The following is a 288,358-nucleotide window of genomic DNA, read 5'->3' on the forward strand; positions in this document are numbered from 1 at the left end:
AATGGTTTCTCTCACCTCGTCGCTGACTACAGCTTTGGGTAGGTATGGCTCTCTTCACAGGGCGTTATCTCGACATGCACGCTGTCTCTCTCTCTCCACAGATGACTCGTCGCTGACTACAGCTTTGGATAGGTATGGCTCTCTGCACAGCTTTCACGACACACTCCTCTTCCCTGTCGATTAGGCAGTTTTAACAAGTTGTATTTCACTTAACAGGGTGCGGACTTACGGTGGCTGGCTATGCGGTGCGTCAACTGGACGGTGGTTTCCTAGGTGGCGCCGGGGGCCAAAACCCTCTCGGCGAGCTCGTTGGTCTATAGAGGGGCGAGAACCGTCACGCCGGCACACCGGGTCGAGCGCTGCCCTTTCCTCGAGACCCGTTGGTCGATCGAAAACTGGACCGGGGCGCCCTTTCGTCGAGACCTCGGGCCGGCGGATCTCCTTCGCCTCAGGCTCTATGTTGATCAAAAAGACACAGGTAAGGGAACAATATCATGGATAATACTCACGCACCGTCAGTAGCACAGTTCTTCACCGCCACTCCTAAGCTCAAGTCCCCCGAGCGTTTGGCTGGGAAAATACTTCGAGATACCACTCCGTGATTTGAAAACTGAAACACACTCTCAGCATAATCATGTACAGGTCTTACTCTAGGACCGTTCTTTCCTCTTCGTCGTCTCAAGAGCGAGTGACTGGAGGCGGGGGTACGTCAGACAAGACAACAGCAATCCCACTGCAATACACAGCATTACACGGCACCACTTCAAGTGAAAATTTCCACATCCAAAACTCACCCACCACTCAGTGCACACATTAGAAGCCCGTCTTCCTGTACTTTGCTCTGGACGAGAAGGTAGCGATGGTGACACGGCCTAGTGTTGGTTTTCGTCGCTGGAGTTGGTTTCCTCACACAGACCCTTCGGCTCACCCACCATACTAGCTCAGGGGTAGGGCCTTCCACTCTCTTTCAGAAACACTCAGAGAAACATACAGGTCAATCATATACACAGCACTCCCATAAGAGGGTTTCCATTACTCACAACTGCTGTAATTTCTCCGTTTTAGATTGCCTTCACACTGCAACAAATTTCAGGTGCACAGATAGGGCGTTTTCCAGCCACCATCAACACTTTTCCACAGACGTATACTCACAACGGTGCGTCTTGCCTTCGTTTCTTTCCTCCAAGAGCTGCTCATGAGGATCCTGAGTATGATACGTCACATGAGATAGACACATCTGCTCGTGAAAATACTGAGGATGATACATCACACGTGACTGACACATCTGCTCGTGAGGACACTGAGGATGATACATCACACGTGACCGACACATCTGCTCGTGAGGACACTACCGAGGATGATACATCACACGTGACCGACACATCTGCTCGTGAGGACACTACCGAGGATGATACATCAGACGTGGCAGACACACGTAACACTGAGGAAAATATGGTGAGCATTCAGCACCATTTATGTTCGCTGTTAGTACAAAAATAACACTGACTTTTATATGTTGTTGACATCCCATACAGGACACAATGGTTAATTCTGTTGGGGAGAGTGGTGTAGTTACACAATCAACCAGACAACATCAAATGGTATTGATTCATGCACAACATTAAGTTAATGTACATGATTAAAAAGCGTACAACAATTGATTGTATTGTCCTAATATACAATTTTTTTTATTTGAAAGTCAATAAAAGCTCTTATATTTAAGCTTTAGACCAGTGGTTCTCACAGTAGCTCCTGCCTAGTGATATGTAAAACAATCACTGAATTTAATGTAAATTCACACCCATGCCCATTCAGTCTTAACAATTCAATGGTAAACGACCCCATTGTTTTAAAAGTGCATGAAGGAAAACAGTGGAGTGGTGAAGGAGGAGATGGGTAAGGAGGAGGAATGCATTTACCTTTTTTTATAATTTTTATTGATGATTAACATAACTAACTAAATGTTTGTGCTTCTCCTGAAGTTACGTTTAGAATTTCATTCATTTAAAGTTTAAACTAGGGATGTCAGCATAAATGCATACAATTAATTTATTAATCATTAACGCGTTTAAATAAAATAATGCAATTAATTGCCCAAGCAAGCCGACTGGCATTTGGTGAAGTTCTGCGAGAACATTTGGAAAGAATACGGAAATCTTTGTTCTTGTAGAGCTGTGCTTGTATTGGTCTATGTCAAGGGTCACCAATCCTGCTCCGGGAGGACCATTGTCTTTGCATGGTTTGGCTCCGGCCCTAATCCAAAACTTCTGGAGCAGCTAATTAAGGGCGCACTCGCACTGTCCAGGCCGGGCCGCGCTCGGGCGCGTTTGACCCCCAAAGCCTGGTTCGTTTGACTAGTGTGAGTGCTCTGTTCCGCGCCCGAGCGCGGATTGGTTAATCGCGCCGCGACCGGGTTGCAGAGGTGGGCCGGAGCGCGGTTCACTTGGGCTCAGGCGCGGAAGGCTGTGGTGTGAGCGCAATCGCGCCTGGGCGCGCTTCAAAAGGTGAAGACGTCAGTTGCGCGACCACTCACCTTCATCTGCCTTCGTAAAAACCTTTTGATGCGTGACAGATCAACTAAGCAATATGATGGCATGTGAAAGGGCTGTCTGTAATCGCGCACCAAACGACTCCGATTAAAAAACACCGACCTTTCATTACGGTGGGTTCCAGTGTTCAGTGAGAGCTTTACTTCCTGCTTTTTCCAAAACAATCACATCTTAATGACGAAAGCGCGCCCGGACTCGATCGATACAAGTACAGTGTGAGTGCGTGCACATGGGGGAGTAGGGAGGGGTGACATTCGCGCTGGGGCTTGGTTTGGTTTGGATAATGTGAGTGCGCCCTAAGGTGCTTCAGGTGTGTTTATTTAGGGTTTGAGCTAAACTCTGCAGAGACACTGACCCTTCAGGAGCAGGATTGGTCTACGTAGAGGTGCATCAAAACAAACACACATAGACCACATAGCTGGGTATTTAAAGAAACAAATATTTCCCTGCCCCCGTTTTCAATAATAGCGTTATTCAAAAACTTGTCATTAACATTAACCTGCATAAATATGCCTTCGGGTGCTATAATAACTATGTCAAACGGAGTGTAGGGAGGGAAATAAAGTCATGCAAGTCAATCAAAATCCTCAGAATCGGCACCAACGAATAACATGAGCGACTTCCTGTTCCTTTTAACTGTAAACATAGGGCGCTCACATGACATTAAGCATTTTCTGGCACATAATGTGACGTTTCAGAATCTAAACCCCTGTTTTTTCCAGTTGACACAGCAACACATACAGTAACTATGGTTATCAGAAATCTCAACAGTGGCCGGAGGTTTTAGAAACGGGGCAATAGGCTCTCACCTCTTGGTGGATCTAGTTTGCATGTGTTTGTGCATATGTGTGAAACCCTTTGACTTATGAAACTATTTTCAAATTAAAGCATGTTCTTTGTAAAAGGAAAGAGTTGCTTTTTAAAAGGCATTTTTCCTAAAGGGGGTTGACTTATATTTGAGAGAATATGGTAATATTCACTTTACAATACTTAATATTTATATATTTAGTAGTGCTCAGTAATAAATTTCATTCAAGTAATCACTATCCAATGTCTGTCAAAATTGACTATTGATCGTTCATTTTAGGAAAGTCTTCAACAAAGACGTAACCTTATTATGGAACAGGATGCAGCATTCCAAAGATCTTTGGAAACTGACAGACAGAAGGTAATACAATAAGATATTATCTAATTTTAAATTTGATAAAAAAATGAAGTTAATCACTCTCTGTATGTCTCTGTGCATAGACTCAGAGAGAGAGAGAGGCCCACCGCATTGCTAAATGTATAGAGGAGGCAGAGAAGAGGCGTGTCGATGTAGGTGTCAAATCTTTTTTGTATTGCAAGCCTAATTAGTGGTGCATGCATCTACTAATCATTGTCTTTAGGATCATTTCATAGTTAAAGGCAGGAGTGTTTGATTATAGTTGGGCCAAAATTCTACAGGACAGTCAATTGTCAGGAGTACGATTGGGCACCCCTGGAGCCTTTGCAAATATGGTGGTGTAGTGACACAGGGTTTCTTGAAAAGACACTTATTCATTGTTAATCATTTACACAGATTGTGAATCAGAGGATGGCTGAGGCAGAAATGGCTTCTGAAACAGGTGGTACTTCCTTTCAGTTCCGTTATTCTGATGGAAGTTATCGTAGGAGGGATTTCCATCTTGACAGCCCTATGCAGGTATGTGGAATAGTCCAATGACATAATTTACCTATGAAGCATTAATGCATAAAATGTAACAGAAGCCCCTTTACACATGCACAGTTTACCTAAATTCTTGAAAAGAAAATCCAATCATATTTAGTTATTTTAACATAAAAGTGGAAATAACCTGAAAATTAAAGTGGTGTGAACTCCGCTATTATCTTTAACATAAAATGGTTTTCAAAACTATTTTTTAGAGTTATAGTTATCATTATAATTTGAACGGCCCTTTAGGAGGTTTGTTCTTGATTGCACATGATTGTGCAAATTGTGAATGAAACATTGTAAATATGATTTTTATTGATGATTACCATGTATCCAAAATATAAAAACACTTAAATCTTAATGTAAGCAAATCATAAATGTATACTTCAAATTGCGAATGTAATGCTCAGATTATGAATTAACTGAAATAAACCTTGATAATAAATTAACTGAAATAAACCTTGATAATAAATTAACTGAAATAAACCTTGATAATAAATTAACTGAAATAAACCTTGATGATGTATGCAGCCTGCATATGCAACCTCTGGAGGATGCAGCTTTCTGTTTGAACCTTTTACAGTGCATGCTTTATATTCTGTCTTTTACTGCGTTTTGTTTTTTTGGTTGGGTTTCCAATAATGTTCGTTCGGGAACTCACATTAAGTCTGAGAAGCATTGTGTGTCTGTTGATCAGTGTCAGAGGTCTCACCAGATTGAACCCTCACACAGAGTTTACATGATTTAATGTCTGCATGTTCTTGCTCAAAAAATGACAGTGGCTGTATCATTTCTATTGTAAATAAATGGACATATATTAAATATTCAAATGGATTTAAACATTGTTTGACTAAAAATTAGTGTTTCTCTCCCTCGAAAGTGAAAGTGAAGATGGCGTCCGTGAGACGAGTCCACTATCGCCCCCTGCAGGCATTTGTTATAATACATACATAATGCTTTTTATTTATAGGACACAAATGTAATGTGTTTGTTCATGTAATGTTGTTTAATGTAGCTTGCTTTTAATACTTTATTTGAACCAATTATTATTGCATCTTCGTTATTATGTAATTTAAAAGACTACTGCTCACTTGGGTCTATTTTTATTACCAAAAAATAACAAATTTCTTCATTATCAGTTCGCAAAAAAATTGTTAGGGACAGTCCTTGATTAGTTGAAACTTTTAAAAATGATGTGATTTCAGTTTCTTGTTCATTTATTTTATCGTGGAGGATTTCTTAAAGTGTAAAAATAACGTCTTGTCTCGTTCTCGTGAACCCAGTCTGGTGTCTCGTCTCGTGGATTAAGTGTCTCGTCACACCCCTACTAAGCAAACACTACTCAATAGAAGAAAGGCCCAAACAATCATTGCACTGCCTTTAAAATAATGAATGCTTACCTTCTCCCATATTATTATGAGAGTAGAACATTCTGTTTCCTGCGATTGGCTGATTTAGTTCTCACTATATACATTTAGATGCAACCAAGTAATCCGGCTGTAATCCCATTGATAGCTCAATTGTATTGAAAAGCCTCATGTTAACACCTTATTCAAGACAATTGAGGTTGATCAGATGCTTATTTTGATCTTATTGGGGGGGGGGGTGTTGTCCAAACTGTGATCTGATCATCAGGAAAAAATTAGGCATGTAAACGCGTGAATCTAGTATTTTCGCAGTCTGATGCAAGAAAAAAAAACGTTCTCTAACTCAGCTTTGTACATTTATCCAGAGATAAAATGTAAACCCGTTGATAGATGCTGTGCTGCTTTTTTCGAGTTCAGATTGGGGCTACTGTCTCGGCTGGTTTTTTTTTTTTTTTGCTAGAGATGAACGAAATTCCGTCTATTAGTTATTGTTATTTGGACCGTGAATAGTCATGGATTATTTTGGGCTAGTTATGAATATGCATTTCGATTGCGCAGACATTCAGATTACATAGGATGTACAGTACATGTAAATTTGCTTTTTAATCCAATTGCAATGTTTAGATTACAACGATTGATTTAATTAGGGTTTGGCATCAGGCCTTACACTAGTCTTTAATAACCCAGGCACCTTAGCTAGCACCTGATGGTACCTGATACTTCTGAAGCACTAATTTTTTATTATGTTTTTGTGTTAGTTGTTATGTTTCATAGGTTCCTTTGTCTTCACCAGCTGTGCAATATGCCTAACATATGTTCTTTGTTTACAGAGCCTAATTTCTTTTGCTGGGGCTGTTCCTTCTGCAACAGAGGACTTTAATTTAACTGCTCCAAGTCTTTTCTTACAACTTCACAGTCAGCAGACTGGAACCATAAGAGAAAATGGTTTGTTTGAGTCAACAACCATATTTATTCACTGGATAAATGGTGGTCAGGTTAGTTAATCTTAAGAAATAAAATTATGCAAATAATGTTTTATAATGCTTACATTTATGCAATACAATGGTAATACAAATGGTTTGGAAAGTGTGATATTACTTTACTCAAAAACAAAACCATCTGGGACTGCTCCGGCGCCTCCGTCTGGGACTGCGCCGGCGCCTCCGTCTGGGACTGCGCCGGCGCCTCCGTCTGGGACTGCTCCGCCGCCTCCGTCTGGGACTGCTCCGCCGCCTCCGTCTGGGACTGCTCCGCCGCCGGCGCCTCCGTCTGGGACTGCTCCGCCGCCTCCGCCTCCGTCTGGGACTGCGCCGCCGCCTCCGTCTGGGACTGCTCCGGCGCCGCCGCCTCCGTCTGGGACTGCTCCGGCGCCGCCGCCTCCGTCTGGGACTGCTCCGGCGCCGCCGCCTCCGTCTGGGACTGCTCCGCCGCCGGCGCCTCCGTCTGGGACTCCTCCGCCGCCGGCGCCTCCGTCTGGGACTCCTCCGCCCCCTACTCCTCCGTCTGGGACTCCCCCGCCGCCTACGTCTCCGTCTGGATCTCCTCCACAGTCTCCTCTGTGGTATGCTCCACCGTCTCCTCTGTGGTCTCCTCCGCGGTCTCTCTTAGGGTCTCCACGGTCTCCATCACCCATACCTCCATGGTCTCCTTCACGCTCTACACTTTCTCAACATTCTTCTCTGAGTCCTTTAGATTCAAACATAAAGGATGTATTACGCACTTTGCATTCAAATGTTCTTTTTCACGTGGCGCCACCAACAGCAAATCGAATTAACGTTGTGAGGACAGACATTGTTGAAAGTGCTTTCCGAGCATTTAAAAGAAAGCAATTCAATCCTAAAATGAGACTTGATGTTGTGTTCGTTGACACCTGTGGTCTAGGTGAAGGGGCTGTGGACAATGGTGGACCCACCAGGGAATTTTTGACCCTGGTACTGAGAGATCTATTGAATTCGCATTTCTTTGTTGGGCCGGCATCTGTGAAAAATCTAGGGCTAGACTCTATAGGTAAGCACGTTACAGAATTGCTCATAGATTACAATTTACAGAATATGTTTGACAAGTATTTGATTATATCGTTGCATGTTTTTGTGTCCTGTTCAGGTCAATTTACTTATATGCTTAACTACTCCCTGATCTGTTGCTTTAGTTACTGTCCAAATGAGGCTGTATGTTATCTTCAGAACTTACACAACATTATAAAAGATGTCTACAAATTGTATTTTATATTTACAGGACTCAGCAGAGGCACCTACCGAATTGTTGGTATGATATTATCTGTCTGCTTAGTTCATGGAGGACTCGGACCCCCTGTTTTTTCTAATAGACTACTCTGCCAACTGATTGGAGAACCCAGCCCCCCTGTTGACATCATGGAGGTGGACGATGCTGACCTTAGACAACAGTTACAAAAGGCCGGTGTCAAATTCATGAAGGCATTCTTTTTTCTGTGTTTCTATAGCATTGTGCTGCACTGTGAGAATTCTTATGATGGGATAGTACTCATTTTCATTATGATGACAAAATATGATTTGCAACAGTAAAGAAGTAACTAGTATGTTTCTGTACTGTAACTGGTTTTAAACAGCAGCTTAAGTGTGATGTAAAACAACGCCTGGAAACTACCCTAATCACAAACTGGGCTAAGAAAGTTTAAAACATCATCTACACACATTTTGTACTGAGAAATTTCTAATAAAGTAATTATTTGTTCATTACAGATTCAAGAAGCCAAAACTGTGGAGGAGACACGAGAAGCTGCAAATGTGGCAGCCAATAACCTTTCACTTCTTGGGTCCCTGACAGTCATCAGAACATTGAGTGACCGTGATGATATACTGTCGTCATCCCTAAATTATTATCTAGAGGGAAGACTTGATGCACCTTTGAGGCAGTAAGTGTTTTTATAGTGCCTAATGAACCAAAATGATGTCCATTTGAGATTAAATAAGGTTTGGTAACATCTAGTTTTGTTACTTAACACTCTGGGGTCGACGGCGGCGCGGGCGCCGCAAACTCTTTATTTTTCAATCACTCCACAAAGAGACTTAAAGTACTCTGCTGATTTTTGACATACAGATATGATTTATACATCATTTAAAACGTTACAGTGTCTAGTTTTTTTCTGTCCACTCCCAATAAAAACAGAATGTTGTGCTTTGTAATAGAGTTCAATAGATCTCTCAGTAGCAGGGTCAAAAATTCCCTGGTGGGTCCACCATTGTCCACAGCCCCTTCACCTAGACCACAGGTGTCAACGAACACAACATCTAGTCTCATTTTAGGATTGAATTGCTTTCTTTTAAATGCTCGGAAAGCACTTTCAACAATGTCTGTCCTCACAACATTAATTCGATTTGCTGATGGAGATCGCCACACCCCGGCGCCATTGAAGTGAACGAGCAGAAACATCCATATGCATGACTCGTGCCTTCTGCAGTCAATGGATACGCAATCCACAATCCATTCTCTCCATTCCTTGTTGTTCCATCCGATTGCACCAAACATGACATCTAAATCCTTATTTACTTGCGTATGTGTGTCAGTATCTCCAGAAGCGAGTGTTTTCTTTGTCTTCCGTCAAACAGTTGACGCGACGGGAACGCACATACACAAACACACGAGTAAGGAAACTCGACGCGCTTTTTGGTATTCTTATAAAATACGCGATTACAAACAGTACAATCCTTATTTAGTTGCGTCTAAGCGCATATCTCCGCACAGCATGTTTATTAAAGGAATAGTCTACTCATTTTCAATATTAAAACATGTTATTACCTTAACTAAGAATTGTTGATACATCCCTCTATCATCTGTGTGCGTGCACGTAAGCGCTGGAGCGCGCTGCGACGCTTCGATAGCATTTAGCTTAGCCCCATTCATTCAATGGTACCATTTAGAGATAAAGTTAGAAGTGACCAAACACATCAACGTTTTTCCTATTTAAGACGAGTAGTTATACGAGCAAGTTTGGTGGTACAAAATAAAACGTAGCGCTTTTCTAAGCGGATTTAAAAGAGGAACTATATTTTATGGCGTAATAGCACTTTTGGGAGTACTTCGACTCGCCTGAAAAGTCCGCTCCCCTTCTCACTCTTATAATGGGAGAGGGAGGGTGTTACTGCGCCGAGTCGAAGTACTCACAAAAGTGCTATTACGCCTTAAAATATAGTTCCTCTTTTAAATCCACTTAGAAAAGCGCTACGTTTTATTTTGTACCACCAAACTTGCTCGTATAACTACTCGTCTTAAATAGGGAAAACGTTGATGTGTTTGGTCACTTCTAACTTTATCTCTAAATGGTACCATTGAATGAATGGGGCTAAGCTAAATGCTATCGAAGCGTCGCAGCGCGCTCCAGCGCTTATGTGCACGCACACAGATGATAGAGGGATGTATCAACAGTTCTTAGTTAAGGTAATAACATATTTTAATATTGAAAATGAGTAGACTATTCCTTTAAACACAGGATCACTTGCGTGTGCACACATTCACTGCATTCATGATCAACACGTGAGGTAATGGCGGCGACTGTAAACAAACATTGATAGGTTTATCACGCGTGTCCCTTGTTGTGTTTCTAATGATTACAAAAACACAAATAAGAGTCCAGACACCGATAGGCAGTTGTTCTTTTGAGCTTTTTACGGTACAAAAGTAAACCTCTCGCTGGCCAACCAAACACTAACCCTGTGTTGAAGTGTGTTCACTTTACGATAGCCAAACAGTACCTTTACTATGATTAGGCTACTATGGTTTTTAAAAGGTAACTTATACTTGTGAAATTAATAGAAAATATTTCAATAGAAATATATATAATGTGTGTGTGTGTATTTACATTATATTAAAAAGTAAACCTTATCATTACTACAGAGAAAGTTACATTCCTGTTGAACATCCCCACAAGGCTCATTATGTGGCTCATTATGCAACCCTTTTGTCTCTCAGCTGTCAATCACTGATTATTCAGGAGCTTTCCCGCATCCACGCATACAGCCTTTCCCAAGCAAAATTGTCTTCGAAATTGTAAATCAAAATCTTGCTTTATGTGAATGAGTAGGCCATATGATTTTCACATCATTTTGAAGAAAAAACTCTAGACTACTAGATCCTGTTTTGAAAAGTCTTGGGAAAACATGTTTAGAATGAGTTTTGTGGAGTTATATCAGTGACTTAAAAATTTAGCTTTTTCAAAACCACGCATAAACATTTTTCTCTCAAAAATACAAACATATACATACATGTTGATTATATGATATTGTAGCCCAGTTTGTGATGAACACAGTGTTATGAGACTTTTGCCATTAGTATGTTTTTAAGCAACTGAAAAAAGCACAAATGTCAGTGCATGTCAAAACTTCCCCAGGGCCCTAAAAACCCCTTAGACCCCAGAGGGTTAAGTAAGTGATAATGTGCATCCAACTGGTTATCACAAAATAAATACTGACAGGGTAAACTGAACCCCAACATTACATTGAAGTGACTTGTATCACCCTGAAGGGATTTATTTGTGATATTAAGACTGCTTGCTGTGTATTATTCCACATAGTACACATTTAGTTGCTATACAAGTAAATATGTGGCACTCGTGTATATATAAAAGTTGCTAAATACAACCTCCGTCAAAAGTGAGAGTGATATTAACCAAATGTTCTCACCATGTGTTATCTAGACATTAAATACTTTCGCTTCAGATCCACTGTATTCTGTTTTCTGGCCATTTATAAATACTGTTTTTTGGACATATTACATTAAAAGTATGATTACTTTTATAAGCCTCAGTGTTTTACAGCTTCGGGGGTGGGGTTGGTTGGACAGACAGACAGACAGACAGACAGACAGACAGACAGACAGACAGACAGACAGACAGACAGACAGACAGACAGACAGAAAAGTAGTGAGTAAACACGATGCAGTCACACATTGAGTTTAATCCAACCAGCTGTTCCTTTAACTCTGCTGAAATCCTGATACATAAACTCGATTAATAATTGTCTGACAAAATAACCATACATTTACATTGAAGCCTTACTGCTGTTTTCTCATCATGTCTTTTTGTGTTATGAGCTTTTTATTTCAAATGTGAGTTTAATTGTATGTTGCGTACAGGGCTTGACAATAACTTTTTGCTCACCAGCCAAAGCGGCTAGTTGTTTTCCAAAGTTACTACCCACTCAGGATTTTCACTTGCAACAATTTTGTTGCTGGTAAAATACATTTTATATGATTAAACTTGACTATGGCATCCTAAAATGACTTTGAGTAATTGTACTCGATTTAGCTAGATTAGATGCAGATTGACTTTCAAATGCAGACTGACCACCCAAGTTAAGACTACATTATTTAGCTGTTAATATCAGTATAGATCATATCATATATTAAGGTGCATGAAAAACATGCTAGAAAGGCATAAATAGATTAACTTTAATATATTAACAGTGGAGCGCGGTGTAGAAGATTAACTAAAAAGATAAACACAAAAACTCTAGACAAACACTTGAAATATTTATTAACAACAGCAGTAAAATGTATATGCTTGATCATGGTTGCTGTTAAAAGTTATTTAAGACTTTAAATGGCAAATGTCGAGAGGGTATTATTTTTGCACAAAGTAGCCTACATTAAAATGTGCGCGAACCTCTCCACTTGTGGGTTTCCTTTGATTTCGGACAAAACTGGGACGTGTGCATTTAGGTGTGCGCTATGAATTTCTCTCCGCTCTTGCCCAGAGAGTGTGCACGCACTTTAAATCTCTTCAGTCACTTCCATGCAATTGTGTTCTCCTTCCCAAAGTGTGCGTGTATGCGCTCAGACTGCGTTCCGTGCATTCGCAAATCCATCAGCTTTTGCGCTCTCTCTGGTAAAACATTGGCGCTTGGTCCGCAAGGCGAGCCTCCGCTGCATCGCGTGCGCGTCTCAGTACGTTGCGCAGGGTGCAGGGAGTGCTCACGGGAGTTGTAGTTTCCCAGTGTCATTGCGCATTGTTTATAATTTCGCATATCTTTTAAGAAAACTACAATTAAAAAAACATATTTAATAAGCCAAAGTGGCAAGTGGGATTGGCTGTCTTAACCGCCACAACCAAAATCTACCTACATTTGGCGGGTGTTTTAATGTCAAGCCCTGGTCGCGTAGCGCACACAAATCGATGCAAATTCAGAAATATGACAGCATATACTGTTAATGTTACACAGAGTTATAGCATATAGCTACTGTACAGCATGATAGAGAGGGAGAGAATGCGCGCGTGTGTGTGTGTGGGAAAACACCTTCACCTTTTCAGTTATGAGGCGTGCGCTGCACGCAACATGACAGAGCGCGCATTCAGTGAATTAAGCCGAACAGTAAAATATAAATGTGCGCACTCAATTGGATAATTTTAAACGCGCAAACACAGACAAAAAGACATGCCATCGTAGAAATAAGATAAATAACACATTACTTGAGGGCTATTTAGTTTGTTTAATAAAATAACAAATTGTTATCTGGCGCTATAAAGAAAATCAAATAAAATATACTTGACCTTCAAGGGGGGCGGGTTGAGACGTTAGGAGGGCGGGGCGCCCCCCTTATATAATGGTAGGGGAAACACTGAGGCTGCGTCCGAAACTGCATACTGTATAGTAGGTACTGAATTAGATGAAGTACCTACTTACTTGGCGTTAAAACAGTAGGTACTGTATAGTATGAATCCTGGTAGTATGAATGAGATTCGGACGTACTACATCCGCCATGTTGCTACATCACGTGACATACGTCGTCATCACGTCGTGTCATTTCAGCGCGAAAACAGCCGCGTGCCTCTTCTTCTTCGTTGGATAACTCCTCGTCCGGGGCATCATGGGATAGTGAAGCGTCCATCGTATGCACGCTGCAAAATCTAACCGGAAGTAGTAGGTCATCCGGGTACTTTTCGCATACTGTTTTTCGAATACTATGTATTCGGACATACTACTCGCTTCGCCTACTGCTTTTCGCGTACTATATAGTATGTAGTAGGCGGTTTCGGACGCAGCATGAGCCTATTTTTTATTATTATTATTTTCCTAATGTCAGTAAGCAAATGGCTGTGTCATCTCGGAATAAAATCACATGTTGTGACTGCCCAATCAGAATCAAGCATTATAGAGTGCAGTATAATGTTAATATCAAACAACCATATGTTGTGTGTTTGTTGAAGTGATTATCTGCATAACCTTGTTAAGCAGGGAAATGTCCTGAATGTTGGTTTGTACACCCAGGTAGTAATGTATCAAGTCACTGATATCACTTTGTGGAATGTCTTTACTAGATTGAAGGAGGGCTTGGAAACTCTGGGAGTGCTACAGGCACTAAAAAATAACCCGTGCCTAAGAGATCTGTTTGTTGGAGGTCCCCCTGCACCGCTAACGGCAAAACAAATAACAGACCTCTTTAAGGTCTGTTATTCTGAAAAAGGAAGCACGCGCCGGGTGGAGGAGGAGCGTGCAGTTGGCCAGTGGCGAGACTGGCTCATAGACCTTGAGGGTATGCACTCTTACCAGAAGACACATGTAGTGTTTAACACTTAATGTAAAATATAGTGATTCACATAATTTGTTGTGGTCTACTACACCATTGTCTGCAAATATACTGTACAAAAAAAACAGTTTTTCCCCCCTCATTTCCTGGGCATTGTCTCACAGTAATGGTCAATTTTATTTTAAGGACAAAAACATGGGGTGGTTTCCTGGACAAGGATTACACTAGTCCTAGACTAAAAAAATGTAGAGGCTGTCCAAACTAAAAACATATCTTAAAATATATCAGTACGCTTTGTTTTGTGTTAAAATGCACACAAGTAATGTAAGGAAGGATACTATGTTTCCTAATTAAACTAAGGCCTAGTCCTGGCTAGAGATCGACCGATAATAATTTTTTTTAAACCGATACCGATAACAAATATTTGGATGCTTATGTGCCCGATGACCAATATGCTGAACCGATTTTTATTTACTGTTATACTTTTGATTTTGACATAATTACTACAGCACTACTGAACTGAACAGACCCTTATAAAAATAATAATAATAATCACTCCCTCTTTGCATACAAAGTAATAAATAGAGGGGTCTGACAGAGTGAAGAATAATATTAATTTAATGAATAATGTAGAAACTGTATTCCAAATACATGGACCATTCCAAACACCCCTATCATTTCGTCAGAAATGGACTGATCCAAAGTTCGCGCTAAGGTTGCCAGGTAAGGGAGCGGGAGAGAGAGAAAAGTTTAGCGGAGTTGGCTGCATATTCTACATATAGTAAAACAGGTGGATTACGTGCCTTTTTTGGGATGTAATATATTTGTCTTGACTAGCAACATGTAGCCTTCAGCAATCCAACCAATAGTTAGCAAAGAGGTTCGACAAATGAAATCACTGACTGGAATACTACATTCAGGAAAGTAACAAACAAAATGGCTTATATATCACTGAATTTCTTAACTGGTAATGTAATTTGATGTCAGAATAATTAATATTTTGTTGTTATAGCTTATGAAATGGCTGTTATCTATGCATTTACTCACACATTAACTGTATCAAACTGTGACCGCTTGCGGAGGTAATACTATTGAATACATCTATACTGATGCGATCTAATTCTGCCACTGACTGTAGTAAGTGACTGTAGCTTTCAGCCAGGAGAAGATGTCGTCAGGTGGAGTCCAACTTTCACAGGGTGTTTCGACCCTGAACCACAACACCCTCCAGTTGGCGGGTCTGCAGTGGTGGCCAGTCACTGCCCATCTCCTCCTGGCCCCCAGCTCAGCTCCTCCCTCCTACTCCAGAGCCAGCACGATGCTCTTTCTGCTGCCTCACCCAACCTACGGACAGCTGCCTTCCTCTCCCTTCCTGCTATGCCCAGAGCTGTGAGCGTCTTCCACACAGACTGTGCCGGGAAACCCCTACACCCGACCTCAACCGGGAATAGCCAGGTCTGCCACCCTTTGGCCCTGCACTGCTCAACAAGGTCCTGATACTTGGTGGCTTTCCGCTCATAGGCCTCGTCGCACCCGTCTTCCCATGGGACCGTCAGTTCAATCATGATTAACTTCCTTGCCTCTTCAGACCATAAGACCATGTCCGGCCTCAGCGGTGTTTGCACAACCTGGGGGAAGACTAGTCTCCTTCCCAGGTCCACCCTCATCTCCCAGGATTGTGCTGCTTGCAAGAGGCTCTTTTTAGTCTTCTTGGGTGCTGATGGTTTCTCCCCTTCCCTGATGAACTGAATGGATCTCGCCGGCCTTGTACTGGGCTGGCGCTTTTTCTGCCTCTCCCGCTCCAAGATCTCCGCCAGTGCACTAAGAACCTTGTCATGGCGCCACCTGTATCTTCCTTGGCTAAGAGCTGTCTTGCATCCTGCCAGTATGTGCGCCATTGTTCCCCTCCCTCTGCATAACCTACACAATGGGTCCTCCCTCATTCCCCATCTGTGGAGGTTTGTTGGTGATGGAAGAGTGTCGTACACTGAACGAAGCAGAAAAGAAATGCGAAAGGGCTCCAGATCTCAGGCCACGTGACCTTTCGCTTTGGCAGGTCCCACTTTGTCCAGACACCTTGCGCTCCAAGCTCAACGGCCCTAGACCTGCGTTTTTCTTCCTCCAGGTATCGGACCTCGGCTTGGATCATGTCCCTCCTCTGCCTTGGGTCTGCTTTCCCCCACTGCTGGAAGTGGGTGGATCCGAGACCTTGCCTCCCTATGCATGGGTTCCCGATGATGTCCTTCAGCTTCAATGCACTCTCAGCTTGCGCCACTGATGTGTCAGCTGCCCATTTCCGTCCCGATCTCGTAGTGACGCCTGCTCTTCTGACTTTTTCATCAGTGGAGTCTTGGTACATCATCACAACCCGACACTTTGCCACCTTGAACTCTTCAACCACTGATGATAGGGGTAATTGTACCTGTCCAGACCTGGTGTATAGTCCTACTGACGTGAAGCTCGGTGGGACTCCGAGCCACTTGCGAAGGTGTTTGTTCACTCGCCTCTCGACTCCTTCCACTGCTGTCATGGGTACTTCATAAATTGTCAGTAGCCACATGAGTCGTGGTAACAGACCGTGCTGAAAAAGCCATGCCTTGAACTTCCCTGGTAGTCCTGACCCCTCGATCTTCCTCAGCCATGCATCTGCCTGTATCTCAGTCCTGGAAACGTTGCATCTGTCGGTCAGGGATGCGTCATACCATTTCCCTAGGCACTTAATTGGGTTTTCCTCAATTGATGGTATCGTCTCCCCCTGTACTCGCAACTGGAACTTGCTGGTCACTTTCCCACTTCTGATCACCATGCTTCTTGATTTCCTTGGCTTAAACTTCATCCGGGCCCATGTTGCCACGTCGTCAAGAACCTTCAGAATCCATCTTGCTTGTACATGGGTTGAAGTTGTTATAGTGAGGTCATCCATAAAGCCTCTTATTGGAGGTTGGCGGGTGCCAGACTCCATTAGTGGCCCTCTGGATTCCTTTCCTGCAGCTGTTATGAGCAGGTTCATTCCCATGACAAACAGGATGGGGGAGATGGTGCAGCCTGTCACAATTCCCTTTTCAAGGTCCTGCCACTGGGTTGTGAAGTGGGCAGTTTTGAATCTTAGTTTGAATCCTCCGAAGTAGCTGGTAATCATACCCCTAGTGTGGTGGGGGATATGGTAATGTTCCATAGCTGCGTTAATGAGGCCATGTGGGATTGAACCGTATGCGTTAGCCAAGTCGAGCCAGACAACCGTTAGGTTTCCTTTGCTCTCCTTGGCCTCCCGGATCAGCTGGTTGAGGATACCTGTATGTTCCAAGCACCCGGAGAAACCTGGAATACCGCCCTTCTGGACTGAAGTGTCGACATATTTGTTCTTCACCATGTAAGTAGTCATCCTTTTTGCCAGGACCGAAAAGAATACCTTGCACTCGACACTTAGGAGAGAGATGGTTCGGAATTGGGTGATGTTGGAGGAGTCCATTTCCTTAGGTACAAAGCACCCCTCTGCTCTTTTCCAGGATGCTGGAATGATACCTTTTGTCCATATCCTTCGCAACAGTTTCCATAACCTGCGGAGGAGCATCGGACATCTCTTGTATACCTTATAAGGTATACCACTTGGTCCCGGGGCAGATGCTGAACGGGCTTTCTGTACAATGTCTTGGACTTCTCTCCATGTTGGTTCACTGGTATCAAGCTCTTCCTCAGGAGTTTCAGCAGTTCTGCTGATCTTGGGGTGTGCACCGCAGGCTTGGTTCCTGAGGTCGTCATTGTGGCTCTCCTTAAGGAACTCCTCTACAACTTCCTTAGGGCTGGTCAATCTTCCAGATCTGGCTTCCCCCAGCAGGGTTTTAGTAAACCTGTATGGATCCTTAATGAACTGAGCCCGCTTGGCCTCCTTCTCTTTCCTCAGTTTCAGAGACCTTTCTGCCCTTCTTAGTCTGCAAAGTTGCCCTCGAAGTCCACTGGTTAGATCTTTTATACCCTTCCTTTCTTCAGCACTTGATGTTCTGAACTGCTTGTTGAGGGTCTTGATCTCCTTCCTCAATTGCAAGATCTCTCTTGCCCTCCTGTTTGACTGAATTACCTGAGCTCCGGTGCTGCCTTTTCTCTCTTTTGTGCCAAAGCACTCTCTGGCCATGGTGAGGATGATTGTTGTCATGCTGTCGATTTTCTTCTCTGCTGTTCCTGCTAATGTGGCCTCTAGAATTCGGTCCAGGTCCCCACCTAGTTGGTTCCATGCAGTGTTGTTGTTTGCTTGGGGCCATCTCACTTTCTCTGTCATAGGTTGGGTGCCTGAGGTAGTGTTAGGAGAGTCCCTCCTGTGGCTTTGGGATGGAGCAGGTGCTAAGAGGTCTCCTGTACTGTGGGGTGCTTCCTGACTGGAGTCCTCCTGCGTCTCACTTAGTGTCTCCACTATGCGCTGCGTCTGCTTCTTCCCTCCTCCACATTGGGTCTTAGATTGGTGTATTTTTAGTCCCCTTGCACTCTTGCAAAGCTTTCCGCAGTGGCACTTTACTTCTAACACTTCCCCTGTAAGTGTGGTTTGGGTGAGCCGTCTCGTTGTCCGTGTGATATCCGTAGCCATAACCATTGTGTCCGTCCCGTTGAGTCTCTCATCCTCCCCCCCTCTCGGAAGACTCTGGGGGTATTGCTCATTGTTCCGTTTTGTAGCTTTGGTTGGTGCCCTCTTGCAAGTGCTGTGATTGAGGTTGCTGGCCTCGCACACCCACGCCAGTCTTTCCTGGAGGTCAACTGTCTTTCCAGTGTCACCAATCTTCCTTAATTGCCATCCAGCCTTTCCTGGAAGTCACTGGTATACCAGAGAAAATACTATTGAATACATCTATACTGATGCGATCTAATTCTGCCACTGACTGTAGTAAGTGACTGTAGCTTTCAGCCAGGAGAAGATGTCGTCAGGTGGAGTCCAACTTTCACAGGGTGTTTCGACCCTGAACCACAACACCCTCCAGTTGGCGGGTCTGCAGTGGTGGCCAGTCACTGCCCATCTCCTCCTGGCCCCCAGCTCAGCTCCTCCCTCCTACTCCAGAGCCAGCACGATGCTCTTTCTGCTGCCTCACCCAACCTACGGACAGCTGCCTTCCTCTCCCTTCCTGCTATGCCCAGAGCTGTGAGCGTCTTCCATAAATAATTAATTAATATCAACAGACATTTATTTAGATATTTTAGCAAAATAATGTTTATCTGGGAAATTTTAACATAACTTGGGGTAAATCTTGTTAAAAGTTAGCTACATGTGGTGGCTGTGCTTCAGGCCTTCAACCCCGGTAACTTAAGTGAACAGCAATATGAACGTGATTTTACTATGCTAATGATAAGCATAAATAAAAGAAAAACTAATTTAATTTAGAGTTTTTAATTCCACAAAGCATTAATTCATGGTTGTTTTATTCATGCAAAGCTACGTCGTTATTGCGAGCGGATTTTATGGATCAGCGTGACTCTGTGAGTTCGTCTCTATTCTTGGAGAAGCTGCATACATTGCTTTTAATATATCAACTTATTTAACATAACATACATTAATGCACAAATAAGCTGTGCTATAAATGCCTCATATGCAAAGTAAGTATACTCAAAGTACTTTTAATAAAGTCGCGTCACTCCGCCGTCATATTTGCTGTGCACGCTGCTGCTGCTGCTGTGAGCTCCTCTCTTCAGATGCGTCCAGCGCGCAATTGTCAATTCTCTCACTTATTGGTCAATTCGATATTACAAAACAGATATCCGATCATCGGAAAATGCTCAAATATCGGGGAAAATATAGAAAAACAGATATCGGTTGATCTCTAGTCCTGGCATAGACTAATCCCTGTCCAAGAAACCACAAAATGTATAGAATTATGTAAATACTTATTTTGTAACACTGATATAGACAGTGGCATCTTGTGGCAAATTATTTATTTTATATAGGTCCTCACCAGCTATTTTTAAAGCAGTTTTGTGGTCGCTCAACCAAGCCAAGAATATGCATCAAAACATGCAAGGATTAAAGAGAATGTTTTGTTTATCTACAAATATTTTTGGAAAGGCTATTTTCATACAAATGTTTATGGAAATATTAACACTTGATTTTATGACAAAACATAAAAACAATCTAGCTATTAAGCAGATAAAAGGTTTTCAACTTGACAAAGAAAATTATTAAGGACTTAACTTAGGTTCTGATTATGTGAAGTATTCAACAATTTTGCCATGAATCACTTTGTTAAAAAAAAAACAAATTTTATTTGCAGGTGGAGATGCTGTGCTGCCCTGGAATGAAAACATACAAATTACTTTGGAGGATGTCCTTATGTTTAGCACGGGCACCAATCGGATTCCTCCACATGGATTTGATGAGTTGCCAACATTAGGATTCCTTCATGCAGATAAGGAACAAAGACAATTTCCAGAGGCCAATACATGTGGATTAATTTTGAGGCTGCCAATTCATAGTTCTTATGAAAAATTTAATGAGTACATGATTTCTGGAGTTGTGCAGTCCCCACATTTTGGCATACCTTGATTCATTTCTGTCGAAGTTTCATGTACAAGCATGATTAATGTTTTGGTCATACAATAGGATCACTTTTTTTTCAAGAATTTGCACACATATGGTCCTGCTGAGGTTTTTTCATTCTCTCCATTATCTTCATTATCTCTTTTTCCATAAACATCAGTGTCGTATGGATAAGCCTGTATATTACAAATATTACAAATTACAAATTATTCACATCAAGGTCTATAAAAGTATCAAGAGTAAAAGTTAACAATATAGATTGTAATTATTTAATTTACGTGTTGAATATTAAACACCTAGTATTTAAACTATTAAATTTGCTCGTGTAACATACAGCTAAGTGTGTAAATTTGCAATGTTATTAAACATTTGCATTTTGCAATATAACGGATTATAAATTTGCAGTGGCAAATGTGTATTGTCCTAGATATAACAACAGCCACAGTTAATTGGGCACTTACTGTATGTTTGCTTTTGGCATTTTCTAGTAGAAAGGTTTTATAACACGTAGTTAAAATTGGTCTATTCTAAACCTAAAATAAAAGTCAATGGTAACTTATAAATACATAATAACATTTCAGTTTTCGGAATAAAATACAGAATATAACACGTGCAGCTTTTAAGACCAAGCTACAGTTGCGGAGTTTTGTACAATCACACACTTCTAAAAAGGTCTGACAGCATCTGCAACTACTTTTGAGGTAAGTGTCTATGGCGGCGACGTGCTTCTCCACGACGTTGGTCTCACGCGTCAGTGGAGGCGACGTGCTTCTCCACGACGTTGGTCTCACGCGTCAGTGAAGGCGACGAGCTTCTCCACGACGTTGGTCTCACGCGTCAGTGGAGGCGACGTGCTTCTCCACGACGTTGGTCTCACGCGTCAGTGGAGGCGACGTGCTTCTCCACGACGTTGGTCTCACGCGTCAGTGGAGGCGACGTACTTATCCACGACGTTGGTCTCACGCGTCAGTGGAGGCGACGTACTTATCCACGACGTTGGTCTCACGCGTCAGTGGAGGCGACGTATCCTTATCTCGCGTAAAAGTACACGACTGTCTCCTTTGCTTGGTTATCCGTGGCACTCTCCACTCGCCATACCCGAGGGGACCTTTCGAACGAGCCCGCCCTCGACCCTCCGACCCTTTTCGCGGCCGAGATACGGTGGTTCGGAAAAAAAAACCGCTCGTCCGGAGTTCGCGCGCCCGTAGCGTCCGCTGCGTTCGTCCGCCGGAGGCGCGGCCGGTCTCGTTCGAAAGGCCTCTCTCGGGGCTTTCCGGGGACGCCAGCCTCGGGTCCGTGCGACCCCGGGGGCCGGAGATACGGACTTCCACCGCTGCACCTTCAAACGGCCGTAGCTCGGGCGCCTTAAGACCGAGACCTTAGCCCTTTGGGTCCCTCATCCTCCAGGAGGGGCCCTTTCCAACGACCCCACCCCCGTCTCCGTACCCCCTTCCCCGGCCGAGATACGACCCCGGGAACATCGCCCCATCAACCCGACCACCGTGCACCCGAGGACGGCTTTGGACCCCGCGACGGACACCCTGGAGCTCGTACCCGGCGCACCGTTCGGTCCCTGCCATCCCACTCTTAAGCACTCCCCCACCAGACTAAGCCCCATCCTCCCGGCCCTTCTGGAGAACCAAACAGTTGGTCAACCCCAAAATTTCTCCAACCGTTGGTCAACCCGAAAGATTTTCCAGCAGTTGGTCAACCCCAATCGACTTAGGTTTTGGAGCGTTCGCGTTTCCAGCAGTTGGTCAACCTCAATCGACTTAGGATTTGTAGCGTTCGAGTTTCCAGCAGTTGGTCAACCTCAATCGACTTAGGTTTTGGAGTGTTCGCGTTTCCAGCAGTTGGTCAACCCCAACGACTTAGGCTCTTGAGCTTTTACTTCTACAGCAGTTGGTCAACCCCATCGACTTAGGTTCTGGGGCGTTCGCTTCTCCTGCCATAGACTTAGGTTCTAGAGCTATCGCCTCTCCGACAGTTGGTCAACCCCAATCGACTTAGGCTCTGGAGCTTTCACTTCTCCAGCAGTTGGTCAACCCCATCGACTTAGGTTCTGGAGCTTTCGCCTCTCCGACAGTTGGTCAACCCCGATCGACTTAGCTATATACCTGATGGCACCTGTTCGCCCTACCGTCCCCCGCAAAGGGGGAACCCGCCGGGTCCGCGGCCGGGAGGGTGCGCCTCGGTCGGCCTGGGGGACCGGAGATACTTCCGGTCGAAAATCCGAATTTCGTTACAGCGCCGCTCCGGCGCCTCGGGCCCAGGTCCTTCGACCTTCGGGTCGGTCGGTCCGCCGGAGGGGCCCTTTCGAACGAGCCCACCCGCGAGTATCTGGCCCTTTCCGCAGCGGAGATACGGGGTGCCGTCTCCGGATTTTCCCACGGCCGCTGCTCGGGCGCCTTAAGTCCCAGGACGTCGCCCTCGGGGTCGGTCGCTCTACCCGAGGGGACCTTTCGAACGAGCCCGCCCTCGACCCTCCGACCCTTTCCGCGGCCGAGATACGGCGGTTCGAAAAAAAAAAAAACGCTCGTCCGGAGTTTGCTCGCCCGTAGCGTCCGCTGCGTTCGTCCGCCGGAGGTTTGACCGGTCTCGTTCGAAAGGACTTTCCCGGGGCTTTCCGGCGACGCCGGCCCCGAGTCCGTGCGATCCCGTGGACCGGAGATACTTCCGGTCGAATATCCGAATTTCGTTACCGCGCCGCTCCGGCGCCTCGGGCCCGGGGCCTTCGACCTTCGGGTCGATTGGTCCGCCGGATGGGCCCTTTCGAACGAGCCCACCCACGAGTATCTGGCCCTTTCCGCGGCGGAGATACGGGGGGCCTTCTCCGGATTTTCCCACGGCCGCTGCTCGGGCGCCTTAAGTCAGAGGACGTCGCCCTCGGCGTCGCTCGCTCTACCCGAGGGGACCTTTCGAACGAGCACGCCCTCGACCCTCCGACCCTTTCCGCGGCCGAGATACGGCGGATCGAAAAAAAAAAACGCTGGTCCGGAGTTCGCGCGCCCGTAGCGTCCGCTGCGTTCGTCCGCCGGAGGCGCGGCTGGTCTCGTTTGAAAGGTCTTTCCCGGGGCTTTCCGGCGACGCCGGCTCCGAGTCCGTGCGACCCCGTGGATCGGAGATACTTCCGGTCGAATATCCGAAATTCGTTACCGCGCCGCTCCGGCGCCTCGGGTCCGGGGCCTTCGACCTTCGGGTCGGTCGGTCCGCCGGAGGGGCCCTTTCGAACGAGCCCACCCGCGAGTATCTGGCCCTTTCCGCAGCGGAGATACGGGGTGCCGACTCCGGATTTTCCCACGGCCGCTGCTCGGGCGCCTTAAGTCCGAGGACGTCGCCCTCGGGGTCGGTCGCTCTACCCGAGGGGACCTTTCGAACGAGCCCGCCCTCGACCCTCCGACCCTTTCCGCGGCCGAGATACGGCGGTTCGAAAAAAAAAACGCTCGTCCGGAGTTTGCTCGCCCGTAGCGTCCGCTGCGTTCGTCCGCCGGAGGCGCGGCCGGTCTCGTTCGAAAGGTCTCTCTCGGGGCTTTCCGTGGACGCCAGCCTCGGGTCCGTGCGACCCCGGGGGCCGGAGATACGGACTTCCACCGCTGCACCTTTAAACGGCCGTAGCTCGGGCGCCTTAAGACCGAGACCTTAGCCCTTTGGGTCCCTCATCCTCCAGGAGGGGCCCTTTCCAACGACCCCACCCACGTCTCCGTACCCCCTTCCCCGGCCGAGATACGACCCCGGGAACATCGCCCCGTCAACCCGACCACCGTGCACCCGAGGCCGGCTTTGGACCCCGCGACGGACACCCTGGAGCTCGTACCCGGCGCACCGTTTAGTCCCTGCCATCCCACTCTTAAGCACTCCCCCACCGGACTAAGCCCCATCCTCCCGGCCCTTCTGGAGAACCAAACAGTTGGTCAACCCCAAAATTTCTCCAACCGTTGGTCAACCCGAAAGATTTTCCAGCAGTTGGTCAACCCCAATCGACTTAGGCTCTGGAGCTTTCACTTCTCCAGCAGTTGGTCAACCCCATCGACTTAGGTTCTGGAGCTTTCGCCTCTCCGACAGTTGGTCAACCCCGATCGACTTAGCTATATACCTGATGGCACCTGTTCGCCCTACCGTCCCCCGCGAAGGGGGAACCGGCCGGGTCCGCGGCCGGGAGGGTGCGCCTCGGTCGGCCTGGGGGACCGGAGATACTTCCGGTCGAAAATCCGAATTTCGTTACAGCGCCGCTCCGGCGCCTCGGGCCCGGGTCCTTCGACCTTCGGGTCGGTCGGTCCGCCGGAGGGGCCCTTTCGAACGAGCCCACCCGCGAGTATCTGGCCCTTTCCGCAGCGGAGATACGGGGTGCCGTCTCCGGAATTTCCCACGGCCGCTGCTCGGGCGCCTTAAGTCCGAGGACGTCGCCCTCGGGGTCGGTCGCTCTACCCGAGGGGACCTTTCGAACGAGCCCGCCCTCGACCCTCCGACCCTTTCCGCGGCCGAGATACGGCGGTTCGAAAAAAAAAAACGCTCGTCCGGAGTTTGCTCGCCCGTAGCGTCCGCTGCGTTCGTCCGCCGGAGGCGTGACCGTTCTCGTTCGAAAGGTCTTTCCCGGGGCTTTCCGGCGACGCCGGCCCCGAGTCCGTGCGACCCCGTGGACTGGAGATACTTCCGGTCGAATATCCGAATTTTGTTACCGCGCCGCTCCGGCGCCTCGGGCCCGGGGCCTTCGACCTTCGGGTCGATTGGTCCGCCGGATGGGCCCTTTCGAACGAGCCCACCCGCGAGTATCTGGCCCTTTCCGCGGCGGAGATACGGGGGGCCGTCACCGGATTTTCCCACGGCCGCTGCTCGGGCGCCTTAAGTCCGAGGACGTCGCCCTCGGGGTCGGTCGCTCTACCCGAGGGGACCTTTCGAACGAGCCCGCCCTCGACCCTCCGACCCTTTCCGCGGCCGAGATACGGCGGATCGAAAAAAAAAAAAACGCTGGTCCGGAGTTCGCGCGCCCGTAGCGTCCGCTGCGTTCGTCCGCCGGAGGCGCGGCCGGTCTCGTTCGAAAGGTCTTTCCCGGGGCTTTCCGGCGACGCCGGCCCCGAGTCCGTGCGACCCCGTGGACCGGAGATACTTCCGGTCGAATATCCGAATTTCGTTACCGCGCCGCTCCGGCGCCTCGGGTCCGGGGCCTTCGACCTTCGGGTCGATTGGTCCGCCGGAGGGGCCCTTTCGAACGAGCCCACCCGCGAGTATCTGGCCCTTTCTGCAGCGGAGATACGGGGGGCCGTCTCCGGATTTTCCCACGGCCGCTGCTCGGGCGCCTTAAGTCCGAGGACGTCGCCCTCGGGGTCGGTCGCTCTACCCGAGGGGACCTTTCGAACGAGCCCGCCCTCGACCCTCCGACCCTTTCCGCGGCCGAGATACGGCGGTTCGAAAAAAAAAAAACGCTGGTCCGGAGTTTGCTCGCCCGTAGCGTCCGCTGCGTTCGTCCGCCGGAGGCGCGGCCGGTCTCGTTCGAAAGGTCTTTCCCGGGGCTTTCCGGCGACGCCGGCCCCGAGTCCGTGCGACCCCGTGGACCGGAGATACTTCCGGTCGAATATCCGAATTTCGTTCCCATGGCCGCTGCTCGGGCGCCTTAAGTCCGAGGACGTCGCCCTCGGGGTCGGTCGCTCTACCCGAGGGGACCTTTCGAACGAGCCCGCCCTCGACCCTCCGACCCTTTCCGCGGCCGAGATACGGCGGATCGAAAAAAAAAACGCTGGTCCGGAGTTCGCGCGCCCGTAGCGTCCGCTGCGTTCGTCCGCCGGAGGCGCGGCCGGTCTCGTTCGAAAGGTCTTTCCCGGGGCTTTTCGGCGACGCCGGCCCCGAGTCCGTGCGACCCCGGGGACCGGAGATACTTCCGGTCGAATTTCGGAAAACTTCGAACGGCCGTATCTCGGGCGCCTCGGGCCCGGGGCCTTCGAACTTCGGGTCGGTCGGTCCGCCGGAGGGGCCCTTTCGAACGAGCCCACCCGCGAGTATCTGGCCCCTTCCGCAGCGGAGATACGGTTGGCCGTCTCCGGATTTTCCCACTGCCGCTGCTCGGGCGCCTTAAGTCCGAGGACGTCGCCCTCGGGGTCGGTCGCTCTACCCGAGGAGACCTTTCGAACGAGCCCGCCCTCGACCCTCCGACCCTTTTCGCGGCCGAGATACGGCGGTTCGAAAAAAAAAAAAAACGCTCGTCCGTAGTTCGCGCGCCCGTAGCGTCCGCTGCGTTCGTCCGCCGGAGGCGCGGCCGGTCTCGTTCGAAAGGTCTCTCTCGGGGCTTTCCGGGGACACCAGCCTCGGGTCCGTGCGACCCCGGGGGCCGGAGATACGGACTTCCACCGCTGCACCTTTAAACGGCCGTAGCTCGGGCGCCTTAAGACCGAGACCTTAGCCCTTTGGGTCCCTCATCCTCCAGGAGGGGCCCTTTCCAACGACCCCACCCCCGTCTCCGTACCCCCTTCCCCGGCCGAGATACGACCCCGGGAACATCGCCCCGTCAACCCGACCACCGTGCACCCGAGGCCGGCTTTGGACCCCGCGACGGACACCCTGGAGCTCGTACCCGGCGCACCGTTCGGTCCCTGCCATCCCACTCTTAAGCACTCCCCCACCGGACTAAGCCCCATCCTCCCGGCCCTTCTGGAGAACCAAACAGTTGGTCAACCCCAAAATTTCTCCAACCGTTGGTCAACCCGAAAGATTTTCCAGCAGTTGGTCAACCTCAATCGACTTAGGTTTTGGAGCGTTCGAGTTTCCAGCAGTTGGTCAACCTCAATCGACTTAGGTTTTGGAGTGTTCGCGTTTCCAGCAGTTGGTCAACCTCAATCGACTTAGGTTTTGGAGCGTTCGCGTTTCCAGCAGTTGGTCAACCTCAATCGACTTAGGCTCTGGAGCTTTCGCCTCTCCAGCAGTTGGTCAACCCCAACGACTTAGGCTCTTGAGCTTTCACTTCTCCAGCAGTTGGTCAACCCCATCGACTTAGGTTCTGGGGCGTTCGCTTCTCCTGCCATAGACTTAGGTTCTATAGCTTTCGCCTCTCCGACAGTTGGTCAACCCCAATCGACTTAGGCTCTGGAGCTTTCACTTCTCCAGCAGTTGGTCAACCCCATCGACTTAGGTTCTGGAGCTTTCGCCTCTCCGACAGTTGGTCAACCCCGATCGACTTAGCTATATACCTGATGGCACCTGTTCGCCCTACCGTCCCCCGCGAAGGGGGAACCCGCCGGGTCCGCGGCCGGGAGGGTGCGCCTCGGTCGGCCTGGGGGACCGGAGATACTTCCGGTCGAAAATCCGAATTTCGTTACAGCGCCGCTCCGGCGCCTCGGGCCCGGGTCCTTCGACCTTCGGGTCGGTCGGTCCGCCGGAGGGGCCCTTTCGAACGAGCCCACCCGCGAGTATCTGGCCCTTTCCGCAGCGGAGATACGGGGTGCCGTCTCCGGATTTTCCCACGGCCGCTGCTCGGGCGCCTTAAGTCCCAGGACGTCGCCCTCGGGGTCGGTCGCTCTACCCGAGGGGACCTTTCGAACGAGCCCGCCCTCGACCCTCCGACCCTTTCCGCGGCCGAGATACGGCGGTTCAAAAAAAAAAAATGCTCGTCCGGAGTTTGCTCGCCCGTAGCGTCCGCTGCGTTCGTCCGCCGGAGGCGTGACCGGTCTCGTTCGAAAGGTCTTTCCCGGGGCTTTCCGGCGACGCCGGCCCCGAGTCCGTGCGACCCCGTGGACCGGAGATACTTCCGGTCGAATATCCGAATTTCGTTCCCGCGCCGCTCCGGCGCCTCGGGCCCGGGGCCTTCGACCTTCGGGTCGATTGGTCCGCCGGAGGGGCCCTTTCGAACGAGCCCACCCGCGAGTATCTGGCCCTTTCCCCGGCGGAGATACGGGGGGCCGTCTCCGGATTTTCCCACGGCCGCTGCTCGGGCGCCTTAAGTCCGAGGACGTCGCCCTCGGGGTCGGTCGCTCTACCCGAGGGGACCTTTCGAACGAGCCCGCCCTCGACCCTCCGACCCTTTCCGCGGCCGAGATACGGCGGATCGAAAAAAAAAAACGCTGGTCCGGAGTTCGCGCGCCCGTAGCGTCCGCTGCGTTCGTCCGCCGGAGGCGCGGCCGGTCTCGTTCGAAAGGTCTTTCCCGGGGCTTTCCGGCGACGCCGGCCCCGAGTCCGTGCGACCCCGTGGACCGGAGATACTTCCGGTCGAATATCCGAATTTCGTTACCGCGCCGCTCCGGCGCCTCGGGCCCGGGGCCTTCGACCTTCGGGTCGATTGGTCCGCCGGAGGGGCCCTTTCGAACGAGCCCACCCGCGAGTATCTGGCCCTTTCCGCGGCGGAGATACGGGGGGCCGTCTCCGGATTTTCCCACGGCCGCTGCTCGGGCGCCTTAAGTCCGAGGACGTCGCCCTCGGGGTCGGTCGCTCTACCCGAGGGGACCTTTCGAACGAGCCCGCCCTCGACCCTCCGACCCTTTCCGCGGCCGAGATACGGCGGATCGAAAAAAAAAACGCTGGTCCGGAGTTCGCGCGCCCGTAGCGTCCGCTGCGTTCGTCCGCCGGAGGCGCGGCCGGTCTCGTTCGAAAGGTCTTTCCCGGGGCTTTCCGGCGACGCCGGCCCCGAGTCCGTGCGACCCCGTGGACCGGAGATACTTCCGGTCGAATATCCGAATTTCGTTACCGCGCCGCTCCGGCGCCTCGGGTCCGGGGCCTTCGACCTTCGGGTCGATTGGATCCGCCGGAGGGGCCCTTTCGATGGAGCCCACCCGCGAGTATCTGGCCCTTTCCGCGGCGGAGATACGGGGGGCCGTCTCCGGATTTTCCCACGGCCGCTGCTCGGGCGCCTTAAGTCCGAGGACGTCGCCCTCGGGGTCGGTCCCTCTACCCGAGGGGACCTTTCGAACGAGCCCGCCCTCGACCCTCCGACCCTTTCCGCGGCCGAGATACGGCGGATCGAAAAAAAAAAACGCTGGTCCGGAGTTCGCGCGCCCGTAGCGTCCGCTGCGTTCGTCCGCCGGAGGCGCGGCCGGTCTCGTTCGAAAGGTCTTTCCCGGGGCTTTCCGGCGACGCCGGCCCCGAGTCCGTGCGACCCCGTGGACCGGAGATACTTCCGGTCGAATATGCGAAATTCGTTACCGCGCCGCTCCGGCGCCTCGGGCCCGGGGCCTTCGAACTTCGGGTCGGTCGGTCCGCCGGAGGGGCCCTTTCGAACGAGCCCACCCGCGAGTATCTGGCCCCTTCCGCGGCGGAGATACGGGGTGCCGACTCCGGATTTTCCCACGGCCGCTGCTCGGGCGCCGTAAGTCCGAGGACGTCGCCCTCGGGGTCGGTCGCTCTACCCGAGGGGACCTTTCGAACGAGCCCGCCCTCGACCCTCCGACCCTTTCCGCGGCCGAGATACGGCGGTTCGAAAAAAAAAAAAAACGCTCGTCCGGAGTTTGCTCGCCCGTAGCGTCCGCTGCGTTCGTCCGCCGGAGACGTGACTGGTCTCGTTCGAAAGGTCTTTCCCGGGGCTTTCCGGCGACGCCGGCCCCGAGTCCGTGCGACCCCGTGGACCGGAGATACTTCCGGTCGAATATCCGAATTTCGTTACCGCGCCGCTCCGGCGCCTCGGGCCCGGGGCCTTCGAACTTCGGGTCGATTGGTCCGCCGGAGGGGCCCTTTCGAACGAGCCCACCCGCGAGTATCTGGCCCTTTCCGCGGCGGAGATACGGGGGGCCGTCTCCGGATTTTCCCACGGCCGCTGCTCGGGCGCCTTAAGTCCGAGGACGTCGCCCTCGGGGTCGGTCGCTCTACCCGAGGGGACCTTTCGAACGAGCCCGCCCTCGACCCTCCGACCCTTTCCGCGGCCGAGATACGGCGGATCGAAAAAAAAAAACGCTGGTCCGGAGTTCGCGCGCCCGTAGCGTCCGCTGCGTTCGTCCGCTGGAGGCGCGGCCGGTCTCGTTCGAAAGGTCTTTCCCGGGGCTTTCCGGCGACGCCGGCCCCGAGTCCGTGCGACCCCGTGGACCGGAGATACTTCCGGTCGAATATCCGAATTTCGTTACCGCGCCGCTCCGGCGCCTCGGGTCCGGGGCCTTCGAACTTCGGGTCGATTGGTCCGCCGGAGGGGCCCTTTCGAACGAGCCCACCCGCGAGTATCTGGCCCTTTCCGCGGCGGAGATACGGGGGGCCGTCACCGGATTTTCCCACGGCCGCTGCTCGGGCGCCTTAAGTCCGAGGACGTCGCCCTCGGGGTCGGTCGCTCTACCCGAGGGGACCTTTCGAACGAGCCCGCCCTCGACCCTCCGACCCTTTCCGCGGCCGAGATACGGCGGATCGAAAAAAAAAAACGCTGGTCCGGAGTTCGCGCGCCCGTAGCGTCCGCTGCGTTCGTCCGCTGGAGGCGCGGCCGGTCTCGTTCGAAAGGTCTTTCCCGGGGCTTTTCGGCGACGCCGGCCCCGAGTCCGTGCGACCCCGGGGACCGGAGATACTTCCGGTCGAATTTCGGAAAACTTCGAACGGCCGTATCTCGGGCGCCTCGGGCCCGGGGCCTTCGAACTTCGGGTCGGTCGGTCCGCCGGAGGGGCCCTTTCGAACGAGCCCACCCGCGAGTATCTGGCCCCTTCCGCGGCGGAGATACGGGGGGCCGTCTCCGGATTTTCCCACTGCCGCTGCTCGGGCGCCTTAAGTCCGAGGACGTCGCCCTCGGGGTCGGTCGCTCTACCCGAGGGGACCTTTCGAACGAGCCCGCCCTCGACCCTCCGACCCTTTTCGCGGCCGAGATACGGCGGTTCGAAAAAAAAAAAAACGCTCGTCCGTAGTTCGCGCGCCCGTAGCGTCCGCTGCGTTCGTCCGCCGGAGGCGCGGCCGGTCTCGTTCAAAAGGTCTCTCTCGGGGCTTTTCGGGGACGCCAGCCTCGGGTCCGTGCGACCCCGGGGGCCGGAGATACGGACTTCCACCGCTGCACCTTTAAACGGCCGTAGCTCGGGCGCCTTAAGACCGAGACCTTAGCCCTTTGGGTCCCTCATCCTCCAGGAGGGGCCCTTTCCAACGACCCCACCCACGTCTCCGTACCCCCTTCCCCGGCCGAGATACGACCCCGGGAACATCGCCCCGTCAACCCGACCACCGTGCACCCGAGGCCGGCTTTGGACCCCGCGACGGACACCCTGGAGCTCGTACCCGGCGCACCGTTTGGTCCCTGCCATCCCACTCTTAAGCACTCCCCCACCGGACTAAGCCCCATCCTCCCGGCCCTTCTGGAGAACCAAACAGTTGGTCAACCCCAAAATTTCTCCAACCGTTGGTCAACCCGAAAGATTTTCCAGCAGTTGGTCAACCTCAATCGACTTAGGTTTTGGAGCGTTCGAGTTTCCAGCAGTTGGTCAACCTCAATCGACTTAGGTTTTGGAGTGTTCGCGTTTCCAGCAGTTGGTCAACCTCAATCGACTTAGGTTTTGGAGCGTTCGCGTTTCCAGCAGTTGGTCAACCTCAATCGACTTAGGCTCTGGAGCTTTCGCCTCTCCAGCAGTTGGTCAACCCCAACGACTTAGGCTCTTGAGCTTTTACTTCTACAGCAGTTGGTCAACCCCATCGACTTAGGTTCTGGGGCGTTCGCTTCTCCTGCCATAGACTTAGGTTCTAGAGCTATCGCCTCTCCGACAGTTGGTCAACCCCAATCGACTTAGGCTCTGGAGCTTTCACTTCTCCAGCAGTTGGTCAACCCCATCGACTTAGGTTCTGGAGCTTTCGCCTCTCCGACAGTTGGTCAACCCCGATCGACTTAGCTATATACCTGATGGCACCTGTTCGCCCTACCGTCCCCCGCGAAGGGGGAACCCGCCGGGTCCGCGGCCGGGAGGGTGCGCCTCGGTCGGCCTGGGGGACCGGAGATACTTCCGGTCGAAAATCCGAATTTCGTTACAGCGCCGCTCCGGCGCCTCGGGCCCGGGTCCTTCGACCTTCGGGTCGGTCGGTCCGCCGGAGGGGCCCTTTCGAACGAGCCCACCCGCGAGTATCTGGCCCTTTCCGCAGCGGAGATACGGGGTGCCGTCTCCGGATTTTCCCACGGCCGCTGCTCGGGCGCCTTAAGTCCCAGGACGTCGCCCTCGGGGTCGGTCGCTCTACCCGAGGGGACCTTTCGAACGAGCCCGCCCTCGACCCTCCGACCCTTTCCGCGGCCGAGATACGGCGGTTTGAAAAAAAAAAAACGCTCGTCCGGAGTTTGCTCGCCCGTAGCGTCCGCTGCGTTCGTCCGCCGGAGGCGTGACCGGTCTCGTTCGAAAGGTCTTTCCCGGGGCTTTCCGGCGACGCCGGCCCCGAGTCCGTGCGATCCCGTGGACCGGAGATACTTCCGGTCGAATATCCGAATTTCGTTACCGCGCCGCTCCGGCGCCTCGGGTCCGGGGCCTTCGACCTTCGAATCGATTGGTCCGCCGGAGGGGCCCTTTCGAACGAGCCCACCCGCGAGTATCTGGCCCTTTCCGCGGCGGAGAAACGGGGGGCCGTCTCCGGATTTTCCCACGGCCGCTGCTCGGGCGCCTTAAGTCCGAGGACGTCGCCCTCGGGGTCGGTCGCTCTACCCGAGGGGACCTTTCAAACGAGCCCGCCCTGGACCCTCCGACCCTTCCTGCGGCCGAGATACGGCGGATTGAAAAAAAAAACGCTGGTCCGGAGTTCGCGCGCCCGTAGTGTCCGCTGCGTTGTTCCGCCGGAGGCGCGGCCGGTCTCGTTCGAAAGGTATTTCCCGGGGCTTTCCGGCGACGCCGGCCCTGAGTCCGTGCGACCCCGTGTACCGGAGATACTTCCGGTCGATAATCCGAATTTCGTTACCGCGCCGCTCCGGCGCCTCGGGTCCGGGGCCTTCGACCTTCGGGTCGATTGGTCCGCTGGAGGGGCCCTTTCGAACGAGCCCACCCGCGAGTATCTGGCCCTTTCCGCGGCGGAGATACGGGGGGCCGTCTCTGGATTTTCCCACGGCCGCTGCTCGGGCGCCTTAAGTCCGAGGACGTCGCCCTCGGGGTCGGTCGCTCTACCCGAGGGGACCTTTCGAACGAGCCCGCCCTCGACCCTCCGACCCTTTCCGCGGCCGAGATACGGCGGATCGAAAAAAAAGAAACGCTGGTCCGGAGTTCGCGCGCCCGTAGCGTCCGCTGCGTTCGTCCGCCGGAGGCGCGGCCGGTCTCGTTCGAAAGGTCTTTCCCGGGGCTTTTCGGCGACGCCGGCCCCGAGTCCGTGCGACCCCGGGGACCGGAGATACTTCCGGTCGAATTTCGGAAAACTTCGAACGGCCGTATCTCGGGCGCCTCGGGCCCGGGGCCTTCGAACTTCGGGTCGGTCGGTCCGCCGGAGGGGCCCTTTCGAACGAGCCCACCCGCGAGTATCTGGCCCCTTCCGCGGCGGAGATACGAGGGGCCGTCTCCGGATTTTCCCACTGCCGCTGCTCGGGCGCCTTAAGTCCGAGGACGTCGCCCTCGGGGTCGGTCGCTCTACCCGAGGGGACCTTTCGAACGAGCCCGCCCTCGGCCCTCCGACCCTTTTCGCGGCCGAGATACGGCGGTTCGAAGAAAAAAAAAAACGCTCGTTCGGAGTTCGCGCGCCCGTAGCGTCCGCTGCGTTCGTCCGCCGGAGGCGCGGCCGGTCTCGTTCGAAAGGTCTCTCTCGGGGCTTTCAGGGGACGCCAGCCTCGGGTCCGTGCGACCCCGGGGGCCGGAGATACGGACTTCCACCGCTGCACCTTTAAACGGCCGTAGCTCGGGCGCCTTAAGACCGAGACCTTAGCCCTTTGGGTCCCTCATCCACCAGGAGGGGCCCTTTCCAACGACCCCACCCCCGTCTCCGTACCCCCTTCCCCGGCCGAGATACGACCCCGGGAACATCGCCCCGTCAACCCGACCACCGTGCACCCGAGGCCGGCTTTGGACCCCGCGACGGACACCCTGGAGCTCGTACCCGGCGCACCGTTCGGTCCCTGCCATCCCACTCTTAAGCACTCCCCCACCGGACTAAGCCCCATCCTCCCGGCCCTTCTGGAGAACCAAACAGTTGGTCAACCCCAAAATTTCTCCAACCGTTGGTCAACCCGAAAGATTTTCCAGCAGTTGGTCAACCCCAATCGACTTAGGTTTTGGAGCGTTCGCGTTTCCAGCAGTTGGTCAACCTCAATCGACTTAGGTTTTGGAGCGTTCGCGTTTCCAGCAGTTGGTCAACCTCAATTGACTTAGGTTTTGGAGCGTTCGAGTTTCCAGCAGTTGGTCAACCTCAATCGACTTAGGTTTTGGAGTGTTCGCGTTTCCAGCAGTTGGTCAACCTCAATCGACTTAGGCTCTGGAGCTTTCACTTCTCCAGCAGTTGGTCAACCCCATCGACTTAGGTTCTGGAGCTTTCGCCTCTCCGACAGTTGGTCAACCCCGATCGACTTAGCTATATACCTGATGGCACCTGTTCGCCCTACCGTCCCCCGCGAAGGGGGAACCCGCCGGGACCGCGGCCGGGAGGGTGCGCCTCGGTCGGCCCGGGGGACCGGAGATACTTCCGGTCGAAAATCCGAATTTCGTTACAGCGCCGCTCCGGCGCCTCGGGCCCGGGTCCTTCGACCTTCGGGTCGGTCGGTCCGCCGGAGGGGCCCTTTCGAACGAGCCCACCCGCGAGTATCTGGCCCTTTCAACCTCAATCGACTTAGGTTTTGGAGCGTTCGCGTTTTCAGCAGTTGGTCAACCTCAATCGACTTAGGTTTTGTAGCGTTCGAGTTTCCAGCAGTTGGTCAACCTCAATCGACTTAGGTTTTGGAGTGTTCGCGTTTCCAGCAGTTGGTCAACCTCAATCGACTTAGGCTCTGGAGCTTTCACTTCTCCAGCAGTTGGTCAACCCCATCGACTTAGGTTCTGGAGCTTTCGCCTCTCCGACAGTTGGTCAACCCCGATCGACTTAGCTATATGCCTGATGGCACCTGTTCGCCCTACCGTCCCCCGCGAAGGGGGAACCCGCCGGGTCCGCGGCCGGGAGGGTGCGCCTCGGTCGGCCCGGGGGACCGGAGATACTTCCGGTCGAAAATCCGAATTTCGTTACAGCGCCGCTCCGGCGCCTCGGGCCCGGGTCCTTCGACCTTCGGGTCGGTCGGTCCACCGGAGGGGCCCTTTCGAACGAGCCCACCCGCGAGTATCTGGCCCCTTTCCGCAGCGGAGATACGGGGTGCCGTCTCCGGATTTTCCCACGGCCGCTGCTCGGGCGCCTTAAGTCCCAGGACGTCGCCCTCGGGGTCGCTCGCTCTACCCGAGGGGACCTTTCGAACGAGCCCGCCCTCGACCCTCCGACCCTTTCCTCGGCCGAGATACGGCGGTTCGAAAAAAAAAAACGCTCGTCCGGAGTTTGCTCGCCCGTAGCGTCCGCTGCGTTCGTCTGCCGGAGGCGTGACCGGTCTCGTTCGAAAGGTCTTTCCCGGGGCTTTCCGGCGACGCCGGCCCCGAGTCCGTGCGACCCCGTGGACCGGAGATACTTCCGGTCGAATATCCGAATTTCCTTATCGCGCCGCCTCGGGCCCGGGGCCTTCGACCTTCGGGTCGATTGGTCCGCCGGAGGGGCCCTTTCGAACGAGCCCACCCGCGAGTATCTGGCCCTTTCCGCGGCGGAGATACGGGGGGCCGTCTCCGGATTTTCCCACGGCCGCTGCTCGGGCGCCTTAAGTCCGAGGACGTCGCCCTCGGGGTCGGTCGCTCTACCCGAGGGTATGGCGAGTGATTGCTGCCAATTCAAAGCCTAACCTGGAGAAGGATAAGGAGCAGCCTAACCTTCCGTCGCCGCCAGTCCGTGTGGAGTTTTGAATGGATTTGATAGGGACTGCAGACGGAAGACCGGCGGTGACGTCACGGCGAGTGCATGGAAGAATCGTTTACCGGCGGCGACGTCACGACGGCGTATGTTCGAAATTTACATAAAAATTACGTGTACTTAGTACGTCTGAACTATGTACGTCGCCGTACAACACGTCTGATACATACGTCGCCACTAAGCACGTCTGATACCCACGTCGCCACTAAGCACGTCTGATACCCACGTCGTCTCTAAGCACGTGTGATACATACGTCGTCTCTAAGCACGTGTGACACATACGTCATCTCCAAATAACTACTTGTGTTTGTAACGAGTTTTTAACAAGATCTGATTGAACTTCATTTCCAACAACAAGGGGACACTTAATAGAAATGTGAACAATAATCGTGGGGTGAGTCACCTACTGAATTTAATTTCTTTAACTTTTCTGTGCGGTTCAGAACTGGTTTGAAAGTTGGCAGATTTGCTAATATAGTAGTTAAAGCCACTATTAGCTTCTGGTAGCTTTTTGTGTGACCACAACTGTGTTGATCCTTTATTCTAGAGGAACATGAATGTATAAGTTTAACAGATATGTTGTCTTTATTATTAAAGTTAATTTTAATAATATTTTTTGTTTTTATTTATATAGCCTGATCAAAGTAATTTAACTGTGGCAGTTACATTGTTCTACTGACTACTGTAGTAAATGTAGTTTGTAATCATTCAATGTGTGTATGTACTAGTACTCTTTGACCCAGTTTACCATCACAAGAAGTTTGTTTCATTCTTACTCAACAGTGATTTATTGTTTTCTCTGTTTATTAATTCAGTGAAGTGGAGGTATGTAACAGACAGTTTACTAGTTCACCTGCCCATTTATTCTTGATAATTACACTGTGTTCCAAATTATTATGTAGATGCCATTTTTGTTTATTTTCCCAATACAGTCAGTAAGTTTACAAATTCTAATTTTCACTCAACGCTTATATGACAGTGTGGATGTTATTCTATTTAAATGAAATAAATATGTCAAAGTATACTTTAATACTTAGAAAAATATGCAAAATATGCTGTTACAAATTATTATGCACTTTAAACATACTGATAATGATATAATCGATTTAAATGATCCAAAAACATATATCTGTCAAATGTGCTGCATGGACACAAAACAAACATTGTCCAAAAAAAACACAATGTAAAATAAATAATGTATTTACACAAGTTACATAATAATATATGGACATATCTTTGACATGACTTTAACTCTCCCATTCATTAAACTTGTAAGTATACAAGTATAGGTTTTGTCTTTATTCCACTTGAAGACGCTAGTATTGCATCCCTAAGTTGATGTTTTTAATTGATTCATTGTTGATGAAAGTTTATGCTTTGTAACTTTTGTTCTGTCCACCTCACAGATCTTTCATATAATGATGCACCACAGGCTCTTAAATAGGACTCGGGTCAGCGGATGATGGTGGTAATACCTTGATTTCTTTCTTATTTTATGCCCATATTAATTAAAATAGTCAGTGATGGTTTTTGCAGCATGGGATGGTGTATTATCCTCCATGAAAGTAAATTTATTTCAAAAGACATTATGCCCTTTATATCATATTGTGAAAAAAAACATATACAAAAACCTTTATATATTCAAATCTGTCTGTACTGTGAATCACTCATAAATCTTATAATAGTTCAATAATTTCTGTTTAGGTCCACCAGATATAAATTGTTACAGGAATTAATTACTTAATACATTTTTAAGTGAACTTACTGACTGTATTGGAAAAATAAACAAAAATGGCATGTTCATAATAATTTGGAACACGGTGTAATGGTAAATTAACTGGGCTTTCTGTCCTCGAAGGGAGTTGTGAACCTAAGGCCAAGGATTGAGCCCAAACTTCAACACCCCAACCTTCAAAGAGCTTGAACATGAGGCTGTGGCTTAAGGGAAACTTCAACCCCCCCCCAGACTGGTGTTTTAAGTGTTAGAAAGGTAGATTGGTCTAATTTAAATACAAATAATAAGACTGATTAGCCCTAACTAATTGCTAGTTAGTCATATTCATTCTTAAGACAAAGTCAAAACAACTATGTTTATGCAACTGGCCACATGACTAAATGATTAGGCTCCTCCAGAACCTTTTGAACTTCATATAGACAAACAATTGAGAAAAGAGGGGAAAAATCTTAACATTCAGATGTTTGAGTATTTAAAGTTCATTTGAAGACATATGTCAACGACATTATTTATTTAAATGATACTAAGTTATTCAAGTATGTTCAGACAATATACATTAACAGCCACATTAACTTAAAATAACAGTAATAAAGTGTTTGTCATGCATGTTCGGGTGGCTACAGTATGTGTTCCTAATGGTTTACTGTTGTGAGTAAAGGTTTTGGCATGTTGAAACATATGGGACGGTTTCCCGGACAGGGATTAGATTAGTCCTAGACTAAAATAAATGTAAGAGCTGTCCAAACTGAAAACAACTTGCACTGACATATCTGTAAATCTGTCAGTGCCCTTTGTTTTGCCTCAAAATGCACACCAGTAATGTTTTTAGTGATGCATGTTTGTTAAAACTAGTTATATTTCCTAATTAATATATTCATCCATTTTTAAATAAGATAAAATTGTATATATAACAATAGATAAATGTGTAAATTTCACCTTATATAACTTTATACCTTCACGCCACATTATCTATTAATATTTATGTATTATCTACTTTACTTTTTTTGACTATTTATTCCCAGGCAATATAATATTTGTTACATTCTGTGCAAATATATACAATATATCTGCAGGGTGAATCGAATGTGTAAGTTAACATAAATTAAACAGCTTTACACTGAGTTTACAAGTTTAAGAACTTTTATGAATAGTGAGATTTAGATTATTTGTATAATTGTATATATTTATTTTGTTGTATACCCCAAGACCTGAGCAATTATGATTTATGAAATAAAATAATACATATTTCCCCATTTTATTTGTTTAATGTTATTGTTTTAGTAGGTAGACTGAGTAACCTAAGCATAAAATATTTTTGAGAACTAGAAGGCCACACTCACTAATCAAAAGTATTGCAGTTCCCATGTCTGCCGGTAGGTGACCCCCAAGCACAAACGTCAAATTAAACATGTTTAGACAATTGGTCAATGTTTTGGTCTTTTTCTTTGATGTTTTATATATATGTCATGTACACAAAGCTTACACACTGGTCTAATTTAAACCCATTAAAGTAAGACTGATGGCTAAGTTAACTGCTTGTTGGTCAGCCAAGTTCGACATCAATGCCTTATGTTTGTTGTTAACCTCCTGACAACTTATTTGAAAACAAATCAAAAGCTTGACTAGGATAGGGAATGTGTTGAAAGAGAGGACTAAGATTGCAGCATTCAGGTGTCACACGTTAAATTTAAATGTATTTGTGATGTAGACTACTTTTAACTGCCCTGTATGCCTTTGATGCTGCATTTGAATGATTATGATGTTTATTAAAAAACTGCGTTGTGTCATGGTTTCAGGTTTCATATTTGGTTGAATATGGTGATAACTATTGGTTATATAGACTGGTGTTTATGCCTAATGATGATGATGTGTTCATTGAATAAGGGTAAATTGAGTTCATTTGAAAGCTCTTATTAATAAACGTGTTCTTTTAAGGCTTCAACAATTAGCATACATTAGCATTTTAAGAAATATAACTGCTAATATGCTCAGTGAAGTCTAAAATTAACCTAAATCTTGCTAAATGTGCCACTTAAGTTATTTAGGGTAGCCTACTATCTGAACCACATTGACAGTTGCGGTGAAACTTCCGTGTCATAAGCGGTTAAATCATCGCAGCGGAAGTTAATACCAAGAGCATCTACACCTACGTAAACAGTCAGCGGTACTGGGAAACATGGCAGCAGATATTTCTAGGTCAGTCAGTCAGCCTTTCAAAATGCCGTTTATGAAATTATTACGTTTTTCAACGGTTTAAACTTTTTGTGATGTGGAGCGGAGTTTGTTTTGTTTTCAAGAGTCTTAATTTCCAGTTACCCCATATATGTCATTTGATTATTTCACGCAGACACAGAATGCTCATGTGCCCTTGCGAAAGTTAATGGTTGTACAACAGTTAAAACCAAAAAACATGGTTACTAAAGTATAACCATGTTAACCACAAAATAACCATGGTTTTAACAAACATGGTTTTAAAAAAACATAGTTAAACCATGGTTAGTGTAGTAAAACCATGATTTTGCTCCAGTAATAATAAAAAAACATGGTTACACATTAAACACAATAATACATTTTCGCTCCAGGAAACAGTCTAATTTGCAACCTACAGCTTAAACGTATGTACATATATTGAATATATATTATTATTTAAATACTAGATGTGTTTTGAAAGTGTGAGAAAATAGTGTTATTTGTGCAATTTATCCCCCAACCTTACTTTCACGTCTTTAATAGTTTTCGGCATATAGCCTATGTAGCTATGTACATAGCACATTTAAATGAACACATTTTAACCACATCAAATGTCATCTAATGTTCAAATGTTGCCATCTTTATTTTCAGCCAGTTGGACCATATTGCAGATGCCCTGGGTATATTGGCAGCTGAAATTTTAAGACCTGAAGCTGAGATTGATCGAGTTGTCATCAGCTTGGAGAACATATAGTGCCTTGACAATTTTAGCTGCTATTGCAGAATTACCTAATGAAGAGCATGTTTTTCATTTATTGCAAATGATAATTCAGATGGTGGACCAATGCAGATTCAGCACTGTGATGTCAAGGGAGCAGCTGCTATTTCTTCTAGAAAACAACTTTAGAGTTGGTGACATAGCACAAATTTTTTGTGTTAGCAAGAGAACTGTTCATAGGAGAATGTCGGAATATGGACTGTCTGTGCGACAGACTTATTCAGACATCACAGATGAAGACCTCCAGCATGTAATCTCTGACTTTATTGCTCATTACCCAAACGCAGGTATAAGGACTGTGACTGGACATCTTAATTCTCAAGGAATAAGGTAATTAAGAGATCACGTAATTTTCACATATTGTACGGGAGAGTGTGGTAGGTTGTCACACTTTTAAGTTAATACAGAAGTCCATCCATGCATGCAAGAAAACATGGGATTAAAAGTTAGTTGTGTTTTGATGGACTTCTTAGCATTTTTGGTGAAAAGGATAATGTGCAAGATTATATTGTTATATGTTGTTATGTTGTGCTATGTTTTTACTGGAAATTATCATCCATATTCTACCTAACATTCCTTCTGAAGAGTTCAGCAGTTCCGGGTGCGGCTTCATCTAAAAGAAGTTGATCCTGTTGGAAATTTTATTCGCGGGCTTCAACTTAACATTGTCCCAAGAGTGCCATACTCTGTTCCGGGTCCTCTCTCCCTGTGGCACATAGATGGTAACCATAAACTGATAAGGTTAGAATTTTATTTATTCTGTTTATTAACAAAAAGTTATTTATTTATTTTCTTTGTAGCTTTAGAGAATTACTCAGATAACAATGAAAATACTTGTTAAATCTTCAACATCATCTAATCACTTGTGTACATCAAAAGAAACCATATAATAGATTCTATTGGATTTAGTGATGGGAATTTTATTGGTTGTATTGGAAACTATAATGGTCTCTGTTGGTCTCCATTGGTATTTGTTGGGTTCTATTGGTGGGGCCATTAAATCCTAAAGGAATTCTGTAGTGCTTGTATTGTAATGGTAAAAGCTTAAGGTTCCTATTGGTATTTTAATGGAAACCATTAGAATTTCTGTAATGGTTTTATTGTTTTTTTAGCAGGGCAGTACATTTATGCAGTTTACTGTGTACAGTTGTTTCTGTTTCTAGCCTTATCTGACATTATGCTTAAAGGAGCATTTCACCCGTAGAAACATTCATCTTTATTGAAAGTGTGTCATATTTGTGGTCAAAATGTAACATACATTTCGAATTTGGTGCCTATGTGACAGAGAAAATGGGTGTTTGTAGTCTTACTTCCTCAACAAAGATATTGCACTTCCTTCTTTCAATGATGCAAAGTGATGATTTTAACATCATTGAAAGAAGGAAGTGCAACACTGAAATCTGTATTTCTCCTGTCTCAGTGTCAACTAAGGAAATGATGCACGACCATTCAAAAACATGACTGGGGTTCTAACTATACAAAGATTAATGCAAATGGGTGAAGTGTCCCTTTAAGAAATATTGACCAGAGAGTCTTATAGTGGTTCTCCACTAGTGTATGCTGTTGAAACCTTTCCAAATTGTTTTGAGAAATGCATTTACTAATTTGCAAATGATGGATGATTTTAGAAAATCACTAAGTGACTGACAAGATCAGAAGTTTTACAAAACTTTAATGTCAACACTTACTTATCTGCTTATTGCAGATAACTAAGTAAATCTTATTTACTAAGTAAGTAAAGCTTATTGCAGATAAATTTGTAAATCTTTATAGATGGAGAATTGTTATACATGGAGGCATAGATGGATTCAGTAGGCGTATAATGTATCTTCAAGCCAATACAAACAATAGGGCATCAACTGTGCTCCAGTGTTTCCTTGCTGCTGTCAGTTCACATGGTTTGCCTCACCGTGTACGTAGTGACAAGGGAGGAGAAAATGTTGAGGTGGCTAGATACATGCTTGAACATCCAGAAAGGGGCTCAGGTGAGTTGTCATGACCCAATTCATGTGTCCTTGATGTACTATGTACATATCCAAACCCATAATATACAATACGTTTTAACAAAATATATCAACTGTATAAGGTTTTATTAAAGGTCACATAGCATGAACAATTTACGTTTTTCATGTTTTAGTGAAATAATTGGGTTCCCAGTGCTTCTATCAACCTAAAAATGTGAAATTTCAACCCAGTAACTTACAGTATATATAAGGTAATTAAAATTTGACCCCACATGATGTTGTAAGGGGATCTTATTATAATAATACCACCCCTTAAAGGCGGGGTACACAATATCTGAAAATGGCTTTGAAAGAGGGAGTCGGGCTGACTACCAAAACAGCTAATCAGCAGTAAGGGGCGTGTCTACTTACCGACATCTTTGCCTGGATTGCATATGTGTGGGCCGGGTCTATCAGTAGAAAGTCTAGATTCTATTGGGGTAGGGGCGTGATGTTAAGGTGATTTCAAATATCAACATTGGCTTTCAGAAATCATGGACCCAGCCTTTACTCTGCACAGTACAACCATGCTACTGCCATTTAGTGCAGAAAAAGAGAGAAAGAAAAAGTAATTGACAGCACAATTGAGTTTTAATTTCAACAAACCACCATCACTGTGATCAGTGTTTGCATTTCATCAGCTCATTTGCATTTTCGACTACGTTTACACGTGGGGCTATTTGCATAAACTGACATTTCTACCGTCTTTGGTTTCAAAAATAACGTGCACGCATATCAGTTTTCAGAAAAGTGTTCATTGACACGTACTTGTGTATATTCAATTCAATTTTATTTATATAGCGCTTTTCACAATTGGTAATTGTTTCAAAGCAGCTTTACATTAATAGAAGCAGGGAAAAACACAGAAAAATTGACAGATAGCATAAAATAATACAGATAGCATAAACAGCAGAATTTGCTGTGGCTATGAATCAACATTTATCACATACGTGTGTGTGGTAAGAAGAAGAAGACAAGTAGTTTCCAAATAACATATAAACTTTACTTTCAAAAGCAGGATGAATTCACAACACAGCACGAACACACTTTGCTAACTAACACGACTGAGACCGGACAAGGAAGACTGAAACAAGCACAACTTAAATAGGGCTCTAAACTAGATAATTAATGATAAACAGGTGTTGACAATTAGACAGATGAACAGAGGATGATGACTAACTAACAGAGGATAACTAATCTAGGAAGGTGAAACTCAAAACATGCAATGGACACAGATAGGAACGTGACAGTTCGCCCCCCTCCGGCAAAGCGCGACCTCGCGCTGTGAGAGACAGATGATGACAGAATGGATGCTGGACTGGGACACAGGAGGAATGGGCAAAAAACTGAAACACAAATAAACAGGCAGATAAACATTAAAGTCCATGGTGGTAAGGGAGATGCAATGAGCCATGGAGGAATGGACGGAGGGAGGAGCCATGGAACGGGCAGTGAAGGACGACGGCAGGATGGCCTCCATGCTACGACCGACGGAAACCAGTTGGAGGAGAACAAGTGAGCAGATGGAGAGACGATGAGGACAAGCAACATCTCTGGCTTAGAAGACCCAGGCGAAGTCGAGGTGATGAGCGTTGAAGGTGGAGCCAGAGTGCCCAAGGACTGAGGGGGAGCTGGAGAGACCAAGGACAGAGGTGATCCCGGAGGGATGGAGGAACCCGCTGTAACCAGAGGGGTGGAGAGGCAGAGCGTAGCGGCCGACTCGCAAGTCCAAGGTGGAAGTAGAGTGACGAGTGACCAAAGGGGAGCCGGTAGGACGAGGGAACCCGGCGACGCCACAAGGCTGCGGGTCTCGGGTGAGACCGAAATAGGGAAGAGCTGAGGCTGAGTCGATAGGTCGACAGGACAGGATGGAGTGCAGGGAACAGAGGATGACGGTGTGAATGCAGGATCCTCGCATCCAGATGCTGCTGTAGGTTGCATGGCCGGCGATACAGCGTCACTGGGCACCGGGCTGCAGACATCTAACAAAGACGTGAACTGAGACTTGACTAAACTAGGTGATGGCAAGATGACAGATACAGATGGGTGGGAATGGGTGGGAAGCAGGACCTCACTGCTCCAGTCGATAAGCCAGTCCTCGGTTTCAATATCCACCAAAACCCCTTCGGCCACTGAAGTCACGGGCTCACATCCCTGGTCAGATTGGTGAGTGGGCTCTTCATCCTGTACGATAGTAGCCTCAGTCCTCTTCTCATTGGGATCTGGCTTACTCATCGTGGCGGGTAGTCCTTCTCCGTCTGCGGGGGGCTCACATGATATCTTTGCGGCCATGGGTGGTGGATCGGGTTCTGAGGTAGGCTGTCTCGCTGGTGCTGAGTTGGATTGGACGATTGGGTCATATTCTTCTACGGGGGAGACGATGAAAGGTGATTGTGTAATACACAAAGCAATATTAATGTAACTTGACAATGACCATACTGGATTTGCTTGTGGTATTACAAACCGCAACTCTTCGTCCAGTCCAACCCAGAACCCCTCCATAAGGGTAAGATCACTGCAAGTGGTGTGGTGGCAGATGTCTAGAAACTCCTCCACATATTCTTCTAGACTCTTGCCGTTCTGGAAGAGAAAGACGATTCTTTCTGAGGAATGTCTTGCTTTACCTCCAGGGTGTATGTTGATGGCAGCAATATCCATCTTCATTCCAGTTTTTGGTCCGGTCTTCTATCACATACGTGTGTGTGGTAAGAAGAAGAAGACAAGTAGTTTCCAAATAACATATAAACTTTACTTTCAAAAGCAGGATGAATTCACAACACAGCACGAACACACTTTGCTAACTAACACGACTGAGACCGGACAAGGAAGACTGAAACAAGCACAACTTAAATAGGGCTCTAAACTAGATAATTAATGATAAACAGGTGTTGACAATTAGACAGATGAACAGAGGATGATGACTAACTAACAGAGGATAACTAATCTAGGAAGGTGAAACTCAAAACATGCAATGGACACAGATAGGAACGTGACAACATTATAAGTGAGCGTATTAATAATGTAATGTATAGAAGAGAGTGCTAAGTTAAGCCAATGAAGGCTGACTCCCGGGGTTTAAAAAACCCCTAGGAAAAAAGTCCTAGGAGGAAAAAACCATTGGGAGTTTTATATATATATATATATATATATATATATATATATATATATATATACTGTATATATGTAAACGAATAAGGAGATTAAACGGGTTCTGCCGGTGGTCATTGGTCAGGCATCAGCTGGGCATCACGTTGACGGACGGACAGTAGATCAGAGGTGTGCTGACCTTCACATTTACCGGAACTGGGTCTGTTTGTCTCATTGTCCTCGGGGTCGAGGATGAGACAGGGAGAGAGAAACAAAATCCTATTAGCGTAGGGGCCGTTCACATGTAATGCAAGTGTCACACAGTGATGTGGTTAAAAAATCAGCTTGGTTCCAGACAGGCTAACTATTGCGGCATAAGTATATTACCCACAGTTGAGGATTAAGCAAATTGGTGGCCCCAAGGCAAAGCTATGTATGGGGCCCCCCATCTGATCTTTAAAACAGAAACCCATTTGACTAAGGCCAGAAGCCCCACTGTCATCATTAATGCAGGTTAAGTGGCAAACGGGTCTATATGGCATACTATTCACAAGACCACAGGAAAACACCAAAATCGCAACCCGACCACACGTGCCAAACCATTTGACTAAGGCCAGAGGCCCCACTGATGTCCTTAATGCAGGTTCGGTGGCAAACTATCTACCGCAATTACCTTACAACACCGGCCTATTATACTCATGATGGAACTGAATATAGACTAAGTCAAATATGTGTCAAAATAAGATTTGTCACCAAAAATCATTCCCTTTGCTGAACACAGAGATAGTTGTGGCCAAATTAAGACTCAACCGTCTACTAATTCAAAGTTTCAACATATTTCTTAAGAATATTAATTAAATTTACCATGCTTTGAAGTGTAAGTGTTCATGATAATAAGGTTTTAATTTATTTATTTATTAAGTTGTACAAGCTAACTATTGTGAGATAAGTACCTTTACTTGACAAATTATGTGAATGCTTTGTTAAAGAGAAAAGTCTTAAGTCTAGATTTAAAGTTATCGACTGTGTCTGATTCTCGGACATAGTTTGGTAAATCATTCCAGAGCTTAGCGGCTAAGTAGGAAAAGCCTCTACCACCTTTAGACATTTTTGATATTCTAGGGATAATTAAGTGACCAGAATTTGGGACTGCAGTGCACGTGATGGATTGTATTCTGATAGTAATTCTCTAAGATATGAGGGTGCTAAGCCATTTAAGGCTTTGTAGGTGAAGAATACTGTGCGGCAGACATTGGAGATAGGGCTATCGATGGATAAATTGCTGTCGAACATCACACCTAAATTCTTAACTGTGGAAGATGGTACCACAGTGCAGCCATCTATGGGCAACTTGTAATCTGACATATGTTTGTAGTGATTCGACTCAATAATAAGTATCTCTTTCTTATTGGAGTTATATATAGCATAAGAAAGTTATGTGCCATCCAGTCACTGTATATACGGTCAAGAGAATGCCAGACCTCTAGGTGGCGGTGTAACGAGAAGCTAAAGCCCACGTAAGCCAATCAGAATCCCGAAAACAGCAACGAACTGTGACGTTGGCTGCTTAAATATCCGTTTGTCTCAGTTTACATGCAACCGCTCGACCGAAGGTTTTTAAAAATATTCACTCTGGCCGGAGTTTTTTAGAAAGAATCGGTTTCAGAGGTAAGGTCTCGGTTTGCATGTACAAAGGGTGCAAATGAAGGGAAATGTCTCAGTTTTTCAAAATAACCGTGTACGTGTAAACAGGGCCTTAAAGTGTATGTTGCAGGTTAACCACCACTGTCGATTAATGGGTACATAAATCACTCAAGATATGTGTATAATTTTTAAAATGTCTCAAAAATGGTCTTAAAGACCACTTTTTTAAGTTTTTGGTATTAACGGTTTTTTTAACGCAATTCTGCGATGACGTCACGTTGGGGAGAAGTGGAGACAGACTCAGCCAGAGCCATAGAGATAGATGAGACATTTATTGCTATTTAATACTTACGTATATAATTTGGAAATCATATATACATCGTAGGAAATATATAATGTGTTATACTGCAAAGTTACCTTGCTAATTATTATTTATGATATATGTGGAGATAAATAAAACTTCGCAAATCTGCTGATTTGATCCATTCATGTCCTGACCACCAGGCTAGAGATTTTTAAACATCCTTAATCCACACTTACTAGTCTATCAAATAATATCTCAAATATATTGTTTTGGGAAATAAAATGATGCTTTGTTATATTGTTTATGCGATTATAACGAATCACACGATCATTTTATGCAGCAGCAGTCAGCAGCTGCAGCATACTCGGATCCGACCGCATAGATACTGTAATAAACAGGCGATCGGCGGCTTTTTACATCACGACAGACTATGCCATTTGAGGAGGAACCGCTCATTGATCACCGTATTTTTATAAATCCTGTACATGTTTGGACCTGCCGAACAGGTTGAGCACTTTTATATACTTTATTGAGCAGAGAGGCTGCCTGCACAGTTTGACCAGCGGGCTGCGGGAACCGGCGCACATCACGCCGCCAGACGGTGTTGCTAATATAACTCGAAATGTATAACTATTATCAGATCGGCCCGGGAAAGTCCCGACTCTCGATTGCCATTCCGCTACTGGCTGTAAGAAAGTGAGTTCGTTTGGGTCGCTGGTCCCCGCGAACAGACGTGACGTGCTTCACTCACCTTCCAGGATTAGAGACATGCTGCCAAAACCGTTTGTGCTGAAGATCGCATAAAGTTACACCCATTTCAGGCAGGATCATGGACCCCCTCAAGCCAGCATGCACGAGTATGTTCATTGTTTGTTTACTTTCTACACGAAGATATGCTAACGTTATGCTATCTGGCTGTCTGCCTATCTCTCTATACTAGCCTATCCATCTGTCTGTCTGTCTGTCTGTCTGTCTGTCTGTCTGTCTGTCTGTCTGTCTGTCTGTCTGTCTGTCTGTCTGTCTGTCTATCTATCTATCTGTCTATCTATCTATCTATCTATCTATCTATCTATCTATCTATCTATCTATCTATCTATCTATCTATAATCTGCGCTATCAGAACTGTACTTTACTCGTCTTTCTATAGTCATTCTCAATGCTCTCAAGGCGGCTTTGGTCAATTCTCTCCCCAGCGTGACGTCATACAGTGCGTTGTGAGGGAAAGGAGAATCATTGCAAATTGCTGTACTTTTTCATACTTTTTCGGGTTTTGTGATACCCAACAACATAAAATACAATGGATAACAGTTTAAATGTTTATTATCAACAAGCAAATTGCACAAATTCGTTGAAAAATTTTACCTGCAAAACGCCCTTTAAAGGACACAATTAAAACGGCACATTTTTGTTTGCACCTAAAAAGTGGCATTTTTAACATATAATAAATTATCTGTGGGGCATTTTGAGCTTAAACTTTATATATGTATTCTGGGGACACCAAAGATTTATTTTACATCTTAAAAATGTTTTGTGACATGGGACCTTTAACAAAGTTCGGGAGGAACATGTTCAAACAAATCTACCCAATCACCTCGTAATTGTGACAGATTGCCACTTGATCTGCATTAAGGGAAACCTATATAGCTGGCAATGGATTCATTCTTGTTCCTCGATAGTTTCATCATCCCTCCACCACCTCTCGTATAGTCAGCTGTTTAACCAGAACAGGGGTGTGTGCTGTGGGTTTAGGCCAACAGCCAAGTGCTCCCCGGACAGCACGGCAACTATCCATTTCAATAACTCTGACTAGTTTGTAAGTCTTAACTCGTAAACTTTAACAGTCTGTTCCTTACTGGAGATGTGAAGCACATATTGGTTGACATATCGAAAAATAATTCCAAGTTTACAACAATAATGTTGTTGAACATTTTGTTTTATTAAAAAATGGTTGCTGTTATATGACAGCTTTGCCTAATGATTCTGTGTATCACTGCACATCACCTTTAGTAACCACCCTCAGTACCGTAAACAAAACATTTTGTTTCTGTTTAAAGTTAATCAAGGTATCAAATAATTTAGTTAATTTGCTTTAATATTTGCATCATGTGATAACCAGGGCTGGAAATTAAATATCCATTGTCCCAATATCAAAATGTTCACACTCTCTAGATTTTTTTTTTACCTTAGCACAAATGTATTGCATGTAGGTGGAAACACAAAAATTGTAATATTACCTTTTTTAAAACCATTTGAGTTATCTAAAATTACCCACTCCCAAACTTATTTTGAATGTAGATGTATGCTGGAAAGACATTGTTCATATTCATTGTGGCAAGCTCCTCCCCACTGACAATCTATCTGTCTATCTTCCTTCATCTTTCCTGTTTGTTCAACTGATCTACGTCAGAGAGAAGAAGCCATATCACTGGGAAAAGTGTACACAACCAGAGAATTGAAAGGCTTTGGCGTGATGTGTGGTGTATAGTTGTTTGCAATTATTACACCACCTTCCGGTACCTTGAAAGTATTGGTGTACTGGATCCTGATCAAGACCTTCATTTAATAGGCTTGCACTATGTCTTTCTGCCAAGACTGAACTGGCATCTTCATCAGTTCACCCTGATGTGGGACAGGCATCCACTTACAACTGAGGGAAACAGGTCTCCACAGCAGTTGTGGATGGCTGGTCTCCTTTTAGGGCAGCAAGTCGATCCTGAACAGGTGTTACATTTTTCCTTGTTACACATTAGACTGTGTTCAGACAAACTCACTCATATTTACCTAATCTGGTTCATTTTTCGATAGATTGATGCTACACACTGGGGCATTGACTGGGGTGGGCCAGTGGCAGCACCTGATGCAGACATTGCTGAGATTCCAGCAGCTCCTGTGGACCTGCTTCAGAGAGTTAATGGGCATTTAAGAACTACTATTGACCCCTTTATGACTAGTGAGGTGTTTGGTGCAGATATTTACCTTAAAGCCATGTCCGAGATCCAAGTCTTTATGGCTGCACAAACCTAGGTATGTAAGCGTTACTCTTATTTTTTACTTTTAACATTTTTTTTAATGTTTTAATACGGTAGTCGTGACTCTGCCATCTAAATATTTTTGTGATGTCATAAATTTGAATTTGTCTTTGTGTGTTTTAGTTTGTGGTTATTGTGCATGCAGCATTGTTTTGACAGCCCACAATGTGCTTAACTGACATGATCACGTCTTTCCATCTTAACTCATTAATTTTTGTCTAGCAGTGCACTCAACTGACCTGTTTTGTTTTGTTCTCTATTTTCCCCATGTTGTACCTCATCTGGTGCTTTTGTTTTGGTGTTATGCTGTATTTCTCTAGTCTTGTCCAGTTTAGTAATTAATATGCTTCTAGTCCTGTAATTGTAGTTCTACCTTAGTCTTGTATTTTCTCCTGAAGATCTAATTTCTCAATGTGTCCAGTAAGTTTGCCAGTGGTCTAACTTTCCCTCTCTATGTGTCTCTGTAGGCTATTGCTCATGCCATCTTCCCTAGTCTCTCGTCCACTGGCTCAGGATTCCCTCCACATGTACTCTTGTTCCTATGGGTCCACCTTGGCTCTTATTTCTGCTGTTTCAATATTTCTGCCTGTCATCCTTAGCCATGCAGCTTGGCTTCCTGAAACAAACCATGTCTCTCATTTCGTTCCCTAGCTCCCGAGGTCGTGAATCAGTATATCGTGTACACAGGTTCGGGCACTAGTAAGGACCCTAGCTCACTTGACATTGGGACACTGTTCACTTATTTTTCTGTCATGTGGGTGCTTAAGTGGGTTGTGAATGATCATTCACAGCTGTTACTCATCAACAACCAGTAAAACCAACATCTCTCTGACTTCAATTTTAAACAGTACATTGCAAAAAAATAATCATTATTCTGTTACACATGCATAAAATTGGAGGAGTATAATTAAACGTCAAATGTAAAAATATTTTAAATATTGAGTAAATTGTGGTCCCTTACAGTCTTTTGTTTCATCCCAGGACGTGTTATGTTAATACTATTATGATGATTTTTTTCCTGAACCTTTTTGATTTACTTTCTGAAAGTGTGGGACTGGTTGTGTGACCTGTGTTTTTTGCTTTCTCTCTCTCTCTCTCTGTCTCTCTCTCTTTGTCTCTCTCTCTCTGTCTCTCTCTCTCTGTCTCTCTCTCTCTCTCTCTACTCACTTTCAGGCCTAATCATCAGCACCTGCAACTTGTTTGTGAGTGTGCCTGAGACGGAGAGTATAAGAGAGCAGTCCACACTTCTCCAGATTGAAAGCTGTATTGATATGTTTTGACATTCAGAGATAGTAATTGTGGTTTAGCAGTGGCTGGTATTCAGTGAAATTGATCTTACTACAACTAAACATTAAGGAGAAGGTATGTTTGTTTGTTGTAGGTGGTGAGTGCCTTTTTCCTTTAATACTGTTTTATCTGGGTTTTTTTTTTTTGTATTGAGAGTGAGGAGCTGTCGTCATCGTACAGAGCCCCTCCCCCTTTCCGCCATGTTGGCAGGATTCCGGCGGCAGAACATGATTGTTTACGTGTGTTCTTAGCTCCGTAGTAGGGTAGTTTTTCGCAATTCTACACTGTTTTACCATGCCCCGCAGTTACTGCTGCGTTAAAAACTGCTCCAGTACCTCACACGATAAATATGGAAGACATACGAACAGTGGAATACCGTTTTTAGGTTACCGAAATGAAGACACCATTATGCATAACAAAGACATCTCAAACAATGGCATATTTGCATTAAAAATGTCATAATTGAATGTATGACACTTGCAATTGTCATAAACATGCATAAAACCTCATTTATATTCATGACATGTCATGTCATAAATAATTATGAAAGTTTTATGTCAGTCTTATGCACAGCCCTTCTAGTAAAGTGTTACCCACACGGTTAATGGCTTTAATCTTTAATCATTTACATCTTGCAATCACACATATAACTACCATAGGCACTTTGCAGCCCCAACACAAAAACCTGGTAAAGTTACAACAGTGGTATTGGGCTAAAATCAAATTACAACTAAATACCTAAATATTCTACATCACAACATGTTGGAAACGTTTGTGTACATTGGACATCTCGTGTTTAGAAACCGTTGCAGTTAATTACTTTGTCATTTTGGTCAAGAAGTGTCTGCTAAATGCAATGTAATTAAAATACACTAAACGCATGTGAAGAAACTTAAGTTACCTTTGCCAGTACAACGCTGTTTGTGAGCTTGTTCCTGTAAGGTCCCTTTCTTTAGCCTTATCTTTTTGCATTGCCATATTCCTTTTCTTTATCGTATTTGTAGATCGTCTCTGTCCTGCCGAAATAATAAATTAAGAGCTTTGGAAGTCGCGCCTCTGTGAAGTTGCCTCTGGCAACCGACAGCGTCTCCTACCATCATGGCCGACTGGCCCAGACTCCGCCCAAATCGGCACGTGACTCCTCACTCTCAATAGCTAGGGAGTTGAGGAAAGTTTATTTCTTTTTGTTTAACCTCTCTTAGGTTAGTTAGGACTGCTCCCAAAAGTAGTCAGTGTATTGTTTTAATTGTTATTTTTAGTCCTTGCTCTCCCCTGAGCCTTTGCTCCCTAGTATCCTGTTCTGTCCCTTAATTCTGAATAAAGCCTTTTCTTTTATTATACCATCTGGTGTTGTCAATCCTCTGGGACAGAGGATTGAAGTGGGTCGCCTTTTTTCTCTTATCTCCCCTCCAGACCTTAGAGGTTAGGGGAATTTAAAACTTGTAATGTGTGTTTATATTTAAAACTAAAAGAAATGTTTGTATGAAAAGTTCTGTCACATTTCATAAATTTTAAGTTGACCCACGTGATTTTCGGTTGACGAGTTTCAGAAAAGGTCACGTGATTTCCGGTATCGATGCTCACTGATTTTTTCGTTGCATTATGGGCATTTTTAGGGAACGAAGGTTCCAATGCACTGGAAGGATTTTGCGGTTGTGACAGCCTTTAAAATGGCCGACTCCCTGATCAGTTAGCAACTATGAAACACACCCAGCACGGTTAAGTGTCTGCCACTGCTGCCGATCAACTTGAATAGTCTTGCTTCTCAACCATCCTGATTGTTCATGTTGCATTGACTGTGTTTGTCTTTTTTGTTTGTTATTGGCCTCTTCGTAGAAAGCAGTCTGTCTTAATTCATCAGACACTTGTGTGTTTTGATTTATTAATTAATTAATTATAAAATAAGTTAATATATTGGACGATATGAAATATTTGTTAAGTAGGTTAAAATAAAAAGCAGAATAAAAATATTTAAATGTATCCCGTTGGTCTCGATATAGATTGACATCAATGTTGTGCCAATCAATTTGAAAAGACAGTTATTGACCACGCCCCTACATATGAAAAGGCGGATTTGCGCCAAAATCAACATTTCCGTTTGTGGTTTCTGCATCGGAGAGAATGTCTTCAGAGCATCAAAGGTAAATTAGTTTTTAATAACATTAGTCCTATAACTCACTTTTTTTATTTAAAGTGTTAATTTTTTAAATACGAGACAGCCGGGTCGAAAGAAGTTAATACAAGCTGGGTGTAACATTAATAATGATGTGGGATTTTGTCGTTGCCTAACGTTACAGTAAATGATGATTCACTTAACGTTACACAGAATCTTTAAGTGATAATTTTCACAAGTTATTTTATTTCAGAGACATTTGACATTAATAATCACATTAATTTTTATATATCATTTTCGCGAAATAAAGTTGGCAATTAGATTAAATGAAGTAACCCCTATACAAATTAAATTCAGATGCAAAAATATATATTTTTTGAATACCGTAATCTAAAATGGCAGATGTCTAAATTTAAGTTTATTCTTTTTAAAATATGAAACTCATCCTGCCAGTAGATGTGGCAAGTCACAATAGTGTGATATTAAAAGTATAGTTCGGCCAAAAATGATATTAAACCCATGATAAAAAATATGTGCATCCATCCTTCACAAAATAAATCCAAACGGCTCCAGGATGATAAATAAAGGTCTTCCGCGCGGTGGTGTTGTTGAAATATCCAAATTTAAAACTATATAAAGGAAAATAACCGGTAGCGCCGCCATCTTAGATCTCATCCTGAATGCGGACGCGACTAAGATGGCGGCGCTACCGGAAGGTATTTAATTTCGTTAATAAAGTTTTAAATATTTATATTTCTACAACAACACCGCGCGGATTACCCTCAGAATACCTTTGTTTATCATCCTGGAGCCGTTTGGATTTAATTTGTGAAGGATGGACGCACTTTTTTGGACTTGAAGGTCGTGGACCCCGTAACATTACATTTAATTAACTGAAAGATCTAAAACATTTTCTAAAATATCCGAAAATGTGTTTGTCTGAAAAACGATGGACATATGCAACTCGGACAGCTTGGGGGTGAGTTAATCATGGGTTTAATACACTGATCTATATAAATGACTGGATTGCGCATGACGTCACACTTGTTAAGCCACCGCGCCGCCATGTTGGTATACCCAAACATTCCATTAAATCAATGGACGTTATCAGATTTTAATGATAAAACATCACTTTACTAGTCTTCGTTTTTATATCTGAAGTTATCCTGTACATTATTACAACACAAACCTCCTAAACATGTACATAGTTATTTACTGAAAGTTGTACATTTTGCTTTTTAATCAATTACATTCATCTTTATTACAGTATCAGATCAGCGGCCGACCAGCCTATTATTAATGACAAACGTGCTCATTTTGAAATCTAAATAAATATGCTTTGTACTGTATATGCATGCAATAATTTGGTGGTTTTGTAATTATGTTATCTGAAATTACAAGTCACCTAAACTTATTTAGAGAAATAACGGTGTAGCTGAATCTAAAAAAAAACAACTTTCTTTATATCCATGTCATTAACAGAATGCAGCAGACACACTCACCTTAACTGTTTTTTATAAATCCATTATCCTGCCCGATTAAAACATAAACATTGCAAATAACACCAGAATTAACTATTAATTTATGTACACATATCCTAAAAATGAATCCTAAAAGTGACTGATACGCTGTAAAGCGGGTGAATTTAGATCATGATTTTGAATAGAAGTCAATGACGCCCTCTGCCGGTTGGGTATACCAAGATGGCTGCTCGAACTCTGCACTGGCTTCACCTCACGCTGTTACGTAAGCGTTCTATGCGCAATCCAGTCATTTATATAGATCAGTGGTTTAATATCATTTTTGGCCGAACTATCCTTTTAAAAAAAGAGCACCTTTTGGCGTTAAACTGGGCTATTTAATATCCAAGAAGGATGTTTGTATAGACGGTTTCAGCAGTAACAACATAAACAAGCGGCTGTCGCGGTCCGCACGTAACTTCCGGTAAACTCCGCTAAGAATAAATAAAACGTTTTTAAACGTAGTTTATATAACAAGCAAAAAAAACAACCCATAGATTATCTAGGAAACCAAAACATTTGTTATTTTCGACGAGGCATTCGTTCAAGAGATCAGTTTAGTAACTAGTCAGACCATTAAAAAAATGAAACCGGAAGTAAGGTTCGGATCCAGACGTGAATCACGTGTGTCTGATGAAACCGTCTATATGGCAAGACATGATAAACACGGAGTTTTATAGGACCAACCTGCTAGGCATCGTCGTCGACGAAGTACATATAAGTTATAAATTGTAAGTGGTATTTATTAATATCATTGTCATTATGCGTGTACGGTGGTTGTCGTAGTGCCACTAAAATGTGTTGCTTTTCAATATAATATACAGCTACCGGTTTAGTTGCATAGCTCTCAGCTGCACTCGTACCCGATAAAATTTGTTTACATACGCTCTACATACGTAATCTGGTAAAATTTAAATGATTGGCTATGAGCTGCGTACAGACATGTTTGACAGACATTCGTAGCGCTCAATAAATGGCTCTGGGCATTCGTAAACCACGCCTCAAATACGAGAAAATGAGCATATGGTTCCCAGACCACGTCTCATTTTCTATGAGACTGGTCTGGTGTTAGCCAGGCTAAGATTTTGCAGCTAGTAAATGCAGAGATTAAGCCAACCAAAGACAAACACCAACACAGTAATAAAAAATAACAGCTTTTACTTTTTTACCTACAGAGCTATTTCATGCTTCCTTGCTTTTTATTTTTTCCAACAGGGCAAGTGCTCTTATAATGGAGCTTAGCCATCTCCTGAGGCACCAAACAAGTGTGCAGGCTGCACCCGCAGGACCGACCGCTGCACCCGCAGGACCAGTGTTGGGGGTAACGCATTACAAGTAACTTGAGTTACGTAATAATATTACTTTTCTGAAGTAACGAGTAAAGTAACGCATTACTTTTTAAATGTACACATTAATATTTGAGTTACTTTTTCAAAAAAGTAACTCAAGTTACTTTTCTAGTTTAATTAATTTGATAAAAAATATGTACTGAATTAAACTAAAGGTATGCACTCTCTGTGCCTGTGTGGAAACAGTTTGAGTCAGAAACTGAGATGGCAGGCCAGAGCTAAACATTTTTGTGATGAAATATGCAATTTCTGAATGCAGAACTTTTCAGTCATAAAAACACCTGCAAGGCCTGAAAGAGATCAAGCTTTAGCCAAGAAAAAGTAACGCAAAAGTAACTAAAAGTAACGTAAGCATTACTTTCCATGAAAAGTAACTAAGTAATGCAATTAGTTACTTTTTTTGGGAGTAACTTGATATTGTAATGCATTACTTTTAAAAGTAACTTTCCCCAACACTGCGCAGGACCGACCGCTGCACCCGCAGGACCGACCGCTGCACCCGCAGGACCGACCGCTGCACCCGCAGGACCGACCGCTGCACCCGCAGGACCGACCGCTGCACCCGCAGGACCGTTCGCTGTACCCGCCGGAAGACTTACCGCTATACCCCCTGGATCGATCACTCGACTGCCTGGACCTACTGCTGGTCTCCCTGGACCAACCACTGATCTGACAGGACAGACTGTCCGTGCCCCCTTCCTTGGTATGGGTCAGTTTTCATCTCATCGTCCGGAATCTGTAACTGCTAGTTTGAGCAGGCTGTTCCAGCCTTATAAAGGTTTAAAAAGAAAAAAAAACCCATCTTACCCAGCCATGGGAGCACACATTTTTCTGCTGCTCTCTAATGAATACTGTAGAAATACCAACGCTGGAAGAAAGCATGTGCTTACAGGCGAACGGGCTTGGGAAAAAAAACTGAGATTTGATGATGTGCAATGCACACCATCTGATTTTATTAATACCATTGAGGAAGCGTTTTCTGCTCTTAAGATGGCTGGAGGCTTTAAGCTAATGCGGTGTGGCCAGAGCAAACAGCTATTTGACATACCTATCCCGCCAGGAGGGTATTCTGTAGAATTTTTAAAAAACAGAAGCAATCTTAATAAAGCTGTGGCATACATTGTACCCTTACAATGCGATCTCCCACTTAATGCAAACGGGCAACAGGTAAGAAATGTCAGTTTTTTTTCTGTGTTTAGTTTTTATGTTCTTCACTAATGTCTGTTTAAATAATATTACAGAATGGGAATGTGGAGAATTATACTTTGAAACAAATATGCAGAACGTGCAACCAAGAAGTGCCTCTGCACATGCTTTCAAGCCACCGAAAACAGTGCAACACCAGGTAAACCACTCTCAATCTTACACTTATTGCCAGTTCGAGTCTCACGACTGGCAGGTTGCGAGTGAGGTGCCCTTGAGCAAGGCACCTTAACACCAATTGGTCCATGGGCACTATAGTGCTCCCTGTTCCAAGTGTGTGTTTGTTCACCATTTGCACTGTGTGTTTTCAGTATTCACGATGAGTTAAATGCAGAGGTCACATTTAGTGTGTGTTCCATACTTGACAAAAATGTCACTTTCACTCTTTTGGTTTTTGTTTTTAGCAAATACATTAAACTAACATGAACAAACAATTAAAAGCTTTATTTGTATTAACTAAAATTAACTTATGTAGCGAATTCAGCCGGAGGAGGAGAACGGCGTTATTTAAAACACTATAAACCTCCAACCGAAACACTACGGGAATTTAAGGGAATTTGGGGAAATTCACAGATTTAGGTCAAATGGAATAAGTACAGTTAATTATACAAATTATTAAGATTTTAAGTGATTTAGCAGAATAATAATAAAAATTAATTAATACATTTGTCTAGCAAATACTCATAATTTGTACATTAACAAGTTAATTCCGTGGCCTTTAGAAAATAACATTCTTACTGCTATAAAGTATTATTAAGCATGTAGCTTTAAGATCTTAAAAGGCAGATTAAGGCCGTTTACATTAGAGCATTTGCGTTTTAAAACGGCATTTTAAAATGAAAACAATCCTCGTTTATACTGGCATTTTAAAAAGAATCTTCATCCACACTATACACCACCATAAACGCATGAAACATGACCAATCACGTAACTGGGCATGCGCATTAAAGTGTAAAATAAATTATTACTCTAATAATAGCTTACCTTTGCACATTTATGCAGATTAGGGGTGTGCGACAATGACAAGAATTAATACCTGGATCCTTTTCCAGCAACTACAACAGACACTATTTTTGAACCTATAAAAATGTGTTTGAGAAAGTCTTATATTGTTCTAACTTCCCACCTACAAATTAATTTGATTAAAGGCGGAGTCCATGATGTTTGAAAGCCAATGTTGATATTTGAAATCACCTAAACAAACACGCCCCTACCCCAATAGAATCTGGACCTTCTGTTGATAGACCCGCCCCACACATACCAACCCGGCATTTGATTTGATTTGATTGGCTATAAGTGTGTTTTGGTAGTCGGCCCGTCTCCTTTTCCAACGCGTTTTTCAAATATCGTGGACTCCGCCTTTAATGGGTTAATGTTGATGTTTTAAACCAAACAGAAAGGTCTTTATGATTTAAAAAGGAAGCATTCAAGTGAACAGTACTAAACAGAAGCGAACTTGAAGCAAAAATAAATTTCTGCAAATGCAAACTTCAATCAAACATAATAAGAGGTGAAGTATAGCTTTAGCCTACAGAAATGCTTATTGCTTTAATGTAGGGAGTTCCTCTTCAGCCATTTTACGCTGTTATATTTATAATAGTTCAATGTTCGCAGTTCATATTTATGATCTTAGTCCATTTAAAAATTTTCGTGAACTGACTGTATTCTTCAGAAAAACACCAAATAACTTATCTTCCCTCACCTGTCGCTGTTCAGTGCGTTTGTGGTTGTGTTCCCTCACACACGTTCTCCGACAAAAAGCGTGGCCGGCTTAAGTATTAAAAATTAATATGATGTCAATTTTTAAAAGTGTGCGAGGTCCGTGCACGTCCTCCGCTAGCAACACAGAAATAGCAAAAAGCGCAATCGGCTAAACGAGTATTAAATATTAATGATATTGATTTTATTGTTTTTATTAATTTATATAACAAAACTTATCAACAAAACATCGATTAAAATTAAGTGACAAATGATATGAAACAAAATTAATTTTAAATGTAAATTTAATTTTTAGCAAACAAAACTTCAATTAAACTCGAAAATAATGTCTGACCCATTACAATTCTCCCTTCATATTGGCCTTTACAACGCCCTATGGCGTTTAAAATTACAGTCTATCTTTCGTAATAAGCTAACTAAATTTAAACAAAACATAAACAGCATTACAATAATATTCAAACTCAACAATACTCAAACATAAATATAAAACAGACATTATCTATAAGGGTACATGTTAAAACAATCTGATATAGCATTTATAATAGCTGGTTTGTAGAGGTTTACTATTTTTGGCAAAACCTCCGTAGCAAACCTCCATTTACCTGAATAAAATATTTTTTACTTTGAAAATGATGCGCCGTCACGTTAACATTAGCTGTTCGTTTACATAAGACTCCGTCTATGTTCGTTTACCCTGCAGTGCAACGTCTGAGTTCTCAAACTAAAACAGGGTCTTCAGCGTTTGCGAACGAATCCGTTTATGAGGGTCGAAAACGGTGCTGTAGTGTAGATGAAAGGCGTAAACGTAGCAAAAGTAACGCGTTTTAAAGGATAAACGCATTAATGTAAACATAGCCTAAGTGACATTGATTTCATTAGCATTGAACACAGAAACAATTCAATTGTGAAATGCAAAACCGGTTTATTAAACTACGTTACACTACAAAAACACACCAGACTAACTATACATACATACAAACAAACAAGAAACATATATGAAAGAGAAAGAATGGAAAATTAAGAGAGAGAGAGAGAGAGAGAGAGAGAGAGAGTAAAAGAAGGGCAATATCACTATAGACTTAACTTCTGCACAAACCATCAGAACTCTAAGAATCACCTTAATTAAAAGGGGCAATAACTTTTTTACAGCGAATGAACAAGCGATACTTGCGTTGGCTTTTGTGAGGCACCAGGGCTCCAGACTAACTTTTTTCGCTAGGAGCACAGTGGCCCCCAACTGAAAATTTTATGAGCACAACCAGAAAATGTAGGGGCGCACAACGTAAATCAAAATGGTAACCAAATCTACTAATTTCCACTTTATTACTAATAAATACTTTAATAATAGATGCAGAAATTACAAATGTGATGTTTCAAATTCAGTGTCACAATTTATTCTGCACTTTTGAAATGCAACAACAAGGTAAACTGACAGCACCATCACTGCCATGACAGTACAAATAGTAAACAAAATACCATACATTCTAAAAAATAAAAGTGGTCGAGAGCTACTTGTGTCACGTAATACCTAAATCTCTTAGATAATGTATCATACCTCTTAAATTCAGTTTGTGTTTTTGTGTACACGTGTATCAGAAGAATTTATTTTAATAGAAAACACTTTGCATACAGTTCTTTACACATATTAATGAAATGAACACTGTAACCGTATTTAAATAAGTAGGTTCATTATAGCTTCAACTTTAACAAGAAGTTAAAATATTTAAATGGGTGACTGAGTTTAACTGGAAAGATTTGAATGCATGTTTGTTTTTTGTAAACAAAGAACTGTAATACTCAACTTCATAACTATCAAAATATTAAATAGCTACATTTGGGATTTTTAAAATGAATATAATATCCAAATGCGTTAAAAGTCATTTCATTCAAGTGACATTAGCAACCAAGTTAAATGGTATTTCAGTTTGTTTTAAATAAGGAGCCAGGCTTGTAAATATTGTTGGGCGTGTGTCTGTGTAAAGTTTTAACGCATCATTCGTTTTGGGAGACGCGGGTGTGAAGTCTTGCGATGCGGACTTGCGGAGACTGGCGTGAGTATTTAATAATATATATTATATAGAGACACAGGCTGTATATGGGCGCGTATGCGAGGAAGAGAGTTCCTGAGTTTGTGGTCACGTGACGGAGTTCTTGGAGGTGTCCGTAGGAGTTGAAGTTTAAGTCCAAGTGGCAGGGTACCCAAAACTATTCGATAGAGGGACAGTTCTCATAGGAAGCCCGGATGGGCGCCACGGCCTCGCTGTTGAGCAGCCGTGTGGCGTGCCGGGCACGAGCTATGAGCATCGATGAATTGAGGTGCAGGCCTCTTAACCTGAGCTTAGACCAACCCCTTGAAGTTCAGATGACCAATCCAAAAGGGTGTTAATCGAGCAGGGAAACTTTGTCTTTGTTTCACCAGACTCATTTGCATAGATGTGCTATGCCAGGGATTTGTTACAATAATAATTTAGATTAATATTTAACAAGTTTGATATAAGTTATGGTAAGATGATGCACATCATTGATCAGGAAAGGAAAAGGGCATTATTAAGAGTGTAGACAAGATATTACTTAAACACAAATCAAATAGTAATCTCATAAATGTGAATTATGAGACATGCTAAGATAAACGAAGTATCCCTATAGTGTTACAAGAAAGTGGTTCATTACAGAAACAAATATGCAATACAAGGATATATAATATATACAATTTAAACAAATTTATCTTGGTCTTAGCTGTGATCTTAGACAGACACATTTTTGTGTCATGGCTGCTTCGTCTCTGGCCACGGTTTGAAGTTTGCTTTGAGGTGTTAATTTGCTTAGATTGGTGCAATAAAGACAGCCAGAGAGAGTCGATGGGTCTGTAAATGTGTGTCATCAGGAGATTAGGATCTTCTGATGAAAGCGTCTGAGCAGACCTGGTGACAAAACTCAATCTAGGGTCACAGCATGAAACCGTTAACGACCCAGACTGAAGAGACCTCCAGTTGACGTCCAGCCAGATGTTACACAAAGATTAATAAATACTGTAGCAAATGTATTGCTCATGTTTTGTTCATGTTAGTTAATATAAAACAAGTAATGTTAACTAATGAACTTATTGTAAAGTGTTACACTTTTCTAAAAATAGATAAAACAACAAAAGTAATCCAACTATACAAATTAAAGGTGACATAGCACAAGGATAAATACCACGTTCAATCATTCTGTGATGTGACATGTAGACAAAATATTTATTGTTTGGGTCTTTAATGCTTTAGAAGCTTCCTAAAAACCTCTCTCAGATAGCTCTATTAGGGTGGGGGATTTAAACAAGTGGTTTTGCACCTATTTGGCTCCCCCTACTGGCTTAACTTGCAATCTCATTACTGATTGGCTGACTTTGCTGCCACTCAAAAAATGTAGCCAATTATTTTAATGTGGAGGGGCAGTTAGATGCCTGTGATGTCATAAGCATCAATATTTCAGATTGGGCTGTTTTCTGGCTGACATTTCTAAAAGAGGAATTTCTATGAGACTGGCATGTTTAGCATTTTTTGTATGTTTGTGAATGTGGGTAGACTAACATTATTCAACAAAGACAAGGTAAAAATGGTTTTTCATTCTCTGTCCCCTTTAATGTTGGCTCCTTGTTTTCTCTGCAGTGTCACTGCAACAATGACAAGCTCCGGCAATATGTAAATAAACATTTTTCTAGCTTCATTCCTAGCATGTGGTTAACACAAAAAAATTGAGAAAAGGCCAAATTAGTTAAAAAAACAAAAATGTTTAAACTTATTTTCATTCTTATTTTCATATTTAAGTTCTAAATGCCTAAATTCTGGCTGTTGCAGTAGCAAAGCTCATAATGCAGAGAACATTATCAACAGAGACATTTTATACTGTTTCTGTAAACAACTTTTACCACATATTAAGTGAAGAAAATGTAAACTGAGAACAACAATAGAAATTACATTTGTTTATTATGTTATCACTGTCTTACGTGCAAATAATGGGAAGGAAAGATGTATAGCCTTTATACAGAGATTTTTAATCAATGACAGAAACGGCGATATTTCAGTTAAAGTTTGAAGGCAGTAAAGACTATGTTCATGCTATAAAAAATCTAGCCTAATCTTGCCAAAGAAGAACTTTTTGTGAATTAATAGATATTAATTTAAAAGCAGCATACCCTTAGCTTATTATATTACATGCAGATTAGCTGTAAAGTCAACCTGTAAAGTCAAAGCTGTAAACCGATTAGCTCCTTAACAACAAACCGTCTATTGCAGTGGTTCTTAACGTTATTCCTGGAGGCCCACTGCCCTACATATTTTGTATGTGTTCCTTATTTAACACACCTGAATCAAATCATCAGCTCATTTGAAGAGATTTTATGAACTGAACTGAGTCTGTCAGACAAAAGAGACATACAAAATGTGCAGGGCAGTGGGCCTCCAGAAATAACGTTAAGAACCACTGGTCAATGACATGTCTAATATACATGTAGTTGTGTGTGTGTGTATAATATATATAGAGAGAGATAGAGATAGAGATAGAGAACTGTGAAGTCTAGTTTCACACAATGCATTTACGTTAATTGAACATTTGCAGCACAAACTTTAATTTAGCACTGATGTTAACAGCATTAACACTGCACGTGTTAGCATCACAGAAGTGGATTTGAAGCAGCAATGCTGCAATCGTGTTAGCGCTCAGTCTGTGTTGCATCCACATACAATACCATGAAGGCGTTTTAGTTGGTTAGCCAGGTAAGTTTAGGATTACTTTGTGCAAATCCTGGGTTTTGCGTAGGGCTGGGTCGATGTCGATACCAGAACCTTGAGTATTTGTCAATCCCGATCCAGTATCATCTTTATTGCCCTTTTAATCATTAAGCTGTAAATAACACATTTGTTAGCCAAAAAAAGGTAAAGTAAATCTGTGAAGTAAGCCATGTATGTTACTTATGTTGTGCTTTTACCTCTGGGAGATATTATCAGAAATCATAACATACAGTTTCACTGCTATGCAGATGACACACAGCTTTACATCTCCTCGCATCCTAGCGAAACACAAAATTTTTCTAAACTATCAGACTGCATCAGCGATATAAGTGACTGGATGTCACATAACTTTCTTATGCTAAACTCCAATAAGACAGAGATACTTGTTATCGAACCGAATCGCTACAAATATAATATGACAGATTACAAGTTGCCCATAAATGGCTGCACTGTGGTGCCAACTTCCACGGTTAAGAATTTAGGTGTGATGTTCGACAGCAGTTTATCCTTCGACAGCCATATCTCCAATGTCTGCCGCACAGCATTCTTCCACCTTAGAAATATCTCAAAAATACGCCATATGTTGTCTGCATCAGATGCAGAGAAGCTTATCCACGCTTTTATGACCTCTAGAATAGACTATTGTAACTCGTTACTCGGAGGATGCCATGCAAAACAGGTCAACAAGCTTCAGCTAGTTCAAAACGCTTCTGCAAGAGTTCTTACTCGAACTAAGAAGTATGACCGCATAAGCCCAATTCTGGCATCTTTACACTGGCTACCAGTTAAATATCGTATATGTCACAAGCCAGGGGCTGGCCGCTAATGGTTGAGCCACGCCCCTTCTAAACTTCCACCTCGAGGAGGTCCCCAAAACCAACCCAATGACCAGACAACAACGAGTACAGGTAAGTATAAAAATATTCTTTATTTATTTAAATAGTTAAAATATACGGGGACTTGGGGAAAGGGAAATTAAAACTAAAATCAGAATCTGTCCTCCAGGGGGCCACGGCTGAATGGAAGACGGAGGGTAAGGGGAGGGGATTTTGCGTCGGGGAACTGGCTCCCGCCTCTGGTTCCCTCTACCCGTGGCGCGCTCCTCTTCCTTCCTGGAGGCAGAATAAAATCACAATGAGTGGGGGTATGGACTTTTCTGATCAGTGTACCTTTCTGCAGCGCACGGCGTTTCGCCGCCTATCTCCCACAGTTCCTTGCTCGTTGACTCACTCTTCTTCTTTATTCTCTATCTCTTCACAGACTCTGCTGGGATACAAGGACACAGTGAATCAAGTTCTAGGTTTTCTTTCACCTCTGTGCTGGTTACAGCTTCTAGGTAGGTATGGCTCTCTCCACAGCTCAATATCTCAGTGCTCGCGCTGGCTCTCTTTTCTCTCCACAGACGACTGCTGGGATACAAGGACACAGTGAATCGAGTTCTAGGTTTTCGCTCACCTCTGTGCTGGTTACAGCTTCTAGGCAGGTATGGCTCTCTCCACAGCTCAATATCTCAGTGCTCACGCTGGCTCTCTTTCTCTCCACAGACGACTGCTGGGATGCAAGGACACAGTGAATCGAGTTCTAGGTTTTCTCTCACCTCTGCGCTGATTACAGCTTCTAGGTAGGTATGGCTCTCTCCACAGCTCAATATCTCAGTGCTCGCACTGGCTCTCTTTCTCTCCACAGACGACTGCTGGGATGCAAGGACACAGTGAATCGAGTTCTAGGTTTTCTCTCACCTCTGCGCTGATTACAGCTTCTAGGTAGGTATGGCTCTCTCCACAGCTCAATATCTCAGTGCTCGCACTGGCTCTCTTTCTCTCCACAGACGACTGCTGGGATACAAGGACACAGTGAATCGATTTCTAGGTTTTCTCTCACCTCTGTGCTGGTTACAGCTTCTAGGTAGGTATGGCTCTCTCCACAGCTCAATATCTCAGTGCTCGCGCTGGCTCTCTTTCTCTCCACAGACGACTGCTGGGATACAAGGACACAGTGAATCGATTTCTAGGTTTTCTCTCACCTCTGTGCCGGTTACAGCTTCTAGGTAGGTATGGCTCTCTCCACAGCTCAATCTCTCACAAACGGCTACGGGTGGCGGGCTTAACGCTGGCTGGCTATGCAATGCGTCGATTGGACAGTAGTTTACAATGGGACGCCGGGGACCAAGACCCACTCGGCGAACTTGTTGGTTGACAGAGGGGCGAGGACGTCACGCCGGCACACCGGGTCGAGCGCTGCCCTTTCCTCGAGACCCGTTGGTCAATCGAAAACCGGACCGGGGCGCCCTTTCGTCGAGACCTCGGGCCGGCGGATCTCGTTCGCCTCTACTCTGTAATGATGAAAAAGACACAGGTAAAGTAACAACAGCAAATGTAGTACTCACGCACACCGCCACTCGCACAGTTCTTCACCGCCACTCTATAATACCGTCAGACTGAAGCACACTACAGCATAATCGTGCAGATGTTCTCTAGCGCCGTTTTTCCTCTTCGTCATCCCGGGACGAGTGACTGAAGGCAGGGTTACGTCAGACAAGACACAGCACTCTCTGGAACACATTTCGCCATAGAGCTGTGGCGGTGGTGTTGGCTGTCTGATCGAGCGTCGGGACTGCCCAGGCGTATTTGGTAAATAGGTCAGTAATTACCAGAATGTTTTGATAACGGTCCCGAGGGCGACCCAGCGTCAGGAAGTCCATTGCCAATATATGGAGGGGGGCTTTCGCGTGAATGGGTACCATCGGTGCTCGGGCCTCTCGTCTAAATTTAAACAACATGCACCGGGGGCAAGCTTGAATTAGGTTGTGCACAGACGCCTCCAGTCCCGGCCAGTAGAAGAATCTACGCAGTAGAGATACAGTCCTCTCCTGTCCCTGATGTCCCAACTGGTCATGATAGGCTGAGACCAATGCGTTTACCTGGTCGGCGGGCACTACGATCTGGCACACCTCTTCGCCCACTTTCGGATCACGGGTCTTCCTGCAAAGTACCCCCTCCTGTAGCTCCAGCTTCTCCCACTGTCCCAGCAACTTCTTCCCAGTCTCTGTCTGGGCTAGCCTTTCCGCCGGCGTGGGCCGTTGGCCCTGCTCCACCCACGTCTTCACCTGACGCACGTCCCGGTCCTGGGCCTGCCTTTCCATCCAACGGCGGGGGTCCCACCCCCAGTTCCCTGGTGCGGCTTCCTGCTGGCCTCCTGGCGCCTCTACAGCCCCTATCATGTAGCCCTCCTCTTGGCTATCCTCCCTTCGATACTCCTGGTATCTGGGGCTCTTTACCTCTGGCAGTCTTGAGAGGACGTCCGCGTTCGTATGCTCTCGTCCGGGCCGATACTGCAACTTGTAATCAAAGTTGGCCAGCTGAGCCACCCATCGCTGCTCCACGGCCCCCAGCTTCGCCGTCTGTAAATGTACTAAAGGGTTGTTATCTGTGATGACTGTTACCTTAGCTCCCCACAGGTAGTCCTTGAACTTTTCGCTCAGGGCCCACTTCAGGGCCAGCAGTTCCAGCTTGAAGGAGCTGTAATTTGCATCGTTCCTCTCTGCCGGATGAAGGCTCCGGCTCGCATAAGCGATTACCCGCTCTGTTCCCTCTTGTCGTTGGGCCAATACTGCCCCCAATCCCAGGTTGCTCGCGTCTGTATATAAGACAAAAGGTTTAGAAAAATCAGCATACGCCAAGATGGGGGCCTGTAACAACTCCTGCTTCAGCCTCTGAAAAGCCATCTCGCACTCACTACCCCAGTTAATAGAGGGCGATCCACGGCCCGGCTTCGTCCCGTGCCAACCAGCAACTGGTTAAGGGGCTTGGCAATCTTCGAGAAATCCTTAATAAAACGTCTGTAATATCCCACGAACCCCAGAAAGGATCGTACTTGCCTCACAGTCTTAGGCGCATTCCAATCCTTCACTGCAGAGACTTTCTCGGGGTCCACGGCCACCCCTGCTGCGCTGACAACATGGCCCAGAAATTTCACCTCTCGCCGCAGTAGGTGGCATTTGTCTGGCTGCAGCTTCAGCCCGTATCTCTCCATGGCTCGAAAGACTTCCTCTAGGTGCCGGAGGTGAGAGTCGAAATCTGGGGAATACACAATCACATCATCCAAGTATACCAGTACTGACTCCATCAACTGACCTCCAAGGCAGCGTTGCATCAGGCGTTGGAAGGTGGCCGGAGCGTTGCAAAGCCCGAAAGGCATCCGGTCCCATTCAAATAGTCCGAACGGGGTCGTAAAGGCAGTCTTCTCCCGGTCTACCTCGGCTACTTGCACCTGCCAATATCCACTGGCCAGATCCAGGGTGGAGTACCAGGCCGACTGCGTGAGGCCAGCAAGGGAGTCTTCAATTCGTGGTAAAGGGAAAGCATCTTTCTTGGTTACCAGGTTCAACTTGCGATAGTCCACACAGAACCTCCAGGCTCCCGTCTTCTTTTGTACGAGCACGATGGGGGCTGCCCAGGGGCTACTACTCTCTCTGACGATGCCCCGGCCCAACAGGCCCTGCAGAAGTGTACGCACTTCTGCATACAAGGTAGGTGGAATCGGTCGGTACCTCTCCCTGCTGGGCCCTGCATCCCCAGTGGGGATGTGATGTTCCACCACCCGGGTGCACCCATAGTCCTCATCGTGCCTCGCAAACACATGTTGCCACTTCCGAAGGAGTGTCTGTAGTTTCTGTGTCTGTACCTGTCCCAGGTCATCCCCTTGCAGTGACTCACCCGCCAGATGTCTTGGCACACCTCTACCCTGGCTACTCGCCGGGGCATCCATCTGAGTCAGGGCCACCTCGATCACAGTGGGGCACACCTGACGGAAACTGACGTCCCTCTCTTCTCTCACCTGGTGGGGCGTGACCATCGTCAGCCAGGCCAGTCGTTGATGTCGGTACAATTGTACTGCATAGGGGTGCTCGTTTCGTACCCTCACAGGGATCCTCCCTCGGTGGACCGCAGCTAATCCTCGTGCTACCTCCACTTGTGGACAATCTGTGTGTGGCTCTACCAACACCCACTCCTCAGGGCTCGCTTCCCGAAGGGGCACTCTCGCCCATACGATAGCCTCACTCCTAGGGGGAATAGACAAAGCAAAACGACACATTACTCTTCCCACTTCCTCCCGATCTCTACGAACCTGGTTCATCTGGACCCGGCGGCAGTCGGCCACTACGCGCTCCCAATTGGACCTCTCGGTAGGTGAGATCCTTGGACCAGGCCTAGCCCGGAATATCTCCTCCCAACACTCAGAGAGGACATTCATGCCCAACAGGGCCCTGTGGGCGCCCAAACACTTATCTTCAACAATGATCACACCTTTTTGGGGGACAACGACTCCATGCACTTCCAGATCCGTCAGGCGATAGCCAATGTAGGGGATTTCCAGGCCATTAGCGCCCTTCAACGTCAGCCAGGGGGCCTCCGCTCCTTGTGTTCCCCCTCGTCCGAATATCTCCTTGGAGAGGCTTTCTGCAAACATCGTTACCTGTGAGCCCGTATCTACCAGGCACTGAATCCACTTGCCACACACTTTTACTTCTGCCACCGGGCTATGCCCGAACATCTGTTGCCTTGAGCTGTCCCTTCTTCCCGGGTCTCCTCGAGGGGCCCCAGCCACACGACCCACTGTGGCCGGTCGTCCTACAAACCCCCTTCCGATGCCCTGCGGGGCCCACACTGACGGCTATAATGTCCTGGCTCACCACAGCGGTTGCAAATCGGCCGCCCCTGGTCATCCCATTCGAAACGGGGCCGATTGTAGCGGCTTGGGCGTCCAGGTGGCTCTCGGCTCCTCTCCGAGTACACTCGCTCTCGGGGTGCCGGCCTTGGTTCCTCCCGCGCCCTTCCTTGGCGTAGCTCTCCCAGGAGGGTCTTAGAGATTTCTGACATCTGTTCCCGGACGTCTTTCAAGAGTTCTGCCTTCAGAGCCTGTTTCCAATCCGTGCGCTCAGGTGGTGGTGGCACGCTTTCGTTCACAGCCGCACACACTGGGGTCTCACTCACCTCAACCTCGTCGCCCTCCAACGCTAGCGCCTCCTTCCTTAGATCTTCAAATGTGAGGTCGGGGTCTCTCCGAAACTGGACCCTCAGACTCTGTCTCACGGGGCCCTCTTTCATCCCCAAAAGGAATTGGTCACGCAGCAAAGTCTCTCCATCTCCCAATCCATGATCGCGGCGGGTCTGTAACCGGGTGAACTGCTCTCGCAGTCTCAGGGCAAAAGCTCTAATGGGTTGTCGGGGGCCTTGTTTACTATTAAAAAATTGGGAACGGAGGACGGCTACAGGGGTGTGATCACCATATTGCTCGGTGAGAAACTGGAATATAGTTTGGGCGCTGGTTCGGACAGCTTCAGGGGCGGCCTGTACTTCTCGCCGCGCTTCTCCCTCTAGGGAGTTCAGCACGAACTGGAGCCGCTGGGCTACACTAAGGCCTTGCAGATCGGCTAGATACTCCAACTGGGCCTTCCATTCCGTAAGTCGTACTCCCGACTCTGTCCCTCCATACTTTTGGACCCAAGGGCTGCCCATAAAGACAGGCACCGCACGGGGTTGGGCTGCGGGTCCCGCGTTGTCGGTCATTGGGCTAGTCTGGTTACTCAACTCGAGGTGAAACCCTGCCGACTACGCCAAAATCTGTCACAAGCCAGGGGCTGGCCGCTAATGGTTGAGCCACGCCCCTTCTAAACTTCCACCTCGAGGAGGTCCCCAAAACCAACCCAATGACCAGACAACAACGAGTACAGGTAAGTATAAAAATATTCTTTATTTATTTAAATAGTTAAAATATACGGGGACTTGGGGAAAGGGGAATTAAAACTAAAATCAGAATCTGTCCTCCAGGGGGCCACGGCTGAATGGAAGACGGAGGGTAAGGGGAGGGGATTTTGCGTCGGGGAACTGGCTCCCGCCTCTGGTTCCCTCTACCCGTGGTGCGCTCCTCTTCCTTCCTGGAGGCAGAATAAAATCACAATGAGTGGGGGCATGGACTTTTCTGATCAGTGTACCTTTCTGCAGCGCACGGCGTTTCGCCGCCTATCTCCCACAGTTCCTTGCTCGTTGACTCACTCTTCTTCTTTATTCTCTATCTCTTCACAGACTCTGCTGGGATACAAGGACACAGTGAATCGAGTTCTAGGTTTTCTCTCACCTCTGTGCTGGTTACAGCTTCTAGGTAGGTATGGCTCTCTCCACAGCTCAATATCTCAGTGCTCGCGCTGGCTCTCTTTTCTCTCCACAGACGACTGCTGGGATACAAGGACACAGTGAATCGAGTTCTAGGTTTTCTCTCACCTCTGTGCTGGTTACAGCTTCTAGGCAGGTATGGCTCTCTCCACAGCTCAATATCTCAGTGCTCACGCTGGCTCTCTTTCTCTCCACAGACGACTGCTGGGATGCAAGGACACAGTGAATCGAGTTCTAGGTTTTCTCTCACCTCTGCGCTGATTACAGCTTCTAGGTAGGTATGGCTCTCTCCACAGCTCAATATCTCAGTGCTCGCACTGGCTCTCTTTCTCTCCACAGACGACTGCTGGGATGCAAGGACACAGTGAATCGAGTTCTAGGTTTTCTCTCACCTCTGCGCTGATTACAGCTTCTAGGTAGGTATGGCTCTCTCCACAGCTCAATATCTCAGTGCTCGCACTGGCTCTCTTTCTCTCCACAGACGACTGCTGGGATACAAGGACACAGTGAATCGATTTCTAGGTTTTCTCTCACCTCTGTGCTGGTTACAGCTTCTAGGTAGGTATGGCTCTCTCCACAGCTCAATATCTCAGTGCTCGCGCTGGCTCTCTTTCTCTCCACAGACGACTGCTGGGATACAAGGACACAGTGAATCGATTTCTAGGTTTTCTCTCACCTCTGTGCCGGTTACAGCTTCTAGGTAGGTATGGCTCTCTCCACAGCTCAATCTCTCACAAACGGCTACGGGTGGCGGGCTTAACGCTGGCTGGCTATGCAATGCGTCGATTGGACAGTAGTTTACAATGGGACGCCGGGGACCAAGACCCACTCGGCGAACTTGTTGGTTGACAGAGGGGCGAGGACGTCACGCCGGCACACCGGGTCGAGCGCTGCCCTTTCCTCGAGACCCGTTGGTCAATCGAAAACCGGACCGGGGCGCCCTTTCGTCGAGACCTCGGGCCGGCGGATCTCGTTCGCCTCTACTCTGTAATGATGAAAAAGACACAGGTAAAGTAACAACAGCAAATGTAGTACTCACGCACACCGCCACTCGCACAGTTCTTCACCGCCACTCTATAATACCGTCAGACTGAAGCACACTACAGCATAATCGTGCAGATGTTCTCTAGCGCCGTTTTTCCTCTTCGTCATCCCGGGACGAGTGACTGAAGGCAGGGTTACGTCAGACAAGACACAGCACTCTCACTGCAATACACAGCATTACACAGCACCACTTCAAGTGAAAAGTTCTACATCCAAAAGACTCACCCACCACGCTCAGTGCACACAATGACACCCGCCTTCTTCCACTTTGCTCTGGGCGAGAATAGGGAGATGGTAGACGGCCTAGCGTTTGTTTATTGTCGTCACTGTAGCTGCTTACACAAAAACCCTTCGGCTCACCCACCACGCTGGTACAGGGGTAGGGCCACTCGTTCTCTCTTGAAAAACACTCCAAACGATTGCATAAATCAACTGCATGTAAAACACCTACTTCAAGAGATGTAGTTACTCACGACTTTTGTCTCCCTTCGTCCTAGGTTGACTTCACGCTGTAATAACTCCAGATGCATCAACGAGGTGTTTTCCAGCCACCAACACCACTCTTCCACAGGTGCGTACTCACAACAGTAAGTTTTCCTCTTCCTCCGTTTCTCTCATCCAACGTTAGTATTCGTCTAATATTCCACCTATAAGGTCGTCGATATCTTCCTTTGCATAGATCTGTAATCCAAGCAAGAGAGAGAGAGAGCAATACAGCGATCCAAACAGCGTATCCGGCGAGCCCAACTCGGCGCTACGATACACAACAACACACCGCAACAACAACCAAGACTGTGATTTACGTTGTTCTAAAATACTCTCCTGGTGTCCCTTTCGTCCAATCACCCGGCGCTCCTCTTAATAACTGCCAGCTGTGTATGATTTGGCTGATTTCAGCGTTCGCGACGCTACCGGATGTCCGGTGTCTTCTCTTACCGGTCCGGGTGGAAACATCCGGGCGGAACCAAACTTTCCCAATCTTTGGTTCCGCCCAAAAGATCGTCACCCCTGTGACATATACAATTTAAAATATTACTAATCACCTACAAAGCCTTAAATGGCCTAGCACCCTCATATCTTAGAGAATTATTATCAGAATACAATCCATCACGTGCATTGCGGTCACAAAATTCTGGCCTCTTAATTATCCCTAAAATATCAAAAGTGTCTAAAGGTGGCAGATCCTTTTCCTACTTAGCCCCTAAGCTATGGAATGATTTACCAACCGACGTCCGAAAATCAGAGACAGTAGATAACTTTAAATCTAGACTTAAAACTTTTCTCTTTAACAAGGCTTTCAAATAGTTGTTTTAACAATGGTACTTATCTCCTAATAGCTAGCTTGTACAACCTAATAAATAAATAAATTAATTAATGAATAAATTAAAACCTTTTTTTTCGTCAACACTTCAAAGCATGGTAAATCTCATTAATACTCTTTAGTAATATGCTGAAACTTTGAATTGGTTTTCGACTGAGTCTTAACTGCCAAATATGGCCGGCTTGCAATTTTGGCCTTTTCCCACGACCTTAAAATAGTATGTCATACAAAACCGTTTGCCACTGTACGTTAGCATTAACGACGGCAGTGGGGCCTCTGGCCTTAGTCAAACGAGTTCTGTTTCCGTTTCTAAAATCATTAACTATATGTAATACACTTAACCAGCAATAGTTAGCCTGTCCGGAACCGAGCTGACTAAAACCACATTACTGTGTGACACTTGTTTTCTATGTGAACGGCCCCTACGCTAATAAGATTTTGTGTCTCTCTCCCTGTCTCGTCCTTGATCCCGAGGACGAGACAAACAGATCCAGTTCCGGTACATGTGAAAGTCGGCACACAACTGATCTACTAGCTGTTCTTCAACGTGATGTCCAGCTGATGCCTGACCAAAGACCACCGGCAGAACCCGCTTAATCTCCGCTTAATCTCCGCTCAATCTCCTTCCGTTTCAATGTGTATATATATATATATATACCTCCCAAGGGTTTTTTCCTCCTATGACTTTTTTTACTTCCCCGGCTAAAATTCCGGGGTTTTTTTTCTCCTAGGGGGTTTTTCAACCCGGGGAGGCAGCCTTTTTGGGCTTAACTTCTATACGTTACATTAGTAATACGTTTGTTTATAATGTTGATTTATAGCCGTAGCTAATTTAACTGCTTGTGCTATCGTTTATTATGTTGTGCTATCTGTCGTTTTTCTGTGCTTTTCACTGCATCTATTATGTAAAGCTGCTTTGATACAATTACCAAATTGTGAAAAGCGCTATATAAATAAAATTGAATTGAATTGAATTGAATTTACGGTATGTTGCTCAGTAAGTCACCTTTATGCCAAGTTGCCATGACTGTTACGGTCCGTGTTGGCATTGGATTGGATTGTACTCACTGACTTCTACAATATTTAATCTGGCCATTTTCGCCAATATCGGTCTAATATTGACATACAATATAAGATCGGCCTATCCCTAGTTTTATGTAGAGGTCGACCGATATGCTTTTTCTCTGGCCGATGCCGATTTTTTAGAAATCAGGGCAGCCGATGGCCAATATGTTTGGCCAATTTTCTATATGTACATAATAATCAAAATGTTCTCATCATTATTAGCAGATATTTTAAATGCAAAAATGTCACTATTTAAGTCAAAGCATTTAAAAATATATGACTGGTCTTTCTGAAGAGTTTTACAACCTCCTCTGCAACATGCATTTATCAGACACGGATATTACCTGACACTCTACTGTCATCATCTTTGATCAGTTTTTTACCATGGCTTTTATTGCTTTGTAGGATAAAATCCTTATTTGGTAGACCTGATAAAATATTTATTCATCATAAAGTTAACATAGTAAATGTCTGTTTTTTAGTTGAGACTGTTATTTAGGGCAAATCTTTCTAAACACATTTACATCCTCATTTCTGAGGCGCTATAAGTCACTGTGTTGACAGTGACGTCTTGTGAGTTTAGTGTTGGGACAGATCTGTTGTTTCAACCTTTCATTCAAACGAATCCGTTCAAAGGAGTCAGTTTGCGAATCGGGCGCTGTGTTCTAATCCAGGCTGAACAGCGCAAAACTGTAAACAAAGTGTTACTGTAACAACACGAAAAACATTTCCTTTGTGGATATGATTTGGTCTTCTGACCTTTCGCCATCGAGTCAGTTTTGTTTTGAGTAATAAAAGCAGGGAGACAGAAAGCGTGCGCGCGCAGCTCTTCTCTCTCTATCACGCAAACAAAGATCATCATCACTCATTAATCACATGAAATGAGCCTAATCTTTGCACGGACAGTTCATCACGAGACATAAGCCCGTCGCGCTGTTGTACTGGCTGCTTAATTCGCGCAATCCCGCCATCGTTTACTAAAGCTGTTTGTGAACAAGGCACGGCTGCACACACACGGGAGCGATCTACTTGCAGCAAGAGGCAGCGTCACGAGTTCTACAACAGCGCTTAGGTGCCGCAGATGCGCCTGCCTATTAATCTGTCTATTTTTGCAGCAAAATCGGCCGAAGCCGCTTTTTTTTAAATATGCCAAAAATCGGCCAATTAATCGGCCGGCCGATAAATCGGTCGACCTCTAGTTTTGTGTACCATGACATAGGGGTGGGTGATATCTCGATATTCAAACTATATCGATATTTGTAAAACACAATGTTGATTTTATGATATCGTATATATCGATAGAATTTTTGTATTTAATTCTGATTGCCTTCTCTATGTGCTGTGCTCGCCTCCACCTCCTTGTTTTTGTTCCCCTCCCCACACACACACACAGGTTAGCAGTAGTCTCTCTCTCTCTCTCTCTCTCTCTCTCTCTCTCTCTCTCTCTCTCTCTCTCTCTCTCTCTCACTCACACTCACACTCACACTCACACTCACACTCACACACACACTCACACACACACTCACACACACACTCACACACACACTCACACACTCACACACACACACACACACACAAATTGTCTTATTTTATAGTTAAATTATAATTTTTGTATATATTTTTTTAAATGCTGCAGAAGCACTTTGTTCCTACGTGAACTACCTCTTTGCACTTTAATAAAAAAATACCTTGTGGAACTTTGCATTTTTGTTTTGTAGTAGATTGTTGAGGAGGGTATGTTTCGTGAAAAGCCATCTAGATATATATTGTTTATCGAGATATAATTTTCACTCCATATCGCCCAGCCCTACCATGACATTAGCTTGAAACAACAAGGCCTGTTCATAATAGCTTGTTTTTATCAAATTGAAACTTGTCCTGTAACACTGAGTTTGTTTAACCTTTTTCATGATACAGGCCCCTTATCCACTCGTTTAACTCTGTTGATGTGATTGGTGACATGTTTGTGATGTAGGAAACTGAGGCGATTTCAAAGCATAAAAATGAGACTGTTTTGTAAATTCCAGTTCTTTTTCGTAAAAACGCTCTTGACATTGTGTCACGAGCGGACGCTATGGTTTCTTTGAAGCTTTACTGAACAACGCCTGGCCAATGCCAACTATATAGCCCATCTGTGCAGAAAATATCCAGATTCTTTCGACTGAACAAACAGTAAAGGTGATTTGAGCAGTAATACAGTAGCTTATGCAATGTCTAGTTCCCTTCTCTTAGGTATTCAAGGTTAAAATGGTAACCACAGATGTTTTATGGAGAAGATACTTAGTAATGGAGTTAAATTATTATTTTACACATTACTTAAAGCATATCAAAGACATCACATAGGTGTCAGTGACAGAAGACAATGGAGGCAGGATTAAAAGTAAACAACAGTTGAGATAAACGATAAATGCAAATAAATGAGATTCCAGGTGCGCGCACACACTCACACACACTCACTCCAGAGCCGAAGATGTAGAACAGGTAATCCTAAAATCCAAACTCTTCACAACAATGAAATGGTAATCCTGTGAAGGGTAGAATAGGTCAGGTTAGCCCACACAGCATACAAGCGTAGCTAGCATTGACGAGCGCGGACATTGTGAACTTGATTTTCACCACACAAGGAAATTTATGAAATAATGCAGTTTATAAAACTCACTTGAATATGTTTTTATTTGACATGCATGTAATTATATCCACACATGGGGATTGTCTAAGTGTGCCCATACTTTCCAATTTATCCCAACACAACTGCATATGTATTATATTACCATTACCAACTTTGCTTGTGTGTTCTTTTGTTTTAATAAAGTACTCCAAAAACTGTGGAGGCCAACACATGCTCAATGAGTATTTGTCTCATGTTGAGTCACCAACAGATGTTCAACTGTCAAAAAGGTAAAACATATTTAAATTATTGACATCTTGTCAAATAATCATTATTTGTAATTATCTCTATGTTTAATATAAGTTAAAATAAACCGACTTGAAAACCATCAATGTGTTTATTTCTAAATATTTCTCCATATTATCTGAGTGGACATCCATGACATGTGGAGTCCCACAGGGTTCAATTCTTGCACCGCTTCTGTTTAATTTGTATATGCTCCCACTTGGTCAAATAATGAAAAAGAACCAAATTGCTTACCACAGCTATGCAGATGACACCCAGATATACTTAGCCCTGTCACCCAATGACTACAGCCCCATTGACTCTCTATGTAAATGCATTGATGAAATTAACTGTTGGATGCGTCAAAACTTCCTCCAGTTAAACAAAGACAAAACTGAAGTCATTGTATTTGGAAATAAAGATGAAACTCTCAAAGTTAACACATACCTTGACTCTAGGGGTCTAAAGACACAAAATAAAGTCAGAAATCTTGGTGTAATTTTAGAGTCTGACCTTAATTTCAGTAGTCATGTGAAAGCAATAAGCAAATCAGCTTACTACCATCTCAGAAATATTGCCCGAATTAGATGTTTTGTCTCAAGACAGGACTTAGAAAAACTTGTTCATGCTTTCATCACCAGCAGGGTGGATTACTGCAATGGACTTCTTACGGGGATCCCCAAAAAGACCATTAGACAGCTGCAGCTCATACAAAACTCTGCTGCCAGAATTCTGACCAGAACCAAAAAATCTGAGCACATTACTCCAGTCCTCAGGTCCTTACACTGGCTACCTGTTACATTTAGAATAGATTTTAAAGTATTGTTACTCGTTTATAAATCACTTCATGGCTTAGGACCCAAATACATGACAGATATGCTAACTGTATATAAACCTAAAAGATTACTCAGATCATTAGGATCCGGTCAGTTAGAAATACCAAGGGTTCACTCAAAACAAGGTGCGTCAGCATTTAGTTATTATGCCACCTCTAGCTGGAATCAGCTTCCAGAAGAGATCAGATGTGCTTCAACAGTAAACACTTTTAAATCTAGATTAAAAACACATCTGTTTAACTTTGCATTTACTGAATGAGCACTGTGCTGCTTCACACTGACTGCACTTTTAACTCAAGTCACTTTTATTTCTGTTTTATTATTTTTAACATTTTAAAGTGTTTTTATTGTGATTTTATTGTGTATCTATTATTTTTACATTTTCTTTTTTCTCTTTTATATATTGTTTTCTCATTTCTATGTAAAGCACTTTGAATGACCTCTGTGTATGAAATGTGCTATACAAATAAACTTGCCTTGCCTTGCCTTGCCTTGCCTTGCCTATTATTGTTTCTTTTTAGCTAAACCAGTAAAGATCTACAAAGTCCCCAAAAATTTGGATGCAAATGGCTTTAAAGACCATCTACGAATAATATTTCCACAGCTAAAAACACAGAATTTTGACCTTTGTAAGGTCAATAGACATAGAGTTGTAACCCCAGTGGAAAATTTTACTCCCAAAGCCACTCGTTCAGGTGAAGTGATGGGACGATCAGCAGTATATATTCGTCCTGAGGTAAAAAAAAAAAACTTCCAGAATCTCTTTCTCTGGTTTGTAGCACAGAATTAATGTTTTTGCTAATGTTTCCATATTTTGTAGCATGACATTCACAGTGATAGTGACAGTGATAGCAGTCAAGTGGTAGATTTGGTAAGGAACAAAAGTACTTTGAAATTTTCATTACTAATATACACAGTTAAAAATGGCAACTGTAAATGTATTTCTGTATTTGTATTATTTTTTGGTAAATGTATCTGCTCATGAGGATCCTGAGTATGATACGTCACATGAGATAGACACATCTGCTCGTGAGGATACTGAGGATGATACATCACACGTGACTGACACATCTGCTCGTGAGGACACTGAGGATGATACATCACACGTGACCGACACATCTGCTCGTGAGGACACTACCGAGGATGATACATCACACGTGACCGACACATCTGCTCGTGAGGACACTACCGAGGATGATACATCAGACGTGGCAGACACACGTAACACTGAGGAAAATATGGTGAGCATTCAGCACCATTTATGTTCGCTGTTAGTACAAAAATAACACTGACTTTTATATGTTGTTGACATCCCATACAGGACACAATGGTTAATTCTGTTGGGGAGAGTGGTGTAGTTACACAATCAACCAGACAACATCAAATGGTATTGATTCATGCACAACATTAAGTTAATGTACATGATTAAAAAGCGTACAACAATTGATTGTATTGTCCTAATATACAATTTTTTTTATTTGAAAGTCAATAAAAGCTCTTATATTTAAGCTTTAGACCAGTGGTTCTCACAGTAGCTCCTGCCTAGTGATATGTAAAACAATCACTGAATTTAATGTAAATTCACACCCATGCCCATTCAGTCTTAACAATTCAATGGTAAACGACCCCATTGTTTAAAAGTGCATGAAGGAAAATAGTGGAGTGGTGAAGGAGGAGATGGGTAAGGAGGAGGAATGCATTTACCTTTTTTTTATAATTTTTATTGATGATTAACATAACTAACTAAATGTTTGTGCTTCTCCTGAAGTTACGTTTAGAATTTCATTCATTTAAAGTTTAAACTAGGGATGTCAGCATAAATGCATACAATTAATTTATTAATCATTAACGCGTTTAAATAAAATAATGCAATTAATTGCCCAAGCAAGCCGACTGGCATTTGGTGAAGTTCTGCGAGAACATTTGGAAAGAATACGGAAATCTTTGTTCTTGTAGAGCTGTGCTTGTATTGGTCTATGTCAAGGGTCACCAATCCTGCTCCAGGAAGACCATTGTCTTTGCATAGTTTAGCTCCAACCCTAATCCAAAACTTCTAAAGCAGCTAATTAAGGGCGCACTCACACTATCCAAACCAAACCGCGCTCGGGCGCGTTTGACCCCCAAAGCCTGGTTCGTTTGACTAGTGTGAGTGCTCTGTTCCGCGCCCGAGCGCGGATTGGTTAATCGCGCCGCGGCCGGGTTGCAGAGGTGGGCCGGAGCGCGGTTCACTTGGGCTCAGGCGCGGAAGGCTGTGGTGTGAGCGCAATCGCGCCTGGGCGCGCTTCAAAAGGTGAAGACGTCAGTTGCGCGACCACTCACCATCATCTGCCTTCGTAAAAACCTTTTGATGCGTGACAGATCAACTAAGCAATATGATGGCATGTGAAAGGGCTGTCTGTAATCGCGCACCAAACGACTCCGATTAAAAAACACCGACCTTTCATTACGGTGGGTTCCAGTGTTCAGTGAGAGCTTTACTTCCTGCTTTTTCCAAAACAATCACATCTTAATGACGAAAGCGCGCCCGGACTCGATCGATACAAGTACAGTGTGAGTGCGTGCACATGGGGGAGTAGGGAGGGGTGACATTCGCGCTGGGGCTTGGTTTGGTTTGGATAATGTGAGTGCGCCCTAAGGTGCTTCAGGTGTGTTTATTTAGGGTTTGAGCTAAACTCTGCAGAGACACTGACCCTTCAGGAGCAGGATTGGTCTACGTAGAGGTGCATCAAAACAAACACACATAGACCACATAGCTGGGTATTTAAAGAAACAAATATTTCCCTGCCCCCGTTTTCAATAATAGCGTTATTCAAAAACTTGTCATTAACATTAACCTGCATAAATATGCCTTCGGGTGCTATAATAACTATGTCAAACGGAGTGTAGGGAGGGAAATAAAGTCATGCAAGTCAATCAAAATCCTCAGAATCGGCACCAACGAATAACATGAGCGACTTCCTGTTCCTTTTAACTGTAAACATAGGGCGCTCACATGACATTAAGCATTTTCTGGCACATAATGTGACGTTTCAGAATCTAAACCCCTGTTTTTTCCAGTTGACACAGCAACACATACAGTAACTATGGTTATCAGAAATCTCAACAGTGGCCGGAGGTTTTAGAAACGGGGCAATAGGCTCTCACCTCTTGGTGGATCTAGTTTGCATGTGTTTGTGCATATGTGTGAAACCCTTTGACTTATGAAACTATTTTCAAATTAAAGCATGTTCTTTGTAAAAGGAAAGAGTTGCTTTTTAAAAGGCATTTTTCCTAAAGGGGGTTGACTTATATTTGAGAGAATATGGTAATATTCACTTTACAATACTTAATATTTATATATTTAGTAGTGCTCAGTAATAAATTTCATTCAAGTAATCACTATCCAATGTCTGTCAAAATTGACTATTGATCGTTCATTTTAGGAAAGTCTTCAACAAAGACGTAACCTTATTATGGAACAGGATGCAGCATTCCAAAGATCTTTGGAAACTGACAGACAGAAGGTAATACAATAAGATATTATCTAATTTTAAATTTGATAAAAAAATGAAGTTAATCACTCTCTGTATGTCTCTGTGCATAGACTCAGAGAGAGAGAGAGGCCCACCGCATTGCTAAATGTATAGAGGAGGCAGAGAAGAGGCGTGTCGATGTAGGTGTCAAATCTTTTTTGTATTGCAAGCCTAATTAGTGGTGCATGCATCTACTAATCATTGTCTTTAGGATCATTTCATAGTTAAAGGCAGGAGTGTTTGATTATAGTTGGGCCAAAATTCTACAGGACAGTCAATTGTCAGGAGTACGATTGGGCACCCCTGGAGCCTTTGCAAATATGGTGGTGTAGTGACACAGGGTTTCTTGAAAAGACACTTATTCATTGTTAATCATTTACACAGATTGTGAATCAGAGGATGGCTGAGGCAGAAATGGCTTCTGAAACAGGTGGTACTTCCTTTCAGTTCCGTTATTCTGATGGAAGTTATCGTAGGAGGGATTTCCATCTTGACAGCCCTATGCAGGTATGTGGAATAGTCCAATGACATAATTTACCTATGAAGCATTAATGCATAAAATGTAACAGAAGCCCCTTTACACATGCACAGTTTACCTAAATTCTTGAAAAGAAAATCCAATCATATTTAGTTATTTTAACATAAAAGTGGAAATAACCTGAAAATTAAAGTGGTGTGAACTCCGCTATTATCTTTAACATAAAATGGTTTTCAAAACTATTTTTTAGAGTTATAGTTATCATTATAATTTGAACGGCCCTTTAGGAGGTTTGTTCTTGATTGCACATGATTGTGCAAATTGTGAATGAAACATTGTAAATATGATTTTTATTGATGATTACCATGTATCCAAAATATAAAAACACTTAAATCTTAATGTAAGCAAATCATAAATGTATACTTCAAATTGCGAATGTAATGCTCAGATTATGAATTAACTGAAATAAACCTTGATAATAAATTAACTGAAATAAACCTTGATAATAAATTAACTGAAATAAACCTTGATAATAAATTAACTGAAATAAACCTTGATGATGTATGCAGCCTGCATATGCAACCTCTGGAGGATGCAGCTTTCTGTTTGAACCTTTTACAGTGCATGCTTTATATTCTGTCTTTTACTGCGTTTTGTTTTTTTGGTTGGGTTTCCAATAATGTTCGTTCGGGAACTCACATTAAGTCTGAGAAGCATTGTGTGTCTGTTGATCAGTGTCAGAGGTCTCACCAGATTGAACCCTCACACAGAGTTTACATGATTTAATGTCTGCATGTTCTTGCTCAAAAAATGACAGTGGCTGTATCATTTCTATTGTAAATAAATGGACATATATTAAATATTCAAATGGATTTAAACATTGTTTGACTAAAAATTAGTGTTTCTCTCCCTCGAAAGTGAAAGTGAAGATGGCGTCCGTGAGACGAGTCCGTGAGACGAGTCCACTATCGCCCCCTGCAGGCATTTGTTATAATACATACATAATGCTTTTTATTTATAGGACACAAATGCTCCGTCGAGTTCTTCATCTAAAAGCCTTTTTTACTATCTTATTCCTATTTATATATTAAGTTTTACCTAGGAATACTTTACCGTGAGGATTATTGAGCAGTACTACCACGTGAAACTATTTATCACTAATAAACACCCACAGTGTTAGCATATAGCCCGCTAGCTTCAACAAACGCTGCCGACTGAAGCTAGCATTTTCCGATCTAATGGCGGATTCATCTGATATATGCTTTTCTGACCTGTCCTCGCCTGAGCGGGAAGCTGCGAAGGAGTTGATCGGTTTGAGCAGATCCAACGCGAGCTACAGCGCCCACTTCACCATGTCTCCGGACGTCCACAAGCGACCGAGGAATGCGACAAACGAGTGCTCCACGCGATGCAGCTTTACGGACCGTAAGCGAGTGAACGGAGACGCCATTGCCCAACATGAAAGCGATCGGGAAGCTGTGGAGGAGCCGCTGCCCGGCCTTCGCAGATTCAGCATGCCCAACATCACCCTGGACCCAGACGTTCGCAGGCGACTGAGGCGTACCACAACCAAACCCCCAACGCGATGCAGCTCCGCGGAGCGCGTTCGGGTAAACAAAGACGCCATCGCCCAGCATGAAAGCGGTAAGACTCCGCTTGTTATTGTAACATGTACTACTTGCTACATGTATAGTTTAGCTTCTGCCGTTAGCATAGATGGGTTTACATGCACTAAGTGTATTGAAGTATTAAGATTAACTGAGAAGGTTGCTGAACTAGAATCGCGCATCCGAACGCTAGTTGAGGATAGCAAAACCGCTAATGTTACTGTTGTAAATACTGTATCGAGCGAAAAGACTAATGGCTCGGTTCCGACATCAGATGCTAATGTAAACATTACAAACAATGTATCGAGCGCACATAGTGTTCCGACATCAGATGCTAATGTAAACATTATAAATACTGTATCGAGCGCGCATAGTGTTTATCATAATACACATGGCTCGGTTCCGACATCAGAGTCAAGTCGGCGGTCTAACTGGGTGACTGTCAGGCGGCATAGTCATATACGGCGTCCATCTAAGACCCATAACGTTACGGTACTTTCTAACAGATTCGATCCCCTAAGGAATACACTAGCTGAAACACCTGTTAAAAGTGCCCTGGTCATTGGAGATTCTATACTCAGGAACACTAACATTGAGGCACCAAACACCCTAGTCGACTGTATACCGGGAGCCAGAACGTCTGACATTAGATTCAAACTTAAAGTGCTGGCTAATGCTAAACGGAAGTTTTCTACGATTGTTAGTCACGCCGGAACAAATGACACCAGACTCCGACAGTCGGAAATCACCAAAGATAATATTAAGGAGATGTGTGAAATTGCAAAAACAATGTCAGACAATGTAATATGCTCTGGTCCCCTCCCCGCCTACCGGGGAGATGAAACACATAGTAGATTAGTGTCTCTCAATGGCTGGATGTCAAAGTGGTGCCCTCAGCATAATGTAGGGTTTATAGACAATTGGAAGCATTTCTGGGGTAGACCATTTCTCCTAACCCGAGATGGCCTTCATCCGACATCAGAAGGAAGTGCTATACTCACCAGAAATCTGATTAATATTCTTAATTCTGATATAGTATGACTATCCAGGGCCCAGGTCAGGAAACAGACAGATCAGCTTAACTGTCCGTCTGTTAGCTGGCATGATATGTCTAGATCACATATATCCCAGAACTTCGAGTCGATCTTACCAGAATATCAACACATTTCAACTGTATCTGTTCCCCGAACAAGCAAATACAGAGCACCGCTTGCCACATCACGTACAAATTTGACCAACATAAAATTAGAAAACAATACATTACAAGATGAACCTCGAATGTTAAAATTCGGCCTTCTTAACATTAGATCGCTTACCAATAAAGAACCTATTGTTAATGAAATAATTAATGACCAAAACTTAGATGCACTCTGTTTAACAGAAACCTGGCTTAAAGCAGACGACTACATTAGTTTAAACGAATCCACCCCACAAGACTATTATTATAAACACGAACCTAGGTTAAAGGGGAGAGGGGGTGGTGTAGCTACAATATACAACAAAATTTTTAAAGTAAACCAAAAATCTGAACTAAAATTTAAATCATTTGAACTAATGTTGTTAAATATGGAAATAACTGATCGTAACCACAAACAGCTCTCTTTTGCCTTAGCTACAATCTATAGACCTCCGGGCCACCATGCAGATTTCCTTAAAGAAATAGCAGATTTTCTGTCTGAGCTTGTAGTCACTGTAGATAAAGCTCTTATCGTTGGTGATTTTAATATTCATGTGGATAACCATAAAGATGCATTAGGACGTGCGTTTATGGATGTTCTAAATTCTCTCAATATTAGACAAAACGTGACAGGGCCAACGCATACTCGTAAGCACACATTAGACTTAATTCTGTCACTCGGGCTTAATATTAATGACATCAAAATATCACCTCAGAGTGATGCAGTTTCTGACCATTACCTTGTGTCATACACTGTACTTCTAGATAGGATCACTCAATCCACAACATGCTACAGATTAGCCAGAACAATAATTTCCACCACTAAAGATAGCTTTATTAGCACTCTTCCAGACCTGTCCCAAATTAAACATGCAGATAACTGTGATGATCTAGATATTGTAATAGAAAACCTAAACAATGTCTGTTCTAACACATTGGATGCCGTTGCTCCCATTCGAAAAAAGAGAATCAAAGAAAAGCCGCCAGCTCCATGGTATGATCATCACACCGCAGCTCTTAAAAAGGCAACTAGGAAAATGGAAAGAAATTATAGAAGCACAAAATTAGAAGTATGGCGTGCAGCATGGAAAGATAGTGTTAAACACTACAGACAGGCTATTAAAACCGCCAGATCTACCTATCTTAGCAAGCTTATAAATGAGAATCATAATAACCCTCGTTTCCTCTTTGGCACCGTTGCAAAACTGACTAGAAACAAAGAACAAACAGAAACCAATAGTAAACTCCAACACAATAGTAACGACTTCATGAACTTCTTTTCTAACAAAATTACGGCTATAAGGGAAAACATCGTAGCTACACAGGCAGCCACCACTCTACCCGTTAGTTCACTTAACACTAGACTACCACACGAACATCTTGATTCATTTAAACCTACTACAATAGAAGAGCTCTCTAAACTAGTAACGTCATCCAAATCATCGTCCTGTATATTAGACCCCGTTCCCACAAAACTACTTAAAGAGGTATTTCCTGTAGTGTCAACCCCGGTTCTAAATATCTTTAACTCATCGCTAGAAATAGGATACGTTCCAACATCTTTCAAACTAGCAGTTATTAAACCGCTGATTAAAAAACCACAGCTTGATCAGGGAGAGCTTAATAACTTTAGACCAATCTCAAATCTCCCTTTTCTTTCGAAAATATTAGAAAAGGTAGTGGCAAGCCAGTTACGCACATTTTTGACAAATAATAGTACATATGAAAAGTTCCAATCAGGATTCAGGCCCCACCATAGCACAGAGACAGCGTTGCTTAGAGTTACAAATGACCTCCTATTAACATCCGATCGTGGTGAAATCTCAATTCTTATATTATTAGACCTTAGTGCAGCCTTTGACACAATAGATCATACAATCTTACTCAATAGACTAGAAAACTATGTTGGTATCAGTGGTCAGGCGCTAGCATGGTTTAGGTCGTATCTAACCAATCGCTATCACTTTGTTTATGTAAACGAGGAAGAGTCATATCACTCCCTGGTTGAATACGGTGTACCGCAGGGATCGGTTTTAGGTCCTATCCTGTTCTCGTTATACATGTTACCTCTAGGAGACATTATCAGGAAACATAACATAAGGTTTCACTGCTATGCGGATGATACCCAGCTTTACATCTCCTCACATCCCAGCGAAACACACACGTTTTCTAAGCTAACAGACTGCCTTAGCGATGTTAGTGACTGGATGGCACATAACTTTCTTAAGCTGAACTCCAATAAGACAGAGATACTTATTATTGAACCGAATCGCTACAAACATAATATGTCAGATTACACGTTGCACATAGATGGCTGCACTGTGGTGCCATCTTCCACGGTAAGGAACTTAGGTGTGATGTTCGACAGCAACTTATCCTTCGATAGTCATATCGCCAACGTCTGCCGTACAGCTTTCTTCCACCTTAGAAATATCTCGAAAATACGCCATATACTGTCTACATCTGACGCAGAGAAGCTTATCCATGCTTTTATGACCTCTAGAATAGACTATTGTAACTCGCTACTCGGGGGATGCCATGCAAATCAAGTAAACAAGCTTCAGCTAGTTCAAAACGCTTCCGCAAGGGTACTTACTCGATCTAAAAAGTACGACCACATAAGCCCAATTCTGGCATCTTTACACTGGCTACCAGTTAAATATCGCATACAATTTAAAATATCACTACTCACCTACAAAGCTTTAAATGGCCTAGCACCCTCATACCTTAGAGAATTACTATCAGAATACAATCCATCACGCACACTACGGTCACAAAATTCTGGTCTCTTGATTATCCCTAGACTATCAAAAGTGTCTAAAAGTGGAAGGTCATTTTCCTACTTAGCCCCTAAGCTCTGGAATGATTTACCAACCGATGTCCGAGAATCAGACACAGTCGATAATTTTAAATCTAGACTTAAAACTTTTCTCTTCAACAAAGCATTCGCATAATTTGTCTAGTAAAAGTACTTAACTCGAAATAGTTACTTGTACCGAACAAAGCACTCGCGGTCATAAAACAGACCAACCAAATAAATAAATAAAAACCTTATCTTAACGTATAGTCGGATTGCGATTTTGGAACTTTCGTGTTCTTGTGAATAGTATGCCATACAAACCCGTTTGCCACTGAACCTGCATTAACGACGACAGTGGGGCATCCGGCCTTAGTCAAACGGGTTGGCACGTACGGTTGGGTTGGGCTTTTGGCGCTTTCTTTATATTGCGAATACTATGCCATACAGACCCGTTTGCCACTGAACCTGCATTAACGACGACAGTGGGGCTTCCAGCCTTAGTCAAACGGGTTGGCACGTATGGTCGGGTTGCGATTTTGGCGCTTTTTTGTGTCTTGTGAATAGTATGCCATACAGACCCGTTTGCCACTGAACCTGCATTAACGACGACAGTGGGGCCTCCAGCCTTAGTCAAACGGGTTGGCACGTATGGTCAGGTTGCGATGTTGGCGTTTTCTCATGATCTTGTAAATAGCATGCAATATAGACCCGTTTGCCACTGAACCTGCATTAACGACGACAGTGGGGTTACAGGCCTTAGTCAAACGGGTCGACAGGTTTCATTTTCTCTTTCTCTTAAAAATCAGAAGCTGACCCTTAGTTACCATATATACCGTCGCAGTGGGCCCCCAATTTGCAAAATCCTCAACTGTGGATAATATAATTATGCCGCAATAGTTAGTCTGTCTGAAACTAAGCTGATTAAACCACATCACTGTGTGACACTTGCATTACATGTGAACGGCCCCTACGCTAATATGATTTTGTTTTTCTCTCCCTGTCCTGTCCTCGACCCTGAGGACAATGGGACAAACAGACCCAGTTCCGGTAGATGTGAAAGTCGACTCACCTCTGATCTACTGGTCGTCCATCACTGTGATGCCCAGCTGATGCCTGACCAACGACCACCGGCAGAACCCGCTTAAACCCCGCTTAATCCCCGCTTAATCTCCTTATCCGTTTATATGTGTTTATATACATATATATCTCCCAAGGGTTTTTCCCTCCTAGGACTTTTTATTTTTTTTTCCTCGGCTCAACAACCCGGGGTTTTTGTTTTTTTTCTCCTAGGGGTTTTTTTACCCCGGGGAGGTAGCCTGCTTGGGCTTAATTTAGCTTCTTCTCCTAGACGTTACATTAGTAATACGCTCGTTCATAATGTAGATTCATAGCCTCAGCAAATTTGACAGCTTATGCTATTGTGTATTATGTTGTGCTATCTGTCATTTTTCTGTGCTTTTACTGCTTCTATTAATGTAAAGCTGCTTTGAAACAATTGAGTATTGTGAAAAGCGCTATATAAATAAAATTGAATTGAATTGAATTGAATTGAATTAATGTGTTTGTTCATGTAATGTTGTTTAATGTAGCTTGCTTTTAATACTTTATTTGAACCAATTATTATTGCATCTTCGTTATTATGTAATTTAAAAGACTACTGCTCACTTGGGTCTATTTTTATTACCAAAAAAATAACAAATTTCTTCATTATCAGTTCGCAAAAAAATTGTTAGGGACAGTCCTTGATTAGTTGAAACTTTTAAAAATGATGTGATTTCAGTTTCTTGTTCATTTATTTTATCGTGGAGGATTTCTTAAAGTGTAAAAATAACGTCTTGTCTCGTTCTCGTGAACCCAGTCTGGTGTCTCGTCTCGTGGATTAAGTGTCTCGTCACACCCCTACTAAGCAAACACTACTCAATAGAAGAAAGGCCCAAACAATCATTGCACTGCCTTTAAAATAATGAATGCTTACCTTCTCCCATATTATTATGAGAGTAGAACATTCTGTTTCCTGCGATTGGCTGATTTAGTTCTCACTATATACATTTAGATGCAACCAAGTAATCCGGCTGTAATCCCATTGATAGCTCAATTGTATTGAAAAGCCTCATGTTAACACCTTATTCAAGACAATTGAGGTTGATCAGATGCTTATTTTGATCTTATTGGGGGGGGGTGTTGTCCAAACTGTGATCTGATCATCAGGAAAAAATTAGGCATGTAAACGCGTGAATCTAGTATTTTCTCAGTCTGATGCAAGAAAAAAAACTTTCTCTAACTCAGCTTTGTACATTTATCCAGAGATAAAATGTAAACCCGTTGATAGATGCTGTGCTGCTTTTTTCGAGTTCAGATTGGGGCTACTGTCTCGGCTGGGTTTTTTTTTTTTGCTAGAGATGAACGAAATTCCGTCTATTAGTTATTGTTATTTGGACCGTGAATAGTCATGGATTATTTTGGGCTAGTTATGAATATGCATTTCGATTGCGCAGACATTCAGATTACATAGGATGTACAGTACATGTAAATTTGCTTTTTAATCCAATTGCAATGTTTAGATTACAACGATTGATTTAATTAGGGTTTGGCATCAGGCCTTACACTAGTCTTTAATAACCCAGGCACCTTAGCTAGCACCTGATGGTACCTGATACTTCTGAAGCACTAATTTTTTATTATGTTTTTGTGTTAGTTGTTATGTTTCATAGGTTCCTTTGTCTTCACCAGCTGTGCAATATGCCTAACATATGTTCTTTGTTTACAGAGCCTAATTTCTTTTGCTGGGGCTGTTCCTTCTGCAACAGAGGACTTTAATTTAACTGCTCCAAGTCTTTTCTTACAACTTCACAGTCAGCAGACTGGAACCATAAGAGAAAATGGTTTGTTTGAGTCAACAACCATATTTATTCACTGGATAAATGGTGGTCAGGTTAGTTAATCTTAAGAAATAAAATTATGCAAATAATGTTTTATAATGCTTACATTTATGCAATACAATGGTAATACAAATGGTTTGGAAAGTGTGATATTACTTTACTCAAAAACAAAACCATCTGGGACTGCGCCGCCGCCTCCGTCTGGGACTGCTCCGCCGCCTCCGTCTGGGACTGCTCCGCCGCCGGCGCCTCCGTTGGATCTCCTCCACAGTCTCCTCTGTGGTATGCTCCACCGTCTCCTCTGTGGTCTCCTCCGCGGTCTCTCTTAGGGTCTCCACGGTCTCCATCACCCATACCTCCATGGTCTCCTTCACGCTCTACACTTTCTCAACATTCTTCTCTGAGTCCTTTAGATTCAAACATAAAGGATGTATTACGCACTTTGCATTCAAATGTTCTTTTTCACGTGGCGCCACCAACAGCAAATCGAATTAACGTTGTGAGGACAGACATTGTTGAAAGTGCTTTCCGAGCATTTAAAAGAAAGCAATTCAATCCTAAAATGAGACTTGATGTTGTGTTCGTTGACACCTGTGGTCTAGGTGAAGGGGCTGTGGACAATGGTGGACCCACCAGGGAATTTTTGACCCTGGTACTGAGAGATCTATTGAATTCGCATTTCTTTGTTGGGCCGGCATCTGTGAAAAATCTAGGGCTAGACTCTATAGGTAAGCACGTTACAGAATTGCTCATAGATTACAATTTACAGAATATGTTTGACAAGTATTTGATTATATCGTTGCATGTTTTTGTGTCCTGTTCAGGTCAATTTACTTATATGCTTAACTACTCCCTGATCTGTTGCTTTAGTTACTGTCCAAATGAGGCTGTATGTTATCTTCAGAACTTACACAACATTATAAAAGATGTCTACAAATTGTATTTTATATTTACAGGACTCAGCAGAGGCACCTACCGAATTGTTGGTATGATATTATCTGTCTGCTTAGTTCATGGAGGACTCGGACCCCCTGTTTTTTCTAATAGACTACTCTGCCAACTGATTGGAGAACCCAGCCCCCCTGTTGACATCATGGAGGTGGACGATGCTGACCTTAGACAACAGTTACAAAAGGCCGGTGTCAAATTCATGAAGGCATTCTTTTTTCTGTGTTTCTATAGCATTGTGCTGCACTGTGAGAATTCTTATGATGGGATAGTACTCATTTTCATTATGATGACAAAATATGATTTGCAACAGTAAAGAAGTAACTAGTATGTTTCTGTACTGTAACTGGTTTTAAACAGCAGCTTAAGTGTGATGTAAAACAACGCCTGGAAACTACCCTAATCACAAACTGGGCTAAGAAAGTTTAAAACATCATCTACACACATTTTGTACTGAGAAATTTCTAATAAAGTAATTATTTGTTCATTACAGATTCAAGAAGCCAAAACTGTGGAGGAGACACGAGAAGCTGCAAAGGTGGCAGCCAAGAACCTTTCACTTCTTGGGTCCCTGACAGTCATCAGAACATTGAGTGACCGTGATGTTATACTGTCGTCATCCCTAAATTATTATCTAGAAGGAAGACTTGATGCACCTTTGAGGCAGTAAGTGTTTTTATAGTGCCTAATGAACCAAAATGATGTCCATTTGAGATTAAATAAGGTTTGGTAACATCTAGTTTTGTTACTTAACACTCTGGGGTCGACGGCGGCGCGGGCGCCGCAAACTCTTTATTTTTCAATCACTCCACAAAGAGACTTAAAGTACTCTGCTGATTTTTGACATACAGATATGATTTATACATCATTTAAAACGTTACAGTGTCTAGTTTTTTTCTGTCCACTCCCAATAAAAACAGAATGTTGTGCTTTGTAATAGAGTTCAATAGATCTCTCAGTAGCAGGGTCAAAAATTCCCTGGTGGGTCCACCATTGTCCACAGCCCCTTCACCTAGACCACAGGTGTCAACGAACACAACATCAAGTCTCATTTTAGGATTGAATTGCTTTCTTTTAAATGCTCGGAAAGCACTTTCAACAATGTCTGTCCTCACAACATTAATTCGATTTGCTGTTGGAGATCGCCACACCCCGGCGCCATTGAAGTGAACGAGCAGAAACATCCATATGCATGACTCGTGCCTTCTGCAGTCAATGGATACGCAATCCACAATCCATTCTCTCCATTCCTTGTTGTTCCATCCGATTGCACCAAACATGACATCTAAATCCTTATTTACTTGCGTATGTGTGTCAGTATCTCCAGAAGCGAGTGTTTTCTTTGTCTTCCGTCAAACAGTTGACGCGACGGGAACGCACATACACAAACACACGAGTAAGGAAACTCGACGCGCTTTTTGGTATTCTTATAAAATACGCGATTACAAACAGTACAATCCTTATTTAGTTGCGTCTAAGCGCATATCTCCGCACAGCATGTTTATTAAAGGAATAGTCTACTCATTTTCAATATTAAAACATGTTATTACCTTAACTAAGAATTGTTGATACATCCCTCTATCATCTGTGTGCGTGCACGTAAGCGCTGGAGCGCGCTGCGACGCTTCGATAGCATTTAGCTTAGCCCCATTCATTCAATGGTACCATTTAGAGATAAAGTTAGAAGTGACCAAACACATCAACGTTTTTCCTATTTAAGACGAGTAGTTATACGAGCAAGTTTGGTGGTACAAAATAAAACATAGCGCTTTTCTAAGCGGATTTAAAAGAGGAACTATATTTTATGGCGTAATAGCACTTTTGGGAGTACTTCGACTCGCCTGAAAAGTCCGCTCCCCTTCTCACTCTCATAATGGGAGAGGGAGGGTGTTACTGCGCCGAGTCGAAGTACTCACAAAAGTGCTATTACGCCTTAAAATATAGTTCCTCTTTTAAATCCACTTAGAAAAGCGCTACGTTTTATTTTGTACCACCAAACTTGCTCGTATAACTACTCGTCTTAAATAGGGAAAACGTTGATGTGTTTGGTCACTTCTAACTTTATCTCTAAATGGTACCATTGAATGAATGGGGCTAAGCTAAATGCTATCGAAGCGTCGCAGCGCGCTCCAGCGCTTACGTGCACGCACACAGATGATAGAGGGATGTATCAACAGTTCTTAGTTAAGGTAATAACATATTTTAATATTGAAAATGAGTAGACTATTCCTTTAAACACAGGATCACTTGCGTGTGCACACATTCACTGCATTCATGATCAACACGTGAGGTAATGGCGGCGACTGTAAACAAACATTGATAGGTTTATCACGCGTGTCCCTTGTTGTGTTTCTAATGATTACAAAAACACAAATAAGAGTCCAGACACCGATAGGCAGTTGTTCTTTTGAGCTTTTTACGGTACAAAAGTAAACCTCTCGCTGGCCAACCAAACACTAACCCTGTGTTGAAGTGTGTTCACTTTACGATAGCCAAACAGTACCTTTACTATGATTAGGCTACTATGGTTTTTAAAAGGTAACTTATACTTGTGAAATTAATAGAAAATATTTCAATAGAAATATATATAATGTGTGTGTGTGTATTTACATTATATTAAAAAGTAAACCTTATCATTACTACAGAGAAAGTTACATTCCTGTTGAACATCCCCACAAGGCTCATTATGTGGCTCATTATGCAACCCTTTTGTCTCTCAGCTGTCAATCACTGATTATTCAGGAGCTTTCCCGCATCCACGCATACAGCCTTTCCCAAGCAAAATTGTCTTCGAAATTGTAAATCAAAATCTTGCTTTATGTGAATGAGTAGGCCATATGATTTTCACATCATTTTGAAGAAAAAACTCTAGACTACTAGATCCTGTTTTGAAAAGTCTTGGGAAAACATGTTTAGAATGAGTTTTGTGGAGTTATATCAGTGACTTAAAAATTTAGCTTTTTCAAAACCACGCATAAACATTTTTCTCTCAAAAATACAAACATATACATACATGTTGATTATATGATATTGTAGCCCAGTTTGTGATGAACACAGTGTTATGAGACTTTTGCCATTAGTATGTTTTTAAGCAACTGAAAAAAGCACAAATGTCAGTGCATGTCAAAACTTCCCCAGGGCCCTAAAAACCCCTTAGACCCCAGAGGGTTAAGTAAGTGATAATGTGCATCCAACTGGTTATCACAAAATAAATACTGACAGGGTAAACTGAACCCCAACATTACATTGAAGTGACTTGTATCACCCTGAAGGGATTTATTTGTGATATTAAGACTGCTTGCTGTGTATTATTCCACATAGTACACATTTAGTTGCTATACAAGTAAATATGTGGCACTCGTGTATATATAAAAGTTGCTAAATACAACCTCCGTCAAAAGTGAGAGTGATATTAACCAAATGTTCTCACCATGTGTTATCTAGACATTAAATACTTTCGCTTCAGATCCACTGTATTCTGTTTTCTGGCCATTTATAAATACTGTTTTTTGGACATATTACATTAAAAGTATGATTACTTTTATAAGCCTCAGTGTTTTACAGCTTCGGGGGTGGGGTTGGTTGGACAGACAGACAGACAGACAGACAGACAGACAGACAGACAGACAGACAGACAGACAGACAGACAGAAAAGTAGTGAGTAAACACGATGCAGTCACACATTGAGTTTAATCCAACCAGCTGTTCCTTTAACTCTGCTGAAATCCTGATACATAAACTCGATTAATAATTGTCTGACAAAATAACCATACATTTACATTGAAGCCTTACTGCTGTTTTCTCATCATGTCTTTTTGTGTTATGAGCTTTTTATTTCAAATGTGAGTTTAATTGTATGTTGCGTACAGGGCTTGACAATAACTTTTTGCTCACCAGCCAAAGCGGCTAGTTGTTTTCCAAAGTTACTACCCACTCAGGATTTTCACTTGCAACAATTTTGTTGCTGGTAAAATACATTTTATATGATTAAACTTGACTATGGCATCCTAAAATGACTTTGAGTAATTGTACTCGATTTAGCTAGATTAGATGCAGATTGACTTTCAAATGCAGACTGACCACCCAAGTTAAGACTACATTATTTAGCTGTTAATATCAGTATAGATCATATCATATATTTAGGTGCATGAAAAACATGCTAGAAAGGCATAAATAGATTAACTTTAATATATTAACAGTGGAGCGCGGTGTAGAAGATTAACTAAAAAGATAAACACAAAAACTCTAGACAAACACTTGAAATATTTATTAACAACAGCAGTAAAATGTATATGCTTGATCATGGTTGCTGTTAAAAGTTATTTAAGACTTTAAATGGCAAATGTCGAGAGGGTATTATTTTTGCACAAAGTAGCCTACATTAAAATGTGCGCGAACCTCTCCACTTGTGGGTTTCCTTTGATTTCGGACAAAACTGGGACGTGTGCATTTAGGTGTGCGCTATGAATTTCTCTCCGCTCTTGCCCAGAGAGTGTGCACGCACTTTAAATCTCTTCAGTCACTTCCATGCAATTGTGTTCTCCTTCCCAAAGTGTGCGTGTATGCGCTCAGACTGCGTTCCGTGCATTCGCAAATCCATCAGCTTTTGCGCTCTCTCTGGTAAAACATTGGCGCTTGGTCCGCAAGGCGAGCCTCCGCTGCATCGCGTGCGCGTCTCAGTACGTTGCGCAGGGTGCAGGGAGTGCTCACGGGAGTTGTAGTTTCCCAGTGTCATTGCGCATTGTTTATAATTTCGCATATCTTTTAAGAAAACTACAATTAAAAAAACATATTTAACAAGCCAAAGTGGCAAGTGGGATTGGCTGTCTTAACCGCCACAACCAAAATCTACCTACATTTGGCGGGTGTTTTAATGTCAAGCCCTGGTCGCGTAGCGCACACAAATCGATGCAAATTCAGAAATATGACAGCATATACTGTTAATGTTACACAGAGTTATAGCATATAGCTACTGTACAGCATGATAGAGAGGGAGAGAATGCGCGCGTGTGTGTGTGGGGGAAAACACCTTCACCTTTTCAGTTATGAGGCGTGCGCTGCACGCAACATGACAGAGCGCGCATTCAGTGAATTAAGCCGAACAGTAAAATATAAATGTGCGCACTCAATTGGATAATTTTAAACGCGCAAACACAGACAAAAAGACATGCCATCGTAGAAATAAGATAAATAACACATTACTTGAGGGCTATTTAGTTTGTTTAATAAAATAACAAATTGTTATCTGGCGCTATAAAGAAAATCAAATAAAATATACTTGACCTTCAAGGGGGGCGGGTTGAGACGTTAGGAGGGCGGGGCGCCCCCCTTATATAATGGTAGGGGAAACACTGAGGCTGCGTCCGAAACTGCATACTGTATAGTAGGTACTGAATTAGATGAAGTACCTACTTACTTGGCGTTAAAACAGTAGGTACTGTATAGTATGAATCCTGGTAGTATGAATGAGATTCGGACGTACTACATCCGCCATGTTGCTACATCACGTGACATACGTCGTCATCACGTCGTGTCATTTCAGCGCGAAAACAGCCGCGTGCCTCTTCTTCTTCGTTGGATAACTCCTCGTCCGGGGCATCATGGGATAGTGTAGCGTCCATCGTATGCACACTGCAAAATCTAACCGGAAGTAGTAGGTCATCCGGGTACTTTTCGCATACTGTTTTTCGAATACTATGTATTCGGACATACTACTCGCTTCGCCTACTGCTTTTCGCGTACTATATAGTATGTAGTAGGCGGTTTCGGACGCAGCATGAGCCTATTTTTTATTATTATTATTTCCTAATGTCAGTAAGCAAATGGCTGTGTCATCTCGGAATAAAATCACATGTTGTGACTGCCCAATCAGAATCAAGCATTATAGAGTGCAGTATAATGTTAATATCAAACAACCATATGTTGTGTGTTTGTTGAAGTGATTATCTGCATAACCTTGTTAAGCAGGGAAATGTCCTGAATGTTGGTTTGTACACCCAGGTAGTAATGTATCAAGTCACTGATATCACTTTGTGGAATGTCTTTAGTAGATTGAAGGAGGGCTTGGAAACTCTGGGAGTGCTACAGGCACTAAAAAATAACCCGTGCCTAAGAGATCTGTTTGTTGGAGGTCCCCCTGCACCGCTAACGGCAAAACAAATAACAGACCTCTTTAAGGTCTGTTATTCTGAAAAAGGAAGCACGCGCCGGGTGGAGGAGGAGCGTGCAGTTGGCCAGTGGCGAGACTGGCTCATAGACCTTGAGGGTATGCACTCTTACCAGAAGACACATGTAGTGTTTAACACTTAATGTAAAATATAGTGATTCACATAATTTGTTGTGGTCTACTACACCATTGTCTGCAAATATACTGTACAAAAAAAACAGTTTTTCCCCCCTCATTTCCTGGGCATTGTCTCACAGTAATGGTCAATTTTATTTTAAGGACAAAAACATGGGGTGGTTTCCTGGACAAGGATTACACTAGTCCTAGACTAAAAAAATGTAGAGGCTGTCCAAACTAAAAACATATCTTAAAATATATCAGTACGCTTTGTTTTGTGTTAAAATGCACACAAGTAATGTAAGGAAGGATACTATGTTTCCTAATTAAACTAAGGCCTAGTCCTGGCTAGAGATCGACCGATAATAATTTTTTTTAAACCGATACCGATAACAAATATTTGGATGCTTATGTGCCCGATGACCAATATGCTGAACCGATTTTTATTTACTGTTATACTTTTGATTTTGACATAATTACTACAACACTACTGAACTGAACAGACCCTTATAAAAATAATAATAATAATAATCACTCCCTCTTTGCATACAAAGTAATAAATAGAGGGGTCTGACAGAGTGAAGAATAATATTAATTTAATGAATAATGTAGAAACTGTATTCCAAATACATGGACCATTCCAAACACCCCTATCATTTCGTCAGAAATGGACTGATCCAAAGTTCGCGCTAAGGTTGCCAGGTAAGGGAGCGGGAGAGAGAGAAAAGTTTAGCGGAGTTGGCTGCATATTCTACATATAGTAAAACAGGTGGATTACGTGCCTTTTTTGGGATGTAATATATTTGTCTTGACTAGCAACATGTAGCCTTCAGCAATCCAACCAATAGTTAGCAAAGAGGTTCGACAAATGAAATCACTGACTGGAATACTACATTCAGGAAAGTAACAAACAAAATGGCTTATATATCACTGAATTTCTTAACTGGTAATGTAATTTGATGTCAGAATAATTAATATTTTGTTGTTATAGCTTATGAAATGGCTGTTATCTATGCATTTACTCACACATTAACTGTATCAAACTGTGACTGCTTGCGGAGGTAATAAATAATTAATTAATATCAACAGACATTTATTTAGATATTTTAGCAAAATAATGTTTATCTGGGAAATTTTAACATAAATTGGGGTAAATCTTGTTAAAAGTTAGCTACATGTGGTGGCTGTGCTTCAGGCCTTCAACCCCGGTAACTTAAGTGAACAGCAATATGAACGTGATTTTACTATGCTAATGATAAGCATAAATAAAAGAAAAACTAATTTAATTTAGAGTTTTTAATTCCACAAAGCATTAATTCATGGTTGTTTTATTCATGCAAAGCTACGTCGTTATTGCGAGCGGATTTTATGGATCAGCGTGACTCTGTGAGTTCGTCTCTATTCTTGGAGAAGCTGCATACATTGCTTTTAATATATCAACTTATTTAACATAACATACATTAATGCACAAATAAGCTGTGCTATAAATGCCTCATATGCAAAGTAAGTATACTCAAAGTACTTTTAATAAAGTCGCGTCACTCCGCCGTCATATTTGCTGTGCACGCTGCTGCTGTGAGCTCCTCTCTTCAGATGCGTCCAGCGCGCAATTGTCAATTCTCTCACTTATTGGTCAATTCGATATTACAAAACAGATATCCGATCATCGGAAAATGCTCAAATATCGGGGAAAATATAGAAAAACAGATATCGGTTGATCTCTAGTCCTGGCATAGACTAATCCCTGTCCAAGAAACCACAAAATGTATAGAATTATGTAAATACTTATTTTGTAACACTGATATAGACAGTGGCATCTTGTGGCAAATTATTTATTTTATATAGGTCCTCACCAGCTATTTTTAAAGCAGTTTTGTGGTCGCTCAACCAAGCCAAGAATATGCATCAAAACATGCAAGGATTAAAGAGAATGTTTTGTTTATCTACAAATATTTTTGGAAAGGCTATTTTCATACAAATGTTTATGGAAATATTAACACTTGATTTTATGACAAAACATAAAAACAATCTAGCTATAAAGCAGATAAAAGGTTTTCAACTTGACAAAGAAAATTATTAAGGACTTAACTTAGGTTCTGATTATGTGAAGTATTCAACAATTTTGCCATGAATCACTTTGTTAAAAAAAAAACAAATTTTATTTGCAGGTGGAGATGCTGTGCTGCCCTGGAATGAAAACATACAAATTACTTTGGAGGATGTCCTTATGTTTAGCACGGGCACCAATCGGATTCCTCCACATGGATTTGATGAGTTGCCAACATTAGGATTCCTTCATGCAGATAAGGAACAAAGACAATTTCCAGAGGCCAATACATGTGGATTAATTTTGAGGCTGCCAATTCATAGTTCTTATGAAAAATTTAATGAGTACATGATTTCTGGAGTTGTGCAGTCCCCACATTTTGGCATACCTTGATTCATTTCTGTCGAAGTTTCATGTACAAGCATGATTAATGTTTTGGTCATACAATAGGATCACTTTTTTTTCAAGAATTTGCACACATATGGTCCTGCTGAGGTTTTTTCATTCTCTCCATTATCTTCATTATCTCTTTTTCCATAAACATCAGTGTCGTATGGATAAGCCTGTAATGTCCAATTTATCTTAATTTCAGTTTTGACATTTTGACACAGATTCTTGCATTATTGTTGAGGTTTTGTAAAACTGAATGTATAAAATTTACCTGGTCATGTCCCTCACTACCAAAAAATGACTTGTAAAGAACAACCGGGCCTGTGTTGGCATCTTAGTCTTAGTGCATCATGTTTACACAATTTGCGCAACATTCTTCTTATTACTTGTAAAGAACAAAATTGCTTACTAGGTCTAATTTGGTAATTTTGTATTTGTAATGTTTTTGGAACCGGTATGTTGCAGTGTTGTACTGAATTCTGTTAACGTATGTAATTGTTAACACATTTAAACGGTGGTTTTATGATTCTCAGTATTTAATCGTCTGAGAGTTTTGTTTAATGGCATTTTCGCAACATCTGCGTGTATGTGTGTTTTCATCACTAGCCTTTATAAATGCCTTATTTCTTAGCATTGTTACCTGACGCAATGTTGACAATAGGTTTTATGGCAAAAAGCCTAGTGTTGTTGTTGCTAAGTGTTATCAATGTAGTTCAAATTAAGTACTTAAAACACTGTGTCCATTGTACATTATTTCTTCCAGTTCATTATTTTTATAGTTCATAATATTCAAACAGTGACAAAACAATGATAAACTGGGTTATGATAGTTTTAAGAATTGACAGACTACTTTCCAAAAAAACACAAATTGTAATGGTACTGTCTGAGAGATATGTGTAAGGATGCACATGCAGCATTTTATTAAAAGGCAGTCCAAGTGTAATCCAAAAACAGGTTTAAGGTGAAAAACAGACAACAAGGGTTATTTTGGGTTAATAGGTGTAGTTTTCTTCCCTACCACTAGAGGTGCCATGTTTAAAAAAGCCTAATGGGATAAAATAATTTACATTTTGAACAGAAGCTGTGTCCAAAACCGCTCCCTATCCACATATAGTGCACTATAACGGGTGACGAATGCTTATGTGGAATCAGCTTAAGGATATACTGACAGTGAACACCACAAATTTACGCTTATAAACAATTGTTTAGTTGTCAGTAATTTTCTACTTTTTACAAATTAACACATTAAAATTAACTGCGATTTATTATATTTAAAACATAATACAATTTTTTATAAAACAATAAATAAACAACAGTAAACAAATATGACAAGCAGTGGTTTTGTTCTCTTTATTAATAACTAATACAATAAACATGACAAATGTGACCAACAGTAAGAAAATAAATGTACCGTTTCTCAGTAAAATCAATGAAGCCACACAGGTAAGGGTTTATGACGAATCTCTGCGACAGCTCTCTGACGCATGGTATTTACGTCAGTTTCGAAATCGCTCACTCATTTTCGTTCCCTTCTTCCCCATATAGTGGACTAAATTGTCATTTGTTATATAAGAAATAGTGAACAAGGTAGAGGTTTCGGACGCAGCTAGATTATCTGATTCACACTCCCGAGCAGAAGGGTGCGCAAATGATTCACTGTTTCAAAGCGCTCAAAACACATAATATTGCGCCACCTGCTGGTGAAAACGTAAAAGCAACAAGATCTGAGTCCAAACATTTTACACATTTTAAAAATATGTTTAGGAAAAAAAAGTATTTAAATTAAGCCATTAGTTGTGAATTATTTGTTTTTAGTTTTATCTAGGGCAAACAAATCATTAACACTTTAATCCCCATTTTAATGATGCACATGAGTCATTGTAGCCTGCAGCATGTCCATGTAGCAGCTGACGTATTAAAGGCGGAGTCCATGATGTTTGAAAGCCAATGTTGATATTTGAAATCACCTAAACAAACACGCCCCTACACCCAATAGAATCTGGACCTTCTGTTGATAGACCCGCCCCACACATACGCAACCCGGCATTTTATTTGATTTGATTGGCTATAAGTGTGTTTTGGTAGTCGGCCCGTCTCCTTTTCCAACGCGTTTTTCAAACATCGTGGACTCCGCCTTTAATAGTTTACTGTGGATACTTGTTATATAGTTATTTATTGTTGTATATGTATACAGGCTTGAAACTGCACCACAATGTACAAAGTTGTGTCATTTTTCTTTATTTCAGAAATTAGGTAAATCTATATGGAAAATTACAAATTATTCACATCAAGGTCTATAAAAGTATCAAGAGTAAAAGTTAACAATATAGATTGTAATTATTTAATTTACGTGTTGAATATTAAACACCTAGTATTTAAACTATTAAATTTGCTCGTGTAACATACAGCTAAGTGTGTAAATTTGCAATGTTATTAAACATTTGCATTTTGCAATATAACGGATTATAAATTTGCAGTGGCAAATGTGTATTGTCCTAGATATAACAACAGCCACAGTTAATTGGGCACTTACTGTATGTTTGCTTTTGGCATTTTCTAGTAGAAAGGTTTTATAACACGTAGTTAAAATTGGTCTATTCTAAACCTAAAATAAAAGTCAATGGTAACTTATAAATACATAATAACATTTCAGTTTTCGGAATAAAATACAGAATATAACACGTGCAGCTTTTAAGACCAAGCTACAGTTGCGGAGTTTTGTACAATCACACACTTCTAAAAAGGTCTGACAGCATCTGCAACTACTTTTGAGGTAAGTGTCTATGGCGGCGACGTGCTTCTCCACGACGTTGGTCTCACGCGTCAGTGGAGGCGACGTGCTTCTCCACGACGTTGGTCTCACGCGTCAGTGAAGGCGACGTGCTTCTCCACGACGTTGGTCTCACGCGTCAGTGGAGGCGACGTGCTTCTCCACGACGTTGGTCTCACGCGTCAGTGGAGGCGACGTACTTATCCACGACGTTGGTCTCACGCGTCAGTGGAGGCGACGTACTTATCCACGACGTTGGTCTCACGCGTCAGTGGAGGCGACGTATCCTTATCTCGCGTAAAAGTACACGACTGTCTCCTTTGCTTGGTTATCCGTGGCACTATCCACTCGCCATACCCGAGGGGACCTTTCGAACGAGCCCGCCCTCGACCCTCCGACCCTTTTCGCGGGCCGAGATACGGCGGTTCGAAAAAAAAAAAAACGCTCGTCCGGAGTTCGCGCGCCCGTAGCGTCCGCTGCGTTCGTCCGCCGGAGGCGCGGCCGGTCTCGTTCGAAAGGCCTCTCTCGGGGCTTTCCGGGGAAGCCAGCCTCGGGTCCGTGCGACCCCGGGGGCCGGAGATACGGACTTCCACCGCCGCACCTTCAAACGGCCGTAGCTCAGGCGCCTTAAGACCGAGACCTTAGCCCTTTGGGTCCCTCATCCTCCAGGAGGGGCCCTTTCCAACGATCCCACCCCCGTCTCCGTACCCCCTTCCCCGGCCGAGATACGACCCCGGGAACATCGCCCCGTCAACCCGACCACCGTGCACCCGAGGACGGCTTTGGACCCCGCGACGGACACCCTGGAGCTCGTACCCGGCGCACCGTTCGGTCCCTGCCATCCCACTCTTAAGCACTCCCCCACCAGACTAAGCCCCATCCTCCCGGCCCTTCTGGAGAACCAAACAGTTGGTCAACCCCAAAATTTCTCCAACCGTTGGTCAACCCGAAAGATTTTCCAGCAGTTGGTCAACCCCAATCGACTTAGGTTTTGGAGCGTTCGCGTTTCCAGCAGTTGGTCAACCTCAATCGACTTAGGTTTTGGAGCGTTCGAGTTTCCAGCAGTTGGTCAACCTCAATCGACTTAGGCTCTGGAGCTTTCACTTCTCCAGCAGTTGGTCAACCCCATCGACTTAGGTTCTGGAGCTTTCGCCTCTCCGACAGTTGGTCAACCCCGATCGACTTAGCTATATACCTGATGGCACCTGTTCGCCCTACCGTCCCCCGCGAAGGGGGAACCCGCCGGGTCCGCGGCCGGGAGGGTGCGCCTCGGTCGGCCCGGGGGACCGGAGATACTTCCGGTCAAAAATCCGAATTTCGTTACAGCGCCGCTCCGGCGCCTCGGGCCCGGGTCCTTCGACCTTCGGGTCGGTGGGTCCGCCGGAGGGGCCCTTTCGAACGAGCCCACCCGCGAGTATCTGGCCCTTTCCGCAGCGGAGATACGGGGTGCCGACCCGTGGACCGGAGATACTTCCGGTCGAATATCCGAATTTCGTCACCGCGCCGCTCCGGCGCCTCGGGTCCGGGGCCTTCGACCTTCGGGTCGATTGGTCCGCCGGAGGGGCCCTTTCGAACGAGCCCACCCGCGAGTATCTGGCCTTTTCCGCGGCGGAGATACGGGGGGCCGTCTCCGGATTTTCCCACGGCCGCTGCTCGGGCGCCTTAAGTCCGAGGACGTCGCCCTCGGGGTCGGTCGCTCTACCCGAGGGGACCTTTCGAACGAGCCCGTCCTCGACCCTCCGACCCTTTCCGCGGCCGAGATACGGCGGATCGAAAAAAAAAACCGCTGGTCCGGAGTTCGCGCGCCCGTAGCGTCCGCTGCGTTCGTCCGCCGGAGGCGCGGCCGGTCTCGTTCGAAAGGGGCTCGTTTCCCGGGGCTTTTCGGCGACGCCGTCCCCGAGTCCGTGCGACCCCGGGGACCGGAGATACTTCCGGTCGAATTTCGGAAAACTTCGAACGGCCGTATCTCGGGCGCCTCGGGCCCGGGGCCTTCGAACTTCGGGTCGGTCGGTCCGCCGGAGGGGCCCTTTCGAACGAGCCCACCCGCGAGTATCTGGCCCCTTCCGCGGCGGAGATACGGGGGGCCGTCTCCGGATTTTCCCACTGCCGCTGCTCGGGCGCCTTAAATCCGAGGACGTCCCCCTCGGGGTCGGTCGCTCTACCCGAGGGGAACTTTCGAACGAGCCCGCCCTCGACCCTCCGACCCTTTCCGCGGCCGAGATACGGCGGTTCGAAAAAAAAAAAAACGCTCGTCCGGAGTTTGCTCGCCCGTAGCGTCCGCTGCGTTCGTCCGCCGGAGGCGTGACTGGTCTCGTTCGAAAGGTCTTTCCCGGGGCTTTCCGGCGACGCCGGCCCCGAGTCCGTGCGACCCCGTGGACCGGAGATACTTCCGGTCGAATATCCGAATTTCGTTACCGCGCCGCTCCGGCGCCTCGGGTCCGGGGCCTTCGAACTTCGGGTCGATTGGTCCGCCGGAGGGGCCCTTTCGAACTAGCCCACCTGCGAGTATCTGGCCCTTTCCGAGGCGGAGATACGGGGGGCCGTCACCGGATTTTCCCACGGCCGCTGCTCGGGCGCCTTAAGTCCGAGGACGTCGCCCTCGGGGTCGGTCGCTCTACCCGAGGGGACCTTTCGAACGAGCCCGCCCTCGACCCTCCGACCCTTTCCGCGGCCGAGATACGGCGGATCGAAAAAAAAAACGCTGGTCCGGAGTTCGCGCGCCCGTAGCGTCCGCTGCGTTCGTCCGCCGGAGGCGCGGCCGGTCTCGTTCGAAAGGTCTTTCCCGGGGCTTTCCGGCGATGCCGGCCCCGAGTCCGTGCGACCCCGTGGACCGGAGATACTTCCGGTCGAATATCCGAATTTCGTTACCGCGCCGCTCCGGCGCCTCGGGTCCGGGGCCTTCGACCTTCGGGTCGGTCGGTCCGCCGGAGGGGCCCTTTCGAACGAGCCCACCCGCGAGTATCTGGCCCTTTCCGCAGCGGAGATACGGGTTGCCGACTCCGGATTTTCCCACGGCCGCTGCTCGGGCGCCTTAAGTCCCAGGACGTCGCCCTCGGGGTCGGTCGCTCTACCCGAGGGGACCTTTCGAACGAGCCCGCCCTCGACCCTCCGACCCTTTCCGCGGCCGAGATACGGCGGTTCGAAAAAAAAAAAACGCTCGTCCGGAGTTTGCTCGCCCGTAGCGTCCGCTGCGTTCGTCCGCCGGAGGCGTGACTGGTCTCGTTCGAAAGGTCTTTCCCGGGGCTTTCCGGCGACGCCGGCCCCGAGTCCGTGCGACCCCGTGGACCGGAGATACTTCCGGTCGAATATCCGAATTTCGTTACCGCGCCGCTCCGGCGCCTCGGGTCCAGGGCCTTCGAACTTCGGGTCGATTGGTCCGCCGGAGGGGCCCTTTCGAACGAGCCCACCCGCGAGTATCTGGCCCTTTCCGCGGCGGAGATACGGGGGGCCGTCACCGGATTTTCCCACGGCCGCTGCTCGGGCGCCTTAAGTCCGAGGACGTCGCCCTCGGGGTCGGTCGCTCTACCCGAGGGGACATTTCGAACGAGCCCGCCCTCGACCCTCCGACCCTTTCCGCGGCCGAGATACGGCGGATCGAAAAAAAAAAACGCTGGTCCGGAGTTCGCGCGCCCGTAGCGTCCGCTGCGTTCGTCCGCTGGAGGCGCGGCCGGTCTCGTTCGAAAGGTCTTTCCCGGGGCTTTTCGGCGACGCCGGCCCCGAGTCCGTGCGACCCCGGGGACCGGAGATACTTCCGGTCGAATTTAGGAAAACTTCGAACGGCCGTATTTCGGGCGCCTCGGGCCCGGGGCCTTCGAACTTCGGGTCGGTCGGTCCGCCGGAGGGGCCCTTTCGAACGAGCCCACCCGGGAGTATCTGGCCCCTTCCGCAGCGGAGATACAGGGGGCCGTCTCCGGATTTTCCCACTGCCGCTGCTCGGGCGCCTTAAGTCCGAGGACGTCGCCCTCGGGGTCGGTCGCTCTACCCGAGGAGACCTTTCGAACGAGCCCGCCCTCGACCCTCCGACCCTTTTCGCGGCCGAGATACGGCGGTTCGAAAAAAAAAAACGCTCGTCCGTAGTTCGCGCGCCCGTAGCGTCCGCTGCGTTCGTCCGCCGGAGGCGCGGCCGGTCTCGTTCGAAAGGTCTCTCTCGGGGCTTTCCGTGGACGCCAGCCTCGGGTCCGTGCGACCCCGGGGGCCGGAGATACGGACTTCCACCGCTGCACCTTTAAACGGCCGTAGCTCGGGCGCCTTAAGACCGAGACCTTAGCCCTTTGGGTCCCTCATCCTCCAGGAGGGGCCCTTTCCAACGACCCCACCCACGTCTCCGTACCCCCTTCCCCGGCCGAGATACGACCCCGGGAACATCGCCCCGTCAACCCGACCACCGTGCACCCGAGGCCGGCTTTGGACCCCGCGACGGACACCCTGGAGCTCGTACCCGGCGCACCGTTTAGTCCCTGCCATCCCACTCTTAAGCACTCCCCCACCGGACTAAGCCCCATCCTCCCGGCCCTTCTGGAGAACCAAACAGTTGGTCAACCCCAAAATTTCTCCAACCGTTGGTCAACCCGAAAGATTTTCCAGCAGTTGGTCAACCTCAATCGACTTAGGTTTTGGAGCGTTTGAGTTTCCAGCAGTTGGTCAACCTCAATCGACTTAGGTTTTGGAGTGTTCGCGTTTCCAGCAGTTGGTCAACCTCAATCGACTTAGGTTTTGGAGCGTTCGCGTTTCCAGCAGTTGGTCAACCTCAATCGACTTAGGCTCTGGAGCTTTCGCCTCTCCAGCAGTTGGTCAACCCCAACGACTTAGGCTCTTGAGCTTTCACTTCTCCAGCAGTTGGTCAACCCCATCGACTTAGGTTCTGGGGCGTTCGCTTCTCCTGCCATAGACTTAGGTTCTATAGCTTTCGCCTCTCCGACAGTTGGTCAACCCCAATCGACTTAGGCTCTGGAGCTTTCACTTCTCCAGCAGTTGGTCAACCCCATCGACTTAGGTTCTGGAGCTTTCGCCTCTCCGACAGTTGGTCAACCCCGATCGACTTAGCTATATACCTGATGGCACCTGTTCGCCCTACCGTCCCCCGCGAAGGGGGAACCCGCCGGGTCCGCGGCCGGGAGGGTGCGCCTCGGTCGGCCCGGGGGACCGGAGATACTTCCGGTCGAAAATCCGAATTTCGTTACAGCGCCGCTCCGGCGCCTCGGGCCCGGGTCCTTCGACCTTCGGGTCGGTCGGTCCGCCGGAGGGGCCCTTTCGAACGAGCCCACCCGCGAGTATCTGGCCCTTTCCGCAGCGGAGATACGGGGTGCCGTCTCCGGATTTTCCCACGGCCGCTGCTCGGGCGCCTTAAGTCCCAGGACGTCGCCCTCGGGGTCGGTCGCTCTACCCGAGGGGACCTTTCGAACGAGCCCGCCCTCGACCCTCCGACCCTTTCCGCGGCCGAGATACGGCAGTTCGAAAAAAAAAAACGCTCGTCCGGAGTTTGCTCGCCCGTAGCGTCCGCTGCGTTCGTCCGCCGGAGGCTTGACCGGTCTCGTTCGAAAGGTCTTTCCCGGGGCTTTCCGGCGACGCCGGCCCCGAGTCCGTGCGACCCCGTGGACCGGAGATACTTCCGGTCGAATATCCGAATTTCGTTACCGCGCCGCTCCGGCGCCTCGGGCCCGGTGCCTTCGACCTTCGGGTCGATAGGTCCGCCGGATGGGCCCTTTCGAACGAGCCCACCCCCGAGTATCTGGCCCTTTCCGCAGCGGAGATACGGGGGGCCGTCTCCGGATTTTCCCACGGCCGCTGCTCGGGCGCCTTAAGTCCGAGGACGTCGCCCTCGGGGTCGGTCGCTCTACCCGAGGGGACCTTTCGAACGAGCCCGCCCTCGACCCTCCGACCCTTTCCGCGGCCGAGATACGGCGGATCGAAAAAAAAAAAGCTAGTCCGGAGTTCGCGCGCCCGTAGCGTCCGCTGCGTTCGTCCGCCGGAGGCGCGGCCGGTCTCGTTCGAAAGGTCTTTCCCGGGGCTTTCCGGCGATTCCGGCCCCGAGTCCGTGCGACCCCGTGGACCGGAGATACTTCCGGTCGAATATCCGAATTTCGTTACCGCGCCGCTCCGGCGCCTCGGGTCCGGGGCCTTCGACCTTCGGGTCGATTGGTCCGCCGGAGGGGCCCTTTCGAACGAGCCCACCCGCGAGTATCTGGCCTTTTCCGCGGCGGAGATACGGGGGGCCGTCTCCGGATTTTCCCACGGCCGCTGCTCGGGCGCCTTAAGTCCGAGGACGTCGCCCTCGGGGTCGGTCGCTCTACCCGAGGGGACCTTTCGAACGAGCCCGTCCTCGACCCTCCGACCCTTTCCGCGGCCGAGATACGGCGGATCGAAAAAAAAAACCGCTGGTCCGGAGTTCGCGCGCCCGTAGCGTCCGCTGCGTTCGTCCGCCGGAGGCGCGGCCGGTCTCGTTCGAAAGGTCTTTCCCGGGGCTTTTCGGCGACGCCGTCCCCGAGTCCGTGCGACCCCGGGGACCGGAGATACTTCCGGTCGAATTTCGGAAAACTTCGAACGGCCGTATCTCGGGCGCCTCGGGCCCGGGGCCTTCGAACTTCGGGTCGGTCGGTCCGCCGGAGGGGCCCTTTCGAACGAGCCCACCCGCGAGTATCTGGCCCCTTCCGCGGCGGAGATACGGGGGGCCGTCTCCGGATTTTCCCACTGCCGCTGCTCGGGCGCCTTAAATCCGAGGACGTCCCCCTCGGGGTCGGTCGCTCTACCCGAGGGGAACTTTCGAACGAGCCCGCCCTCGACCCTCCGACCCTTTCCGCGGCCGAGATACGGCGGTTCGAAAAAAAAAAAAACGCTCGTCCGGAGTTTGCTCGCCCGTAGCGTCCGCTGCGTTCGTCCGCCGGAGGCGTGACTGGTCTCGTTCGAAAGGTCTTTCCCGGGGCTTTCCGGCGACGCCGGCCCCGAGTCCGTGCGACCCCGTGGACCGGAGATACTTCCGGTCGAATATCCGAATTTCGTTACCGCGCCGCTCCAGCGCCTCGGGTCCGGGGCCTTCGAACTTCGGGTCGATTGGTCCGCCGGAGGGGCCCTTTCGAACTAGCCCACCTGCGAGTATCTGGCCCTTTCCGAGGCGGAGATACGGGGGGCCGTCACCGGATTTTCCCACGGCCGCTGCTCGGGCGCCTTAAGTCCGAGGACGTCGCCCTCGGGGTCGGTCGCTCTACCCGAGGGGACCTTTCGAACGAGCCCGCCCTCGACCCTCCGACCCTTTCCGCGGCCGAGATACGGCGGATCGAAAAAAAAAACGCTGGTCCGGAGTTCGCGCGCCCGTAGCGTCCGCTGCGTTCGTCCGCCGGAGGCGCGGCCGGTCTCGTTCGAAAGGTCTTTCCCGGGGCTTTCCGGCGATGCCGGCCCCGAGTCCGTGCGACCCCGTGGACCGGAGATACTTCCGGTCGAATATCCGAATTTCGTTACCGCGCCGCTCCGGCGCCTCGGGTCCAGGGCCTTCGAACTTCGGGTCGATTGGTCCGCCGGAGGGGCCCTTTCGAACGAGCCCACCCGCGAGTATCTGGCCCTTTCCGCGGCGGAGATACGGGGGGCCGTCACCGGATTTTCCCACGGCCGCTGCTCGGGCGCCTTAAGTCCGAGGACGTCGCCCTCGGGGTCGGTCGCTCTACCCGAGGGGACATTTCGAACGAGCCCGCCCTCGACCCTCCGACCCTTTCCGCGGCCGAGATACGGCGGATCGGAAAAAAAAAACGCTGGTCCGGAGTTCGCGCGCCCGTAGCGTCCGCTGCGTTCGTCCGCTGGAGGCGCGGCCGGTCTCGTTCGAAAGGTCTTTCCCGGGGCTTTTCGGCGACGCCGGCCCCGAGTCCGTGCGACCCCGGGGACCGGAGATACTTCCGGTCGAATTTAGGAAAACTTCGAACGGCCGTATCTCGGGCGCCTCGGGCCCGGGGCCTTCGAACTTCGGGTCGGTCGGTCCGCCGGAGGGGCCCTTTCGAACGAGCCCACCCGGGAGTATCTGGCCCCTTCCGCAGCGGAGATACAGGGGGCCGTCTCCGGATTTTCCCACTGCCGCTGCTCGGGCGCCTTAAGTCCGAGGACGTCGCCCTCGGGGTCGGTCGCTCTACCCGAGGAGACCTTTCGAACGAGCCCGCCCTCGACCCTCCGACCCTTTTCGCGGCCGAGATACGGCGGTTCGAAAAAAAAAAAAGCTCGTCCGTAGTTTGCGCGCCCGTAGCGTCCGCTGCGTTCGTCCGCCGGAGGCGCGGCCGGTCTCGTTCGAAAGGTCTCTCTCGGGGCTTTCCGTGGACGCCAGCCTCGGGTCCGTGCGACCCCGGGGGCCGGAGATACGGACTTCCACCGCTGCACCTTTAAACGGCCGTAGCTCGGGCGCCTTAAGACCGAGACCTTAGCCCTTTGGGTCCCTCATCCTCCAGGAGGGGCCCTTTCCAACGACCCCACCCACGTCTCCGTACCCCCTTCCCCGGCCGAGATACGACCCCGGGAACATCGCCCCGTCAACCCGACCACCGTGCACCCGAGGCCGGCTTTGGACCCCGCGACGGACACCCTGGAGCTCGTACCCGGCGCACCGTTTAGTCCCTGCCATCCCACTCTTAAGCACTCCCCCACCGGACTAAGCCCCATCCTCCCGGCCCTTCTGGAGAACCAAACAGTTGGTCAACCCCAAAATTTCTCCAACCGTTGGTCAACCCGAAAGATTTTCCAGCAGTTGGTCAACCTCAATCGACTTAGGTTTTGGAGCGTTCGAGTTTCCAGCAGTTGGTCAACCTCAATCGACTTAGGTTTTGGAGTGTTCGCGTTTCCAGCAGTTGGTCAACCTCAATCGACTTAGGTTTTGGAGCGTTCGCGTTTCCAGCAGTTGGTCAACCTCAATCGACTTAGGCTCTGGAGCTTTCGCCTCTCCAGCAGTTGGTCAACCCCAACGACTTAGGCTCTTGAGCTTTCACTTCTCCAGCAGTTGGTCAACCCCATCGACTTAGGTTCTGGGGCGTTCGCTTCTCCTGCCATAGACTTAGGTTCTATAGCTTTCGCCTCTCCGACAGTTGGTCAACCCCAATCGACTTAGGCTCTGGAGCTTTCACTTCTCCAGCAGTTGGTCAACCCCATCGACTTAGGTTCTGGAGCTTTCGCCTCTCCGACAGTTGGTCAACCCCGATCGACTTAGCTATATACCTGATGGCACCTGTTCGCCCTACCGTCCCCCGCGAAGGGGGAACCCTCCGGGTCCGCGGCCGGGAGGGTGCGCCTCGGTCGGCCTGGGGGACCGGAGATACTTCCGGTCGAAAATCCGAATTTCGTTACAGCGCCGCTCCGGCGCCTTGGGCCCGGGTCCTTCGACCTTTCGGGTCGGTCGGTCCGCCAGAGGGGCCCTTTCGAACGAGCCCACCCGCGAGTATCTGGCCCTTTCCGCAGCGGAGATACGGGGTGCCGTCTCCGGATTTTCCCACGGCCGCTGCTCGGGCGCCTTAAGTCCCAGGAAGTCGCCCTCGGGGTCGGTCGCTCTACCCGAGGGGACCTTTCGAACGAGCCCGCCCTCGACCCTCCGACCCTTTCCGCGGCCGAGATACGGCGGTTCGAAAAAAAAAACGCTCGTCCGGAGTTTGCTTGCCCGTAGCGTCCGCTGCGTTCGTCCGCCGGAGGCGTGACCGGTCTCGTTCGAAAGGTCTTTCCCGGGGCTTTCCGGCGACGCCGGCCCCGAGTTCGTGCGACCCCGTGGACCGGAGATACTTCCGGTCGAATATCCGAATTTCGTTACCGCGCCGCTCCGGCGCCTCGGGCCCGGTGCCTTCGACCTTCGGGTCGATTGGTCCGCCGGATGGGCCCTTTCGAACGAGCCCACCCGCGAGTATCTGGCCCTTTCCGCGGCGGAGATACGGGGGGCCGTCTCCGGATTTTCCCACGGCCGCTGCTCGGGCGCCTTAAGTCCGAGGACGTCGCCCTCGGGGTCGGTCGCTCTACCCGAGGGGACCTTTCGAACGAGCCCGCCCTCGACCCTCCGACCCTTTCCGCGGCCGAGATACGGCGGATCGAAAAAAAAAAAACGCTGGTCCGGAGTTCGCGCGCCCGTAGCGTCCGCTGCGTTCGTCCGCCGGAGGCGCGGCCGGTCTCGTTCGAAAGGTCTTTCCCGGGGCTTTCCGGCGACGCCGGCCCCGAGTCCGTGCGACCCCGTGGACCGGAGATACTTCCGGTCGAATATCCGAATTTCGTTACCGCGCCGCTCCGGCGCCTCGGGTCCGGGGCCTTCGACCTTCGGGTCGATTGGTCCGCCGGAAGGGCCCTTTCAAACGAGCCCACCCGCGAGTATCTGGCCTTTTCCGCGGCGGAGATACGGGGGGCCGTCTCCGGATTTTCCCACGGCCGCTGCTCGGGCGCCTTAAGTCCGAGGACGTCGCCCTCGGGGTCGGTCGCTCTACCCGAGGGGACCTTTCGAACGAGCCCGCCCTCGACCCTCCGACCCTTTCCGCGGCCGAGATACGGCGGATCGAAAAAAAAAAACGCTGGTCCGGAGTTCGCGCGCCCGTAGCGTCCGCTGCGTTCGTACGCCGGAGGCGCGGCCGGTCTCGTTCGAAAGGTCTTTCCCGGGGCTTTCCGGCGACGCCGGCCCCGAGTCCGTGCGACCCCGTGGACCGGAGATACTTCCGGTCGAATATCCGAATTTCGTTACCGCGCCGCTCCGGCGCCTCGGGCCCGGTGCCTTCGACCTTCGGGTCGATTGGTCCGCCGGATGGGCCCTTTCGAACGAGCCCACCCGCGAGTATCTGGCCCTTTCCGCAGCGGAGATACGGGTTGCCGACTCCGGATTTTCCCACGGCCGCTGCTCGGGCGCCTTAAGTCCCAGGACGTCGCCCTCGGGGTCGGTCGCTCTACCCGAGGGGACCTTTCGAACGAGCCCGCCCTCGACCCTCCGACCCTTTCCGCGGCCGAGATACGGCGGTTCGAAAAAAAAAAAACGCTCGTCCCGAGTTTGCTCGCCCGTAGCGTCCGCTGCGTTCGTCCGCCGGAGGCGTGACTGGTCTCGTTCGAAAGGTCTTTCCCGGGGCTTTCCGGCGACGCCGGCCCCGAGTCCGTGCGACCCCGTGGACCGGAGATACTTCCGGTCGAATATCCGAATTTCGTTACCGCGCCGCTCCGGCGCCTCGGGTCCAGGGCCTTCGAACTTCGGGTCGATTGGTCCGCCGGAGGGGCCCTTTCGAACGAGCCCACCCGCGAGTATCTGGCCCTTTCCGCGGCGGAGATACGGGGGGCCGTCACCGGATTTTCCCACGGCCGCTGCTCGGGCGCCTTAAGTCCGAGGACGTCGCCCTCGGGGTCGGTCGCTCTACCCGAGGGGACATTTCGAACTAGCCCGCCCTCGACCCTCCGACCCTTTCCGCGGCCGAGATACGGCGGATCGAAAAAAAAAACGCTGGTCCGGAGTTCGCGCGCCCGTAGCGTCCGCTGCGTTCGTCCGCTGGAGGCGCGGCCGGTCTCGTTCGAAAGGTCTTTCCCGGGGCTTTTCGGCGACGCCGGCCCCGAGTCCGTGCGACCCCGGGGACCGGAGATACTTCCGGTCGAATTTAGGAAAACTTCGAACGGCCGTATCTCGGGCGCCTCGGGCCCGGGGCCTTCGAACTTCGGGTCGGTCGGTCCGCCGGAGGGGCCCTTTCGAACGAGCCCACCCGGGAGTATCTGGCCCCTTCCGCAGCGGAGATACAGGGGGCCGTCTCCGGATTTTCCCACTGCCGCTGCTCGGGCGCCTTAAGTCCGAGGACGTCGCCCTCGGGGTCGGTCGCTCTACCCGAGGAGACCTTTCGAACGAGCCCGCCCTCGACCCTCCGACCCTTTTCGCGGCCGAGATACGGCGGTTCGAAAAAAAAAAAGCTCGTCCGTAGTTTGCGCGCCCGTAGCGTCCGCTGCGTTCGTCCGCCGGAGGCGCGGCCGGTCTCGTTCGAAAGGTCTCTCTCGGGGCTTTCCGTGGACGCCAGCCTCGGGTCCGTGCGACCCCGGGGGCCGGAGATACGGACTTCCACCGCTGCACCTTTAAACGGCCGTAGCTCGGGCGCCTTAAGACCGAGACCTTAGCCCTTTGGGTCCCTCATCCTCCAGGAGGGGCCCTTTCCAACGACCCCACCCACGTCTCCGTACCCCCTTCCCCGGCCGAGATACGACCCCGGGAACATCGCCCCGTCAACCCGACCACCGTGCACCCGAGGCCGGCTTTGGACCCCGCGACGGACACCCTGGAGCTCGTACCCGGCGCACCGTTTAGTCCCTGCCATCCCACTCTTAAGCACTCCCCCACCGGACTAAGCCCCATCCTCCCGGCCCTTCTGGAGAACCAAACAGTTGGTCAACCCCAAAATTTCTCCAACCGTTGGTCAACCCGAAAGATTTTCCAGCAGTTGGTCAACCTCAATCGACTTAGGTTTTGGAGCGTTCGAGTTTCCAGCAGTTGGTCAACCTCAATCGACTTAGGTTTTGGAGTGTTCGCGTTTCCAGCAGTTGGTCAACCTCAATCGACTTAGGTTTTGGAGCGTTCGCGTTTCCAGCAGTTGGTCAACCTCAATCGACTTAGGCTCTGGAGCTTTCGCCTCTCCAGCAGTTGGTCAACCCCAACGACTTAGGCTCTTGAGCTTTCACTTCTCCAGCAGTTGGTCAACCCCATCGACTTAGGTTCTGGGGCGTTCGCTTCTCCTGCCATAGACTTAGGTTCTAGAGCTTTCGCCTCTCCGACAGTTGGTCAACCCCAATCGACTTAGGCTCTGGAGCTTTCACTTCTCCAGCAGTTGGTCAACCCCATCGACTTAGGTTCTGGAGCTTTCGCCTCTCCGACAGTTGGTCAACCCCGATCGACTTAGCTATATATCTGATGGCACCTGTTCGCCCTACCGTCCCCCGCGAAGGGGGAACCCGCCGGGTCCGCGGCCGGGAGGGTGCGCCTCGGTCGGCCTGGGGGACCGGAGATACTTCCGGTCGAAAATCCGAATTTCGTTACAGCGCCGCTCCGGCGCCTCGGGCCCGGGTCCTTCGACCTTCGGGTCGGTCGGTCCGCCGGAGGGGCCCTTTCGAACGAGCCCACCCGCGAGTATCTGGCCCTTTCCGCAGCGGAGATACGGGGGGCCGTCTCCGGATTTTCCCACGGCCGCTGCTCGGGCGCCTTAAGTCCCAGGACGTCGCCCTCGGGGTCGGTCGCTCTACCCGAGGGGACCTTTCGAACGAGCCCGCCCTCGACCCTCCGACCCTTTCCGCGGCCGAGATACGGCGGTATGAAAAAAAAAAAAACGCTCGTCCGGAGTTTGCTCGCCCGTAGCGTCCGCTGCGTTCGTCCGGCGGAGGCGTGACCGGTCTCGTTCGAAAGGTCTTTCCCGGGGCTTTCCGGCGACGCCGGCCCCGAGTCCGTGCGATCCCGTGGACCGGAGATACTTCCGGTCGAATATCCGAATTTCGTTACCGCGCCGCTCCGGCGCCTCGGGCCCGGGGCCTTCGACCTTCGGGTCGATTGGTCCGCCGGATGGGCCCTTTCGAACGAGCCCACCCACGAGTATCTGGCCCTTTCCGCGGCGGAGATACGGGGGGCCTTCTCCGGATTTTCCCACGGCCGCTGCTCGGGCGCCTTAAGTCCGAGGACGTCGCCCTCGGGGTCGGTCGCTCTACCTGAGGGGACCTTTCGAACGAGCCCGCCCTCGACCCTCCGACCCTTTCCGCGGCCGAGATACGGCGGATCGAAAAAAAAAAAAACGCTGGTCCGGAGTTCGCGCGCCCGTAGCGTCCGCTGCGTTCGTCCGCCGGAGGCGCGGCCGGTCTCGTTCGAAAGGTCTTTCCCGGGGCTTTCCGGCGACGCCGGCCCCGAGTCCGTGCGATCCCGTGGACCGGAGATACTTCCGGTCGAATATCCGAATTTCGTTACCGCGCCGCTCCGGCGCCTCGGGCCCGGGGCCTTCGACCTTCGGGTCGATTGGTCCGCCGGATGGGCCCTTTCGAACGAGCCCACCCACGAGTATCTGGCCCTTTCCGCGGCGGAGATACGGGGGGCCTTCTCCGTATTTTCCCACGGCCGCTGCTCGGGCGCCTTAAGTCCGAGGACGTCGCCCTCGGGGTCGGTCGCTCTACCCGAGGGGACCTTTCGAAAGAGCCCGCCCTCGACCCTCCGACCCTTTCCGCGGCCGAGATACGGCGGATCGAAAAAAAAAACGCTGGTCCGGAGTTCGCGCGCCCGTAGCGTCCGCTGCGTTCGTCCGCCGGAGGCGCGGCCGGTCTCGTTCGAAAGGTCTTTCCCGGGGCTTTCCGGCGACGCCGGCCCCGAGTCCGTGCGACCCCGTGGACCGGAGATACTTCCGGTAGAATATCCGAATTTCGTTACCGCGCCGCTCCGGCGCCTCGGGTCCGGGGCCTTCGACCTTCGGGTCGATTGGTCCGCCGGAGGGGCCCTTTTGAACGAGCCCACCCGCGAGTATCTGGCCTTTTCCGCGGCGGAGATACGGGGGGCCGTCTCCGGATTTTCCCACGGCCGCTGCTCGGGCGCCTTAAGTCCGAGGACGTCGGCCTCGGGGTCGGTCGCTCTACCCGAGGGGACCTTTCGAACGAGCCCGCCCTCGACCCTCCGACCCTTTCCGCGGCCGAGATACGGCGGATCATAAAAAAAAAACGCTGGTCCGGAGTTCGCGCGCCCGTAGCGTCCGCTGCGTTCGTCCGCCGGAAGCGCGGCCGGTCTCGTTCGAAAGGTCTTTCCCGGGGCTTTCCGGCGACGCCGGCCCCGAGTCCGTGCGACCCCGTGGACCGGAGATACTTCCGGTCGAATATCCGAATTTCGTTACCGCGCCGCTCCGGCGCCTCGGGTCCGGGGCCTTCGACCTTCGGGTCGGTCGGTCCGCCGGAGGGGCCCTTTCGAACGAGCCCACCGGCGAGTATCTGGCCCTTTCCGCAGCGGAGATACGGGGTGCCGACTCCGGATTTTCCCACGGCCGCTGCTCGGGCGCCTTAAATCCGAGGACGTCGCCCTCGGGGTCGGTCGCTCTACCCGAGGGGACCTTTCGAACGAGCCCGCCCTCGACCCTCCGACCCTTTCCGCGGCCGAGATACGGCGGTTCGAAAAAAAAAAAACGCTCGTCAGGAGTTTGCTCGCCCATAGCGTCCGCTGCGTTCGTCCGCCGGAGGCGTGACTGGTCTCGTTCGAAAGGTCTTTCCCGGGGCTTTCTGGCGACGCCGGCCCCGAGTCCGTGCGACCCCGTGGACCGGAGATACTTCCGGTCGAATATCCGAATTTCGTTACCGCGCCGCTCCGGCGCCTCGGGTCCGGGGCCTTCGAACTTCGGGTCGATTGGTCCGCCAGAGGGGCCCTTTCGAACGAGCTACGGACTTCCACTGCTGCACCTTTAAACGGCCGTAGCTCGGGCGCCTTAAGACCGAGACCTTAGCCCTTTGGGTCCCTCATCCTCCAGGAGGGGCCCTTTCAACGACCCCACCCACGTCTCCGTACCCCCTTCCCCGGCCGAGATACGACCCCGGGAACATCGCCCCGTCAACCCGACCACCGTGCACCCGAGGCCGGCTTTGGACCCCGCGACGGACACCCTGGAGCTCGTACCCGGCGCACCGTTTGGTCCCTGCCATCCCACTCTTAAGCACTCCCCCACCGGACTAAGCCCCATCCTCCCGGCCCTTCTGGAGAACCAAACAGTTGGTCAACCCCAAAATTTCTCCAACCGTTGGTCAACCCGAAAGATTTTCCAGCAGTTGGTCAACCTCAATCGACTTAGGTTTTGGAGTGTTCGCGTTTCCAGCAGTTGGTCAACCTCAATCGACTTAGGTTTTGGAGCGTTCGCGTTTCCAGCAGTTGGTCAACCTCAATCGACTTAGGCTCTGGAGCTTTCGCCTCTCCAGCAGTTGGTCAACCCCAACGACTTAGGCTCTTGAGCTTTCACTTCTCCAGCAGTTGGTCAACCCCATCGACTTAGGTTCTGGGGCGTTCGCTTCTCCTGCCATAGACTTAGGTTCTAGAGCTTTCGCCTCTCCGACAGTTGGTCAACCCCAATCGACTTAGGCTCTGGAGCTTTCACTTCTCCAGCAGTTGGTCAACCCCATCGACTTAGGTTCTGGAGCTTTCGCCTCTCCGACAGTTGGTCAACCCCGATCGACTTAGCTATATACCTGATGGCACCTGTTCGCCCTACCGTCCCCCGCGAAGGGGGAACCCGCCGGGACCGCGGCCGGGAGGGTGCGCCTCGGTCGGCCCGGGGGACCGGAGATACTTCCGGTCGAAAATCCGAATTTCGTTACAGCGCCGCTCCGGCGCCTCGGGCCCGGGTCCTTCGACCTTCGGGTCGGTCGGTCCGCCGGAGGGGCCCTTTCGAACGAGCCCACCCGCGAGTATCTGGCCCTTTCCGCGGCGGAGATACGGGGGGCCGTCTCCGGATTTTCCCACGGCCGCTGCTCGGGCGCCTTAAGTCCGAGGACGTCGCCCTCGGGGTCGGTCGCTCTACCCGAGGGGACCTTTCGAACGAGCCCGCCCTCGACCCTCCGACCCTTTCCGCGGCCGAGATACGGCGGATCGAAAAAAAAAAACGCTGGTCTGGAGTTCGCGCGCCCGTAGCGTCCGCTGCGTTCGTCCGCCGGAGGCGCGGCCGGTCTCGTTCGAAAGGTCTTTCCCGGGGCTTTCCGGCGACGCCGGCCCCGATTCCGTGCGACCCCGTGGACCGGAGATACTTCCGGTCGAATATCCGAAATTCGTTACCGCGCCGCTCCGGCGCCTCGGGTCCTGGGCCTTCGACCTTCGGGTCGGTCGGTCCGCCGGAGGGGCCCTTTCGAACGAGCCCACCCGCGAGTATCTGGCCCTTTCCGCAGCGGAGATACGGGGTGCCGACTCCGGATTTTCCCACGGCCGCTGCTCGGGCGCCTTAAGTCCGAGGACGTCGCCCTCGGGGTCGGTCGCTCTAACCGAGGGGACCTTTCGAACGAGCCCGCCCTCGACCCTCCGACCCTTTCCGCGGCCGAGAAACGGCGGTTCGAAAAAAAAAACGCTCGTCCGGAGTTTGCTCGCCCGTAGCGTCCGCTGCGTTCGTCCGCCGGAGACGTGACTGGTCTCGTTCGAAAGGTCTTTCCCGGGGCTTTCCGGCGACGCCGGCCCCGAGTCCGTGCGACCCCGTGGACCGGAGATACTTCCGGTCGAATATCCGAATTTCGTTACCGCGCCGCTCCGGCGCCTCGGGCCCGGGGCCTTCGACCTTCGGGTCGATTGGTCCGCCGGATGGGCCCTTTCGAACGAGCCCACCCACGAGTATCTGGCCCTTTCCACGGCGGAGATACGGGGGGCCTTCTCCGGATTTTCCCACGGCCGCTGCTCGGGCGCCTTAAGTCCGAGGACGTCGCCCTCGGGGTCGGTCGCTCTACCCGAGGGGACCTTTCGAACGAGCCCGCCCTCGACCCTCCGACCCTTTCCGCGGCCGAGATACGGCGGATCGAAAAAAAAAAACGCTGGTCTGGAGTTCGCGCGCCCGTAGCGTCCGCTGCGTTCGTCCGCCGGAGGCGCGGCCGGTCTCGTTCGAAAGGTCTTTCCCGGGGCTTTCCGGCGACGCCGGCCCCGATTCCGTGCGACCCCGTGGACCGGAGATACTTCCGGTCGAATATCCGAAATTCGTTACCGCGCCGCTCCGGCGCCTCGGGTCCTGGGCCTTCGACCTTCGGGTCGGTCGGTCCGCCGGAGGGGCCCTTTCGAACGAGCCCACCCGCGAGTATCTGGCCCTTTCCGCAGCGGAGATACGGGGTGCCGACTCCGGATTTTCCCACGGCCGCTGCTCGGGCGCCTTAAGTCCGAGGACGTCGCCCTCGGGGTCGGTCGCTCTAACCGAGGGGACCTTTCGAACGAGCCCGCCCTCGACCCTCCGACCCTTTCCGCGGCCGAGAAACGGCGGTTCGAAAAAAAAAAACGCTCGTCCGGAGTTTGCTCGCCCGTAGCGTCCGCTGCGTTCGTCCGCCGGAGACGTGACTGGTCTCGTTCGAAAGGTCTTTCCCGGGGCTTTCCGGCGACGCCGGCCCCGAGTCCGTGCGACCCCGTGGACCGGAGATACTTCCGGTCGAATATCCGAATTTCGTTACCGCGCCGCTCCGGCGCCTCGGGCCCGGGGCCTTCGACCTTCGGGTCGATTGGTCCGCCGGATGGGCCCTTTCGAACGAGCCCACCCACGAGTATCTGGCCCTTTCCGCGGCGGAGATACGGGGGGCCTTCTCCGGATTTTCCCACGGCCGCTGCTCGGGCGCCTTAAGTCCGAGGACGTCGCCCTCGGGGTCGGTCGCTCTACCCGAGGGGACCTTTCGAACGAGCCCGCCCTCGACCCTCCGACCCTTTCCGCGGCCGAGATACGGCGGATCGAAAAAAAAAAAACGCTGGTCCGGAGTTCGCGCGCCCGTAGCGTCCGCTGCGTTCGTCCGCCGGAGGCGCGGCCGGTCTCGTTCGAAAGGTCTTTCCCGGGGCTTTCCGGCGACGCCGGCCCCGAGTCCGTGCGATCCCGTGGACCGGAGATACTTCCGGTCGAATATCCGAATTTCGTTACCGCGCCGCTCCGGCGCCTCGGGCCCGGGGCCTTCGACCTTCGGGTCGATTGGTCCGCCGGATGGGCCCTTTCGAACGAGCCCACCCACGAGTATCTGGCCCTTTCCGCGGCGGAGATACGGGGGGCCTTCTCCGTATTTTCCCACGGGCGCTGCTCGGGCGCCTTAAGTCCGAGGACGTCGCCCTCGGGGTCGGTCGCTCTACCCGAGGGGACCTTTCGAACGAGCCCGCCCTCGACCCTCCGACCCTTTCCGCGGCCGAGATACGGCGGATCGAAAAAAAAAACGCTGGTCCGGAGTTCGCGCGCCCGTAGCGTCCGCTGCGTTCGTCCGCCGGAGGCGCGGCCGGTCTCGTTCGAAAGGTCTTTCCCGGGGCTTTCCGGCGACGCCGGCCCCGAGTCCGTGCGACCCCGTGGACCGGAGATACTTCCGGTAGAATATCCGAATTTCGTTACCGCGCCGCTCCGGCGCCTCGGGTCCGGGGCCTTCGACCTTCGGGTCGATTGGTCCGCCGGAGGGGCCCTTTCGAACGAGCCCACCCGCGAGTATCTGGCCTTTTCCGCGGCGGAGATACGGGGGGCCGTCTCCGGATTTTCCCACGGCCGCTGCTCGGGCGCCTTAAGTCCGAGGACGTCGCCCTCGGGGTCGGTCGCTCTAACCGAGGGGACCTTTCGAACGAGCCCGCCCTCGACCCTCCGACCCTTTCCGCGGCCGAGAAACGGCGGTTCGAAAAAAAAAACGCTCGTCCGGAGTTTGCTCGCCCGTAGCGTCCGCTGCGTTCGTCCGCCGGAGACGTGACTGGTCTCGTTCGAAAGGTCTTTCCCGGGGCTTTCCGGCGACGCCGGCCCCGAGTCCGTGCGACCCCGTGGACCGGAGATACTTCCGGTCGAATATCCGAATTTCGTTACCGCGCCGCTCCGGCGCCTCGGGCCCGGGGCCTTCGACCTTCGGGTCGATTGGTCCGCCGGATGGGCCCTTTCGAACGAGCCCACCCACGAGTATCTGGCCCTTTCCGCGGCGGAGATACGGGGGGCCTTCTCCGGATTTTCCCACGGCCGCTGCTCGGGCGCCTTAAGTCCGAGGACGTCGCCCTCGGGGTCGGTCGCTCTACCCGAGGGGACCTTTCGAACGAGCCCTCCCTCGACCCTCCGACCCTTTTCGCGGCCGAGATACGGCGGATCGAAAAAAAAAAAAACGCTGGTCCGGAGTTCGCGCGCCCGTAGCGTCCGCTGCGTTCGTCCGCCGGAGGCGCGGCCGGTCTCGTTCGAAAGGTCTTTCCCGGGGCTTTCCGGCGACGCCGGCCCCGAGTCCGTGCGATCCCGTGGACCGGAGATACTTCCGGTCGAATATCCGAATTTCGTTACCGCGCCGCTCCGGCGCCTCGGGCCCGGGGCCTTCGACCTTCGGGTCGATTGGTCCGCCGGATGGGCCCTTTCGAACGAGCCCACCCACGAGTATCTGGCCCTTTCCGCGGCGGAGATACGGGGGGCCTTCTCCGTATTTTCCCACGGCCGCTGCTCGGGCGCCTTAAGTCCGAGGACGTCGCCCTCGGGGTCGGTCGCTCTACCCGAGGGGACCTTTCGAACGAGCCCGCCCTCGACCCTCCGACCCTTTCCGCGGCCGAGATACGGCGGATCGAAAAAAAAAAACGCTGGTCCGGAGTTCGCGCGCCCGTAGCGTCCGCTGCGTTCGTCCGCCGGAGGCGCGGCCGGTCTCGTTCGAAAGGTCTTTCCCGGGGCTTTCCGGCGACGCCGGCCCCGAGTCCGTGCGACCCCGTGGACCGGAGATACTTCCGGTAGAATATCCGAATTTCGTTACCGCGCCGCTCCGGCGCCTCGGGTCCGGGGCCTTCGACCTTCGGGTCGATTGGTCCGCCGGAGGGGCCCTTTCGAACGAGCCCACCCGCGAGTATCTGGCCTTTTCCGCGGCGGAGATACGGGGGGCCGTCTCCGGATTTTCCCACGGCCGCTGCTCGGGCGCCTTAAGTCCGAGGACGTCGCCCTCGGGGTCGGTCGCTCTACCCGAGGGGACCTTTCGAACGAGCCCGCCCTCGACCCTCCGACCCTTTCCGAAGGCCGAGATACGGCGGATCGAAAAAAAAAAACGCTGGTCCGGAGTTCGCGCGCCCGTAGCGTCCGCTGCGTTCGTCCGCCGGAGGCGCGGCCGGTCTCGTTCGAAAGGTCTTTCCCGGGGCTTTCCGGCGACGCCGGCCCCGAGTCCGTGCGACCCCGTGGACCGGAGATACTTCCGGTCGAATATCCGAATTTCGTTACCGCGCCGCTCCGGCGCCTCGGGTCCGGGGCCTTCGACCTTCGGGTCGGTCGGTCCGCCGGAGGGGCCCTTTCGAACGAGCCCACCGGCGAGTATCTGGCCCTTTCCGCAGCGGAGATACGGGGTGCCGACTCCGGATTTTCCCACGGCCGCTGCTCGGGCGCCTTAAATCCGAGGACGTCGCCCTCGGGGTCGGTCGCTCTACCCGAGGGGACCTTTCGAACGAGCCCGCCCTCGACCCTCCGACCCTTTCCGCGGCCGAGATACGGCGGTTCGAAAAAAAAAAAAACGCTCGTCAGGAGTTTGCTCGCCCATAGCGTCCGCTGCGTTCGTCCGCCGGAGGCGTGACTGGTCTCGTTCGAAAGGTCTTTCCCGGGGCTTTCCGGCGACGCCGGCCCCGAGTCCGTGCGACCCCGTGGACCGGAGATACTTCCGGTCGAATATCCGAATTTCGTTACCGCGCCGCTCCGGCGCCTAAGGTCCGGGGCCTTCGAACTTCGGGTCGATTGGTCCGCCGGAGGGGCCCTTTCGAACGAGCCCACCCACGAGTATCTGGCCCTTTCCGCGGCGGAGATACGGGGGGCCGTCACCGGATTTTCCCACGGCCGCTGCTCGGGCGCCTTAAGTCCGAGGACGTCGCCCTCGGGGTCGGTCGCTCTACCCGAGGGGACCTTTTGAACGAGCCCGCCCTCGACCCTCCGACCCTTTCCGCGGCCGAGATACGGCGGATCGAAAAAAAAAACGCTGGTCCGGAGTTCGCGCGCCCGTAGCGTCCGCTGCGTTCGTCCGCTGGAGGCGCGGCCGGTCTCGTTCGAAAGGTCTTTCCCGGGGCTTTTCGGCGACGCCGGCCCCGAGTCCGTGCGACCCCGGGGACCGGAGATACTTTCGGTCGAATATCTGAATTTCGTTACCGCGCCGCTCCGGCCCCTCGGGTCCGGGGCCTTCGACCTTCGGGTCGATTGGTCCGCCGGAGGGGCCCTTTCGAACGAGCCCACCCGCGAGTATCTGGCCTTTTCCGTGGCGGAGATACGGGGGGCCGTCTCCGGATTTTCCCACGGCCGCTGCTCGGGCGCCTTAAGTCCGAGGACGTCGCCCTCGGGGTCGGTCGCTCTACCCGAGGAGACCTTTCGAACGAGCCCGCCCTCGACCCTCCGACCCTTTTCGCGGCCGTGATACGGCGGTTCGAAAAAAAAAAACGCTCGTCCGTAGTTCGCGCGCCCGTAGCGTCCGCTGCGTTCGTCCGCCGGAGGCGCGGCCGGTCTCTTTCGAAAGGTCTCTCTCGGGGCTTTCCGGGGACGCCAGCCTCGGGTCCGTGCGACCCCGTGGACCGGAGATACTTCCGGTCGAATATCCGAATTTCGTTACCGCGCCGCTCCGGCGCCTCGGGTCCGGGGCCTTCGACCTTCGGGTCGGTCGGTCCGCCGGAGGGGCCCTTTCGAACGAGCCCACCGGCGAGTATCTGGCCCTTTCCGCAGCGGAGATACGGGGTGCCGACTCCGGATTTTCCCACGGCCGCTGCTCGGGCGCCTTAAATCCGAGGACGTCGCCCTCGGGGTCGGTCGCTCTACCCGAGGGGACCTTTCGAACGAGCCCGCCCTCGACCCTCCGACCCTTTCCGCGGCCGAGATACGGCGGTTCGAAAAAAAAAAAACGCTCGTCAGGAGTTTGCTCGCCCATAGCGTCCGCTGCGTTCGTCCGCCGGAGGCGTGACTGGTCTCGTTCGAAAGGTCTTTCCCGGGGCTTTCTGGCGACGCCGGCCCCGAGTCCGTGCGACCCCGTGGACCGGAGATACTTCCGGTCGAATATCCGAATTTCGTTACCGCGCCGCTCCGGCGCCTCGGGTCCGGGGCCTTCGAACTTCGGGTCGATTGGTCCGCCAGAGGGGCCCTTTCGAACGAGCTACGGACTTCCACTGCTGCACCTTTAAACGGCCGTAGCTCGGGCGCCTTAAGACCGAGACCTTAGCCCTTTGGGTCCCTCATCCTCCAGGAGGGGCCCTTTCCAACGACCCCACCCACGTCTCCGTACCCCCTTCCCCGGCCGAGATACGACCCCGGGAACATCGCCCCGTCAACCCGACCACCGTGCACCCGAGGCCGGCTTTGGACCCCGCGACGGACACCCTGGAGCTCGTACCCGGCGCACCGTTTGGTCCCTGCCATCCCACTCTTAAGCACTCCCCCACCGGACTAAGCCCCATCCTCCCGGCCCTTCTGGAGAACCAAACAGTTGGTCAACCCCAAAATTTCTCCAACCGTTGGTCAACCCGAAAGATTTTCCAGCAGTTGGTCAACCTCAATCGACTTAGGTTTTGGAGTGTTCGCGTTTCCAGCAGTTGGTCAACCTCAATCGACTTAGGTTTTGGAGCATTCGCGTTTCCAGCAGTTGGTCAACCTCAATCGACTTAGGCTCTGGAGCTTTCGCCTCTCCAGCAGTTGGTCAACCCCAACGACTTAGGCTCTTGAGCTTTCACTTCTCCAGCAGTTGGTCAACCCCATCGACTTAGGTTCTGGGGCGTTCGCTTCTCCTGCCATAGACTTAGGTTCTAGAGCTTTCGCCTCTCCGACAGTTGGTCAACCCCAATCGACTTAGGCTCTGGAGCTTTCACTTCTCCAGCAGTTGGTCAACCCCATCGACTTAGGTTCTGGAGCTTTCGCCTCTCCGACAGTTGGTCAACCCCGATCGACTTAGCTATATACCTGATGGCACCTGTTCGCCCTACCGTCCCCCGCGAAGGGGGAACCCGCCGGGACCGCGGCCGGGAGGGTGCGCCTCGGTCGGCCCGGGGGACCGGAGATACTTCCGGTCGAAAATCCGAATTTCGTTACAGCGCCGCTCCGGCGCCTCGGGCCCGGGTCCTTCGACCTTCGGGTCGGTTGGTCCGCCGGAGGGGCCCTTTCGAACGAGCCCACCCGCGAGTATCTGGCCCTTTCCGCGGCGGAGATACGGGGGGCCGTCTCCGGATTTTCCCACGGCCGCTGCTCGGGCGCCTTAAGTCCGAGGACGTCGCCCTCGGGGTCGGTCGCTCTACCCGAGGGGACCTTTCGAACGAGCCCGCCCTCGACCCTCCGACCCTTTCCGCGGCCGAGATACGGCGGATCGAAAAAAAAAAAACGCTGGTCTGGAGTTCGCGCGCCCGTAGCGTCCGCTGCGTTCGTCCGCCGGAGGCGCGGCCGGTCTCGTTCGAAAGGTCTTTCCCGGGGCTTTCCGGCGACGCCGGCCCCGATTCCGTGCGACCCCGTGGACCGGAGATACTTCCGGTCGAATATCCGAAATTCGTTACCGCGCCGCTCCGGCGCCTCGGGTCCTGGGCCTTCGACCTTCGGGTCGGTCGGTCCGCCGGAGGGGCCCTTTCGAACGAGCCCACCCGCGAGTATCTGGCCCTTTCCGCAGCGGAGATACGGGGTGCCGACTCCGGATTTTCCCACGGCCGCTGCTCGGGCGCCTTAAGTCCGAGGACGTCGCCCTCGGGGTCGGTCGCTCTAACCGAGGGGACCTTTCGAACGAGCCCGCCCTCGACCCTCCGACCCTTTCCGCGGCCGAGAAACGGCGGTTCGAAAAAAAAAAACGCTCGTCCGGAGTTTGCTCGCCCGTAGCGTCCGCTGCGTTCGTCCGCCGGAGACGTGACTGGTCTCGTTCGAAAGGTCTTTCCCGGGGCTTTCCGGCGACGCCGGCCCCGAGTCCGTGCGACCCCGTGGACCGGAGATACTTCCGGTCGAATATCCGTATTTCGTTACCGCGCCGCTCCGGCGCCTAAGGTCCGGGGCCTTCGAACTTCGGGTCGATTGGTCCGCCGGAGGGGCCCTTTCGAACGAGCCCACCCACGAGTATCTGGCCCTTTCCGCGGCGGAGATACGGGGGGCCGTCACCGGATTTTCCCACGGCCGCTGCTCGGGCGCCTTAAGTCCGAGGACGTCGCCCTCGGGGTCGGTCGCTCTACCCGAGGGGACCTTTCGAACGAGCCCGCCCTCGACCCTCCGACCCTTTCCGCGGCCGAGATACGGCGGATCGAAAAAAAAAAACGCTGGTCCGGAGTTCGCGCGCCCGTAGCGTCCGCTGCGTTCGTCCGCTGGAGGCGCGGCCGGTCTCGTTCGAAAGGTCTTTCCCGGGGCTTTTCGGCGACGCCGGCCCCGAGTCCGTGCGACCCCGGGGACCGGAGATACTTCCGGTCGAATATCCGAATTTCGTTACCGCGCCGCTCCGGCCCCTCGGGTCCGGGGCCTTCGACCTTCGGGTCGATTGGTCCGCCGGAGGGGCCCTTTCGAACGAGCCCACCCGCGAGTATCTGGCCTTTTCCGTGGCGGAGATACGGGGGGCCGTCTCCGGATTTTCCCACGGCCGCTGCTCGGGCGCCTTAAGTCCGAGGACGTCGCCCTCGGGGTCGGTCGCTCTACCCGAGGAGACCTTTCGAACGAGCCCGCCCTCGACCCTCCGACCCTTTTCGCGGCCGAGATACGGCGGTTCGAAAAAAAAAAAACGCTCGTCCGTAGTTCGCGCGCCCGTAGCGTCCGCTGCGTTCGTCCGCCGGAGGCGCGGCCCGTCTCGTTCGAAAGGTCTCTCTCGGGGCTTTCCGGGGACGCCAGCCTCGGGTCCGTGCGACCCCGGGGGCCGGAGATACGGACTTCCACTGCTGCACCTTTAAACGGCCGTAGCTCGGGCGCCTTAAGACCGAGACCTTAGCCCTTTGGGTCCCTCATCCTCCAGGAGGGGCCCTTTCCAACGACCCCACCCACGTCTCCGTACCCCCTTCCCCGGCCGAGATACGACCCCGGGAACATCGCCCCGTCAACCCGACCACCGTGCACCCGAGGCCGGCTTTGGACCCCGCGACGGACACCCTGGAGCTCGTACCCGGCGCACCGTTTGGTCCCTGCCATCCCACTCTTAAGCACTCCCCCACCGGACTAAGCCCCATCCTCCCGGCCCTTCTGGAGAACCAAACAGTTGGTCAACCCCAAAATTTCTCCAACCGTTGGTCAACCCGAAAGATTTTCCAGCAGTTGGTCAACCTCAATCGACTTAGGTTTTGGAGTGTTCGCGTTTCCAGCAGTTGGTCAACCTCAATCGACTTAGGTTTTGGAGCGTTCGCGTTTCCAGCAGTTGGTCAACCTCAATCGACTTAGGCTCTGGAGCTTTCGCCTCTCCAGCAGTTGGTCAACCCCAACGACTTAGGCTCTTGAGCTTTCACTTCTCCAGCAGTTGGTCAACCCCATCGACTTAGGTTCTGGGGCGTTCGCTTCTCCTGCCATAGACTTAGGTTCTAGAGCTTTCGCCTCTCCGACAGTTGGTCAACCCCAATCGACTTAGGCTCTGGAGCTTTCACTTCTCCAGCAGTTGGTCAACCCCATCGACTTAGGTTCTGGAGCTTTCGCCTCTCCGACAGTTGGTCAACCCCGATCGACTTAGCTATATATCTGATGGCACCTGTTCGCCCTACCGTCCCCCGCGAAGGGGGAACCCGCCGGGTCCGCGGCCGGGAGGGTGCGCCTCGGTCGGCCTGGGGGACCGGAGATACTTCCGGTCGAAAATCCGAATTTCGTTACAGCGCCGCTCCGGCGCCTCGGGCCCGGGTCCTTCGACCTTCGGGTCGGTCGGTCCGCCGGAGGGGCCCTTTCGAACGAGCCCACCCGCGAGTATCTGGCCCTTTCCGCAGCGGAGATACGGGGGGCCGTCTCCGGATTTTCCCACGGCCGCTGCTCGGGCGCCTTAAGTCCCAGGACGTCGCCCTCGGGGTCGGTCGCTCTACCCGAGGGGACCTTTCGAACGAGCCCGCCCTCGACCCTCCGACCCTTTCCGCGGCCGAGATACGGCGGTATGAAAAAAAAAAAAAACGCTCGTCCGGAGTTTGCTCGCCCGTAGCGTCCGCTGCGTTCGTCCGCCGGAGGCGCGGCCGGTCTCGTTCGAAAGGTCTTTCCCGGGGCTTTCCGGCGACGCCGGCCCCGAGTCCGTGCGATCCCGTGGACCGGAGATACTTCCGGTCGAATATCCGAAATTCGTTACCGCGCCGCTCCGGCGCCTCGGGCCTGGGGCCTTCGACCTACGGGTCGATTGGTCCGCCGGATGGGCCCTTTCGAACGAGCCCACCCACGAGTATCTGGCCCTTTCCGCGGCGGAGATACGGGGGGCCTTCTCCGTATTTTCCCACGGCCGCTGCTCGGGCGCCTTAAGTCCGAGGACGTCGCCCTCGGGGTCGGTCGCTCTACCCGAGGGGACCTTTCGAACGAGCCCGCCCTCGACCCTCCGACCCTTTCCGCGGCCGAGATACGGCGGATCGAAAAAAAAAAACGCTGGTCCGGAGTTCGCGCGCCCGTAGCGTCCGCTGCGTTCGTCCGCCGGAGGCGCGGCCGGTCTCGTTCGAAAGGTCTTTCCCGGGGCTTTCCGGCGACGCCGGCCCCGAGTCCGTGCGACCCCGTGGACCGGAGATACTTCCGGTAGAATATCCGAATTTCGTTACCGCGCCGCTCCGGCGCCTCGGGTCCGGGGCCTTCGACCTTCGGGTCGATTGGTCCGCCGGAGGGGCCCTTTCGAACGAGCCCACCCGCGAGTATCTGGCCTTTTCCGCGGCGGAGATACGGGGGGCCGTCTCCGGATTTTCCCACGGCCGCTGCTCGGGCGCCTTAAGTCCGAGGACGTCGCCCTCGGGGTCGGTCGCTCTACCCGAGGGGACCTTTCGAACGAGCCCGCCCTCGACCCTCCGACCCTTTCCGCGGCCGAGATACGGCGGATCGAAAAAAAAAAACGCTGGTCCGGAGTTCGCGCGCCCGTAGCGTCCGCTGCGTTCGTCCGCCGGAGGCGCGGCCGGTCTCGTTCGAAAGGTCTTTCCCGGGGCTTTCCGGGGACGCCAGCCTCGGGTCCGTGCAACCCCGGGGGCCGGAGATACGGACTTCCACTGCTGCACCTTTAAACGGCCGTAGCTCGGGCGCCTTAAGACCGAGACCTTAGCCCTTTGGGTCCCTCATCCTCCAGGAGGGGCCCTTTCCAACGACCCCACCCACGTCTCCGTACCCCCTTCCCCGGCCGAGATACGACCCCGGGAACATCGCCCCGTCAACCCGACCACCGTGCACCCGAGGCCGGCTTTGGACCCCGCGACGGACACCCTGGAGCTCGTACCCGGCGCACCGTTTGGTCCCTGCCATCCCACTCTTAAGCACTCCCCCACCGGACTAAGCCCCATCCTCCCGGCCCTTCTGGAGAACCAAACAGTTGGTCAACCCCAAAATTTCTCCAACCGTTGGTCAACCCGAAAGATTTTCCAGCAGTTGGTCAACCTCAATCGACTTAGGTTTTGGAGTGTTCGCGTTTCCAGCAGTTGGTCAACCTCAATCGACTTAGGTTTTGGAGCGTTCGCGTTTCCAGCAGTTGGTCAACCTCAATCGACTTAGGCTCTGGAGCTTTCGCCTCTCCAGCAGTTGGTCAACCCCAACGACTTAGGCTCTTGAGCTTTCACTTCTCCAGCAGTTGGTCAACCCCATCGACTTAGGTTCTGGGGCGTTCGCTTCTCCTGCCATAGACTTAGGTTCTAGAGCTTTCGCCTCTCCGACAGTTGGTCAACCCCAATCGACTTAGGCTCTGGAGCTTTCACTTCTCCAGCAGTTGGTCAACCCCATCGACTTAGGTTCTGGAGCTTTCGCCTCTCCGACAGTTGGTCAACCCCGATCGACTTAGCTATATATCTGATGGCACCTGTTCGCCCTACCGTCCCCCGCGAAGGGGGAACCCGCCGGGTCCGCGGCCGGGAGGGTGCGCCTCGGTCGGCCTGGGGGACCGGAGATACTTCCGGTCGAAAATCCGAATTTCGTTACAGCGCCGCTCCGGCGCCTCGGGCCCGGGTCCTTCGACCTTCGGGTCGGTTGGTCCGCCGGAGGGGCCCTTTCGAACGAGCCCACCCGCGAGTATCTGGCCCTTTCCGCAGCGGAGATACGGGGGGCCGTCTCCGGATTTTCCCACGGCCGCTGCTCGGGCGCCTTAAGTCCCAGGACGTCGCCCTCGGGGTCGGTCGCTCTACCCGAGGGGACCTTTCGAACGAGCCCGCCATCGACCCTCCGACCCTTTCCGCGGCCGAGATACGGCGGTATGAAAAAAAAAAAAAACGCTCGCCCGGAGTTTGCTCGCCCGTAGCGTCCGCTGCGTTCGTCCGGCGGAGGCGTGACCGGTCTCGTTCGAAAGGTCTTTCCCGGGGCTTTCCGGCGACGCCGGCCCCGAGTCCGTGCGATCCCGTGGACCGGAGATACTTCCGGTCGAATATCCGAATTTCGTTACCGCGCCGCTCCGGCGCCTCGGGCCCGGGGCCTTCGACCTTCGGGTCGATTGGTCCGCCGGATGGGCCCTTTCGAACGAGCCCACCCACGAGTATCTGGCCCTTTCCGCGGCGGAGATACGGGGGGCCTTCTCCGGATTTTCCCACGGCCGCTGCTCGGGCGCCTTAAGTCCGAGGACGTCGCCCTCGGGGTCGGTCGCTCTACCCGAGGGGACCTTTCGAACGAGCCCGCCCTCGACCCTCCGACCCTTTCCGCGGCCGAGATACGGCGGATCGAAAAAAAAAAACGCTGGTCCGGAGTTCGCGCGCCCGTAGCGTCCGCTGCGTTCGTCCGCCGGAGGCGCGGCCGGTCTCGTTCGAAAGGTCTTTCCCGGGGCTTTCCGGCGACGCCGGCCCCGAGTCCGTGCGATCCCGTGGACCGGAGATACTTCCGGTCGAATATCCGAATTTCGTTACCGCGCCGCTCCGGCGCCTCGGGCCCGGGGCCTTCGACCTTCGGGTCGATTGGTCCGCCGGATGGGCCCTTTCGAACGAGCCCACCCACGAGTATCTGGCCCTTTCCGCGGCGGAGATACGGGGGGCCTTCTCCGTATTTTCCCACGGCCGCTGCTCGGGCGCCTTAAGTCCGAGGACGTCGCCCTCGGGGTCGGTCGCTCTACCCGAGGGGACCTTTCGAACGAGCCCGCCCTCGACCCTCCGACCCTTTCCGCGGCCGAGATACGGCGGATCGAAAAAAAAAACGCTGGTCCGGAGTTCGCACGCCCGTAGCGTCCGCTGCGTTCGTCCGCCGGAGGCGCGGCCGGTCTCGTTCGAAAGGTCTTTCCCGGGGCTTTCCGGCGACGCCGGCCCCGAGTCCGTGCGACCCCGTGGACCGGAGATACTTTCGGTAGAATATCCGAATTTCGTTACCGCGCCGCTCCGGCGCCTCGGGTCCGGGGCCTTCGACCTTCGGGTCGATTGGTCCGCCGGAGGGGCCCTTTCGAACGAGCCCACCCGCGAGTATCTGGCCTTTTCCGCGGCGGAGATACGGGGGGCCGTCTCCGGATTTTCCCACGGCCGCTGCTCGGGCGCCTTAAGTCCGAGGACGTCGGCCTCGGGGTCGGTCGCTCTACCCGAGGGGACCTTTCGAACGAGCCCGCCCTCGACCCTCCGACCCTTTCCGCGGCCGAGATACGGCGGATCGAAAAAAAAAAACGCTGGTCCGGAGTTCGCGCGCCCGTAGCGTCCGCTGCGTTCGTCCGCCGGAGGCGCGGCCGGTCTCGTTCGAAAGGTCTTTCCCGGGGCTTTCCGGCGACGCCGGCCCCGAGTCCGTGCGACCCCGTGGACCGGAGATACTTCCGGTCGAATATCCGAATTTCGTTACCGCGCCGCTCCGGCGCCTCGGGTCCGGGGCCTTCGACCTTCGGGTCGGTCGGTCCGCCGGAGGGGCCCTTTCGAACGAGCCCACCGGCGAGTATCTGGCCCTTTCCGCAGCGGAGATACGGGGTGCCGACTCCGGATTTTCCCACGGCCGCTGCTCGGGCGCCTTAAATCCGAGGACGTCGCCCTCGGGGTCGGTCGCTCTACCCGAGGGGACCTTTCGAACGAGCCCGCCCTCGACCCTCCGACCCTTTCCGCGGCCGAGATACGGCGGTTCGAAAAAAAAAAAAACGCTCGTCAGGAGTTTGCTCGCCCATAGCGTCCGCTGCGTTCGTCCGCCGGAGGCGTGACTGGTCTCGTTCGAAAGGTCTTTCCCGGGGCTTTCTGGCGACGCCGGCCCCGAGTCCGTGCGACCCCGTGGACCGGAGATACTTCCGGTCGAATATCCGAATTTCGTTACCGCGCCGCTCCGGCGCCTCGGGTCCGGGGCCTTCGAACTTCGGGTCGATTGGTCCGCCAGAGGGGCCCTTTCGAACGAGCTACGGACTTCCACTGCTGCACCTTTAAACGGCCGTAGCTCGGGCGCCTTAAGACCGAGACCTTAGCCCTTTGGGTCCCTCATCCTCCAGGAGGGGCCCTTTCCAACGACCCCACCCACGTCTCCGTACCCCCTTCCCCGGCCGAGATACGACCCCGGGAACATCGCCCCGTCAACCCGACCACCGTGCACCCGAGGCCGGCTTTGGACCCCGCGACGGACACCCTGGAGCTCGTACCCGGCGCACCGTTTGGTCCCTGCCATCCCACTCTTAAGCACTCCCCCACCGGACTAAGCCCCATCCTCCCGGCCCTTCTGGAGAACCAAACAGTTGGTCAACCCCAAAATTTCTCCAACCGTTGGTCAACCCGAAAGATTTTCCAGCAGTTGGTCAACCTCAATCGACTTAGGTTTTGGAGTGTTCGCGTTTCCAGCAGTTGGTCAACCTCAATCGACTTAGGTTTTGGAGCATTCGCGTTTCCAGCAGTTGGTCAACCTCAATCGACTTAGGCTCTGGAGCTTTCGCCTCTCCAGCAGTTGGTCAACCCCAACGACTTAGGCTCTTGAGCTTTCACTTCTCCAGCAGTTGGTCAACCCCATCGACTTAGGTTCTGGGGCGTTCGCTTCTCCTGCCATAGACTTAGGTTCTAGAGCTTTCGCCTCTCCGACAGTTGGTCAACCCCAATCGACTTAGGCTCTGGAGCTTTCACTTCTCCAGCAGTTGGTCAACCCCATCGACTTAGGTTCTGGAGCTTTCGCCTCTCCGACAGTTGGTCAACCCCGATCGACTTAGCTATATACCTGATGGCACCTGTTCGCCCTACCGTCCCCCGCGAAGGGGGAACCCGCCGGGACCGCGGCCGGGAGGGTGCGCCTCGGTCGGCCCGGGGGACCGGAGATACTTCCGGTCGAAAATCCGAATTTCGTTACAGCGCCGCTCCGGCGCCTCGGGCCCGGGTCCTTCGACCTTCGGGTCGGTCGGTCCGCCGGAATGGCCCTTTCGAACGAGCCCACCCGCGAGTATCTGGCCCTTTCCGCGGCGGAGATACGGGGGGCCGTCTCCGGATTTTCCCACGGCCGCTGCTCGGGCGCCTTAAGTCCGAGGACGTCGCCCTCGGGGTCGGTCGCTCTACCCGAGGGGACCTTTCGAACGAGCCCGCCCTCGACCCTCCGACCCTTTCCGCGGCCGAGATACGGCGGATCGAAAAAAAAAAACGCTGGTCTGGAGTTCGCGCGCCCGTAGCGTCCGCTGCGTTCGTCCGCCGGAGGCGCGGCCGGTCTCGTTCGAAAGGTCTTTCCCGGGGCTTTCCGGCGACGCCGGCCCCGATTCCGTGCGACCCCGTGGACCGGAGATACTTCCGGTCGAATATCCGAAATTCGTTACCGCGCCGCTCCGGCGCCTTGGGTCCTGGGCCTTCGACCTTCGGGTCGGTCGGTCCGCCGGAGGGGCCCTTTCGAACGAGCCCACCCGCGAGTATCTGGCCCTTTCCGCAGCGGAGATACGGGGTGCCGACTCCGGATTTTCCCACGGCCGCTGCTCGGGCGCCTTAAGTCCGAGGACGTCGCCCTCGGGGTCGGTCGCTCTAACCGAGGGGACCTTTCGAACGAGCCCGCCCTCGACCCTCCGACCCTTTCCGCGGCCGAGAAACGGCGGTTCGAAAAAAAAAAACGCTCGTCCGGAGTTTGCTCGCCCGTAGCGTCCGCTGCGTTCGTCCGCCGGAGACGTGACTGGTCTCGTTCGAAAGGTCTTTCCCGGGGCTTTCCGGCGACGCCGGCCCCGAGTCCGTGCGACCCCGTGGACCGGAGATACTTCCGGTCGAATATCCGAATTTCGTTACCGCGCCGCTCCGGCGCCTAAGGTCCGGGGCCTTCGAACTTCGGGTCGATTGGTCCGCCGGAGGGGCCCTTTCGAACGAGCCCACCCACGAGTATCTGGCCCTTTCCGCGGCGGAGATACGGGGGGCCGTCACCGGATTTTCCCACGGCCGCTGCTCGGGCGCCTTAAGTCCGAGGACGTCGCCCTCGGGGTCGGTCGCTCTACCCGAGGGGACCTTTCGAACGAGCCCGCCCTCGACCCTCCGACCCTTTCCGCGGCCGAGATACGGCGGATCGAAAAAAAAACGCTGGTCCGGAGTTCGCGCGCCCGTAGCGTCCGCTGCGTTCGTCCGCTGGAGGCGCGGCCGGTCTCGTTCGAAAGGTCTTTCCCGGGGCTTTTCGGCGACGCCGGCCCCGAGTCCGTGCGACCCCGGGGACCGGAGATACTTCCGGTCGAATATCCGAATTTCGTTACCGCGCCGCTCCGGCCCCTCGGGTCCGGGGCCTTCGACCTTCGGGTCGATTGGTCCGCCGGAGGGGCCCTTTCGAACGAGCCCACCCGCGAGTATCTGGCCTTTTCCGTGGCGGAGATACGGGGGGCCGTCTCCGGATTTTCCCACGGCCGCTGCTCGGGCGCCTTAAGTCCGAGGACGTCGCCCTCGGGGTCGGTCGCTCTACCCGAGGAGACCTTTCGAACGAGCCCGCCCTCGACCCTCCGACCCTTTTCGCGGCCGAGATACGGCGGTTCGAAAAAAAAAAAACGCTCGTCCGTAGTTCGCGCGCCCGTAGCGTCCGCTGCGTTCGTCCGCCGGAGGCGCGGCCGGTCTCGTTCGAAAGGTCTCTCTCGGGGCTTTCCGGGGACGCCAGCCTCGGGTCCGTGCGACCCCGGGGGCCGGAGATACGGACTTCCACTGCTGCACCTTTAAACGGCCGTAGCTCGGGCGCCTTAAGACCGAGACCTTAGCCCTTTGGGTCCCTCATCCTCCAGGAGGGGCCCTTTCCAACGACCCCACCCACGTCTCCGTACCCCCTTCCCCGGCCGAGATACGACCCCGGGAACATCGCCCCGTCAACCCGACCACCGTGCACCCGAGGCCGGCTTTGGACCCCGCGACGGACACCCTGGAGCTCGTACCCGGCGCACCGTTTGGTCCCTGCCATCCCACTCTTAAGCACTCCCCCACCGGACTAAGCCCCATCCTCCCGGCCCTTCTGGAGAACCAAACAGTTGGTCAACCCCAAAATTTCTCCAACCGTTGGTCAACCCGAAAGATTTTCCAGCAGTTGGTCAACCTCAATCGACTTAGGTTTTGGAGTGTTCGCGTTTCCAGCAGTTGGTCAACCTCAATCGACTTAGGTTTTGGAGCATTCGCGTTTCCAGCAGTTGGTCAACCTCAATCGACTTAGGCTCTGGAGCTTTCGCCTCTCCAGCAGTTGGTCAACCCCAACGACTTAGGCTCTTGAGCTTTCACTTCTCCAGCAGTTGGTCAACCCCATCGACTTAGGTTCTGGGGCGTTCGCTTCTCCTGCCATAGACTTAGGTTCTAGAGCTTTCGCCTCTCCGACAGTTGGTCAACCCCAATCGACTTAGGCTCTGGAGCTTTCACTTCTCCAGCAGTTGGTCAACCCCATCGACTTAGGTTCTGGAGCTTTCGCCTCTCCGACAGTTGGTCAACCCCGATCGACTTAGCTATATACCTGATGGCACCTGTTCGCCCTACCGTCCCCCGCGAAGGGGGAACCCGCCGGGACCGCGGCCGGGAGGGTGCGCCTCGGTCGGCCCGGGGGACCGGAGATACTTCCGGTCGAAAATCCGAATTTCGTTACAGCGCCGCTCCGGCGCCTCGGGCCCGGGTCCTTCGACCTTCGGGTCGGTCGGTCCGCCGGAATGGCCCTTTCGAACGAGCCCACCCGCGAGTATCTGGCCCTTTCCGCGGCGGAGATACGGGGGGCCGTCTCCGGATTTTCCCACGGCCGCTGCTCGGGCGCCTTAAGTCCGAGGACGTCGCCCTCGGGGTCGGTCGCTCTACCCGAGGGGACCTTTCGAACGAGCCCGCCCTCGACCCTCCGACCCTTTCCGCGGCCGAGATACGGCGGATCGAAAAAAAAAAAACGCTGGTCTGGAGTTCGCGCGCCCGTAGCGTCCGCTGCGTTCGTCCGCCGGAGGCGCGGCCGGTCTCGTTCGAAAGGTCTTTCCCGGGGCTTTCCGGCGACGCCGGCCCCGATTCCGTGCGACCCCGTGGACCGGAGATACTTCCGGTCGAATATCCGAAATTCGTTACCGCGCCGCTCCGGCGCCTCGGGTCCTGGGCCTTCGACCTTCGGGTCGGTCGGTCCGCCGGAGGGGCCCTTTCGAACGAGCCCACCCGCGAGTATCTGGCCCTTTCCGCAGCGGAGATACGGGGTGCCGACTCCGGATTTTCCCACGGCCGCTGCTCGGGCGCCTTAAGTCCGAGGACGTCGCCCTCGGGGTCGGTCGCTCTAACCGAGGGGACCTTTCGAACGAGCCCGCCCTCGACCCTCCGACCCTTTCCGCGGCCGAGAAACGGCGGTTCGAAAAAAAAAACGCTCGTCCGGAGTTTGCTCGCCCGTAGCGTCCGCTGCGTTCGTCCGCCGGAGACGTGACTGGTCTCGTTCGAAAGGTCTTTCCCGGGGCTTTCCGGCGACGCCGGCCCCGAGTCCGTGCGACCCCGTGGACCGGAGATACTTCCGGTCGAATATCCGAATTTCGTTACCGCGCCGCTCCGGCGCCTAAGGTCCGGGGCCTTCGAACTTCGGGTCGATTGGTCCGCCGGAGGGGCCCTTTCGAACGAGCCCACCCACGAGTATCTGGCCCTTTCCGCGGCGGAGATACGGGGGGCCGTCACCGGATTTTCCCACGGCCGCTGCTCGGGCGCCTTAAGTCCGAGGACTTCGCCCTCGGGGTCGGTCGCTCTACCCGAGGGGACCTTTGGAACGAGCCCGCCCTCGACCCTCCGACCCTTTCCGCGGCCGAGATACGGCGGATCGAAAAAAAAAAACGCTGGTCCGGAGTTCGCGCGCCCGTAGCGTCCGCTGCGTTCGTCCGCTGGAGGCGCGGCCGGTCTCGTTCGAAAGGTCTTTCCCGGGGCTTTTCGGCGACGCCGGCCACGAGTCCGTGCGACCCCGGGGACCGGAGATACTTCCGGTCGAATATCCGAATTTCGTTACCGCGCCGCTCCGGCCCCTCGGGTCCGGGGCCTTCGACCTTCGGGTCGATTGGTCCGCCGGAGGGGCCCTTTCGAACGAGCCCACCCGCGAGTATCTGGCCTTTTCCGTGGCGGAGATACGGGGGGCCGTCTCCGGATTTTCCCACGGCCGCTGCTCGGGCGCCTTAAGTCCGAGGACGTCGCCCTCGGGGTCGGTCGCTCTACCCGAGGAGACCTTTCGAACGAGCCCGCCCTCGACCCTCCGACCCTTTTCGCGGCCGAGATACGGCGGTTCGAAAAAAAAAAACGCTCGTCCGTAGTTCGCGCGCCCGTAGCGTCCGCTGCGTTCGTCCGCCGGAGGCGCGGCCGGTCTCGTTCGAAAGGTCTCTCTCGGGGCTTTCCGGGGACGCCAGCCTCGGGTCCGTGCGACCCCGGGGGCCGGAGATACGGACTTCCACTGCTGCACCTTTAAACGGCCGTAGCTCGGGCGCCTTAAGACCGAGACCTTAGCCCTTTGGGTCCCTCATCCTCCAGGAGGGGCCCTTTCCAACGACCCCACCCACGTCTCCGTACCCCCTTCCCCGGCCGAGATACGACCCCGGGAACATCGCCCCGTCAACCCGACCACCGTGCACCCGAGGCCGGCTTTGGACCCCGCGACGGACACCCTGGAGCTCGTACCCGGCGCACCGTTTGGTCCCTGCCATCCCACTCTTAAGCACTCCCCCACCGGACTAAGCCCCATCCTCCCGGCCCTTCTGGAGAACCAAACAGTTGGTCAACCCCAAAATTTCTCCAACCGTTGGTCAACCCGAAAGATTTTCCAGCAGTTGGTCAACCTCAATCGACTTAGGTTTTGGAGTGTTCGCGTTTCCAGCAGTTGGTCAACCTCAATCGACTTAGGTTTTGGAGCGTTCGCGTTTCCAGCAGTTGGTCAACCTCAATCGACTTAGGCTCTGGAGCTTTCGCCTCTCCAGCAGTTGGTCAACCCCAACGACTTAGGCTCTTGAGCTTTCACTTCTCCAGCAGTTGGTCAACCCCATCGACTTAGGTTCTGGGGCGTTCGCTTCTCCTGCCATAGACTTAGGTTCTAGAGCTTTCGCCTCTCCGACAGTTGGTCAACCCCAATCGACTTAGGCTCTGGAGCTTTCACTTCTCCAGCAGTTGGTCAACCCCATCGACTTAGGTTCTGGAGCTTTCGCCTCTCCGACAGTTGGTCAACCCCGATCGACTTAGCTATATATCTGATGGCACCTGTTCGCCCTACCGTCCCCCGCGAAGGGGGAACCCGCCGGGTCCGCGGCCGGGAGGGTGCGCCTCGGTCGGCCTGGGGGACCGGAGATACTTCCGGTCGAAAATCCGAATTTCGTTACAGCGCCGCTCCGGCGCCTCGGGCCCGGGTCCTTCGACCTTCGGGTCGGTCGGTCCGCCGGAGGGGCCCTTTCGAACGAGCCCACCCGCGAGTATCTGGCCCTTTCCGCAGCGGAGATACGGGGGGCCGTCTCCGGATTTTCCCACGGCCGCTGCTCGGGCGCCTTAAGTCCCAGGACGTCGCCCTCGGGGTCGGTCGCTCTACCCGAGGGGACCTTTCGAACGAGCCCGCCCTCGACCCTCCGACCCTTTCCGCGGCCGAGATACGGCGGTATGAAAAAAAAAAACACGCTCGTCCGGAGTTTGCTCGCCCGTAGCGTCCGCTGCGTTCGTCCGGCGGAGGCGTGACCGGTCTCGTTCGAAAGGTCTTTCCCGGGGCTTTCCGGCGACGCCGGCCCCGAGTCCGTGCGATCCCGTGGACCGGAGATACTTCCGGTCGAATATCCGAATTTCGTTACCGCGCCGCTCCGGCGCCTCGGGCCCGGGGCCTTCGACCTTCGGGTCGATTGGTCCGCCGGATGGGCCTTTTCGAACGAGCCCACCCACGAGTATCTGGCCCTTTCCGCGGCGGAGATACGGGGGGCCTTCTCCGGATTTTCCCACGGCCGCTGCTCGGGCGCCTTAAGTCCGAGGACGTCGCCCTCGGGGTCGGTCGCTCTACCCGAGGGGACCTTTCGAACGAGCCCGCCCTCGACCCTCCGACCCTTTCCGCGGCCGAGATACGGCGGATCGAAAAAAAAAAAACGCTGGTCCGGAGTTCGCGCGCCCGTAGCGTCCGCTGCGTTCGTCCGCCGGAAACGCGGCCGGTCTCGTTCGAAAGGTCTTTCCCGGGGCTTTCCGGCGACGCCGGCCCCGAGTCCGTGCGATCCCGTGGACCGGAGATACTTCCGGTCGAATATCCGAATTTCGTTACCGCGCCGCTCCGGCGCCTCGGGCCTGGGGCCTTCGACCTTCGGGTCGATTGGTCCGCCGGATGGGCCCTTTCGAACGAGCCCACCCACTAGTATCTGGCCCTTTCCGCGGCGGAGATACGGGGGGCCTTCTCCGTATTTTCCCACGGCCGCTGCTCGGGCGCCTTAAGTCCGAGGACGTCGCCCTCGGGGTCGGTCGCTCTACCCGAGGGGACCTTTCGAACGAGCCCGCCCTCGACCCTCCGACCCTTTCCGCGGCCGAGATACGGCGGATCGAAAAAAAAAAACGCTGGTCCGGAGTTCGCGCGCCCGTAGCGTCCGCTGCGTTCGTCCGCCGGAGGCGCGGCCGGTCTCGTTCGAAAGGTCTTTCCCGGGGCTTTCCGGCGACGCCGGCCCCGAGTCCGTGCGACCCCGTGGACCGGAGATACTTCCGGTAGAATATCCGAATTTCGTTACCGCGCCGCTCCGGCGCCTCGGGTCCGGGGCCTTCGACCTTCGGGTCGATTGGTCCGCCGGAGGGGCCCTTTCGAACGAGCCCACCCGCGAGTATCTGGCCTTTTCCGCGGCGGAGATACGGGGGGCCGTCTCCGGATTTTCCCACGGCCGCTGCTCGGGCGCCTTAAGTCCGAGGACGTCGCCCTCGGGGTCGGTCGCTCTACCCGAGGGGACCTTTCGAACGAGCCCGCCCTCGACCCTCCGACCCTTTCCGCGGCCGAGATACGGCGGATCGAAAAAAAAAAACGCTGGTCCGGAGTTCGCGCGCCCGTAGCGTCCGCTGCGTTCGTCCGCCGGAGGCGCGGCCGGTCTCGTTCGAAAGGTCTTTCCCGGGGCTTTCCGGCGACGCCGGCCCCGAGTCCGTGCGACCCCGTGGACCGGAGATACTTCCGGTCGAATATCCGAATTTCGTTACCGCGCCGCTCCGGCGCCTCGGGTCCGGGGCCTTCGACCTTCGGGTCGGTCGGTCCGCCGGAGGGGCCCTTTCGAACGAGCCCACCCGCGAGTATCTGGCCCTTTCCGCAGCGGAGATACGGGGTGCCGACTCCGGATTTTCCCACGGCCGCTGCTCGGGCGCCTTAAATCCGAGGACGTCGCCCTCGGGGTCGGTCGCTCTACCCGAGGGGACCTTTCGAACGAGCCCGCCCTCGACCCTCCGACCCTTTCCGCGGCCGAGATACGGCGGTTCGAAAAAAAAAAACGCTCGTCAGGAGTTTGCTCGCCCATAGCGTCCGCTGCGTTCGTCCGCCGGAGGCGTGACTGGTCTCGTTCGAAAGGTCTTTCCCGGGGCTTTCTGGCGACGCCGGCCCCGAGTCCGTGCGACCCCGTGGACCGGAGATACTTCCGGTCGAATATCCGAATTTCGTTACCGCGCCGCTCCGACGCCTCGGGTCCGGGGCCTTCGAACTTCGGGTCGATTGGTCCGCCGGAGGGGCCCTTTCGAACGAGCTACGGACTTCCACTGCTGCACCTTTAAACGGCCGTAGCTCGGGCGCCTTAAGACCGAGACCTTAGCCCTTTGGGTCCCTCATCCTCCAGGAGGGGCCCTTTCCAACGACCCCACCCACGTCTCCGTACCCCCTTCCCCGGCCGAGATACGACCCCGGGAACATCGCCCCGTCAACCCGACCACCGTGCACCCGAGGCCGGCTTTGGCCCCCGTGACGGACACCCTGGAGCTCGTACCCGGCGCACCGTTTGGTCCCTGCCATCCCACTCTTAAGCACTCCCCCACCGGACTAAGCCCCATCCTCCCGGCCCTTCTGGAGAACCAAACAGTTGGTCAACCCCAAAATTTCTCCAACCGTTGGTCAACCCGAAAGATTTTCCAGCAGTTGGTCAACCTCAATCGACTTAGGTTTTGGAGTGTTCGCGTTTCCAGCAGTTGGTCAACCTCAATCGACTTAGGTTTTGGAGCGTTCGCGTTTCCAGCAGTTGGTCAACCTCAATCGACTTAGGCTCTGGAGCTTTCGCCTCTCCAGCAGTTGGTCAACCCCAACGACTTAGGCTCTTGAGCTTTCACTTCTCCAGCAGTTGGTCAACCCCATCGACTTAGGTTCTGGGGCGTTCGCTTCTCCTGCCATAGACTTAGGTTCTAGAGCTTTCGCCTCTCCGACAGTTGGTCAACCTTAATCGACTTAGGCTCTGGAGCTTTCACTTCTCCAGCAGTTGGTCAACCCCATCGACTTAGGTTCTGGAGCTTTCGCCTCTCCGACAGTTGGTCAACCCCGATCGACTTAGCTATATACCTGATGGCACCTGTTCGCCCTACCGTCCCCCGCGAAGAAGGAACCCGCCGGGACCGCGGCCGGGAGGGTGCGCCTCGGTCGGCCCGGGGGACCGGAGATACTTCCGGTCGAAAATCCGAATTTCGTTACAGCGCCGCTCCGGCGCCTCGGGCCCGGGTCCTTCGACCTTCGGGTCGGTCGGTCCGCCGGAGGGGCCCTTTCGAACGAGCCCACCCGCGAGTATCTGGCCCTTTCCGCGGCGGAGATACGGGGGGCCGTCTCCGGATTTTCCCACGGCCGCTGCTCGGGCGCCTTAAGTCCGAGGACGTCGCCCTCGGGGTCGGTCGCTCTACCCGAGGGGACCTTTCGAACGAGCCCGCCCTCGACCCTCCGACCCTTTCCGCGGCCGAGATACGGCGGATCGAAAAAAAAAAAACGCTGGTCCGGAGTTCGCGCGCCCGTAGCGTCCTCTGCGTTCGTCCGCCGGAGGCGCGGCCGGTCTCGTTCGAAAGGTCTTTCCCGGGGCTTTCCGGCGATTCCGGCCCCGAGTCCGTGCGACCCCGTGGACCGGAGATACTTCCGGTCGAATATCCGATTTTCGTTACCGCGCCGCTCCGGCGCCTCGGGTCCGGGGCCTTCGACCTTCGGGTCGATTGGTCCGCCGGAGGGGCCCTTTCGAACGAGCCCACCCGCGAGTATCTGGCCTTTTCCGCGGCGGAGATACGGGGGGCCGTCTCCGGATTTTCCCACGGCCGCTGCTCGGGCGCCTTAAGTCCGAGGACGTCGCCCTCGGGGTCGGTCGCTCTACCCGAGGGGACCTTTCGAACGAGCCCGCCCTCGACCCTCCGACCCTTTCCGCGGCCGAGATACGGCGGATCGAAAAAAAAAAACCGCTGGTCCGGAGTTCGCGCGCCCGTAGCGGCCGCTGCGTTCGTCCGCCGGAGGCGCGGCCGGTCTCGTTCGAAAGGTCTTTCCCGGGGCTTTTCGGCGACGCCGTCCCCGAGTCCGTGCGACCCCGGGGACCGGAGATACTTCCGGTCGAATTTCGGAAAACTTCAAACGGCCGTATCTCGGGCGCCTCGGGCCCGGGGCCTTCGAACTTCGGGTCGGTCGGTCCGCCGGAGGGGCCCTTTCGAACGAGCCCACCCGCGAGTATCTGGCCCCTTCCGCGGCGGAGATACGGGGGGCCGTCTCCGGATTTTCCCACTGCCGCTGCTCGGGCGCCTTAAATCCGAGGACGTCCCCCTCGGGGTCGGTCGCTCTACCCGAGGGGAACTTTCGAACGAGCCCGCCCTCGACCCTCCGACCCTTTCCGCGGCCGAGATACGGCGGTTCGAAAAAAAAAAACGCTCGTCCGGAGTTTGCTCGCCCGTAGCGTCCGCTGCGTTCGTCCGCCGGAGGCGTGACTGGTCTCGTTCGAAAGGTCTTTCCCGGGGCTTTCCGGCGACGCCGGCCCCGAGTCCGTGCGACCCCGTGGACCGGAGATACTTCCGGTCGAATATCCGAATTTCGTTACCGCGCCGCTCCGGCGCCTCGGGTCCGGGGCCTTCGAACTTCGGGTCGATTGGTCCGCCGGAGGGGCCCTTTCGAACTAGCCCACCCGCGAGTATCTGGCCCTTTCCGAGGCGGAGATACGGGGGGCCGTCACCGGATTTTCCCACGGCCGCTGCTCGGGCGCCTTAAGTCCCAGGACCCCGAGGCCCTTTCGAACGAGCCCACCCGCGAGTATCTGGCCTTTTCCGCGGCGGAGATACGGGGGGCCGTCTCCGGATTTTCCCACGGCCACTGCTCGGGCGCCTTAAGTCCGAGGACGTCGCCCTCGGGGTCGGTCGCTCTACCCGAGGGGTCCTTTCGAACGAGCCCGCCCTCGACCCTCCGACCCTTTCCGCGGCCGAGATACGGCGGTTCGAAAAAAAAAAAACGCTCGTCCGGAGTTTGCTCGCCCGTAGCGTCCGCTGCGTTCGTCCGCCGGAGGCGCGGCTGGTCTCGTTCGAAAGGTCTTTCCCGGGGCTTTCCGGCGACGCCGGCTCCGAGTCCGTGCGACCCCGTGGACCGGAGATACTTCCGGTCGAATATCCGAAATTCGTTACCGCGCCGCTCCGGCGCCTCGGGTCCGGGGCCTTCGAACTTCGGGTCGATTGGTCCGCCGGAGGGGCCCTTTCGAACGAGCCCACCCGCGAGTATCTGGCCCTTTCCGCGGCGGAGATACGGGGGGCCGTCACCAGATTTTCCCACGGACGCTGCTCGGGCGCCTTAAGTCCGAGGACGTCGCCCTCGGGGTCGGTCGCTCTACCCGAGGGGACCTTTCGAACGAGCCCGCCCTCGACCCTCCGACCCTTTCCGCAACCGAGATACGGCGGATCGAAAAAAAAAAAAAACGCTCGTCCGGAGTTCGCGCGCCCGTAGCGTCCGCTGCGTTCGTCCGCTGGAGGCGCGGCCGGTCTCGTTCGAAAGGTCTTTCCCGGGGCTTTTCGGCGACGCCGGCCCCGAGTCCGTGCGACCCCGGGGACCGGAGATACTTCCGGTCGAATTTAGGAAAACTTCGAACGGCCGTATCTCGGGCGCCTCGGGCCCGGGGCCTTCGAACTTCGGGTCGGTCGGTCCGCCGGAGGGGCCCTTTCGAACGAGCCCACCCGGGAGTATCTGGCCCCTTCCGCAGCGGAGATACGGTTGGCCGTCTCCGGACTTTCCCACTGCCGCTGCTCGGGCGCCTTAAGTCCGAGGACGTCGCCCTCGAGGTCGGTCGCTCTACCCGAGGAGACCTTTCGAACGAGCCCGCCCTCGACCCTCCGACCCTTTTCGCGGCCGAGATACGGCGGTTCGAAAAAAAAAAAAACGCTCGTCCGTAGTTCGCTTGCCCGTAGCGTCCGCTGCGTTCGTCCGCCGGAGGCGCGGCCGGTCTCGTTCGAAAGGTCTCTCTCGGGGCTTTCCGTGGACGCCAGCCTCGGGTCCGTGCGACCCCGGGGGCCGGAGATACGGACTTCCACCGCTGCACCTTTAAACGGCCGTAGCTCGGGCGCCTTAAGACCGAGACCTTAGCCCTTTGGGTCCCTCATCCTCCAGGAGGGGCCCTTTCCAACGACCCCACCCACGTCTCCGTACCCCTTTCCCCGGCCGAGATACGACCCCGGGAACATCGCCCCGTCAACCCGACCACCGTGCACCCGAGGCCGGCTTTGGACCCCGCGACGGACACCCTGGAGCTCCTACCCGGCGCACCGTTTGGTCCCTGCCATCCCACTCTTAAGCACTCCCCCACCGGACTAAGCCCCATCCTCCCGGCCCTTCTGGAGAACCAAACAGTTGGTCAACCCCAAAATTTCTCCAACCGTTGGTCAACCCGAAAGATTTTCCAGCAGTTGGTCAACCTCAATCGACTTAGGTTTTGGAGCGTTCGAGTTTCCAGCAGTTGGTCAACCTCAATCGACTTAGGTTTTGGAGCGTTCGCGTTTCCAGCAGTTGGTCAACCTCAATCGACTTAGGCTCTGGAGCTTTCGCCTCTCCAGCAGTTGGTCAACCCCAACGACTTAGGCTCTTGAGCTTTTACTTCTACAGCAGTTGGTCAACCCCATCGACTTAGGTTCTGGGGCGTTCGCTTCTCCTGCCATAGACTTAGGTTCTAGAGCTATCGCCTCTCCGACAGTTGGTCAACCCCAATCGACTTAGGCTCTGGAGCTTTCACTTCTCCAGCAGTTGGTCAACCCCATCGACTTAGGTTCTGGAGCTTTCGCCTCTCCGACAGTTGGTCAACCCCGATCGACTTAGCTATATACCTGATGGCACCTGTTCGCCCTACCGTCCCCCGCGAAGGGGGAACCCGCCGGGTCCGCGGCCGGGAGGGTGCGCCTCGGTCGGCCTGGGGGACCGGAGATACTTCCGGTCGAAAATCCGAATTTCGTTACAGCGCCGCTCCGGCGCCTCGGGCCCGGGTCCTTCGACCTTCGGGTCGGTCGGTCCGCCGGAGGGGCCCTTTCGAACGAGCCCACCCGCGAGTATCTGGCCCTTTCCGCAGCGGAGATACGGGGTGCCGTCTCCGGATTTTCCCACGGCCGCTGCTCGGGCGCCTTAAGTCCCAGGACGTCGCCCTCGGGGTCGGTCGCTCTACCCGAGGGGACCTTTCGAACGAGCCCGCCCTCGACCCTCCGACCCTTTCCGCGGCCGAGATACGGCGGTTCGAAAAAAAAAAAAACGCTCGTCCGGAGTTTGCTCGCCCGTAGCGTCCGCTGCGTTCGTCCGCCGGAGGTTTGACCGGTCTCGTTCGAAAGGACTTTCCCGGGGCTTTCCGGCGACGCCGGCCCCGAGTCCGTGCGACCCCGTGGACCGGAGATACTTCCGGTCGAATATCCGAATTTCGTTACCGCGCCGCTCCGGCGCCTCGGGTCCGGGGCCTTCGAACTTCGGGTCGATTGGTCCGCCGGAGGGGCCCTTTCGAACGAGCCCACCCGCGAGTATCTGGCCCTTTCCGCGGCGGAGATACGGGGGGCCGTCACCGGATTTTCCCACGGCCGCTGCTCGGGCGCCTTAAGTCCGAGGACGTCGCCCTCGGGGTCGGTCGCTCTACCCGAGGGGACCTTTCGAACGAGCCCGCCCTCGACCCTCCGACCCTTTCCGCGGCCGAGATACGGCGGATCGAAAAAAAAAAAAACGCTAGTCCGGAGTTCGCGCGCCCGTAGCGTCCGCTGTGTTCGTCCGCCGGAGGCGCGGCCGGTCTCGTTCGAAAGGTCTTTCCCGGGGCTTTCCGGCGACGCCGGCCCCGAGTCCGTGCGACCCCGTGGACCGGAGATACTTCCGGTCGAATATCCGAATTTCGTTACCGCGCCGCTCCGGCGCCTCGGGCCCGGTGCCTTCGACCTTCGGGTCGATTGGTCCGCCGGATGGGCCCTTTCGAACGAGCCCACCCGCGAGTATCTGGCCCTTTCCGCGGCGGAGATACGGGGGGCCGTCTCCGGATTTTCCCACGGCCGCTGCTCGGGCGCCTTAAGTCCGAGGACGTCGCCCTCAGGGTCGGTCGCTCTACCCGAGGGGACCTTTCGAACGAGCCCGCCCTCGACCCTCCGACCCTTTCCGCGGCCGAGATACGGCGGATCGAAAAAAAAAAACGCTGGTCCGGAGTTCGCGCGCCCGTAGCGTCCGCTGCGTTCGTCCGCCGGAGGCGCGGCCGGTCTTGTTCGAAAGGTCTTTCCCGGGGCTTTCCGGCGACGCCAGCCCCGAGTCCGTGCGACCCCGTGGACCGGAGATACTTCCGGTCGAATATCCGAATTTCGTTACCGCGCCGCTCCGGCGCCTCGGGTCCGGTGCCTTCGAACTTCGGGTCGATTGGTCCGCCGGAGGGGCCCTTTCGAACGAGCCCACCCGCGAGTATCTGGCTCTTTCCGCGCCCGAGATACGGGGGGCCGTCACCGGATTTTCCCACGGCCGCTGCTCGGGCGCCTTAAGTCCGAGGACGTCGCCCTCGGGGTCGGTCGCTCTACCCGAGGAGAGCTTTCGCCTCTCCGACAGTTGGTCAACCCCAATCGACTTAGGCTCTGGAGCTTTCACTTCTCCAGCAGTTGGTCAACCCCATCGACTTAGGTTCTGGAGCTTTCGCCTCTCCGACAGTTGGTCAACCCCGATCGACTTAGCTATATACCTGATGGCACCTGTTCGCCCTACCGTCCCCCGCGAAGGGGGAACCCGCCGGGTCCGCGGCCGGGAGGGTGCGCCTCGGTCGGCCTGGGGGACCGGAGATACTTCCGGTCGAAAATCCGAATTTCGTTACAGCGCCGCTCCGGCGCCTCGGGCCCGGGTCCTTCGACCTTCGGGTCGGTCGGTCCGCCGGAGGGGCCCTTTCGAACGAGCCCACCCGCGAGTATCTGGCCCTTTCCGCAGCGGAGATACGGGGTGCCGTCTCCGGATTTTCCCACGGCCGCTGCTCGGGCGCCTTAAGTCCCAGCACGTCGCCCTCGGGGTCGGTCGCTCTACCCGAGGGGACCTTTCGAACGAGCCCGCCCTCGACCCTCCGACCCTTTCCGCGGCCGAGATACGGCGGTTCGAAAAAAAAAAAAACGCTCGTCCGGAGTTTGCTCGCCCGTAGCGTCCGCTGCGTTCGTCCGCCGGAGGTTTGACCGGTCTCGTTCGAAAGGTCTTTCCCGGGGCTTTCCGGCGACGCCGGCCCCGAGTCCGTGCGATCCCGTGGACCGGAGATACTTCCGGTCGAATATCCGAATTTCGTTACCGCGCCGCTCCGGCGCCTCGGGCCCGGGGCCTTCGACCTTCGGGTCGATTGGTCCGCCGGATGGGCCCTTTCGAACGAGCCCACCCACGAGTATCTGGCCCTTTCCGCGGCGGAGATACGGGGGGCCTTCTCCGGATTTTCCCACGGCCGCTGCTCGGGCGCCTTAAGTCCGAGGACGTCGCCCTCGGGGTCGGTCGCTCTACCCGAGGGGACCTTTCGAACGAGCACGCCCTCGACCCTCCGACCCTTTCCGCGGCCGAGATACGGCGGATCGAAAAAAAAAAACGCTGGTCCGGAGTTCGCGCGCCCGTAGCGTCCGCTGCGTTCGTCCGCCGGAGGCGCGGCCGGTCTCGTTCGAAAGGTCTTTCCCGGGGCTTTCCGGCGACGCCGGCCCCGAGTCCGTGCGACCCCGTGGACCGGAGATACTTCCGGTCGAATATCCGAATTTCGTTACCGCGCTGCTCCGGCGCCTCGGGTCCGGGGCCTTCGACCTTCGGGTCGATTGGTCCGCCGGAGGGGCCCTTTCGAACGAGCCCACCCGCGAGTATCTGGCCTTTTCCGCGGCGGAGATACGGGGGGCCGTCTCCGGATTTTCCCACGGCCGCTGCTCGGGCGCCTTAAGTCAGAGGACGTCGCCCTCGGGGTCGGTCGCTCTACCCGAGGGGACCTTTCGAACGAGCCCGCCCTCGACCCTCCGACCCTTTCCGCGGCCGAGATACGGCGGATCGAAAAAAAAAACGCTCGTCCGGAGTTCGCGCGCCCGTAGCGTCCGCTGCGTTCGTCCGCCGGAGGCGCGGCCGGTCTCGTTCGAAAGGTCTTTCCCGGGGCTTTCCGGCGACGCCGGCCCCGCGTCCGTGCGACCCCGTGGACCGGAGATACTTCCGGTCGAATATCCGAAATTCGTTACCGCGCCGCTCCGGCGCCTCGGGTCCGGGGCCTTCGACCTTCGGGTCGGTCGGTCCGCCGGAGGGGCCCTTTCGAACGAGCCCACCCGCGAGTATCTGGCCCTTTCCGCAGCGGAGATACGGGGTGCCGACTCCGGATTTTCCCACGGCCGCTGCTCGGGCGCCTTAAGTCCGAGGACGTCGCCCTCGGGGTCGGTCGCTCTACCCGAGGGGACCTTTCGAACGAGCCCGCCCTCGACCCTCCGACCCTTTCCGCGGCCGAGATACGGCGGTTCGAAAAAAAAAAAACGCTCGTCCGGAGTTTGCTCGCCCGTAGCGTCCGCTGCGTTCGTCCGCCGGAGGCGTGACTGGTCTCGTTCGAAAGGTCTTTCCCGGGGCTTTCCGGCGACGCCGGCCCCGAGTCCGTGCGACCCCGTGGACCGGAGATACTTCCGGTCGAATATCCGAATTTCGTTACCGCGCCGCTCCGGCGCCTCGGGTCCGGGGCCTTCGAACTTCGGGTCGATTGGTCCGCCGGAGGGGCCCTTTCGAACGAGCCCACCCGCGAGTATCTGGCCCTTTCCTCGGCGGAGATACGGGGGGCCGTCACCGGATTTTCCCACGGCCGCTGCTCGGGCGCCTTAAGTCCGAGGACGTCGCCCTCGGGGTCGGTCGCTCTACCCGAGGGGACCTTTCGAACGAGCCCGCCCTCGACCCTCCGACCCTTTCCGCGGCCGAGATACGGCGGATCGAAAAAAAAAAAAACGCTGGTCCGGAGTTCGCGCGCCCGTAGCGTCCGCTGCGTTCGTCCGCTGGAGGCGCGGCCGGTCTCGTTCGAAAGGTCTTTCCCGGGGCTTTTCGGCGACGCCGGCCCCGAGTCCGTGCGACCCCGGGGACCGGAGATACTTCCGGTCGAATTTAGGAAAACTTCGAACTGCCGTATCTCGGGCGCCTCGGGCCCGGGGCCTTCGAACTTCGGGTCGGTCGGTCCGCCGAAGGGGCCCTTTCGAACGAGCCCACCCGGGAGTATCTGGCCCCTTCCGCAGCGGAGATACGGTTGGCCGTCTCCGGACTTTCCCACTGCCGCTGCTCGGGCGCCTTAAGTCCGAGGACGTCGCCCTCGAGGTCGGTCGCTCTACCCGAGGAGACCTTTCGAACGAGCCCGCCCTCGACCCTCCGACCCTTTTCGCGGCCGAGATACGGCGGTTCGAAAAAAAAAAAAACGCTCGTCCGTAGTTCGCTTGCCCGTAGCGTCCGCTGCGTTCGTCCGCCGGAGGCGCGGCCGGTCTCGTTCGAAAGGTCTCTCTCGGGGCTTTCCGTGGACGCCAGCCTCGGGTCCGTGCGACCCCGGGGGCCGGAGATACGGACTTCCACCGCTGCACCTTTAAACGGCCGTAGCTCGGGCGCCTTAAGACCGAGACCTTAGCCCTTTGGGTCCCTCATCCTCCAGGAGGGGCCCTTTCCAACGACCCCACCCACGTCTCCGTACCCCTTTCCCCGGCCGAGATACGACCCCGGGAACATCGCCCCGTCAACCCGACCACCGTGCACCCGAGGCCGGCTTTGGACCCCGCGACGGACACCCTGGAGCTCGTACCCGGCGCACCGTTTGGTCCCTGCCATCCCACTCTTAAGCACTCCCCCACCGGACTAAGCCCCATCCTCCCGGCCCTTCTGGAGAACCAAACAGTTGGTCAACCCCAAAATTTCTCCAACCGTTGGTCAACCCGAAAGATTTTCCAGCAGTTGGTCAACCTCAATCGACTTAGGTTTTGGAGCGTTCGAGTTTCCAGCAGTTGGTCAACCTCAATCGACTTAGGTTTTGGAGTGTTCGCGTTTCCAGCAGTTGGTCAACCTCAATCGACTTAGGTTTTGGAGCGTTCGCATTTCCAGCAGTTGGTCAACCTCAATCGACTTAGGCTCTGGAGCTTTCGCCTCTCCAGCAGTTGGTCAACCCCAACGACTTAGGCTCTTGAGCTTTTACTTCTCCAGCAGTTGGTCAACCCCATCGACTTAGGTTCTGGGGCGTTCGCTTCTCCTGCCATAGACTTAGGTTCTAGAGCTATCGCCTCTCCGACAGTTGGTCAACCCCAATCGACTTAGGCTCTGGAGCTTTCACTTCTCCAGCAGTTGGTCAACCCCATCGACTTGAGTTCTGGAGCTTTCGCCTCTCCGACAGTTGGTCAACCCCGATCGACTTAGCTATATACCTGATGGCACCTGTTCGCCATACCGTCCCCCGCGAAGGGGGAACCCGCCGGGTCCGCGGCCGGGAGGGTGCGCCTCGGTCGGCCTGGGGGACCGGAGATACTTCCGGTCGAAAATCCGAATTTCGTTACAGCGCCGCTCCGGCGCCTCGGGCCCGGGTCCTTCGACCTTCGGGTCGGTCGGTCCGCCGGAGGGGCCCTTTCGAACGAGCCCACCCGCGAGTATCTGGCCCTTTCCGCAGCGGAGATACGGGGTGCCGTCTCCGGATTTTCCCACGGCCGCTGCTCGGGCGCCTTAAGTCCCAGGACGTCGCCCTCGGGGTCGGTCGCTCTACCCGAGGGGACCTTTCGAACGAGCCCGCCCTCGACCCTCCGACCCTTTCCGCGGCCGAGATACGGCGGTTCGAAAAAAAAAAAAACGCTCGTCCGGAGTTTGCTCGCCCGTAGCGTCCGCTGCGTTCGTCCGCCGGAGGCGTGACTGGTCTCGTTCGAAAGGTCGTTCCCGGGGCTTTCCGGCGACGCCGGCCCCGAGTCCGTGCGACCCCGTGGACCGGAGATACTTCCGGTCGAATATCCGAATTTCGTTACCGCGCCGCTCCGGCGCCTCGGGTCCGGGGCCTTCGAATTTCGGGTCGAGTGGTCCGCCGGAAAGGCCCTTTCGAACGAGCCCACCCGCCAGTATCTGGCCCTTTCCGCGGCGAGATACGGGGGGCCGTCACCGGATTTTCCCACGGCCGCTGCTCGGGCGCCTTAGGTCCGAGGACGTCGCCCTCGGGGTCGGTCGCTCTACCCGAGGGGACCTTTCGAATGAGCCCGCCCTCGACCCTCCGACCCTTTCCGCGGCCGAGATACGGCGGATCGAAAAAAAAAAACGCTGGTCCGGAGTTCGCGCGCCCGTAGCGTCCGCTGCGTTCGTCCGCTGGAGGCGCGGCCGGACTCGTTCGAAAGGTCTTTCCCGGGGCTTTTCGGCGACGCCGGCCCCGAGTCCGTGCGACCCCGGGGACCGGAGATACTTCCGGTCGAATTTAGGAAAACTTCGAACGGCCGTATCTCGGGCGCCTCGGGCCCGGGGCCTTCGAACTTCGGGTCGGTCGGTCCGCCGGAGGGGCCCTTTCGAACGAGCCCACCCATGAGTATCTGGCCTTTTCCGCGGCGGAGATACGGGGGGCCGACTCCGGATTTTCCCACGGCCGCTGCTCGGGCGCCTTAAGTCCGAGGACGTCGCCCTCGGGGTCGGTCGCTCTACCCGAGGGGACCTTTCGAACGAGCCCGCCCTCGACCCTCCGACCCTTTCCGCGGCCGAGATACGGCGGATCGAAAAAAAAAAAACGCTGGTCCGGAGTTCGCGCGCCCGGAGCGTCCGCTGCGTTCGTCCGCCGGAGGCGCGGCCGGTCTCGTTCGAAAGGTCTTTCCCGGGGCTTTCCGGCGACGCCGGCCCCGAGTCCGTGCGACCCTGTGGACCGGAGATACTTCCGGTCGAATATCCGAATTTCGTTACCGCGCCGCTCCGGCGCCTCGGGTCCGGGGCCTTCGACCTTCGGGTCGGTCGGTCCGCCGGAGGGGCCCTTTCGAACGAGCCCACCCGCGAGTATCTGGCCCTTTCCGCAGCGGAGATACGGGGTGCCGACTCCGGATTTTCCCACGGCCGCTGCTCGGGCGCCTTAAGTCCCAGGACGTCGCCCTCGGGGTCGGTCGCTCTACCCGAGGGGACCTTTCGAACGAGCCCGCCCTCGACCCTCCGACCCTTTCCGCGGCCGAGATACGGCGGATCGAAAAAAAAAAACGCTGGTCCGGAGTTCGCGCGCCCGTAGCGTCCGCTGCGTTCGTCCGCTGGAGGCGTGACCGGTCTCGTTCGAAAGGTCTTTCCCGGGGCTTTCCGGCGACGCCGGCCCCGAGTCCGTGCGACCCCGGGGGCCGGAGATACGGACTTCCACTGCTGCACCTTTAAACGGCCGTAGCTCGGGCGTCTTAAGACCGAGACCTTAGCCCTTTGGGTCCCTCATCCTCCAGGAGGGGCCCTTTCCAACGACCCCACCCACGTCTCCGTACCCCCTTCCCCGGCCGAGATACGACCCCGGGAACATCGCCCCGTCAACCCGACCACCGTGCACCCGAGGCCGGCTTTGGACCCCGCGACGGACACCCTGGAGCTCGTACCCGGCGCACCGTTTGGTCCCTGCCATCCCACTCTTAAGCACTCCCCCACCGGACTAAGCCCCATCCTCCCGGCCCTTCTGGAGAACCAAACAGTTGGTCAACCCCAAAATTTCTCCAACCGTTGGTCAACCCGAAAGATTTTCCAGCAGTTGGTCAACCTCAATCGACTTAGGTTTTGGGGTGTTCGCGTTTCCAGCAGTTGGTCAACCTCAATCGACTTAGGTTTTGGAGCGTTCGCGTTTCCAGCAGTTGGTCAACCTCAATCGACTTAGGCTCTGGAGCTTTCGCCTCTCCAGCAGTTGGTCAACCCCAACGACTTAGGCTCTTGAGCTTTCACTTCTCCAGCAGTTGGTCAACCCCATCGACTTAGGTTCTGGAGCTTTCGCCTCTCCGACAGTTGGTCAACCCCGATCGACTTAGCTATATACCTGATGGCACCTGTTCGCCCTACCGTCCCCCGCGAAGGGGGAACCCGCCGGGTCCGCGGCCGGGAGGGTGCGCCTCGGTCGGCCTGGGGGACCGGAGATACTTCCGGTCGAAAATCCGAATTTCGTTACAGCGCCGCTCCGGCGCCTCGGGCCCGGGTCCTTCGACCGTCGGGTCGGTCGGTCCGCCGGAGGGGCCCTTTCGAACGAGCCCACCCGCGAGTATCTGGCCCTTTCCGCAGCGGAGATACGGGGTGCCGTCTCCGGATTTTCCCACGGCCGCTGCTCGGGCGCCTTAAGTCCCAGGACGTCGCCCTCGGGGTCGGTCGCTCTACCCGAGGGGACCTTTCGAACGAGCCCGCCCTCGACCCTCCGACCCTTTCCGCGGCCGAGATACGGCGGATCGAAAAAAAAAAACGCTGGTCCTGAGTTCGCGCGCCCGTAGCGTCCGCTGCGTTCGTCCGCCGGAGGCGCGGCCGGTCTCGTTCGAAAGGTCTTTCCCGGGGCTTTCCGGCGACGCCGGCCCCGAGTCCGTGCGATCCCGTGGACCGGAGATACTTCCGGTCGAATATCCGAATTTCGTTACCGCGCCGCTCCGGCGCCTCGGGCCCGGGGCCTTCGACCTTCGGGTCGATTGGTCCGCCGGATGGGCCCTTTCGAACGAGCCCACCCACGAGTATCTGGCCCTTTCCGCGGCGGAGATACGGGGGGCCTTCTCCGGATTTTCCCACGGCCGCTGCTCGGGCGCCTTAAGTCCGAGGACGTCGCCCTCGGGGTCGGTCGCTCTACCCGAGGGGACCTTTCGAACGAGCCCGCCCTCGACCCTCCGACCCTTTCCGCGGCCGAGATACGGCGGATCGAAAAAAAAAAAACGCTGGTCCGGAGTTCGCGCGCCCGTAGCGTCCGCTGCGTTCGTCCGCCGGAGGCGCGGCCGGTCTCGTTCGAAAGGTCTCTCTCGGGGCTTTCCGGGGACGCCAGCCTCGGGTCCGTGCGACCCCGGGGGCCGGAGATACTTCCGGTCGAATATCCGAATTTCGTTACCGCGCCGCTCCGGCGCCTCGGGCCCGGGGCCTTCGACCTTCGGGTCGATTGGTCCGCCGGATGGGCCCTTTCGAACGAGCCCACCCACGAGTATCTGGCCCTTTCCGCGGCGGAGATACGGGGGGCCTTCTCCGTATTTTCCCACGGCCGCTGCTCGGGCGCCTTAAGTCCGAGGACGTCGCCCTCGGGGTCGGTCGCTCTACCCGAGGGGACCTTTCGAACGAGCCCGCCCTCGACCCTCCGACCCTTTCCGCGACCGAGATACGGCGGATCGAAAAAAAAACGCTGGTCCGGAGTTCGCGCGCCCGTAGCGTCCGCTGCGTTCGTCCGCCGGAGGCGCGGCCGGTCTCGTTCGAAAGGTCTTTCCCGGGGCTTTCCGGCGACGCCGGCCCCGAGTCCGTGCGACCCCGTGGACCGGAGATACTTCCGGTAGAATATCCGAATTTCGTTACCGCGCCGCTCCGGCGCCTCGGGTCCGGGGCCTTCGACCTTCGGGTCGATTGGTCCGCCGGAGGGGCCCTTTCGAACGAGCCCACCCGCGAGTATCTGGCCTTTTCCGCGGCGGAGATACGGGGGGCCGTCTCCGGATTTTCCCACGGCCGCTGCTCGGGCGCCTTAAGTCCGAGGACGTCGCCCTCGGGGTCAATCGCTCTACCCGAGGGGACCTTTCGAACGAGCCCGCCCTCGACCCTCCGACCCTTTCCGCGGCCGAGATACGGCGGATCGAAAAAAAAAAAACGCTGGTCCGGAGTTCGCGCGCCCGTAGCGTCCGCTGCGTTCGTCCGCCGGAGGCGCGGCCGGTCTCGTTCGAAAGGTCTTTCCCGGGGCTTTCCGGCGACGCCGGCCCCGAGTCCGTGCGACCCCGTGGACCGGAGATACTTTCGGTCGAATATCCGAATTTCGTTACAGCGCCGCTCCGGCGCCTCGGGTCCGGGGCCTTCGACCTTCGGGTCGGTCGGTCCGCCGGAGGGGCCCTTTCGAACGAGCCCACCCGCGAGTATCTGGCCCTTTCCGCAGCGGAGATACGGGGTGCCGACTCCGGATTTTCCCACGGCCGCTGCTCGGGCGCCTTAAATCCGAGGACGTCGCCCTCGGGGTCGGTCGCTCTACCCGAGGGGACCTTTCGAACGAGCCCGCCCTCGACCCTCCGACCCTTTCCGCGGCCGAGATACGGCGGTTCGAAAAAAAAAAAAACGCTGGTCCGGAGTTTGCTCGCCCGTAGCGTCCGCTGCGTTCGTCCGCCGGAGGCGTGACTGGTCTCGTTCGAAAGGTCTTTCCCGGGGCTTTCTGGCGACGCCGGCCCCGAGTCCGTGCGACCCCGTGGACCGGAGATACTTCCGGTCGAATATCCGAATTTCGTTACCGCGCCGCTCCGGCGCCTCGGGTCCGGGGCCTTCGAACTTCGGGTCGATTGGTCCGCCGGAGGGGCCCTTTCGAACGAGCTACGGACTTCCACTGCTGCACCTTTAAACGGCCGTAGCTCGGGCGCCTTAAGACCGAGACCTTAGCCCTTTGGGTCCCTCATCCTCCAGGAGGGGCCCTTTCCAACGACCCCACCCACGTCTCCGTACCCCCTTCCCCTGCCGAGATACGACCCCGGGAACATCGCCCCGTCAACCCGACCACCGTGCACCCGAGGCCGGCTTTGGACCCCGCGACGGACACCCTGGAGCTCGTACCCGGCGCACCGTTTGGTCCCTGCCATCCCACTCTTAAGCACTCCCCCACCGGACTAAGCCCCATCCTCCCGGCCCTTCTGGAGAACCAAACAGTTGGTCAACCCCAAAATTTCTCCAACCGTTGGTCAACCCGAAAGATTTTCCAGCAGTTGGTCAACCTCAATCGACTTAGGTTTTGGAGTGTTCGCGTTTCCAGCAGTTGGTCAACCTCAATCGACTTAGGTTTTGGAGCGTTCGCGTTTCCAGCAGTTGGTCAACCTCAATCGACTTAGGCTCTGGAGCTTTCGCCTCTCCAGCAGTTGGTCAACCCCAACGACTTAGGCTCTTGAGCTTTCACTTCTCCAGCAGTTGGTCAACCCCATCGACTTAGGTTCTGGGGCGTTCGCTTCTCCTGCCATAGACTTAGGTTCTAGAGCTTTCGCCTCTCCGACAGTTGGTCAACCCCAATCGACTTAGGCTCTGGAGCTTTCACTTCTCCAGCAGTTGGTCAACCCCAATCGACTTAGGCTCTGGAGCTTTCGCCTCTCCGACAGTTGGTCAACCCCGATCGACTTAGCTATATACCTGATGGCACCTGTTCGCCCTACCGTCCCCCGCGAAGGGGGAACCCGCCGGGACCGCGGCCGGGAGGGTGCGCCTCGGTCGGCCCGGGGGACCGGAGATACTTCCGGTCGAAAATCCGAATTTCGTTACAGCGCCGCTCCGGCGCCTCGGGCCCGGGTCCTTCGACCTTCGGGTCGGTCGGTCCGCCGGAGGGGCCCTTTCGAACGAGCCCACCCGCGAGTATCTGGCCCTTTCCGCAGCGGAGATACGGGGTGCCGTCTCCGGATTTTCCCACGGCCGCTGCTCGGGCGCCTTAAGTCCCAGGACGTCGCCCTCGGGGTCGGTCGCTCTACCCGAGGGGACCTTTCGAACGAGCCCGTCCTCGACCCTCTGACCCTTTCCGCGGCCGAGATACGGCGGTTCGAAAAAAAAAAACGCTCGTCGGGAGTTCGCTCGCCCGTAGCGTCCGCTGCGTTCGTCCGCCGGAGGCTTGACCGGTCTCGTTCGAAAGGTCTTTCCCGGGGCTTTCCGGCGACGCCGGCCCCGAGTCCGTGCGACCCCGTGGACCGGAGATACTTCCGGTCGAATATCCGAATTTCGTTACCGCGCCGCTCCGGCGCCTCGGGCCCGGGGCCTTCGACCTTCGGGTCGATCGGTCCGCCGGAGGGGCCCTTTCGAACGAGCCCACCCGCGAGTATCTGGCCCTTTCCTCGGCGGAGATACGGGGGGCCGTCTCCGGATTTTCCCACGGCCGCTGCTCGGGCGCCTTAAGTCCGAGGACGTCGCCCTCGGGGTCGGTCGCTCTACCCGAGGGGACCTTTCGGACGAGCCCGCCCTCGACCCTCCGACCCTTTCCGCGGACGAGATACGGCGGATCGAAAAAAAAAAACGCTGGTCCGGAGTTCGCGCGCCCGTAGCGTCCGCTGCGTTCGTCCGCTGGAGGCGCGGCCGGTCTCGTTCGAAAGGTCTTTCCCGGGGCTTTCCGGCGACGCCGGGCCCGAGTCCGTGCGACCCCGGGGACCGGAGATACTTCCGGTCGAATATCCGAATTTCGTTACCGCGCCGCTCCGGCGCCTCGGGCCCGGTGCCTTCGACCTTCGGGTCGATTGGTCCGCCGGATGGGCCCTTTCGAACGAGCCCACCCGCGAGTATCTGGCCCTTTCCGCGGCGGAGATACGGGGGGCCGTCTCCGGATTTTCCCACGGCCGCTGCTCGGGCGCCTTAAGTCCGAGGACGTCGCCCTCGGGGTCGGTCGCTCTACCCGAGGGGACCTTTCGAACGAGCCCGCCCTCGACCCTACGACCCTTTCCGCTGCCGAGATACGGCGATCGAAAAAAAAAAAACGCTGGTCCGGAGTTCGCGCGCCCGTAGCGTCCGCTGCGTTCGTCCGCCGGAGGCGCGGCCGGTCTCGTTCGAAAGGTCTTTCCCGGGGCTTTCCGGCGACGCCGGCCCCGAGTCCGTGCGACCCCGTGGACCGGAGATACTTCCGGTCGAATATCCGAATTTCGTTACCGCGCCGCTCCGGCGCCTCGGGTCCGGGGCCTTCGAACTTCGGGTCGATTGGTCCGCCGGAGGGGCCCTTTCGAACGAGCCCACCCGCGAGTATCTGGCCCTTTCCGCGGCGGAGATACGGGGGGCCGTCACCGGATTTTCCCACGGCCGCTGCTCGGGCGCCTTAAGTCCGAGGACGTCGCCCTCGGGGTCGGTCGCTCTACCCGAGGGGACCTTTCGAACGAGCCCGCCCTCGACCCTCCGACCCTTTCCGCGGCCGAGATACGGCGGATCGAAAAAAAAAAACGCTGGTCCGGAGTTCGCGCGCCCGTAGCGTCCGCTGCGTTCGTCCGTCGGAGGCGCGGCCGGTCTCGTTCGAAAGGTCTCTCTCGGGGCTTTCCGGGGACGCCAGCCTCGGGTCCGTGCGACCCCGGGGGCCGGAGATACTTCCGGTCGAATATCCGAATTTCGTTACCGCGCCGCTCCGGCGCCTCGGGCCCGGGGCCTTCGACCTTCGGGTCGATTGGTCCGCCGGATGGGCCCTTTCGAACGAGCCCACCCACGAGTATCTGGCCCTTTCCGCGGCGGAGATACGGGGGGCCTTCTCCGTATTTTCCCACGGCCGCTGCTCGGGCGCCTTAAGTCCGAGGACGTCGCCCTCGGGGTCGGTCGCTCTACCCGAGGGGACCTTTCGAACGAGCCCGCCCTCGACCCTCCGACCCTTTCCGCGACCGAGATACGGCGGATCGAAAAAAAAAACGCTGGTCCGGAGTTCGCGCGCCCGTAGCGTCCGCTGCGTTCGTCCGCCGGAGGCGCGGCCGGTCTCGTTCGAAAGGTCTTTCCCGGGGCTTTCCGGCGACGCCGGCCCCGAGTCCGTGCGACCCCGTGGACCGGAGATACTTCCGGTAGAATATCCGAATTTCGTTACCGCGCCGCTCCGGCGCCTCGGGTCCGGGGCCTTCGACCTTCGGGTCGATTGGTCCGCCGGAGGGGCCCTTTCGAACGAGCCCACCCGCGAGTATCTGGCCTTTTCCGCGGCGGAGATACGGGGGGCCGTCTCCGGATTTTCCCACGGCCGCTGCTCGGGCGCCTTAAGTCCGAGGACGTCGCCCTCGGGGTCGGTCGCTCTACCCGAGGGGACCTTTCGAACGAGCCCGCCCTCGACCCTCCGACCCTTTCCGCGGCCGAGATACGGCGGATCGAAAAAAAAAAACGCTGGTCCGGAGTTCGCGCGCCCGTAGCGTCCGCTGCGTTCGTCCGCCGGAGGCGCGGCCGGTCTCGTTCGAAAGGTCTTTCCCGGGGCTTTCCGGCGACGCCGGCCCCGAGTCCGTGCGACCCCGTGGACCGGAGATACTTTCGGTCGAATATCCGAATTTCGTTACAGCGCCGCTCCGGCGCCTCGGGTCCGGGGCCTTCGACCTTCGGGTCGGTCGGTCCGCCGGAGGGGCCCTTTCGAACGAGCCCACCCGCGAGTATCTGGCCCTTTCCGCAGCGGAGATACGGGGTGCCGACTCCGGATTTTCCCACGGCCGCTGCTCGGGCGCCTTAAATCCGAGGACGTCGCCCTCGGGGTCGGTCGCTCTACCCGAGGGGACCTTTCGAACGAGCCCGCCCTCGACCCTCCGACCCTTTCCGCGGCCGAGATACGGCGGTTCGAAAAAAAAAAAACGCTCGTCCGGAGTTTGCTCGCCCGTAGCGTCCGCTGCGTTCGTCCGCCGGAGGCGTGACTGGTCTCGTTCGAAAGGTCTTTCCCGGGGCTTTCTGGCGACGCCGGCCCCGAGTCCGTGCGACCCCGTGGACCGGAGATACTTCCGGTCGAATATCCGAATTTCGTTACCGCGCCGCTCCGGCGCCTCGGGTCCGGGGCCTTCGAACTTCGGGTCGATTGGTCCGCCGGAGGGGCCCTTTCGAACGAGCTACGGACTTCCACTGCTGCACCTTTAAACGGCCGTAGCTCGGGCGCCTTAAGACCGAGACCTTAGCCCTTTGGGTCCCTCATCCTCCAGGAGGGGCCCTTTCCAACGACCCCACCCACGTCTCCGTACCCCCTTCCCCTGCCGAGATACGACCCCGGGAACATCGCCCCGTCAACCCGACCACCGTGCACCCGAGGCCGGCTTTGGACCCCGCGACGGACACCCTGGAGCTCGTACCCGGCGCACCGTTTGGTCCCTGCCATCCCACTCTTAAGCACTCCCCCACCGGACTAAGCCCCATCCTCCCGGCCCTTCTGGAGAACCAAACAGTTGGTCAACCCCAAAATTTCTCCAACCGTTGGTCAACCCGAAAGATTTTCCAGCAGTTGGTCAACCTCAATCGACTTAGGTTTTGGAGTGTTCGCGTTTCCAGCAGTTGGTCAACCTCAATCGACTTAGGTTTTGGAGCGTTCGCGTTTCCAGCAGTTGGTCAACCTCAATCGACTTAGGCTCTGGAGCTTTCGCCTCTCCAGCAGTTGGTCAACCCCAACGACTTAGGCTCTTGAGCTTTCACTTCTCCAGCAGTTGGTCAACCCCATCGACTTAGGTTCTGGGGCGTTCGCTTCTCCTGCCATAGACTTAGGTTCTAGAGCTTTCGCCTCTCCGACAGTTGGTCAACCCCAATCGACTTAGGCTCTGGAGCTTTCACTTCTCCAGCAGTTGGTCAACCCCATCGACTTAGGTTCTGGAGCTTTCGCCTCTCCGACAGTTGGTCAACCCCGATCGACTTAGCTATATACCTGATGGCACCTGTTCGCCCTACCGTCCCCCGCGAAGGGGGAACCCGCCGGGACCGCGGCCGGGAGGGTGCGCCTCGGTCGGCCCGGGGGACCGGAGATACTTCCGGTCGAAAATCCGAATTTCGTTACAGCGCCGCTCCGGCGCCTCGGGCCCGGGTCCTTCGACCTTCGGGTCGGTCGGTCCGCCGGAGGGGCCCTTTCGAACGAGCCCACCCGCGAGTATCTGGCCCTTTCCTCGGCGGAGATACGGGGGGCCGTCTCCGGATTTTCCCACGGCCGCTGCTCGGGCGCCTTAAGTCCGAGGACGTCGCCCTCGGGGTCGGTCGCTCTACCCGAGGGGACCTTTCGAACGAGCCCGCCCTCGACCCTCCGACCCTTTCCGCGGACGAGATACGGCGGATCGAAAAAAAAAACGCTGGTCCGGAGTTCGCGCGCCCGTAGCGTCCGCTGCGTTCGTCCGCTGGAGGCGCGGCCGGTCTCGTTCGAAAGGTCTTTCCCGGGGCTTTCCGGCGACGCCGGGCCCGAGTCCGTGCGACCCCGGGGACCGGAGATACTTCCGGTCGAATATCCGAATTTCGTTACCGCGCCGCTCCGGCGCCTCGGGCCCGGTGCCTTCGACCTTCGGGTCGATTGGTCCGCCGGATGGGCCCTTTCGAACGAGCCCACCCGCGAGTATCTGGCCCTTTCCGCGGCGGAGATACGGGGGGCCGTCTCCGGATTTTCCCACGGCCGCTGCTCGGGCGCCTTAAGTCCGAGGACGTCGCCCTCGGGGTCGGTCGCTCTACCCGAGGGGACCTTTCGAACGAGCCCGCCCTCGACCCTACGACCCTTTCCGCTGCCGAGATACGGCGATCGAAAAAAAAAAAACGCTGGTCCGGAGTTCGCGCGCCCGTAGCGTCCGCTGCGTTCGTCCGCCGGAGGCGCGGCCGGTCTCGTTCGAAAGGTCTTTCCCGGGGCTTTCCGGCGACGCCGGCCCCGAGTCCGTGCGACCCCGTGGACCGGAGATACTTCCGGTCGAATATCCGAATTTCGTTACCGCGCCGCTCCGGCGCCTCGGGTCCGGGGCCTTCGAACTTCGGGTCGATTGGTCCGCCGGAGGGGCCCTTTCGAACGAGCCCACCCGCGAGTATCTGGCCCTTTCCGCGGCGGAGATACGGGGGGCCGTCACCGGATTTTCCCACGGCCGCTGCTCGGGCGCCTTAAGTCCGAGGACGTCGCCCTCGGGGTCGGTCGCTCTACCCGAGGGGACCTTTCGAACGAGCCCGCCCTCGTCCCTCCGACCCTTTCCGCGGCCGAGATACGGCGGATCGAAAAAAAAAAACGCTGGTCCGGAGTTCGCGCGCCCGTAGCGTCCGCTGCGTTCGTCCGCTGGAGGCGCGGCCGGTCTCGTTCGAAAGGTCTTTCCCGGGGCTTTTCGGCGACGCCGGCCCCGAGTCCGTGCGACCCCGGGGACCGGAGATACTTCCGGTCGAATATCCGAATTTCGTTACCGCGCCGCTCCGGCCCCTCGGGTCCGGGGCCTTCGACCTTCGGGTCGGTTGGTCCGCCGGAGGGGCCCTTTCGAACGAGCCCACCCGCGAGTATCTGGCCTTTTCCGCGGCGGAGATACGGGGGGCCGTCTCCGGATTTTCCCACGGCCGCTGCTCGGGCGCCTTAAGTCCGAGGACGTCGCCCTCGGGGTCGGTCGCTCTACCCGAGGAGACCTTTCGACCGAGCCCGCCCTCGACCCTCCGACCCTTTTCGCGGCCGAGATACGGCGGTTCGAAAAAAAAAAACGCTCGTCCGTAGTTCGCGCGCCCGTAGCGTCCGCTGCGTTCGTCCGCCGGAGGCGCGGCCGGTCTCGTTCGAAAGGTCTCTCTCGGGGCTTTCCGGGGACGCCAGCCTCGGGTCCGTGCGACCCCGGGGGCCGGAGATACGGACTTCCACTGCTGCACCTTTAAACGGCCGTAGCTCGGGCGTCTTAAGACCGAGACCTTAGCCCTTTTGGTCCCTCATCCTCCAGGAGGGGCCCTTTCCAACGACCCCACCCACGTCTCCGTACCCCCTTCCCCGGCCGAGATACGACCCCGGGAACATCGCCCCGTCAACCCGACCACCGTGCACCCGAGGCCGGCTTTGGACCCCGCGACGGACACCCTGGAGCTCGTACCCGGCGCACCGTTTGGTCCCTGCCATCCCACTCTTAAGCACTCCCCCACCGGACTAAGCCCCATCCTCCCGGCCCTTCTGGAGAACCAAACAGTTGGTCAACCCCAAAATTTCTCCAACCGTTGGTCAACCCGAAAGATTTTCCAGCAGTTGGTCAACCTCAATCGACTTAGGTTTTGGGGTGTTCGCGTTTCCAGCAGTTGGTCAACCTCAATCGACTTAGGTTTTGGAGCGTTCGCGTTTCCAGCAGTTGGTCAACCTCAATCGACTTAGGCTCTGGAGCTTTCGCCTCTCCAGCAGTTGGTCAACCCCAACGACTTAGGCTCTTGAGCTTTCACTTCTCCAGCAGTTGGTCAACCCCATCGACTTAGGTTCTGGGGCGTTCGCTTCTCCTGCCATAGACTTAGGCTCTGGAGCTTTCACTTCTCCAGCAGTTGGTCAACCCCATCGACTTAGGTTCTGGAGCTTTCGCCTCTCCGACAGTTGGTCAACCCCGATCGACTTAGCTATATACCTGATGGCACCTGTTCGCCCTACCGTCCCCCGCGAAGGGGGAACCCGCCGGGTCCGCGGCCGGGAGGGTGCGCCTCGGTCGGCCTGGGGGACCGGAGATACTTCCGGTCGAAAATCCGAATTTCGTTACAGCGCCGCTCCGGCGCCTCGGGCCCGGGTCCTTCGACCGTCGGGTCGGTCGGTCCGCCGGAGGGGCCCTTTCGAACGAGCCCACCCGCGAGTATCTGGCCCTTTCCGCAGCGGAGATACGGGGTGCCGTCTCCGGATTTTCCCACGGCCGCTGCTCGGGCGCCTTAAGTCCCAGGACGTCGCCCTCGGGGTCGTTCGCTCTACCCGAGGGGACCTTTCGAACGAGCCCGCCCTCGACCCTCCGACCCTTTCCGCGGCCGAGATACGGCGGATCGAAAAAAAAAAACGCTGGTCCTGAGTTCGCGCGCCCGTAGCGTCCGCTGCGTTCGTCCGCCGGAGGCGCGGCCGGTCTCGTTCGAAAGGTCTTTCCCGGGGCTTTCCGGCGACGCCGGCCCCGAGTCCGTGCGATCCCGTGGACCGGAGATACTTCCGGTCGAATATCCGAATTTCGTTACCGCGCCGCTCCGGCGCCTCGGGCCCGGGGCCTTCGACCTTCGGGTCGATTGGTCCGCCGGATGGGCCCTTTCGAACGAGCCCACCCACGAGTATCTGGCCCTTTCCGCGGCGGAGATACGGGGGGCCTTCTCCGGATTTTCCCACGGCCGCTGCTCGGGCGCCTTAAGTCCGAGGACGTCGCCCTCGGGGTCGGTCGCTCTACCCGAGGGGACCTTTCGAACGAGCCCGCCCTCGACCCTCCGACCCTTTCCGCGGCCGAGATACGGCGGATCGAAAAAAAAAAACGCTGGTCCGGAGTTCGCGCGCCCGTAGCGTCCGCTGCGTTCGTCCGCCGGAGGCGCGGCCGGTCTCGTTCGAAAGGTCTCTCTCGGGGCTTTCCGGGGACGCCAGCCTCGGGTCCGTGCGACCCCGGGGGCCGGAGATACTTCCGGTCGAATATCCGAATTTCGTTACCGCGCCGCTCCGGCGCCTCGGGCCCGGGGCCTTCGACCTTCGGGTCGATTGGTCCGCCGGATGGGCCCTTTCGAACGAGCCCACCCACGAGTATCTGGCCCTTTCCGCGGCGGAGATACGGGGGGCCTTCTCCGTATTTTCCCACGGCCGCTGCTCGGGCGCCTTAAGTCCGAGGACGTCGCCCTCAGGGTCGGTCGCTCTACCCGAGGGGACCTTTCGAACGAGCCCGCCCTCGACCCTCCGACCCTTTCCGCGACCGAGATACGGCGGATCGAAAAAAAAAACGCTGGTCCGGAGTTCGCGCGCCCGTAGCGTCCGCTGCGTTCGTCCGCCGGAGGCGCGGCCGGTCTCGTTCGAAAGGTCTTTCCCGGGGCTTTCCGGCGACGCCGGCCCCGAGTCCGTGCGACCCCGTGGACCGGAGATACTTCCGGTAGAATATCCGAATTTCGTTACCGCGCCGCTCCGGCGCCTCGGGTCCGGGGCCTTCGACCTTCGGGTCGATTGGTCCGCCGGAGGGGCCCTTTCGAACGAGCCCACCCGCGAGTATCTGGCCTTTTCCGCGGCGGAGATACGGGGGGCCGTCTCCGGATTTTCCCACGGCCGCTGCTCGGGCGCCTTAAGTCCGAGGACGTCGCCCTCGGGGTCGGTCGCTCTACCCGAGGGGACCTTTCGAACGAGCCCGCCCTCGACCCTCCGACCCTTTCCGCGGCCGAGATACGGCGGATCGAAAAAAAAAAAACGCTGGTCCGGAGTTCGCGCGCCCGTAGCGTCCGCTGCGTTCGTCCGCCGGAGGCGCGGCCGGTCTCGTTCGAAAGGTCTTTCCCGGGGCTTTCCGGCGACGCCGGCCCCGAGTCCGTGCGACCCCGTGGACCGGAGATACTTTCGGTCGAATATCCGAATTTCGTTACAGCGCCGCTCCGGCGCCTCGGGTCCGGGGCCTTCGACCTTCGGGTCGGTCGGTCCGCCGGAGGGGCCCTTTCGAACGAGCCCACCCGCGAGTATCTGGCCCTTTCCGCAGCGGAGATACGGGGTGCCGACTCCGGATTTTCCCACGGCCGCTGCTCGGGCGCCTTAAATCCGAGGACGTCGCCCTCGGGGTCGGTCGCTCTACCCGAGGGGACCTTTCGAACGAGCCCGCCCTCGACCCTCCGACCCTTTCCGCGGCCGAGATACGGCGGTTCGAAAAAAAAAAAACGCTCGTCCGGAGTTTGCTCGCCCGTAGCGTCCGCTGCGTTCGTCCGCCGGAGGCGTGACTGGTCTCGTTCGAAAGGTCTTTCCCGGGGCTTTCTGGCGACGCCGGCCCCGAGTCCGTGCGACCCCGTGGACCGGAGATACTTCCGGTCGAATATCCGAATTTCGTTACCGCGCCGCTCCGGCGCCTCGGGTCCGGGGCCATCGAACTTCGGGTCGATTGGTCCGCCGGAGGGGCCCTTTCGAACGAGCTACGGACTTCCACTGCTGCACCTTTAAACGGCCGTAGCTCGGGCGCCTTAAGACCGAGACCTTAGCCCTTTGGGTCCCTCATCCTCCAGGAGGGGCCCTTTCCAACGACCCCACCCACGTCTCCGTACCCCCTTCCCCTGCCGAGATACGACCCCGGGAACATCGCCCCGTCAACCCGACCACCGTGCACCCGAGGCCGGCTTTGGACCCCGCGACGGACACCCTGGAGCTCGTACCCGGCGCACCGTTTGGTCCCTGCCATCCCACTCTTAAGCACTCCCCCACCGGACTAAGCCCCATCCTCCCGGCCCTTCTGGAGAACCAAACAGTTGGTCAACCCCAAAATTTCTCCAACCGTTGGTCAACCCGAAAGATTTTCCAGCAGTTGGTCAACCTCAATCGACTTAGGTTTTGGAGTGTTCGCGTTTCCAGCAGTTGGTCAACCTCAATCGACTTAGGTTTTGGAGCGTTCGCGTTTCCAGCAGTTGGTCAACCTCAATCGACTTAGGCTCTGGAGCTTTCGCCTCTCCAGCAGTTGGTCAACCCCAACGACTTAGGCTCTTGAGCTTTCACTTCTCCAGCAGTTGGTCAACCCCATCGACTTAGGTTCTGGGGCGTTCGCTTCTCCTGCCATAGACTTAGGTTCTAGAGCTTTCGCCTCTCCGACAGTTGGTCAACCCCAATCGACTTAGGCTCTGGAGCTTTCACTTCTCCAGCAGTTGGTCAACCCCATCGACTTAGGTTCTGGAGCTTTCGCCTCTCCGACAGTTGGTCAACCCCGATCGACTTAGCTATATACCTGATGGCACCTGTTCGCCCTACCGTCCCCCGCGAAGGGGGAACCCGCCGGGACCGCGGCCGGGAGGGTGCGCCTCGGTCGGCCCGGGGGACCGGAGATACTTCCGGTCGAAAATCCGAATTTCGTTACAGCGCCGCTCCGGCGCCTCGGGCCCGGGTCCTTCGACCTTCGGGTCGGTCGGTCCGCCGGAGGGGCCCTTTCGAACGAGCCCACCCGCGAGTATCTGGCCCTTTCCGCAGCGGAGATACGGGGTGCCGTCTCCGGATTTTCCCACGGCCGCTGCTCGGGCGCCTTAAGTCCCAGGACGTCGCCCTCGGGGTCGGTCGCTCTACCCGAGGGGACCTTTCGAACGAGCCCGTCCTCGACCCTCCGACCCTTTCCGCGGCCGAGATACGGCGGTTCGAAAAAAAAAAACGCTCGTCGGGAGTTCGCTCGCCCGTAGCGTCCGCTGCGTTCGTCCGCCGGAGGCTTGACCGGTCTCGTTCGAAAGGTCTTTCCCGGGGCTTTCCGGCGACGCCGGCCCCGAGTCCGTGCGACCCCGTGGACCGGAGATACTTCCGGTCGAATATCCGAATTTCGTTACCGCGCCGCTCCGGCGCCTCGGGCCCGGGGCCTTCGACCTTCGGGTCGATCGGTCCGCCGGAGGGGCCCTTTCGAACGAGCCCCCCCGCGAGTATCTGGCCCTTTCCTCGGCGGAGATACGGGGGGCCGTCTCCGGATTTTCCCACGGCCGCTGCTCGGGCGCCTTAAGTCCGAGGACGTCGCCCTCGGGGTCGGTCGCTCTACCCGAGGGGACCTTTCGGACGAGCCCGCCCTCGACCCTCCGACCCTTTCCGCGGACGAGATACGGCGGATCGAAAAAAAAAAAACGCTGGTCCGGAGTTCGCGCGCCCGTAGCGTCCGCTGCGTTCGTCCGCTGGAGGCGCGGCCGGTCTCGTTCGAAAGGTCTTTCCCGGGGCTTTCCGGCGACGCCGGGCCCGAGTCCGTGCGACCCCGGGGACCGGAGATACTTCCGGTCGAATATCCGAATTTCGTTACCGCGCCGCTCCGGCGCCTCGGGCCCGGTGCCTTCGACCTTCGGGTCGATTGGTCCGCCGGATGGGCCCTTTCGAACGAGCCCACCCGCGAGTATCTGGCCCTTTCCGCGGCGGAGATACGGGGGGCCGTCTCCGGATTTTCCCACGGCCGCTGCTCGGGCGCCTTAAGTCCGAGGACGTCGCCCTCGGGGTCGGTCGCTCTACCCGAGGGGACCTTTCGAACGAGCCCGCCCTCGACCCTACGACCCTTTCCGCTGCCGAGATACGGCGATCGAAAAAAAAAAAACGCTGGTCCGGAGTTCGCGCGCCCGTAGCGTCCGCTGCGTTCGTCCGCCGGAGGCGCGGCCGGTCTCGTTCGAAAGGTCTTTCCCGGGGCTTTCCGGCGACGCCGGCCCCGAGTCCGTGCGACCCCGTGGACCGGAGATACTTCCGGTCGAATATCCGAATTTCGTTACCGCGCCGCTCCGGCGCCTCGGGTCCGGGGCCTTCGAACTTCGGGTCGATTGGTCCGCCGGAGGGGCCCTTTCGAACGAGCCCACCCGCGAGTATCTGGCCCTTTCCGCGGCGGAGATACGGGGGGCCGTCACCGGATTTTCCCACGGCCGCTGCTCGGGCGCCTTAAGTCCGAGGACGTCGCCCTCGGGGTCGGTCGCTCTACCCGAGGGGACCTTTCGAACGAGCCCGCCCTCGTCCCTCCGACCCTTTCCGCGGCCGAGATACGGCGGATCGAAAAAAAAAAACGCTGGTCCGGAGTTCGCGCGCCCGTAGCGTCCGCTGCGTTCGTCCGCTGGAGGCGCGGCCGGTCTCGTTCGAAAGGTCTTTCCCGGGGCTTTTCGGCGACGCCGGCCCCGAGTCCGTGCGACCCCGGGGACCGGAGATACTTCCGGTCGAATATCCGAATTTCGTTACCGCGCCGCTCCGGCCCCTCGGGTCCGGGGCCTTCGACCTTCGGGTCGGTTGGTCCGCCGGAGGGGCCCTTTCGAACGAGCCCACCCGCGAGTATCTGGCCTTTTCCGCGGCGGAGATACGGGGGGCCGTCTCCGGATTTTCCCACGGCCGCTGCTCGGGCGCCTTAAGTCCGAGGACGTCGCCCTCGGGGTCGGTCGCTCTACCCGAGGAGACCTTTCGACCGAGCCCGCCCTCGACCCTCCGACCCTTTTCGCGGCCGAGATACGGCGGTTCGAAAAAAAAAAACGCTCGTCCGTAGTTCGCGCGCCCGTAGCGTCCGCTGCGTTCGTCCGCCGGAGGCGCGGCCGGTCTCGTTCGAAAGGTCTCTCTCGGGGCTTTCCGGGGACGCCAGCCTCGGGTCCGTGCGACCCCGGGGGCCGGAGATACGGACTTCCACTGCTGCACCTTTAAACGGCCGTAGCTCGGGCGTCTTAAGACCGAGACCTTAGCCCTTTTGGTCCCTCATCCTCCAGGAGGGGCCCTTTCCAACGACCCCACCCACGTCTCCGTACCCCCTTCCCCGGCCGAGATACGACCCCGGGAACATCGCCCCGTCAACCCGACCACCGTGCACCCGAGGCCGGCTTTGGACCCCGCGACGGACACCCTGGAGCTCGTACCCGGCGCACCGTTTGGTCCCTGCCATCCCACTCTTAAGCACTCCCCCACCGGACTAAGCCCCATCCTCCCGGCCCTTCTGGAGAACCAAACAGTTGGTCAACCCCAAAATTTCTCCAACCGTTGGTCAACCCGAAAGATTTTCCAGCAGTTGGTCAACCTCAATCGACTTAGGTTTTGGGGTGTTCGCGTTTCCAGCAGTTGGTCAACCTCAATCGACTTAGGTTTTGGAGCGTTCGCGTTTCCAGCAGTTGGTCAACCTCAATCGACTTAGGCTCTGGAGCTTTCGCCTCTCCAGCAGTTGGTCAACCCCAACGACTTAGGCTCTTGAGCTTTCACTTCTCCAGCAGTTGGTCAACCCCATCGACTTAGGTTCTGGGGCGTTCGCTTCTCCTGCCATAGACTTAGGCTCTGGAGCTTTCACTTCTCCAGCAGTTGGTCAACCCCATCGACTTAGGTTCTGGAGCTTTCGCCTCTCCGACAGTTGGTCAACCCCGATCGACTTAGCTATATACCTGATGGCACCTGTTCGCCCTACCGTCCCCCGCGAAGGGGGAACCCGCCGGGTCCGCGGCCGGGAGGGTGCGCCTCGGTCGGCCTGGGGGACCGGAGATACTTCCGGTCGAAAATCCGAATTTCGTTACAGCGCCGCTCCGGCGCCTCGGGCCCGGGTCCTTCGACCGTCGGGTCGGTCGGTCCGCCGGAGGGGCCCTTTCGAACGAGCCCACCCGCGAGTATCTGGCCCTTTCCGCAGCGGAGATACGGGGTGCCGTCTCCGGATTTTCCCACGGCCGCTGCTCGGGCGCCTTAAGTCCCAGGACGTCGCCCTCGGGGTCGGTCGCTCTACCCGAGGGGACCTTTCGAACGAGCCCGCCCTCGACCCTCCGACCCTTTCCGCGGCCGAGATACGGCGGATCGAAAAAAAAAAAACGCTGGTCCTGAGTTCGCGCGCCCGTAGCGTCCGCTGCGTTCGTCCGCCGGAGGCGCGGCCGGTCTCGTTCGAAAGGTCTTTCCCGGGGCTTTCCGGCGACGCCGGCCCCGAGTCCGTGCGATCCCGTGGACCGGAGATACTTCCGGTCGAATATCCGAATTTCGTTACCGCGCCGCTCCGGCGCCTCGGGCCCGGGGCCTTCGACCTTCGGGTCGATTGGTCCGCCGGATGGGCCCTTTCGAACGAGCCCACCCACGAGTATCTGGCCCTTTCCGCGGCGGAGATACGGGGGGCCTTCTCCGGATTTTCCCACGGCCGCTGCTCGGGCGCCTTAAGTCCGAGGACGTCGCCCTCGGGGTCGGTCGCTCTACCCGAGGGGACCTTTCGAACGAGCCCGCCCTCGACCCTCCGACCCTTTCCGCGGCCGAGATACGGCGGATCGAAAAAAAAAAAACGCTGGTCCGGAGTTCGCGCGCCCGTAGCGTCCGCTGCGTTCGTCCGCCGGAGGCGCGGCCGGTCTCGTTCGAAAGGTCTCTCTCGGGGCTTTCCGGGGACGCCAGCCTCGGGTCCGTGCGACCCCGGGGGCCGGAGATACTTCCGGTCGAATATCCGAATTTCGTTACCGCGCCGCTCCGGCGCCTCGGGCCCGGGGCCTTCGACCTTCGGGTCGATTGGTCCGCCGGATGGGCCCTTTCGAACGAGCCCACCCACGAGTATCTGGCCCTTTCCGCGGCGGAGATACGGGGGGCCTTCTCCGTATTTTCCCACGGCCGCTGCTCGGGCGCCTTAAGTCCGAGGACGTCGCCCTCAGGGTCGGTCGCTCTACCCGAGGGGACCTTTCGAACGAGCCCGCCCTCGACCCTCCGACCCTTTCCGCGACCGAGATACGGCGGATCGAAAAAAAAACGCTGGTCCGGAGTTCGCGCGCCCGTAGCGTCCGCTGCGTTCGTCCGCCGGAGGCGTGACTGGTCTCGTTCGAAAGGTCTTTCCCGGGGCTTTCTGGCGACGCCGGCCCCGAGTCCGTGCGACCCCGTGGACCGGAGATACTTCCGGTCGAATATCCGAATTTCGTTACCGCGCCGCTCCGGCGCCTCGGGTCCGGGGCCATCGAACTTCGGGTCGATTGGTCCGCCGGAGGGGCCCTTTCGAACGAGCTACGGACTTCCACTGCTGCACCTTTAAACGGCCGTAGCTCGGGCGCCTTAAGACCGAGACCTTAGCCCTTTGGGTCCCTCATCCTCCAGGAGGGGCCCTTTCCAACGACCCCACCCACGTCTCCGTACCCCCTTCCCCTGCCGAGATACGACCCCGGGAACATCGCCCCGTCAACCCGACCACCGTGCACCCGAGGCCGGCTTTGGACCCCGCGACGGACACCCTGGAGCTCGTACCCGGCGCACCGTTTGGTCCCTGCCATCCCACTCTTAAGCACTCCCCCACCGGACTAAGCCCCATCCTCCCGGCCCTTCTGGAGAACCAAACAGTTGGTCAACCCCAAAATTTCTCCAACCGTTGGTCAACCCGAAAGATTTTCCAGCAGTTGGTCAACCTCAATCGACTTAGGTTTTGGAGTGTTCGCGTTTCCAGCAGTTGGTCAACCTCAATCGACTTAGGTTTTGGAGCGTTCGCGTTTCCAGCAGTTGGTCAACCTCAATCGACTTAGGCTCTGGAGCTTTCGCCTCTCCAGCAGTTGGTCAACCCCAACGACTTAGGCTCTTGAGCTTTCACTTCTCCAGCAGTTGGTCAACCCCATCGACTTAGGTTCTGGGGCGTTCGCTTCTCCTGCCATAGACTTAGGTTCTAGAGCTTTCGCCTCTCCGACAGTTGGTCAACCCCAATCGACTTAGGCTCTGGAGCTTTCACTTCTCCAGCAGTTGGTCAACCCCATCGACTTAGGTTCTGGAGCTTTCGCCTCTCCGACAGTTGGTCAACCCCGATCGACTTAGCTATATACCTGATGGCACCTGTTCGCCCTACCGTCCCCCGCGAAGGGGGAACCCGCCGGGACCGCGGCCGGGAGGGTGCGCCTCGGTCGGCCCGGGGGACCGGAGATACTTCCGGTCGAAAATCCGAATTTCGTTACAGCGCCGCTCCGGCGCCTCGGGCCCGGGTCCTTCGACCGTCGGGTCGGTCGGTCCGCCGGAGGGGCCCTTTCGAACGAGCCCACCCGCGAGTATCTGGCCCTTTCCGCAGCGGAGATACGGGGTGCCGTCTCCGGATTTTCCCACGGCCGCTGCTCGGGCGCCTTAAGTCCCAGGACGTCGCCCTCGGGGTCGGTCGCTCTACCCGAGGGGACCTTTCGAACGAGCCCGCCCTCGACCCTCCGACCCTTTCCGCGGCCGAGATACGGCGGATCGAAAAAAAAAAAACGCTGGTCCTGAGTTCGCGCGCCCGTAGCGTCCGCTGCGTTCGTCCGCCGGAGGCGCGGCCGGTCTCGTTCGAAAGGTCTTTCCCGGGGCTTTCCGGCGACGCCGGCCCCGAGTCCGTGCGATCCCGTGGACCGGAGATACTTCCGGTCGAATATCCGAATTTCGTTACCGCGCCGCTCCGGCGCCTCGGGCCCGGGGCCTTCGACCTTCGGGTCGATTGGTCCGCCGGATGGGCCCTTTCGAACGAGCCCACCCACGAGTATCTGGCCTTTTCCGCGGCGGAGATACGGGGGGCCTTCTCCGGATTTTCCCACGGCCGCTGCTCGGGCGCCTTAAGTCCGAGGACGTCGCCCTCGGGGTCGGTCGCTCTACCCGAGGGGACCTTTCGAACGAGCCCGCCCTCGACCCTCCGACCCTTTCCGCGGCCGAGATACGGCGGATCGAAAAAAAAAAACGCTGGTCCGGAGTTCGCGCGCCCGTAGCGTCCGCTGCGTTCGTCCGCCGGAGGCGCGGCCGGTCTCGTTCGAAAGGTCTCTCTCGGGGCTTTCCGGGGACGCCAGCCTCGGGTCCGTGCGACCCCGGGGGCCGGAGATACTTCCGGTCGAATATCCGAATTTCGTTACCGCGCCGCTCCGGCGCCTCGGGCCCGGGGCCTTCGACCTTCGGGTCGATTGGTCCGCCGGATGGGCCCTTTCGAACGAGCCCACCCACGAGTATCTGGCCCTTTCCGCGGCGGAGATACGGGGGGCCTTCTCCGTATTTTCCCACGGCCGCTGCTCGGGCGCCTTAAGTCCGAGGACGTCGCCCTCAGGGTCGGTCGCTCTACCCGAGGGGACCTTTCGAACGAGCCCGCCCTCGACCCTCCGACCCTTTCCGCGACCGAGATACGGCGGATCGAAAAAAAACGCTGGTCCGGAGTTCGCGCGCCCGTAGCGTCCGCTGCGTTCGTCCGCCGGAGGCGCGGCCGGTCTCGTTCGAAAGGTCTTTCCCGGGGCTTTCCGGCGACGCCGGCCCCGAGTCCGTGCGACCCCGTGGACCGGAGATACTTCCGGTAGAATATCCGAATTTCGTTACCGCGCCGCTCCGGCGCCTCGGGTCCGGGGCCTTCGACCTTCGGGTCGGTCGGTCCGCCGGAGGGGCCCTTTCGAACGAGCCCACCCGCGAGTATCTGGCCCTTTCCGCAGCGGAGATACGGGGTGCCGACTCCGGATTTTCCCACGGCCGCTGCTCGGGCGCCTTAAATCCGAGGACGTCGCCCTCGGGGTCGGTCGCTCTACCCGAGGGGACCTTTCGAACGAGCCCGCCCTCGACCCTCCGACCCTTTCCGCGGCCGAGATACGGCGGTTCGAAAAAAAAAAAACGCTCGTCCGGAGTTTGCTCGCCCGTAGCGTCCGCTGCGTTCGTCCGCCGGAGGCGTGACTGGTCTCGTTCGAAAGGTCTTTCCCGGGGCTTTCTGGCGACGCCGGCCCCGAGTCCGTGCGACCCCGTGGACCGGAGATACTTCCGGTCGAATATCCGAATTTTGTTACCGCGCCGCTCCGGCGCCTCGGGTCCGGGGCCTTCGAACTTCGGGTCGATTGGTCCGCCGGAGGGGCCCTTTCGAACGAGCTACGGACTTCCACTGCTGCACCTTTAAACGGCCGTAGCTCGGGCGCCTTAAGACCGAGACCTTAGCCCTTTGGGTCCCTCATCCTCCAGGAGGGGCCCTTTCCAACGACCCCACCCACGTCTCCGTACCCCCTTCCCCTGCCGAGATACGACCCCGGGAACATCGCCCCGTCAACCCGACCACCGTGCACCCGAGGCCGGCTTTGGACCCCGCGACGGACACCCTGGAGCTCGTACCCGGCGCACCGTTTGGTCCCTGCCATCCCACTCTTAAGCACTCCCCCACCGGACTAAGCCCCATCCTCCCGGCCCTTCTGGAGAACCAAACAGTTGGTCAACCCCAAAATTTCTCCAACCGTTGGTCAACCCGAAAGATTTTCCAGCAGTTGGTCAACCTCAATCGACTTAGGTTTTGGAGTGTTCGCGTTTCCAGCAGTTGGTCAACCTCAATCGACTTAGGTTTTGGAGCGTTCGCGTTTCCAGCAGTTGGTCAACCTCAATCGACTTAGGCTCTGGAGCTTTCGCCTCTCCAGCAGTTGGTCAACCCCAACGACTTAGGCTCTTGAGCTTTCACTTCTCCAGCAGTTGGTCAACCCCATCGACTTAGGTTCTGGGGCGTTCGCTTCTCCTGCCATAGACTTAGGTTCTAGAGCTTTCGCCTCTCCGACAGTTGGTCAACCCCAATCGACTTAGGCTCTGGAGCTTTCACTTCTCCAGCAGTTGGTCAACCCCATCGACTTAGGTTCTGGAGCTTTCGCCTCTCCGACAGTTGGTCAACCCCGATCGACTTAGCTATATACCTGATGGCACCTGTTCGCCCTACCGTCCCCCGCGAAGGGGGAACCCGCCGGGACCGCGGCCGGGAGGGTGCGCCTCGGTCGGCCCGGGGGACCGGAGATACTTCCGGTCGAAAATCCGAATTTCGTTACAGCGCCGCTCCGGCGCCTCGGGCCCGGGTCCTTCGACCTTCGGGTCGGTCGGTCCGCCGGAGGGGCCCTTTCGAACGAGCCCACCCGCGAGTATCTGGCCCTTTCCGCAGCGGAGATACGGGGTGCCGTCTCCGGATTTTCCCACGGCCGCTGCTCGGGCGCCTTAAGTCCCAGGACGTCGCCCTCGGGGTCGGTCGCTCTACCCGAGGGGACCTTTCGAACGAGCCCGTCCTCGACCCTCCGACCCTTTCCGCGGCCGAGATACGGCGGTTCGAAAAAAAAAACGCTCGTCGGGAGTTCGCTCGCCCGTAGCGTCCGCTGCGTTCGTCCGCCGGAGGCTTGACCGGTCTCGTTCGAAAGGTCTTTCCCGGGGCTTTCCGGCGACGCCGGCCCCGAGTCCGTGCGACCCCGTGGACCGGAGATACTTCCGGTCGAATATCCGAATTTCGTTACCGCGCCGCTCCGGCGCCTCGGGCCCGGGGCCTTCGACCTTCGGGTCGATCGGTCCGCCGGAGGGGCCCTTTCGAACGAGCCCACCCGCGAGTATCTGGCCCTTTCCTCGGCGGAGATACGGGGGGCCGTCTCCGGATTTTCCCACGGCCGCTGCTCGGGCGCCTTAAGTCCGAGGACGTCGCCCTCGGGGTCGGTCGCTCTACCCGAGGGGACCTTTCGAACGAGCCCGCCCTCGACCCTCCGACCCTTTCCGCGGCCGAGATACGGCGGATCGAAAAAAAAAAACGCTGGTCCTGAGTTCGCGCGCCCGTAGCGTCCGCTGCGTTCGTCCGCCGGAGGCGCGGCCGGTCTCGTTCGAAAGGTCTTTCCCGGGGCTTTCCGGCGACGCCGGCCCCGAGTCCGTGCGATCCCGTGGACCGGAGATACTTCCGGTCGAATATCCGAATTTCGTTACCGCGCCGCTCCGGCGCCTCGGGCCCGGGGCCTTCGACCTTCGGGTCGATTGGTCCGCCGGATGGGCCCTTTCGAACGAGCCCACCCACGAGTATCTGGCCCTTTCCGCGGCGGAGATACGGGGGGCCTTCTCCGGATTTTCCCACGGCCGCTGCTCGGGCGCCTTAAGTCCGAGGACGTCGCCCTCGGGGTCGGTCGCTCTACCCGAGGGGACCTTTCGAACGAGCCCGCCCTCGACCCTCCGACCCTTTCCGCGGCCGAGATACGGCGGATCGAAAAAAAAAAACGCTGGTCCGGAGTTCGCGCGCCCGTAGCGTCCGCTGCGTTCGTCCGCCGGAGGCGCGGCCGGTCTCGTTCGAAAGGTCTCTCTCGGGGCTTTCCGGGGACGCCAGCCTCGGGTCCGTGCGACCCCGGGGGCCGGAGATACTTCCGGTCGAATATCCGAATTTCGTTACCGCGCCGCTCCGGCGCCTCGGGCCCGGGGCCTTCGACCTTCGGGTCGATTGGTCCGCCGGATGGGCCCTTTCGAACGAGCCCACCCACGAGTATCTGGCCCTTTCCGCGGCGGAGATACGGGGGCCTTCTCCGTATTTTCCCACGGCCGCTGCTCGGGCGCCTTAAGTCCGAGGACGTCGCCCTCGGGGTCGGTCGCTCTACCCGAGGGGACCTTTCGAACGAGCCCGCCCTCGACCCTCCGACCCTTTCCGCGACCGAGATACGGCGGATCGAAAAAAAACGCTGGTCCGGAGTTCGCGCGCCCGTAGCGTCCGCTGCGTTCGTCCGCCGGAGGCGCGGCCGGTCTCGTTCGAAAGGTCTTTCCCGGGGCTTTCCGGCGACGCCGGCCCCGAGTCCGTGCGACCCCGTGGACCGGAGATACTTCCGGTAGAATATCCGAATTTCGTTACCGCGCCGCTCCGGCGCCTCGGGTCCGGGGCCTTCGACCTTCGGGTCGATTGGTCCGCCGGAGGGGCCCTTTCGAACGAGCCCACCCGCGAGTATCTGGCCCTTTCCGCAGCGGAGATACGGGGTGCCGACTCCGGATTTTCCCACGGCCGCTGCTCGGGCGCCTTAAATCCGAGGACGTCGCCCTCGGGGTCGGTCGCTCTACCCGAGGGGACCTTTCGAACGAGCCCGCCCTCGACCCTCCGACCCTTTCCGCGGCCGAGATACGGCGGTTCGAAAAAAAAAAAACGCTCGTCCGGAGTTTGCTCGCCCGTAGCGTCCGCTGCGTTCGTCCGCCGGAAGCGTGACTGGTCTCGTTCGAAAGGTCTTTCCCGGGGCTTTCTGGCGACGCCGGCCCCGAGTCCGTGCGACCCCGTGGACCGGAGATACTTCCGGTCGAATATCCGAATTTCGTTACCGCGCCGCTCCGGCGCCTCGGGTCCGGGGCCTTCGAACTTCGGGTCGATTGGTCCGCCGGAGGGGCCCTTTCGAACGAGCTACGGACTTCCACTGCTGCACCTTTAAACGGCCGTAGCTCGGGCGCCTTAAGACCGAGACCTTAGCCCTTTGGGTCCCTCATCCTCCAGGAGGGGCCCTTTCCAACGACCCCACCCACGTCTCCGTACCCCCTTCCCCGGCCGAGATACGACCCCGGGAACATCGCCCCGTCAACCCGACCACCGTGCACCCGAGGCCGGATTTGGACCCCGCGACGGACACCCTGGAGCTCGTACCCGGCACACCGGTCGGTCCCTGCCATCCCACTCTTAAGCACTCCCCCACCGGACTAAGCCCCATCCTCCCGGCCCTTCTGGAGAACCAAACAGTTGGTCAACCCCAAAATATCTCCAACCATTGGTCAACCCGAAAGATTTTCCAGCAGTTGGTCAACCCCAATCGACTAAGGTTTTGGAGCGTTCGCGTTTCCAGCAGTTGGTCAACCTCAATCGACTTAGGTTTTGGAGCGTTCGAGTTTCCAGCAGTTGGTCAACCTCAATCGACTTAGGTTTTGGAGTGTTCGCGTTTCCAGCAGTTGGTCAACCTCAATCGACTTAGGTTTTGGAGCGTTCGCGTTTCCAGCAGTTGGTCAACCTCAATCGACTTAGGCTCTGGAGCTTTCGCCTCTCCAGCAGTTGGTCAACCCCAACGACTTAGGCTCTTGAGCTTTCACTTCTCCAGCAGTTGGTCAACCCCATCGACTTAGGTTCTGGGGCGTTCGCTTCTCCTGCCATAGACTTAGGTTCTAGAGCTTTCGCCTCTCCGACAGTTGGTCAACCCCAATCGACTTAGGCTCTGGAGCTTTCACTTCTCCAGCAGTTGGTCAACCCCATCGACTTAGGTTCTGGAGCTTTCGCCTCTCCGACAGTTGGTCAACCCCGATCGACTTAGCTATATACCTGATGGCACCTGTTCGCCCTACCGTCCCCCGCGAAGGGGGAACCCGCCGGGACCGCGGCCGGGAGGGTGCGCCTCGGTCGGCCCGGGGGACCGGAGATACTTCCGGTCGAAAATCCGAATTTCGTTACAGCGCCGCTCCGGCGCCTCGGGCCCGGGTCCTTCGACCTTCGGGTCGGTCGGTCCGCCGGAGGGGCCCTTTCGAACGAGCCCACCCGCGAGTATCTGGCCCTTTCCGCAGCGGAGATACGGGGTGCCGTCTCCGGATTTTCCCACGGCCGCTGCTCGGGCGCCTTAAGTCCCAGGACGTCGCCCTCGGGGTCGGTCGCTCTACCCGAGGGGACCTTTCGAACGAGCCCGTCCTCGACCCTCCGACCCTTTCCGCGGCCGAGATACGGCGGTTCGAAAAAAAAAAACGCTCGTCGGGAGTTCGCTCGCCCGTAGCGTCCGCTGCGTTCGTCCGCCGGAGGCTTGACCGGTCTCGTTCGAAAGGTCTTTCCCGGGGCTTTCCGGCGACGCCGGCCCCGAGTCCGTGCGACCCCGTGGACCGGAGATACTTCCGGTCGAATATCCGAATTTCGTTACCGCGCCGCTCCGGCGCCTCGGGCCCGGGGCCTTCGACCTTCGGGTCGATCGGTCCGCCGGAGGGGCCCTTTCGAACGAGCCCACCCGCGAGTATCTGGCCCTTTCCTCGGCGGAGATACGGGGGGCCGTCTCCGGATTTTCCCACGGCCGCTGCTCGGGCGCCTTAAGTCCGAGGACGTCGCCCTCGGGGTCGGTCGCTCTACCCGAGGGGACCTTTCGGACGAGCCCGCCCTCGACCCTCCGACCCTTTCCGCGGACGAGATACGGCGGATCGAAAAAAAAAACGCTGGTCCGGAGTTCGCGCGCCCGTAGCGTCCGCTGCGTTTGTCCGCTGGAGGCGCGGCCGGTCTCGTTCGAAAGGTCTTTCCCGGGGCTTTCCGGCGACGCCGGGCCCGAGTCCGTGCGACCCCGGGGACCGGAGATACTTCCGGTCGAATATCCGAATTTCGTTACCGCGCCGCTCCGGCGCCTCGGGCCCGGTGCCTTCGACCTTCGGGTCGATTGGTCCGCCGGATGGGCCCTTTCGAACGAGCCCACCCGCGAGTATCTGGCCCTTTCCGCGGCGGAGATACGGGGGGCCGTCTCCGGATTTTCCCACGGCCGCTGCTCGGGCGCCTTAAGTCCGAGGACGTCGCCCTCGGGGTCGGTCGCTCTACCCGAGGGGACCTTTCGAACGAGCCCGCCCTCGACCCTACGACCCTTTCCGCTGCCGAGATACGGCGATCGAAAAAAAAAAAACGCTGGTCCGGAGTTCGCGCGCCCGTAGCGTCCGCTGCGTTCGTCCGCCGGAGGCGCGGCCGGTCTCGTTCGAAAGGTCTTTCCCGGGGCTTTCCGGCGACGCCGGCCCCGAGTCCGTGCGACCCCGTGGACCGGAGATACTTCCGGTCGAATATCCGAATTTCGTTACCGCGCCGCTCCGGCGCCTCGGGTCCGGGGCCTTCGAACTTCGGGTCGATTGGTCCGCCGGAGGGGCCCTTTCGAACGAGCCCACCCGCGAGTATCTGGCCCTTTCCGCGGCGGAGATACGGGGGGCCGTCACCGGATTTTCCCACGGCCGCTGCTCGGGCGCCTTAAGTCCGAGGACGTCGCCCTCGGGGTCGGTCGCTCTACCCGAGGGGACCTTTCGAACGAGCCCGCCCTCGTCCCTCCGACCCTTTCCGCGGCCGAGATACGGCGGATCGAAAAAAAAAAAACGCTGGTCCGGAGTTCGCGCGCCCGTAGCGTCCGCTGCGTTCGTCCGCTGGAGGCGCGGCCGGTCTCGTTCGAAAGGTCTTTCCCGGGGCTTTTCGGCGACGCCGGCCTTGAGTCCGTGCGACCCCGGGGACCGGAGATACTTCCGGTCGAATATCCGAATTTCGTTACCGCGCCGCTCCGGCCCCTCGGGTCCGGGGCCTTCGACCTTCGGGTCGATTGGTCCGCCGGAGGGGCCCTTTCGAACGAGCCCACCCGCGAGTATCTGGCCTTTTCCGCGGCGGAGATACGGGGGGCCGTCTCCGGATTTTCCCACGGCCGCTGCTCGGGCGCCTTAAGTCCGAGGACGTCGCCCTCGGGGTCGGTCGCTCTACCCGAGGAGACCTTTCGACCGAGCCCGCCCTCGACCCTCCGACCCTTTTCGCGGCCGAGATACGGCGGTTCGAAAAAAAAAAACGCTCGTCCGTAGTTCGCGCGCCCGTAGCGTCCGCTGCGTTCGTCCGCCGGAGGCGCGGCCGGTCTCGTTCGAAAGGTCTCTCTCGGGGCTTTCCGGGGACGCCAGCCTCGGGTCCGTGCGACCCCGGGGGCCGGAGATACGGACTTCCACTGCTGCACCTTTAAACGGCCGTAGCTCGGGCGTCTTAAGACCGAGACCTTAGCCCTTTGGGTCCCTCATCCTCCAGGAGGGGCCCTTTCCAACGACCCCACCCACGTCTCCGTACCCCCTTCCCCGGCCGAGATACGACCCCGGGAACATCGCCCCGTCAACCCGACCACCGTGCACCCGAGGCCGGCTTTGGACCCCGCGACGGACACCCTGGAGCTCGTACCCGGCGCACCGTTTGGTCCCTGCCATCCCACTCTTAAGCACTCCCCCACCGGACTAAGCCCCATCCTCCCGGCCCTTCTGGAGAACCAAACAGTTGGTCAACCCCAAAATTTCTCCAACCGTTGGTCAACCCGAAAGATTTTCCAGCAGTTGGTCAACCTCAATCGACTTAGGTTTTGGGGTGTTCGCGTTTCCAGCAGTTGGTCAACCTCAATCGACTTAGGTTTTGGAGCGTTCGCGTTTCCAGCAGTTGGTCAACCTCAATCGACTTAGGCTCTGGAGCTTTCGCCTCTCCAGCAGTTGGTCAACCCCAACGACTTAGGCTCTTGAGCTTTCACTTCTCCAGCAGTTGGTCAACCCCATCGACTTAGGTTCTGGGGCGTTCGCTTCTCCTGCCATAGACTTAGGCTCTGGAGCTTTCACTTCTCCAGCAGTTGGTCAACCCCATCGACTTAGGTTCTGGAGCTTTCGCCTCTCCGACAGTTGGTCAACCCCGATCGACTTAGCTATATACCTGATGGCACCTGTTCGCCCTACCGTCCCCCGCGAAGGGGGAACCCGCCGGGTCCGCGGCCGGGAGGGTGCGCCTCGGTCGGCCTGGGGGACCGGAGATACTTCCGGTCGAAAATCCGAATTTCGTTACAGCGCCGCTCCGGCGCCTCGGGCCCGGGTCCTTCGACCGTCGGGTCGGTCGGTCCGCCGGAGGGGCCCTTTCGAACGAGCCCACCCGCGAGTATCTGGCCCTTTCCGCAGCGGAGATACGGGGTGCCGTCTCCGGATTTTCCCACGGCCGCTGCTCAGGCGCCTTAAGTCCCAGGACGTCGCCCTCGGGGTCGGTCGCTCTACCCGAGGGGACCTTTCGAACGAGCCCGCCCTCGACCCTCCGACCCTTTCCGCGGCCGAGATACGGCGGATCGAAAAAAAAAAACGCTGGTCCTGAGTTCGCGCGCCCGTAGCGTCCGCTGCGTTCGTCCGCCGGAGGCGCGGCCGGTCTCGTTCGAAAGGTCTTTCCCGGGGCTTTCCGGCGACGCCGGCCCCGAGTCCGTGCGATCCCGTGGACCGGAGATACTTCCGGTCGAATATCCGAATTTCGTTACCGCGCCGCTCCGGCGCCTCGGGCCCGGGGCCTTCGACCTTCGGGTCGATTGGTCCGCCGGATGGGCCCTTTCGAACGAGCCCACCCACGAGTATCTGGCCCTTTCCGCGGCGGAGATACGGGGGGCCTTCTCCGGATTTTCCCACGGCCGCTGCTCGGGCGCCTTAAGTCCGAGGACGTCGCCCTCGGGGTCGGTCGCTCTACCCGAGGGGACCTTTCGAACGAGCCCGCCCTCGACCCTCCGACCCTTTCCGCGGCCGAGATACGGCGGATCGAAAAAAAAAACGCTGGTCCGGAGTTCGCGCGCCCGTAGCGTCCGCTGCGTTCGTCCGCCGGAGGCGCGGCCGGTCTCGTTCGAAAGGTCTCTCTCGGGGCTTTCCGGGGACGCCAGCCTCGGGTCCGTGCGACCCCGGGGGCCGGAGATACTTCCGGTCGAATATCCGAATTTCGTTACCGCGCCGCTCCGGCGCCTCGGGCCCGGGGCCTTCGACCTTCGGGTCGATTGGTCCGCCGGATGGGCCCTTTCGAACGAGCCCACCCACGAGTATCTGGCCCTTTCCGCGGCGGAGATACGGGGGGCCTTCTCCGTATTTTCCCACGGCCGCTGCTCGGGCGCCTTAAGTCCGAGGACGTCGCCCTCGGGGTCGGTCGCTCTACCCGAGGGGACCTTTCGAACGAGCCCGCCCTCGACCCTCCGACCCTTTCCGCGACCGAGATACGGCGGATCGAAAAAAAAACGCTGGTCCGGAGTTCGCGCGCCCGTAGCGTCCGCTGCGTTCGTCCGCCGGAGGCGCGGCCGGTTTCGTTCGAAAGGTCTTTCCCGGGGCTTTCCGGCGACGCCGGCCCCGAGTCCGTGCGACCCCGTGGACCGGAGATACTTCCGGTCGAATATCCGAATTTCGTTACCGCGCCGCTCCGGCGCCTCGGGTCCGGGGCCTTCGAACTTCGGGTCGATTGGTCCGCCGGAGGGGCCCTTTCGAACGAGCCCACCCGCGAGTATTTGGCCCTTTCCGCGGCGGAGATACGGGGGGCCGTCACCGGATTTTCCCACGGCCGCTGCTCGGGCGCCTTAAGTCCGAGGACGTCGCCCTCGGGGTCGGTCGCTCTACCCGAGGGGACCTTTCGAACGAGCCCGCCCTCGTCCCTCCGACCCTTTCCGCGGCCGAGATACGGCGGATCGAAAAAAAAAAACGCTGGTCCGGAGTTCGCGCGCCCGTAGCGTCCGCTGCGTTTGTCCGCTGGAGGCGCGGCCGGTCTCGTTCGAAAGGTCTTTCCCGGGGCTTTTCGGCGACGCCGGCCCCGAGTCCGTGCGACCCCGGGGACCGGAGATACTTCCGGTCGAATATCCGAATTTCGTTACCGCGCCGCTCCGGCCCCTCGGGTCCGGGGCCTTCGACCTTCGGGTCGGTTGGTCCGCCGGAGGGGCCCTTTCGAACGAGCCCACCCGCGAGTATCTGGCCTTTTCCGCGGCGGAGATACGGGGGGCCGTCTCCGGATTTTCCCACGGCCGCTGCTCGGGCGCCTTAGGTCCGAGGACGTCGCCCTCGGGGTCGGTCGCTCTACCCGAGGAGACCTTTCGACCGAGCCCGCCCTCGACCCTCCGACCCTTTTCGCGGCCGAGATACGGCGGTTCGAAAAAAAAAAACGCTCGTCCGTAGTTCGCGCGCCCGTAGCGTCCGCTGCGTTCGTCCGCCGGAGGCGCGGCCGGTCTCGTTCGAAAGGTCTCTCTCGGGGCTTTCCGGGGACGCCAGCCTCGGGTCCGTGCGACCCCGGGGGCCGGAGATACGGACTTCCACTGCTGCACCTTTAAACGGCCGTAGCTCGGGCGTCTTAAGACCGAGACCTTAGCCCTTTGGGTCCCTCATCCTCCAGGAGGGGCCCTTTCCAACGACCCCACCCACGTCTCCGTACCCCCTTCCCCGGCCGAGATACGACCCCGGGAACATCGCCCCGTCAACCCGACCACCGTGCACCCGAGGCCGGCTTTGGACCCCGCGACGGACACCCTGGAGCTCGTACCCGGCGCACCGTTTGGTCCCTGCCATCCCACTCTTAAGCACTCCCCCACCGGACTAAGCCCCATCCTCCCGGCCCTTCTGGAGAACCAAACAGTTGGTCAACCCCAAAATTTCTCCAACCGTTGGTCAACCCGAAAGATTTTCCAGCAGTTGGTCAACCTCAATCGACTTAGGTTTTGGGGTGTTCGCGTTTCCAGCAGTTGGTCAACCTCAATCGACTTAGGTTTTGGAGCGTTCGCGTTTCCAGCAGTTGGTCAACCTCAATCGACTTAGGCTCTGGAGCTTTCGCCTCTCCAGCAGTTGGTCAACCCCAACGACTTAGGCTCTTGAGCTTTCACTTCTCCAGCAGTTGGTCAACCCCATCGACTTAGGTTCTGGGGCGTTCGCTTCTCCTGCCATAGACTTAGGCTCTGGAGCTTTCACTTCTCCAGCAGTTGGTCAACCCCATCGACTTAGGTTCTGGAGCTTTCGCCTCTCCGACAGTTGGTCAACCCCGATCGACTTAGCTATATACCTGATGGCACCTGTTCGCCCTACCGTCCCCCGCGAAGGGGGAACCCGCCGGGTCCGCGGCCGGGAGGGTGCGCCTCGGTCGGCCTGGGGGACCGGAGATACTTCCGGTCGAAAATCCGAATTTCGTTACAGCGCCGCTCCGGCGCCTCGGGCCCGGGTCCTTCGACCGTCGGGTCGGTCGGTCCGCCGGAGGGGCCCTTTCGAACGAGCCCACCCGCGAGTATCTGGCCCTTTCCGCAGCGGAGATACGGGGTGCCGTCTCCGGATTTTCCCACGGCCGCTGCTCGGGCGCCTTAAGTCCCAGGACGTCGCCCTCGGGGTCGGTCGCTCTACCCGAGGGGACCTTTCGAACGAGCCCGCCCTCGACCCTCCGACCCTTTCCGCGGCCGAGATACGGCGGATCGAAAAAAAAAAAACGCTGGTCCTGAGTTCGCGCGCCCGTAGCGTCCGCTGCGTTCGTCCGCCGGAGGCGCGGCCGGTCTCGTTCGAAAGGTCTTTCCCGGGGCTTTCCGGCGACGCCGGCCCCGAGTCCGTGCGATCCCGTGGACCGGAGATACTTCCGGTCGAATATCCGAATTTCGTTACCGCGCCGCTCCGGCGCCTCGGGCCCGGGGCCTTCGACCTTCGGGTCGATTGGTCCGCCGGATGGGCCCTTTCGAACGAGCCCACCCACGAGTATCTGGCCCTTTCCGCGGCGGAGATACGGGGGGCCTTCTCCGGATTTTCCCACGGCCGCTGCTCGGGCGCCTTAAGTCCGAGGACGTCGCCCTCGGGGTCGGTCGCTCTACCCGAGGGGACCTTTCGAACGAGCCCGCCCTCGACCCTCCGACCCTTTCCGCGGCCGAGATACGGCGGATCGAAAAAAAAAAACGCTGGTCCGGAGTTCGCGCGCCCGTAGCGTCCGCTGCGTTCGTCCGCCGGAGGCGCGGCCGGTCTCGTTCGAAAGGTCTCTCTCGGGGCTTTCCGGGGACGCCAGCCTCGGGTCCGTGCGACCCCGGGGGCCGGAGATACTTCCGGTCGAATATCCGAATTTCGTTACCGCGCCGCTCCGGCGCCTCGGGCCCGGGGCCTTCGACCTTCGGGTCGATTGGTCCGCCGGATGGGCCCTTTCGAACGAGCTACGGACTTCCACTGCTGCACCTTTAAACGGCCGTAGCTCGGGCGCCTTAAGACCGAGACCTTAGCCCTTTGGGTCCCTCATCCTCCAGGAGGGGCCCTTTCCAACGACCCCACCCACGTCTCCGTACCCCCTTCCCCTGCCGAGATACGACCCCGGGAACATCGCCCCGTCAACCCGACCACCGTGCACCCGAGGCCGGCTTTGGACCCCGCGACGGACACCCTGGAGCTCGTACCCGGCGCACCGTTTGGTCCCTGCCATCCCACTCTTAAGCACTCCCCCACCGGACTAAGCCCCATCCTCCCGGCCCTTCTGGAGAACCAAACAGTTGGTCAACCCCAAAATTTCTCCAACCGTTGGTCAACCCGAAAGATTTTCCAGCAGTTGGTCAACCTCAATCGACTTAGGTTTTGGAGTGTTCGCGTTTCCAGCAGTTGGTCAACCTCAATCGACTTAGGTTTTGGAGCGTTCGCGTTTCCAGCAGTTGGTCAACCTCAATCGACTTAGGCTCTGGAGCTTTCGCCTCTCCAGCAGTTGGTCAACCCCAACGACTTAGGCTCTTGAGCTTTCACTTCTCCAGCAGTTGGTCAACCCCATCGACTTAGGTTCTGGGGCGTTCGCTTCTCCTGCCATAGACTTAGGTTCTAGAGCTTTCGCCTCTCCGACAGTTGGTCAACCCCAATCGACTTAGGCTCTGGAGCTTTCACTTCTCCAGCAGTTGGTCAACCCCATCGACTTAGGTTCTGGAGCTTTCGCCTCTCCGACAGTTGGTCAACCCCGATCGACTTAGCTATATACCTGATGGCACCTGTTCGCCCTACCGTCCCCCGCGAAGGGGGAACCCGCCGGGACCGCGGCCGGGAGGGTGCGCCTCGGTCGGCCCGGGGGACCGGAGATACTTCCGGTCGAAAATCCGAATTTCGTTACAGCGCCGCTCCGGCGCCTCGGGCCCGGGTCCTTCGACCTTCGGGTCGGTCGGTCCGCCGGAGGGGCCCTTTCGAACGAGCCCACCCGCGAGTATCTGGCCCTTTCCGCAGCGGAGATACGGGGTGCCGTCTCCGGATTTTCCCACGGCCGCTGCTCGGGCGCCTTAAGTCCCAGGACGTCGCCCTCGGGGTCGGTCGCTCTACCCGAGGGGACCTTTCGAACGAGCCCGTCCTCGACCCTCCGACCCTTTCCGCGGCCGAGATACGGCGGTTCGAAAAAAAAAAACGCTCGTCGGGAGTTCGCTCGCCCGTAGCGTCCGCTGCGTTCGTCCGCCGGAGGCTTGACCGGTCTCGTTCGAAAGGTCTTTCCCGGGGCTTTCCGGCGACGCCGGCCCCGAGTCCGTGCGACCCCCGTGGACCGGAGATACTTCCGGTCGAATATCCGAATTTCGTTACCGCGCCGCTCCGGCGCCTCGGGCCCGGGGCCTTCGACCTTCGGGTCGATCGGTCCGCCGGAGGGGCCCTTTCGAACGAGCCCACCCGCGAGTATCTGGCCCTTTCCTCGGCGGAGATACGGGGGGCCGTCTCCGGATTTTCCCACGGCCGCTGCTCGGGCGCCTTAAGTCCGAGGACGTCGCCCTCGGGGTCGGTCGCTCTACCCGAGGGGACCTTTCGGACGAGCCCGCCCTCGACCCTCCGACCCTTTCCGCGGACGAGATACGGCGGATCGAAAAAAAAAAAACGCTGGTCCGGAGTTCGCGCGCCCGTAGCGTCCGCTGCGTTCGTCCGCTGGAGGCGCGGCCGGTCTCGTTCGAAAGGTCTTTCCCGGGGCTTTCCGGCGACGCCGGGCCCGAGTCCGTGCGACCCCGGGGACCGGAGATACTTCCGGTCGAATATCCGAATTTCGTTACCGCGCCGCTCCGGCGCCTCGGGCCCGGTGCCTTCGACCTTCGGGTCGATTGGTCCGCCGGATGGGCCCTTTCGAACGAGCCCACCCGCGAGTATCTGGCCCTTTCCGCGGCGGAGATACGGGGGGCCGTCTCCGGATTTTCCCACGGCCGCTGCTCGGGCGCCTTAAGTCCGAGGACGTCGCCCTCGGGGTCGGTCGCTCTACCCGAGGGGACCTTTCGAACGAGCCCGCCCTCGACCCTACGACCCTTTCCGCTGCCGAGATACGGCGATCGAAAAAAAAAAAACGCTGGTCCGGAGTTCGCGCGCCCGTAGCGTCCGCTGCGTTCGTCCGCCGGAGGCGCGGCCGGTCTCGTTCGAAAGGTCTTTCCCTGGGCTTTCCGGCGACGCCGGCCCCGAGTCCGTGCGACCCCGTGGACCGGAGATACTTCCGGTCGAATATCCGAATTTCGTTACCGCGCCGCTCCGGCGCCTCGGGTCCGGGGCCTTCGAACTTCGGGTCGATTGGTCCGCCGGAGGGGCCCTTTCGAACGAGCCCACCCGCGAGTATCTGGCCCTTTCCGCGGCGGAGATACGGGGGGCCGTCACCGGATTTTCCCACGGCCGCTGCTCGGGCGCCTTAAGTCCGAGGACGTCGCCCTCGGGGTCGGTCGCTCTACCCGAGGGGACCTTTCGAACGAGCCCGCCCTCGTCCCTCCGACCCTTTCCGCGGCCGAGATACGGCGGATCGAAAAAAAAAAACGCTGGTCCGGAGTTCGCGCGCCCGTAGCGTCCGCTGCGTTCGTCCGCTGGAGGCGCGGCCGGTCTCGTTCGAAAGGTCTTTCCCGGGGCTTTTCGGCGACGCCGGCCCCGAGTCCGTGCGACCCCGGGGACCGGAGATACTTCCGGTCGAATATCCGAATTTCGTTACCGCGCCGCTCCGGCCCCTCGGGTCCGGGGCCTTCGACCTTCGGGTCGATTGGTCCGCCGGAGGGGCCCTTTCGAACGAGCCCACCCGCGAGTATCTGGCCTTTTCCGCGGCGGAGATACGGGGGGCCGTCTCCGGATTTTCCCACGGCCGCTGCTCGGGCGCCTTAAGTCCGAGGACGTCGCCCTCGGGGTCGGTCGCTCTACCCGAGGAGACCTTTCGAACGAGCCCGCCCTCGACCCTCCGACCCTTTTCGCGGCCGAGATACGGCGGTTCGAAAAAAAAAAAACGCTCGTCCGTAGTTCGCGCGCCCGTAGCGTCCGCTGCGTTCGTCCGCCGGAGGCGCGGCCGGTCTCGTTCGAAAGGTCTCTCTCGGGGCTTTCCGGGGACGCCAGCCTCGGGTCCGTGCGACCCCGGGGGCCGGAGATACGGACTTCCACTGCTGCACCTTTAAACGGCCGTAGCTCGGGCGTCTTAAGACCGAGACCTTAGCCCTTTGGGTCCCTCATCCTCCAGGAGGGGCCCTTTCCAACGACCCCACCCACGTCTCCGTACCCCCTTCCCCGGCCGAGATACGACCCCGGGAACATCGCCCCGTCAACCCGACCACCGTGCACCCGAGGCCGGCTTTGGACCCCGCGACGGACACCCTGGAGCTCGTACCCGGCGCACCGTTTGGTCCCTGCCATCCCACTCTTAAGCACTCCCCCACCGGACTAAGCCCCATCCTCCCGGCCCTTCTGGAGAACCAAACAGTTGGTCAACCCCAAAATTTCTCCAACCGTTGGTCAACCCGAAAGATTTTCCAGCAGTTGGTCAACCTCAATCGACTTAGGTTTTGGGGTGTTCGCGTTTCCAGCAGTTGGTCAACCTCAATCGACTTAGGTTTTGGAGCGTTCGCGTTTCCAGCAGTTGGTCAACCTCAATCGACTTAGGCTCTGGAGCTTTCGCCTCTCCAGCAGTTGGTCAACCCCAACGACTTAGGCTCTTGAGCTTTCACTTCTCCAGCAGTTGGTCAACCCCATCGACTTAGGTTCTGGGGCGTTCGCTTCTCCTGCCATAGACTTAGGCTCTGGAGCTTTCACTTCTCCAGCAGTTGGTCAACCCCATCGACTTAGGTTCTGGAGCTTTCGCCTCTCCGACAGTTGGTCAACCCCGATCGACTTAGCTATATACCTGATGGCACCTGTTCGCCCTACCGTCCCCCGCGAAGGGGGAACCCGCCGGGTCCGCGGCCGGGAGGGTGCGCCTCGGTCGGCCTGGGGGACCGGAGATACTTCCGGTCGAAAATCCGAATTTCGTTACAGCGCCGCTCCGGCGCCTCGGGCCCGGGTCCTTCGACCGTCGGGTCGGTCGGTCCGCCGGAGGGGCCCTTTCGAACGAGCCCACCCGCGAGTATCTGGCCCTTTCCGCAGCGGAGATACGGGGTGCCGTCTCCGGATTTTCCCACGGCCGCTGCTCGGGCGCCTTAAGTCCCAGGACGTCGCCCTCGGGGTCGGTCGCTCTACCCGAGGGGACCTTTCGAACGAGCCCGCCCTCGACCCTCCGACCCTTTCCGCGGCCGAGATACGGCGGATCGAAAAAAAAAAACGCTGGTCCGGAGTTCGCGCGCCCGTAGCGTCCGCTGCGTTCGTCCGCCGGAGGCGCGGCCGGTCTCGTTCGAAAGGTCTCTCTCGGGGCTTTCCGGGGACGCCAGCCTCGGGTCCGTGCGACCCCGGGGGCCAGAGATACTTCCGGTCGAATATCCGAATTTCGTTACCGCGCCGCTCCGGCGCCTCGGGCCCGGGGCCTTCGACCTTCGGGTCGATTGGTCCGCCGGATGGGCCCTTTCGAACGAGCCCACCCACGAGTATCTGGCCCTTTCCGCGGCGGAGATACGGGGGCCTTCTCCGTATTTTCCCACGGCCGCTGCTCGGGCGCCTTAAGTCCGAGGACGTCGCCCTCGGGGTCGGTCGCTCTACCCGAGGGGACCTTTCGAACGAGCCCGCCCTCGACCCTCCGACCCTTTCCGCGACCGAGATACGGCGGATCGAAAAAAAAACGCTGGTCCGGAGTTCGCGCGCCCGTAGCGTCCGCTGCGTTCGTCCGCCGGAGGCGCGGCCGGTCTCGTTCGAAAGGTCTTTCCCGGGGCTTTCCGGCGACGCCGGCCCCGAGTCCGTGCGACCCCGTGGACCGGAGATACTTCCGGTAGAATATCCGAATTTCGTTACCGCGCCGCTCCGGCGCCTCGGGTCCGGGGCCTTCGACCTTCGGGTCGATTGGTCCGCCGGAGGGGCCCTTTCGAACGAGCCCACCCGCGAGTATCTGGCCCTTTCCGCAGCGGAGATACGGGGTGCCGACTCCGGATTTTCCCACGGCCGCTGCTCGGGCGCCTTAAATCCGAGGACGTCGCCCTTGGGGTCGGTCGCTCTACCCGAGGGGACCTTTCGAACGAGCCCGCCCTCGACCCTCCGACCCTTTCCGCGGCCGAGATACGGCGGTTCGAAAAAAAAAAAAACGCTCGTCCGGAGTTTGCTCGCCCGTAGCGTCCGCTGCGTTCGTCCGCCGGAGGCGTGACTGGTCTCGTTCGAAAGGTCTTTCCCGGGGCTTTCTGGCGACGCCGGCCCCGAGTCCGTGCGACCCCGTGGACCGGAGATACTTCCGGTCGAATATCCGAATTTCGTTACCGCGCCGCTCCGGCGCCTCGGGTCCGGGGCCTTCGAACTTCGGGTCGATTGGTCCGCCGGAGGGGCCCTTTCGAACGAGCTACGGACTTCCACTGCTGCACCTTTAAACGGCCGTAGCTCGGGCGCCTTAAGACCGAGACCTTAGCCCTTTGGGTCCCTCATCCTCCAGGAGGGGCCCTTTCCAACGACCCCACCCACGTCTCCGTACCCCCTTCCCCGGCCGAGATACGACCCCGGGAACATCGCCCCGTCAACCCGACCACCGTGCACCCGAGGCCGGATTTGGACCCCGCGACGGACACCCTGGAGCTCGTACCCGGCACACCGGTCGGTCCCTGCCATCCCACTCTTAAGCACTCCCCCACCGGACTAAGCCCCATCCTCCCGGCCCTTCTGGAGAACCAAACAGTTGGTCAACCCCAAAATATCTCCAACCATTGGTCAACCCGAAAGATTTTCCAGCAGTTGGTCAACCCCAATCGACTTAGGTTTTGGAGCGTTCGAGTTTCCAGCAGTTGGTCAACCTCAATCGACTTAGGTTTTGGAGCGTTCGAGTTTCCAGCAGTTGGTCAACCTCAATCGACTTAGGTTTTGGAGCGTTCGAGTTTCCAGCAGTTGGTCAACCTCAATCGACTTAGGTTTTGGAGTGTTCGCGTTTCCAGCAGTTGGTCAACCTCAATCGACTTAGGTTTTGGAGCGTTCGCGTTTCCAGCAGTTGGTCAACCTCAATCGACTTAGGCTCTGGAGCTTTCGCCTCTCCAGCAGTTGGTCAACCCCAACGACTTAGGCTCTTGAGCTTTCACTTCTCCAGCAGTTGGTCAACCCCATCGACTTAGGTTCTGGGGCGTTCGCTTCTCCTGCCATAGACTTAGGTTCTATAGCTTTCGCCTCTCCGACAGTTGGTCAACCCCAATCGACTTAGGCTCTGGAGCTTTCACTTCTCCAGCAGTTGGTCAACCCCATCGACTTAGGTTCTGGAGCTTTCGCCTCTCCGACAGTTGGTCAACCCCGATCGACTTAGCTATATACCTGATGGCACCTGTTCGCCCTACCGTCCCCCGCGAAGGGGGAACCCGCCGGGTCCGCGGCCGGGAGGGTGCGCCTCGGTCGGCCTGGGGGACCGGAGATACTTCCGGTCGAAAATCCGAATTTCGTTACAGCGCCGCTCCGGCGCCTCGGGCCCGGGTCCTTCGACCTTCGGGTCGGTCGGTCCGCCGGAGGGGCCCTTTCGAACGAGCCCAACCGGGAGTATCTGGCCCCTTCTGCAGCGGAGATACAGGGGGCCGTCTCCGGATTTTCCCACTGCCGCTGCTCGGGCGCCTTAAGTCCGAGGACGTCGCCCTCGGGGTCGGTCGCTCTACCCGAGGAGACCTTTCGAACGAGCCCGCCCTCGACCCTCCGACCCTTTTCGCGGCCGAGATACGGCGGTTCGAAAAAAAAAAAAACGCTCGTCCGTAGTTCGCGCGCCCGTAGCGTCCGCTGCGTTCGTCCGCCGGAGGCGCGGCCGGTCTCGTTCGAAAGGTCTCTCTCGGGGCTTTCCGTGGACGCCAGCCTCGGGTCCGTGCGACTCCGGAAGCCGGAGATACGGACTTCCACCGCTGCACCTTTAAACGGCCGTAGCTCGGGCGCCTTAAGACCGAGACCTTAGCCCTTTGGGTCCTTCATCCTCCAGGAAGGGCCCTTTCCAACGACCCCACCCACGTCTCCGTACCCCCTTCCCCGGCCGAGATACGACCCCGGGAACATCGCCCCGTCAACCCGACCACCGTGCACCCGAGGCCGGCTTTGGACCCCGCGACGGACACCCTGGAGCTCGTACCCGGCGCACCGTTTGGTCCCTGCCATCCCACTCTTAAGCACTCCCCCACCGGACTAAGCCCCATCCTCCCGGCCCTTCTGGAGAACCAAACAGTTGGTCAACCCCAAAATTTCTCCAACCGTTGGTCAACCCGAAAGATTTTCCAGCAGTTGGTCAACCTCAATCGACTTAGGTTTTGGAGTGTTCGCGTTTCCAGCAGTTGGTCAACCTCAATCGACTTAGGTTTTGGAGCGTTCGCGTTTCCAGCAGTTGGTCAACCTCAATCGACTTAGGCTCTGGAGCTTTCGCCTCTCCAGCAGTTGGTCAACCCCAACGACTTAGGCTCTTGAGCTTTCACTTCTCCAGCAGTTGGTCAACCCCATCGACTTAGGTTCTGGGGCGTTCGCTTCTCCTGCCATAGACTTAGGTTCTAGAGCTTTCACCTCTCCGACAGTTGGTCAACCCCAATCGACTTAGGCTCTGGAGCTTTCACTTCTCCAGCAGTTGGTCAACCCCATCGACTTAGGTTCTGGAGCTTTCGCCTCTCCGACAGTTGGTCAACCCCGATCGACTTAGCTATATACCTGATGGCACCTGTTCGCCCTACCGTCCCCCGCGAAGGGGGAACCCGCCGGGACCGCGGCCGGGAGGGTGCGCCTCGGTCGGCCCGGGGGACCGGAGATACTTCCGGTCGAAAATCCGAATTTCGTTACAGCGCCGCTCCGGCGCCTCGGGCCCGGGTCCTTCGACCTTCGGGTCGGTCGGTCCGCCGGAGGGGCCCTTTCGAACGAGCCCACCCGCGAGTATCTGGCCCTTTCCGCAGCGGAGATACGGGGTGCCGTCTCCGGATTTTCCCACGGCCGCTGCTCGGGCGCCTTAAGTCCCAGGACGTCGCCCTCGGGGTCGGTCGCTCTACCCGAGGGGACCTTTCGAACGAGCCCGTCCTCGACCCTCCGACCCTTTCCGCGGCCGAGATACGGCGGTTCGAAAAAAAAAAACGCTCGTCGGGAGTTCGCTCGCCCGTAGCGTCCGCTGCGTTCGTCCGCCGGAGGCTTGACCGGTCTCGTTCGAAAGGTCTTTCCCGGGGCTTTCCGGCGACGCCGGCCCCGAGTCCGTGCGACCCCGTGGACCGGAGATACTTCCGGTCGAATATCCGAATTTCGTTACCGCGCCGCTCCGGCGCCTCGGGCCCGGGGCCTTCGACCTTCGGGTCGATCGGTCCGCCGGAGGGGCCCTTTCGAACGAGCCCACCCGCGAGTATCTGGCCCTTTCCTCGGCGGAGATACGGGGGGCCGTCTCCGGATTTTCCCACGGCCGCTGCTCGGGCGCCTTAAGTCCGAGGACATCGCCCTCGGGGTCGGTCGCTCTACCCGAGGGGACCTTTCGGACGAGCCCGCCCTCGACCCTCCGACCCTTTCCGCGGACGAGATACGGCGGATCGAAAAAAAAAACGCTGGTCCGGAGTTCGCGCGCCCGTAGCGTCCGCTGCGTTCGTCCGCTGGAGGCGCGGCCGGTCTCGTTCGAAAGGTCTTTCCCGGGGCTTTCCGGCGACGCCGGGCCCGAGTCCGTGCGACCCCGGGGACCGGAGATACTTCCGGTCGAATATCCGAATTTCGTTACCGCGCCGCTCCGGCGCCTCGGGCCCGGTGCCTTCGACCTTCGGGTCGATTGGTCCGCCGGATGGGCCCTTTCGAACGAGCCCACCCGCGAGTATCTGGCCCTTTCCGCGGCGGAGATACGGGGGGCCGTCTCCGGATTTTCCCACGGCCGCTGCTCGGGCGCCTTAAGTCCGAGGACGTCGCCCTCGGGGTCGGTCGCTCTACCCGAGGGGACCTTTCGAACGAGCCCGCCCTCGACCCTCCGACCCTTTCCGCTGCCGAGATACGGCGATCGAAAAAAAAAAAACGCTGGTCCGGAGTTCGCGCGCCCGTAGCGTCCGCTGCGTTCGTCCGCCGGAGGCGCGGCCGGTCTCGTTCGAAAGGTCTTTCCCGGGGCTTTCCGGCGACGCCGGCCCCGAGTCCGTGCGACCCCGTGGACCGGAGATACTTCCGGTCGAATATCCGAATTTCGTTACCGCGCCGCTCCGGCGCCTCGGGTCCGGGGCCTTCGACCTTCGGGTCGATTGGTCCGCCGGAGGGGCCCTTTCGAACGAGCCCACCCTCGAGTATCTGGCCTTTTCCGCGGCGGAGATACGGGGGGCCGTCTCCGGATTTTCCCACGGCCGCTGCTCGGGCGCCTTAAGTCCGAGGACGTCGCCCTCGGGGTCGGTCGCTCTACCCGAGGGGACCTTTCGAATGAGCCCGCCCTCGACCCTCCGACCCTTTCCGCGGCCGAGAAACGGCGGTTCGAAAAAAAAAAACGCTCGTCCGGAGTTTGCTCGCCCGTAGCGTCCGCTGCGTTCGTCCGCCGGAGACGTGACTGGTCTCGTTCGAAAGGTCTTTCCCGGGGCTTTCCGGCGACGCCGGCCCCGAGTCCGTGCGACCCCGTGGACCGGAGATACTTCCGGTCGAATATCCGAATTTCGTTACCGCGCCGCTCCGGCGCCTCGGGTCCGGGGCCTTCGAACTTCGGGTCGATTGGTCCGCCGGAGGGGCCCTTTCGAACGAGCCCACCCGCGAGTATCTGGCCCTTTCCGCGGCGGAGATACGGGGGGCCGTCACCGGATTTTCCCACGGCCGCTGCTCGGGCGCCTTAAGTCCGAGGACGTCGCCCTCGGGGTCGGTCGCTCTACCCGAGGGGACCTTTCGAACGAGCCCGCCCTCGACCCTCCGAGCCTTTCCGCGGCCGAGATACGGCGGATCGAAAAAAAAAAACGCTGGTCCGGAGTTCGCGCGCCCGTAGCGTCCGCTGCGTTCGTCCGCCGGAGGCGCGGCCGGTCTCGTTCGAAAGGTCTTTCCCGGGGCTTTTCGGCGACGCCGGCCCCGAGTCCGTGCGACCCCGTGGACCGGAGATACTTCCGGTCGAATATCCGAATTTCGTTACCGCGCCGCTCCGGCGCCTCGGGTCCGGGGCCTTCGAACTTCGGGTCGATTGGTCCGCCGGAGGGGCCCTTTCGAACGAGCCCACCCGGGAGTATCTGGCCCCTTCCGCAGCGGAGATACGGGGGGCCGTCTCCGGATTTTCCCACTGCCGCTGCTCGGGCGCCTTAAGTCCGAGGACGTCGCCCTCGAGGTCGGTCGCTCTACCCGAGGAGACCTTTCGAACGAGCCCGCCCTCGACCCTCCGACCCTTTTCGCGGCCGAGATACGGCGGTTCGAAAAAAAAAAAAACGCTCGTCCGTAGTTCGCTTGCCCGTAGCGTCCGCTGCGTTCGTCCGCCGGAGGCGCGGCCGGTCTCGTTCGAAAGGTCTCTCTCGGGGCTTTCCGTGGACGCCAGCCTCGGGTCCGTGCGACCCCGGGGGCCGGAGATACGGACTTCCACCGCTGCACCTTTAAACGGCCGTAGCTCGGGCGCCTTAAGACCGAGACCTTAGCCCTTTGGGTCCCTCATCCTCCAGGAGGGGCCCTTTCCAACGACCCCACCCCCGTCTCCGTACCCCCTTCCCCGGCCGAGATACGACCCCGGGAACATCGCCCCGTCAACCCGACCACCGTGCACCCGAGGCCGGCTTTGGACCCCGGGACGGACACCCTGGAGCTCGTACCCGGCGCACCGTTCGGTCCCTGCCATCCCACTCTTAAGCACTCCCCCACCGGACTAAGCCCCATCCTCCCGGCCCTTCTGGAGAACCAAACAGTTGGTCAACCCCAAAATTTCTCCAACCGTTGGTCAACCCATAAGATTTTTCAGCAGTTGGTCAACCCCAATCGACTTAGGTTTTGGAGCTTTCGCGTTTCCAGCAGTTGGTCAACCTCAATCGACTTAGGTTTTGGAGCGTTCGAGTTTCCAGCAGTTGGTCAACCTCAATCGACTTAGGTTTTGGAGTGTTCGCGTTTCCAGCAGTTGGTCAACCTCAATCGACTTAGTTTTTGGAGTGTTCGCGTTTCCAGCAGTTGGTCAACCTCAATCGACTTAGGCTCTGGAGCTTTCACTTCTCCAGCAGTTGGTCAACCCCATCGACTTAGGTTCTGGAGCTTTCGCCTCTCCGACAGTTGGTCAACCCCGATCGACTTAGCTATATACCTGATGGCACCTGTTCGCCCTACCGTCCCCCGCGAAGGGGGAACCCGCCGGGTCCGCGGCCGGGAGGGTGCGCCTCGGTCGGCCCGGGGTACCGGAGATACTTCCGGTCGAAAATCCGAATTTCGTTACAGCGCCGCTCCGGCGCCTCGGGCCCGGGTCCTTCGACCTTCGGGTCGGTCGGTCCGCCGGAGGGGCCCTTTCGAACGAGCCCACCCGCGAGTGTCTGGCCCTTACCCCGGCGGAGATACGGGGTGCCGTCTCCAGATTTTCCCACGGCCGCTGCTCGGGCGCCTTAAGTCCCAGGACGTCGCCCTCGGGGTCGGTCGCTCTACCCGGGGGGACCTTTCGAACGAGCCCGCCCTCGTCCCTCCGACCCTTTCCGCGGCCGAGATACGGCGGTTCGAAAAAAAAAACGCTCGTCCGGAGTTTGCTCGCCCGTAGCGTCCGCTGCGTTCGTCCGCCGGAAGCGTGACCGGTCTCGTTCGAAAGGTCTTTCCCGGGGCTTTCCGGCGACGCCGGCCCCGAGTCCGTGCGACCCCGTGGACCGGAGATACTTGCGGTCGAATATCCGAATTTCGTTACCGCGCTGCTCCGGCCCCTCGGGTCCGGGGCCTTCGACCTTCGGGTCGATTGGTCCGCCGGAGGGGCCCTTTCGAACGAGCCCACCCGCGAGTATCTGGCCCTTTCCGCGGCGGAGATACGGGGGGCCGTCTCCGGATTTTCCCACGGCCGCTGCTCGGGCGACTTAATTTCGAGGACGTCGCCCTCGGGGTCGGTCGCTCTACCCGAGGGGACCTTTCGAACGAGCCCGCCCTCGACCCTCCGACCCGTTCCGCGGCCGAGATACGGCGGCTCGAAAAAAAAAAACGCTGGTCCGGAGTGCGCGCGCCCGTAGCGTCCGCTGCGTTCGTCCGCCGGAGGCGCGGCCGGTCTCGTTCGAAAGGTCTTTCCCGGCGCTTTTCGGCGACGCCGGCCCCGAGTCCGTGCGACCCCGGGGACCGGAGATACTTCCGGTCGAATTTAGGAAAACTTCGAACGGCCGTATCTCGGGCGCCTCGGGCCCGGGGCCTTCGAACTTCGGGTCGGTCGGTCCGCCGGAGGGGCTCTTTCGAACGAGCCCACCCGCGAGTATCTGGCCCCTTCCGCGGCGGAGATACGGGGGGCCGTCTCCGGATTTTCCCACTGCCGCTGCTCGGGCGCCTTAAGTCCGAGGACGTCGCCCTCGGGGTCGGTCGCTCTACCCCAGGGGACCTTTCGAACGAGCCCGCCCTCGACCCTCCGACCCTTTTTGCGGCCGAGATACGGCGGTTCGAAAAAAAAAAAACGCTCGTCCGGAGTTCGCGCGCCCGTAGCGTCCGCTGCGTTTGTCCGCCGGAGGCGCGGCCGGTCTCGTTCGAAAGGTCTCTCTCGGGGCTTTCCGGGGACGCCAGCCTCGGGTCCGTGCGACCCCGGGGGCCGGAGATACGGACTTCCACCGCTGCACCTTTAAACGGCCGTAGCTCGGGCGCCTTAAGACCGAGACCTTAGCCCTTTGGGTCCCTCATCCTCCAGGAGGGGCCCTTTCCAACGACCCCACCCCCGTCTCCGTACCCCCTTCCCCGGCCGAGATACGTCCCCGGGAACATCGCCCCGTCAACCCGACCACCGTGCACCCGAGGCCGGATTTGGACCCCGCGACGGACACCCTGGAGCTCGTACCCGTCGCACCGTTCGGTCCCTGCCATCCCACTCTTAAGCACTCCCCCACCGGACTAAGCCCCATCCTCCCGGCCCTTCTGGAGAACCAAACAGTTGGTCAACCCCAAAATTTCTCCAACCGTTGGTCAACCCGAAAGATTTTCCAGCAGTTGGTCAACCCCAATCGACTAAGGTTTTGGAGCGTTCGCGTTTCCAGCAGTTGGTCAACCTCAATCGACTTAGGTTTTGGAGCGTTCGAGTTTCCAGCAGTTGGTCAACCTCAATCGACTTAGGTTTTGGAGTGTTCGCGTTTCCAGCAGTTGGTCAACCTCAATCGACTTAGTTTTTGGAGCGTTCGCGTTTCCAGCAGTTGGTCAACCTCAATCGACTTAGGCTCTGGAGCTTTCGCCTCTCCAGCAGTTGGTCAACCCCAACGACTTAGGCTCTTGAGCTTTCACTTCTCCAGCAGTTGGTCAACCCCATCGACTTAGGTTCTGGGGCGTTCGCTTCTCCTGCCATAGACTTAGGTTCAAGAGCTTTCGCCTCTCCGACAGTTGGTCAACCCCAATCGACTTAGGCTCTGGAGCTTTCACTTCTCCAGCAGTTGGTCAACCCCATCGACTTAGGTTCTGGAGCTTTTGCCTCTCCGACAGTTGGTCAACCCCGATCGACTTAGCTATATACCTGATGGCACCTGTTCGCCCTACCGTCCCCCGCGAAGGGGGAACCCGCCGGGTCCGCGGCCGGGAGGGTGCGCCTCGGTCGGCCCGGGGGACCGGAGATACTTCCGGTCGAAAATCCGAATTTCGTTACAGCGCCGCTCCGGCGCCTCGGGCCCGGGTCCTTCGACCTTCGGGTCGGTCGGTCCGCCGGAGGGGCCCTTTCGAATGAGCCCACCCGCGAGTATCTGGCCCTTTCCGCAGCGGAGATACGGGGTGCCGTCTCCGGATTTTCCCACGGCCGCTGCTCGGGCGCCTTAAGTCCCAGGACGTCGCCCTCGGGGTCGGTCGCTCTACCCGAGGGGACCTTTCGAACGAGCCCGCCCTCGACCCTCCGACCCTTTCCGCGGCCGAGATACGGCGGTTCGAAAAAAAAAAAACGCTCGTCCGGAGTTTGCTCGCCCGTAGCGTCCGCTGCGTTAGTCCGCCGGAGGCGTGACCGGTCTCGTTCGAAAGGTCTTTCCCGGGGCTTTCCGGCGACGCCGGCCCCGAGTCCGTGCGACCCCGTGGACCGGAGATACTTCCGGTCGAATATCCGAATTTCGTTACCGCGCCGCTCCGGCGCATCGGGTCCGGGGCCTCTGAACTTCGGGTCGATTGGTCCGCCGAAGGGGCCCTTTCGAAGAGCCCACCCGCGAGTATCTGGCCCTTTCCCCGGCGGAGATACGGGGGGCCGTCACCGGATTTTCCCACGGCCGCTGCTCGGGCGCCTTAAGTCCGAGGACGTCGCCCTCGGGGTCGGTCGCTCTACCCGAGGGGACCTTTCGAACGAGCCCGCCCTCGACCCTCCGACCCTTTCCGCGGCCGAGATACGGCGGATCGAAAAAAAAAAACGCTGGTCCGGAGTTCGCGCGCCCGTAGCGTCCGCTGCGTTCGTCCGCCGGAGGCGCGGCCGGTCTCGTTCGAAAGGTCTTTCCCGGGGCTTTCCGGCGACGCAAGCCTCGGGTCCGTGCGACCCCGGGGGCCGGAGATACGGACTTCCACCGCTGCACCTTTAAACGGCCGTAGCTCGGGCGCCTTAAGACCGAGACCTTAGCCCTTTGGGTCCCTCATCCTCCAGGAGGGGCCCTTTCCAACGACCCCACCCCCGTCTCCGTACCCCTTTCCCCGGCCGAGATACGACCCCGGGAACATCGCCCCATCAACCCGACCACCGTGCACCCGAGGCCGGATTTGGACCCCGCGACGGACACCCTGGAGCTCGTACCCGGCGCACCGTTCGGTCCCTGCCATCCCACTCTTAAGCACTCCCCCACCGGACTAAGCCCCATCCTCCCGGCCCTTCTGGAGAACCAAACAGTTGGTCAACCCCAAAATTTCTCCAACCGTTGGTCAACCCGAAAGATTTTCCAGCAGTTGGTCAACCCCAATCGACTAAGGTTTTGGAGCGTTCGCGTTTCCAGCAGTTGGTCAACCTCAATCGACTTAGGTTTTGGAGCGTTCGAGTTTCCAGCAGTTGGTCAACCTCAATCGACTTAGGTTTTGGAGTGTTCGCGTTTCCAGCAGTTGGTCAACCTCAATCGACTTAGGTTTTGGAGCGTTCGCGTTTCCAGCAGTTGGTCAACCTCAATCGACTTAGGCTCTGGAGCTTTCGCCTCTCCAGCAGTTGGTCAACCCCAACGACTTAGGCTCTTGAGCTTTCACTTCTCCAGCAGTTGGTCAACCCCATCGACTTAGGTTCTGGGGCGTTCGCTTCTCCTGCCATAGACTTAGGTTCTAGAGCTTTCGCCTCTCCGACAGTAGGTCAACCTCAATCGACTTAGGCTCTGGAGCTTTCACTTCTCCAGCAGTTGGTCAACCCCATCGACTTAGGTTCTGGAGCTTTCGCCTCTCCGACAGTTGGTCAACCCCGATCGACTTAGCTATATACCTGATGGCACCTGTTCGCCCTACCGTCCCCCGCAAAGGGGGAACCCGCCGGGTCCGCGGCCGGGAGGGTGCGCCTCGGTCGGCCTGGGGGACCGGAGATACTTCCGGTCGAAAATCCGAATTTCGTTACAGCGCCGCTCCGGCGCCTCGGGCCCGGGTCCTTCGACCTTCGGGTCGGTCGGTCCGCCAGAGGGGCCCTTTCGAACGAGCCCACCCGCGAGTATCTGGCCCTTTCCCCGGCGGAGATACGGGGTGCCGTCTCCAGATTTTCCCACGGCCGCTGCTCGGGCGCCTTAAGTCCCAGGACGTCGCCCTCGGGGTCGGTCGCTTTACCCGAGGGGACCTTTCGAACGAGTCCGCCCTCGACCCTCCGACCCTTTCCGCGGCCGAGATACGGCGGATCGAAAAAAAAAACGCTGGTCCGGAGATCGCGCGCCCGTAGCGTCCGCTGCGTTCGTCCGCCGGAGGCGCGGCCGGTCTCGTTCGAAAGGTCTTTCCCGGGGCTTTCCGGCGACGCCGGGCCCGAGTCCGTGCGACCCCGTGGACCGGAGATACTTCCGGTCGAATATCCGAATTTCGTTACAGCGCCGCTCCGGCGCCTCAGGTCCGGGGCCTTCGAACTTCGGGTCGATTGGTCCGGCGGAGGGGCCCTTTCGAACGAGCCCACCCGCGAGTATCTGGCCCTTTCCGCGGCGGAGATACGGGGGGCCGTCACCGGATTTTCCCACGGCCGCTGCTCGGGCGCCTTAAGTCCGAGGACGTCGCCCTCGGGGTCGGTCGCTCTACCCGAGGGGACCTTTCGAACTAGCCCGCCCTCGACCCTCCGACCCTTTCCGCGGCCGAGATACGGCGGATCGAAAAAAAAAAAACGCTGGTCCGTAGTTCGCGCGCCCGTAGCGTCCGCTGCGTTCGTCCGCTGGAGACGCGGCCAGTCTCGTTCGAAAGGTATTTCCCGGAGCTTTTCGGCGACGCCGGCCCCGAGTCCGTGCGACCCCGTGGACCGGAGATACTTCCGGTCGAATTTCGGAAAACTTCGAACGGCCGTATCTCGGGCGCCTCGGGCCCGGGGCCTTCGAACTTCGGGTCGTTCGGTCCGCCGGAGGGGCCCTTTCGAACGAGCCCACCCGCGAGTATCTGGCCCCTTCCGCGGCGGAGATACGGGGGGCCGTCTCCGGATTTTCCCACTGCCGCTGCTCGGGCGCCTTAAGTCCGAGGACGTCGCCCTCGGGGTCGGTCGCTCTACCCGAGGGGACCTTTCGAACGAGCCCGCCCTCGACCCTCCGACCCTTTTCGCGGCCGAGATACGGCGGTTCGAAAAAAAAAAAAACGCTCGTCCGGAGTTCGCGCGCCCGTAGCGTCCGCTGCGTTCGTCCGCCGGAGGCGCGGCCGGTCTCGTTCGAAAGGTCTCTCTCGGGGCTTTCAGGGGACGCCAGCCTCGGGTCCGTGCGACCCCGGGGGCCGGAGATACGGACTTCCACCGCTGCACCTTTAAACGGCCGTAGCTCGGGCGCCTTAAGACCGAGACCTTAGCCCTTTGGGTCCCTCATCCTCCAGGAGGGGCCCTTTCCAACGACCCCACCCCCGTCTCCGTACCCCCTTCCCCGGCCGAGATACGACCCCGGGAACATCGCCCCGTCAACCCGACCACCGTGCACCCGAGGCCGGCTTTGGACCCCGCGACGGACACCCTGGAGCTCGTACCCGGCGCACCGTTCGGTCCCTGCCATCCCACTCTTAAGCACTCCCCCACCGGACTAAGCCCCATCCTCCCGGCCCTTTTGGAGAACCAAACAGTTGGTCAACCCCAAAATTTCTCCAACCGTTGGTCAACCCGAAAGATTTTCCAGCAGTTGGTCAACCCCAATCGACTTAGGTTTTGGAGCGTTCGCGTTTCCAGCAGTTGGTCAACTTCAATCGACTTAGGTTTTGGAGCGTTCGCGTTTCCAGCAGTTGGTCAACCTCAATCGACTTAGGTTTTGTAGCGTTCGAGTTTCCAGCAGTTGGTCAACCTCAATCGACTTAGGCTCTGGAGCTTTCACTTCTCCAGCAGTTGGTCAACCCCATCGACTTAGGTTCTGGAGCTTTCGCCTCTCCGACAGTTGGTCAACCCCGATCGACTTAGCTATATACCTGATAGCACCTGTTCGCCCTACCGTCCCCCGCGAAGGGGGAACCCGCCGGGTTCGGCCCGGGGGACCGGAGATACTTCCGGTCGAAAATCCGAATTTCGTTACAGCGCCGCTCCGGCGCCTCGGGCCCGGGTCCTTCGACCTTCGGGTCGGTCGGTCCGCCGGAGGGGCCCTTTCGAACGAGCCCACACGCGAGTATCTGGCCCTTTCCCCGGCGGAGATACGGGGTGCTGTCTCCAGATTTTCCCACGGCCGCTGCTCGGGCGCCTTAAGTCCCAGGACGTCGCCCTCGGGGTCGGTCGCTTTACCCGAGGGGACCTTTCGAACGAGCCCGCCCTCGACCCTCCGACCCTTTCCGCGGCCGAGATACGGCGGATCGAAAAAAAAAAACGCTGGTCCGGAGTTCGCGCGCCCGTAGCGTCCGCTGCGTTCGTCCGCCGGAGGCGCGGCCGGTCTCGTTCGAAAGGTCTTTCCCGGGGCTTTCCGGCGACGCCGGGCCCGAGTCCGTGCGACCCCGTGGACCGGAGATACTTCCGGTCGAATATCCGAATTTCGTTACCGCGCCGCTCCGGCGCCTCGGGTCCGGGGCCTTCGAACTTCGGGTCGATTGGTCCGCCGGAGGGGCCCTTTCGAACGAGCCCACCCGCGAGTATCTGGCTCTTTCCCCGGCGGAGATACTGGGGGCCGTCACCGGATTTTCCCACGGCCGCTGCTCGGGCGCCTTAAGTCCGAGGACGTCGCGCTCGGGGTCGGTCGCTCTACCCGAGGGGACCTTTCGAACGAGCCCGCCCTCGACCCTCCGACCCTTTCCGCGGCCGGGACACGGCGGATCGAAAAAAAAAAACGCTGGTCCGGAGTTCGCGCGCCCGTAGCGTCCGCTGCGTTCGTCCGCCGGAGGCGCGGCCGGTCTCGTTCGAAAGGTCTTTCCCGGGGCTTTTCGGCGACGCCGGCCCCGAGTCCGTGCGACCCCGGGGACCGGAGATACTTCCGGTCGAATTTAGGAAAACTTCGAACGGCCGTATCTCGGGCGCCTCGGGCCCGGGGCCTTCGAACTTCGGGTCGGTCGGTCCGCCGGAGGGGCCCTTTCGAACGAGCCCACCCGGGAGTATCTGGCCCCTTCCGCAGCGGAGATACGGGGGGCCGTCTCCGGATTTTCCCACTGCCGCTGCTCGGGCGCCTTAAGTCCGAGGACGTCGCCCTCGAGGTCGGTCGCTCTACCCGAGGAGACCTTTCGAACGAGCCCGCCCTCGACCCTCCGACCCTTTCCGCGGCCGAGATACGGCGGTTCGAAAAAAAAAAAAACGCTCGTCCGTAGTTCGCTTGCCCGTAGCGTCCGCTGCGTTCGTCCGCCGGAGGCGCGGCCGGTCTCGTTCGAAAGGTCTCTCTCGGGGCTTTCCGTGGACGCCAGCCTCGGGTCCGTGCGACCCCGGGGGCCGGAGATACGGACTTCCACCGCTGCACCTTTAAACGGCCGTAGCTCGGGCGCCTTAAGACCGAGACCTTAGCCCTTTGGGTCCCTCATCCAACAGGAGGGGCCCTTTCCAACGACCCCACGCACGTCTCCGTACCCCTTTCCCCGGCCGAGATACGACCCCGGGAACATCGCCCCGTCAACCCGACCACCGTGCACCCGAGGCCGGCTTTGGACCCCGCGACGGACACCCTGGAGCTCGTACCCGGCGCACCGTTTGGTCCCTGCCATCCCACTCTTAAGCACTCCCCCACCGGACTAAGCCCCATCCTCCTGGCCCTTCTGGAGAACCAAACAGTTGGTCAACCCCAAAATTTCTCCAACCGTTGGTCAACCCGAAAGATTTTCCAGCAGTTGGTCAACCTCAATCGACTTAGGTTTTGGAGCGTTCGAGTTTCCAGCAGTTGGTCGACCTCAATCGACTTAGGTTTTGGAGTGTTCGCGTTTCCAGCAGTTGGTCAACCTTAATCGACTTAGGCTCTGGAGCTTTCGCCTCTCCAGCAGTTGGTCAACCCCAACGACTTAGGCTCTTGAGCTTTCACTTCTCCAGCAGTTGGTCAACCCCACCGACTTAGGTTCTGGGGCGTTCGCTTCTCCTGCCATAGACTTAGGTTCTAGAGCTTTCGCCTCTCCGACAGTTGGTCAACCCCAATCGACTTAGGCTCTGGAGCTTTCACTTCTCCAGCAGTTGGTCAACCCCATCGACTTAGGTTCTGGAGCTTTCGCCTCTCCGACAGTTGGTCAACGCCGATCGACTTAGCTATATACCTGATGGCACCTGTTCGCCCTACCGTCCCCCGCGAAGGGGGAACCCGCCGGGTCCGCGGCCGGGAGGGTGCGCCTCGGTCGGCCTGGGGGACCGGAGATACTTCCGGTTGAAAATCCGAATTTCGTTACAGCGCCGCTCCGGCGCCTCGGGCCCGGGTCCTTCGACCTTCGGGTCGGTCGTTCCGCCGGAGGGGCCCTTTCGAACGAGCCCACCCGCGAGTATCTGGCCCTTTCCGCAGCGGAGATACGGGGTGCCGTCTCCGGATTTTCCCACGGCCGCTGCTCGGGCGCCTTAAGTCCCAGGACGTCGCCCTCGGGGTCGGTCGCTCTACCCGAGGGGACCTTTCGAACGAGCCCGCCGTCGACCCTCCGACCCTTTCCGCGGCCGAGATACGGCGGTTCGAAAAAAAAAAACGCTCGTCCGGAGTTTGCTCGCCCGTAGCGTCCGCTGCGTTCGTCCGCCGGAGGCGTGACCGGTCTCGTTCGAAAGGTCTTTCCCGGGGCTTTCCGGCGACGCCGGCCACGAGTCCGTGCGACCCCGGGGACCGGAGATACTTCCGGTCGAATTTCGGAAAACTTCGAACGGCCGTATCTCGGGCGCCTCGGGCCCGAAGCCTTCGAACTTCGGGTCGGTCGGTCCGCCGGAGGGGCCCTTTCGAACGAGCCCACAGGCGAGTATCTGGCCCCTTCCGCGGCGGAGATACGGGGGGCCGTCTCCGGATTTTCCCACTGCCGCTGCTCGGGCGCCTTAAGTCCGAGGACGTCGCCCTCGGGGTCGGTCGCTCTACCCGAGGGGACCTTTCGAACGAGCCCGCCCTCGACCCTCCGACCCTTTTCGCGGCCGAGATACGGCGGTTCGAAAAAAAAAACACTCGTCCGGAGTTTGCTCGCCCGTAGCGTCCGCTGCGTTCGTCCGCCGGAGGCGCGGCCGGTCTCGTTCGAAAGGTCTTTCCCGGGGCTTTTCGGCGACGCCGGCCCCGAGTCCGTGCGACCCCGTGGACCGGAGATACTTCCGGTCGAATATCCGAATTTCGTTACCGCGCCGCTCCGGCGCCTCGGGCCCGGGGACTTCGACCTTCGGGTCGATTGGTCCGCCGGAGGGGACCTTTCGAACGAGTCCACCCGCGAGTATCTGGCCCTTTCCCCGGCGGAGATACGGGGGGCCGTCTCCGGATTTTCCCAAGGCCGCTGCTCGGGCGCCTTAAGTCCCAGGACGTCGCCCTCGGGGTCGGTCGCTCTACCCGAGGGGACCTTTCGAACGAGCCCGCCCTCGACCCTCCGACCCTTTCCGCGGCCGAGATACGGCGGATCGAAAAAAAAAACGCTGGTCCGGAGTTCGCGCGCCCGTAGCGTCCGCCGGAGGCGCGGCCGGTCTCGTTCGAAAGGTCTTTCCCGGGGCTTTCCGGCGACGCCGGCCCCGAGTCCGTGCGACCCCGGGGACCGGAGATACTTCCGGTCGAATATCCGAATTTCGTTACTGCGCCGCTCTGGCGCATCGGGTCCGGGGCCTCTGAACTTCGGGTCGATTGGTCCGCCGGAGGGGGCCTTTCGAACGAGCCTACACGCGAGTATCTGGCCCTTTTCCCGGCGGAGATACGGGGGGCCGTCTCCGGATTTTCCCACGGCCGCTGCTCGGGCGCCTTAAGTCCGAGGACGTCGCCCTCGGGGTCGGTTGCTCTACCCGAGGGGACCTTTCGAACGAGCCCGCCCTCGACCCTCCGACCCTTTCCGCGGCCGAGATACGGCGGATCGAAAAAAAAAAACGCTGGTCCGGAGTTCGCGCGCCCGTAGCGTCCGCTGCGTTCGTCCGCTGGAGGCGCGGCCGGTCTCGTTCGAAAGGTCTTTCCCGGAGCTTTTCGGCGACGCCGGCCCCGAGTCCGTGCGACCCCGGGGACCGGAGATACTTCCGGTCGAATTTAGGAAAACTTCGAACGGCCGTATCTCGGGCGCCTCGGGCCCGGGGCCTTCGAACTTCGGGTCGGTCGGTCCGCCGGAGGGGCCCTTTCGAACGAGCCCACCCGCGAGTATCTGGCCCCTTCCGCGGCGGAGATACGGGGGGCCGTCTCCGGATTTTCCCACTGCCGCTGCTCGGGCGCCTTAAGTCCGAGGACGTCGCCCTCGGGGTCGGTCGCTCTACCCGAGGGGACCTTTCGAACGAGCCCGCCCTCGACCCTCCGACCCTTTTCGCGGCCGAGATACGGCGGTTCGAAAAAAAAAAACGCTCGTCCGGAGTTCGCGCGCCCGTAGCGTCCGCTGCGTTCGTCCGCCGGAGGCGCGGCCGGTCTCGTTCGAAAGGTCTCTCTCGGGGCTTTCAGGGGACGTCAGCCTCGGGTCCGTGCGACCCCGGGGGCCGGAGATACGGAATTCCACCGCTGCACCTTTAAACGGCCGTAGCTCGGGCGCCTTAAGACCGAGACCTTAGCCCTTTGGGTCCCTCATCCTCCAGGAGGGGCCCTTTCCAACGACCCCACCCCCGTCTCCGTACCCCCTTCCGCGGCCGAGATACGACCCCGGGAACATCGCCCCGTCAACCCGACCACCGTGCACCCGAGGCCGGCTTTGGACCCCGCGACGGACACCCTGGAGCTCGTACCCGGCGCACCGTTCGGTCCCTGCCATCCCACTCTTAAGCACTCCCCCACCGGACTAAGCCCCATCCTCCCGGCCCTTCTGGAGAACCAAACAGTTGGTCAACCCCAAAATTTCTCCAACCGTTGGTCAACCCGAAAGATTTTCCAGCAGTTGGTCAACCCCAATCGACTTAGGTTTTGGAGCGTTCGCCTTTCCAGCAGTTGGTCAACCTCAATCGACTTAGGTTTTGGAGCGTTCGAGTTTCCAGCAGTTGGTCAACCTCAATCGACTTAGGTTTTGGAGTGTTCGCGTTTCCAGCAGTTGGTCAACCTCAATCGACTTAGGTTTTGGAGCGTTCGCGTTTCCAGCAGTTGGTCAACCTCAATCGACTTAGGGTCTGGAGCTTTCGCCTCTCCAGCAGTTGGTCAACCCCAACGACTTAGGCTCTTGAGCTTTCACTTCTCCAGCAGTTGGTCAACCCCATCGACTTAGGTTCTGGGGCGTTCGCTTCTCCTGCCATAGACTTAGGTTCTAGAGCTTTCGCCTCTCCGACAGTTGGTCAACCCCAATCGACTTAGGCTCTGGAGCTTTCACTTCTCCAGCAGTTGGTCAACCCCATCGACTTAGGTTCTGGAGCTTTCGCCTCTCCGACAGTTGGTCAACCCCGATCGACTTAGCTATATACCTGATGGCACCTGTTCGCCCTACCGTCCCCCGCGAAGGGGGAACCCGCCGGGTCCGCGGCCGGGAGGGTGCGCCTCGGTCGGCCCGGGGGACCGGAGATACTTCCGGTCGAAAATCCGAATTTCGTTACAGCGCCGCTCCGGCGCCTCGGGCCCGGGTCCTTCGACCTTCGGGTCGGTCGGTCCGCCGGAGGGGCCCTTTCGAACGAGCCCACCCGCGAGTATCTGGCCCTTTCAACCTCAATCGACTTAGGTTTTGGAGCGTTCGAGTTTCCAGCAGTTGGTCAACCTCAATCGACTTAGGTTTTGGAGTGTTCGCGTTTCCAGCAGTTGGTCAACCTCAATCGACTTAGGCTCTGGAGCTTTCACTTCTCCAGCAGTTGGTCAACCCCATCGACTTAGGTTCTGGAGCTTTCGCCTCTCCGACAGTTGGTCAACCCCGATCGACTTTCGAACGAGCCCACCCGCGAGTATCTGGCCCTTTCCCCGGCGGAGATACGGGGGGCCGTCTCCGGATTTTCCCACGGCCGCTGCTCGGGCGCCTTAAGTCCGAGGACGTCGCCCTCGGGGTCGGTCGCTCTACCCGAGGGTATGGCGAGTGATTGCTGCCAATTCAAAGCCTAACCTGGAGAAGGATAAGGAGCAGCCTAACCTTCCGTCGCCGCCAGTCCGTGTGGAGTTTTGAATGGATTTGATAGGGACTGCAGACGGAAGACCGGCGGTGACGTCACGGCGAGTGCATGGAAGAATCGTTTACCGGCGGCGACGTCACGACGGCGTATGTTCGAAATTTACTAAAAAATTACGTGTACTAAGTACGTCTGAACTATGTACGTCGCCTTACAACACGTCTGATAACCACGTCGTCTCTAAGCACGTCTGATACCCACGTCGCCACTAAGCACGTCTGATACCCACGTCGTCTCTAAGCACGTGTGATACATACGTCGTCTCTAAGCACGTGTGACACATACGTCATCTCCAAATAACTACTTGTGTTTGTAACGAGTTTTTAACAAGATCTGATTGAACTTCATTTCCAACAACAAGGGGACACTTAACCTTGTGTGGTGTTCGGGTCTGTGGGACCCGTTTTTAATGTTTACTGAAAGAAAAATTATGCAATTAGTTGTTGTTTCAACCTCAGATTCATTGGCCTTGGCTCATTTTCTATAAAGAACATAAAAATAATCAAATTTATAATTACTGTACACTGTGTACCCCCCCTACACATTTATATTACATTTGTGGTGTTCGGGTCCACTGGACCCAGGGTTAATAAGAGTGTAAAAATTGAATGTGCTATTTAACTTCACTCTGTTTTTCTCCTTCCTGGGACTCCTGTGAATGCATAAGTGTGTTTGTATTTATGTCTGTACATATGTGATGGATGCATGTCAGAGTTTTGTCATTCTTCTCTTGCTGTAATGCCGCAAGGATACATCATGTTATATATACCGTGCATGAACATTTGTCTGTACCCACTGTCCCAAACACTTTACCTTCTGTCTAACAGGAACCATTCTACATTTTACCATTATCTCTCTTACAAAAAATCCATAGTTTTATTGTAGTAAAAGAGTAGTAATCATGGTTATTTGGTATATTGGTTACTATTTGTAAAACCATGGGTTTACCACAAAACCTATGGTGTGTGTGTACCTGGTATTTATCACGTTGTGTGGACCAAATGTCCCACAAAGACGTGTGTGTGAGAGAGAGTTAATAATAGAGAAAGTAAAATATTATCCATGTAATTTCATCATTCTAATATGTGGCCAGTAGCAACACATTGCAATGTGTGTGGACCATAGATGGACACAGTATATGTGTATAAAATGCAAGAAATGCATACACAACCCAGCTACACAGTAAAAATCTGCTTCTTATGTGTTGTGTTGGCTGGCATGAACAGGTTAAGTGTTCAGTATGGATGTTGTCTTATGATACACCATGTGTTCAGTTGGGTCCTGTGCTGTGTAGACTGACAAAAATGTGTACAATTTCAAAAAGTTCAAAGATTAAACATCAACAGTGATGAAAATTTTTGTTTCATTTATACTTATTTAAGATAAACATGTTTTTTCCCCCAATATCTGGATCAGAATACAATTTTCTTCTTTTGTTTCATATTACCACAAAAACGAATGGCGCTTTAGTTTATTAATAGTCCTCTGCCAGTGATAAATGACAAATATTAACCATAAATTCTGTCTATGTTACTTGCAATAAGGCTAAAGTAAACATCTGTAAACAATATTACATACATTTGTATGACTGTATTTGTTTAAGATACTAATAATGCTCTGGGTCCACTAGACCCACAAACATCGTCTTAGTAACAAAAATATGAACACCACACAAGGGTTAATAGAAATGTGAACAATAATCGTGGGGTGAGTCACCTACTGAATTTAATTTCTTTAACTTTTCTGTGCGGTTCAGAACTGGTTTGAAAGTTGGCAGATTTGCTAATATAGTAGTTAAAGCCACTATTAGCTTCTGGTAGCTTTTTGTGTGACCACAACTGTGTTGATCCTTTATTCTAGAGGAACATGAATGTATAAGTTTAACAGATATGTTGTCTTTATTATTAAAGTTAATTTTAATAATATTTTTTGTTTTTATTTATATAGCCTGATCAAAGTAGTTTAACTGTGGCAGTTACATTGTTCTACTGACTACTGTAGTAAATGTAGTTTGTAATCATTCAATGTGTGTATGTACTAGTACTCTTTGACCCAGTTTACCATCACAAGAAGTTTGTTTCATGGAGGTATGTAACAGACGGTTTACTAGTTCACCTGCCCATTTATTCTTGATAATTACACTGTGTTCCAAATTATTATGTAGATGCCATTTTTGTTTATTTTCCCAATACAGTCAGTAAGTTTACAAATTCTAATTTTCACTCAACGCTTATATGACAGTGTGGATGTTATTCTATTTAAATGAAATAAATATGTCAAAGTATACTTTAATACTTAGAAAAATATGCAAAATATGCTGTTACAAATTATTATGCACTTTAAACATACTGATAATGATATAATCGATTTAAATGATCCAAAAACATATATCTGTCAAATGTGCTGCATGGACACAAAACAAACATTGTCCAAAAAAAACACAATGTAAAATAAATAATGTATTTACACAAGTTACATAATAATATATGGACATATCTTTGACATGACTTTAACTCTCCCATTCATTAAACTTGTAAGTATACAAGTATAGGTTTTGTCTTTATTCCACTTGAAGACGCTAGTATTGCATCCCTAAGTTGATGTTTTTAATTGATTCATTGTTGATGAAAGTTTATGCTTTGTAACTTTTGTTCTGTCCACCTCACAGATCTTTCATATAATGATGCACCACAGGCTCTTAAATAGGACTCGGGTCAGCGGATGATGGTGGTAATACCTTGATTTCTTTCTTATTTTATGCCCATATTAATTAAAATAGTCAGTGATGGTTTTTGCAGCATGGGATGGTGTATTATCCTCCATGAAAGTAAATTTATTTCAAAAGACATTATGCCCTTTATATCATATTGTGAAAAAAAACATATACAAAAACCTTTATATATTCAAATCTGTCTGTACTGTGAATCACTCATAAATCTTATTATAGTTCAATAATTTCTGTTTAGGTCCACCAGATATAAATTGTTACAGGAATTAATTACTTAATACATTTTTAAGTGAACTTACTGACTGTATTGGAAAAATAAACAAAAATGGCATGTTCATAATAATTTGGAACACGGTGTAATGGTAAATTAACTGGGCTTTCTGTCCTCGAAGGGAGTTGTGAACCTAAGGCCAAGGATTGAGCCCAAACTTCAACACCCCAACCTTCAAAGAGCTTGAACATGAGGCTGTGGCTTAAGGGAAACTTCAACCCCCCCCCCAGACTGGTGTTTTAAGTGTTAGAAAGGTAGATTGGTCTAATTTAAATACAAATAATAAGACTGATTAGCCCTAACTAATTGCTAGTTAGTCATATTCATTCTTAAGACAAAGTCAAAACAACTATGTTTATGCAACTGGCCACATGACTAAATGATTAGGCTCCTCCAGAACCTTTTGAACTTCATATAGACAAACAATTGAGAAAAGGGGAAAAATCTTAACATTCAGATGTTTGAGTATTTAAAGTTCATTTGAAGACATATGTCAACGACATTATTTATTTAAATGATACTAAGTTATTCAAGTATGTTCAGACAATATACATTAACAGCCACATTAACTTAAAATAACAGTAATAAAGTGTTTGTCATGCATGTTCGGGTGGCTACAGTATGTGTTCCTAATGGTTTACTGTTGTGAGTAAAGGTTTTGGCATGTTGAAACATATGGGACGGTTTCCCGGACAGGGATTAGATTAGTCCTAGACTAAAATAAATGTAAGAGCTGTCCAAACTGAAAACAACTTGCACTGACATATCTGTAAATCTGTCAGTGCCCTTTGTTTTGCCTCAAAATGCACACCAGTAATGTTTTTAGTAATGCATGTTTGTTAAAACTAGTTATATTTCCTAATTAATATATTCATCCATTTTTAAATAAGATAAAATTGTATATATAACAATAGATAAATGTGTAAATTTCACCTTATATAACTTTATACCTTCACACCACATTATCAATTAATATTTATGTATTATCTACTTTACTTTTTTTGACTATTTATTCCCAGGCAATATAATATTTGTTACATTCTGTGCAAATATATACAATATATCTGCAGGGTGAATCGAATGTGTAAGTTAACATAAATTAAACATGTTTACACTGAGTTTACAAGTTTAAGAACTTTTATGAATAGTGAGATTTAGATTATTTGTATAATTGTATATATTTATTTTGTTGTATACCCCAAGACCTGAGCAATTATGATTTATGAAATAAAATAATACATATTTCCCCATTTTATTTGTTTAATGTTATTGTTTTAGTAGGTAGACTGAGTAACCTAAGCATAAAATATTTTTGAGAACTAGAAGGCCACACTCACTAATCAAAAGTATTGCAGTTCCCATGTCTGCCGGTAGGTGACCCCCAAGCACAAACGTCAAATTAAACATGTTTAGACAATTGGTCAATGTTTTGGTCTTTTTCTTTGATGTTTTATATATATGTCATGTACACAAAGCTTACACACTGGTCTAATTTAAACCCATTAAAGTAAGACTGATGGCTAAGTTAACTGCTTGTTGGTCAGCCAAGTTCGACATCAATGCCTTATGTTTGTTGTTAACCTCCTGACAACTTATTTGAAAACAAATCAAAAGCTTGACTAGGATAGGGAATGTGTTGAAAGAGAGGACTAAGATTGCAGCATTCAGGTGTCACACGTTAAATTTAAATGTATTTGTGATGTAGACTACTTTTAACTGCCCTGTATGCCTTTGATGCTGCATTTGAATGATTATGATGTTTATTAAAAAACTGCGTTGTGTCATGGTTTCAGGTTTCATATTTGGTTGAATATGGTGATAACTATTGGTTATATAGACTGGTGTTTATGCCTAATGATGATGATGTGTTCATTGAATAAGGGTAAATTGAGTTCATTTGAAAGCTCTTATTAATAAACGTGTTCTTTTAAGGCTTCAACAATTAGCATACATTAGCATTTTAAGAAATATAACTGCTAATATGCTCAGTGAAGTCTAAAATTAACCTAAATCTTGCTAAATGTGCCACTTAAGTTATTTAGGGTAGCCTACTATCTGAACCACATTGACAGTTGCGGTGAAACTTCAAGGTCATAAGCGGTTAAATCATCGCAGCGGAAGTTAATACCAAGAGCATCTACACCTACGTAAACAGTCAGCGGTACTGGGAAACATGGCAGCAGATATTTCTAGGTCAGTCAGTCAGCCTTTCAAAATGCCGTTTATGAAATTATTACGTTTTTCAACGGTTTAAACTTTTTGTGATGTGGAGCGGAGTTTGTTTTGTTTTCAAGAGTCTTAATTTCCAGTTACCCCATATATGTCATTTGATTATTTCACGCAGACACAGAATGCTCATGTGCCCTTGCGAAAGTTAATGGTTGTACAACAGTTAAAACCAAAAAACATGGTTACTAAAGTATAACCATGTTAACCACAAAATAACCATGGTTTTAACAAACATGGTTTTAAAAAACCATAGTTAAACCATGGTTAGTGTAGTAAAACCATGATTTTGCTCCAGTAATAATAAAAAAACATGGTTACACATTAAACACAATAATACATTTTCGCTCCAGGAAACAGTCTAATTTGCAACCTACAGCTTAAACGTATGTACATATATTGAATATATATTATTATTTAAATACTAGATGTGTTTTGAAAGTGTGAGAAAATAGTGTTATTTGTGCAATTTATCCCCCAACCTTACTTTCACGTCTTTAATAGTTTTCGGCATATAGCCTATGTAGCTATGTACATAGCACATTTAAATGAACACATTTTAACCACATCAAATGTCATCTAATGTTCAAATGTTGCCATCTTTATTTTCAGCCAGTTGGACCATATTGCAGATGCCCTGGGTATATTGGCAGCTGAAATTTTAAGACCTGAAGCTGAGATTGATCGAGTTGTCATCAGCTTGGAGAACATATAGTGCCTTGACAATTTTAGCTGCTATTGCAGAATTACCTAATGAAGAGCATGTTTTTCATTTATTGCAAATGATAATTCAGATGGTGGACCAATGCAGATTCAGCACTGTGATGTCAAGGGAGCAGCTGCTATTTCTTCTAGAAAACAACTTTAGAGTTGGTGACATAGCACAAATTTTTTGTGTTAGCAAGAGAACTGTTCATAGGAGAATGTCGGAATATGGACTGTCTGTGCGACAGACTTATTCAGACATCACAGATGAAGACCTCCAGCATGTAATCTCTGACTTTATTGCTCATTACCCAAACGCAGGTATAAGGACTGTGACTGGACATCTTAATTCTCAAGGAATAAGGTAATTAAGAGATCACGTAATTTTCACATATTGTACGGGAGAGTGTGGTAGGTTGTCACACTTTTAAGTTAATACAGAAGTCCATCCATGCATGCAAGAAAACATGGGATTAAAAGTTAGTTGTGTTTTGATGGACTTCTTAGCATTTTTGGTGAAAAGGATAATGTGCAAGATTATATTGTTATATGTTGTTATGTTGTGCTATGTTTTTACTGGAAATTATCATCCATATTCTACCTAACATTCCTTCTGAAGAGTTCAGCAGTTCCGGGTGCGGCTTCATCTAAAAGAAGTTGATCCTGTTGGAAATTTTATTCGCGGGCTTCAACTTAACATTGTCCCAAGAGTGCCATACTCTGTTCCGGGTCCTCTCTCCCTGTGGCACATAGATGGTAACCATAAACTGATAAGGTTAGAATTTTATTTATTCTGTTTATTAACAAAAAGTTATTTATTTATTTTCTTTGTAGCTTTAGAGAATTACTCAGATAACAATGAAAATACTTGTTAAATCTTCAACATCATCTAATCACTTGTGTACATCAAAAGAAACCATATAATAGATTCTATTGGATTTAGTGATGGGAATTTTATTGGTTGTATTGGAAACTATAATGGTCTCTGTTGGTCTCCATTGGTATTTGTTGGGTTCTATTGGTGGGGCCATTAAATCCTAAAGGAATTCTGTAGTGCTTGTATTGTAATGGTAAAAGCTTAAGGTTCCTATTGGTATTTTAATGGAAACCATTAGAATTTCTGTAATGGTTTTATTGTTTTTTTAGCAGGGCAGTACATTTATGCAGTTTACTGTGTACAGTTGTTTCTGTTTCTAGCCTTATCTGACATTATGCTTAAAGGAGCATTTCACCCGTAGAAACATTCATCTTTATTGAAAGTGTGTCATATTTGTGGTCAAAATGTAACATACATTTCGAATTTGGTGCCTATGTGACAGAGAAAATGGGTGTTTGTAGTCTTACTTCCTCAACAAAGATATTGCACTTCCTTCTTTCAATGATGCAAAGTGATGATTTTTACATCATTGAAAGAAGGAAGTGCAACACTGAAATCTGTATTTCTCCTGTCTCAGTGTCAACTAAGGAAATGATGCACGACCATTCAAAAACATGACTGGGGTTCTAACTATACAAAGATTAATGCAAATGGGTGACGTGTCCCTTTAAGAAATATTGACCAGAGAGTCTTATAGTGGTTCTCCACTAGTGTATGCTGTTGAAACCTTTCCAAATTGTTTTGAGAAATGCATTTACTAATTTGCAAATGATGGATGATTTTAGAAAATCACTAAGTGACTGACAAGATCAGAAGTTTTACAAAACTTTAATGTCAACACTTACTTATCTGCTTATTGCAGATAACTAAGTAAATCTTGTTTACTAAGTAAGTAAAGCTTATTGCAGATAAATTTGTAAATCTTTATAGATGGAGAATTGTTATACATGGAGGCATAGATGGATTCAGTAGGCGTATAATGTATCTTCAAGCCAATACAAACAACAGGGCATCAACTGTGCTCCAGTGTTTCCTTGCTGCTGTCAGTTCACATGGTTTGCCTCACCGTGTACGTAGTGACAAGGGAGGAGAAAATGTTGAGGTGGCTAGATACATGCTTGAACATCCAGAAAGGGGCTCAGGTGAGTTGTCATGACCCAATTCATGTGTCCTTGATGTACTATGTACATATCCAAACCCATAATATACAATACGTTTTAACAAAATATATCAACTGTATAAGGTTTTATTAAAGGTCACATAGCATGAACAATTTACGTTTTTCATGTTTTAGTGAAATAATTGGGTTCCCAGTGCTTCTATCAACCTAAAAATGTGAAATTTCAACCCAGTAACTTACAGTATATATAAGGTAATTAAAATTTGACCCCACATGATGTTGTAAGGGGATCTTATTATAATAATACCACCCCTTAAAGGCGGGGTACACAATATCTGAAAATGGCTTTGAAAGAGGGAGTCGGGCTGACTACCAAAACAGCTAATCAGCAGTAAGGGGCGTGTCTACTTACCGACATCTTTGCCTGGATTGCATATGTGTGGGCCGGGTCTATCAGTAGAAAGTCTAGATTCTATTGGGGTAGGGGCGTGATGTTAAGGTGATTTCAAATATCAACATTGGCTTTCAGAAATCATGGACCCAGCCTTTACTCTGCACAGTACAACCATGCTACTGCCATTTAGTGCAGAAAAAGAGAGAAAGAAAAAGTAATTGACAGCACAATTGAGTTTTAATTTCAACAAACCACCATCACTGTGAGCAGTGTTTGCATTTCATCAGCTCATTTGCATTTTCGACTACGTTTACACGTGGGGCTATTTGCATAAACTGACATTTCTACCGTCTTTGGTTTCAAAAATAACGTGCACGCATATCAGTTTTCAGAAAAGTGTTCATTGACACGTACTTGTGTATATTCAATTCAATTTTATTTATATAGCGCTTTTCACAATTGGTAATTGTTTCAAAGCAGCTTTACATTAATAGAAGCAGGGAAAAACACAGAAAAATTGACAGATAGCATAAAATAATACAGATAGCATAAACAGCAGAATTTGCTGTGGCTATGAATCAACATTTATCACATACGTGTGTGTGGTAAGAAGAAGAAGACAAGTAGTTTCCAAATAACATATAAACTTTACTTTCAAAAGCAGGATGAATTCACAACACAGCACGAACACACTTTGCTAACTAACACGACTGAGACCGGACAAGGAAGACTGAAACAAGCACAACTTAAATAGGGCTCTAAACTAGATAATTAATGATAAACAGGTGTTGACAATTAGACAGATGAACAGAGGATGATGACTAACTAACAGAGGATAACTAATCTAGGAAGGTGAAACTCAAAACATGCAATGGACACAGATAGGAACGTGACAGTTCGCCCCCCTCCGGCAAAGCGCGACCTCGCGCTGTGAGAGACAGATGATGACAGAATGGATGCTGGACTGGGACACAGGAGGAATGGGCAAAAAACTGAAACACAAATAAACAGGCAGATAAACATTAAAGTCCATGGTGGTAAGGGAGATGCAATGAGCCATGGAGGAATGGACGGAGGGAGGAGCCATGGAACGGGCAGTGAAGGACGACGGCAGGATGGCCTCCATGCTACGACCGACGGAAACCAGTTGGAGGAGAACAAGTGAGCAGATGGAGAGACGATGAGGACAAGCAACATCTCTGGCTTAGAAGACCCAGGCGAAGTCGAGGTGATGAGCGTTGAAGGTGGAGCCAGAGTGCCCAAGGACTGAGGGGGAGCTGGAGAGACCAAGGACAGAGGTGATCCCGGAGGGATGGAGGAACCCGCTGTAACCAGAGGGGTGGAGAGGCAGAGCGTAGCGGCCGACTCGCAAGTCCAAGGTGGAAGTAGAGTGACGAGTGACCAAAGGGGAGCCGGTAGGACGAGGGAACCCGGCGACGCCACAAGGCTGCGGGTCTCGGGTGAGACCGAAATAGGGAAGAGCTGAGGCTGAGTCGATAGGTCGAGAGGACAGGATGGAGTGCAGGGAACAGAGGATGACGGTGTGAATGCAGGATCCTCGCATCCAGATGCTGCTGTAGGTTGCATGGCCGGCGATACAGCGTCACTGGGCACCGGGCTGCAGACATCTAACAAAGACGTGAACTGAGACTTGACTAAACTAGGTGATGGCAAGATGACAGATACAGATGGGTGGGAATGGGTGGGAAGCAGGACCTCACTGCTCCAGTCGATAAGCCAGTCCTCGGTTTCAATATCCACCAAAACCCCTTCGGCCACTGAAGTCACGGGCTCACATCCCTGGTCAGATTGGTGAGTGGGCTCTTCATCCTGTACGATAGTAGCCTCAGTCCTCTTCTCATTGGGATCTGGCTTACTCATCGTGGCGGGTAGTCCTTCTCCGTCTGCGGGGGGCTCACATGATATCTTTGCGGCCATGGGTGGTGGATCGGGTTCTGAGGTAGGCTGTCTCGCTGGTGCTGAGTTGGATTGGACGATTGGGTCATATTCTTCTACGGGGGAGACGATGAAAGGTGATTGTGTAATACACAAAGCAATATTAATGTAACTTGACAATGACCATACTGGATTTGCTTGTGGTATTACAAACCGCAACTCTTCGTCCAGTCCAACCCAGAACCCCTCCATAAGGGTAAGATCACTGCAAGTGGTGTGGTGGCAGATGTCTAGAAACTCCTCCACATATTCTTCTAGACTCTTGCCGTTCTGGAAGAGAAAGACGATTCTTTCTGAGGAATGTCTTGCTTTACCTCCAGGGTGTATGTTGATGGCAGCAATATCCATCTTCATTCCAGTTTTTGGTCCGGTCTTCTATCACATACGTGTGTGTGGTAAGAAGAAGAAGACAAGTAGTTTCCAAATAACATATAAACTTTACTTTCAAAAGCAGGATGAATTCACAACACAGCACGAACACACTTTGCTAACTAACACGACTGAGACCGGACAAGGAAGACTGAAACAAGCACAACTTAAATAGGGCTCTAAACTAGATAATTAATGATAAACAGGTGTTGACAATTAGACAGATGAACAGAGGATGATGACTAACTAACAGAGGATAACTAATCTAGGAAGGTGAAACTCAAAACATGCAATGGACACAGATAGGAACGTGACAACATTATAAGTGAGCGTATTAATAATGTAATGTATAGAAGAGAGTGCTAAGTTAAGCCAATGAAGGCTGACTCCCGGGGAAAAAAGTCCTAGGAGGAAAAAACCATTGGGAGTTTTTTTATATATATATATATATATATATATATATATATATATATATATATATATATATATATATATATTTATACTGTATATATGTAAACGAATAAGGAGATTAAACGGGTTCTGCCGGTGGTCATTGGTCAGGCATCAGCTGGGCATCACGTTGACGGACGGACAGTAGATCAGAGGTGTGCTGACCTTCACATTTACCGGAACTGGGTCTGTTTGTCTCATTGTCCTCGGGGTCGAGGATGAGACAGGGAGAGAGAAACAAAATCCTATTAGCGTAGGGGCCGTTCACATGAATGCAAGTGTCACACAGTGATGTGGTTAAAAAATCAGCTTGGTTCCAGACAGGCTAACTATTGCGGCATAAGTATATTACCCACAGTTGAGGATTAAGCAAATTGGTGGCCCCAAGGCAAAGCTATGTATGGGGCCCCCCATCTGATCTTTAAAACAGAAACCCATTTGACTAAGGCCAGAAGCCCCACTGCCATCATTAATGCAGGTTAAGTGGCAAACGGGTCTATATGGCATACTATTCACAAGACCACAGGAAAACACCAAAATCGCAACCCGACCACACGTGCCAAACCATTTGACTAAGGCCAGAGGCCCCACTGATGTCCTTAATGCAGGTTCGGTGGCAAACTATCTACCGCAATTACCTTACAACACCGGACCATGCTTTGGAAGTGTAAGTGTTCATGATAATAAGGTTTTAATTTATTTATTTATTAAGTTGTACAAGCTAACTATTGTGAGATAAGTACCTTTACTTGACAAATTATGTGAATGCTTTGTTAAAGAGAAAAGTCTTAAGTCTAGATTTAAAGTTATCGACTGTGTCTGATTCTCGGACATAGTTTGGTAAATCATTCCAGAGCTTAGCGGCTAAGTAGGAAAAGCCTCTACCACCTTTAGACATTTTTGATATTCTAGGGATAATTAAGTGACCAGAATTTGGGACTGCAGTGCACGTGATGGATTGTATTCTGATAGTAATTCTCTAAGATATGAGGGTGCTAAGCCATTTAAGGCTTTGTAGGTGAAGAATACTGTGCGGCAGACATTGGAGATAGGGCTATCGATGGATAAATTGCTGTCGAACATCACACCTAAATTCTTAACTGTGGAAGATGGTACCACAGTGCAGCCATCTATGGGCAACTTGTAATCTGACATATGTTTGTAGTGATTCGACTCAATAATAAGTATCTCTTTCTTATTGGAGTTATATATAGCATAAGAAAGTTATGTGCCATCCAGTCACTGTATATACGGTCAAGAGAATGCCAGACCTGTAGGTGGCGGTGTAACGAGAAGCTAAAGCCCACGTAAGCCAATCAGAATCCCGAAAACAGCAACGAACTGTGACGTTGGCTGCTTAAATATCCGTTTGTCTCAGTTTACATGCAACCGCTCGACCGAAGGTTTTTAAAAATATTCACTCTGGCCGGAGTTTTTTAGAAAGAATCGGTTTCAGAGGTAAGGTCTCGGTTTGCATGTACAAAGGGTGCAAATGAAGGGAAATGTCTCAGTTTTTCAAAATAACCGTGTACGTGTAAACAGGGCCTTAAAGGACACAATTAAAACGGCACATTTTTGTTTGCACCTAAAAAGTGGCATTTTTAACATATAATAAATTATCTGTGGGGCATTTTGAGCTTAAACTTTATATATGTATTCTGGGGACACCAAAGATTTATTTTACATCTTAAAAATGTTTTGTGACATGGGACCTTTAACAAAGTTCGGGAGGAACATGTTCAAACAAATCTACCCAATCACCTCGTAATTGTGACAGATTGCCACTTGATCTGCATTAAGGGAAACCTATATAGCTGGCAATGGATTCATTCTTGTTCCTCGATAGTTTCATCATCCCTCCACCACCTCTCGTATAGTCAGCTGTTTAACCAGAACAGGGGTGTGTGCTGTGGGTTTAGGCCAACAGCCAAGTGCTCCCCGGACAGCACGGCAACTATCCATTTCAATAACTCTGACTAGTTTGTAAGTCTTAACTCGTAAACTTTAACAGTCTGTTCCTTACTGGAGATGTGAAGCACATATTGGTTGACATATCGAAAAATAATTCCAAGTTTACAACAATAATGTTGTTGAACATTTTGTTTTATTAAAAAATGGTTGCTGTTATATGACAGCTTTGCCTAATGATTCTGTGTATCACTGCACATCACCTTTAGTAACCACCCTCAGTACCGTAAACAAAACATTTTGTTTCTGTTTAAAGTTAATCAAGGTATCAAATAATTTAGTTAATTTGCTTTAATATTTGCATCATGTGATAACCAGGGCTGGAAATTAAATATCCATTGTCCCAATATCAAAATGTTCACACTCTCTAGATTTTTTTTTACCTTAGCACAAATGTATTGCATGTAGGTGGAAACACAAAAATTGTAATATTACCTTTTTTAAAACCATTTGAGTTATCTAAAATTACCCACTCCCAAACTTATTTTGAATGTAGATGTATGCTGGAAAGACATTGTTCATATTCATTGTGGCAAGCTCCTCCCCACTGACAATCTATCTGTCTATCTTCCTTCATCTTTCCTGTTTGTTCAACTGATCTACGTCAGAGAGAAGAAGCCATATCACTGGGAAAAGTGTACACAACCAGAGAATTGAAAGGCTTTGGCGTGATGTGTGGTGTATAGTTGTTTGCAATTATTACACCACCTTCCGGTACCTTGAAAGTATTGGTGTACTGGATCCTGATCAAGACCTTCATTTAATAGGCTTGCACTATGTCTTTCTGCCAAGACTGAACTGGCATCTTCATCAGTTCACCCTGATGTGGGACAGGCATCCACTTACAACTGAGGGAAACAGGTCTCCACAGCAGTTGTGGATGGCTGGTCTCCTTTTAGGGCAGCAAGTCGATCCTGAACAGGTGTTACATTTTTCCTTGTTACACATTAGACTGTGTTCAGACAAACTCACTCATATTTACCTAATCTGGTTCATTTTTCGATAGATTGATGCTACACACTGGGGCATTGACTGGGGTGGGCCAGTGGCAGCACCTGATGCAGACATTGCTGAGATTCCAGCAGCTCCTGTGGACCTGCTTCAGAGAGTTAATGGGCATTTAAGAACTACTATTGACCCCTTTATGACTAGTGAGGTGTTTGGTGCAGATATTTACCTTAAAGCCATGTCCGAGATCCAAGTCTTTATGGCTGCACAAACCTAGGTATGTAAGCGTTACTCTTATTTTTTACTTTTAACATTTTTTTTAATGTTTTAATACGGTAGTCGTGACTCTGCCATCTAAATATTTTTGTGATGTCATAAATTTGAATTTGTCTTTGTGTGTTTTAGTTTGTGGTTATTGTGCATGCAGCATTGTTTTGACAGCCCACAATGTGCTTAACTGACATGATCACGTCTTTCCATCTTAACTCATTAATTTTTGTCTAGCAGTCCACTCAACTGACCTGTTTTGTTTAGTTCTCTATTTTCCCCATGTTGTACCTCATCTGGTGCTTTTGTTTTGGTGTTATGCTGTATTTCTCTAGTCTTGTCCAGTTTAGTAATTAATATGCTTCTAGTCCTGTAATTGTAGTTCTACCTTAGTCTTGTATTTTCTCCTGAAGATCTAATTTCTCAATGTGTCCAGTAAGTTTGCCAGTGGTCTAACTTTCCCTCTCTATGTGTCTCTGTAGGCTATTGCTCATGCCAGTTTCCCTAGTCTCTCGTCCACTGGCTCAGGATTCCCTCCACATGTACTCTTGTTCCTATGGGTCCACCTTGGCTCTTATTTCTGCTGTTTCAATATTTCTGCCTGTCATCCTTAGCCATGCAGCTTGGCTTCCTGAAACAAACCATGTCTCTCATTTCGTTCCCTAGCTCCCGAGGTCGTGAATCAGTATATCGTGTACACAGGTTCGGGCACTAGTAAGGACCCTAGCTCACTTGACATTGGGACACTGTTCACTTATTTTTCTGTCATGTGGGTGCTTAAGTGGGTTGTGAATGATCATTCACAGCTGTTACTCATCAACAACCAGTAAAACCAACATCTCTCTGACTTCAATTTTAAACAGTACATTGCAAAAAAATAATCATTATTCTGTTACACATGCATAAAATTGGAGGAGTATAATTAAACGTCAAATGTAAAAATATTTTAAATATTGAGTAAATTGTGGTCCCTTACAGTCTTTTGTTTCATCCCAGGACGTGTTATGTTAATACTATTATGATGATTTTTTTTCCTGAACCTTTTTGATTTACTTTCTGAAAGTGTGGGACTGGTTGTGTGACCTGTGTTTTTTGCTTTCTCTCTCTCTCTCTCTCTCTGTCTCTCTCTCTTTGTCTCTCTCTCTCTCTCTGTCTCTCTCTCTCTGTCTCTCTCTCTCTCTCTCTACTCACTTTCAGGCCTAATCATCAGCACCTGCAACTTGTTTGTGAGTGTGCCTGAGACGGAGAGTATAAGAGAGCAGTCCACACTTCTCCAGATTGAAAGCTGTATTGATATGTTTTGACATTCAGAGATAGTAATTGTGGTTTAGCAGTGGCTGGTATTCAGTGAAATTGATCTTACTACAACTAAACATTAAGGAGAAGGTATGTTTGTTTGTTGTAGGTGGTGAGTGCCTTTTTCCTTTAATACTGTTTTATCTGGGTTTTTTTTTTTGTATAGCTAGGGAGTTGAGGAAAGTTTATTTCTTTTTGTTTAACCTCTCTTAGGTTAGTTAGGACTGCTCCCAAAAGTAGTCAGTGTATTGTTTTAATTGTTATTTTTAGTCCTTGCTCTCCCCTGAGCCTTTGCTCCCTAGTATCCTGTTCTGTCCCTTAATTCTGAATAAAGCCTTTTCTTTTATTATACCATCTGGTGTTGTCAATCCTCTGGGACAGAGGATTGAAGTGGGTCGCCTTTTTTCTCTTATCTCCCCTCCAGACCTTAGAGGTTAGGGGAATTTAAAACTTGTAATGTGTGTTTATATTTAAAACTAAAAGAAATGTTTGTATGAAAAGTTCTGTCACATTTCATAAATTTTGAGTTGGCCCACGTGATTTTCGGTTGACGAGTTTCAGAAAAGGTCACGTGATTTCCGGTATCGATGCTCACTGATTTTTTTCGTTGCATTATGGGCATTTTTAGGGAACGAAGGTTCCAATGCACTGGAAGGATTTTGCGGTTGTGACAGCCTTTAAAATGGCCGACTCCCTGATCAGTTAGCAACTATGAAACACACCCAGCACGGTTAAGTGTCTGCCACTGCTGCCGATCAACTTGAATAGTCTTGCTTCTCAACCATCCTGATTGTTCATGTTGCATTGACTGTGTTTGTCTTTTTTGTTTGTTATTGGCCTCTTCGTAGAAAGCAGTCTGTCTTAATTCATCAGACACTTGTGTGTTTTGATTAATTAATTAATTAATTAATTATAAAATAAGTTAATATATTGGACGATATGAAATATTTGTTAAGTAGGTTAAAATAAAAAGCAGAATAAAAATATTTAAATGTATCCCGTTGGTCTCGATATAGATTGACATCAATGTTGTGCCAATCAATTTGAAAAGACAGTTATTGACCACGCCCCTACATATGAAAAGGCGGATTTGCGCCAAAATCAACATTTCCGTTTGTGGTTTCTGCATCGGAGAGAATGTCTTCAGAGCATCAAAGGTAAATTAGTTTTTAATAACATTAGTCCTATAACTCACTTTTTTTATTTAAAGTGTTAATTTTTTAAATACGAGACAGCCGAGTCGAAAGAAGTTAATACAAGCTGGGTGTAACATTAATAATGATGTGGGATTTTGTCGTTGCCTAACGTTACAGTAAATGATGATTCACTTAACATTACACAGAATCTTTAAGTGATAATTTTCACAAGTTATTTTATTTCAGAGACATTTGACATTAATAATCACATTAATTTTTATATATCATTTTCGCGAAATAAAGTTGGCAATTAGATTAAATGAAGTAACCCCTATACAAATTAAATTCAGATGCAAAAATATATATTTTTTGAATACCGTAATCTAAAATGGCAGATGTCTAAATTTAAGTTTATTCTTTTTAAAATATGAAACTCATCCTGCCAGTAGATGTGGCAAGTCACAATAGTGTGATATTAAAAGTATAGTTCGGCCAAAAATGATATTAAACCCATGATAAAAAAAATGTGCATCCATCCTTCACAAAATAAATCCAAACGGCTCCAGGATGATAAATAAAGGTCTTCCGCGCGGTGGTGTTGTTGAAATATCCAAATTTAAAACTATATAAAGGAAAATAACCGGTAGCGCCGCCATCTTAGATCTCATCCTGAATGCGGACGCGACTAAGATGGCGGCGCTACCGGAAGGTATTTAATTTCGTTAATAAAGTTTTAAATATTTATATTTCTACAACAACACCGCGCGGATTACCCTCAGAATACCTTTGTTTATCATCCTGGAGCCGTTTGGATTTAATTTGTGAAGGATGGACGCACTTTTTTGGACTTGAAGGTCGTGGACCCCGTAACATTACATTTAATTAACTGAAAGATCTAAAACATTTTCTAAAATATCCGAAAATGTGTTTGTCTGAAAAACGATGGACATATGCAACTCGGACAGCTTGGGGGTGAGTTAATCATGGGTTTAATACACTGATCTATATAAATGACTGGATTGCGCATGACGTCACACTTGTTAAGCCACCGCGCCGCCATGTTGGTATACCCAAACATTCCATTAAATCAATGGACGTTATCAGATTTTAATGATAAAACATCACTTTACTAGTCTTCGTTTTTATATCTGAAGTTATCCTGTACATTATTACAACACAAACCTCCTAAACATGTACATAGTTATTTACTGAAAGTTGTACATTTTGCTTTTTAATCAATTACATTCATCTTTATTACAGTATCAGATCAGCGGCCGACCAGCCTATTATTAATGACAAACGTGCTCATTTTGAAATCTAAATAAATATGCTTTGTACTGTATATGCATGCAATATTTGGTGGTTTTGTAATTATGTTATCTGAAATTACAAGTCACCTAAACTTATTTAGAGAAATAACGGTGTAGCTGAATCTAAAAAAAACAACTTTCTTTATATCCATGTCATTAACAGAATGCAGCAGACACACTCACCTTAACTGTTTTTTATAAATCCATTATCCTGCCCGATTAAAACATAAACATTGCAAATAACACCAGAATTTACTATTAATTTATGTACACATATCCTAAAAATGAATCCTAAAAGTGACTGATACGCTGTAAAGCGGGTGAATTTAGATCATGATTTTGAATAGAAGTCAATGACGCCCTCTGCCGGTTGGGTATACCAAGATGGCTGCTCGAACTCTGCACTGGCTTCACCTCACGCTGTTACGTAAGCGTTCTATGCGCAATCCAGTCATTTATATAGATCAGTGGTTTAATATCATTTTTGGCCGAACTATCCTTTTAAAAAAAGAGCACCTTTTGGCGTTAAACTGGGCTATTTAATATCCAAGAAGGATGTTTGTATAGACGGTTTCAGCAGTAACAACATAAACAAGCGGCTGTCGCGGTCCGCACGTAACTTCCGGTAAACTCCGCTAAGAATAAATAAAACGTTTTTAAACGTAGTTTATATAACAAGCAAAAAAAAACAACCCATAGATTATCTAGGAAACCAAAACATTTGTTATTTTCGACGAGGCATTCGTTCAAGAGATCAGTTTAGTAACTAGTCAGACCATTAAAAAAATGAAACCGGAAGTAAGGTTCGGATCCAGACGTGAATCACGTGTGTCTGATGAAACCGTCTATATGGCAAGACATGATAAACACGGAGTTTTATAGGACCAACCTGCTAGGCATCGTCGTCGACGAAGTACATATAAGTTATAAATTGTAAGTGGTATTTATTAATATCATTGTCATTATGCGTGTACGGTGGTTGTCGTAGTGCCACTAAAATGTGTTGCTTTTCAATATAATATACAGCTACCGGTTTAGTTGCATAGCTCTCAGCTGCACTCGTACCCGATAAAATTTGTTTACATACGCTCTACATACGTAATCTGGTAAAATTTAAACGATTGGCTATGAGCTGCGTACAGACATGTTTGACAGACATTCGTAGCGCTCAATAAATGGCTCTGGGCATTCGTAAACCACGCCTCAAATACGAGAAAATGAGCATATGGTTCCCAGACCACGTCTCATTTTCTATGAGACTGGTCTGGTGTTAGCCAGGCTAAGATTTTGCAGCTAGTAAATGCAGAGATTAAGCCAACCAAAGACAAACACCAACACAGTAATAAAAAATAACAGCTTTTACTTTTTTACCTACAGAGCTATTTCATGCTTCCTTGCTTTTTATTTTTTCCAACAGGGCAAGTGCTCTTATAATGGAGCTTAGCCATCTCCTGAGGCACCAAACAAGTGTGCAGGCTGCACCCGCAGGACCGACCGCTGCACCCGCAGGACCGACCGCTGCACCCGCAGGACCGACCGCTGCACCCGCAGGACCGACCGCTGCACCCGCAGGACCGACCGCTGCACCCGCAGGACCGACCGCTGCACCCGCAGGACCGACCGCTGCACCCGCAGGACCGACCGCTGCACCCGCCGGAAGACTTACCGCTATACCCCCTGGATCGATCACTCGACTGCCTGGACCTACTGCTGGTCTCCCTGGACCAACCACTGATCTGACAGGACAGACTGTCCGTGCCCCCTTCCTTGGTATGGGTCAGTTTTCATCTCATCGTCCGGAATCTGTAACTGCTAGTTTGAGCAGGCTGTTCCAGCCTTATAAAGGTTTAAAAAGAAAAAAAAACCCATCTTACCCAGCCATGGGAGCACACATTTTTCTGCTGCTCTCTAATGAATACTGTAGAAATACCAACGCTGGAAGAAAGCATGTGCTTACAGGCGAACGGGCTTGGGAAAAAAAAACTGAGATTTGATGATGTGCAATGCACACCATCTGATTTTATTAATACCATTGAGGAAGCGTTTTCTGCTCTTAAGATGGCTGGAGGCTTTAAGCTAATGCGGTGTGGCCAGAGCAAACAGCTATTTGACATACCTATCCCGCCAGGAGGGTATTCTGTAGAATTTTTAAAAAACAGAAGCAATCTTAATAAAGCTGTGGCATACATTGTACCCTTACAATGCGATCTCCCACTTAATGCAAACGGGCAACAGGTAAGAAATGTCAGTTTTTTTTCTGTGTTTAGTTTTTATGTTCTTCACTAATGTCTGTTTAAATAATATTACAGAATGGGAATGTGGAGAATTATACTTTGAAACAAATATGCAGAACGTGCAACCAAGAAGTGCCTCTGCACATGCTTTCAAGCCACCGAAAACAGTGCAACACCAGGTAAACCACTCTCAATCTTACACTTATTGCCAGTTCGAGTCTCACGACTGGCAGGTTGCGAGTGAGGTGCCCTTGAGCAAGGCACCTTAACACCAATTGGTCCATGGGCACTATAGTGCTCCCTGTTCCAAGTGTGTGTTTGTTCACCATTTGCACTGTGTGTTTTCAGTATTCACGATGAGTTAAATGCAGAGGTCACATTTAGTGTGTGTTCCATACTTGACAAAAATGTCACTTTCACTCTTTTGGTTTTTGTTTTTAGCAAATACATTAAACTACAAACAATTAAAAGCTTTATTTGTATTAACTAAAATTAACTTATGTAGCGAATTCAGCCGGAGGAGGAGAACGGCGTTATTTAAAACACTATAAACCTCCAACCGAAACACTACGGGAATTTAAGGGAATTTGGGGAAATTCACAGATTTAGGTCAAATGGAATAAGTACAGTTAATTATACAAATTATTAAGATTTTAAGTGATTTAGCAGAATAATAATAAAAATTAATTAATACATTTGTCTAGCAAATACTCATAATTTGTACATTAACAAGTTAATTCCGTGGCCTTTAGAAAATAACATTCTTACTGCTATAAAGTATTATTAAGCATGTAGCTTTAAGATCTTAAAAGGCAGATTAAGGCCGTTTACATTAGAGCATTTGCGTTTTAAAACGGCATTTTAAAATGAAAACAATCCTCGTTTATACTGGCATTTTAAAAAGAATCTTCATCCACACTATACACCACCATAAACGCATGAAACATGACCAATCACGTAACTGGGCATGCGCATTAAAGTGTAAAATAAATTATTACTCTAATAATAGCTTACCTTTGCACATTTATGCAGATTAGGGGTGTGCGACAATGACAAGAATTAATACCTGGATCCTTTTCCAGCAACTACAACAGACACTATTTTTGAACCTATAAAAATGTGTTTGAGAAAGTCTTATATTGTTCTAACTTCCCACCTACAAATTAATTTGATTAAAGGCGGAGTCCATGATGTTTGAAAGCCAATGTTGATATTTGAAATCACCTAAACAAACACGCCCCTACCCCAATAGAATCTGGACCTTCTATTGATAGACCCGCCCCACACATACGCAACCCGGCATTTGATTTGATTTGATTGGCTATAAGTGTGTTTTGGTAGTCGGCCCGTCTCCTTTTCCAACGCGTTTTTCAAACATCGTGGACTCCGCCTTTAATGGGTTAATGTTGATGTTTTAAACCAAACAGAAAGGTCTTTATGATTTAAAAAGGAAGCAATCAAGTGAACAGTACTAAACAGAAGCGAACTTGAAGCAAAAATAAACTTCTGCAAATGCAAACTTCAATCAAACATAATAAGAGGTGAAGTATAGCTTTAGCCTACAGAAATGCTTATTGCTTTAATGTAGGGAGTTCCTCTTCAGCCATTTTACGCTGTTATATTTATAATAGTTCAATGTTCGCAGTTCATATTTATGATCTTAGTCCATTTAAAAATTTTCGTGAACTGACTGTATTCTTCAGAAAAACACCAAATAACTTATCTTCCCTCACCTGTCGCTGTTCAGTGCGTTTGTGGTTGTGTTCCCTCACACACGTTCTCCGACAAAAAGCGTGGCCGGCTTAAGTATTAAAAATTAATATGATGTCAATTTTTAAAAGTGTGCGAGGTCCGTGCACGTCCTCCGCTAGCAACACAGAAATAGCAAAAAGCGCAATCGGCTAAACGAGTATTAAATATTAATGATATTGATTTTATTGTTTTTATTAATTTATATAACAAAACTTATCAACAAAACATCGATTAAAATTAAGTGACAAATGATATGAAACAAAATTAATTTTAAATGTAAATTTAATTTTTAGCAAACAAAACTTCAATTAAACTCGAAAATAATGTCTGACCCATTACAATTCTCCCTTCGTATTGGCCTTTACAACGCCCTATGGCGTTTAATTACAGTCTATCTTTCGTAATAAGCTAACTAAATTTAAACAAAACATAAACAGCATTACAATAATATTCAAACTCAACAATACTCAAACATAAATATAAAACAGACATTATCTATAAGGGTACATGTTAAAACAATCTGATATAGCATTTATAATAGCTGGTTTGTAGAGGTTTACTATTTTTGGCAAAACCTCCGTAGCAAACCTCCATTTACCTGAATAAAATATTTTTTACTTTGAAAATGATGCGCCGTCACGTTAACATTAGCTGTTCGTTTACATAAGACTCCGTCTATGTTCGTTTACCCTGCAGTGCAACGTCTGAGTTCTCAAACTAAAACAGGGTCTTCAGCGTTTGCGAACGAATCCGTTTATGAGGGTCGAAAACGGTGCTGTAGTGTAGATGAAAGGCGTAAACGTAGCAAAAGTAACGCGTTTTAAAGGATAAACGCATTAATGTAAACATAGTCTAAGTGACATTGATTTCATTAGCATTGAACACAGAAACAATTCAATTGTGAAATGCAAAACCGGTTTATTAAACTACGTTACACTACAAAAACACACCAGACTAACTATACATACATACAAACAAACAAGAAACATATATGAAAGAGAAAGAATGGAAAATTAAGAGAGAGAGAGAGAGAGAGAGAGAGAGAGAGAGAGTAAAAGAAGGGCAATATCACTATAGACTTAACTTCTGCACAAACCATCAGAACTCTAAGAATCACCTTAATTAAAAGGGGCAATAACTTTTTTACAGCGAATGAACAAGCGATACTTGCGTTGGCTTTTGTGAGGCACCAGGGCTCCAGACTAACTTTTTTCGCTAGGAGCACAGTGGCCCCCAACTGAAAATTTTATGAGCACAACCAGAAAATGTAGGGGCGCACAACGTAAATCAAAATGGTAACCAAATCTACTAATTTCCACTTTATTACTAATAAATACTTTAATAATAGATGCAGAAATTACAAATGTGATGTTTCAAATTCAGTGTCACAATTTATTCTGCACTTTTGAAATGCAACAACAAGGTAAACTGACAGCACCATCACTGCCATGACAGTACAAATAGTAAACAAAATACCATACATTCTAAAAAATAAAAGTGGTCGAGAGCTACTTGTGTCACGTAATACCTAAATCTCTTAGATAATGTATCATACCTCTTAAATTCAGTTTGTGTTTTTGTGTACACGTGTATCAGAAGAATTTATTTTAATAGAAAACACTTTGCATTCAGTTCTTTACACATATTAATGAAATGAACACTGTAACCGTATTTAAATAAGTAGGTTCATTATAGCTTCAACTTTAACAAGAAGTTAAAATATTTAAATGGGTGACTGAGTTTAACTGGAAAGATTTGAATGCATGTTTGTTTTTTGTAAACAAAGAACTGTAATACTCAACTTCATAACTATCAAAATATTAAATAGCTACATTTGGGATTTTTAAAATGAATATAATATCCAAATGCGTTAAAAGTCATTTCATTCAAGTGACATTAGCAACCAAGTTAAATGGTATTTCAGTTTGTTTTAAATAAGGAGCCAGGCTTGTAAATATTGTTGGGCGTGTGTCTGTGTAAAGTTTTAACGCATCATTCGTTTTGGGAGACGCGGGTGTGAAGTCTTGCGATGCGGACTTGCGGAGACTGGCGTGAGTATTTAATAATATATATTATATAGAGACACAGGCTGTATATGGGCGCGTATGCGAGGAAGAGAGTTCCTGAGTTTGTGGTCACGTGACGGAGTTCTTGGAGGTGTCCGTAGGAGTTGAAGTTTAAGTCCAAGTGGCAGGGTACCCAAAACTATTCGATAGAGGGACAGTTCTCATAGGAAGCCCGGATGGGCGCCACGGCCTCGCTGTTGAGCAGCCGTGTGGCGTGCCGGGCACGAGCTATGAGCATCGATGAATTGAGGTGCAGGCCTCTTAACCTGAGCTTAGACCAACCCCTTGAAGTTCAGATGACCAATCCAAAAGGGTGTTAATCGAGCAGGGAAACTTTGTCTTTGTTTCACCAGACTCATTTGCATAGATGTGCTATGCCAGGGATTTGTTACAATAATAATTTAGATTAATATTTAACAAGTTTGATATAAGTTATGGTAAGATGATGCACATCATTGATCAGGAAAGGAAAAGGGCATTATTAAGAGTGTAGACAAGATATTACTTAAACACAAATCAAATAGTAATCTCATAAATGTGAATTATGAGACATGCTAAGATAAACGAAGTATCCCTATAGTGTTACAAGAAAGTGGTTCATTACAGAAACAAATATGCAATACAAGGATATATAATATATACAATTTAAACAAATTTATCTTGGTCTTAGCTGTGATCTTAGACAGACACATTTTTGTGTCATGGCTGCTTCGTCTCTGGCCACGGTTTGAAGTTTGCTTTGAGGTGTTAATTTGCTTAGATTGGTGCAATAAAGACAGCCAGAGAGAGTCGATGGGTCTGTAAATGTGTGTCATCAGGAGATTAGGATCTTCTGATGAAAGCGTCTGAGCAGACCTGGTGACAAAACTCAATCTAGGGTCACAGCATGAAACCGTTAACGACCCAGACTGAAGAGACCTCCAGTTGACGTCCAGCCAGATGTTACACAAAGATTAATAAATACTGTAGCAAATGTATTGCTCATGTTTTGTTCATGTTAGTTAATATAAAACAAGTAATGTTAACTAATGAACTTATTGTAAAGTGTTACACTTTTCTAAAAATAGATAAAACAACAAAAGTAATCCAACTATACAAATTAAAGGTGACATAGCACAAGGATAAATACCACGTTCAATCATTCTGTGATGTGACATGTAGACAAAATATTTATTGTTTGGGTCTTTAATGCTTTAGAAGCTTCCTAAAAACCTCTCTCAGATAGCTCTATTAGGGTGGGGGATTTAAACAAGTGGTTTTGCACCTATTTGGCTCCCCCTACTGGCTTAACTTGCAATCTCATTACTGATTGGCTGACTTTGCTGCCACTCAAAAAATGTAGCCAATTATTTTAATGTGGAGGGGCAGTTAGATGCCTGTGATGTCATAAGCATCAATATTTCAGATTGGGCTGTTTTCTGGCTGACATTTCTAAAAGAGGAATTTCTATCAGACTGGCATGTTTAGCATTTTTTGTATGTTTGTGAATGTGGGTAGACTAACATTATTCAACAAAGACAAGGTAAAAATGGTTTTTCATTCTCTGTCCCCTTTAATGTTGGCTCCTTGTTTTCTCTGCAGTGTCACTGCAACAATGACAAGCTCCGGCAATATGTAAATAAACATTTTTCTAGCTTCATTCCTAGCATGTGGTTAACACAAAAAAATTGAGAAAAGGCCAAATTAGTTAAAGAAACAAAAATGTTTAAACTTATTTTCATTCTTATTTTCATATTTAAGTTCTAAATGCCTAAATTCTGGCTGTTGCAGTAGCAAAGCTCATAATGCAGAGAACATTATCAACAGAGACATTTTATACTGTTTCTGTAAACAACTTTTACCACATATTAAGTGAAGAAAATGTAAACTGAGAACAACAATAGAAATTACATTTGTTTATTATGTTATCACTGTCTTACGTGCAAATAATGGGAAGGAAAGATGTATAGCCTTTATACAGAGATTTTTAATCAATGACAGAAACGGCGATATTTCAGTTAAAGTTTGAAGGCAGTAAAGACTATGTTCATGCTATAAAAAATCTAGCCTAATCTTGCCAAAGAAGAACTTTTTGTGAATTAATAGATATTAATTTAAAAGCAGCATACCCTTAGCTTATTATATTACATGCAGATTAGCTGTAAAGTCAACCTGTAAAGTCAAAGCTGTAAACCGATTAGCTCCTTAACAACAAACCGTCTATTGCAGTGGTTCTTAACGTTATTCCTGGAGGCCCACTGCCCTACATATTTTGTATGTGTTCCTTATTTAACACACCTGAATCAAATCATCAGCTCATTTGAAGAGATTTTATGAACTGAACTGAGTCTGTCAGACAAAAGAGACATACAAAATGTGCAGGGCAGTGGGCCTCCAGAAATAACGTTAAGAACCACTGGTCAATGACATGTCTAATATACATGTAGTTGTGTGTGTGTGTATAATATATATAGAGAGAGATAGAGATAGAGATAGAGAACTGTGAAGTCTAGTTTCACACAATGCATTTACGTTAATTGAACATTTGCAGCACAAACTTTAATTTAGCACTGATGTTAACAGCATTAACACTGCACGTGTTAGCATCACAGAAGTGGATTTGAAGCAGCAATGCTGCAATCGTGTTAGCGCTCAGTCTGTGTTGCATCCACATACAATACCATGAAGGCGTTTTAGTTGGTTAGCCAGGTAAGTTTAGGATTACTTTGTGCAAATCCTGGGTTTTGCGTAGGGCTGGGTCGATGTCGATACCAGAACCTTGAGTATTTGTCAATCCCGATCCAGTATCATCTTTATTGCCCTTTTAATCATTAAGCTGTAAATAACACATTTGTTAGCCAAAAAAAGGTAAAGTAAATCTGTGAAGTAAGCCATGTATGTTACTTATGTTGTGCTTTTACCTCTGGGAGATATTATCAGAAATCATAACATACAGTTTCACTGCTATGCAGATGACACACAGCTTTACATCTCCTCGCATCCTAGCGAAACACAAAATTTTTCTAAACTATCAGACTGCATCAGCGATATAAGTGACTGGATGTCACATAACTTTCTTATGCTAAACTCCAATAAGACAGAGATACTTGTTATCGAACCGAATCGCTACAAATATAATATGACAGATTACAAGTTGCCCATAAATGGCTGCACTGTGGTGCCAACTTCCACGGTTAAGAATTTAGGTGTGATGTTCGACAGCAGTTTATCCTTCGACAGCCATATCTCCAATGTCTGCCGCACAGCATTCTTCCACCTTAGAAATATCTCAAAAATACGCCATATGTTGTCTGCATCAGATGCAGAGAAGCTTATCCACGCTTTTATGACCTCTAGAATAGACTATTGTAACTCGTTACTCGGAGGATGCCATGCAAAACAGGTCAACAAGCTTCAGCTAGTTCAAAACGCTTCTGCAAGAGTTCTTACTCGAACTAAGAAGTATGACCGCATAAGCCCAATTCTGGCATCTTTACACTGGCTACCAGTTAATAATCGTATATGTCACAAGCCAGGGGCTGGCCGCTAATGGTTGAGCCACGCCCCTTCTAAACTTCCACCTCGAGGAGGTCCCCAAAACCAACCCAATGACCAGACAACAACGAGTACAGGTAAGTATAAAAATATTCTTTATTTATTTAAATAGTTAAAATATACGGGGACTTGGGGAAAGGGGAATTAAAACTAAAATCAGAATCTGTCCTCCAGGGGGCCACGGCTGAATGGAAGACGGAGGGTAAGGGGAGGGGATTTTGCGTCGGGGAACTGGCTCCCGCCTCTGGTTCCCTCTACCCGTGGCGCGCTCCTCTTCCTTCCTGGAGGCAGAATAAAATCACAATGAGTGGGGGTATGGACTTTTCTGATCAGTGTACCTTTCTGCAGCGCACGGCGTTTCGCCGCCTATCTCCCACAGTTCCTTGCTCGTTGACTCACTCTTCTTCTTTATTCTCTATCTCTTCACAGACTCTGCTGGGATACAAGGACACAGTGAATCGAGTTCTAGGTTTTCTCTCACCTCTGTGCTGGTTACAGCTTCTAGGTAGGTATGGCTCTCTCCACAGCTCAATATCTCAGTGCTCGCGCTGGCTCTCTTTTCTCTCCACAGACGACTGCTGGGATACAAGGACACAGTGAATCGAGTTCTAGGTTTTCTCTCACCTCTGTGCTGGTTACAGCTTCTAGGCAGGTATGGCTCTCTCCACAGCTCAATATCTCAGTGCTCACGCTGGCTCTCTTTCTCTCCACAGACGACTGCTGGGATGCAAGGACACAGTGAATCGAGTTCTAGGTTTTCTCTCACCTCTGCGCTGATTACAGCTTCTAGGTAGGTATGGCTCTCTCCACAGCTCAATATCTCAGTGCTCGCACTGGCTCCCTTTCTCTCCACAGACGACTGCTGGGATGCAAGGACACAGTGAATCGAGTTCTAGGTTTTCTCTCACCTCTGCGCTGATTACAGCTTCTAGGTAGGTATGGCTCTCTCCACAGCTCAATATCTCAGTGCTCGCACTGGCTCTCTTTCTCTCCACAGACGACTGCTGGGATACAAGGACACAGTGAATCGATTTCTAGGTTTTCTCTCACCTCTGTGCTGGTTACAGCTTCTAGGTAGGTATGGCTCTCTCCACAGCTCAATATCTCAGTGCTCGCGCTGGCTCTCTTTCTCTCCACAGACGACTGCTGGGATACAAGGACACAGTGAATCGATTTCTAGGTTTTCTCTCACCTCTGTGCCGGTTACAGCTTCTAGGTAGGTATGGCTCTCTCCACAGCTCAATCTCTCACAAACGGCTACGGGTGGCGGGCTTAACGCTGGCTGGCTATGCAATGCGTCGATTGGACAGTAGCTTACAATGGGACGCCGGGGACCAAGACCCACTCGGCGAACTTGTTGGTTGACAGAGGGGCGAGGACGTCACGCCGGCACACCGGGTCGAGCGCTGCCCTTTCCTCGAGACCCGTTGGTCAATCGAAAACCGGACCGGGGCGCCCTTTCGTCGAGACCTCGGGCCGGCGGATCTCGTTCGCCTCTACTCTGTAATGATGAAAAAGACACAGGTAAAGTAACAACAGCAAATGTAGTACTCACGCACACCGCCACTCGCACAGTTCTTCACCGCCACTCTATAATACCGTCAGACTGAAGCACACTACAGCATAATCGTGCAGATGTTCTCTAGCGCCGTTTTTCCTCTTCGTCGTCCCGGGACGAGTGACTGAAGGCAGGGTTACGTCAGACAAGACACAGCACTCTCACTGCAATACACAGCATTACACAGCACCACTTCAAGTGAAAAGTTCTACATCCAAAAGACTCACCCACCACGCTCAGTGCACACAATGACACCCGCCTTCTTCCACTTTGCTCTGGGCGAGAATAGGGAGATGGTAGACGGCCTAGCGTTTGTTTATTGTCGTCACTGTAGCTGCTTACACAAAAACCCTTCGGCTCACCCACCACGCTGGTACAGGGGTAGGGCCACTCCAAACGATTGCATAAATCAACTGCATGTAAAACACCTACTTCAAGAGATGTAGTTACTCACGACTTTTGTCTCCCTTCGTCCTAGGTTGACTTCACGCTGTAATAACTCCAGATGCATCAACGAGGTGTTTTCCAGCCACCAACACCACTCTTCCACAGGTGCGTACTCACAACAGTAAGTTTTCCTCTTCCTCCGTTTCTCTCATCCAACGTTAGTATTCGTCTAATATTCCACCTATAAGGTCGTCGATATCTTCCTTTGCATAGATCTGTAATCCAAGCAAGAGAGAGAGAGAGCAATACAGCGATCCAAACAGCGTATCCGGCGAGCCCAACTCGGCGCTACGATACACAACAACACACCGCAACAACAACCAAGACTGTGATTTACGTTGTTCTAAAATACTCTCCTGGTGTCCCTTTCGTCCAATCACCCGGCGCTCCTCTTAATAACTGCCAGCTGTGTATGATTTGGCTGATTTCAGCGTTCGCGACGCTACCGGATGTCCGGTGTCTTCTCTTACCGGTCCGGGTGGAAACATCCGGGCGGAACCAAACTTTCCCAATCTTTGGTTCCGCCCAAAAGATCGTCACCCCTGTGACATATACAATTTAAAATATTACTAATCACCTACAAAGCCTTAAATGGCCTAGCACCCTCATATCTTAGAGAATTATTATCAGAATACAATCCATCACGTGCATTGCGGTCACAAAATTCTGGCCTCTTAATTATCCCTAAAATATCAAAAGTGTCTAAAGGTGGCAGATCCTTTTCCTACTTAGCCCCTAAGCTATGGAATGATTTACCAACCGACGTCCGAAAATCAGAGACAGTAGATAACTTTAAATCTAGACTTAAAACTTTTCTCTTTAACAAGGCTTTCAAATAGTTGTTTTAACAATGGTACTTATCTCCTAATAGCTAGCTTGTACAACCTAATAAATAAATAAATTAATTAATGAATAAATTAAAACCTTTTTTTTTCGTCAACACTTCAAAGCATGGTAAATCTCATTAATACTCTTTAGTAATATGCTGAAACTTTGAATTGGTTTTCGACTGAGTCTTAACTGCCAAATATGGCCGGCTTGCAATTTTGGCCTTTTCCCACGACCTTAAAATAGTATGTCATACAGAACCGTTTGCCACTGTACGTTAGCATTAACGACGGCAGTGGGGCCTCTGGCCTTAGTCAAACGAGTTCTGTTTCCGTTTCTAAAATCATTAACTATATGTAATACACTTAACCAGCAATAGTTAGCCTGTCCGGAACCGAGCTGACTAAAACCACATTACTGTGTGACACTTGTTTTCTATGTGAACGGCCCCTACGCTAATAAGATTTTGTGTCTCTCTCCCTGTCTCGTCCTTGATCCCGAGGACGAGACAAACAGATCCAGTTCCGGTACATGTGAAAGTCGGCACACAACTGATCTACTAGCTGTTCTTCAACGTGATGTCCAGCTGATGCCTGACCAAAGACCACCGGCAGAACCCGCTTAATCTCCGCTTAATCTCCGCTCAATCTCCTTCCGTTTCAATGTGTATATATATATATATATATATATATATATACCTCCCAAGGGTTTTTTCCTCCTATGACTTTTTTTACTTCCCCGGCTAAAATTCCGGGGTTTTTTTCTCCTAGGGGGTTTTTCAATCCGGGGAGGCAGCCTTTTTGGGCTTAACTTCTATACGTTACATTAGTAATACGTTTGTTTATAATGTTGATTTATAGCCGTAGCAAATTTAACTGCTTGTGCTATCGTTTATTATGTTGTGCTATCTGTCGTTTTTCTGTGCTTTTCACTGCATCTATTATGTAAAGCTGCTTTGATACAATTACCAAATTGTGAAAAGCGCTATATAAATAAAATTGAATTGAATTGAATTGAATTTACGGTATGTTGCTCAGTAAGTCACCTTTATGCCAAGTTGCCATGACTGTTACGGTCCGTGTTGGCATTGGATTGGATTGTACTCACTGACTTCTACAATATTTAATCTGGCCATTTTCGCCAATATCGGTCTAATATTGACATACCATATAAGATCGGCCTATCCCTAGTTTTATGTAGAGGTCGACCGATATGCTTTTTCTCTGGCCGATGCCGATTTTTTAGAAATCAGGGCAGCCGATGGCCAATATGTTTGGCCAATTTTCTATATGTACATAATAATCAAAATGTTCTCATCATTATTAGCAGATATTTTAAATGCAAAAATGTCACTATTTAAGTCAAAGCATTTAAAAATATATGACTGGTCTTTCTGAAGAGTTTTACAACCTCCCCTGCAACATGCATTTATCAGACACGGATATTACCTGACACTCTACTGTCATCATCTTTGATCAGTTTTTTACCATGGCTTTTATTGCTTTGTAGGATAAAATCCTTATTTGGTAGACCTGATAAAATATTTATTCATCATAAAGTTAACATAGTAAATGTCTGTTTTTTAGTTGAGACTGTTATTTAGGGCAAATCTTTCTAAACACATTTACATCCTCATTTCTGAGGCGCTATAAGTCACTGTGTTGACAGTGACGTCTTGTGAGTTTAGTGTTGGGACAGATCTGTTGTTTCAACCTTTCATTCAAACGAATCCGTTCAAAGGAGTCAGTTTGCGAATCGGGCGCTGTGTTCTAATCCAGGCTGAACAGCGCAAAACTGTAAACAAAGTGTTACTGTAACAACACGAAAAACATTTCCTTTGTGGATATGATTTGGTCTTCTGACCTTTCGCCATCGAGTCAGTTTTGTTTTGAGTAATAAAAGCAGGGAGACAGAAAGCGTGCGCGCGCAGCTCTTCTCTCTCTATCACGCAAACAAAGATCATCATCACTCATTAATCACATGAAATGAGCCTAATCTTTGCACGGACAGTTCATCACGAGACATAAGCCCGTCGCGCTGTTGTACTGGCTGCTTAATTCGCGCAATCCCGCCATCGTTTACTAAAGCTGTTTGTGAACAAGGCACGGCTGCACACACACGGGAGCGATCTACTTGCAGCAAGAGGCAGCGTCACGAGTTCTACAACAGCGCTTAGGTGCCCGCAGATGCGCCTGCCTATTAATCTGTCTAATTTTGCAGCAAAATCGGCCAAAGCCGATTTTTTTTAAATATGCCAAAAATCGGCCAATTAATCGGCCGGCCGATAAATCGGTCGACCTCTAGTTTTGTGTACCATGACATAGGGGTGGGTGATATCTCGATATTCAAACTATATCTATATTTGTAAAACACAATGTTGATTTTATGATATCGTATATATCGATAGAATTTTTGTATTTAATTCTGATTGCCTTCTCTGTGTGCTGTGCTCGCCTCCACCTCCTTGTTTTTGTTCCCCTCCCCACACACACACACAGGTTAGCAGTAGTCTCTCTCTCTCTCACTCTCACTCTCACTCTCACACTCACACTCACACTCACACTCACACACACACACACACACACACACACACACACACACACACACACACACACACACACACACACACACACACACAAATTGTCTTATTTTATAGTTAAATTATAATTTTTGTATATATTTTTTTAAATGCTGCAGAAGCACTTTGTTCCTACGTGAACTACCTCTTTGCACTTTAATAAAAAAATACCTTGTGGAACTTTGCATTTTTGTTTTGTAGTAGATTGTTGAGGAGGGTATGTTTCGTGAAAAGCCATCTAGATATATATTGTTTATCGAGATATAATTTTCACTCCATATCGCCCAGCCCTACCATGACATTCAGGGCCGGATTAACAAATTCTGGGCCCCTGGGCACAAAGACATCATGGGCCCCTCCCACCCCTCTTCCTATCAACTCCAGAGGCGGACACTAGGCTACTAAGTTTACTTTTATGTAGAAAGTAAAAATACTTTAAGTATTCGTATTTTATCAGTGTTTTTCTTTGAAAACATACATTCCTAAGCATATTATCTTAATTTTTACTCCACTACATTTCATAATTTCAAGTTTTTGGTTTATATTTAATCTTTAAGTACATTAAACATCTAGGTTTTTTTTACTTTTACTCCAGAAAAGTAAAAGTACACAATATTTATGTAATTAGGTATTAAATCAATTTTAATATACAATATAAAAGGAATACACAGTATGATTCTATGCTTTAGAATGTACTTGTTCTGAGTTTGTTTTTTATTCTTTGTATTTGCGAAAACGATTCAAAAAAGTCTTAGGCAGGGGCGTTGCTAGACATAAAGCTCTACTGGGGCACAGGCCCCCCATTTTTTGCTGACTTTTTTTGAAAGCCTGCTGTGTGCAAGAAGTGTGCAACACTTCTATACAATGTCTTTTGCTTAACCCACTATTCTACAGTGCAACAGTTACTGCGAAAGATACATATATACAATTGTAATCTTCATCATACCTAACATTATTAACACGTTTGGAGACATAAATGGCATAGCATGTTTGGAAATAATGACAGCAGAGAAATATTTTCTACATTATACAATGATAGCAATTTTATCATTTTTTGACTGCTATACTAAATAATCTCAGTCATAGTTACTGCTAACTGTTATGCAAGTTAGTGTCCTAGAGTTAAATATTAGTAAACTAAATATTAAATTCATTTGAAAATACAGAACAGTATAACACATACATGTGTTGATTTTCTCAGCAACAATGCAATTCTGTAGACTTGACAAGAGGTTTTCCCGAGATATTTCTTCTAATGTTTGATACCTGACAGGGTGAGGATGTAGTTTGTCTTACCTCCCTTTAAACTCATAATCTCTCCTTTCTGCTTCCCTTTCCCTGCTTTGCACAAAACATTTCTGATGTACATCTACAGAAGCCAATAATGATCAAGTAATCAAAAAGATTATTATTATTAGAAACTTACTTTAGTCTCGTCATGTTTTCATAAGCTAACTCACTCGCGTGGCGCGTCATCTTTTGAAAGCGGTTGTGCGCTGATGAACGCAAAGACGCGCGCGGACATGGATATGTGCGTGCACGCGTCAATGCGCCTGCTTTGTCGCTTTTACAAGCGTAAATTGGGTAACTACATTTCATATAGACCTGTTTTTGCCGCGATTGTCTTTGCAAAGGATTGCACTAGTTAACTGCTAAAATTTAAACTTGAGATTTACACCGGTTGTGTTGAGCTGTTGGCACTAACCTCTGGGACCGTGTCGCATGTAGCACTGCTTGCTCCAGGTGGTGGCGAGAGACTCTCCGGCGGCTCGGGCTCGCAAGCGGGACTGGTGGTCTCACAGTCAGCCTCATTGCTAACATTAGCAACAGGTGCCTTCTCTAACGAGCAACTAGCAACCTCCTTTTTAAAAAAGCTGTCGATAGAAGGCACACTAAAAGAGCTGCTCCTCTAGCTTCTTTCTCCTTTTTTTGCTTTCGTTTAATGTTTCTGGTAGGAATGCATCAATCCATTATGTTTTCTGGTTTGCGGTCTAGCTACGTTTTTTTTTCTTAATTTTGTGAAGAATTGACTTTAAACCCGCCCTCCCATACCATTGTACCAATCGTAAAGGGCATGTCTTCTGGTAGAAAATATTCACACTATTTAATTGGTCAATTTGTCACGCTTATATAGTGAGTGTGTAAACATTGGATTGTTGACTTGCACATTCTAATTTATTTATGTGGCATAAATGCACATTACATCAAAATAAGTTTTTTGTACAAAATGGGTTTTTTGTATTTGATGTTGTTGTACAAAAAAAAAGAAAAAAAAATGTAAAAAATGCACGTTACATTACATGTCGTCGGGGGCCCCCTGGTGGCCGGAGGCCCCGGGGCAACTGCCCCATTTGCCCATATGGTAATCCGGCCATGATGACATTAGCTTGAAACAACAAGGCCTGTTCATAATAGCTTGTTTTTATCAAATTGAAACTTGTCCTGTAACACTGAGTTTGTTTAACCTTTTTCATGATACAGGCCCCTTATCCACTCGTTTAACTCTGTTGATGTGATTGGTGACATGTTTGTGATGTAGGAAACTGAGGCGATTTCAAAGCATAAAAATGAGACTGTTTTGTAAATTCCAGTTCTTTTTCGTAAAAACGCTCTTGACATTGTGTCACGAGCGGACGCTATGGTTTCTTTGAAGCTTTACTGAACAACGCCTGGCCAATGCCAACTATATAGCCCATCTGTGCAGAAAATATCCAGATTCTTTCGACTGAACAAACAGTAAAGGTGATTTGAGCAGTAATACAGTAGCTTATGCAATGTCTAGTTCCCTTCTCTTAGGTATTCAAGGTTAAAATGGTAACCACAGATGTTTTATGGAGAAGATACTTAGTAATGGAGTTAAATTATTATTTTACACATTACTTAAAGCATATCAAAGACATCACATAGGTGTCAGTGACAGAAGACAATGGAGGCAGGATTAAAAGTAAACAACAGTTGAGATAAACGATAAATGCAAATAAATGAGATTCCAGGTGCGCGCACACACTCACACACACTCACTCCAGAGCCGAAGATGTAGAACAGGTAATCCTAAAATCCAAACTCTTCACAACAATGAAATGGTAATCCTGTGAAGGGTAGAATAGGTCAGGTTAGCCCACACAGCATACAAGCGTAGCTAGCATTGACGAGCGCGGACATTGTGAACTTGATTTTCACCACACAAGGAAATTTATGAAATAATGCAGTTTATAAAACTCACTTGAATATGTTTTTATTTGACATGCATGTAATTATATCCACACATGGGGATTGTCTAAGTGTGCCCATACTTTCCAATTTATCCCAACACAACTGCATATGTGTTATATTACCATTACCAACTTTGCTTGTGTGTTCTTTTGTTTTAATAAAGTACTCCAAAAACTGTGGAGGCCAACACATGCTCAATGAGGATTTGTCTCATGTTGAGTCACCAACAGATGTTCAACTGTCAAAAAGGTAAAACATATTTAAATTATTGACATCTTGTCAAATAATCATTATTTGTAATTATCTCTATGTTTAATATAAGTTAAAATAAACCGACTTGAAAACCATCAATGTGTTTATTTCTAAATATTTCTCCATATTATCTGAGTGGACATCCATGACATGTGGAGTCCCACAGGGTTCAATTCTTGCACCGCTTCTGTTTAATTTGTATATGCTCCCACTTGGTCAAATAATGAAAAAGAACCAAATTGCTTACCACAGCTATGCAGATGACACCCAGATATACTTAGCCCTGTCACCCAATGACTACAGCCCCATTGACTCTCTTTGTACTGCATTGATGACATTAACTGTTGGGCGTCAAAACTTCCTCCAGTTAAACAAAGACAAAACTGAAGTCATTGTATTTGGAAATAAAGATGAAACTCTCAAAGTTAACACATACCTTGACTCTAGGGGTCTAAAGACACAAAATAAAGTCAGAAATCTTGGTGTAATTTTAGAGTCTGACCTTAATTTCAGTAGTCATGTGAAAGCAATAAGCAAATCAGCTTACTACCATCTCAGAAATATTGCCCGAATTAGATGTTTTGTCTCAAGACAGGACTTAGAAAAACTTGTTCATGCTTTCATCACCAGCAGGGTGGATTACTGCAATGGACTTCTTACGGGGATCCCCAAAAAGACCATTAGACAGCTGCAGCTCATACAAAACTCTGCTGCCAGAATTCTGACCAGAACCAAAAAATCTGAGCACATTACTCCAGTCCTCAGGTCCTTACACTGGCTACCTGTTACATTTAGAATAGATTTTAAAGTATTGTTACTCGTTTATAAATCACTTCATGGCTTAGGACCCAAATACATGACAGATATGCTAACTGTATATAAACCTAAAAGATTACTCAGATCATTAGGATCCGGTCAGTTAGAAATACCAAGGGTTCACTCAAAACAAGGTGCGTCAGCATTTAGTTATTATGCCACCTCTAGCTGGAATCAGCTTCCAGAAGAGATCAGATGTGCTTCAACAGTAAACACTTTTAAATCTAGATTAAAAACACATCTGTTTAACTTTGCATTTACTGAATGAGCACTGTGCTGCTTCACACTGACTGCACTTTTAACTCAAGTCACTTTTATTTCTGTTTTATTATTTTTAACATTTTAAAGTGTTTTTATTGTGATTTTATTGTGTATCTATTATTTTTACATTTTCTTTTTTCTCTTTTATATATTGTTTTCTCATTTCTATGTAAAGCACTTTGAATGACCTCTGTGTATGAAATGTGCTATACAAATAAACTTGCCTTGCCTTGCCTTGCCTTGCCTATTATTGTTTCTTTTTAGCTAAACCAGTAAAGATCTACAAAGTCCCCAAAAATTTGGATGCAAATGGCTTTAAAGACCATCTACGAATAATATTTCCACAGTTAAAAACACAGAATTTTGACCTTTGTAAGGTCAATAGACATAGAGTTGTAACCCCAGTGGAAAATTTTACTCCCAAAGCCACTCGTTCAGGTGAAGTGATGGGACGATCAGCAGTATATATTCATCCTGAGGTAAAAAAAAAAACTTCCAGAATCTCTTTCTCTGGTTTGTAGCACAGAATTAATGTTTTTGCTAATGTTTCCATATTTTGTAGCATGACATTCACAGTGATAGTGACAGTGATAGCAGTCAAGTGGTAGATTTGGTAAGGAACAAAAGTACTTTGAAATTTTCATTACTAATATACACAGTTAAAAATGGCAACTGTAAATGTATTTCTGTATTTGTATTATTTTTTGGTAAATGTATCTGCTCATGAGGATCCTGAGTATGATACGTCACATGAGATAGACACATCTGCTCGTGAGGATACTGAGGATGATACATCACACGTGACTGACACATCTGCTTGTGAGGACACTGAGGATGATACATCACACGTGACCGACACATCTGCTCGTGAGGACACTACCGAGGATGATACATCAGACGTGGCAGACACACGTAACACTGAGGAAAATATGGTGAGCATTCAGCACCATTTATGTTCGCTGTTAGTACAAAAATAACACTGACTTTTATATGTTGTTGACATCCCATACAGGACACAATGGTTAATTCTGTTGGGGAGAGTGGTGTAGTTACACAATCAACCAGACAACATCAAATGGTATTGATTCATGCACAACATTAAGTTAATGTACATGATTAAAAAGCGTACAACAATTGATTGTATTGTCCTAATATACAATTTTTTTTATTTGAAAGTCAATAAAAGCTCTTATATTTAAGCTTTAGACCAGTGGTTCTCACAGTAGCTCCTGCCTAGTGATATGTAAAACAATCACTGAATTTAATGTAAATTCACACCCATGCCCATTCAGTCTTAACAATTCAATGGTAAACGACCCCATTGTTTTAAAAGTGCATGAAGGAAAATAGTGGAGTGGTGAAGGAGGAGATGGGTAAGGAGGAGGAATGCATTTACCTTTTTTTATAATTTTTATTGATGATTAACATAACTAACTAAATGTTTGTGCTTCTCCTGAAGTTACGTTTAGAATTTCATTCATTTAAAGTTTAAACTAGGGATGTCAGCATAAATGCATACAATTAATTTATTAATCATTAACGCGTTTAAATAAAATAATGCAATTAATTGCCCAAGCAAGCCGACTGGCATTTGGTGAAGTTCTGCGAGAACATTTGGAAAGAATACGGAAATCTTTGTTCTTGTAGAGCTGTGCTTGTATTGGTCTATGTCAAGGGTCACCAATCCTGCTCCAGGAAGACCACTGTCCCTGCATAGTTTAGCTCCAACCCCAATCCAAAACTTCTAAAGCAGCTAATTAAGGGCGCACTCACACTATCCAAACCGCGCTCGGGCGCGTTTGACCCCCAAAGCCTGGTTAGTTTGACTAGTGTGAGTGCTCTGTTCCGCGCCCGAGCGCGGATTGGTTAATCGCGCCGCGGCCGGGTTGCAGAGGTGGGCCGGAGCGCGGTTCACTTGGGCTCAGGCGCGGAAGGCTGTGGTGTGAGCGCAATCGCGCCTGGGCGCGCTTCAAAAGGTGAAGACGTCAGTTGCGCGACCACTCACCATCATCTGCCTTCGTAAAAACCTTTTGATGCGTGACAGATCAACTAAGCAATATGATGGCATGTGAAAGGGCTGTCTGTAATCGCGCACCAAACGACTCCGATTAAAAAACACCGACCTTTCATTACGGTGGGTTCCAGTGTTCAGTGAGAGCTTTACTTCCTGCTTTTTCCAAAACAATCACATCTTAATGACGAAAGCGCGCCCGGACTCGATCGATACAAGTACAGTGTGAGTGCGTGCACATGGGGGAGTAGGGAGGGGTGACATTCGCGCTGGGGCTTGGTTTGGTTTGGATAATGTGAGTGCGCCCTAAGGTGCTTCAGGTGTGTTTATTTAGGGTTTGAGCTAAACTCTGCAGAGACACTGACCCTTCAGGAGCAGGATTGGTCTACGTAGAGGTGCATCAAAACAAACACACATAGACCACATAGCTGGGTATTTAAAGAAACAAATATTTCCCTGCCCCCGTTTTCAATAATAGCGTTATTCAAAAACTTGTCATTAACATTAACCTGCATAAATATGCCTTCGGGTGCTATAATAACTATGTCAAACGGAGTGTAGGGAGGGAAATAAAGTCATGCAAGTCAATCAAAATCCTCAGAATCGGCACCAACGAATAACATGAGCGACTTCCTGTTCCTTTTAACTGTAAACATAGGGCGCTCACATGACATTAAGCATTTTCTGGCACATAATGTGACGTTTCAGAATCTAAACCCCTGTTTTTTCCAGTTGACACAGCAACACATACAGTAACTATGGTTATCAGAAATCTCAACAGTGGCCGGAGGTTTTAGAAACGGGGCAATAGGCTCTCACCTCTTGGTGGATCTAGTTTGCATGTGTTTGTGCATATGTGTGAAACCCTTTGACTTATGAAACTATTTTCAAATTAAAGCATGTTCTTTGTAAAAGGAAAGAGTTGCTTTTTAAAAGGCATTTTTCCTAAAGGGGGTTGACTTATATTTGAGAGAATATGGTAATATTCACTTTACAATACTTAATATTTATATATTTAGTAGTGCTCAGTAATAAATTTCATTCAAGTAATCACTATCCAATGTCTGTCAAAATTGACTATTGATCGTTCATTTTAGGAAAGTCTTCAACAAAGACGTAACCTTATTATGGAACAGGATGCAGCATTCCAAAGATCTTTGGAAACTGACAGACAGAAGGTAATACAATAAGATATTATCTAATTTTAAATTTGATAAAAAAATGAAGTTAATCACTCTCTGTATGTCTCTGTGCATAGACTCAGAGAGAGAGAGAGGCCCACCGCATTGCTAAATGTATAGAGGAGGCAGAGAAGAGGCGTGTCGATGTAGGTGTCAAATCTTTTTTGTATTGCAAGCCTAATTAGTGGTGCATGCATCAACTAATCATTGTCTTTAGGATCATTTCATAGTTAAAGGCAGGAGTGTTTGATTATAGTTGGGCCAAAATTCTACAGGACAGTCAATTGTCAGGAGTACGATTGGGCACCCCTGGAGCCTTTGCAAATATGGTGGTGTAGTGACACAGGGTTTCTTGAAAAGACACTTATTCATTGTTAATCATTTACACAGATTGTGAATCAGAGGATGGCTGAGGCAGAAATGGCTTCTGAAACAGGTGGTACTTCCTTTCAGTTCCGTTATTCTGATGGAAGTTATCGTAGGAGGGATTTCCATCTTGACAGCCCTATGCAGGTATGTGGAATAGTCCAATGACATAATTTACCTATGAAGCATTAATGTATAAAATGTAACAGAAGCCCCTTTACACATGCACAGTTTACCTAAATTCTTGAAAAGAAAATCCAATCATATTTAGTTATTTTAACATAAAAGTGGAAATAACCTGAAAATTAAAGTGGTGTGAACTCCGCTATTATCTTTAACATAAAATGGTTTTCAAAACTATTTTTTAGAGTTATAGTTATCATTATAATTTGAACGGCCCTGTAGGAGCCATACATTGGGTTTGATCTTTCTATTATTATTATTCATTTCTTCTTATTCTGTCGTGTATGTGCACCTGCTTTCGTGACGTCATTGCTTACTGTGGGTGGCACTCGGGGGTGTGGTGTTTGTATTAGTGTGTGTGTGCGCTCACCTGTGTTTATGGATCATGGCCGCGGGGTGAGCATGGGGAGAAACCTTTTGTTGACCGTCATTATCGTCTTCATCATGGTTGCACTGTCTGTCTAAAGTTTATGAAGTACATCAATCAAAGTAAGTGCTTGTGTTTTCTAAACTCGTGAAAGAGAGAAATAAAGACATCCCATCATGTGCAATGGCTTAGCGTGACGCGTCTTCAATGTCTATCCTCATGTGTTCAGCCTGCTGCGGTTTGTTATGGTTTGGTTTTGATTTTGATTAAATCTATGCCGCAATATTATGTCAACAAAAGTTTTCGTTGTTGAGCGGATTGTTCTGAACGTATTATCGGGATAACGCTGGATTTTTGAGATCGCTTTCAACTTTGTAAACGATATACGTGAACGCGCATTTGACTCGCGTAAAGCCCATTCATTCACAAATTGGCTGTTACGATGTTTATTCAGTCATCACAGTCGCCTCTATTGAAACGTTTATGTCCATAAACATTGTGCATTGTCTGTCAAAGAAAATATTGTATTCCCCGTTAGGCTTAGCGGTACTTTCACATAAGGTGATCGTTCTGTTATGTTTATTTTGGCATTTTTGGTAGTGTTTTGGTTTGTGTGTCAAGCGGGTGAAGCATTGTGCTTGGGAGTGCCGCCGTAGTTCTGGTTCTAAGACGGTTTGTCTGGTTCAAGACTATCGGTATTGAGGTACATAAATACCCACCGCTAGTATGCACAGAAGACTAGGGTTGAGTTTAGCTTAGCTTTGATGGATAAGTTAGGGGGAATCAAAGACGATGCGTTGTACCTTGTTTAAGTGGAAACATAAGTGTTAAAGGGGTGCTGTGTTTAGTGTTACAATATTTTTGTGATTTATTTGATTATTTTGTGAATAAAATGGAGTTCAATGGTAACAAGTCAGATGAGAAAAGACGAAGAATACTTACACCCAAAGCTTTTGAATATAAATTGGAGCGACTCCAAGAAGAACGCCAAGCAAAAATAAGAAAGATTAAAGGTGTAATAAAAGAAATGAAAGACCTAATGCGTAATGGTAATGCCGATAATGCTGAAAAAATGTGGTCATATCTTGAAAATGTGTCAAGCTTGTTTAATGAAGCAAGTCATCTTCATAGTGTTGTGATACCTATGCTTCCACATGAAGAACAAGAAAAACAAAATGCTTGGTTTGATAGTGTTGAGAAACATAAAACTGCTTTTGTGGAGGAGACAAATAAATGGCTGCTGGAGGCGCCAGACGCACCAGTAGAGGGCGTTGTTTCTCCACATTTAGGATCTACTGTTCCTAATGATAATGAGGCATGCATAATTAAAATTGTGGAAAATGTGGTGGACGATGACATTAGGCCAAGTGATAGTGTCTCTAATGTGTCAGTGAGGTCGAAGAGATGCAGTACAGTAATGAGTAAATCTATGTCCACTACATCATCAGCCAGAATAAGGGCTGAGGCTGAGACAGCCGCTCTAATGGCTCGTCAAAGGCTGCTGAGTCAGAAGCATGCCCTTGAGGAACAGCAAGAACTGTTGAGGAGAAAGCAGGAGGAGCTGGACCTGGACATGGAGCTGGCAGCTTCTATGGCTAAAGTGAGTGTATTTAAGGCTTCTGAAGGATCTCGTATGTCTCATGCTTCTGCGAAATCAGATGGAATGAATTCTTATTTGGAAAGAAGGAAAAGAACACCGTTAAACCATGATGCTGCAACATTCGTGCCTGAGTTTAATCCGCAACCATTGGCTGCTGAGGCTGTAGGGGAAACTTCGCTTTCAGGTTGTTCTGATGTGAGGTCCAAGACATATGATAAACTTGAGCTGCCTGCTGTTGTGACCTGGGACGATCCATCCGCATTGTTAAAAGGTGTCTCTAATCCACCAGTTACTCACCTTCAGTATGATGCTGCACCTGTATCAGTGAATAATTCTGATCAGCGTTTTCTCACAGTTTTGGAAAGGCAAAATCAAATTACATCTTTATTGGTTGAACAGCAGTCACTTTTTCTCTTACCTAAGCGAGACCTACAAGTTTTTGATGGCAATCCACTGCAATATCAAACCTTTATAAAAGGATTCGAACACAACATTGAAGGGAGAACACAAAGTCAGAAGGATTGTTTGTATTACCTCGAGCAATATACGAGAGGTCAGCCCAGGGATTTGGTTCAAAGCTGTCAACATCTGCCTCCATCCCATGGATACACTAAGGCAAAGTCTTTGCTCCAGGAGCATTTTGGTGATCCATTCAAAGTAGCCTCTGCATATATGGATAAGGTGCTTTTATGGCCGGTAATTAAAGCTGAAGATATCAAGGCTTTACAAGCATATAGTTTGCTTTTGCAGGAATGTTGTAACTCTATGGGAGTTGCTGTGACAGATCTGAACGTGCCTACAAATATGCAAATTATTGTGAAGAAACTGCCTTATAAGTTGCGGGAACATTGGAGAAGTGTGGCCTGTGATATTCAGCAGAAGTTTGGTCGTAGAGTTACGTTTTTGGACATTTTGGAGTTTGTTGAGAGGCAAGTTAAGATTGCAAGTGACCCTCTTTTCGGAAATATACAGGATACATCTGCATCAGGAAGAAAAGAATTAAACGTGGTCAAGTCTCAAACTAGTTCAAAGGTTAGAGGCAGTAGTTTTGCCACTACTGTAACACCTGCTGAGAAGAAAGTGGAGTCTGGGTATAAAGGCAGAAGGACTTACTAGTGAAAGTTTGTTTGTTTTGTGGTGCTGGACATTCATTAGATGTTTGCCGCCTTTTGCAGAAACAAACACAAAATGAAAAAATGTCTTTTTTGAAGGAAAATCGTCTGTGCTTTGGATGTCTGTGCACTGGGCACATGAGTAAAGACTGCAAAAAACGTCTGATATGTAGTGTATGCAGCTATAGGCATCCCACATTGTTGCATATTTACCCCAAAGCAAAAGAAAAGGTTTTGACTCAGACAAATGGTGACTTGGAAATGGTCAGAGATGGTCCCGTGGTGTCTGTTCAGTCCAGTGGCTTGACTGGGGCCGGTAAGCAGAACTGTACGCTGTCTATTCTGCCTGTTCAGGTGAAATCCAAAAGGGGTCAAAAGACCTTGCTCACGTATGCGTTTTTGGATCCGGGGAGTACCGCCTCATTTTGTACGGAGCGACTCATGACCCGACTTAATCTTACAGGGACGAAGTTGGGAATCCTCCTTAGAACAATGGGACAAGAGAAAGTAGTGGACAGTTACAAGTTGTCAGACTTAGAAGTCGCTGGGCTGGATTCCAACAACTTTTGTGGCCTGCCTGAGATTTTTACTCAACAGAGCATGCCTGTGCATCGAGGTAACATTCCGCAATCAAAGGACATCCAAAGATGGCCGCACCTGAGACACATAAAAATACCAGAGATCGATGCTGATGTTGACCTTCTGATTGGTACTAATGTCCCTCAAGCTCTGGAGCCATGGCAGGTTGTTCGTTCAGTGAATGGGGGCCCTTATGCGATTAAGACCATCCTGGGTTGGACAGTAAATGGCCTGGTCCATGGAGATTGTTATATCAGTGATCAAAAGTGTTTGCAGCCTGACATCACAGTCAATTGGATCTCAGTGGCGAGGCTTGATGAGCTTTGGGAGAAGCAGCTGAAGGTGGATTTTCCTGAAACTCTGCAGGATGAACAACTTGGTCTGTCAAGGGATGATAAACGCTTCCTTGAGTTAGTCTCTGAGTCTACCAAACTCATCAATGGTCATTACAGTGTTGGTTTGCCGGTAAGACAAAGATACCTCAACATGCCAAATAACAAGACCGTTGTAGAACAGCATGCATTAAGTCTCAAAAAACGTTTGAGTAAAGATCTATCTTTTCGTTCTGAATACATCACATTTATGTCCAAATGCTGGCTAATGGCTATGCAGAGAGAGTTCCCTCTGATCAGCTGACACGTTGCGATGGAAGGGTGTGGTATATACCCCATCATGGAGTGTATCATCATAAAAAGAAAAAACTACGAGTAGTCTTTGATTGTGGGGCAACGTTTCAAGGGACATCTTTAAACTTACAGCTTCTTCAAGGACCAGATCTCACAAATTTGTTAGTAGGAGTTCTCACAAGATTCCGCAAAGAGCCTGTGGTGCTCATGGCAGACATTGAGGCCATGTATCATCAGGTCAGGGTGCCGGCTGAAGACTCTGATTTGTTGAGATTTCTCTGGTGGCCTGATGGAGATTGCAGTCGGGAGCTAATGGAATACAGAATGCTGGCTCATTTGTTCGGCGCTACGTCCTCACCTAGTTGTGCCTGTTTCGCCCTGAGGAAGTGTGCTGAAGACAATCAAAAGTGCTTCAGTCCTATGGCAGTTAACACTGTCCTACACCATTTCTATGTTGATGACTGTTTGGTGTCTGTCGACTCTGAGGAGGAAGCAATATCTTTATGTCAAGAGCTTAGTGCTTTGTGTGCTAAAGGTGGTTTTAAGCTCACAAAATGGATCAGTAACCGACGCAATGTTCTTGCTACCATTCCTCAGGAGGACCGAGCCAAGGAGGTGAAAGATCTGAATCTGAATAGTGATGCTTTGCCAGTAGAGCATGCCTTGGGTGTGCAGTGGTGTGTCCAATCTGATTCATTCAAGTTTAAAATCACACTTAAAAACCATCCACTCACAAGAAGAGGAATATTGTCTGTGACTAGTTCGATCTATGACCCTCTTGGTTTCTTGGCACCTGTTGTTTTGTCTGCTAAGAAAATTCTACAAGATCTTTGTAGGAGACGTTTGGGATGGGATGATCCTTTGCCATCTTCTGTTGCTGGAGAATGGATGGCTTGGTTGGAAGACCTTCATGACCTTGAAAATTGGGAGGTCAGTAGGTGTTTAAAGCCTGTGGATTGTGGCTGTCTTGTCTCTGCTCAGCTCCACCATTTTGCAGATGCAAGTGAGGAAGGGTTTGGGACTGTGACTTACCTGTTGCTTCATGACGATAGAGGGCGAACTCATACTGCTTTTGTAATGGGAAAGGCACGAGTAGCTCCACTAAAACTTGTCTCTATTCCACGTATGGAGCTGACTGCCGCGGTGGTTGCTAGCAGAATGGACAAGTTGTGGAAAAAGGAGCTGCAAATGGACCTTCAACAGTCGGTCTTTTGGACAGACAGCACTTCTGTCTTGAAATATATAAAAAATGAAACATCCAGATTTAAGGTCTTTGTAGCAAACAGAGTGTCTGAGATATTGAAAAGTTCTAACATATCCCAATGGAGGTATGTCAATACATTAATCAACCCTGCAGATCTAGCATCCAGAGGTGTTAAAGTTCAGTCATTGCTAAAGACCAGTGCATGGCTCTGTGGTCCTGACTTTCTTCATGAGCCTGAGAGCAGGTGGCCTGAAAATCCTGAGACCTTGGATAACCCTCTTGTTGAAGACCCAGAAGTCAAGGTTGCGATGGTGAATGCTGTTCAAGTTGAGCAGGTCAGTCCAGTGAAAAAGCTCATTGATCACTTTTCCTCCTGGCTCCATCTTCGAAGAGCTGTCGGTTGGTTCCTTAAGTTTAAGACCTTGCTTTTGTTTCTGGTGAGACATCGAAAGCTGCTGAGAAAAACCCTTTCTGAATTGGACCAAAGTGCTGAGCAGTTGGAGAAAGAGCTACAGGTCCAGATGAAAGCGGTTAAGGCTCAAGTACCAAAGAGTATTCTGTCCGTGGAGGATATGGTTGCAGCAGAGTCCGATATTATTCGTTTTTGTCAGAAAACAAGGTTTTCGGAAGAACTGGCTAACTTGAAGAAAGGAGAGTGTGTGAAAAGAACAAGTCACCTCTACAAGCTTAACCCCATCCTGGATGGTGATCTCATTAGGGTTGGAGGACGGCTTAGTAGAGCAGCAATGCCAGTTGAAGCAAAACATCCAGTTATCCTGGCTAAAGATCAACACATCTCCACACTTATTCTTCGTCATGTGCACCAAGAAACAGGCCATGGTGGACGCAACCATATGCTTTCTCATCTACGTCAAAAGTATTGGATTCCTGGTGCTTGTGCTGCCATCAGAAAAGTTTTGACTAAATGTGTCGTGTGTCGTAGATTGTCTGCTTCACCTGGACGTCAGAAAATGGCTGACCTTCCTCCCAGCAGAATAACTCCTGATGAGCCTCCTTTCAGTCGAGTTGGTTTGGACTGCTTTGGACCATTTGATGTTAAACGTGGAAGAGCTGTGGTCAAGAGGTATGGGTTAATCTTTACATGCTTAGCGATGCGAGCCATACACCTTGAAGTTCTTTCATCGTTGGACACCGACTCTTTCATCAATGGTTTCAGAAGGTTTGTGGCGAGACGTGGTCAAGTCTTGGAAATCCATTCAGATAATGGCACTAACTTCGTAGGCGCTGAACGAGAATTGAGGAAGGCCATTGAGAATCTGAATCACAACCTCATAAATGACACATTGTTACAAAAGAGTGTGAAATGGGTTTTTAATCCCCCAGCAGCATCACACCATGGAGGTGCTTGGGAAAGGTTAATTCGGTCAGTCCGTAAAGTGCTAAACTCTGTTTTGAAGACTCAGACTCTGGATGAAGAAAGTTTGGTGACAGTGTTTTGTGAGGCTGAAGCGATTGTTAATAGCCGTCCATTAACAAAGGCATCAACAGATCCTCAAGATTTGGAGGCATTGACCCCCAATCATCTACTTCTGCTTAAGACAAAGCCATTGTTGCCCCCAGGGTTGTTTGAGAAGGAGGATGTTTATGCTCGTCGTCGCTGGAAACAAGTGCAGTATATGTCGGATTTGTTCTGGAAGCGCTGGGTAAAGGAGTACCTTCCTGGACTTCAGGAGCGCCAGAAGTGGAATACTGCCAAAAGAAACTTTGTTCCAGGAGATCTTGTGGTGTTGGTGGATGATATGGCACCTCGTAATACTTGGATTACAGGAAGGATTTTGGATACCGTTACGGACAGAAATGGACTGGTGCGAAGTGCACGGATTAAAACTAAAACCAGCCTTTTGAATAGGCCAATAACCAAAGTCTGCCTTCTGCAGGAAGCAGAGGGGCAGTGAAGATCTTTGGATGAAGCAGCCATAAATTTTGACATCATTGGACTTTAAAAGGACTGATCAGTTCACTTTGCATGTCTTACTGGTGTCTGTCTCCCACAAGGTGTTAGTGGTGGTCAATTATTACTATGAAATAATTTGGGGCCGGAATGTAGGAGCCATACATTGGGTTTGATCTTTCTATTATTATTATTCATTTCTTCTTATTCTGTCGTGTATGTGCACCTGCATTCGTGACGTCATTGCTTACTGTGGGTGGCACTCGGGGGTGTGGTGTTTGTATTAGTGTGTGTGTGTGTGCGCTCACCTGTGTTTATGGATCATGGCCGCGGGGTGAGCATGGGGAGAAACCTTTTGTTGACCGTCATCGTCTTCATCATGGTTGCACTGTCTGTCTAAAGTATCTTTGCACATTTTATGAAGTACATCAATCAAAGTAAGTGCTTGTGTTTTCTAAACTCGTGAAAGAGAGAAATAAAGACATCCCATCATGTGCAATGGCTTAGCGTGACGCGTCTTCAATGTCTATCCTCATGTGTTCAGCCTGCTGCGGTTTGTTATGGTTTGGTTTTGATTTTGATTTTGATTAAATCTATGCCGCAATAGGCCCTTTAGGAGGTTTGTTCTTGATTGCACATGATTGTGCAAATTGTGAATGAAACATTGTAAATATGATTTTTATTGATGATTACCATGTATCCAAAATATAAAAACACTTAAATCTTAATGTAAGCAAATCATAAATGTATACTTCAAATTGCGAATGTAATGCTCAGATTATGAATTAACTGAAATAAACCTTGATAATAAATTAACTGAAATAAACCTTGATAATAAATTAACTGAAATAAACCTTGATAATAAATTAACTGAAATAAACCTTGATGATGTATGCAGCCTGCATATGCAACCTCTGGAGGATGCAGCTTTCTGTTTGAACCTTTTACAGTGCATGCTTTATATTCTGTCTTTTACTGCGTTTTGTTTTTTTGGTTGGGTTTCCAATAATGTTCGTTCGGGAACTCACATTAAGTCTGAGAAGCATTGTGTGTCTGTTGATCAGTGTCAGAGGTCTCACCAGATTGAACCCTCACACAGAGTTTACATGATTTAATGTCTGCATGTTCTTGCTCAAAAAATGACAGTGGCTGTATCATTTCTATTGTAAATAAATGGACATATATTAAATATTCAAATGGATTTAAACATTGTTTGACTAAAAATTAGTGTTTCTCTCCCTCGAAAGTGAAAGTGAAGATGGCGTCCGTGAGACGAGTCCACTATCGCCCCCTGCAGGCATTTGTTATAATACATACATAATGCTTTTTATTTATAGGACACAAATGTAATGTGTTTGTTCATGTAATGTTGTTTAATGTAGCTTGCTTTTAATACTTTATTTGAACCAATTATTATTGCATCTTCGTTATTATGTAATTTAAAAGACTACTGCTCACTTGGGTCTATTTTTATTACCAAAAAATAACAAATTTCTTCATTATCAGTTCGCAAAAAAATTGTTAGGGACAGTCCTTGATTAGTTGAAACTTTTAAAAATGATGTGATTTCAGTTTCTTGTTCATTTATTTTATCGTGGAGGATTTCTTAAAGTGTAAAAATAACGTCTTGTCTCGTTCTCGTGAACCCAGTCTGGTGTCTCGTCTCGTGGATTAAGTGTCTCGTCACACCCCTACTAAGCAAACACTACTCAATAGAAGAAAGGCCCAAACAATCATTGCACTGCCTTTAAAATAATGAATGCTTACCTTCTCCCATATTATTATGAGAGTACAACATTCTGTTTCCTGCGATTGGCTGATTTAGTTCTCACTATATACATTTAGATGCAACCAAGTAATCCGGCTGTAATCCCATTGATAGCTCAATTGTATTGAAAAGCCTCATGTTAACACCTTATTCAAGACAATTGAGGTTGATCAGATGCTTATTTTGATCTTATTGGGGGGGGGGGGGTGTTGTCCAAACTGTGATCTGATCATCAGGAAAAAATTAGGCATGTAAACGCGTGAATCTAGTATTTTCTCAGTCTGATGCAAGAAAAAAAAACTTTCTCTAACTCAGCTTTGTACATTTATCCAGAGATAAAATGTAAACCCGTTGATAGATGCTGTGCTGCTTTTTTCGAGTTCAGATTGGGGCTACTGTCTCGGCTGGTTTTTTTTTTTTTTTGCTAGAGATGAACGAAATTCCGTCTATTAGTTATTGTTATTTGGACCGTGAATAGTCATCGATTATTTTGGGCTAGTTATGAATATGCATTTCGATTGCGCAGACATTCAGATTACATAGGATGTACAGTACATGTAAATTTGCTTTTTAATCCAATTGCAATGTTTAGATTACAACGATTGATTTAATTAGGGTTTGGCATCAGGCCTTACACTAGTCTTTAATAACCCAGGCACCTTAGCTAGCACCTGATGGTACCTGATACTTCTGAAGCACTAATTTTTTATTATGTTTTTGTGTTAGTTGTTATGTTTCATAGGTTCCTTTGTCTTCACCAGCTGTGCAATATGCCTAACATATGTTCTTTGTTTACAGAGCCTAATTTCTTTTGCTGGGGCTGTTCCTTCTGCAACAGAGGACTTTAATTTAACTGCTCCAAGTCTTTTCTTACAACTTCACAGTCAGCAGACTGGAACCATAAGAGAAAATGGTTTGTTTGAGTCAACAACCATATTTATTCACTGGATAAATGGTGGTCAGGTTAGTTAATCTTAAGAAATAAAATTATGCAAATAATGTTTTATAATGCTTACATTTATGCAATACAATGGTAATACAAATGGTTTGGAAAGTGTGATATTACTTTACTCAAAAACAAAACCATCTGGGACTGCTCCGGCGCCTCCGTCTGGGACTGCGCCGGCGCCTCCGTCTGGGACTGCTCCGCCGCCTCCGTCTGGGACTGCTCCGCCGCCTCCGTCTGGGACTGCTCCGCCGCCGGCGCCTCCGTCTGGGACTGCTCCGCCGCCTCCGCCTCCGTCTGGGACTGCGCCGCCGCCTCCGTCTGGGACTGCTCCGGCGCCGCCGCCTCCGTCTGGGACTGCTCCGGCGCCGCCGCCTCCGTCTGGGACTGCTCCGCCGCCGGCGCCTCCGTCTGGGACTCCTCCGCCGCCGGCGCCTCCGTCTGGGACTCCTCCGCCGCCGGCGCCTCCGTCTGGGACTCCTCCGCCGCCTACGCCTCCGTCTGGGACTCCCCCGCCGCCTACGCCTCCGTCTGGATCTCCTCCACAGTCTCCTCTGTGGTATGCTCCACCGTCTCCTCTGTGGTCTCCTCCGCGGTCTCTCTTAAGGTCTCCACGGTCTCCATCACCCATACCTCCATGGTCTCCTTCACGCTCTACACTTTCTCAACATTCTTCTCTGAGTCCTTTAGATTCAAACATAAAGGATGTATTACGCACTTTGAATTCAAATGTTCTTTTTCACGTGGCGCCACCAACAGCAAATCGAATTAACGTTGTGAGGACAGACATTGTTGAAAGTGCTTTCCGAGCATTTAAAAGAAAGCAATTCAATCCTAAAATGAGACTTGATGTTGTGTTCGTTGACACCTGTGGTCTAGGTGAAGGGGCTGTGGACAATGGTGGACCCACCAGGGAATTTTTGACCCTGGTACTGAGAGATCTATTGAATTCGCATTTCTTTGTTGGGCCGGCATCTGTGAAAAATCTAGGGCTAGACTCTATAGGTAAGCACGTTACAGAATTGCTCATAGATTACAATTTACAGAATATGTTTGACAAGTATTTGATTATATCGTTGCATGTTTTTGTGTCCTGTTCAGGTCAATTTACTTATATGCTTAACTACTCCCTGATCTGTTGCTTTAGTTACTGTCCAAATGAGGCTGTATGTTATCTTCAGAACTTACACAACATTATAAAAGATGTCTACAAATTGTATTTTATATTTACAGGACTCAGCAGAGGCACCTACCGAATTGTTGGTATGATATTATCTGTCTGTTTAGTTCATGGAGGACTCGGACCCCCTGTTTTTTCTAATAGACTACTCTGCCAACTGATTGGAGAACCCAGCCCCCCTGTTGACATCATGGAGGTGGACGATGCTGACCTTAGACAACAGTTACAAAAGGCCGGTGTCAAATTCATGAAGGCATTCTTTTTTCTGTGTTTCTATAGCATTGTGCTGCACTGTGAGAATTCTTATGATGGGATAGTACTCATTTTCATTATGATGACAAAATATGATTTGCAACAGTAAAGAAGTAACTAGTATGTTTCTGTACTGTAACTGGTTTTAAACAGCAGCTTAAGTGTGATGTAAAACAACGCCTGGAAACTACCCTAATCACAAACTGGGCTAAGAAAGTTTAAAACATCATCTACACACATTTTGTACTGAGAAATTTCTAATAAAGTAATTATTTGTTCATTACAGATTCAAGAAGCCAAAACTGTGGAGGAGACACGAGAAGCTGCAAATGTGGCAGCCAATAACCTTTCACTTCTTGGGTCCCTGACAGTCATCAGAACATTGAGTGACCGTGATGATATACTGTCGTCATCCCTAAATTATTATCTAGAGGGAAGACTTGATGCACCTTTGAGGCAGTAAGTGTTTTTATAGTGCCTAATGAACCAAAATGATGTCCATTTGAGATTAAATAAGGTTTGGTAACATCTAGTTTTGTTACTTAACACTCTGGGGTCGACGGCGGCGCGGGCGCCGCAAACTCTTTATTTTTCAATCACTCCACAAAGAGACTTAAAGTACTCTGCTGATTTTTGACATACAGATATGATTTATACATCATTTAAAACGTTACAGTGTCTAGTTTTTTTCTGTCCACTCCCAATAAAAACAGAATGTTGTGCTTTGTAATAGAGTTCAATAGATCTCTCAGTAGCAGGGTCAAAAATTCCCTGGTGGGTCCACCATTGTCCACAGCCCCTTCACCTAGACCACAGGTGTCAACGAACACAACATCAAGTCTCATTTTAGGATTGAATTGCTTTCTTTTAAATGCTCGGAAAGCACTTTCAACAATGTCTGTCCTCACAACATTAATTCGATTTGCTGTTGGAGATCGCCACACCCCGGCGCCATTGAAGTGAACGAGCAGAAACATCCATATGCATGACTCGTGCCTTCTGCAGTCAATGGATACGCAATCCACAATCCATTCTCTCCATTCCTTGTTGTTCCATCCGATTGCACCAAACATGACATCTAAATCCTTATTTACTTGCGTATGTGTGTCAGTATCTCCAGAAGCGAGTGTTTTCTTTGTCTTCCGTCAAACAGTTGACGCGACGGGAACGCACATACACAAACACACGAGTAAGGAAACTCGACGCGCTTTTTGGTATTCTTATAAAATACGCGATTACAAACAGTACAATCCTTATTTAGTTGCGTCTAAGCGCATATCTCCGCACAGCATGTTTATTAAAGGAATAGTCTACTCATTTTCAATATTAAAACATGTTATTACCTTAACTAAGAATTGTTGATACATCCCTCTATCATCTGTGTGCGTGCACGTAAGCGCTGGAGCGCGCTGCGACGCTTCGATAGCATTTAGCTTAGCCCCATTCATTCAATGGTACCATTTAGAGATAAAGTTAGAAGTGACCAAACACATCAACGTTTTTCCTATTTAAGACGAGTAGTTATACGAGCAAGTTTGGTGGTACAAAATAAAACGTAGCGCTTTTCTAAGCGGATTTAAAAGAGGAACTATATTTTATGGCGTAATAGCACTTTTGGGAGTACTTCGACTCGCCTGAAAAGTCCGCTCCCCTTCTCACTCTTATAATGGGAGAGGGAGGGTGTTACTGCGCCGAGTCGAAGTACTCACAAAAGTGCTATTACGCCTTAAAATATAGTTCCTCTTTTAAATCCACTTAGAAAAGCGCTACGTTTTATTTTGTACCACCAAACTTGCTCGTATAACTACTCGTCTTAAATAGGGAAAACGTTGATGTGTTTGGTCACTTCTAACTTTATCTCTAAATGGTACCATTGAATGAATGGGGCTAAGCTAAATGCTATCGAAGCGTCGCAGCGCGCTCCAGCGCTTACGTGCACGCACACAGATGATAGAGGGATGTATCAACAGTTCTTAGTTAAGGTAATAACATATTTTAATATTGAAAATGAGTAGACTATTCCTTTAAACACAGGATCACTTGCGTGTGCACACATTCACTGCATTCATGATCAACACGTGAGGTAATGGCGGCGACTGTAAACAAACATTGATAGGTTTATCACGCGTGTCCCTTGTTGTGTTTCTAATGATTACAAAAACACAAATAAGAGTCCAGACACCGATAGGCAGTTGTTCTTTTGAGCTTTTTACGGTACAAAAGTAAACCTCTCGCTGGCCAACCAAACACTAACCCTGTGTTGAAGTGTGTTCACTTTACGATAGCCAAACAGTACCTTTACTATGATTAGGCTACTATGGTTTTTAAAAGGTAACTTATACTTGTGAAATTAATAGAAAATATTTCAATAGAAATATATATAATGTGTGTGTGTGTATTTACATTATATTAAAAAGTAAACCTTATCATTACTACAGAGAAAGTTACATTCCTGTTGAACATCCCCACAAGGCTCATTATGTGGCTCATTATGCAACCCTTTTGTCTCTCAGCTGTCAATCACTGATTATTCAGGAGCTTTCCCGCATCCACGCATACAGCCTTTCCCAAGCAAAATTGTCTTCGAAATTGTAAATCAAAATCTTGCTTTATGTGAATGAGTAGGCCATATGATTTTCACATCATTTTGAAGAAAAAACTCTAGACTACTAGATCCTGTTTTGAAAAGTCTTGGGAAAACATGTTTAGAATGAGTTTTGTGGAGTTATATCAGTGACTTAAAAATTTAGCTTTTTCAAAACCACGCATAAACATTTTTCTCTCAAAAATACAAACATATACATACATGTTGATTATATGATATTGTAGCCCAGTTTGTGATGAACACAGTGTTATGAGACTTTTGCCATTAGTATGTTTTTAAGCAACTGAAAAAAGCACAAATGTCAGTGCATGTCAAAACTTCCCCAGGGCCCTAAAAACCCCTTAGACCCCAGAGGGTTAAGTAAGTGATAATGTGCATCCAACTGGTTATCACAAAATAAATACTGACAGGGTAAACTGAACCCCAACATTACATTGAAGTGACTTGTATCACCCTGAAGGGATTTATTTGTGATATTAAGACTGCTTGCTGTGTATTATTCCACATAGTACACATTTAGTTGCTATACAAGTAAATATGTGGCACTCGTGTATATATAAAAGTTGCTAAATACAACCTCCGTCAAAAGTGAGAGTGATATTAACCAAATGTTCTCACCATGTGTTATCTAGACATTAAATACTTTCGCTTCAGATCCACTGTATTCTGTTTTCTGGCCATTTATAAATACTGTTTTTTGGACATATTACATTAAAAGTATGATTACTTTTATAAGCCTCAGTGTTTTACAGCTTCGGGGGTGGGGTTGGACAGACAGACAGACAGACAGACAGACAGACAGACAGACAGACAGACAGACAGACAGACAGACAGAAAAGTAGTGAGTAAACACGATGCAGTCACACATTGAGTTTAATCCAACCAGCTGTTCCTTTAACTCTGCTGAAATCCTGATACATAAACTCGATTAATAATTGTCTGACAAAATAACCATACATTTACATTGAAGCCTTACTGCTGTTTTCTCATCATGTCTTTTTGTGTTATGAGCTTTTTATTTCAAATGTGAGTTTAATTGTATGTTGCGTACAGGGCTTGACAATAACTTTTTGCTCACCAGCCAAAGCGGCTAGTTGTTTTCCAAAGTTACTACCCACTCAGGATTTTCACTTGCAACAATTTTGTTGCTGGTAAAATACATTTTATATGATTAAACTTGACTATGGCATCCTAAAATGACTTTGAGTAATTGTACTCGATTTAGCTAGATTAGATGCAGATTGACTTTCAAATGCAGACTGACCACCCAAGTTAAGACTACATTATTTAGCTGTTAATATCAGTATAGATCATATCATATATTAAGGTGCATGAAAAACATGCTAGAAAGGCATAAATAGATTAACTTTAATATATTAACAGTGGAGCGCGGTGTAGAAGATTAACTAAAAAGATAAACACAAAAACTCTAGACAAACACTTGAAATATTTATTAACAACAGCAGTAAAATGTATATGCTTGATCATGGTTGCTGTTAAAAGTTATTTAAGACTTTAAATGGCAAATGTCGAGAGGGTATTATTTTTGCACAAAGTAGCCTACATTAAAATGTGCGCGAACCTCTCCACTTGTGGGTTTCCTTTGATTTCGGACAAAACTGGGACGTGTGCATTTAGGTGTGCGCTATGAATTTCTCTCCGCTCTTGCCCAGAGAGTGTGCACGCACTTTAAATCTCTTCAGTCACTTCCATGCAATTGTGTTCTCCTTCCCAAAGTGTGCGTGTATGCGCTCAGACTGCGTTCCGTGCATTCGCAAATCCATCAGCTTTTGCGCTCTCTCTGGTAAAACATTGGCGCTTGGTCCGCAAGGCGAGCCTCCGCTGCATCGCGTGCGCGTCTCAGTACGTTGCGCAGGGTGCAGGGAGTGCTCACGGGAGTTGTAGTTTCCCAGTGTCATTGCGCATTGTTTATAATTTCGCATATCTTTTAAGAAAACTACAATTAAAAAAACATATTTAACAAGCCAAAGTGGCAAGTGGGATTGGCTGTCTTAACCGCCACAACCAAAATCTACCTACATTTGGCGGGTGTTTTAATGTCAAGCCCTGGTCGCGTAGCGCACACAAATCGATGCAAATTCAGAAATATGACAGCATATACTGTTAATGTTACACAGAGTTATAGCATATAGCTACTGTACAGCATGATAGAGAGGGAGAGAATGCGCGCGTGTGTGTGTGTGGGAAAACACCTTCACCTTTTCAGTTATGAGGCGTGCGCTGCACGCAACATGACAGAGCGCGCATTCAGTGAATTAAGCCGAACAGTAAAATATAAATGTGCGCACTCAATTGGATAATTTTAAACGCGCAAACACAGACAAAAAGACATGCCATCGTAGAAATAAGATAAATAACACATTACTTGAGGGCTATTTAGTTTGTTTAATAAAATAACAAATTGTTATCTGGCGCTATAAAGAAAATCAAATAAAATATACTTGACCTTCAAGGGGGGCGGGTTGAGACGTTAGGAGGGCGGGGCGCCCCCCTTATATAATGGTAGGGGAAACACTGAGGCTGCGTCCGAAACTGCATACTGTATAGTAGGTACTGAATTAGATGAAGTACCTACTTACTTGGCGTTAAAACAGTAGGTACTGTATAGTATGAATCCTGGTAGTATAAATGAGATTCGGACGTACTACATCCGCCATGTTGCTACATCACGTGACATACGTCGTCATCACGTCGTGTCATTTCAGCGCGAAAACAGCCGCGTGCCTCTTCTTCTTCGTTGGATAACTCCTCGTCCGGGGCATCATGGGATAGTGTAGCGTCCATCGTATGCACACTGCAAAATCTAACCGGAAGTAGTAGGTCATCCGGGTACTTTTCGCATACTGTTTTTCGAATACAATGTATTCGGACATACTACTCGCTTCGCCTACTGCTTTTCGCGTACTATATAGTATGTAGTAGGCGGTTTCGGACGCAGCATGAGCCTATTTTTTATTATTATTATTTCCTAATGTCAGTAAGCAAATGGCTGTGTCATCTCGGAATAAAATCACATGTTGTGACTGCCCAATCAGAATCAAGCATTATAGAGTGCAGTATAATGTTAATATCAAACAACCATATGTTGTGTGTTTGTTGAAGTGATTATCTGCATAACCTTGTTAAGCAGGGAAATGTCCTGAATGTTGGTTTGTACACCCAGGTAGTAATGTATCAAGTCACTGATATCACTTTGTGGAATGTCTTTACTAGATTGAAGGAGGGCTTGGAAACTCTGGGAGTGCTACAGGCACTAAAAAATAACCCGTGCCTAAGAGATCTGTTTGTTGGAGGTCCCCCTGCACCGCTAACGGCAAAACAAATAACAGACCTCTTTAAGGTCTGTTATTCTGAAAAAGGAAGCACGCGCCGGGTGGAGGAGGAGCGTGCAGTTGGCCAGTGGCGAGACTGGCTCATAGACCTTGAGGGTATGCACTCTTACCAGAAGACACATGTAGTGTTTAACACTTAATGTAAAATATAGTGATTCACATAATTTGTTGTGGTCTACTACACCATTGTCTGCAAATATACTGTACAAAAAAAACAGTTTTTCCCCCCTCATTTCCTGGGCATTGTCTCACAGTAATGGTCAATTTTATTTTAAGGACAAAAACATGGGGTGGTTTCCTGGACAAGGATTACACTAGTCCTAGACTAAAAAAATGTAGAGGCTGTCCAAACTAAAAACATATCTTAAAATATATCAGTACGCTTTGTTTTGTGTTAAAATGCACACAAGTAATGTAAGGAAGGATACTATGTTTCCTAATTAAACTAAGGCCTAGTCCTGGCTAGAGATCGACCGATAATAATTTTTTTTAAACCGATACCGATAACAAATATTTGGATGCTTATGTGCCCGATGACCAATATGCTGAACCGATTTTTATTTACTGTTATACTTTTGATTTTGACATAATTACTACAACACTACTGAACTGAACAGACCCTTATAAAAATAATAATAATAATAATCACTCCCTCTTTGCATACAAAGTAATAAATAGAGGGGTCTGACAGAGTGAAGAATAATATTAATTTAATGAATAATGTAGAAACTGTATTCCAAATACATGGACCATTCCAAACACCCCTATCATTTCGTCAGAAATGGACTGATCCAAAGTTCGCGCTAAGGTTGCCAGGTAAGGGAGCGGGAGAGAGAGAAAAGTTTAGCGGAGTTGGCTGCATATTCTACATATAGTAAAACAGGTGGATTACGTGCCTTTTTTGGGATGTAATATATTTGTCTTGACTAGCAACATGTAGCCTTCAGCAATCCAACCAATAGTTAGCAAAGAGGTTCGACAAATGAAATCACTGACTGGAATACTACATTCAGGAAAGTAACAAACAAAATGGCTTATATATCACTGAATTTCTTAACTGGTAATGTAATTTGATGTCAGAATAATTAATATTTTGTTGTTATAGCTTATGAAATGGCTGTTATCTATGCATTTACTCACACATTAACTGTATCAAACTGTGACCGCTTGCGGAGGTAATAAATAATTAATTAATATCAACAGACATTTATTTAGATATTTTAGCAAAATAATGTTTATCTGGGAAATTTTAACATAACTTGGGGTAAATCTTGTTAAAAGTTAGCTACATGTGGTGGCTGTGCTTCAGGCCTTCAACCCCGGTAACTTAAGTGAACAGCAATATGAACGTGATTTTACTATGCTAATGATAAGCATAAATAAAAGAAAAACTAATTTAATTTAGAGTTTTTAATTCCACAAAGCATTAATTCATGGTTGTTTTATTCATGCAAAGCTACGTCGTTATTGCGAGCGGATTTTATGGATCAGCGTGACTCTGTGAGTTCGTCTCTATTCTTGGAGAAGCTGCATACATTGCTTTTAATATATCAACTTATTTAACATAACATACATTAATGCACAAATAAGCTGTGCTATAAATGCCTCATATGCAAAGTAAGTATACTCAAAGTACTTTTAATAAAGTCGCGTCACTCCGCCGTCATATTTGCTGTGCACGCTGCTGCTGTGAGCTCCTCTCTTCAGATGCGTCCAGCGCGCAATTGTCAATTCTCTCACTTATTGGTCAATTCGATATTACAAAACAGATATCCGATCATCGGAAAATGCTCAAATATCGGGGAAAATATAGAAAAACAGATATCGGTTGATCTCTAGTCCTGGCATAGACTAATCCCTGTCCAAGAAACCACAAAATGTATAGAATTATGTAAATACTTATTTTGTAACACTGATATAGACAGTGGCATCTTGTGGCAAATTATTTATTTTATATAGGTCCTCACCAGCTATTTTTAAAGCAGTTTTGTGGTCGCTCAACCAAGCCAAGAATATGCATCAAAACATGCAAGGATTAAAGAGAATGTTTTGTTTATCTACAAATATTTTTGGAAAGGCTATTTTCATACAAATGTTTATGGAAATATTAACACTTGATTTTATGACAAAACATAAAAACAATCTAGCTATAAAGCAGATAAAAGGTTTTCAACTTGACAAAGAAAATTATTAAGGACTTAACTTAGGTTCTGATTATGTGAAGTATTCAACAATTTTGCCATGAATCACTTTGTTAAAAAAAACAAATTTTATTTGCAGGTGGAGATGCTGTGCTGCCCTGGAATGAAAACATACAAATTACTTTGGAGGATGTCCTTATGTTTAGCACGGGCACCAATCGGATTCCTCCACATGGATTTGATGAGTTGCCAACATTAGGATTCCTTCATGCAGATAAGGAACAAAGACAATTTCCAGAGGCCAATACATGTGGATTAATTTTGAGGCTGCCAATTCATAGTTCTTATGAAAAATTTAATGAGTACATGATTTCTGGAGTTGTGCAGTCCCCACATTTTGGCATACCTTGATTCATTTCTGTCGAAGTTTCATGTACAAGCATGATTAATGTTTTGGTCATACAATAGGATCACTTTTTTTTCAAGAATTTGCACACATATGGTCCTGCTGAGGTTTTTTCATTCTCTCCATTATCTTCATTATCTCTTTTTCCATAAACATCAGTGTCGTATGGATAAGCCTGTAATGTCCAATTTATCTTAATTTCAGTTTTGACATTTTGACACAGATTCTTGCATTATTGTTGCGGTTTTGTAAAACTGAATGTATAAAATTTACCTGGTCATGTCCCTCACTACCAAAAAATGACTTGTAAAGAACAACCGGGCCTGTGTTGGCATCTTAGTCTTAGTGCATCATGTTTACACAATTTGCGCAACATTCTTCTTATTACTTGTAAAGAACAAAATTGCTTACTAGGTCTAATTTGGTAATTTTGTATTTGTAATGTTTTTGGAACCGGTATGTTGCAGTGTTGTACTGAATTCTGTTAACGTATGTAATTGTTAACACATTTCAACGGTGGTTTTATGATTCTCAGTATTTAATCGTCTGAGAGTTTTGTTTAATGGCATTTTCGCAACATCTGCGTGTATGTGTGTTTTCATCACTAGCCTTTATAAATGCCTTATTTCTTAGCATTGTTACCTGACGCAATGTTGACAATAGGTTTTATGGCAAAAAGCCTAGTGTTGTTGTTGCTAAGTGTTATCAATGTAGTTCAAATTAAGTACTTAAAACACTGTGTCCATTGTACATTATTTCTTCCAGTTCATTATTTTTATAGTTCATAATATTCAAACAGTGACAAAACAATGATAAACTGGGTTATGATAGTTTTAAGAATTGACAGACTACTTTCCAAAAAAACACAAATTGTAATGGTACTGTCTGAGAGATATGTGTAAGGATGCACATGCAGCATTTTATTAAAAGGCAGTCCAAGTGTAATCCAAAAACAGGTTTAAGGTGAAAAACAGACAACAAGGGTTATTTTGGGTTAATAGGTGTAGTTTTCTTCCCTACCACTAGAGGTGCCATGTTTAAAAAAGCCTAATGGGATAAAATAATTTACATTTTGAACAGAAGCTGTGTCCAAAACCGCTCCCTATCCACATATAGTGCACTATAACGGGTGACGAATGCTTATGTGGAATCAGCTTAAGGATATACTGACAGTGAACACCACAAATTTATGCTTATAAACAATTGTTTAGTTGTCAGTAATTTTCTACTTTTTACAAATAAACACATTAAAATTAACTGCGATTTATTATATTTAAAACATAATACAATTTTTTATAAAACAATAAATAAACAACAGTAAACAAATATGACAAGCAGTGGTTTTGTTCTCTTTATTAATAACTAATACAATAAACATGACAAATGTGACCAACAGTAAGAAAATAAATGTACCGTTTCTCAGTAAAATCAATGAAGCCACACAGGTAAGGGTTTATGACGAATCTCTGCGACAGCTCTCTGACGCATGGTATTTACGTCAGTTTCTAAATCGCTCACTCATTTTCGTTCCCTTCTTCCCCATATAGTGGACTAAATTGTCATTTGTTATATAAGAAATAGTGAACAAGGTAGAGGTTTCGGACGCAGCTAGATTATCTGATTCACACTCCCGAGCAGAAGGGTGCGCAAATGATTCACTGTTTCAAAGCGCTCAAAACACATAATATTGCGCCACCTGCTGGTGAAAACGTAAAAGCAACAAGATCTGAGTCCAAACATTTTACACATTTTAAAAATATGTTTAGGAAAAAAAAGTATTTAAATTAAGCCATTAGTTGTGAATTATTTGTTTTTAGTTTTATCTAGGGCAAACAAATCATTAACACTTTAATCCCCATTTTAATGATGCACATGAGTCATTGTAGCCTGCAGCATGTCCATGTAGCAGCTGACGTATTAAAGGCGGAGTCCATGATGTTTGAAAGCCAATGTTGATATTTGAAATCACCTAAACAAACACGCCCCTACACCCAATAGAATCTGGACCTTCTGTTGATAGACCCGCCCCACACATACGCAACCCGGCATTTTATTTGATTTGATTGGCTATAAGTGTGTTTTGGTAGTCGGCCCGTCTCCTTTTCCAACGCGTTTTTCAAACATCGTGGACTCCGCCTTTAATAGTTTACTGTGGATACTTGTTATATAGTTATTTATTGTTGTATATGTATACAGGCTTGAAACTGCACCACAATGTACAAAGTTGTGTCATTTTTCTTTATTTCAGAAATTAGGTAAATCTATATGGAAAATTACAAATTATTCACATCAAGGTCTATAAAAGTATCAAGAGTGAAAGTTAACAATATAGATTGTAATTATTTAATTTACGTGTTGAATATTAAACACCTAGTATTTAAACTATTAAATTTGCTCGTGTAACATACAGCTAAGTGTGTAAATTTGCAATGTTATTAAACATTTGCATTTTGCAATATAACGGATTATAAATTTGCAGTGGCAAATGTGTATTGTCCTAGATATAACAACAGCCACAGTTAATTGGGCACTTACTGTATGTTTGCTTTTGGCATTTTCTAGTAGAAAGGTTTTATAACACGTAGTTAAAATTGGTCTATTCTAAACCTAAAATAAAAGTCAATGGTAACTTATAAATACATAATAACATTTCAGTTTTCGGAATAAAATACAGAATATAACACGTGCAGCTTTTAAGACCAAGCTACAGTTGCGGAGTTTTGTACAATCACACACTTCTAAAAAGGTCTGACAGCATCTGCAACTACTTTTGAGGTAAGTGTCTATGGCGGCGACGTGCTTCTCCACGACGTTGGTCTCACGCGTCAGTGGAGGCGACGTGCTTCTCCACGACGTTGGTCTCACGCGTCAGTGGAGGCGACGTGCTTCTCCACGACGTTGGTCTCACGCGTCAGTGGAGGCGACGTGCTTCTCCACGACGTTGGTCTCACGCGTCAGTGGAGGCGACGTACTTATCCACGACGTTGGTCTCACGCGTCAGTGGAGGCGACGTACTTATCCACGACGTTGGTCTCACGCGTCAGTGGAGGCGACGTATCCTTATCTCGCGTAAAAGTACACGACTGTCTCCTTTGCTTGGTTATCCGTGGCACTATCCACTCGCCATACCCGAGGGGACCTTTCGAACGAGCCCGCCCTCGACCCTCCGACCCTTTTCGCGGGCCGAGATACGGCGGTTCGAAAAAAAAAAAACGCTCGTCCGGAGTTCGCGCGCCCGTAGCGTCCGGTGCGTTCGTCCGCCGGAGGCGCGGCCGGTCTCGTTCGAAAGGTCTCTCTCGGGGCTTTCCGGGGACGCCAGCCTCGGGTCCGTGCGACCCCGGGGGCCGGAGATACGGACTTCCACCGCTGCACCTTTAAACGGCCGTAGCTCGGGCGCCTTAAGACCGAGACCTTAGCCCTTTGGGTCCCTCATCCTCCAGGAGGGGCCCTTTCCAACGACCCCACCCCCGTCTCCGTACCCCCTTCCCCGGCCGAGATACGACCCCGGGAACATCACCCCGTCAACCCGACCACCGTGCACCCGAGGCCGGATTTGGACCCCGCGACGGACACCCTGGAGCTCGTACCCGGCGCACCGTTCGGTCCCTGCCATCCCACTCTTAAGCACTCCCCCACCGGACTAAGCCCCATCCTCCCGGCCCTTCTGGAGAACCAAACAGTTGGTCAACCCCAAAATTTCTCCAACCGTTGGTCAACCCGAAAGATTTTCCAGCAGTTGGTCAACCCCAATCGACTTAGGTTTTGGAGCGTTCGAGTTTCCAGCAGTTGGTCAACCTCAATCGACTTAGGTTTTGGAGTGTTCGCGTTTCCAGCAGTTGGTCAACCTCAATCGACTTAGGTTTTGGAGCGTTCGCGTTTCCAGCAGTTGGTCAACCTCAATCGACTTAGGTTTTGGAGTGTTCGCGTTTCCAGCAGTTGGTCAACCTCAATCGACTTAGGTTTTGGAGCGTTCGAGTTTCCAGCAGTTGGTCAACCTCAATCGACTTAGGTTTTGGAGTGTTCGCGTTTCCAGCAGTTGGTCAACCTCAATCGACTTAGGTTTTGGAGCGTTCGCGTTTCCAGCAGTTGGTCAACCTCAATCGACTTAGGTTTTGGAGTGTTCGCGTTTCCAGCAGTTGGTCAACCTCAATCGACTTAGGTTTTGGAGCGTTCACGTTTCCAGCAGTTGGTCAACCTCAATCGACTTAGGTTTTGGAGCGTTCGAGTTTCCAGCAGTTGGTCAACCTCAATCGACTTAGGTTTTGGAGCGTTCGCGTTTCCAGCAGTTGGTCAACCTCAATCGACTTAGGCTCTGGAGCTGTCGCCTCTCCAGCAGTTGGTCAACCCCAACGACTTAGGTTCTGGGGCGTTCGCTTCTCCTGCCATAGACTTAGGTTCTAGAGCTTTCGCCTCTCCGACAGTTGGTCAACCCCAATCGACTTAGGCTCTTGAGCTTTCACTTCTCCAGCAGTTGGTCAACCCCATCGACTTAGGTTCTGGGGCGTTCGCTTCTCCTGCCATAGACTTAGGTTCTAGAGCTTTCGCCTCTCCGACAGTTGGTCAACCCCAATCGACTTAGGCTCTGGAGCTTTCACTTCTCCAGCAGTTGGTCAACCCCATCGACTTAGGTTCTGGAGCTTTCGCCTCTCCGACAGTTGGTCAACCCCGATCGACTTAGCTATATACCTGATGGCACCTGTTCGCCCTACCGTCCCCCGCGAAGGGGGAACAGGCCGGGTCAGCGGCCGGGAGGGTGCGCCTCGGTCGGCCCGGGGGACCGGAGATACTTCCGGTCGAAATTCCGAATTTCGTTACAGCGCCGCTCCGGCGCCTCGGGCCCGGGTCCTTCGACCTTCGGGTTGGTCCGTCCGCCGGAGGGGCCCTTTAGAACGAGCCCAACCGCGAGTATCTGGCCCTTTCCGCAGCGGAGATACGGGGTGCCGACTCCGGATTTTCCCACGGCCGCTGCTCGGGCGCCTTAAGTCCCAGGACGTCGCCCTCGGGGTCGGTCGCTCTACCCGAGGGGACCTTTCGAACGAGCCCTCCCTCGACCCTCCGACCCTTTCCGCGGCCGAGATACGGCGGTTCAAAAAAAAAAAACGCTGGTCCGGAGTTCGCGCGCCCGTAGCGTCCGCTGCGTTCGTCCGCCGGAGGCGCGGCCGGTCTCGTTCGAAAGGTCTTTCCCGGGGCTTTTCGGCGACGCCGGCCCCGAGTCCGTGCGACCCCGTGTACCGGAGATACTTCCGGTCGAATATCCGAATTTCGTTACCGCGCCGCTCGGGCGCCTCGGGCCCGGGGCCTTCGACCTTCGGGTCGATTGGTCCGCCGGAGGGGCCCTTTCGAACGAGCCCACCCGCAAGTATCTGGCCCTTTCCGCAGCGGAGATACGGGGTGCCGACTCCGGATTTTCCCACGGCCGCTGCTCGGGCGCCTTAAGGCCCAGGACGTCGCCCTCGGGGTCGGTCGCTCTACCCGAGGGGACCTTTCGAACGAGCCCGCCCTCGACCCTCCGACCCTTTCCGCGGCCGAGATACGGCGGTTCGAAAAAAAAAAAACGCCCGTCCGGAGTTTGCTCGCCCGTAGCGTCCGCTGCGTTCGTCCGCCGGAGACGTAACTGGTCTCGTTCGAAAGGTCTTTCCCGGGGCTTTCCGGCGACGCGACGCCGGCCCCGAGTCCGTGCGACCCCGTGGACCGGAGATACTTCCGGTCGAATATCCGAATTTCGTTACAGCGCCGCTCCGGCGCCTCGGGCCCGGGTCCTTCGACCTTCGGGTCGGTCGGTCCGCCGGAGGGGCCCTTTCGAACGAGCCCACCCGCGAGTATCTGGCCCTTTCGGCAACGGAGATACGGGGTGCCGTCTCCGGATTTTCCCACGGCCGCTGCTCGGGCGCCTTAAGTCCGAGGACGTCGCCCTCGGGGTCGGTCGCTCTACCCGAGGGGACCTTTCGAACGAGCCCGCCCTCGACCCTCCGACCCTTTCCGCGGCCGAGATACGGCGGTTCGAAAAAAAAAACGCTCGTCCGGAGTTTGCTCGCCCGTAGCGTCCGCTGCGTTCGTCCGCCGGAGGCGCGACCGGTCTCGTTCGAAAGGTCTTTCCCGGGGCTTTCCGGCGACGCCGGCCCCGAGTCCGTGCGACCCCGTGGACCGGAGATACTTCCGGTCGAATATCCGAATTTCGTTACCGCGCCGCTCCGGCGCCTCGGGCCCGGTGCCTTCGACCTTCGGGTCGATTGGTCCGCCGGATGGGCCCCTTTCGGATGAGCCCACCCGCGAGTATCTGGCCCTTTCCGCGGCGGAGATACAGGGGGCCGTCTCCGAATTTTCCCACGGCCGCTGCTCGGGCGCCTTAAGTCCGAGGACGTCGCCCTCGGGGTCGGTCGCTCTACCCGAGGGGACCTTTCGAACGAGCCCGCCCTCGACCCTCCGACCCTTTCCGCGGCCGAGATACGGCGGATCGAAAAAAAAAAACGCTGGTCCGGAGTTCGCGCGCCCGTAGCGTCCGCTGCGTTCGTCCGCCGGAGGCGCGGCCGGTCTCGTTCGAAAGGTCTTTCCCGGGGCTTTTCGGCGACGCCGGCCCCGAGTCCGTGCGACCCCGGGGACCGGAGATACTTCCGGTCGAATTTCGGAAAACTTCGAACAGCCGTATCTCGGGCGCCTCGGGCCCGGGGCCTTCGAACTTCGGGTCGGTCGGTCCGCCGGAGGGGCCCTTTCGAACGAGCCCACCCGGGAGTATCTGGCCCCTTCCGCAGCGGAGATACGGGGGGCCGTCTCCGGATTTTCCCACTGCCGCTGCTCGGGCGTCTTAAGTCCGAGGACGTCGCCCTCGGGGTCGGTCGCTCTACCCGAGGAGACCTTTCGAACGAGCCCGCCCTCGACCCTCCGACCCTTTTCGCGGCCGAGATACGGCGGTTCGAAAAAAAAAAAAAAAAACGCTCGTCCGGAGTTCGCGCGCCCGTAGCGTCCGCTGCGTTCGTCCGCCGGAGGCGCGGCCGGTCTCGTTCGAAAGGTCTCTCTCGGGGCTTTCCGGGGACGCCAGCCTCGGGTCCGTGCGACCCCGGGGGCCGGAGATACGGACTTCCACCGCTGCACCTTTAAACGGCCGTAGCTCGGGCGCCTTAAGACCGAGACCTTAGCCCTTTGGGTCCCTCATCCTCCAGGAGGGGCCCTTTCCAACGACCCCACCCCCGTCTCCGTACCCCCTTCCCCGGCCGAGATACGACCCCGGGAACATCGCCCCGTCAACCCGACCACCGTGCACCCGAGGCCGGCTTTGGACCCCGCGACGGACACCCTGGAGCTCGTACCCGGCGCACCGTTTGGTCCCTGCCATCCCACTCTTAAGCACTCCCCCACCGGACTAAGCCCCATCCTCCCGGCCCTTCTGGAGAACCAAACAGTTGGTCAACCCCAAAATTTCTCCAACCGTTGGTCAACCCGAAAGATTTTCCAGCAGTTGGTCAACCTCAATCGACTTAGGTTTTGGAGCGTTCGCGTTTCCAGCAGTTGGTCAACCTCAATCGACTTAGGTTTTGGAGTGTTCGCGTTTCCAGCAGTTGGTAAACCTCAATCGACTTAGGTTTTGGAGCGTTCGCGTTTCCAGCAGTTGGTCAACCTCAATCGACTTAGGCTCTGGAGCTTTCGCCTCTCCAGCAGTTGGTCAACCCCAACGACTTAGGCTCTTGAGCTTTCACTTCTCCAGCAGTTGGTCAACCCCATCGACTTAGGTTCTGGGGCGTTCGCTTCTCCTGCCATAGACTTAGGTTCTATAGCTTTCGCCTCTCCGACAGTTGGTCAACCCCAATCGACTTAGGCTCTGGAGCTTTCACTTCTCCAGAAGTTGGTCAACCCCATCGACTTAGGTTCTGGAGCTTTCGCCTCTCCGACAGTTGGTCAACCCCGATCGACTTAGCTATATACCTGATGGCACCTGTTCGCCCTACCGTCCCCCGCGAAGGGGGAACCCGCCGGGTCCGCGGCCGGGAGGGTGCGCCTCGGTCGGCCTGGGGGACCGGAGATACTTCCGGTCGAAAATCCGAATTTCGTTACAGCGCCGCTCCGGCGCCTCGGGCCTGGGTCCTTCGACCTTCGGGTCGGTCGGTCCGCCGGAGGGGCCCTTTCGAACGAGCCCACCCGCGAGTATCTGGCCCTTTCCGCAGCGGAGATACGGGGTGCCGTCTCCGGATTTTCCCACGGCCGCTGCTCGGGCGCCTTAAGTCCCAGGACGTCGCCCTCGGGGTCGGTCGCTCTACCCGAGGGGACCTTTCGAACGAGCCCGCCCTCGACCCTCCGACCCTTTCCGCGGCCGAGATACGGCGGTTCGAAAAAAAAAACGCTCGTCCGGAGTTTGCTCGCCCGTAGCGTCCGCTGCGTTCGTCCGCCGGAGGCGTGACCGGTCTCGTTCGAAAGGTCTTTCCCGGGGCTTTCCGGCGACGCCGGCCCCGAGTCCGTGCAACCCCGTGGACCGGAGATACTTCCGGTCGAATATCCGAATTTCGTTACCACGCCGCTCCGGCGCCTCGGGCCCGGTGCCTTCGACCTTCGGGTCGATTGGTCCGCCGGATGGGCCCTTTCGAACGAGCCCACCCGCGAGTATCTGGCCCTTTCCGCGGCGGAGATACGGGGGGCCGTCTCCGGATTTTCCCACTGCCGCTGCTCGGGCGCCTTAAGTCCGAGGACGTCGCCCTCGGGGTCGCGCGCCCGTAGCGTCCGCTGCGTTCGTCCGCCGGAGGCGCGGCCGGTCTCGTTCGAAAGGTCTCTGTCGGGGCTTTCCGGGGACGCCAGCCTCGGGTCCGTGCGACCCCGGGGGCCGGAGATACGGACTTCCACCGCTGCACCTTTAAACGGCCGTAGCTCGGGCGCCTTAAGACCGAGACCTTAGCCCTTTGGGTCCCTCATCCTCCAGGAGGGGCCCTTTCCAACGACCCCACCCCCGTCTCCGTACCCCCTTCCCCGGCCGAGATACGACCCCGGGAACATCGCCCCGTCAACCCGACCACCGTGCACCCGAGGCCGGCTTTGGACCCCGCGACGGACACCCTGGAGCTCGTACCCGGCGCACCGTTTAGTCCCTGCCATCCCACTCTTAAGCACTCCCCCACCGGACTAAGCCCCATCCTCCCGGCCCTTCTGGAGAACCAAACAGTTGGTCAACCCCAAAATTTCTCCAACCGTTGGTCAACCCGAAAAATTTTCCAGCAGTTGGTCAACCTCAATCGACTTAGGTTTTGGAGCGTTCGAGTTTCCAGCAGTTGGTCAACCTCAATCGACTTAGGTTTTGGAGTGTTCGCGTTTCCAGCAGTTGGTCAACCTCAATCGACTTAGGTTTTGGAGCGTTCGCGTTTCCAGCAGTTGGTCAACCTCAATCGACTTAGGCTCTGGAGCTATTGCCTCTCCAGCAGTTGGTCAACCCCAACGACTTAGGCTCTTGAGCTTTCACTTCTCCAGCAGTTGGTCAACCCCATCGACTTAGGTTCTGGGGCGTTCGCTTCTCCTGCCATAGACTTAGGTTCTATAGCTTTCGCCTCTCCGACAGTTGGTCAACCCCAATCGACTTAGGCTCTGGAGCTTTCACTTCTCCAGCAGTTGGTCAACCCCATCGACTTAGCTATATACCTGATGGCACCTGTTCGCCCTACCGTCCCCCGCGAAGGGGGAACCCGCCGGGTCCGCGGCCGGGAGGGTGCGCCTCGGTCGGCCTGGGGGACCGGAGATACTTCCGGTCGAAAATCCGAATTTCGTTACAGCGCCGCTCCGGCGCCTCGGGCCCGGGTCCTTCGACCTTCGGGTCGGTCGGTCCGCCGGAGGGGCCCTTTCGAACGAGCCCACCCGCGAGTATCTGGCCCTTTCCGCAGCGGAGATACGGGGTGCCGTCTCCGGATTTTCCCACGGCCGCTGCTCGGGCGCCTTAAGTCCCAGGACGTCGCCCTCGGGGTCGGTCGCTCTACCCGAGGGGACCTTTCGAACGAGCCCGCCCTCGACCCCTCCGACCCTTTCCGCGGCCGAGATACGGCGGTTCGAAAAAAAAAAACGCTCGTCCGGAGTTTGCTCGCCCGTAGCGTCCGCTGCGTTCGTCCGCCGGAGGCGTGACCGGTCTCGTTCGAAAGGTCTTTCCCGGGGCTTTCCGGCGACGCCGGCCCCGAGTCCGTGCGACCCCGTGGACCGGAGATACTTCCGGTCGAATATCCGAATTTCGTTACCGCGCCGCTCCGGCGCCTCGGGTCCGGGGCCTTCGACCTTCGGGTCGATTGGTCCGCCGGATGGGCCCTTTCGAACGAGCCCACCCGCGAGTATCTGGCCCTTTCCGCGGCGGAGATACGGGGGGCCGTCTCCGGATTTTCCCACGGCCGCTGCTCGGGCGCCTTAAGTCCGAGGACGTCGCCCTCGGGGTCGGTCGCTCTACCCGAGGGGACCTTTCGAACGAGCCCGCCCTCGACCCTCCGACCCTTTCCGCGGCCGAGATACGGCGGATCGAAAAAAAAAAAAAGCTGGTCCGGAGTTCGCGCGCCCGTAGCGTCCGCTGCGTTCGTCCGCCGGAGGCGCGGCCGGTCTCGTTCGAAAGGTCTTTCCCGGGGCTTTCCGGCGACGCCGGCCCCGAGTCCGTGCGACCCCGTGGACCGGAGATACTTCCGGTCGAATATCCGAATTTCGTTACCGCGCCGCTCCGGCGCCTCGGGTCCGGGGCCTTCGACCTTCGGGTCGATCGGTCCGCCGGAGGGGCCCTTTCGAACGAGCCCACCCGCGAGTATCTGGCCCTTTCCGCGGCGGAGATACGGGGGGCCGTCACCGGATTTTCCCACGGCCGCTGCTCGGGCGCCTTAAGTCCGAGGACGTCGCCCTCGGGGTCGGTCGCTCTACCCGAGGGGACCTTTCGAACGAGCCCGCCCTCGACCCTCCGACCCTTTCCGCGGCCGAGATACGGCGGATCGAAAAAAAAAAACGCTGGTCCGGAGTTCGCGCGCCCGTAGCGTCCGCTGCGTTCGTCCGCTGGAGGCGCGGCCGGTCTCGTTCGAAAGGTCTTTCCCGGGGCTTTTCGGCGACGCCGGCCCCGAGTCCGTGCGACCCCGGGGACCGGAGATACTTCCGGTCGAATTTAGGAAAACTTCGAACGGCCGTATCTCGGGCGCCTCGGGCCCGGGGCCTTCGAACTTCGGGTCGGTCGGTCCGCCGGAGGGGCCCTTTCGAACGAGCCCACCCGGGAGTATCTGGCCCCTTCCGCAGCGGAGATACAGAAGGCCGTCTCCGGATTTTCCCACTGCCGCTGCTCGGGCGCCTTAAGTCCGAGGACGTCGCCCTCGGGGTCGGTCGCTCTACCCGAGGAGACCTTTCGAACGAGCCCGCCCTCGACCCTCCGACCCTTTTCGCGGCCGAGATACGGCGGTTCGAAAAAAAAAAAAACGCTCGTCCGTAGTTCGCGCGCCCGTAGCGTCCGCTGCGTTCGTCCGCCGGAGGCGCGGCCGGTCTCGTTCGAAAGGTCTCTCTCGGGGCTTTCCGTGGACGCCAGCCTCGGGTCCGTGCGACCCCGGGGGCCGGAGATACGGACTTCCACCGCTGCACCTTTAAACGGCCGTAGCTCGGGCGCCTTAAGACCGAGACCTTAGCCCTTTGGGTCCCTCATCCTCCAGGAGGGGCCCTTTCCAACGACCCCACCCACGTCTCCGTACCCCCTTCCCCGGCCGAGATACGACCCCGGGAACATCGCCCCGTCAACCCGACCACCGTGCACCCGAGGCCGGCTTTGGACCCCGCGACGGACACCCTGGAGCTCGTACCCGGCGCACCGTTTAGTCCCTGCCATCCCACTCTTAAGCACTCCCCCACCGGACTAAGCCCCATCCTCCCGGCCCTTCTGGAGAACCAAACAGTTGGTCAACCCCAAAATTTCTCCAACCGTTGGTCAACCCGAAAGATTTTCCAGCAGTTGGTCAACCTCAATCGACTTAGGTTTTGGAGCGTTCGAGTTTCCAGCAGTTGGTCAACCTCAATCGACTTAGGTTTTGGAGTGTTCGCGTTTCCAGCAGTTGGTCAACCTCAATCGACTTAGGTTTTGGAGCGTTCGCGTTTCCAGCAGTTGGTCAACCTCAATCGACTTAGGCTCTGGAGCTTTCGCCTCTCCAGCAGTTGGTCAACCCCAACGACTTAGGCTCTTGAGCTTTCACTTCTCCAGCAGTTGGTCAACCCCATCGACTTAGGTTCTGGGGCGTTCGCTTCTCCTGCCATAGACTTAGGTTCTATAGCTTTCGCCTCTCCGACAGTTGGTCAACCCCAATCGACTTAGGCTCTGGAGCTTTCACTTCTCCAGCAGTTGGTCAACCCCATCGACTTAGGTTCTGGAGCTTTCGCCTCTCCGACAGTTGGTCAACCCCGATCGACTTAGCTATATACCTGATGGCACCTGTTCGCCCTACCGTCCCCCGCGAAGGGGGAACCCGCCGGGTCCGCGGCCGGGAGGGTGCGCCTCGGTCGGCCTGGGGGACCGGAGATACTTCCGGTCGAAAATCCGAATTTCGTTACAGCGCCGCTCCGGCGCCTCGGGCCCGGGTCCTTCGACCTTCGGGTCGGTCGGTCCGCCGGAGGGGCCCTTTCGAACGAGCCCACCCGCGAGTATCTGGCCCTTTCCGCAGCGGAGATACGGGGTGCCGTCTCCGGATTTTCCCACGGCCGCTGCTCGGGCGCCTTAAGTCCCAGGACGTCGCCCTCGGGGTCGGTCGCTCTACCCGAGGGGACCTTTCGAACGAGCCCGCCCTCGACCCTCCGACCCTTTCCGCGGCCGAGATACGGCGGTTCGAAAAAAAAAAAACGCTCGTCCGGAGTTTGCTCGCCCGTAGCGTCCGCTGCGTTCGTCCGCCGGAGGCGTGACTGGTCTCGTTCGAAAGGTCTTTCCCGGGGCTTTCCGGCGACGCCGGCCCCGAGTCCGTGCGACCCCGTGGACCGGAGATACTTCCGGTCGAATATCCGAATTTCGTTACCGCGCCGCTCCGGCGCCTCGGGTCCGGGGCCTTCAAACTTCGGGTCGAGTGGTCCGCCGGAGGGGCCCTTTCGAACGAGCCCACCCGCGAGTATCTGGCCCTTTCCGCGGCGGAGATACGGGGGGCCGTCACCGGATTTTCCCACGGCCGCTGCTCGGGCGCCTTAAGTCCGAGGACGTCGCCCTCGGGGTCGGTCGCTCTACCCGAGGGGACCTTTCGAACGAGCCCGCCCTCGACCCTCCGACCCTTTCCGCGGCCGAGATACGGCGGATCGAAAAAAAAAAAACGCTGGTCCGGAGTTCGCGCGCCCGTAGCGTCCGCTGCGTTCGTCCGCTGGAGGCGCGGCCGGTCTCGTTCGAAAGGTCTTTCCCGGGCCTTTTCGGCGACGCCGGCCCCGAGTTTGTGCGACCCCGGGGACCGGAGATACTTCCGGTCGAATTTAGGAAAACTTCGAACGGCCGTATCTCGGGCGCCTCGGGCCCGGGGCCTTCGAACTTCGGGTCGGTCGGTCCGCCGGAGGGGCCCTTTCGAACGAGCCCACCCGGGAGTATCTGGCCCCTTCCGCAGCGGAGATACAGGGGGCCGTCTCCGGATTTTCCCACTGCCGCTGCTCGGGCGCCTTAAGTCCGAGGACGTCGCCCTCGGGGTCGGTCGCTCTACCCGAGGAGACCTTTCGAACGAGCCCGCCCTCGACCCTCCGACCCTTTTCGCGGCCGAGATACGGCGGTTCGAAAAAAAAAAAACGCTCGTCCGTAGTTTGCGCGCCCGTAGCGTCCGCTGCGTTCGTCCGCCGGAGGCGCGGCCGGTCTCGTTCGAAAGGTCTCTCTCGGGGCTTTCCGTGGACGCCAGCCTCGGGTCCGTGCGACCCCGGGGGCCGGAGATACGGACTTCCACCGCTGCACCTTTAAACGGCCGTAGCTCGGGCGCCTTAAGACCGAGACCTTAGCCCTTTGGGTCCCTCATCCTCCAGGAGGGGCCCTTTCCAACGACCCCACC

At 51.4% G+C, this 288,358-nt stretch overlaps 1 protein-coding gene across 1 annotated transcript; it reads right to left on the reverse strand.

Annotated features, from left to right (window-relative positions):
• Window positions 1-16,047: 16,047 nt before the first annotated feature.
• LOC141369259 (uncharacterized) lies at window positions 16,048-18,752 on the reverse strand. Its single transcript, XM_073874850.1, has one exon. The coding sequence runs from the start codon at window positions 18,688-18,690 to the stop codon at window positions 16,048-16,050; it is 2,643 nt and encodes an 880-aa protein (XP_073730951.1). The 5' UTR covers window positions 18,691-18,752.
• Between the last annotated feature and the right edge of the window lie 269,606 nt (window positions 18,753-288,358).

Source organism: Misgurnus anguillicaudatus, chromosome 13 (genome assembly GCF_027580225.2).
Source record: "Misgurnus anguillicaudatus chromosome 13, ASM2758022v2, whole genome shotgun sequence".
Taxonomy (NCBI): domain Eukaryota; kingdom Metazoa; phylum Chordata; class Actinopteri; order Cypriniformes; family Cobitidae; genus Misgurnus; species Misgurnus anguillicaudatus.

Coding starts and splice junctions, on each gene's coding strand:
- LOC141369259 (XM_073874850.1), bottom strand. CDS start 18,690: ATGGTTATGGCTACGGATATCACACGGACAACGAGACGGCTCACCCAA.